This window comes from Acinonyx jubatus, chromosome E4 (genome assembly GCF_027475565.1).
Source record: "Acinonyx jubatus isolate Ajub_Pintada_27869175 chromosome E4, VMU_Ajub_asm_v1.0, whole genome shotgun sequence".
Classification (NCBI taxonomy): domain Eukaryota; kingdom Metazoa; phylum Chordata; class Mammalia; order Carnivora; family Felidae; genus Acinonyx; species Acinonyx jubatus.
In genome coordinates, this window is record NC_069395.1 from 25,625,908 (window position 1) to 25,842,500 (window position 216,593).

Below are 216,593 nucleotides of genomic sequence, written 5' to 3' on the forward strand. Positions count from 1 at the left end.
CCGGGAATCAGGAGTTGCAAGGGCCCATTGTGAGCATTACTTCAGTGATTACGAATTATCCAGAAGAAGGGGCATGTGGAAGGTCGGGAGGAGGATGTATCAAACAGACTCACCTTTGGGCCATCATTCATTTGTTGAACCCACATTTATTGAGCCCTTTGTCCTGGATGCTATGACATTGAATTTTTTTTAAAGTAAACTCTAGTCCCAATGTTGGGCTCGAACTCACGACTCTGAGGTCAAGAGACTCATGCTCTACCAACTGAGCCAGCCAGATGCCTCTATAACATTGCTTTGCTTACTTGACTGTCTCTTACGATAGTCTGAGCTTCTCGAGGACCCGAACTCTATCCTACTTACCTTACAGCATTAATTGGCACAGAGTTATTAATAGTTGCTTTTGAGTGCACTCGAATTACCAAAGCAGGGAAGTGTGAGAAACCATCGTATGTTGGGGGAGCAGGAAACATTGAAATGGCCAGAAATTGGGGCATACATGGAAGAGTGGTGAAAAATGAGGCTGCAGAAGGAAGGGTCAGATCACAAAAGGTCTAACATGCCAAGCCAAGGCGTTAATATTCTATCCCCTTATAGGGGCACCTGGGTGGCTCAGTCTGTTAAACATCTGACTTTGGCTCAGGTCATGATCTCACAGTTTGTGGGTTTGAGCCCCTTGTCAGGCTTTGTGCTGACTGCTCAGAGCTGGAGCCTGCTTTGGATTCTGTATCTCCCTTTCTGTGCCCCTCCCCCGCTCATGCTGTCACTCTCTGTCTCTTAAAAAAATGAACAAACATTCAAAAAATTTTTAAAAGATGGGAATGCAAGCTGGTGCAGCCACTCTGGAAAACAGTATAGAGGTTCCTCAAAAAACTAAAAATAGAACGGCCCTACGACCCAGCAATTGCACTACAAGGCATTTATCCATGGGATACAGGTGTGCTGTTTCGAAGGGACACATGCACCCCAATGTTTATAGCAGCACTATTGACAACAGCCAAAGTATGGAAAGAGCCCAAATGTCCATCGATGGATGAATAGATAAAGAAGATGTGGTATATATATATATATATATATATATATACACACACACACATATATATATATATATATATAATGGAGTATTACTCGGCAATCAGAAAGAATGAAATCTTGCCATTTGCAACCATGTGGATGGAACTGGAGGGTATTATGCTAAGTGAAATTAGTCAGAGAAAGACAAATATCATATGACTTCACTCATATGAGGACTTTAAGAGATAAAACAGATGAACATAAGGGAAGGGAAACAAAAATCATATAAAAACAGGGAGAGGGACAAAACACAAGAGACTCTTAAATATGGAGAACAGAGGGTTACTGGAGGGGTTTTGGGAGGGGGGATGGGCTAAATGGGGAAGGGGCATTATGGAATCTACTCCTGAAATCATTGTTGCACTATATGCTAACTAATTTGGATGTAAGATTTAAAAAACAAAAGAATAAAATTTAAAAAAAGAAATAAAGACCTGAAGAAGTTTAAAAAAATAAAATTCATTAAGTGTTTAAAAAAAATTTTTTTAAAGATTCTATCCCATTGTAACAGACTGAAGGTATTGTAGCCGACTTGAAGATTTTAAGAAAGAAGTGACGTGATCAGATTTGTATTTTAGAAGATCCCTTGGGCTGTAGTTTCGAGTGGGGAGGAGGTAACAGGAGTGTCAAGGACACTGTCGATTCAAGATGAGGCTTGGACTACTGGTGGGACGGTACACATGGACATGAGGGGCACATTTCAGAGACGGCTTGTGAAATTGAGAGCAATGACGAAGGTTCTTTCTCGTATTCCAAGGAGTGAACAGAGAGGTTCAGGAGGAGCAAGACCCGGAATCCGCCCTTATTTTATTCATTCCCCTGCGAGTGTTTTCACTCTTCCTTCCTCCCTCCCTTCCTTCCTTCCTCCTTCCCTCCCTTCTTTCCTTCCTCCCTCCCTCCCTCCCTCCCTCCTTTCCTTCCTTCCTCCCTTCCTTCCTTCCTTTCTCTCCAGCTACTTTCCGGGAAGTGCTTTTTTTGCATGATCCTGATTCACTGCACTCTCCCCCTTTCGCTGTCCTCTCTCCACAAAAACAGCTCCCCACCCTCCTTGGCTCTTCTCTCCCAGAGTTCTGTGGCTCAAGTTATGCAAATTGTTGTGTTGATCCTCAGATCAATTTCCTAGGTGTTCAAAAACGTTTTGGTGCTGATGTAGCTGGATCTCAGGGACGAGACAAGCTCAGGGTCTCCATGCTGCTCCGCCATCTTTGCAAATAATCAGCCCTCATTTTAATCTAATGAGACAATAGCCCCTCAAGTCACCGTCTGTTCTGAGGACTGGTGAAAGGAGAGTAAACACAGGTGGGATGGAGAGTTACTTGGTTGTTCTTTATCCAGGGGAGCTGGACTTGTAAACCATCAGTTATCTTTCTACACGACCAGAACCACCTCCCAGCCCTGCCCACTCTCTAGCCGCCACACCACCCCAAGGAGAGGGAGTTCCAATGTCTGGGGGTCCCTTGCCATTCCAATGTCTGGGGGGGTCCCATGCCTGGGTGATGGGCAGAGGGCCACTCCTCACTGAGAATTAGCACAACTCCCGGCCGGAGAATCAAGAAAGGGGGCGTAGCTGTTGAGTAGTGCCCCTTGACCAACACAGCCCTCTCTGCTTCTTTCCCTCCCCATTTGCTTGTTGATTGAGGTTCCTCTGAGTCTACTGAGGTTTTTGGTTTGTTGTAGGCAGTATTATTCATTATTTCAACAATATTAAATATGCTGGTATTCTCCCATCTAAGGGCAGAGGTACAGATAGCTTCACTGCTCCCCTTCTGCCAGCATCCCCAACATGGCACTTCTTTTTTTATTTAAAATTTTTAAGTCTATTTTTTATTTTGAGAGAGAAAGAGAGAGGGAGTGAGAGAATGAACAGGGGAGGGGCAGAGAGAGAGAGAGAGAGAGAGAGAACCCCAAGCAGGCTCTGTGCTGTCAGCACAGAGCCCCATGTGTGGCTTGATCTCATGAACCGTGAGATCATGACCTGAGCCGAAATCAGGAGTCTGGAGCTTAAATGACTCAGCCGCTCAGGCACCCCCACAACGTGGCACTTCTTTCTTTTTTTAATTTTTATTTATTTTTGAGAGAGAGAGACAGAGTGTGAATGGGGGAGGGGCAGAGAGAGAGAGGGAGACGCAGAATCCGGAGCAGGTTCCAGGCTCTGAGCTGTCACCATAGAGCCCGACGCCGGGCTTGAACCCACAAACTGTGAGATCGTGACCTCAGCCGAAGTCGGACGCTCAACCGACTGAACCACCCAGGTGCCCCCTTTATTCCAACATGGCTCTTCTTAAATGGTGCGTAAGCACACTACACTCGTATTGAACCAGGGTATCTCCACGGCTGTACGCATCGCCACATGAGTCACTGTATATTTAAAGCTCAAATTGTGCCAACAAGTCTTCCAGGGTAAGACCAACTTCAAGATGGGGGCTGGTGTAGCAGATTCCCTAAGTGCGTGCTGTCTGGTGTCCGTGGAAAACCCTTTTGATTCACTCTGTTGTTAATGCCGACACCCCTCTCCCTCTTTCCATTAAGTGTAGAAAATGAACAAATCGTCTGGCCAGAGTCCATTTTGAACAACTTTTATTATACGTTTAGTGTTCTCTATACAAAAGAAATCAGTTTTTTTTTTTTACAGTGATTCAAAAAAAAATTCTGAATAATTTGGCCTTTTCATTGCTCATGCAGTCAGTTTATAAGTCCACGTATTAGATGGTCCTCCACGGCCCGGAAGTCTTCCCTGCTGAAGGTCACGCGTGACACCCTCAGATTCGCATCTGTCGCTGACAATGTTGGTTAATGCAAAAGAACTCGCAAAAAGGAAAGAACATGATGTGAGAGGGGTTAAAACAAGGTCTGCCATGGAGAGTTAAATATTTAACCAATGGAAAAAAGATCAATTTGCAGGTGTGCGGGTACGCGGGAAGGCATGGAATCGTTGGGAAAATATATGCCCACCGAAAGGAACAACTTGGAATGGTTGTGGGAGGGGGCGTGTGCTGGGAGAGGCGGGGCAAAAGGTCCTCTGGGGCCAGCGTGGGTTGGGGGGGAGGGCAGGACCAGGACAGAAGGCGGCCACGTCACAGGCGACTGATGCTCAGCTCAGGAGGAGTGTGAGTTGGCAAAGAGCTGGGAGCTGGGCAGAGGGACAACACTGACTGAGGACGTCGAATTTGGAGATCAGAACAAAAGAACAGGGGCAGGGCCATCCAATCGGCATCATTTTTGAAAAAGAAACAGAGTAGGGCACAAAAGTCTGGATTTCTTCTCCCAGATTTTTGTGTTTATTGCTTCACTGAAGTCTTTACATGTGCTGAACTCCGGCCCAGCGGATCCCTCAGCACCCCATGGCCGAGAGCCGGGCGGAGAGAGTGCCCGAGGGACACAGGATGCTGCGGGCCCCAAGTGTCCTGAAACAAGAGATAACCACTCTAGAGTACAGTCTAGACTTCACAGTGACAAACGCCAGTCAGCTCGTCACTCTCTCCTGGCCTGGGTCGGGCCTTAACGGCGCAGCTGGCTTCACCACAGGCTGCCACAGACTGACTGATCTTGGCCTCAGAAAAATCCTTTGTGTCTTTCATTTTGGGAGGCGTACGGGCAATGCAGAAGTGATAAGAGGTATGGAGAGCGAACCAGCGGGACGGATGTTAAGTTACACCTCTATTTCCAAGGAGGCAGCTGCGGTGAGATGAAGGAACCCTGGACAAGGAGTCAGAAGGCCGGAGTTCAAGCCCTACCCTCACCCTGATTTACCAGCCATGTGACCTTGGGCCAGCGCCTTCCCGTCCCTGGATTTTAGTGTCCTTGTCTGTACAATGAGTCATTCCCATTAGATCAGCTCTGTGATTCCTTTGCATGCTGAAATCTGAAGCTACCAAAACTACTCACCTTGGGACCTACTTCGTTGCCACCCTCATCATTCCAGAACTTCTATTTAATGCTAACATGTTGATAGAGGTGCGCTGATTTGGGGTGTGGCTTGAGACACTGTCTGGTGGGGTCTTGTGGCTTCCCTGCATGGTTGTCCTTTCCTGCTGATCCTTCTCTGAACCTGTCTCAGGAAGGCTGTTCTCAACAAGGGGGAGAAGGAAGTGTGCTGGCCTGGCTTGGGCTGAACGGGCCAGCGACAGCTGGAAGGTTGGTCTAAACTCCCATGGGATGGACCCTGCCTGGTGTAAGGGATAGGGCTGCCCAGGAGGTCGGCTCTGCCTAGGGCACGCACGGTCTACTCCTGACATTTCAAGGTTTTTCATTCATTCGACTCCTCTGATTTTTTTTTTTTGAAATCAGGGACCTCCCTGCATGCTTCTCCTAAGCCACCATGCAAAGCTCCACCAGGATCCTCCAGGTGATTTCTTCCTAGCAGAGCTGTGTGTGTTCGGCAGGGGCTGCAGGAGTGGTGAGCACAAGGTGTCACCAAGGGGGAGCAGGCCCTGTGCCAGCCTCCAGTGCCCTCCCACTGAGAAGTGACTCTCTGGCACCGGCCCTGCTGACCGAGAGCCTGGGGAGCCCCACCTCTTCTGTGTTAGTCAAGCAGCCTTGCAAAGACTGAGGCAAAGTGTTCCACTGCTTCCGTCCTGTGGGCTGTTTGTGACTCTCTGTGGCTTGGATCTGGTCCTGCAAGGGGCTCCAGGAGCCTTAAAGAGCCGCTGCCCGTACTGCTTCTGGGGAAGGTGCCCTCTCCTTTGGGTCAGACCCCTTCTCAATTCTGCCTGCAGGAGTCACCCAAACGGGGTCCAACCTGGGCGGCCCCCCTCCCCCTGCCCTGAGCGTCGATCGTACCCACACTTCACATCTCATCTCAAGCGGGCCAGGGTGTGAACTCACGCTAAGGCAATGTCATAATCCATAGCGTTCCCTCTGAAAGTGCCACCTTGCTCTGTGCGCGCGCGCCAGGCGTGGGCATGCCCGGGCGTGGCTGCTGGGTGTGCGCAGGGCAGGCGGTCCCTCAGCTGGACCGTCCACAAAAAGACTCAGATCTGTTTCCGGCCCTTTTCTCAGGCTGTGTTCAGGGCGACTACGAAAGCCGTATCCGGCCCAGGTTGCAGATACCCCTTGCAGGGTGAACGGTGTTGGCACTGGCTGCTTCTTGGACAGGTGGACACTTCTCCAGACGTTGGGACTTGCCAGGAGGGGGGTGGACCAGATGCCTCCAACCTCCCAGGGCAAAGACAAATGGAACGGGAAAGAGCTAGTCTGGTTTTCCCTTAACCTAACCTTAACCATCTCCTCAAAGCAAGGTAAGGAAAGGTGGGTCCCCTTCACCCGAACCCAGGCGAAGTGGGAGGCAGCTGTCCCCCGCCCTGCAACGTGCCTCCTCCAGCACTGGCCGCCCTGCCCCTTCAGGTGGGCCCTTGCCCCTTGGTGGGGACAGGTATTTAAAGGCGGGACTAAATATGGGAGACGGCGGCACCAAAATCACAGACAAGTCAAGCAACTTGCCCCCAAGGGCAGCTCAAAGAGGCTCGGAAAGCGGTACTGGTCCTGAACCCCACCCTGTGGTCTCTGACCATCCTGGTCCTGAGGTCTACGTGGTCCCCAGGGCCATGCGCTCTCTCTGAAGCTTCTCCCTTTGAGCCTGGAGCCGCTAGTGGCTTAAGCATTTGTCATGCTCCAGATCAGTGCCCACTGTGGACTGTCAGCCCTGTGAGGCGGGCGCTGCCCCCGACTATTCACCATGGTACCCTCTCCAGGTCTCGGAGCCCAGCTCAGACTGGATGTTCGAGACTACCTGGAGCCCACGAACGGACACACGAGGAAGGCCACAGCTCCTGCGGCTGAGTACTGCAGGTGGGACGGCAGCTCAGGCGGTGGGACTTCTAGGGTCGCTGCAAGATGACCCACACTTCCCCCGCCCCCCACCCCCAACAGCCAGGCAGGCGGAAGCACCGTGGAAGCACTGCCTCGTGGTTGGTACGTTTGCAGGTGGTCGCTCGAGAGCCCCGGCTGGCAGGGAGCGCTGGGCCACACTGCCTTCCTGCTGAGCTGGGTGGGCTCCACTCTGGGCTCCCTCTTCCCGCGAGGGCTGCTCCCTAACCCTGCAATCCACATGCCTCAGTATCTCTGCCTGGGGAGAATGGGTTCCCCGGGCTCAGGCTGGCTCTTGCCTGCCGGGAGGGCTGTGACGGGCGGCAGTGCGGGCAGCGTTCAGTATTCCCAGCACGACAGCCTCTCAAAGCGGCTGCTGGCCCTGCCTTCCTACGCGGAGGGGGATGGCTCAGAGCTGGCGGGACACAAACGAGGAGCGGACAGCTAAGGGAATCCTCTCTCCCCAAGATCCCGTGGCAGCACAAGCCCTTCTGCGGTCACCGGCTGTGCGGCAGTCACGGGACATCGCACGGTCCTCCCGCCCTACAGGCCTGCTTTCGGTGCAACATGGAATGAGGGCCTGAGAAACGGGCTAGTCTGCTCAGATCCAGAGTGTTTTCTGGAAAGGCTTGTCTTTGAATTCAGTTCGCAGGCACTCTTCCCTGACGTTCCCTTGAGGGACTCTGGGCAGACCCTGCAGGCATGCCCCGCTGTATCCAGGCAGGTGACAGAGGAAAGCCAGGGGAGGGGGCCCCTGAGCTCACTCCTAGCCCCCCGTTATTCACCCTGTCCCCTTTCACCACGAGAGGGCTGCCCCCCGGGCTCCTAGGCTGCAAGCCTGGCCACGGCCTGGGCCAAAGGACAGTTACTCGCCCTCGGGTTCAAATAGCGTAATTGGCTCAGCTCTAGGCTATGATTTCTCACCCGCGGACAGAGTGTGTATGTCTCTGGGCTTGACCCTCACTGACTGCTTATTAAGTGATGCAAGCAGTGCTAATACCTTTGTGGCTTGAACGTGTGGCAGACAATGGTTTAATAAGTTCTCTGAAGGACACAGCCCTGTTCCTGCCCAGGCTGCCCCCCCGGCAAGCAGCTGGAGGCTCTAATCGGACGCTGTGCGTGTGGCCATTCCTAGGGGTCAGCCTCACCCTCCCGAAACCGACTCTAGCTGCAGCCACAGCTACTGGGCTGCTCTTAGGCTCAAGATCTCTCTCTGAGGCTAGGTACCTTTGGTTTCAAAAACGGATTAGGTGGGGAGGACGAAGGCAGAGCCTTCGGTCTCTGAGAACTGCGGTCCGCGAGGGTCTCCATCTGGGGCCACGGGTGGCAGGGCACGTGTCGAGCGGCTGCTTCTGGTTCTGCTGTGACGCTCGCATAGGCCGCCCCGGTCTCCTTGAGACAGACGTTGCTGGAGGCTTCAAGGCTTGCAGGGAGGGGCTGGGAACCTGGGAACTGCAGGGCCGGAATCAGAGCTGCATAAGGCATACGAAGGGCGCGGAGTCCCCAGGCCAGGCTCTACAGCACTGTCAGCGCGGTGTTCCCGCGGGCTCTCCTGATATGTAAATACCCCAAGGAAAGGACACACTGGTTCAGTCTCAGGGGCGGCCAGGCCCCATCCACGCACCGTGTAAAACACCGGTTTCAGCATCGTACAGAATTGAGCGAGATGCTATCTGCTAGAGGCGAAAGGGGGAGCACCACCTGTCACCCCCAAACACACCAGCAAAGCTTTTGCGTCACGTGGTCCCATCTCTGTGAGGACAGCGGTGGAGATCCCCGACCAGGTGGCAGGGGGCGCCCTCTGCCCTCCACGCAGTGGGCCAGGTCCCCTCTCCCACATCCTGGGTTTCACTGATGGGGAGGAAGGATGTCGAAACCCAGTCCTTTTCTTCTCTCTGGAGGTGAGCCCAGCTCCCCAGGGACCGGACGCCCGATTTTCTTCTGCTTGAGGTACACGGTCACTGGAGTTGAAGTCTTTCCCATCAGTGCCCACTGCTGTTCCTCAAACTCCTTCTTCAGAGTCAGTGCGGTTCTTATCTTGGACGCTCTGGAGGAAGGGGCAGGGTGAGAGCAAGGAGCAAGAGGTAAGCCCACCTCCCAAGTGACCCAGAGCGAGGCGAGGCGGCCTGCCCACTCTCTCCCTGCCAAAAATACTGTCATTTTCCAGAAAGGAGCCAAGCCCAGCTCAGCAACTGACAAGGCCAAGGCGAATGGGTTGGGGGCAAGGGGAGGCATACGGCGAGAAAGGCATCCTTCGGAAATACGTTGGCCCAGTGGTGGTTTGAATACTACAGCTTTTCTGTCTGTTCTTTTACAGATCGATCCTTCTGCCTCTCTGGGGGAGAATCCACTCATTCTTTCCTCATCCAGGGACATTTGTTCACCAGGAAAAGAAAATGGAGACCCTGGGTCTGGGGCGGGGGAGGCGGGGAAGATGCACAAAGCAAAAACAAAGACAACGCAAAGGGCCGTAACCAACAGAAACTGGTGAGTGTGTATGCCAAGGTCAAGGGCGGGCAGTGGGGGTGGAAGGCTCAAGGTGGCTGTGAAGCTGAGCAAAGGACTGGGGTCCCTCCAGCTGAGCTTAGCCAGGACTCTAGCTCTCCCACATGGTGGCACCTCGGGGGTGCAGGGGGGGTCAGCGGGAGGGGGCTTGTGGTTGGCTGGGTGGTCACTGGTCCTCACAGCTTGGCAGACCCCCACGTGGTACCCTTGTCCCTGAAGGTGGTGGTGGCTGTGTGGTAGGTCTGTAGTGGCTTCATCTCCCCCTCTCCCCTCCTCCCACTTGCAAAGTAGTGGCTGTGCCCTGGGCGGAGGGGCTCCATCAGGCCAGAGAATAGATGGCGTTGACAGGTGACGTGGCCTCCGAACTTTCATTGCCCTCTGTCTCCTCCTTGTCTTTTTTGACCGTGTACTGGCCGATGAAGGAGCCGTCCTCATTGAACTGCCCCTCGCCACCCTCGCCATAGTCCACCAGGCTGTCGTCACTCTCCTGTTGCTTGATGGTGCCGTCCAGGGACGTCTGGCTGCCCTGCAGGGGCTTGTTGTCCTCGTCACTGGCCAGAGAGACACAGAGAATCAGGGCCTGGCCCAGCCCAGTGCAGCTTAAACCCACGCGGGGCGGAACAGGGCCGCTGGCCTCTTGCCAAGCCTATGTACTACACAGCTCAGGGAGGGTAGGACCTCAGAGGTCATCAGTCAACTCCCCCCCGGCCCTCCCCTGCCTGGCTGGTTGACAGAAGGGAGCCCGAGGCCTGGAGACGACAGGCGTCTTCCCCAAGCTGAGGCGACAAGTTGGTGCAGAGCTGGGCCTGGAGCCCACATTTCTTTTCTCTCTTTCTCTCTTTCTTTTTCTTTCTTTCTTTCTTTCTTTCTTTCTTTCTTTCTTTTGCCGGGGATTATGATTTTAATTTTTTTTTTAATTTTTTTTTCAACGTTTATTTATTTTTGGGACAGAGAGAGACAGAGCATGAACGGGGGAGGGGCAGAGAGAGAGGGAGACACAGAATCCCTCTGAGCCATCAGCCCAGAGCCTGACGTGGGGCTCGAACTCACGGACCGCGAGATCGTGACCTGGCTGAAGTCGGACGCTTAACCGACTGCGCCACCCAGGCACCCCATGATTTTAATTTTTTATGGAGCCCACACTTCTGGACACACTTCAGGAGGCTGTGCTACTCTCTGGGGTAGGAGTGGGCAGAGGACAGCCACCCCAGAGCGAGGAGAGTCGTGTGCTTGTCAGACCAGGCAGGGCCAGAAGGGTCAAGGAGCTGGGGCCCCAGTCGCATGTGCGTCACTGCGTGGCTCTGTGGTCTTGGGAAAGCCTTTCCTCTCACTGGGCCTTAGTCTCTCCATCAAGAGGGGCTGAACTAGCTTTGAATCTCTGTGATCTGTGTGGCTCTGTCTACAAAGGCTCTATCCTTGACAAGAAACCAATGGGCCGGGGCCACTGAGAAACAAACCTCTCCCTGCCTCTGCCCTTCTCGTCTTGGTGTGGTCTCTGTCGGCTCTCTGGTTTACCAGCGAGCAGGTGCTCTTGCCTGGGGGCAAGCGAAAGAGGTTGCAACGCGGGGAGGGGCACGCACACGAGCGTGTGTCGCCAGCAACTTGAGACAAAGCCCGGTGAGTCTCAGGGGGTCCTGTCCAGCCTCCTTGGAGGCCCCCGGGTCCTGCCCCTCAGCCCCTCCTGGGCAAGGGGAGCTGGCAGGCTGGGGGCTAAAGTGGCATCTCTACCTGCTGGGATGCCTGCTGTGCCTCGCCCCCCGGAAGTGAGACACCCCCAGCAGCCAGTGTCTGCTCAAGCGCCACATCCCCTCCCTTGGCTGCAAAACTCTCTGCCCTTTTGGCTCGGAGGGGGTCCAGGTGCTGCTGGCTGCACTTCAGAGGGGAGACGGCCCCCCCGCAGGAGGCAGCCGGGCCACCAGCGGGAATCTGGGTCCCGGCAGGCGGGACCACAGCGGTGCCAGGCGGTATGGGCAGACACACAACGTCCCCCCCCTGGCCCCCGGGCCACGCTTAGCCCTTTCTGGACGTGTGTGGAAACAACCGGCTGAGTTGCCATTATAGTCGGCACTGCGTGTTGGCTTCTAACAGCAGTGCTGGGCAGGGACAGCTGTCAGGGGAGGGTCTGGAGCCAGAGCCTGAACTGGGTGTTAGTAGATGGAAAGCTATTAGCCCGCTCCCTCTTGTGCCCCATTAACTCAGCCTGCCTTCTCCGATGGCAGCGCTACGGGAGAGGCAGGCCTAGTGAGGCAGGCAGGTCTCTAGGGCTAACCTGAGTCTCGATGGGGAGTGGGGCTCACGTTTTGAAATGAGCAGCTTCTAATTACTGGGTTCTTGCCCCATTCACTGACCTTTTTCACATGTACTCCTTCCCAGGAGCGTGGGGATTGTGTCTATGTGCTTCTAGGGGATTCCAGGGACCTAAGCCAAATGCGGCCAATGGCCCAGCTCGGGTGGGAGGCGGAGGGAGGGGTCCTCGGTGTGTCAGATTCTTGTGGAGAATGAGGATCTCAATCTGGGAAGAAAGACCTCTTCTACGGGAAGCTCAAGAGGAACCAGAATGATGGGGGGGCCCTAGACACCTGTCCGCCCATCTTCCCCGAGACCCTGGAGAAATAGGTGGGCACACAAGGCAGAGAGAAGCAGACCCACCAGAGAGGTGCTTCACTGCTGAGCCCAAACCGAGGCGCGTGTGTGCGTGGTGTGTGGGCCCGTGGATGCATCTGTGTGTGTATATACAGCCTCAATGTGGGTGGGCCAGGGGAGCGGGTGGGGAGAAGGCAGGTGTTCTTGCCCAACAGCTTTGGTGTCTGGGGGAGGAGAGGCGCCTGAGGAAGCAGCTTCTCATAGCACAGGTTGCCTGGCCCTGAATACGAGGAGGGCCTCACCCCTCTTCTATGGCTGCGCTGAGGGTCTGGGGGAGGGAAGTTCCATGTCCTTCAGAACTGATGGCCAGGGAATAGCTCTCAGCCCCTGAGGAAGATGGGCCCCAGGAGGGGTGCTGAGGACAGTCAGGGGAGGGGCCTCTCGTGTTTGCCCTCTTAAGAGGCTCTTGGAGATGTCGGGACTGGATGGATGGACGTTCGTAAGCATCCAGATGGACTCCTGGGTGGGCAGTGTCTTTGCCGCCCGTTGAGCTGACTCTGCCTGTCCGGCTGCTGCTGAGCACAGTGGCGGAGGCCGAGGATAGGATAAGGAGAGGTCAGGGGAAGGCGGGGTGATGTCACCCCAGGGAGTAACAGGGTGGGGGTGGGCAAGCAGGGCTCCAATCAGAGCATTTCCTTCCGCCCACCTTGGTCTGGGAATGAGACTCCAGGACCCGCCCAGCATCTTTCCTTAACTCAACATACATTTGCCATCAAAAGGGAGATTACAACTTTGTTACGCCCGATATGAAGGCCCATCCAGGTCTGATGGGGGTTGTGATGTTGCCCACTAGCAGTAACTTGGAAGTCGGGCCCCTGGCTTCTCCAGCTGTGCCACCAGCTCACTGGGTGGCAGATGTGGGTGGGCGTCCTGGGCAGGTCACTTCCCTGCCTGGGCCTCAGTCCTCTGATTTGAGACGGGCACTGGCCAGAGGCCTCTCCAAGGCCTGTTCGGGGCTAGAGCCCAGAGATATCATTCAAGTTCATGAGGAAAAGGTCTAGAACCTCCCCACCCACCACATCTAACACTACCCCTCATTTCTCACGGAGTTGAGCTCTCAAGACAACGTCCATTCCCCGGGCGGTTGTCTACAGGGTCAGGGTGGGGATGTGGGCAGAGAGAAAGCCAACAGCTCGTTTCGTAGCAAGGGGGTTCCCAGCATGTGCTCTCGCAGTAAAAAGGTGAAAACATACAAATAAGGAGCTCGAAAAAATCTGAGTTGTGCAGCTGAATGAATGAAATGCTGTTCCTCAAATCAGCGTCGGTCTTGCCTTCAAGGAGGCAGCCGTGTCCGGCGCGATCAGGACGAGCAGAGGCCGTCCGAGAGGCAGAAGTGACAGACCAATGGATGACAAGGGGGCAGTGAGGACAGCCGCCTACCCGACGCGGGGGTGAGCAGGAGTCAAACAGATCACACACCTGTAGTCAAAGGAGCCATCCTCTTCCTTGGGGTCTTCAGGGCCAAGGGGAACATCCTTCTTTTCTCGCACTTGGTCGGTAAGAGAAGCAAAGACACAGACACGATGATTATGCCTCTGCTCCTTGGGACCCTGACTGCACGGTCAAGGCACCACCTCTGGGCTCAGCAACACTCTCCCTCTCAACGAGGCGCCATCAATGCCTCCCTCGTCCTTCCCTGGTTTCACCGGGTGTCAAGTTCATGGTGCCACTGCTTCCTCATGGCTGCGGTTTCTGCACATCTCCACTGGCAGCTGAAATGTCCTCCCACCTGGCTCCCCACCACCTCTCTGTGAGGTTGGCCACAAACACCCAATGGATGTGACCCTCCCTTGGTCTGCCCTCTCTTATCATAATTTGCGTCTGTCTCTTAAAAGCCCCTAGCAGAGTGCCCTGGGCAGAGGGCAGAGGGCCCTACGCTCCGTACGCACCTTCAGAATGGAAAATGCTTTCACATCTGTGACCTCACTTGTTTGTGCGACTCCCTGTCCCTATACCTCCCTCCAAGGCCCTGTTTCATGCTGTGACGTTCCCTCTGTGCCCAATGCAGTGTGTTGAGGGACCGATCATCTTTCTTCTGGTGTCCTGAGCACTCAGCACAGAGCCTGGCACACAATGGACACTTACGCGGATGGCTCTTTATGTATCCTTCCTGAGGTACAGGGCAGAGAATCGCCCCATTTAAGGAGAGGGAAACTGAGCCCTTGGAAAATGAAGAACATGTCATATAACTAATTAGTAACTGAATAAAGTCTAGAGTGAAAGCTAGAGCCCAGGCCTCATGGTTCACTCATCTTTCTACTGGACCAGGGCCCTACCCTGTATCTGGAGGGAAGGCAGTAAGCCTTGAGAGCTTTCTGGAATGGAACACTTTCTACACGGGCAAAGGACGGCTCAGAGTTTATCTGATGCGTGGGGGGTTGGGGGTGAGCTCAGTAAGGCCGTTCTACTCCCTGGCTGTAGAGCTTTCTCTCTTATAGAAGAAAAACAATCCCCACGCAGCACAACCAAGTGAAAGAAAACGTCATTTGCCAATGAAGAATTAGAATTTCCTGCCCTTCCTCACAAACAGACATGTGCCTCACTTCAAGGAGATTCTTTAGAATCCTGGGGTCTGAGGGAATGTGGGCAGGGGAAGGAAATAAAAGCATCTTCTCTCTGAGTTGAGTTTTAGGGGGCCCCCGGAGGAGGACTTGTTTAGAGGCCGGGAGAGGCAGGCATTTGGGGAGCACGGGCTGTGCTTTAGGGGGCAGGGAGTAATTTCATTTTGCAGACCAGCAGGATTTTCATTCTCTGGGTCATCCATTATCCTGTCTCTGTCATCCTACCCACTCCCTCACAGACAGATGGCTTTCTTGCCCCTGTTTGAAAAACAATCAATATTTCCAGAAGCACGAATGCCAGAGGTCCTTGTCCTTGACCTTGGTTTGTCTGGGCTGGTGGTTCTTGAGGCCCCCAGAAGAGAAATGGCGCTTTGGGACTCTCTGGGAAGCCCCAAGCTCCTTCAGGACCGAGGGAGTCTGTATCACGCAAGCCACCCCTCAGCCTCTGCCTGCCCTTCACGCAGGAGCTCCTGAGCCTCTGTTGGGGTATCTGTCATTACAGCCCAGTGACCGAGAGCCTCACGGGTGTGCTTCTTCCCTCCAGACCCTCCCCTCTCCATTCTCTCTCTCGCAGAGAAAATACCTTTCTTCCTTCCTCCTTCCTTGGGACACAGGATCCTAATGGGATTCAGGTTGAAACAAGTCAATTTGCTAAGCAGATGGATGGTGTGCCAAGGGGAGGGAAGGTCATTCTTAACAGGAGCCAGCGTTCCTTCTAGCCCCTCTTTGGAGCTGCCTGGACCACGCCGTCCGCCCACCTTGGGCGAGCTTAATTAACTCAAGTGCTCTCCGGCACCTCTCAGATGCACAGACCAGGCAGGAGGACTGTACGTCCGAGCTCGGCAGGGGTTGGGCTCACGGGGAGAACAGAACCCCCCCCCCGCCCCCGGACCTGGCGGCTCCCAGGAAAGCCTGCCGGCCCCACCCCCCCAAGCCCACTCGCCTGTTACATCTTACCTGGATACTTGCCACCTCGACTTCTCTTGATGAAACAGACAATGAGCAGGATCAGTACCAGGAGGGCGATGGCGCACATGAGCCCGATGAACCAGCCCTGGGTGGCGATGTCCGCCTGGTTGTTGGTATAAGCTGGTGGGGGAGGGAGGGCCGGAAGCAAACACGTGAATGACTTCCCACGGGAGAAGGTGAGGAGGGGAAGGTGAGGGAAGACCGGCTATTTCACGTCGATGTTCCTCCTGGAGCCTTATGCTACCACCTAGCAGCCCTCTGGCCCAAACTACCCCACAACAGGGACAAAGAGAAAATAATTAAAGAGCCAAGGTCAGAAGGTCAGAAAAGAGGCACAGGAAAGGGGTAGAGGGAGCAGAATAAGCAGCAGGAGGCTGAACAGGTCCTTCAGGAAGGGAAAGTGTCCTAAGGACGGGGCATGGGGTTCTTGCAACCCAGACGGCTGGTCACAGCCCGGTGGGGACTGAGGGAAGGCTGGGATCGGCCCCGGAGGTACGATTCCCCGCGGACGAGCTTGGGGTGAGGAAACAGGACTCTGCTACCCACCAGGGAACGGGGGCCATGGTTAACATGGCAAAAACCTGTCAGAAGAACACCTTCGCAGGCCTGCACAGGCACAGAATGGCAACCTTTCCCACCAACCTGGCCCCAAAGCCAACCAGGCTTCTGGGCAGTGGGTCTGGGCAGGGTGTGGCTCCAGGATGCCCTGTGCCTTCTCACGCTCCCCCAACTGGATCGGGCGCTCCCTGACAGCAGAGACAGTCCCTGTGCGGGTACCCGGATGGGCTGGCGGCACGGCGGGGGCCGGGGCCGTGCCTTCAGCGTCCAGCCACTTGCAAGCCATTTCCAACACGTGGAGGTCCCCCCCGCCCCCGCCCCCAATCCCCATGACAATGAGTCCCTCTCTGTCCCTTCCCAGTGCTCGTGAAGACATGTCCCCGTGTGGGCTGAGCCCTTCACAATCCAAGGGGCACTTGGGTGGGCCAAGAGGACAGCAGCTCAGGTGTCCTCTGCAGGTATTCTGGATGACCCAACGGTTGGCATGAGGGTTTGGGAAGGGGTGTGGCGTGGGCAAAACCCACTCACCCTACTCCTTTCTGTGGATTAGAGAACAGCAGCGGCTCCCAGCCTGCCACGGAAACCGAGACTTGGGAGCAGCAGCAGGATCCAAGCAACTGAGCCAACTCAAAGTAGCCCCGGGACCAGCCTGGTGAGCCGAGGGGCGTCTCACAGAGCCAGGTGACGGCAGGGTCCCAGAGAGCCCATGGAGCCCCGGGCCAAGGCACGGGACCTCCTCCTGGGGACAAGCACGAGGAACAGAGGGGTGACCAGGAACCCTCATGCTCCAGGGTCTCCATCACATGCTTTTTTGTGGGGGAGGGGTCTGGGTGCGATCCTACCCTTTGCTCTTCCTGGGCACAGAAACTGTCTTTAGAGCCTTCTCTGTGCCTGGGCAAGGGAATGCACCAAGAAGAGGGTGGACAAATGAGGGAGACTGACAAATGAGTGCTTTCGTGCTCTCTGTGCTCTGGCTGCCCTGGCGTGACTACCCGATCTGTGTATGTTGTGCGGGGATGGCCCATCCCTCCCACCCCTACCCCTGCAGGCTGTTCCATGAAAGGTGCTAGAGAGATCCTCCCCAAACCCCTCGGAGGAGCAAACCACTTCCTTGCTTCAACCCTCCAATGCTTCCCATTGTTACTGGGTGAAAAGCTAGATTTCTGTCCTGTCCTCGCAGGCCCCACCCGAGCTGGCCCCGGACATTTCTCCAGTCTGGTCTTCTACCCTCACTCCTCTAGCCACACTGGCCACTCATGTCCCTACCTCAGGGCCTTAGCATCTGCCGCTCTTTCTTCAGATGGCCGCCTCGGCAAATGTCACCTCCTCTTAGAAAGGCCTTCCCAGACCTTCACAGCTAAAGCCAAAGCCCCCTCCCCCAACCAGCCACTCGGGTTTCTCTCTCTCACAGCACCTGTTCCCACCGGATACGGTCCCACTATCACAGTGCACACTCGGAAGCACCTCCTGTGGGCTAGTCACGGCTCTGAGTACGTCTCCACCCAGCATCTAATTCGATCCTCACAATCCCATCAGGTAGGCTTTATTAGCTCTATTTTACCGATGAGAAAACTAAGGCACAGAGATCTTACGTGATTTGCTCAAGGCAAAGAGCTCGTAAGCTACGTGTTCCTCGAATGAGCCTTTGCTGCTGCCCGCCCATCTCTCCATCCCCCTCTCACCATCCTCCCACACTGCTCCTCCCTCTCCGTGCTGCCCCACGCTACCTTCTCCCTGGGTGGGCGGCTTCCCCCCTTCCACTCGGGTGACCACCGAAACTTCAGAGTCTCCACAGCTGTCCCTTCCTCCATGGCACTGGTGGCAGCTCTCCCTTCCTGGGTGGCTCAGTCCTAGAAGGACATCAAGCCCTCCAGCATCTTCCTCTTTGCTGCCTCCTCCCTTCTGCTCTTAAATACAGCGAAGCTTCCAGCATCTTAAAAGAAAAACCCTAGAGGCAGCCGCCAGTCTTTTCAGCTCTAGCTGAAAAAGCAGGCACTGTCCTTTTACAGGTGAACTCCTTCACCTTGCACGGTCTCCAGTTCCTGTCACCATCTTTCTCTGATCCTGATGGGAAAACCTCAAGCCCCTCTCTACTCAGTGCTTCAACTGCTATCATGGAGTGGGTCTTTCCCCAAACGACCTCTACAGCCTTGGCTCCTCCCCTCACCTGTCCTCCGGTCCTCACTTTCCAACGGGCGATCCCTTTGTTCACCTCGCATTGTCCCTCCAGCCAGTTCTGCAGCTGTAAGCCCAGTGCTCCCAGCTAACATCCTCCCAACATCTCCTCCGGCGCTGTCTGCTTGACACATCATGTATTATGCTCCCGGAACACCTTTGTCATGCCTGGCCTTCCGGGCACTTGGTTCTTCCCCTCCCTGCATCTCCACCCCCCCGACCCATGCCCTTCTTGATCTCTACCTTTCCACATTCCACCCCACCTTCCCGAATCTTCCACTCCTCCGGCTTACAGCAATCTCAGAATTCACCCCTGTCTACTTCACGAAATGTAATACTCAGTTGCTCTGCTTCCTGGGTCCTGATTTCCAACTATACTATTAAAGGCTTGAGAACAGGGGAGTCTTTGAGCCCCCCTAGGGCTTAGCACGATGCTGGTCACATAACAAGTAGGCGGTGAACACTTATGAATGATCAGTTTAATCCTAACTTAATATGGTTAGCTTGGGATACCGACCGGGGTCACTGGGAAATTGGCTTGGCCATGCGCCACACCCCGAGTCTGGATGGTGGTTCCTGTCCTTTGCAGAGCATTTGGTTCGTAGGTGTGCAGTGACCTGTTTGCTCCCCAACAAGCCACCTCCACGAGCCTCTTGGGAGAGAAGGTCACAATTCCAGGGAGAGTGGCCACACGGGCAAAGAATTTTCTGTGAGGTTTGGACACAAAAGCCTGTTCAAATCCAAGTGGGTGTTGTAACTATGAGTAGTGCTGGATGTTAATTAAATTTTTTGTGGAGGTCATTTTGCAATATATACATATATCCTATCATTATATTGTACGCCTGAAACGAATACGATGTTATATGCCAACGATATCTCAGAAAGAACCCAAACCCAAACCCAAACCCGAACCAAATGGGATCTGGGGTAAGGTGGGTTCAACTGGACCCCATCAAAATGATTTAGTTTCTCAAGTACCGAGAGCAATTTAGGACCAGATGATCTCACGGAGGACGTGACCCGACAGAGTGGACTCTGAGAGACGGAAGGCACTGTAGGGAGGTTTCAGGGTATTACATTTGGCCGCCGACACCATTCTTAATCGATCTGTTCAACGTGTTTCAAGATTCCTAATGGACACAGTAATGACAACGTTCAAAGACCAGGGTGTGCTTACACTCACCACCTTCCGCTGGAACAGGGAGCCAGAACAGCACCTGCTCATCCGGCCCACAACGTCTGGCCAACTCAGGTCCAAGTGCCTCTGACTCTAGACCAGAGGCCGTATTTTGTGTGCCTTCCACACCACCCCCTACAAGACTGCTCAGCAATGGGCCATTCGTCTGCAAGACGGGCAGTTCTCACGACTCAAAGGCCAGTCACTCAACGTCCGCAGAAGAATTACATTTCACAAACAGGGGGAGGTGAGCAAATAGAACAGGGGCAGACTTCCTTCAAATGCACTTAGGCTTAGCTGTTCTTACTTAAGGACCATCCGATGCCTCTGTATCACCACCGTGCCCCATCCTGGGTTTCTTCCAAACACAGCAGGAAACTGACCACAGTGAGGTCCCCTAATGTCCCTCCTCCCACTTTCCTGAAGTCTGAGGCAGTCTGCTGTCTGTCCCACTGGCCCACTGTCAGCACCTGCGTGCTGCCACCTCGCCCCACCCTGCTGACCCCAGCCGACCCCAGGACAGAAGAGCTCATGAGCCCCTTAGAGTCCAGGGCTATGTGTGTGTGGCCCCTTGGGTCTCTTTGGCTTTAAAAGCTTCAAGGAGGTGATTAACTTTCCATGTGGGATCTTTCCGGTGAGGGTCAGGGAACCAGTTAGCATTCCTCGTGGTTTCCTTCTATTTCCCCCCTGAACCACTGCTGCGTGTCTGGGTCTGTGGACTAAAGTGATGGCCTGTGGTCACCTAAATGACCAGTGGTCGGACCCAGAGATGCTCATAAACTCTTGCTTTGATGAGACCCTGGGACCTAGGGAATCGTGTGAAGTTGGCTTTGGACTCCACCCGCAGGATACACAGCGTGCGTTTTCGAAGAATCCGGACCCACACGGGCACACACAAACTTGAGAAAAGGAACATATTTCCTTTCCCTGTGTGGTTTGCACATAGTAATTTCTAGCCAGCCAGTGAGGTAAGCGAACAATATGTACTCAGAGATCGGGTCACCAACCCGCCCACCCCGGCGTGCACCCGGAGGAGTCTGGGAAAACTCACTCTGAAAGCAATCTATCAGGATCAGTCTCTCCAGACCAACCACAGGAAAAGAGAGAAGAACACTGAGTCAATGTTCAGAAGTGTATTATCCATCATCTTTTTTTTTTTCCTCCCTGTACCGCATGTTTGATACCTAGAGGCAGACTGGGACATCCCTGAGGGCGGGGACTGGCCCTTTTCTCCCTGGTTCTTTCTCTTCAGCCCTCACTCTCAGCCCCAGGACTTAGCCCCGGGAGAAGTCTAGAAGCAGACTGCACTGGCTTTCGTAACCTTCCCTAGGAGGCGGTTCCAGGCTCGAACCTTATCTGTGCCTCCTGCCTCTGTGCTGGACTCAAGTTGATAATGAAGCAAAATTAAACGCACGCGCCGATGAGCAAGAGCTTGAGACCCCGACTGGGTCGGGCAGAGCCCAGCCACCTGCTCTACTTGGTCAACTGTCCAGTTCCCTTGCCTGGCTCCCAAGCTGGCCTGGCCCCTCGCTCAGACATCCTGCCTGAGTTGGCTGGGCTAGCCTCAAGCAGGCAGCCGGACTCAGACTCCCTGAGCCTTGACAGCATGAACGTGGGCAGGATAGGCCGGAGGCATGGGGAGGAGGTTGGAACGTCCAGACCAGGAGGGACCAGGCTAGAAGGGGTGGAGTGAGACATTTATACAATTGGGTGGTGAATCTCAAGATGCAGGCTACCAGGATCAGCCTGGCCACAGGAAGAGTAATGAATAACGGAGCCAACATTCATAAGGTCATATGAATCATTGTGTGTTTCTCCCCACCCCCGCCATGCTCATATCTCCTAACCTGCACCTGATTAGGACATCCTGGGGGCAGGACCTGGTCCCTTTCTCTCTTTGGCTCTTTCCCCCCACCCTCACCCTTTGCCTCAGGTCTTAGCACGGCCACCTGCCCGGCTGACCGTGAAGATACACACAAACAGATGAGCAGGTGGCCTCAAGTCTCCAGACTGCCTGCCCGCCCAGACCTTATACCATTTACTGAGCCCCTAGTGACCTGTTCATCTGGCACACTGAGGTTGCTTCTCTAGCTACAGCCGAAGTCCCTTTTGAGCCAGGACTATCCTCCTCCTGGAGAGCTCCTTCCTCTTCCCCAGCATGACAGAAAGCCAACTACTTTTAAGCCATGGCAAACTGGGGACAAAAAAACTAAACCAGGATAAAGCCCCGAACAATTCGTGTCACATACTTTGGGACTTTTTTTTTTTTTTTTTTTTTTAAACAGATGACAGTGGCAGGGCAGTGACACACATGCCAATCCTGGGAAGATTTCTGGGTCAAGACCCTTGGGTGGCCCTATCCCTTAATTCCACGTCCTGTGCGCACAGGGCAGGCTGTTCTGCACTCCGGCAGCCCCCAGACCGACTCGCAGCGCCCACGATCGCACACACACCAAGCCCTCGTGTTGCCGGCACAGCCAGGGGGCCAGGCGGCCTCCTCTGTCCTCGTTTCCTTCGGACTCCCCACGCGTCGCCACAGGGTCAGAAGGGCACTCTCCACTTCCGCTGTGCATGCACTCACTCTGGCTCCTCCTGGCTTTCTGGGAGCTGCGGACTGACTAAGAGCTGAGACACGCCATGCAAGGTGGGGAATGGGTGGGATGAGTCTTCTTTCCAAGGAGAAGAGACAAGCAGGAAGCTGAGGATGGAATGAAATGCCCCATGCTTGCAGGGGACGGCCAGGCCAGATCCCCTCTCACCTGTACTGGTCATAAAGGTGATGACGGTACTGCTGATGCCCTCGTTGTCCCGGGAATAAACGCGCAACGTGTATGTCATCCCGGGATAGAGGTCTGTCAGCTGTATAGGCTGGGCCTGGGCCTTAACAGGGACAGTTTTTTTCGTATGGTTGCCTGGGGAACAGAAACCTCAGTCAGCCTAGGGCCACGCAGGAGGAGCTGGGGAGGCAGTGCTTAGGGTCCTGGTCACCTGTCAAAGGCAGAAGCGTGGGGGATGGGGCCGGGCCATCGCGCAGACTAGGAGGTCACCAGGCAGCGCCACCAGCCCTTCCACGCGACGCTGACTCTCCTACGTGACGACCCTTCAGCCAACGGCACTATTCTTTCTCAAGCCTTCTTCCCCCACTACAGCCTTGGCACTAAACGTGATGACCTACTTCCTGCTCCTACAGAGCATGTCAGTCAATGCTCTGTTGTCCTGGGGGTGACAAACTTCCCGCGTGGGAGCTTTCTGGTGAGGCTCGGAGAGCCAGTTAGCATCCCTCATGGTAACTGGAGGGGAGGCAGGACTCCAGTCCTTGGCTCTCACTCCTGGTTTCACCTCTCACTTCTTGCTGTGTGGAGAATCCCCACCTCAGGAGAAGGGAGCGCCCTTGTTATCGAGGTGTAGGGCGAACGGTGGTTATAGGAAGCTGAAATAGTAAGGGCCAAACTAGGGATGAGAGTCGGTGGATGTGAACCCTTCCGACCACGGAGAACTAAGACTTGGCTTTGCTCGTTCCTTAGAGATCTTCTGGCTGAGTTAGCTGGTTTAGTTGCTAGACGACAAAGTGGTGGGGCTGAGTCCTCAGGAACAGGGGCCTTCTCTCAAAGAAGGAGATACGTTGACCACCCCCTACAGCGTAATGAATATCACCCTTGATCCCAAGATCCAATAAAGAGTGAACAGCTCAGCTCAAGCCACCGGCTCTCTGCGACAAGCGACCCTGGTCTGTGCCTTGGACCGTAGGGCACTGGCATCCCTCTGTGAGCAAAACACAGCGGTACCCAAAGTCTGAACTGAACTAGTGAAGAAACCAGAAACCAGACACTAGTGGATTCTGAGCTAAGGAAAGCCACACAGAGTGAGCTTTGGCTCTTATGGGGGCTGTTCGGAACCCTCATCCTGGGCAGGAAACGGACGAAGGGCCCCACTACCCGGGTCCTCCCCAGCGCATGCAACCCTAGACCTCCACTAATGGCTTCGGAAGCCCTCTTCCTTCTCCTTCGACTGCTGTTCCCACCCCACTGCCGCCTGAGTGCGTATCGATTTCATTAAGTCATAATTAAGCCGGGCTAACAGGCCCCTCTGAGCCTGGGGGAGTTCACAGGATCTCTTTAATGGCATCTACGCTACCCACCGCAGCTGCCGCCGTGCCCCGCTCAGCAATGCTTACTGTCGATGTACTCAACCACAAAGTCAGTTCCGGGCCCGAAATTGTGCTTCCAGGTGATGTTGGCCCATTTACTGTTGGGGAGGACCGTGACGTTCCATATGGACTGCCTGTCGGGGGCTGGTGGGCAGGTTAGAAGAGGGGTTAGTGATGAGGAGACAGGCAGCTCCGGAGACACACGCGTGCACACACACATGCACACACACACATACACACGCGTGCGCGGCTCGGAAGGGGGGGACTCAGAAGTGGCTGTGCAGGGGGCCCGACAGCGCTCCAAGCTGCAGCCTTGGTGGCCAGGCCAGAGGTCGCCATCCAGGTACGAGCGGGCGCAGACAGGAGGACCTGTATGTGAGGGAGAGCTGGAAACTGTGTGTCCACACAGGTGGGGGTAGGAATGAAAGAGGGGGTCTTGATCCATGCCATGGGAGGCTCGGACCTGGGCTCTTTCCCTTTTTTGATCCTTTGTCATGGGTTGGAACGGTGCAGTAAAACCCGGACGCTGGGCAACGCTCCCCTGGCCATCCTACAGACAGAGGGGCAAAGAGGTGCCAGCCTCTCTCCCTTCAGCTACAGACACTCTACAGGAAGGAGAGCAGGATCTTTAGAAACCCCTCAAGAGTCGTGATGTGTAGAAAGTTCAGGACCAAACGTGGGAAAGCCTTACAGGGCTCCTGAACCGGGAGAACGTAACGCAGACAGGTGATTCGGGAGTCCCTGGGTCAGCACGATCCTGGATTGTGTGGAACATGGCCTCAGATTGTTTAAGGGGACTTGGGGTCAACAACCCCAGGGTCCCAAGTAGAGACAGTATGAGCCCCTCCTCTCCCTGAGCCCCTCCTCTCCTTCTCATGGGCTAGGTGGGAACCAAAGAAGAGAACTCCTTCTTGACCCCCAACCCCCAGCGTTTGAGACACCAGAAATATCCAATTTTTTTTGGCTCCTCAGCACTAAATTGTCTTTCAGGCTTGATCTCCATGCAGTACGGAAGACATTAATTATCTAGTTCCTATGAGCTGGGAGCCACTTTATCAAAGCCACCGCACTGTCTGAAACCATAGCCTGTGGACAGGAGAGTGGCACTAATCTTCAAACGTAATCATTTTTCAAGAGTCCCAGCAGTCTGATTACCCCATTTCCCGGCAAAGATTTAATAGTGGAGTACTAGCATGAAGCCTTGTATTTCAAAGACTTTACAAGTGTGGCTCCTGTATATTTTATTAGCATGCAAGGGGGCACTGTCACTAACTCACTTGTCAAATATAAATGAATAGAGTACATTGGTGATGCATTTATTCATTATCCATTTGACATGTGACTGAGTCTGCAGGGCTGGGGAAGCGATAAAAGATCTCCTGGTCTTTACTTCAAAGGGGGTGGCTTCTCTACTACAACCTTGTCAGTTGCGGGTTGCCCCAGGTGAATGACTCATGTCAGGTGAGGGGCCAAGAAAGAGATTCCACTGATGGCACCACAGGGCATTCTCCATGGGAAGGGCAGAAGATAGGCTTCTTTACTTATCTGCCAGGTGTTTCCATTGTACTGGTGGCTTTAAGCCACCCCAAATCCCAGCTCCTTGGAATCTCACGACTCTTGCTAGTGGGAATGAATTATGAGAACTCATGATTTGGGAACTTGAGCTTCTTCTTCCTCAGCTCTGGGGCCTGGAAATAGCCAGAGAATTTGGGTTTACACAGTTTGGCCACCAATACAATAACTGACCCAAATCTGACTCTCGTAAAGGGCATGGAGACTGGGGCATGACTGGAGCAGAATGACACAGAGGTGGGAGCTGGGGGAAGGCAGTGCCACTGCTAAAGAACTGAAAAGCTCAGAGAGGAAGACCAAGAAGGAGAGCTATCAATTACTATAAAACACAAAAAGCGTGAGAGGAAGCATGGATTGTTCTGCGGGCTCCCAGAAAGGGAGAATTAGGGGGTACCCCCTGAAATCTGAAAGAGACAAGTTAAGGCCAAGTAAAAAGCCCCGTTTCACCCTAAAGGAAAGGAAATTCAGGAAACATTTGGTCCTAAGATATAAGACATGAAAAAGCTGAAAGATGGTTAAAAAAATCGTGGCTGGCAGAACCACTCTCCTGTACTGAGGGAAGTGAGGATGTTTGCGGGGTGTCCCCAGGCTCTAAAGATAAATTCAGGGGCACAGGCAGGTCCTCTGCAGCGTCTTGGACAGTTAGAAGTCGCGTGTGAGCGTCAATGGGGCTAGTCCTATGTGGCAGCAAGGCCGATCTTTCCAGAGGGCAGTAACTCTGCTGGGAGGCAAGGTCCAGTCCCCTACTTCCTTCTCTGTGCATCTGTTCTGTGACCTCCAAGCATTCACGGGGACACAGGGCCCTGCTATCATGCAAAGATGCCTCATCGTGGCCCCAAAGAACACCCAACACCAAACTACCGGTGGGAGCTTCTCCTCAGCCAACGTCTTCCTAAAGTCTGTATTGTTTCAATTCTGGATATTGTATCTTTAAAGCAAATCCGTGCCTTCAAGGCCTGAGGAACACCGTGTCCCCGATGTATCACTCGCCTCCCCTTTGGGCTCACGTAATTGAATTAAAGACAATACTCACAGGGTGCATTAAGCCTCCACCCTCATTCAGGTGCTGAGCCGTGAGGCCTCGGAAGGTAAAGGGACTTGCCCAGGACGCAGAGGGGTCTACAGTCCTACAGCTGCTGGCAGAGGGCTCTGGATGCCTCCTGCGTCCCCTGCCAGCTGCATCACACTGTTTTTATAGCTGGCCCGTGGGCTCTGTGAACTAGAGGCCCTCCCCTGGATGGTAATGAAAGAGTGTTTGATGCTTGGTTCTTAGAGGGACGGCTACATTGCCCAGGGGTTCTCCTCAGGCTGGAAGGACAGAGCTTTCTGGCCTGGGGCGGGGGGGGGGGGGGGGGGGCGGCCGGAAGCGTGCTTTGTGGGGAGACGATATGAGGGAAGAGCAGGGTTCTGGGAACAGAGCTGCCCGGCAGGGCTGGCCACTCCCCACGCCTCAGCCTTCTATGTTGCAGGGCTGAATGCGACACGGCCGGGGCAGGAAGCCCTCTCAGGCCAACTATCCGGGGTCAGGCCCGCGTCCTCTCTCCCTTCCAGGGTGCTCAGCCCTAAGCTGCTGCTTAGCACGGAGGTGGAGGCGGCCCTCCCATCCGGGACCGGGGACCCTGCCTGAGGAGCGTGGCCCGCTCTGAACACGGATCTGAGGCTAGAATGGGGGCGTGGAGAGCCGCCCACGGATGGGCCGAGGTGCCCCGTGCCCCCGGGCTACCAGACTGAGAATCCTCGCCACGTGTGCCTTCAAAGTGGAAACAAAGGGCGGTGGTGGCCAACGGCATCCCAGACCCGCCTCCCCCACGCGGGGAGCCTCCCGCGGAGGGATCGGGGCGCAGGGACAGTGGGCAGTACCGGATTCGGGCATCTTAGTCCCGGAGGTGGTGGCGGGAGGCCTCTCCGTGGTGGCGGCGGCGGCGGCAGTGGTTGTAGTTGTGGCGGCGGTGGTGGTGGTGGTGGCGGTGGCGATGGTGGTAGGTGCGACACCTGGGATGGTGGGGACTGTGGTGGCTTCGGTGGTGGCAGCGGTGGCAGTAGCGTCAGTACTGCTCACAGCGCCCGTCGCACCCACCGGAGTCGGGGGCAACGTGGGAGGAGCTGGGAGGGAAATGTAAAACAGCCGAGTCCGGTTGGTTCGGGCGTCCCCGGCCTGGCCTCGCGGCCCCCGCGTGCAAGGCAGGCAGCCCGGTGGGGAGACGGGGCTCGGTACCCGAGAGCCCCCGCAAGCGTGACGGACCGGGTCAGAGGATCACGGGGAGAGAACACAGCCATGGGCGAGGAAGAGAATGAAGCCCCGTGCGTGTTTCATTTTCTTCGCATGGTCTGTGTGGCTCAAAGCGCCCAGCATGCACCCGGCCGAGGGTGAGGGTGAGGATGGCGATGGGAAAGGACCCGCACCAAGTCACTCCGGCCCCAGGCACGGCTTGGGGTCCCAGGCCAGCGCCACCCAGACACAGGCCAGGCAGCAGCCCTGAAGCTCCAGGCTTGGAGGGGGGCAGGTGGCCGGCTGTGTCCCGCAGGAGCACCGGGACGACTCCCATTCCCAACCATCCGCTCCCAAATTCCCCTTTCTCATGGCTGCTCGAGTTCTGACACCCCCAAACCCAACCAGAGAGAGAACAATCCCCACTCTGTAGGTCGGCCTCCCGGCGTGGCCCACGTCTCCTGTCTCCCTGTCCACCCCTCCCCAGGCACTCAGCTCTAGTCCATGGCCCTGCCTCTCCTCCCTTCTTCTCTGCCCAGTGATAGTCCTCCCGAACGTGTAGTAACTCCTCTCTTCCCAGCACATTTGGGTTTCCCCTTCACATCAGGACGTGGGAGGGACACTAATGCTGCCACAGCATAGTCTGTGCTTGGTAGATGGAGAAATCCCAGGACGCAAGCGAGATACATTTGTGGGTTTCTTTTTTGCATAAATCTGCAGGGGATTGGTTCAGATCTCTGCTCGCTCTCACACCTTTGTCTCCCATCCGAAGCTACCCTCGATGCTGGTCAGCCCCAGGGGACTAGGTCTGTCTATGTGACATCGCTTCCATAGGCTTGCTTTCCTTCTACAGGAGGATCATGGCAGCTACCAAAGGGCTGTCCTGTGACCCTCTCGTTCCAATATTGCCAAAGCCGAGGTGTGAGAATGATGGGGGCAAATCAGAGACAGAGCCCCGTCTCCTCTTGCCATCTCTTGTAATCTGATTAGGGTCGACTTTATGGGGCAGAACGCAGGGATGTTAAGATATAAGGCACTTGTAACTCCAGAGGAATAGCGACATCCCAGCCCTATCTCTAAATCTCTAGAAGTTTAGGAAGAAAATAAGCTCACTGCCCGGGGTGGGGCCAGGGCAGGGAGGGAGCCAGAGAGACAAGTGACAGGGAGCTTTTCTCAGGGGAGAATGAAGACACCCTAGGCCTTTCCAACAAGAGTCTGACCAACAAAAGCCCTTTCATTCCCCTGGGTGTCCAATATTACAAGTCCCCATAGAGAAGGAGGGGCTGTTCTGGGATCCCAACTGCTTCCCTATTTGCAAGATCAGAGGCAGTGCCGGACCCTGAGGCTGCTGACAGCAGAAGTCACATTGGGTGGCCAAGTATGTCCCATGCATTCCAAAGATTCCTGGGCAGGGTCAAAGCAGGCAGTGCTATATTCCCTATACCTCCCAACTCAGACATCAGGAAGGTGTGGGGTGGGGACCATTCCCCCTCCCCACTGTTGAAGCAGGCCCAAGGTGGCCCCAGGCCTAGAAAGCTCAGTGCTATAAAAACTCAGCATGAGGGAATTCACCTATCACACTCACCAAGACCTACAGACAGACACATGGAAAAGCCTGAGAGATCCACAAGGCCAAGGTCAGCTCTCTCCCAGAGCTGGCCCCTTGTAGGTCCTGTGCCGTGGACACACATGGACTTTTCCTGCTGCTCTGTGCTGCAGGAAGGAAACCTGAGAGGCTATCTTGCCCATCGGGGCAGGTCTTTCTCTGATCTGCTTCCTCCTCAACAGGGTATTTTCTAATAATTTCTGGCAAATACAGTGTTCACAGGGCCCCCCTTTTCTATGACCACTTAAAAGGCATCATCAAAAAACTTTGGGAAGATGCTCCTTTTGAGTTAAACTTATCCCACTCTGTGTAGCGCAGACCTGGGCAGTGGTGTTGCATTTCCGGGGCCCCCTGAATCAATGTCATTTCCCCCCAAAGCTGTACACACTCATGTGCCCCTTAGTTCTTGTGAAGTGGAGACACACACACTACATCCCACAGGCCCACAGCTAGGCTCGCACGCACCTCCCCGGGCTGTCCTCTGAGAGCTTTAGAGACAGAGACGCTAAGAGAGGCTAGGTGAGGGCCCTGCTGGTCAGAGACAAGAACAGGAAAGGACTTTGAGGATGCTGCACTGTCTTGTCCCTGTCCTTCAATGGCTCCTTCCACCAAGCGTGACCAGAAGGAAGCGTTACTGACGAAGCATTACTGACCTAAATGCTTTTCCTTCAGCTCAGCGGCAGCAGCCCTGGGGTATTAGGGAGAGGGGGACAAGAGGCAAGGAGTGGTCTCCCAGGCGCCCTCCCAGAGGGTGCCTGTCATTGGAGTCACCATGGAGGAGGCAGCCCCAGCTGGCTGAGGTCACAGCTGGCAAATCAGTGTTCTCTCTGGCCCACTCATTAGCTACATCTATTGTCCCATGGCCGGACAGGGCCAGACAGACAGGGAGGACAGAGGCGAAAAGGAAAGGCTCTGGGTCAGGTGAGTGAGTTGTTGGAGGCTCCTACAGGCACGAGGGGAAGGCAGGTTTTCACGGGGAAACCGTCCAGCGCTCAGGTCAAAGGGGATCTAGAGGATTTCGTCCCCTGGGGTGGGGTTCGGGTAGAGGACAGAAGGGGATCAGGGGCTTAGAGACAGAGTGGCCCACAGGCTGGACAGGCATGCTGCTGGGCTAAGAGGGCATCTCTAGTTACAGCAGGAATTATGGGATGTGAGAACCATAATTCTGTGCACTATGTCCGTCAGTGATCGGTGGAGAGCACCAGCCTTGACCCCAGAACCTGCCACGGGGCTGCCCACCAAACATTTGCAACTCTGAGTCACAGACGAGGACAGCAGTTTCCAGACATTCCAAGGTGGAGGGTTCAGTCCAAACATGTCCACATGGCGCGTGGACTACACTGGCCAAATCACAGATGGCCAGGGCAGATGGGCAGCAATCCTTAGAGACCACAGGCACAGGTGCACGAGAGGGGTTATTTTCACGGGGTAAGGTATGAACAGATCAGTCTGGGGTAAAAAACAAAACAAAACAAACAAACAAAAAAACAACCACCCAGGTTTGGGGAAGATGAGAGGGAAGGGAGCAGTGGGCTGGATAACAGGCCCGTGTCAAAAATGTGGAACCTGGGCTCCATCGCTTGGCACCTGCAGATTGTGCAGAAGGTTCTTATGAATTTAAAGCTGAGAACAGCTGGTGCCATCAGCACATCTCATTTACAGAGAAGCACAATGTGCCTCTACCAGCATGTCATGTGGAAGCCGGCGTCCAGGAAACACATTTGACAGAGGGACAGAGCCCCTGAGCTCATTGTGCATGCCACGGTGGGCCTGGATCTTTTCTAAACGGGAAGCGGAAAGTAGGGGGTTTGGAACGATCGCTGTCCCTTGCAGGGGCCACTCGTGAGAGGGGCAGTCCAGACTGGCACGGTGCTCACTGAGCAAGGCAGACCCCACGCTACCAGACCCGTCTGCCTTGGGTCCCAGGGTGCCAGATGGTGGTGGTGCAGGGTGGGGGGGGGGGGCGGCTGGGAGCTCTGACCAACGAGCTTCAAGCTAATTCTCTTGGTGCCCCGAGTCTCCCCTTCTATGTTTGCTAAGCCTGCTAGGCCACCCTGAGCACCTGCTAGAATAGTTCCAGAAGAGACCCGTGTGCAAACTTGAGTCAGAAAGTCAGGACAATGCCCAGAGTCCAAGGATGGCCTTCTCCACGGTCCCCGGGCCCAGGACCTCTCTCGACTTCCTATTCCAGAGGAGGAGTTCTGACCCTGTGCGGAGGCCCTGGGACCCACCAGCTTGGCTGACGATGGGGAGGGGGGAGGAGGGGCCTGGGGGAGGGAGGGATGATGGCGGCACACCACCCACGGGTCTGGCAAAACAAACAAACGGAAGGAAGCGGGTGTGCAACAGAAATAGAATCAACCTAAAACGGGGGTGGGGGATAAATGAGTCAAGGCGGGGAGGCAAGCAAACTAGGTAACCCTCCATAAGCCAACCCCCAGATTCCTCACCTGCTTCTCCATCCTCCCCTTAAGAGCTTAAGAAGGCTCTACTGACCCCCTGCCCCACAGCCTTTGCTCTGCCAGGGTGAGCCTTGTCCTCAGCTTCTGAGGAGGGCGGGGGGAAGGAACCCTGGGGTCCCCTGCCTAGCTTCTCCAGCTTGAGGACAGGCCTTCTGTGGTGGTGACGCGCCCTCTGGTGTCCTCAAACCCACAACATGAGGGCTTGAGAGGAGCCATGTGGTTAGCAGGTCTTTCCTAAGCCGGGACCTGCGTGCCCACTCCTCCCTTCTGCTGTGCCTTTACCTCCCGGACCCTGAGAGTGGAGGCTGTTCTTAATGCTGAAGAATCTGAGAAGCTGGGTTTCTAAGGGGCGAGGAAACAACCAGCCCGTGGTGCCCGCTAAGACGCCAGGTCCTGGAGCACCTGGCCCTATCCAAGGACAAGCTCACTCGTCGTCGCTGACCAGAACCCATGGTAGATGGCAGGGCTGGTGCCGGGCCCCCATGCAGCATGCGTGGTCGGCATGCACAGCGTGCTCACCCGTAGGTCACCCTTTCAGGGGATGGCAGCCTGACCAGCAGACTGGGGCCAGCTGCTCTCATTCATGGTGCAGCATTCCTTCGAGGGGCACAGCTGGCCACCCAAGGGCTGTGGACCCTCTCTGCGTTCTGAGATGTCAAGCCTAGGCGAGGGCCCAGGTGGGTCAGGGGAAGTAATCACTCAGCTTCTAAGAGACCTGCAGGTGCAGAGACTGGGTCTGGAGCCTGTGTGTGCGTGGGGGGCCCTTCCTGAGCCATCCCAGGAGGCCAAGAGTAAGTGAAGGGAAGAGGGGGTGTTTGACCTCCGACCCCTCCCCCACACACATCCTCCTTGCCGGTCTGGCTTCCCAACCACTGAAAGGGTGAGCGTGGAGCATGCCTTCATCCCGAGCCTCTCCCTCCTTCTCCACCCTGGCTGGGCTGGGCTCCGCCTGCACCGTCCCATGCCATGCCCATTACCTCTGCTGCTGGTACGGTACCTGCGGTTGGAGTAGCTTCAGAACACAGCGCCCAAGATGGCCAGAGAGAGGGAGAAAGGATGAGAGAGGGAAGACAAAACAGAGCACAGGTGAAACCACGGGACAAGCAAGCAGAGGAGCGTCTGGCTCAAACCTGACCCAGACAGTGTGGCCAGGTGCTGGCTACTGCCCCGAGGATGCCAACTGGTGTCCAGGGCTCATGTTCAACTTCCCTGGGGCCTGGTATGTTCCTACAGAAAATTTCCACCGGGATCTGGGAGACCTTTCTAATACACTCTGATTCCACCTCCACTCCAAGACTATCATCTAGGAGGTGGCCGCAGGGACAGTCTAGAGTGGTTTGTTCCCAGCTCTTTCCTCCAGGGTGCATCTTCCCTGGCTCGGCTGATCTTTATGAGGCAGGCTGGGTGGCCCTTCCACGATGCCAAGAATTGAGGGCATAAGGTGTAGGTGGCATAGCAGGCCACCAACCCCCGTAGAAAGGATGGTTCCTGTAGATCTTTGGGGGAAGATGGTGTATAGGGTTGGGGTGGATGGAGGAGGGGCGAGCCTATTTCGCGAACCCTCCCCCACACCGTCTCAGCCTTGGAAGGCCGGGAACCGTCACAGATTGTGGCCCTCAGGCTCGGCTCCTGTCCTGAGGGTGTGCTATCCTAGTTTTTTCCCAACAGCTGTATTTTATGAAATAAGAAACCCGACTGTGGATTGAGAGCCCTAAAAGGGATTCCTGAATTTACTGCAAATCCCTAAATTGAGAAGAAAGTCTCTCTTTGTCCTCTTGTCCCCTGGGGCTGCAGAACTTATCCTGTGGTGGTCGCTAGGGCTGGACAATGGGGCTTTGTTTATCTGATGCTCTGCATTGGGCTGGAAACAGGGAGGTTACAAGAGGCTCTCTTTATGTCTCTCGTTATAGAATTAAGCAATCAGAAAAGTGCACTCTCCCGTCTGGCCAGGCCTTTGCGAAGAAGACTACATCAGCCACTTGCCCAAAGTCCCCCAGCCCGAATAAACTGCCTGAGTGCCCAGAAGGTTTGACGAGCACATGAGGAGGGGGACTTATAGGGTGGCTCACTCCTGGTTTACAAGACCACAGAAGGACACAGGAAGGATTGTCAGCCTTTCTCCAGCTTGTCTGTCCCCTCTCTCGCCTGCCTCAGCACTGGCCTGCTGGCCCTGGGGGCGGGGCTGGGGAGGAATGCAGGGCTGCTGGGAAGCTAAAGTGAGGTCCCAGGGCAAGGCAGCAGGCCTGGGCCAGCGACGGAAGCAGAGGCTCTGCTGGGGTGGGAGAGGGTACTCAGGAGGTCCCATCCGGGCCAGGGGCAGGCCGTCGGACCTCAGCCTGCTGGGGTAAGCACTAGACAGGGTAACCTGTTGTCTGCTTCACTGCCTCTCCTGTGAAGTGTTGCCTTGCAGGACTCACCCCTCCTCTGCACAGCCACCGACTTTCCTCATCTGAACGTAACATTTCTCATGTGGAACAGCAATCAGATATCCTTGTGGCTGTCTCCCCTCCTAGGCGGTAGTTTTTGGCACAGTGTCTCACACCTCGTGTGCTCAGGAAATGGCTGTTGAATACCCCACTGTGCCTCTGGAGAGGCAGGGGGTCCCCTCCTTCTGGAGAGGGTCTGCCACATCAAGGTTTCTGCAGCCTGGCATCCCTGAGGTTCCGGGAGCCGGCACAGGCACAGGTGGGCCTGGAGCCCCCTCTAGTGGACGTCTTAGGCAGGCGCACTCTGCCGCTGGAAGACGCCAGGAGCCAGGAGCTGAGAGCGTTTGCGCCTCAAGAAGCTGGCTTGGCCAGTGGCTGTTTCCCAACGCCCCCCACCCCCTCCCCACGACCTGACAACTCACTCGGCTCAGGCTGCAAGCAGGCCCTCTTCCTTATTCCCCCAGAGAAGGCAAGGTGATAGATGTTAAGTAGCTGAGAAAATCAAGACAGAGTTGGGATCAGGTCTGACTGCAACCATCTAAGAAGACGTGAGTTTTCCAGATACCTCACCAGCACCTACCTCTCAGTATATGAGACAGGCTCTCTTGTATCCTACTGGGGGCTGGAGGACCCGCTGCCCTGTTTTCTTTCCATCCCAGGAGGCCGTCAGGTCAGGGTGTTTCTCTAGGCATCTGAATTAGCTGGGACCTTTCATCCCCAAGGCCGCCGTAATGCACCTACCTTCGTTCGGGGGTGCTGGTGACTCCTCTGTGGCTGCTTCCCCAGAGCCCACCTGCGTCCTGGCACTGAGGGTAAAGCGGTAGCGCGACACGGGGTCTGCTCTTTGCATCGTGAACTTGGTCTGATTGGGAGAGAAGTTTTCCACTATCTGCTTTCCTAATTTGGTTCCGTTAACTGGGGAGAGATAGGTAAGTGGAATTGAACTTCAGCAACATTGACCGTGGTGGGTTGTACAATCTGCAGCTGGGAGGAGAAAGCCTTCCCGACTCTGCTGGAGAGGGCACATGTGGGACCTGCCCCGAAACCTTAATGACCTGGGGGGTAGGGGATTTGGGTTTAAGGGCAGAGTGCTGGGCGAGACCCCTCCGTCTCTCCCTCCGATGACACACCAGGGTTAATGCTTTTTCACTGATCTCATTATCTCCAGCTCACTGCAAAGTTATGTGGCTGATGCTGAAAGATTTAGTTTATAATCCCCAGGCCTTTTCAACAAGGATAAAACTTGAGTTCCTTTCTTCCTTTCAAACAGAACTAGGGCACAACCACTAGAGCTTTTGATCATTAATGCCTCCTCTGTAAAAGGCCTATTCACTATACCTCAAAGGGGGACGGTCAGGTCCAGAGATCGATTCAGAACCGCACAGAAGCACAGAGTTGGCTATTAAAATCGTCAGCCGCACCACACCTGGCCCTCTGAGCTTCCCGATGCGGTACAACATCACCTACTTTAGAAGGCTTACAGCTTTTCAAATGTAATGACACCCCTGTCCTTGCATGGTGACACTGAGCTCTTAAGGTCAGGTCTTCCCTACTCGGGCTCTTGACGGAGTCGCTCTATATACAGCTGCCTTAACATAAATGACACCTTGTTTGGTGTCCCCAAGGGTTGTGTGGATTCCCTTGCATGTAGTCTGCCCCATCGGAGGAGGTCAAAACTGTCTCTCCTAGACTTACTGCTGGGTGTCGGAGACCCTAAGATCCCTGAGGGGCCGACTTGCACCCCTCATTAGACCAGGAGCTCCCTCGGTCTCGCCTGCCTCTCCTAATCGCATGGGGAACTTCTCCCAGGTGCCTCTATCCCTCTGCAGTGCCCTTTGCACCCATAGGCTTCCTGCCTCGATTCCTTCGAGAGTTGGTGAGAATGGGGTTTCCGATTCCCAGATTAAGAGAAAAAAAGGGCGGAACGTACAGGCCACGTATTTGAGAGTATATCCGATCAGGATCCCATTGGGGTGTTCTGGATGATCCCATTCCAGGTTGATTGTCTCCAGGTTGGGCTGCCGGACTCGGAAACGCCTGGGGGCACTGGGTACTTGGGGAAGGAGGAGAGGGCAGGGGAGATGAGGGGGAGGGGGGAGGCAGGATGAGGAAGCACACAAAAACAAAGCACAAGCATGAAGGTGTTGACCTCTGGGCAACCCCCAGGCAGGATAACTGTCACCCGGAACCCATCGGAACCACAAGGGGGCCAAAGCCCACCGCCCCATCCAGGATGCTGCTTCCCCCAGTTTAGGACAAGCATGGCTCAGACTCAGTTTAAATGGGGAAGAGGTCAGTCGAGTTTTCCTTTAACAACTACTGTGGATACGGCACACGTTAGGCTCTGCTCCTGCAAAGATACCTTCCAGCTGTCAGGGGACCAACCACAGCTGTTTGGCACAGAGGCTGTGGTTCCTAGGCTTCAGACAAGGATGCTCACCGCTGGGTGCCAGCAGCAGCCAGGCTCCAAGCCGGGAATGCGGGGTGCAGGGGTGAGGAGAAAGAAACCCAAGATGGGATCCACGGACAGGGCACCAGGAGCGGGAGGGACGGGGAGAGGCCGAAGATGAAGAGAAAATGAGGGGCTGGGACAGATAGGAATAAAGAAAACAAGAGAGAAGAATGAAGAAGGAGGAAGAGAAGAAAAATGGGGGGAAAGCAGTTAAAAGGGAGGGGGAGAAATGGAAGAGGGCAAAGCAAATGCCCAGCCGATAAGCTTCGCAGGCATCTGCCTCCCAGGAGCAGGCGGATCGTGAACCAGCATCAGGGCGCCCCCTGCGGGGCCACTGTGCACACAGACCAGCTATCCCCATGGAAGCTTCTGGATTTACAGTGCTGAGAGAGCTCTGAAGGTCCTGGGTGCTTCCGGCGGTCAGGGTGACTGTGCTTCGGCCTCTGGAGGTGGGGGTAGCCCAGGCTCCCCCAGCACCTTTGCGGGGGTCAGTCTACCAGCCTGTCTGGAATGCGGTCAGCAGCAGACGGCACAGGTCTTCTCTTGAGACACGATGTCCTGTCAGGGCAGGCCACCCTGGAGGTGCTGGCGTGCTGTGGGAATGGCAGGAGCCGCTCGGCTCGCGGGACATCAGCTTCTCGGGGTCGTGCAGAGTTCGCCTTGTAATGTCCGGCCAAGTCACTTGGGGGCTGCTCCAGGCCCGCCTGGACGTGCTACCCTGGTCCTGCCCCACCCCGAAGAGCTGTGGGTCACACCTACCTCCTTCCGGGGTGGTGAACTCCTTGGTTTCACTGCGAGGCCCATCGCCTCTCCCATTGACCACAACCATCTCCAGCTTGTAGTTACTGTAGGGGAAGAGGCGGGACACCACGCCACGGGGGCGGTCACCGGGGAAGCTGGCTTGCTGCCTCTTCTGAGACACCCACAGGTTCTTCAACAAGCTGCTCTCCCTCCAGTAGTAGGCCTTCGGGACAGAGGCAGGCCGGTGAGGGGACGGTCAGGTGGAGCGGGTTAGTTGTTAGTGCCGATGGTAGTGACCGGTCTTCCCTTTGCTTGCCACGGGCTCCGAATCCCGAATGCCCTCATCAGTCCCCCTAGGGCTGGGGGAGCGGCCTTAGAAGCCCTGTTCATCAGCCACTAGCGAGTAAGAGTTGATGCGAAACAAGAAATGGGTGTTTCGGGTTCAATCGTTTTCTGAGCCACATCGCCTCTCTGGGTTAGGCAGGTTGGCCAAAGTTACTGATGGCGATGGTCCATCATGAGACTTATTTCCAAGCTGGGAACAAGTTGCTCAGGGAATCCATGCCAGAACCACAAATATGAGCCCAGGGTCCCGGCATGGAAAGCTCTCTTCTGTGCTCAAAGACCACATCACCTTGAGTTGGATTAGTATGGTTTAGATCGGCAGGAAGCGGAAGTTGACAAGTAACAGGTTACCCCCAGAAGTCTGAATACGAGAGCTGATTTAATCCTTTGAAGTCAAACGTTTTCTTTTAATATTGTTTGAAGACCTTTAGAATGGGATAGACACATGTCCAAGTCAGGGGACGCCAGGCTGTTAAGAGCTTGGACGGGATGGCCTTCAGAAGGTGGTAAGTGTTATAAGTAGAGTCGAGAGAGTTTGGGACACAAGGAACAGTTAGCAGTAGGTAAGAAGGCCCAGGTCAGGCTGCCACACCAGCGTCACCTGGGCCTCCAATGGCAAAGGAAGGAGGAAATCCACACTTAAGAAGGGGGCCCAATGGGAGCTTAGCCAAGAAAGCCTCCAGGCAAGTAGGTAAAGAGTGCAAGTCAAATGCTGGGGAAGAGCTCATTCAAGTGTATATATCCTCTTGCCTCTTTCCCCTACCTACCAAATTCATATCCGCAAAAGAGACTGGTTCCCTCCATTCTGCCCCCAGCTGTCCATCAGCCAACTCTCAATGACCTCTAAGTCACAGAACGTGAACTGTCCCATGCCTACAGCCTCCTTCACTTCCCGGGCAACTTTTAAATAAAGTAAGGGAGAGCCTGGCAGAGCCTGGGTCTTCTCTCCCGTTTCCGCACCTCGGCCTACCCTTTCTAAGAGGAGAGACCAGTGAGCAGAAATTGCTCACAGGCAGGGAGACCAGGAGAAGCCGAGGGCCTTCATAATCCATACGCTGGATAATCCCGAGTTGGCTGAGACAACAGGGAAGGTCTTTGGTGGCTCTCCCTGTTAGCTGGGGTTTCATGAAAGCAGACTGGGTGAGGCAAGCAGCCCAGCGGGGGCCATTCGGAGAGGGGAGGAGTGTAGCTCAGGGGTGCCTCAACACTGCTCCTAAGATACATGTGTGCCTGCTCACACATGTACGAGAAGCGTAACGTGCTACGCAGGGCCAACCCCGACCCACCACCCTTCCCGTGATTTTCTGCCGAGCAGAACCGTCAGCACATTTCTTGCAGGGCACACCTGGTAATTTTTTCCTGGGTGTATTTTTGAACCGCTAACACTAGACATCGTCTTCGTGAATCAACTCTGGATCTAAAAACTATCCCTAGGACCCCTTCCAAGGATCTCATGGCCCGCGTCTGCTACCCCCTTGCCCTGGTTAGCAAGCTGGGTGGTTAGGCGGGGCTGAGAGCGGGTTTCCTCACTCGGTACTCTCTGAGTTGGCCCTGCACCGTGTCGGGATAGACGCGGTTCCACTGAAGGCTGATGGCTGTGCTGTTCAGGACTCGGATTTTAACGTCAGTGGGCGCAGCCCTGGGATCTGCAATGTGTTGGGACAGAGAACTGGTTATACAAGCGGGGCTGGCCCCTGGACTCTAGGGTCTAGGGACTTGTTCTCTGCCGGCCTGTGCCTCCACCCCACTCTAGACACTGGGTACTCCATGAGGGCAGGGGCTATGACTGCTCCATGAGGCTGCACTTGCGGGAGTGGGGGAAAGGCCAGGGCAAAAGGGTGGCCATCTTGGTGGGAGGGGTCTGCTTACATGTTTCGAAGGCAATTATTTGCTACTCTCAGATGCTGGGAGCCCCCATTTGCCCCTTCATCCCATGTGCTACCCTTCCCCACCCTGCTCTGTGTCCCAGCAGGCTGCCCTCTCCGGACTGTGTCAGCTGGTCCCCTTGTTCCCAGGCTTCTGGAAGGGTTTGTTTAATAGGAGAGCTCAATAGGAGACCCCAGGGCAGGAGGAGAGGGAGGGTGGGTACCTAGTCCCCTGCCTACCTCTCTGTAGGGCTCAGGTTGACGGTGGTGTACTTTTCTATCCAAGGGCAGTCCTGGTTGTGGGGACTCACCTGTCCCCTGACCCTTCAAGGCTCAGAGTGTTATACTGGGATTCCGCTGTTGCTAGCCCAGCGGGCAGCATGGTTCCTGAACCCTGTCCTCACATTAGAGACAGTCCCCTTTGAGTGACATTTGTTTCCTACCAGCACCCTGCAGGAGACATCACCCATAGATGAAGATGCCCTAACCTAGTTCAGGACAGGATTCTGACCCTTGACTACCTGAAGAAGAAGACCCACCCCTCCCTCATGACTCATTCTTGCCTCCATTTTCTGCACTTTGCTGCCAAAGCTGTTCTGCACCCCCCCCCCCCCGCACCTCCTCCAGCCCTCGGGGGTGGGCAGGTGCAATGGAAACTGTGGGCAGGTCCATGAAGTTCACGACTAGACCCTGCTTAGTCCATACTCACCAGCCAGTAGTTCCTGCCAGTGTCCTGTCTGGAAGTGTCTGCCACCACAAAGACGAGGAGCAGGATGGACAGAGAACCTGCTGATACCCTCCACTCATTCCCAAGTGGGCCCAGGAAAGTGGGGCCCGGGGCCCAACCCTCCCTCCTTTCCATCTGACTGTGACACACAACACTGGCTCGACTCTTGACCCCAGTATTGGCCCTTGCAACTCCCCAAGACTCTCCTCTTCCCTTCCTTCTGGTCACCCCGTCCACCTACGTGATCTTTTCTGGGATCAGACGCAGACCCACGAGGGCATGGATCGCCCTGACTGGGAGGGGCGCCACCAACCCCCCTGCTTTGCTCAGCAGCCTACTGAATTGACGTGCTGTGGACAAGGAGGCCACTGCTGTCTTAAAAGCCAGGCATATACTTCCACGTACATGCCCAGAAACTTGTTGGTTCACTGAGGCTAGCCTCCAAAGAACTTCTCTTTGTAAGCCAATTCCGAAGGTTAAGAGCAACACTGGGGATGCCAGCAGGTGGCTGGTGTGGATCATTCCAGACTAAGCCTCTGGAGACCGTCTACATTTCTTGAGGTCTCCCCTGGGGAGCCAAGAAGGAGTCTGGCCTGGGGCCCTGCTTCCTGCTGAGGAGTCTAATTATGGCTCTTTGGGAGGGAGAGTCCCGAAGTCTTGGCACTAGCAAGGCTTGGCAGTAAGGTAGATTCGAAGGCCCGGCTTCTATTTTCCAGCTTGACATCTGCTATTGTGTAATAATGGCAAGGTTGTTGCCTCGCAAGGCCTCAGGGTTCACATCCATAAAATGGGAGCATTGGACCACGTGATGATGTTCAAGAATTCTAACTAGCATTTGTGTGATGACATTTCTGCTCCTGACATTTACAAGGGGCCTGTTGCCCGACTTCACCATAGGGGATTTCTCTTTCCGGGGAACCGACTGTCCTCCCAGGAAGGCCCTTCCTCCTTGGAAGGCCCTATGACCCACCCTGAGGTTCCTGGTCTGTGAGGCTGGCCTTGCGCAGCCAGGCTGGGAGGGTCCTTGCTAGCGCATGAGGGAGGGTACTCACAATCTTCCCCGGAGTAGCCGATGACAGTGTCTGGCTCAGGGCCCTTCCCAAAGTCATTTTCAGCCTGGACCCGGATCTCATAGGGTACGTAGACAGGCGTCTGCCCCACCACGTAGCGGGAGCCCCACACTGTGACGTTGTTCCACGTCTCTCGGGTTTCTCTCCGCCGCCACTTGACGATGTAGCGCAGATTGGGGCCAAAGGCAGAGGTGGCATTCATGGGCTGAGCGGGGAGAAATTGAAGGCGAGGGTGGAGCCCAGACCCGCCCACAGCCTGCGCTCTCCTTCTGTGCCAGGCACGCTGCCCCCATCTGCACAGCACTGGCTCCCTCGCAGCCCTGGGAGGGTGTGCCACCCCCACACTGAGTCCCCGAAAGCCAGAGTCCTATGAATTCAGCTGCATGTAGATTTTCTGTGACAGGCTTCGCCCAAGACCTAGTCACTCTGACTCCCAGAGCCACCCGCATCTGCATGTGCACAGGGAGCCAACGTTGTAGTTTCAACAGGACTCTCCTGTGACGGATCGGTAAGAACAAAACAAGGAAACAACAGGATACTCTCTAAAGTCAGAGAGGGATGAGTTGTGGTTTAGCCACAGCATGCCTGCTGCCACTGAACTCAAAATTCCAGAACTGACTTGGGTTCTACCAAATCCATGTGTGACTATCCTGTCGTTCCCAGCAGCTAACGGTGGGTGCAACACTCTTCTCTGTTCCCTGAGGGCATGGTCTAGGAATCGGTCCCCTGGGAGCCCACACTACAGAGCTGTAGACCAAGAGCCAGTCCTTGCAAGGTCCTGAAGATGAGCCCAGTGTCTTGAATCTGGGCTCAGCCCAGCTGCCAGGGCTGCTGTGAGGCCGAGCCCTCAGAACGATGGGGATGGCCATCATCCCCAACACTATATCTCCCTGCTTCTGTTACTCATGGTGGCAGCACAGAGATGTTAATATTTCAATGGCTGAACGTGCACCTCGCAGACTTGGAAGTGGTTTGCAGCAAAAGTCATTTGGAGACCACGTATCCCAATTTTGGTTTGGAAAATATAGTCGGTGAGCCAAAATGAAGATGGGATTTTTTTCAACCCTGGCCTGGAGGGAAGCTTTTATTTCATCTAGTTCATTCCTGGACCAAAAGGAAGCCTGCACTGAAAGAACCTCGGATACTGGTCTTCCTTCTACCTCCAACCAGCTCCAGTGGGAGGGCCCCAGAACACGCCAAAGCTAGGTATACACGTTTAGGCTAAATCTTTTCTAGAATCCAACCTAAACCCCTCCTTCTTCTAAAGAGTAGTCCATTTTATGTCTGCTGGTACTCTCTCTGATTTTGCCAGACGAGCTGTCTATGTTCCTTGGTCACCCTTGCTCCTTCCTCCTGTCTTAAATCTTGCTTTTAGACGTGCTCCTGTTTGCTTTCTGGATGTCCGGTGCAGAGAGTGGCCTTGGGTTCTCAGGGGTGTCGAGAGCAAGGGCTTCCAGGTGCTCAAGGCCAAGAGAGCAGGCCCATCAAGACGGGGGGCTGGGAGGGACCCTTACCGTCCACGTGATCTCCATGTTGTTCTTTCTGGTCCCTTCTCCCTTCACGTCGGCGGGATTGGACTCAGGGGCTGGAACCCAAATGGATGCAAAGTTCAAGTCCAATTCGCTTCACCAGAGCACAGTGAGCCACCAAACTCTCTCCCTCCCACCCGACCCGTCCCTTCTGTGTTCTGTCTTTTCTCAGCATCTCTCCACACTCTATCCCACAGGCAACTGAACTCGCTCTGCTGTTTTCTCATGTGTATGACGTGCCTTCCTAGCTAAGACTTAACCCCCTGCCCCTACAAGCAGCGCTAATTTCTTTTGAATTTTAATCCCTTGCCAGATGGCATTTATCGTAAGGCTTTCCATACTTTGGATGGTCCAGACAGCTAACTCAATGTGGATTATCCCCTTCGTGGATTATCTACTAAATTTAATACCAGACTGGTTCATCCCTGGCATTTAACATTTTGGGGGAGCAGCCCCATGCTCAATGAGCTGGTGTGTTTTCAGAAATCTAAACACGACCCCAAGTGGGATAGGAAAAGAAATCTGACATAACACCGGATTACGTATTTCTACTGCAAATCTCTGCCCTTGCACTTCCCTTTAAGGCAGATCACCAAGAATTATTAAGGATGTTAGTAATAATAAGACATCACAGCCAACATTTGCTGTGTGTTCACTAGATGCCAGGCATCACGGGAAGTACCCAAACCGCATTTTCAAACGAAAGCCCCGTGAGGGAGGAGGTGCCGCTATTCCCCCAATGAAGAGGTCGAACCTCAGAGACGTCAAATAACCCGCGCATGTTCGTTCCTGCGGCCAGAAACTGGAGGAACTCCGTTTGACCTCAGGGCACCTGGTTTCAGCGCCTGGTCTGTCCGCCCTCGGGTACTCACGCGCCCCGCTGGTTCGGTAGCGCTCGGAGGGGAGGCTGGGGTGGCTGCTGCCCACCTCGTTGATGGCAATGACCCGGAACTGGTAGTTGACGTATGGGGACAGCTGGAGGACGGCGGAGTTGACGCTGCCCGGGAACTTGGAATGGTCATGCCAGACCCCCGGCTGGAACTGGTCCTCTTCGAACTGGACGACGTAGTCTGAGGGGGCAAGGAAGACGGCGCAGTTTGGGAGCTGAGCTAGCAGAGTTCTTCTGCCAAGTACTCCCTCGTGGTTTCCGCTAGTCTTTATCATCTCCCTTGGGTGGGCAAAGGCACGCGCAGATTCCTCCCAAGACAGCGAAAGGGGAACCGAGGCCTCCGTGTGCTCTGGGAACAGCCCAGGGCACGTGTCAAGTGGGACAGAAGCAGGACCAGAGACCCAGTCAAAGCCTCCGGCTGCTACCAGAGACCAGGCTGCCATCCCTCCCTCGCTTCTGGATCGGAGCGCGGGGCCCCTGGCTGACCTGTGATGGGGCTGTTGTTATCGTCCCCTGGGATCCACGTCAGCCTCACGCTCCTCTCGGCCAGGTCGGTGAGCTCCAGGTCCCGGGGTCGGTCCGGCCGTCCTGGCAGTAGAGGAAGAACACAGCACGCAGGACTCCCCAGTTAGAGGCATCCCGTCCTTGGGCCGGCCCCAGCCCTGGACACTGTCCTATGACGGGTCCCTGATGGGCTGTGGTCACCGCCGGCAGGAATCAACCCGGGCCTGCCCCATTCCCTCAGGGGGCCGAGGTAGAACAAAGAGGAGACTCCAAATTCCACCCCCACCCCAAAAGCATCAAAGGATGTAGGGCACAGAGAGAACTGGGACCGACCTATCCCATTTCTGCGGATATTCTTGGGTGCAAGTGTTTGGAAAATGCTGCCCTTTTCACGAGACCCATGCTTGTGACCCTTAGGAAAGCTGGCGAGGAAGTGTGGGGTTTTGTCTCCTTTTCTCTGGATAATTACCTTCTACTCTGCCAAGGCTTTGAGGGGGCAGGGGTCTGGGAGGGTGTCTGGAGTGCTGAGTGAGGCAGACCGGTTAGGCGCAGGGGAGGGACAAAGGCAGAGGACCGGGAGGAGACAGGGACTTAGTCTAGAAGTTTCAGTGGTGGACAGCAGGACAGAAGCGCCCCACAAACATCCAAACAGGGGTGGGGGAGGCACCCTTGGGGGCTCCAGTCTCACCGGATTTCGTCAGTGGGTGTGAGGGCCATCCTGGCCCGGGGGTAAAGCTACCTCACCCCTGACCGGTGTGGTACGCATGCCGTTTCCCCACCCTGGCTCCTCGACCCAGTTATTTCTAGATTTTGGCTGGTTGCTGGGAGGATCCGGAAGGTGAGTCACCCGAGCCCACGTTCGTGTTTGCGTGCACACGTGTAAATGCAGAGTGTGAATAGGTACATAGCAGCCGATGTGGAGAGGCCGCGAACGAGATGGGCCTATGGAGAACTTGAAGTGGGTGGGCCTTCCCGACAGCAGCCTACACGCTTCTACGGCCAAAGCTGTGGGGACAGAACGGGCCACCACCAGGAAGCGGTGAGCGTGGCCACAAGTAGGGGATGGGGTGGAACAGCAGCCTCACCTGCGAAAAGTGTGGGAAGCCCGGAGTAGGGCTGCGGCGGGGCTGGGAGGTGCGGGCGGGACCCTGGGGAGTGGGGAGCGTTACCCACTTGCCTACGCACCGCACAGCCTGTCCTGTAGCACCTTCCTCCTCGGGTTCCACCCTCCCCGCTACCTAGAGAAGGTTCTGGCGAGGGTCCCGTGATTAGTACGAATTACCTTTGGGCAGGGCAGCCAAACGGTTAGTTGGAGTGGCCTGATCAGCTGCAAAGGTAAGATGGGTTATCCAGGTTAGCAGGTTATCCAGGGTTACAGGTGTTCCAGAAGGATGGGAAAAGGCGGCCGAGGCTTGAACAGCTGCCCCGGGCTGAGGTGTTCAAGGCACAGCTTCACCTGCCCTTCCACAGAGAACCCCCCCCCCATGTCTTATAGAGGTCGTCTTGTTTCCTCCACGGCTGGCGTGGGGGCAGGGGGACTCGTCTCCTTCCCATCCCAGTGCCACCGTGTGCCTAGAACCACCGTCCCCGGCAGCTGTGTACCACCACCACAGAAGAGACAGGGTGGACCAACAGCAGGGGCAAAGCGACGCCCAGAAAGAGGACAGAGGTGATGAGGCAACACCAGGGGATGTGCCTCCCTGGATGGGAAAGGCTACCTTCCTCTGGGGTTAGGATGGCTTAGTATTTACAGTCTGGCCCGGACACAGGGCAGGACGTGATGGAATCATTTTGCTAAGTGCACCGCGTCCTGTGAAATCCCCTCAAGAAACCGGAGGTGGGAGGGGGAGGGAGGCTGGCAGAGGGTGTTCCCAGAATAAAGTCAAAATTCAGTCTCGCTTCGACGGTGGACTGTTTTCACTGGCGTAGCGGTAGAGAGGCAGCTGTGAAGTTGGTAAAAATGATCACGAGAAGAACCCCCTGTCCACCTTCCCTCTCTCGCTCAGGAACCCTTCAGCTGAGGATTTGGGCGGGTTAATGGCTCCACTCGGGAGGTACGGTGTCCAGCCCAGCACATTCTGAAAGGAGCAGCTTCCTAACCCTCAGATCAAATGGCAGGAGACCACCGTGCCTGACCAGCCCGCTGACCACAGGCAGGGCCCTGGGAGCCGTCCAAGGCCCACGGCTTCTCTGGCCTCGGGAAGGGGTGGCGGGGGGAGGTCAGAGCGCGTGTGAGCGGTGGCAGTTACCTAGCACAGTAAGGTAGGCCTTGGCCAAGTCTTGGTCCAGCTCAGTGCTGGCAACGCACGTGTAACTCCCCTGGTCTCGCTCAGCCACACCAAAGATGGTCAGGGAGTCGTCCTCCTTCTTCATCCTGCAAGGGCACCAGGGAGGGGTCGGGAGGAGGGCGAGCGGGCAGACAGTGGGGGGCTGGGGGGGAGCCCCGGGCACTGTCTGCTTTCTCCCTGGAGCGGGGGGTGGCAAGTCAGAGAGGGGAGCGTCACAGGCCGGCCTGGGCAGCCACAGCCCCTCCCAGGCGACAGGAGGCCCCCCTCTCAATGCTGCGAGAGAGGCACGGTCCTCACTGTCACCTGGCGCCCTTAGGTGCCTGACGGAGGGGGACGGGGAAGTGGGTGAAGCGGAAGCCCTGACCCACGTTCCTTGCGCTCGAATGCCCCAGTGGCCATAACGTCTGTGTCTTTCCTGTGCTGCGCTCCCCTCCCAAATTAGGACACAGTTAGGTCCACGCCTCAACAGGCGGGCTGGTATCCCTCCTCTTCCCCTACTTCTGGCTCTCACTTCAGCCCAGGCCAGTCTCGCACCCAGGCTCAGGCCAGGCGCCCTGGGCTCCTCTGAGCTCTCTCCTGCTGAGGGAGGTGGACACCACGGAGCAGGGTGGGCTGGTGGAGCTCTGAGTATCCACTGAGTGCACGGATGCCTGCGCCTGTCTGCAGGGTACACCCCTGGAGAAGCGAGATGATCGTGGAAACCGCTGTTCCCCATGCGCGACCTCAGGGCTCTGCACAAACACCCCTGGGGATGTTAGAGGGTACAACAAAGAGCCCCGTGGAGGAAGGCTTGGACCAGCCATTCCCAACATGGACTGCACCTTAGAGACCCCCGTGGGGACTTTTAGACACTTTCAATGCTTCCCCTCCCCCTACATCACTTAAATCTGGACGCGAGAGGCTGGGGTGGTCTGGTAAGAGTCCAAGTTGCCTACGGGCTCGGACGCCCCACGGGCACTCTGGTGGCCTGCGACTCGGGCTTGCCCTGCCCTCTGCTGGAGAACAGGGGCACTACAAGCAGGTCTGAGGACATTGCTGCCAGCCTTGCTGAGGAGGAGAGCATAGGGAGGAGGAAAAGGGGGGAGGAGAGAGTGGAAGAGAGGAGGAAAGAGAGAAAGGAGTGGGAAAAGGAGGAGAGGGAGAAGGAAGAGGAGGGGACAGGCAGAGAGCTGGGGGGAGAGGGAGAGAGGGACCCGGGGTTGGGGAGTCACTAATGCTGCCATGCCCCTCTGCACGCACGACACAGGTTCCCTGTCCCTGGGTTCCTCAGTGCGTCGCCAAGAGCAAGGGGGAAGGAAACGGTCCCAGACTCGTGGCAGGGAGAGAGAGGGAAGGAGTGGAAACCTGTTTCCGATGTAAAGGGGCTCGTCATCCTTCAGCCAGGAGACCGTGAGCTTCAGGGAGGGGTCGTGCTTCACCCGACACTCCAGCTGCACCGTGGTGCCCCTTTTGGCGACCTGGTCCTCGGGCATCCGGTAGATCCTGGTGGGGTCTGTGGAGAAGCCGAGGGAGGTCGTCACTGGCGTGGCCTCTGCCCACCACCCCACGTGGCCTCACCATGTGACGCACGTGACCTCAAGGTTAGACCGACCACGGAAGGTGGAAGAAGGTCACATTCAGTTATGTGAATGAGTGATTCCAAGTAGTAAACAATCCCCAAGTCCTTTCTATCTGGCTTGGGAATAGATGATGCACTTTCTGGGGTGTAGTGGGGTGTTGGTGGGGTCTCGGGCTTCCCTCTTTAATTCCACATGGACCAGGCTGAGAATGGCTCGCTGTTCCCAGCACCCAGGCCAGCTGGAAACCCTCGAGGACACACAGACGCACAGGGAGGGTCCCATCAGGGATGGGTGCATTTTCAAAGGGAACAGCGCACGGGAATTGCTTTGTGACGATGGCTTCCTCGCCTGCCCCCACGCCGCCCTCTGCCTACCAACCCTCTCCTTTACCTTTGACCTCCAGGCGGACCTGGTTTTCAGCTTTGCCCAGGATGTTGGTGGCGACGCAGGTGTAGATGCCTTGGTCCTCTTTGCGGATCATCTTGATTTCCAGGCTGCCGTTCTCATAGACATGGTAGTTGCCACCATCCAGGTTGCTGCCTTGCCCGTTCTTAAACCTCACAACAGAGCAGCACAACACAAAGCATACTGAGAGGACTGGCCCAAGGGAGTGGGGTGGCAACCTCTCGAGAGGCTGTGCAGGCAGCCTGGAGCCTGAGCCCCGCAGGGTCCACCTCCAACCACTGGGCGACCCTGGCAAGTCTCTAGCCCTCGGTTTTCTTCTCTGCACAATAAAGGAGGGCACCTGGGTGGCTCAGTCGGTTAAGTGTCCAACTTTTATTTTTTTTAACGTTTACTTATTTTTGAGAGACAGAGACAGAGCATGAGTGGGAGAGGGGCAGAGAGAGAGGGAGACACAGAATCGGAAGCAGGCTCCAGGCTCTGAGCTGTCAGCACAGAGCCCGATGCGGGGCTTGAACTCACGGATCATAAAAATCATGATCTGAGCCGAAGTCGGACGCCTAACCAACTGAGCCACCCAGGCGCCCCAAGTGTCCGACTCTTGATTTCGGCTCAGGTCATGATCTCATGGGTTTGAGCCTTGCATCGGGCTCTGTGCTATCAGCAGAGCCTGCTTGGGATTTTCTTTCTCTCTCCCTTTGCTCCTCCCCCACTCTCACTCTCTCTCTCTCTCTGTCTCTAAAACTAACTAAATAAAAAATAAACGAGGGGGCTGACCTCAGTGATCTGCCAACTTCCTCCTGGCTTCCACCCTTTAAGGTTCCCAGGTCTTACTGAATACCTAATGTGGACCTGATGGGAACGGGCGCCATAAGACAGGACCCCAGGGGGGACGCCTGGTCTCCTAGAACTTACCATCGGAGTGTGGGGATGGGAGACCCAAAGAACGGGCAGTCCAGCCGCGTCCGGTTGTACAGGATCACCCTAATGAGCTGGTTCCGGGGTGACAGCATCCGAGGGGGCACGTCTGCAAGTCCCGGAGAACGGGTCTTGGCTGGGGGCGTCAGCTTTTCCAGCTACCAGCCCCCCAGTTCTTCTAGGTGCCTCGGTGGCATAACAGCTCTCCAATCCCCAACATCCCTTCCCCTGTCAAACCTCCTCCTTTAAGAAGCCTCTCAGGGTTGGGTGAGGAAGGAGGAGGGTCACCCACCTACCCTCAGCCTACGCTACATCTAGTCCGGCTTTTGCAAAGGGCCTCCCCAAATTATCCAGCAGGTTCTATAACTCCCTCTCCACAACCCCAAGGCATCTCCCGGTCGCCTCTGCCCTCTCCCTGCTCTGGGAGGGACACCAACGGATTCAGAACCATTTCCTACCCCCAGGACACTGAGAACGCAGGCAGAACTGGCCTGGATAGTGGAAGGGGTGAGACAGGCCCCTCCCCGTCATCTGGAGGGGGAAAGGGCCCCAAATCGACTTCTAACAGGGAACTAATTGTCCACACATCCAGATCCCTGGGTCCGAAGTCCCTCATCCTCCCCAGAAAATTCATCTTCAGTGTCCATGCTTCCCCCATCCCGCCACTCTCTTGCCCCACCCAGCCTGGCTGACCTCTGGAGAAGAACACCCAGGGAGGCTGCACTGAGGGCGAGCGGAGGGGTGCACTCACCCAGCACACTGACGAAGGCGTTGGCCAGCAGGTAGCCGTGCTCGTTGGACGTGTTGCACTGGTACACAGCCCTGCTGCTGATCTGGGTGTCCCGGAAGATGATGGTGTCCCCGGCCACCTCGCGGTTTGGGTTGGGTGGTGCCGCTTCAGATAGGAAAGACGGTCCACATGAGCAACAGGAGGGGCAGGGTGGAGGGCACTTGGGGCTCTGGCCAGGGCCCCCTAGGACGACCGGGGTGCTGTGGAAGAAGCACCAGAAGTCCCGGCTTCCGGCTCGGCTGCTGCCTAGCTGTGTGACTTTGGGCCCATCATCAAACCTACTGGGGTTTGTCCCTCAGTCTGTCCCATGGGACTGTGAATCCCTGCTCCTCCTATTCAGCAGCTGGGCAGACGTGGTTGACAGCATAAGCCGCGGCAACAGAAAGGGGTTTGAATTCTAACCGCATCACCTGCCCGCTTCATTCAGTTGCTGTAAGCTCCAGCATCCTTGTGTGCGGGATGGGGATGATATGTCACCCTGCGGGGCTCTCAGGGGGGTGACCTGAGATGTTATGCATGCATAAACTCATCAGCAGAGGCCTGGCACACACAGATTATGATGGTCGTTATTATTTTAATCCAATGTGTGCACACCCAAGTGTTTTGAAAAGGACAAAGGAAAGGACAACCAGATGGGACCTACCACCTTCCCATCCTCTGAGCAGAGCATTCCTCAAACATTCAGAGTTAAACCCATAAGCCAATGCCTGTTGAAACGGAATGAGTCCCTAGGTTTGCCAAAGCTTCCTGATCTTCGCAAGAAACGTATCCTAAACCGAGAGAGAACATTTGCTCCCACGGTTCTTCTAGTATGGCTGGCTTGTGATGCAGACGGCAGGGGCTGAGGAGTGGCTGTGGGGTCTCAGTCCTGCTCACATGTCAGTCTGGGACTGGGACAAACCAATAAATCTTTCTGGGCTTCATTTCCCTTCTCTGTCAAACGGGGGAGAATTACTCCCATCCCACTCTGAGGAGCTTATTAAGAGAATGATAATAAACATTTAAAAAAAGGGGGGGGCGCCTAGGTGGCTCAGTCGGTTAAGCATCCGACTTCAGCTCAGGTCATGATCTCGCGGTCTGTGAGTTCAAGCCCACATCAGGCTCTGTGCTGACAGCTCAGAGACTGGAGCCTGCTTCAGATTCTGTGTCTCACTCTCTCTCTGTCCCTCCCCTGTTCATGCTCTGTCTCTCTGTCTCAAAAATAAATTAAAAAACATTAAAAACATTAAAAAAATTTAAAAAAAGAGAACGATAATGAGCTGTATGAATAGTTTTCTAGAAGTGTAAAGAATTTCCACTTCCCATCTTTCGCTAGAAGGTGACTTTCTGCTCTAAGATTCCTGGGCTGGACCGGGTGCCTTGGCTTGGATGGTCTGTGAACCCATCCAGCATCGCTCAGACCCACAGCCGCAGCGGGCCGAGGGCCACCCCAGGTCTGGCCCCTCAGGCGCCACTCTACAGATAGCAAGTGTCAGCCCGGAACTGGGGAATCAGCAGGAGGTAAATGAAGACACGGTCAGCATCCTTATCACCCGTCCCCAAGTCCCCACTCAGCAAAAAGGCACAAAGAAGTCAACGCCAGCAACTTCAATGCCTCCTTCCCTGGCAATTCTCATGGAGCCCACTTTCCTCTCAGTCACTCCCCTTAAGTGACCGGTGACCTTTCCAGGGCCAAGGCTCAGTTGCAAGTCCTGGGCTCTGCATTTATTTAATGGTGCTGTGAAGTCTGGTGCCTTTGTCTGCCCCGTTCCCAAAGTGCTGTCAGGACACAACAGCAGAGGGCAGGCGGCGTCCGTGTCTCTGCTTGTGCCCAGTGGAAGGACACTGACGGGTGGGGGAGGGGGAAGGTGTGTGCTCAGCACCGGACGGTGCGGGCATGCTGCACTCTCACGGAGATCCGCAAGGACATTTTCTAACCTGAACGCAACTGGCGAGAATATGACGGAAAAACTCGACCAACAGCCCCAGCTGGAAGGGGCCCTGGAATCACCTACTCCAGCCATCGGGCAGGATGCAATTTCCCCAAATCTGGGCATACTCCTTAACTGTGCTGGCGCGTCTCTGCTGTCATGGGGAGGTTCTTCCTCACATCCAACCTGCTTCTCATTTCGCCCTCAGCAGAGAGCGGGGTCTGGGGAACTACCGACAGGTTTCCTGTCCTCTCGCACAAAGGTGAGGCAGATTTCCTGTCTCTTGAGATGTCCACAGGGATGGGACGCTCCAGAAGCAGCAGCCAAGGGGCTGCTCTTTGACTTCACTTCTGGGACCACTGGGGCTGGCCCAGAGGGATGGGGATCTGGAGCCTCAGCAGAGACAGGAGAGACAGCGGAGTCGGGTGAGACCACGGCTCGTTACTTACATTGCAAAGGTTCCCCGTTTACCATCCACTGGACGGTAGGCTTGGGGTTCCCATTGGCTCGACACACCAGTCTCCCGTCCTCACCAGGAGCCAGGATAAGGTTCTTGGGTTCGTCCAGCCAGTAGGGAGCAGCTGGAAGACAAACACAGTGCAGGCAGGGGGGTTAGACGGCATGGGGCAGGCCAAAGACACCAGACCGGCTCCCTCTTGGAAGGCAGGAGCCCCTGGGTGCCAGCTCCAGGCCCTCACCACCTGCCCAGGGCTCATCCTCATGGGATGAGTCAGTCCAGCCTGCCTTTGGCTGGCTTGGAGCCACAGATGCCACCCGGTCTATTTTGAGTTCGCAGAACAATAGTTCTAAACTGGGGCCGCTCGTTAGAATCCTCTGAAGAGCTTTTAACAAACACGGACACTGGGGCCTGTCGGAGACCTATTAAGTCAGAATCCTCAGGGGAGGAGGCTGGGACAGCAAATGCTTTTAGAGCCCCACAGGTGTTCATGATGTGCACCCAAGGGCTCGAGCCAGGGAAGGTGGTCAAGTGCGCACGGGGCTGGCCCCTCTGGGTTTCTATGACTATCGCTGCAATATCTGACCATTTAGAAAAGACCTCGTATTTATTCTTTTAGACACTGGGCTCTCGTAGGGCAGAGCTGGCTAGCCCTTCTAATTGTGGACATGTGGACTTTTTTCTGAGAAGTTCCTTTGCATTGGATTGTCAAAGATCTTGATGCCCCCAACAAGGTCAAGAACCCTCAGTCCGAGTGTCCTGCTGAGACCAAAGTCACAGGATCAGCTGACCACATGCTACGGAAGTTCTTGTACTATTGGCATCAGACCTCACCGTCCCCACTGTCCTTTCGGCCCCGGGCTGAGAGGTGACTGGTGCACCCTACCCACCTGTGGCGGGGACCCAGAAAGGCATGTGCTTCACTGCCCGCAATAGCTCATGGGGGCCATCCGCACTCGGGGGAGAGGGAAGTGATTTTTTTAAAAAAACAATTTGGGTCATGATAATTTCCCATTTGTAAAAAGAACCACACACAAGTACACAGACAGCACAGGGCCAAAACGACACGCCGTGAATTAAAATGCAAAAGTAAAGAAAGACAAGGCTCTGGGTGAAATCCAAATGGACCATGGAGGTACATTCTTGTGGAGGGAGCCCTGGGCACAACAGAGAGGTGGGTGATGGTCAGGGTGGGTCTCTTTCCCTTAGTACCCACCGTGCGCGCACACACACACACACACACACACACACACACACACACTCTCTCTCTCTCTCTCTCTCTCTCTCTCTCTCACATCCACGGGGTGACACCGTCCCTGGCAGGTCACTTACCACGAACCAGAGTGTTGCCGGGTCTCCCCTGCTCACCCAGCCCGCCCCCCAGAGGGAAGGGTGGTCGTGGCATGTAGGGCTGGCAAAATCAGCATAATGAGAAATACACACAACGTACCCTTTACTCTCACCGAGATCGTGTGCCGGATGCTGCCCATCTTGTTGGAGGCCAGGCAGAAATACTCTCCAGAGTCCTCCTCGGAGACGTTGGTGATGCGCAGAGCCTTGTTAAAGTTCTCAAACTTGGCCTTGTCTGATGGGAGGTCCCCACCTTTCTTGTACCACGCGATATCTGGTGTTGGGCTGGGAGAGGGACCAAGCAGGAAACACGGACTCATCACCAGCTGCGGCCCTGCTGTTCTTCTACAGAGTCTGGGACACCCAGGTGACCTTAAAGTGGACTTGGGCCCAGAAGGACGCGTGTCCTATGAGAGCGGACCTCTCCCATACAGAGGGGACGCTCAGCCTCAGAGCACTGAGGGACTTACGTAAAGTCACGTGAGGTTCTAACACACGTCCAGGATGCCTACCCATCTCCCTTCCCCATTACCCATGAAGGAAACAGCCAGAACGGGATGGAGAGGACGATGTTTTGCCCCCCAAACTGTGGCAAGAACAGAGCGTGCACAAACCCCCACCCGCGTCCTCCCGGAGGGTGGCCAGAGGTGGGGGTGCGAGCTGTACGTACACCCCGGAGGCGATGCACTCCAGCACGAGGTCCATGCCACGCAGTACCATCTGACTGCTCGCCGTGCCCTGGGGGTACATGAAGCTGGGGGTCCTTTCTGCAACTCCTCGGGCTGAAACAGGATAGAAGGAGCTCTCATGAGCCTCCTGCCCAGAGGGTGGACCCAGCTAGGCCAAAACGGTCAGGCTAGAAAGAAGTGTCATCATGCCCCCTGCTTACTCCCTTACCCTCAGAGGCACCAAGCCCCGGACCCTCCCAGCTGAACCCCCCCCCCCCCCAGGGGCCGGGGCATCATTAAGAGAGGTGTGTTAGGAAGCGCGGGGCTCCTCGGCCCCACTGGCACATGTGTGTGAGCACATCTAAGTTCTGAAAGGCTCTGGCAAGAGGAGCCCGGCTTCCTCCCTTGTTAGGAAAACCCCTCCTTCCCGGGAAAGGAGGAGGGGGCTGCCCGGGCAGTGAGCAGTTTATTCCTGGAGCATCTTGTGTTGGGACCCCAGAGGCCAATGCGGTGGCCACCACCGGGAGGCCATCTCAGCAGCAGCAGCGGATGAACGAGAAGACCTGTATTGGGCCACAGGACAGACAACCTGCTCTTTGCGACCCTGGAGACAAGGAGCTGGGATGAAGCCACAGAGACCCAGATGAACAGTCAGAGATGCAGGAAGCATTATTAATGGCTTAGCAAAGACATGGAGAGAATGAATGAGCAGAGATGACAGGAAATCACTCTGGGGCCAAGACCATTCTGCTTCTTCGCTAATGACTCTGGAAGGGGGCTGGGAGGAGGGTGTTAATTGGATGTGAGAGACTGGGGGAGGGGGAGTGCGGAGTGGCAGCCAAGACGGAGGAGGTGATCTACAATTCAACTAGGCGGGAGCAGCCATCAGTGACGTGCACGTGGGTTTGGAAGGCCCGGTGGCTCGCGGAGATCAACACGGCCAGGATGGCCGTTTGGCTGTGGACGGGGTCATGCAAGTCTGGGCACACCCCCAGCACAGTGGACCCCACCTTACCTGCGCCTCACCTCTCCCCGGGAGCTCTGTGCCCAGTAAGACGGAAGGGAGAAGAGCAAGGGTTTTCCCACCAGGAGCCCCAAAGCAAAGGGAAGCTGGAGGAGGCACCCCTGCCCAGAGGTGTAGGGGTCTTAGACTCAGCTGGAGAGGTGAGAGGAAGAAGGCAGGCAGAGCTGCCAGGGGCCGGGCGCCCTCAGAGATGCCTGGAAGGGGAACAAGGGCATCTTCCTGGCGGGGGGCTGTGAACGGGTGCTGGCAGCGAGGATAGAGTGGTGGGGGAACCCTGTCTCCGTGACACCGGTGTCTCCTAAAGGAGCTTGTTGGACAGGCTGGTGCCCGGCTGGGTCAGCAGGGCTCCCGTCTTAGAGGCACTCAGCTTCTCTCCATTAGCCATCGGGGAGTGCATTTCCTAGAGCTGGTGTCTATTTCATGCTTTTGTCAGGGGAAGAAATGATGAGAGTTAGTTAGGCGGCTGGCACAACATGTAGCACACAGCGAGCGTTCAGTCGGTGTTTGTGGGATGGATGGATTCAAGGGGAGAAGGGAACAGACAAGAAGGCAACAGTTTACCCCGCGCGTTATCTCTCTTTCTGCAGAGGTCCTCATTTGTCCCACCGGCACACACATACACAACAGTGGCTACTGAACGGGTTAATCCATTATGGGGTTAATTGGTTACCGTCTGTAACTCTTGTGACAGCCAGCTCTCAGTCCCAAGGAAGCCTGATACAAAGCAGCAGCTTCCTCCCACCCATTATCGTGGAATCACCCAAACAGTCAAGACAACACAAGGTCAAGGGAACTATGAGGAGAAGGAGCTTTCAGGGCAGGTGGCTCTGGTGTGAGGTTGGTGAGTCTGTTGAGTGCGGGGAACCCCCGGACTATGTGGGAGAGCCAGCTCAGTTGGCATACTCCTTCCACGCAGGGACAAAATCTGCAGAAACCAGCCCGAGACCCTGTGGACATTTAATTCACACCATAGCACGCAGCACCACAAGCACACTTGGCCAGCAAAGCAGTAAGTATGGGACGGAGGAGAGATGAACAGTCTCGCTGTGGGGACCTTGACAATGCTGGGAGCTGTGACTATAAAAAGGTTATAGCAATACTCCCGTTCGTAGGATGTGGGCTAGCAACCACAGAATTATCCCAAAGGAGGAGAAGCTACTGGGAAACAAGCCAAGGTTCAAAAAATATAGGGAAGCACATTCTAAAAGTCAGAAGTAATAATCAGGGCCACCATTTGGTGAGCATTCATGACGGGCCAAGCCCGGGCTAACAGCTCTCTCTAGACGTCATAGTCATAGTCATGTTCATCCTCACAACAAACCTGGGGGGGGACCACCTCCATTTGCACCAGAGGGAACTGAGGCTCAATGGAGTCCACAGACTTGGCAAGGTCACAAGTCAGTTGTGTTTTGGATTCTGGACCATTTGGCACCAAAGTGTGTGCTCTGACACTATACTGTATCACCTCTTTAAAGATGGATATCCCATCTGTCCCTGCTTCTGACAGCCAGCTTTGGGAGTATCTTTCTTACTCAAACCAAAGAAAACTGAAATCCAAGGGCAAAAGAGGTGAGGGAGAAAGACATTTTTGTCTTAGCGAGCTGCCCTGATGAACCTCTTCCACTATGTTTTCCTTAAACATTGTTCCCATTGTCTTAGCCAAGAGGCCATCCCTCCTCAGTGGCCATTAAATAAACTCAAGCCCAACGTGGAAGAGAAGCTGAGCTGGGAATGAAGAGGCTCCAAAGGCATCTCAACTGGATTCTTAAGGCCACGGAAGGCTTGAAGAGGAGTCAGGGTGACACATGGTATCATGAAGGGTTCGAAGGCTGGACCCAAGGAAGAGGTTATGAAAAACTGGTCAGCTGCAGCAGGTGCCAATTTATGATAGGATAAATGATAATTTATGAAGGATAAGCCAGCTGGGGGCTTTGGGGCCACTGCTCCCAAGGGAAGATGCTAATTTCTTTCCCTGGAGAAGCAGACTCAGGAAGAGTCTCCAAGACAAAGGTGATTACTCTATAGGACCCTAAATGGTAGAGGATGACTGTCTCCTAGGGTGTCATAGGATCTCACCCACCCTCATTGAGGTGGGGATTCAGACGATGCTTCTCTTATTCTCCCTGTTCTTCAGGGCTGGGGTCAGATCGAATACCTGATCAAACTCAGAACCCAGATGTCAAAGCTCATGTCGGTGGATTCAGGAAGAGTTTCCCACATGGGCCCCTCTGACCTCTAGCCCAAGGACAGTCCATCCTTTCCTGCTCTCCCAGGCTGTGGTTCAAGAACAGGCTCGTGGGTTTCTAGGGGAATCTGGCCAGGGGGGACACCTCAAGAGATGATACTGCCTCGGCCACCTTGGCTTTAAAGGGCCAATGAAAAAATGTTTTGGTCAACTCCTGTGAGAGGAAAGGTCAAGACTGCTGACAACCTGAGTTGCCCCCCTCCGTCAAGTACTGTGGGTTAGCAGAAGAGAGTTCAATGCATCGGATGTATCTAAGAACCTCTGCCAGAAACAGCTTTTAGGGGCAGCTGGATCTCACATTTGCTGCTTTCAATTCTCGGAATTAAGGACTCATGAGGTTGGATCCATGGTATCTCATCCACCTCTCTGGCCCCAGGAACAGCTGACCAAACAATCCCAGAAGACAAAAAAAATCTCTTTATCTAGTAACATTTGATACCTTCCACTGCCAGGAAATCTCTTCCATAAGTATAACCCAAATCCCTTATGCAATAGTTGGAGGTTTTTTGTTTTTTTTTTTTTTTTTTTTTTTTTTTTAAAAGCAGGCTTCGTGCTCAGCACAGAGCCCAGTGCTGAGCCCAAAGCTAGGGCTTGAACTCACAATTGTGAGATCAAGACCTGAGCTGAGATCAAGATTCGGATGCTTAACGGACTGAGCCACCCAGGCACCCCAGTTGAAGCTTTTTTTATTCGGTTCTCAGCACAGCTGAAGATCTGAATAGCTTTTGTTCTTCTAGTCTGCCTTCAAGTTCCTCCCTCCATAGTACTTTCTTCCCACACTTGGGCTAGCCTTTCTTCCTTTGGCTTCTCTTCAGGTTCTCTGTGTCCATCTTAACTTGAGTCAACACTAAACCATTCTCTTCAGTACCAGTAATGTGCTAACGCGTACTAATCATTGATGTGTCTGACACCATGCTGGGAACCATACGCACGTTACCCTGTTTAACATTCATGACAATTCTCTGGGGCCTGTAACATACCCATTTTACAGATGAGGAGATTAAATGACTTGCCTGAGGTCACTCAGTGGTACCTCCCGGAGCCTGTGTTTAATTCAAGGAAGGCTGTCTACCTTCGAGTGCCTACTCTTCTCTTGCCTGGGTGAATTCCAAGTGGCAAGCTACAATCTCAGACCAGCTTCCCCCTGCCACCGAGCAGGTCATTGGACATTTGGCGTATGTTCAGAGGATACCAAACCATTGTAGAAATCACTAGAACAAAATGCCGTTATGGGGGGCCAAGCAGACATGCACTGGGCATTTTTCATTGCATTGTCTCTTTGTCCAACTCTGCACTCAGGAAGGACTTCATCTTCCTTTCTTTTCACTTTCTATTTCTTTTTAGAAGCATTCAACCTAGCTGTCCTTTGTTCACCATGCGCCTCACTTTGACTTTATACCTCTTCCAGCTGGCTTCATCCTTGGGTCAACCCCATTCATTCTACCTTGGATTGAGGATAAGGCGGTCCATCTCCATTGTGAGTTCTTGCGAGCTTTGTTTCGTTTCATAGCCCTGGATGGTTCTTACAACTCCCGCTCATTCACCTGTAATCACATCTACCACTAGTCACAAAATTTAAGTGGCTGGAATCAGTCAAACTTATCCCATTGATAAAACAATGCCTCCCTGAATAGTTTATCTTACACAAAGCAAGCAGTTTGGACCAGATGGTCTCTAAGGGACCTTCTGGCTCTGATACACTCTAGCTTCGAGAATCCTTCCATAATAGATTATCTGAAATCCAATTTAGAGAAAGGCACATTCCACACCAGTGCTCCGGGGCTCTTGACACCACGGTAGTTGGCCCCATTATTTTGAAAACAAACAATGCCCAGAATCCAACAAAGGTCCCCCGCTTCCTTGGGCAGTAAATCTCTTTGGCAGAATCTCAGTGTGGTTCTACCTGTTTGATGCCAAGTTAGAGCCTTTGCCTCTCTCCCCGGCTCACACTCCCCCTTCCCACCCCCCACTCCAGACCCCAATCATTGTTTATATTAGCACATCACAATGCAGACACTTCCTATCTATTTGAGCCCACAATGACCCCCCTGGGGACCTACAGCCTCAGCTTCCAAGGCATAACGGATGATGGGGGCCAGCTGCCTCGCCAAAGCCAGTAAATGATGTTTCCTCTGGCTGCTCAAGGGAAACAAGACATTCTTGAGCCATGGTGGAGGGTGGGGGCTCAGGTGTGGAAATAGCCAATGACGCTACTAATCAGCTTGAGCAACCAGTTGTGGGTCAGAAATATGCCTCATGGAAAGTGTCCCATGACTTGCAAGCGTGTGGGTGGGTGGGCACCCACCCATTTGTGCACACTGCTGGAGGAGAGAAGAGACCCAGACAAGAGAGCCACGGATGGTCCGTCTTCCTTTATACTTACCTTAAAAGAGAACTCAGCAGTGAACTCTCACTCATATTTGCCAGATGGATTTTAAAGACACACGGAACCTGTGACACGGCACCCCCAGTAACTAAGGCTAGATTGCAGAGCAGGCAATTCACATCCAGACGCGTAGGAGTTAACTAAATGTACCACAAAGCTTTCTGTGTACTGTAAACCACTAGGAGGAACCAGACTTCCATCTCCTCCTCAACGTGTGTGCGGACGCATCTGTCCTCAGATGCTCTCCATCCATCCGCCACTGATTCCTAAGATTCTACTGAGTCCTCCCAAAAGGTCTTCTGAAGTCCTACCCTGGTCTGACCAACTGTCAGCTCTACCACCCGGCGTGAGTTAATGACACGGTATCAGTCGAGTTAGGCAAACTGGGGTTAGGACAGGCAAGGTTACTCCCAAGGTTACCGCGGCGACTCACCACTGTATATGTCAGGGTGGTTTCTTAAGGACGAGTCATTATAGGGGTTGTCTGCAATAAACAAAAGAAGGTGAGCAAACAGGAGGCCACGGAGAGCTCATGGAGGCATAAACGGGGAGAGAACAACAGAAACGCAAAGCCATGAAAACAACCGGTGTTTTTTTTTTTTTTGCAAAGGAAAGACACGGCAAATTTGAAAAGGAAACGTGCCTGGTGAAGAACAAGCAACATAAAACAGCCCAAAAAAGGGAAGAAAAGGTTAAATCCTGCAAAAGAAGGCAATAATAAGTTTCTTTTTAATGAAAGAAATTAGGCTTGACCTTTAATGGCTTGATCCTACTATGTTTCCAATCAAATGAGATAAGGATTAGTGGAATCCCGCAGTGGTCTTTTGAACAACTTCCCATCAAAATCCTCAGTGCCCAGGACTCTGGATCAGGCCAGCTCTTGGGGGGAGGGGGGTAGCGCAGAGCCCTCCTTGAGAAGGTAAGGTGCAGTGGTGGGAGCTCAGGGAGAGAAGACAGTCCAAGAGATACAGTTCATCAACAGAGAGAGAGAGAGTGAGACAGAGAGACAGAGAGAGAGGGACGCAGGGGCCCTTGGCAGCTCCCGGTGATCACCGGCTGCCAGCGAAAAGCACCCGGCCTCCCCAGCCCACCTGACCAGCGGGCACCACCCTGGTCTCTGAGATGTCACTGCTGGCAGAAGGCCTCCTTCTACTCCAGGGAGGCAGAGAGAGCCAGGCTGCGGTTCAGATTTTCGGAAGAGAAAGGGAGCCTGGGACAGGAGAGAGAGGGTATGGGCTAGGAGTTTTACACTTGGATGGGAGAAACCCGCTGACCAAGCTAGAGATTCAGAGCTCCTAGACTGGCTGGGGCTGAAGTCATCCCTTCAGCAGGAGGTCGGCGGCTTTGGTTCCGACGTTAGGTAATTAAGACCCTTGGGCATTTAATCCTCCGTGAAAGACATTTTGGAACAGGGCACTGAAGCATGCCAAGGCTATGCTTTTCATTCTGCCGCCATCCCCGTCCAGCTACTGGGTTCAAGTTTTGATGGTACCAACAGGAGGTGGGGTGGGGGGTACAGCCGACTGGAAGCCAAGCAGACAGCCCTGAGAAGCCAGGGACAGAGTCCAACCGCCCGAGGGAGGCAAGGCGCTGTGCCAGAATATTTGCATATTTGAAGACAGATCAAATCGTGTTACAACCGACTGTAGAGGCTGTGAACAGTCTTCGCTGGGACCGTATTGCATCGCTTCCCAAATCTGCTTAACATCCACTAGGGGAGATGTGCATTATTCAGAACTATCCGTTAAGATGGGGCATGTTGAAAAGTCCGAGCCAGTCCGGAGAGTCGGCGTGGGGTCACCTGGAGCTAAGGGTGGGATCCAGCCTGCCGCGGAATGAAGAGGCAGGGTGGCAGAGGGGAGGAGGGGCTGAGGCTGCCTTGGGAGGGGACGGTCCTCCTCTGGCTTGGGAGGACAGGGGCACACAGCTAAAAGGGCCCTGGCTTCATGCTCCTAGGCTCCCGTGCGACCAAGGTGAAACAGAACCCACCTCTTTGCAGAGACGTGCTCCGAGCTTGGAACTAACCTCACAGTTTGTGGATTCTGCAGCACAGCTGAGAAATTCAGGGAGGCTTTCTGACTCCTAAGAGTGTCACTTAGATTAGAAGTGACATTAGAAGGAAGCAGGCTTAGTGCTTCACTGTCTGCCTCAGCAGAGAAGCCTCCTCCTTCACCACGGTCCCCTCTTATTGTGGCAGAAGGCACCCAAAGGGACCTGTTCCGGTGTGGGCAAAGTAGGACATGCACATCTTTGTGAGCCCGACTCTGCTGTTTGTCTTTGACCGCAACCCAAAACAAATTTGAAAAATGATTTCAGATCACCCAGTGTTTTGTATCAGATACCTTTTCCCCCTTCCTTTTACGTAGGTAGTGCAAAATCAGGCATGGTGAGATTGGTTTCTTCCCCCACGGGGCAAGCGGTGGTGGAGGGGCATGGTGAGAAGAGACTTTGAAGCTGTCCTAGCATGGCTATTTTGCCTCCCACCCCCAGACCTGGTTCTGGAGGTACAAGAAAGAGCCTATGTCCTTTCCAGGCAGGAAAGCAGAGGGAGCACAACTGTGCTATTTTAAGCAACTGTGCCCAATTCTGGGCTGGCTCAGATGCCCAGAACTTGCTCCCAGCCAAAGCTGCCCCTGGGAGAACTCCAGGAAGCAGACGGGGTTCTGTTCTCATCACCTGGGGGGGGGGTTCTCGGCGTTCGGAGGAAAGAGTTTTCAGTGGCGAAGGGGACCCCAAAATGAAGCAGAAATAAATATCCTTTCCTTCCTCTGGTAGAGAAAAGGATGTTTCTGGAAAGTCGAACTTCTAAATGTTGAGAATCTCTAGCTGCCTCATTCCACAGAGGAAGACGCTTTACCATTTCCATCGCCCTGCGTGTACCCCACATGACACTGAGGACCACAGAAGGTCACCTGACTCACTCCCCCAACAGGAGGCTGACTTTCAGCATCGCACCGGGCAAGCAGAAAGGAATCCAGGTGACGGCACCGAAGGCCGTCCGGGGACTGGCTCAGTGAGCATCTTGCCCTCACTGCCCAGCACTGCCAGCCGCATCCTGGCTCCAGAGGCCACTCCGAGGTCCTGGGCAGACCACACTGTCCTCCTCAGCTCAGCCAGCTGGCAGCTGATTGCTCCTGACGTGCACTGAGACACTTCAGGCAGCCCAACTTTCTTCTCTAAGGGTCCCCTCTGGGCCTGGGTCCGGAATAAGAAAGCCAGCGAGGGGCAGCAAGCAGAATGAAGCTGGGTCATCCTGCCAGGAGCACGTGGGGCTTTTCCTGGGGTTTCTGGCCATCCTATTGGTTAGCAAATTATGGGCAGCCTGACACCAACTTTAGAACAGTGCGTCAGGGGCTGCAGAAGCGGGGGAGATGGGCTGGAGGAGGGTTAAATGGGGTCCAGAGAGAAAGAAGATGAGGGAGGAGAAAAGAAGAAAGGAAGAAGGACGGAGGAAGAGAGTGAGAAAGCAAAGAGAAGAAAATGAAGAGAAAAAAAAAAAAAAAGAAGGGAAAAAACTTCCCTACAGGAGAAGGGGAGCAGGAAGAAAGCTGTTCCTTGGGGGTCCACCCCGATGCCCGGTGGACACGGAGTGTGGGGCTCGGGGCTCTCAGTACCCCCTGCTTCCATCACTGGCAGGGACCGCTGAGGAAAGACGACAGTACGAGGGGGCCAGGCCCCCAGCTGTCGTGAGTGAGGAGGGAGCTCCCCCGGCCTCTCCCCGCGCCCTTCTGGCAGGTGTGTGGGCTCTGGGGTTCAGGCTATTTTCACCCACCTGCGGCAGCTGCCGGTGCCTATGTGATGCCATTTGCCTGGCCTCCCCCCAAACCACCACCGTCCACGGTGTGGAAAGCGGCATTCACAGCTGAGTCAGACAGACTGAGGTCTCCTCTCGAGAAGGCCTGTTACAAACCCACGCTGCAAACTACCACGGCCACTTTGAACCCAATGCCCTAAAGCAGGCTGAGGACTTGAAGCCAGAGCTCCAGGCCGGCGGGTCCCCGGCAAGAAGTATCTCTGTGAACTGACTAGGTTTCCTCCTCCGTGGCGGATCGGGAAATGCCGACTCCCCTTGGCACCAGCCAAACGGCATCAGGAAATAAAAACAGCAACAAACAAAACCAGAACGTAAGTCTGCAACTTGCAAACGCAGTCATTCCATGCGGTCCAGCGTACACGTGTTACAGAATCACGCACAATTCATGGCGGTGTCCCTACTAATTTGGCTATTGTGTACTATGGCTTTATTCTAGAAGTACAGACAACCATACAACGGCTAGACATAAAAGAAATACTCAAGCTGAGTGCACGAGAGAGATACCAGATGGCCACTCGAAGCAGTGCTTCTCTGATGCCGCTGTGTGTCCAGGGCACCTAGAGAGCTAATGGGGAACACGGAGGCCGGGACCGTGGAGGCAGGTTAGGGCTGAGCCTGGGATGGTTGCCCAGTTGGCCAGATGACTTGGGCTGACACTGAAGCTTGAGAGGCACTGACTTAGAGCGGGACCAAGTTTAACCCAAGGCTTCAGAATGAAGAGATGTCGTTTCAAGTGGCTCAAGTGGCTGAGGCACAATGAGCCGGGAGGATTCCCTGGTCAGTCTCGGGGACAAGGCTTCCCCCAGACCCAGGTGCCTGGGGCTCCATGAGCTCAGTGGGCTTGTGCCCCTGGCTCCTGGCCCCTGGCAGGGACCTGCACTTACTGGTGAGGACCTTGAGGGTGAACGCGTTCTTCTGCTGGATGGTGTGGGTAAAGTGGAAGCGGGCGTTGCAGCTGTAGTCTGTCTGCATATCCTGCAACATCACGTTAGAGAAATACAGGTCTCCGTTGTGGCCCTGGGAGACGCGCTTGTCTTGGGTGATGGGCTCCATGGCTATTAGGAAGCAGAGGTACAGAGGGAGGTTAGCAGCAATGGTAACAGTAATACAATCATGATAGTTCTGGCAATCGAGGACCAACAGGGCGCCCGGTGGGTCAGGAATTCAACGTTATTTGGTCTAATCCTCTCAACTCTGAGGCAAGGCTTATTCGCATTTTACAGATAAGAGAGCGGTGGATTTAATGTGTCCTGGTGGATTTAATGTGTCCTGCGTTGCAAAAGCAGTGACGGAAGGGCAGGATTCAGATTCACACCGGTCTGCCCACCACACCCATGCTCTATGGCCATACGTTTCCACCTCCTGTTCATGCCAGAGAAACTCTGGCCCCGAGCCAGAGGGAGGGATTTGTTTCCCAAATCAAGAGTCAAATTCACTTGTTTTCTATTTGAAGCTCTTACTCCCACCAGCACTACCAATGATAATCGCAAGATACATACTAATCAATGATATGCACCATCAATTTTAGGGTGCTTCCTAATTTCAGCGATGGTTAAGATATGAAAATGGTGCTTTTTAGAATTAGTGACATCCTGGGAGTGGCTGAGGAGGCTGACTACATTATCTATGATTTTTGAAGCATTAGACGTAAATTCAAACGACCAAATTTCCAGGTGATTCGGTTTGTAAAAGTACACTCATAAGGCCGACTATTCATAGCTAACTCCTTCCTACCCCCCCCACAATTGTTTATTAAGTCACTATTTCTTTTTTTTTTTTTTGAAGTTTATTTATTTTGAGAGAGAGAGCACACGCGAGCAGGAGGGGGACAGAGAGAGAGGGAGAGAGAATCCCTGTCGGTGCAGAGCCTGACTAGGGGCTCAATCTCATGAACCGTGAGACCAGGACCCAAGCCAAAAATCAAGAGCGGGAAACTCAACTAACTGAGCTGCCCAGGAGCCCCTTAAGATGCTACTTCATAAGGCTCAAAGTTAATGATGCCAACCCTTCAACGATGGGCTGGTCGGTTCTGCAAATCATTTACCCAAGATTTACTGTAGGCCTACTGTGTGCCAGGCACTGTGCCAGGTATTGGTGAAAGAGAGCCGAATCTAGCAGAAGGTGCAGCAGATAAACAAATCATCACAGTGCAGGGTGGTGAGTGGGAAGCCCCTGGTAAGAAGGGGATGAGCTGAGAAGAGTAGCACCCAGTTCCTTCCAGGGTGCCCTCATCTGGGGTTTGGAGGCCGCATGACACTTACCACACAGAAGAGACAGGGTCCTAAGAGGTTTCTAAGCAGCAGAAACAGTGTGTGCTAAAGGTGAGCGCACACAGCTGGGGCAAGGGGTAGGAGAAAGGCTGGGGAGGCAGAGGGAGCCAGATCAGGAAGGGAAAGAAGTCTGGACTTTGTCCGAGGTGATGGAGGAGGCAGTGAAGGGCTCGGAGCATACAAATGAAACTATCAGATTCATTTTTGGGAAGACCAAGGAGGCCAGTTATGGCTGATTATGGCAACCCAGGGAAATGCGGATGGTGGCCTGTGTTGGAGAGATGCCAGCAAGGGTCACGAGATCTGCTCGGGAGGCAGCATGGACATAAGCTGGTGACGGGAGTGATGCAGGGGATGAGAGGGTCTGAGCTGTTAGCTAACTAACCAACCCTCCAGCCCGTGGCCGGGCAGCCTTCCCCAGGCGTATGCACCATGGTGACGTAGCGAGAGAATGAATGAGGGCAAAGCCCTCTGTCTGCAAAACAACGCGCAACTCTGCCTCCTCGACAGGCAGCCTCTTTCAGAAGCAGGCCGCTAAAAACTCGGGGATGGACGGATGATGCACGATAAGCAGGCAGGCAGGCAGATCTATACATTGAGCGATGGATGGATAAGACAGGGGAGCAGGTATGGAAGGAGGCGGAGGGGAAGCCGGGAAGACACAGACAGTGGAACTCCAGTCACCTTTATAACTCACGCCCCCACTTATTTTGGTTGAAAATGTGGGAAGAAACAGGTCCAGAGTGGTGAAGAGTCTCAGTCCAAAACAGAACCGAACAAGCTCTCGACGATACTCTGTCCCTCTGCAAACACCGTCTCCCTATCACTCCTTTATCAAAGGTTACATCCCTGTGCCTGGCTGTGTCCCAGTAAATCCAGAACGACCAGAGATTGAACCACGAGGCTTTCCGTCAACTCGCCATCATCACAAATATTACTGAGCACTTTACCGTGCATCTGGCTCTGTTATAAGCATTTTGGCTGTATGACCTCATTTATCCTAACAATGGTCCTATTAAAGAGGGACAGCGGTTAGCCCTATTTCTTCCAGAAGAGGAAACTGAGGCCCAGAGATGTTAAGCAACTTGCTCAAGATCACACGGCTATCAGCAGTCAGGCTAGGAAATTAGCCTGAGCGGCCTCTCACCGTGTTCTCGGCCACGTGGCCCCTTTGCACCGGCTTCTCACAAGTGAAGGCCTTCCAGCCTTGGGCAAGCCCTTCCCATTTCACACACCCACTCCCCTCCTTAAGATTAAAGTAGAAATCAAACGCCCCCCAAGACTTACAGCTGCTCATCCAGAAGATGACTGGGGACGGAAGTCCGGGTGGGGGGTTGCACTGGAGGGTCAAGGGAGCACCTTCTTGAACCACGACAGGGTCTAGGTTTTCCTTGGGCCACAGGGGAGATTCTGGGGAGAGTCAGACAGAGGCGGGTGAAATGAGGGGGATGGCTGGGGCCGAGGCAAGGAGCAGGTTAGAGGCAGAAATGCAAGGGGGAGAAGGACAAAGGGAGATGGGAGAACAAGGGAGTGGGGAGAGAGCCCCCGTGGGTCTAGGCGAGGTACAGCGAGAGAATAGAGGCCATTTGTCTAAATAAATGCACAGCTTCAAAGGCTCCTCTCCTTCCTCTCCTCCCTTGCCCAGAGGGCAGGTGAAGTTGCTCAAGACTGGTTTGGTAGCCTCTTCTCCCAGGAATCTTTCTGAGTAGGGGGAAGTGCGCTCCTCCTCAGAGGCAAACAGCAAGCAGGACTTGCAGGGCACCAAGGCAGCCAAGGGCAGGGCGGCCTTTCTGGAATGACCCTCCATGCTCCCCCCCCATTACCCCAGAAGCAGGGCATGCCGGTCCCCCCTCTGCCCATGCTACTCACTGGACACCTGCAGGCGGATCCTATTGGACAGGGCCGTGCCAAATTTGTTCCGGGCAAAGCACTGGTATTCCCCTTCATATTCCTCGGGCCGCCCCCCACTGCGGAAGTCGATCACCAGGGTCCCGGATCTCCTCCTCATTGACACCCGGGGGTCCTTGGCGATGTTGAAGAACCTGCTGTTGCGAGTCCAGTGGAAGCTGTGTATGATGGGGGCGGGGGAGGGGGCGCAGAGGGGAGAGGCAGGACCACAAAGAGAAACAGGGTGGGCTCCGGGCTCCAGGTGAGAGCCTCGGGGCTCTGGTCCCTGACCCTGTCCCATAACCGCACCTCCATACCAGTGGGTCCCACCCTGGTTGAGCGGCAGAACTGACCGGGAAGCCTGATAAAATGCAGAGTCCTAGGTGGCAGTCAGATGACCGTGTGGGGGGCATGTCCCTGACATTAGCGCTCTTACCCAGCCAAGGCTGGGAGTCATGGCTGGAAGTGGTAGATACCCACATAGCCACCAGGGGACAATGTTCTTTGCGGGAACAGGCAGGGACTTTTAGTTTTTATTTATTTTATTATTATTATTAAAAAATATTTATTTCTTTTTGAGACAGAAAGAGAGAGGGCGTGTGTGAAAGTGGCGGGGGGGGGGGGGCGGAGAGGCAGAGAGAGAGGGAGAAGGAGGCAATCTCAAGCAGGCTCCACACCGTCCACTCAGGGCCTGACTCGGAGCTTGATCCCATGAACCATGAGATCGTGACCTGAGCCAAAAGCAAGAGTCAGACGCTTAACCGACTGAGCCACCCAGGTGTCCCTAGGCAGGGAGTTTGATTTTTTGTAATATTTCACCCAGGCCAAGCACATCGGGGAGCTGGCTCTGCCTCTCCTGTTTCATTCGATAACCAACTCTAAAGCCAAAGCCAAAGAGCAATGGCCCGGGTTATCCATGCTCCTGCTCATGGGTGCAGAAGACAGCAGTGGCCGCACCTTCTAGCCCAGGAGGGCCAGCTTTGAAAGAACAAGCAGCCCTCACAAAACTGAGCCCAGAGGGGAAGACGCTAGAATCTCCCTCTCCTTCTGGGGGGTGGGGGTGTGTGCACAGCTGTCCAGAACATAACCTTAAAAGAAGCAGGAGTGGCTGCTCAGTGTCTCAGAATCACTGTTACTGCAAAGGAACCGTGGGGGGCAAAGACCAAACTTCAGAAGTAAGGCCATCTATGCCCTGCCTGACCCTGCAGGGTGACCCTGTTCCTTCCACCCTGGGTGAGAGAGGCCTTGCTCGTTCTCAGGCTCACACAGACCAGGTGGGGGGTGGGCAGAAGAAGGCTGCCATATACCCAAGGCTCTGTCCTGCCTCATTTCCCCTGACAGACACCTGCACGGGGTCCTGTCATGTTTGGTCCGAATCAGGCACGAGGCTCTGGAACAGTCCAGCCTGTGGAGGCTGCTTTGAAGACGGGGGACCAATAGCAGAACATCTCTGAATCTCCAGGGTTTTCTGTCGGCTGGAGACAAACCTGGCCTGGGGGAGGGGGTGGGGAGTGGGGGCAGTGCAGTCAGAGGCCTGGGTTTAAATCCAAGCTCTGCCCTTTTCAATCTGGGAGACCTTGGCAAAGGGGCATAATATTTCCGTGCTTCTGTTTCATGTCCTCTTCAGGAGGACGGGGGTTCTTCTCTGAAGGGCAGGGGTGTGGTCTCAATGCCCTCTTTGCGGGGCCCCTTGGATTTACCTGCCAGCGCACTCACCTGGGGGCCGGGTTCCCCTTTGCTTCACACTCAATCAAGATGTTATCACGGGGATCCACGATGTGGTCCTTCACTGACTGCTTGGTGATGGTCGGGGGCTGGGACACTGCAACAGCACAAACAGGGAGTGGTCAGGGTTGCGGGGACCTGCCGGGGGCCCCGGGTTCGGGGAATGGCTGAAATTAACATCTTCAGGAGCCACAGGACAAGCAGGCAAACGGGGGGTGGGCAGTGCCTCCTTTTGGGGACCCAGCTCCTTAAATGGGGCCGCAGGAAAGGGGGTTATGCCAAAGACTGAGCCTAAGAAGAAACCCTCGAAGATCTCATGGGATCCCTACAAGAAACTTTTGTTTTACCCATTCTTCTATCCCAACACTCAGTCTGATGCCCTGTGCACAAGAGTTCTTGATATATGCTTGTCGAATGAATAAAGGAACCCAGCGCAGGTCACATTCCAGAGCCTAGTAGCCGTGATGGTTCTGAGCCCTGGAGGGTCAACAGACGGCCGAACTGTGGTGAGGCTGGAGCTCACAGGTTCAAGTTCCCAGGGCCTGGGCCCAAAGAACCAGCTCCTCTCACGCTTGGTCCCCACCTCCAGTGTTCTCCGAGGTGCTCCTTGCCAGCTACCCGAGGGTGGGGAGCGGAGGCCCTTCTTAACCCACCTGCTCCTCTGCCCTTCCCAGCAACAGGAATCTCCGGGTGGATGGCTGCCGTCCCCATGTGATAAGGGACCGCACTACAGGGCCCTGGTGTCAAGAAACCCCCAGCAGGCAGGGTGGAGAGGCGGCTGATCCCCCCCCCCCCATCTCCTCACTTGGCCTTCTCCCACCCTCCCTGCTGCCCTCCTACCTCCCAGAGGCACAGGTGCACAGAGGCGCCCGGGGGACTTACGCTCATTCTGAATGCTTGCTGTTAGTTCCGATGGGTTAGCATTGTGAGGGGGAGAAAAGAAGACAGCGGTTATAGGTTATCGTACACGACTACTCGCCCAGGGATCCTCACGCCCCAGCCTGCCGGGAGAGTAGGGCTGCAGCGCTCGGTGGAAGAGCCACCCAGAGGTGGGGACGGACTCGGTGAGCGCTTCACGGAGGCGACATTTCCCCGGGGAGCTCAAACCACGCAGTTGAGCAGGAAGACCGGCTTCTGATCAAGTGGTGTTGCCGGGAAAGCCCAGCTATCGAACGGGACGATGCTGCTGGAAAGAGGCTGGGCTCTAAAGGTGCCGTCCACCCTCTCTGGACGCCATTGAGGAAAGCGGGCCCCCTGGCCAATGGTGCCCGGGAGAGGCTGAGGCTGAGAAGCCTGGCAGCAGCAGATCTGAACCAGGGCTATGAGGCAAAGCCCACACGGTCCGCAGGCCTCGCTCCTTCCGCTGCACCTTCTTCTCTGTCCCACATGCAAGCACCTTCTTGTCTATCCTTTGGAAAACTCTAGGGACCGATGAATCACCGCGGCTCTGCTCATGGCAGAAATACGCTGCCCTACGGAAATCCCTCTTCCAAACAAGTGCAGGGATGAAACAGAGCCCACCACTCTTTTCTGTGCTTTTTACGAAAAGGATGAAGAGGCAGGTAGCAAAGGTCTGCCCCAACGCCCACCTGAGATGTGCGGGTGCTCGTGTACAGGTGTGTGCATGTTTGAGGTCGGGCTTCTCAAACCCTGACAAGTGTATGAATCACCCAGGCTGGCGCCGGGGGGGAGGGGGGGAGGGGGGGTCTGGTTAAAATGCAGATTCTGATTTAGCAGACCCCGCGTTTCTGACAAGCTGGTGGTCTGTGTACCACGCTTCGAATGGCAGGATCTTCAATGGTCATGCGCTTCCTGGGGAGGAGGTCTTGGTTAAAATTCGCAGAAAGGAGAACATGTGTTTCCGTAACTTCGTAAGATGTCCCTTCTTTATGGTTCTATCGTGAAGTAACAGGCCGTGCGTATCTCACGCTGGTGCGGATATCAGATATGTGTTGATGCTGTGGGCTGACTTCTTCAGAGTGGGTGCTTCCCCGGGAAGCAAAGGCTGCGGGGGAGCCAAGGTGACCTTGAAGCTTTCTGACTCAGCCACAGTGAGTTGTGGAAGAGGAGTCCAGGGGCCCAGAGAAGGGCGGTGTGGAGCAGGCAGGGCTAAGGCAGGACCAAGAGGTGCCAGAAGAGTCACGAGAGAGAAGACAAACATGGGAGAAGAAAGGTGGAGTGTGGCAGGAACGAGTCCCCTGCCATCCACACTGTTGGTACATGAAAGTCTCGAGTAAGACCCACAAAAAGGTTCAAAACAATTCTTTCAAGTGGGCCAGGGTTGTGTGTCTGGTGGGGCACTGAAATATTTTATCTGCTTTGCCATTTGCCTGGGTGCAGCCTCGGCGGGAAACAAAAAGGAATGAAAAGTCCGGGGAAAAGCAGAAATCTGTCGTTTCTGAACACGTGCTCCCGGGAACTCCCCATGATGGCATCTTCACCCATATAAGATCTTCCTGCCAGGGGCCCAAGAAAGATAGTTCTGGAAAGCCAGTGTGGTTGGGCATGGAGGAGGAGGAGGAGGGGAGAACGGGCCATTTTCAGGAGAAGTAGGCCCTTTGACCACTAGCCCAGGCCTGCGGTTTCTTCATCTCAAGACACAGTTGATGTCTCTTGGGTCCTCACACACAGTGGAGGGCTCTGTCTTTGCCCTGGCAGGGGTTTTGCTTTGCCCACATGGCCTTCAAGCCTCTCTTTTATAAAATCAAAGGCTGGCTCAATGGAAAGAGCCCTAGACATTATCCAGGGAATCTCAGATTCTTAGAAGGGAAGTCATTCAGTTAAGGGCACGTAGCAAATTTGCTGCAGAACTGAAATAAGGACCAGTTCTCCTGTAGTCTGGTCCAAAGCTCCTTTCCCAGATCCGTCCTTGGCCAGAGAGGCGGGTGGGCCAAGTGGGGCCCCAACACTCTCTCCTCCTTGACATTCTGGACAAAGGAGAGTAAGGAGGGAGGTCTTAGGGGGAGTGGAGACCCTCAGAGCTGGCTGGATGCTGTCCCCAGCCCCACACTGAAATCAGGCCAGGGGCCTCTTGAGAGTCTAATTCCCTAAGGAGGTAATGACATCTGCAACCGCCATTGTGCCACCAAGGAATTTATTACAGAGACAGAACCAAACCAGAGGACAAGCCACCATAGGGAGACGACCGTGAGGACCGCGTGCCCGGGGACAAGGGCAGCCTACTTAGTCCTGTGACACTCCCCCCCCCCCTCAAACCCTCTGTTACACCACCTGCCCTTCTCTCCATCTATAGAACTTGCTGGTGATGTCAAGTGGAAAATGAGTTTGCTCTTCTGCCTTCCAAGGGGGAGGAGAAGTCTTCCAGTGAGCTCTGCAGGGGGTAAGGCAGGTGCCTGCCCCGTCTGCAAGGTTCCTTTATCCGTGCACTTCTTCTCTTTCCCTGGCTGGTATCTACAGTCCCTGGCACCCAACCCATCCCTGGAGGATGGAGTGTGTGTGTGTGTGTGTGTGTGTGTGTGTGTGTGTGTGTATTGAGGTCGTCCTGCAGCACTATTTGGGATGACAGTGAGGAAGAAACGTTCCTCCCACCCCGCCGTCTCCTCTGTGGGCTCCTAGGAGAAAAATGCCCAGTCCCTTGACGTGGGGAGGGGGACAGAGGGGCGAGCTGCCAGCAGCCTCACTTTTTGGCAAACCCACTCTTGTTGATGAGGCGACCCTTTGCTTTCTTCAAAGGTCACGCTGTTCTCCTTGGGGCTGGTGAGGGGGGTGAGGCGGGTGCGTGTGACTCTGCTGGCACAGCGGCGGGAGCTGGAGGCCGGGGCTTCAATGAGGGATTGTGTAGCCGCCGGGGGCTATTCCAGGAAGCCTGCTGGGCCCGAACTCCCCAGAGCAGAAGCAGTGCCCCGGTCCTCAAGGCACAGATAATGCCCCCTGAAGGGGCAAGCGAGCGGAAGGGCACCCCTGACGGGGCAGCCTCTAGCCAGAGCCCCCGCAGCCTCTCCCAGAAGAGTGCCTGGCCTTCACTTCTCCCACATCTGGGCTCTTATGAATAACGCTGCAGTGAACGTGGGGTGTCGGCATCTCTCTCTTACCTTTTGTGACAACACGGATAGGCCCTGAGGACCTTACGCTGAGTGAAATTAAGTCAGAGAAAGACAGATCCGGTATGTTCTCACTCTATGCAGAATCTAAAAACTTCACACTCAAAGAAACAAAGTAGAATGGTGGTTGCCAAGGGCTGGGAGGGGGGCGGGAAAGTGGGGAGATGCTGGTCAAGGCATACAAAGTTCCAGCTCTAAGATGGGTATGTTCTGGGGACCTAACGTACGGCCTGCAACTGTAGTTTAACAGAACTATATCATACACCTGAGAGTTGTTGAGAGAGCAGATCTTCAAAGTTGCCACCCCATGCACACGAAAGGTAATTATGGACGTGTAAACTAACCCATGGGGTCATCATTGCGTAATGTATACGTGTAGCAAACCATCAAGTTGTACACCTTAAACTTACATATGTTGTATGTCAATACCTCAATGACTCTGGGGGGAGAGGAGTAAGAACGTATGGTCTTTCCCCAGCCCCTCCCACCGGGCCACGGCCTAGGGTTAAGAAGGAAGGGTGGGCTCAGGTAACTTGGGGGGCACCTGTTATGCTGGGCTCAGCAAGAGGGGAAAACCTGGCTGAAGAGGACCTCTTCCCTGGGCAACTGGGTCCCCTCTGAAGGGCTGGCCTTCTCTTGTCTTGCATTCATCTTCTGTAGGCTGATTCTGGACATGTCACCAGGGCCACTGAGCCTGCAGCCGGCAGGGAGGTATAGTGCATAGGAGGCATGCGTCGGGCAGGCATCATGAGTTTCCTGTTGTGCGGCGGCCCGGGGCACGAGGCCTGGTGTCACAAAAGACCTCACCTCCTCATTCAGAGAGGTGCTGTAGTCATGTGCTGGCCCTGCCACTTATGAGCTGGAGAGAACGGCTTTATTTCTCTGCACCTCGGTTTTCTAACCTGTCAGCGAAAGATGAGACTCAGAGGAGATGCTTCTAAAGCACTTAGCTTTCAGCCAGACATGTGGCAGCTGCTACTCTGGTGAGTTCCAAGAACTAAAAGAAGGTGGGATTAGCAGAGGGAGGGGTGGGGCATATCGAGTGCCAACCTGGTCATCAAGTTGTACATCTTAAAGAGACCTGGGATCTATTCATGAATCCATCACCCATTTGCTGTGTGACCCAGAGCAAGGAAAGGTCTATGTTTCCTTCAATGCATTTCCAGAAGTAGGGGACACTCTAGGCCCTCCTCACGGACACTGAGGTGGGGAGATGGTGGTGGGGGAGGTCAGGGCACTTGTGGCTCTTTGCCCCACACGCGGTACTCTGGAGAGACTGACTGCTAGCTCACCTGCCCATGGCTCCAGTAGAGCTTTAGAAATCAGATTCCTAACAAAGATGTCAAAGCCATCTATTTATAAGTTCTTCTTGAAGGAACCCCTCACCCACTAGCCCCAGGGATCAAAGTGGCAAGTGAATGAGTGAGGAGAAGCAGCAGAAGAGAAATGAGCCTTCACCACTTCTTTGATAACCCAATTTCCTCTGTATCCCTCTGCTCTCCAGGGACTTAGCCTTATCGTGCTCCTTATTAGACTGTCTGCCTGGGATTGTTAATGAGAGACTCTTCCTTGAGCTATCAGTGGAGATGGTCTCCACGGGAACAGTTCATTTTATGACCCCCCCCCCCTTCAGTGAGCACACACACACGCACACACACACGTGCATGCACACACACATACACGCGCTTGGGGCTATTGGGAAGGCAACAGGGCCTTGCCTGTCTTGTTTCTTATAGTTTCTGCTGGCCTTCTCTTACCCAGAAGTGGCCACTCCTCTGGGCAGTTATTATTTGTAGGGTTGAGTGGGGCGGGGGGCGCTGAAGTATGTGTAATTCTTCTCCAAGCTATGCTGACTCCGGGCCCCAGGGTCTGGCTTTGGAGAGCTCAGTGGGCACTTCTTGGAGGCTGTATCCCTCTCCCAGCCCTCCCCGGACATCTGTCACCTGGACAGAGCCCAAGTCAGCATCGGCATCATGTGGATCCCATCTATTTCTGGAAGCAGGGCACAGGGGACAGAGGTGGTATGCCCACATCAGGGCACTGGAATGCCAAGACATTCTGGTGGAGGTGTCAGAATTGCGGCAAAGGGGGTACGCAGCTAAATGCAGGGCCATGGAGCATGGCTGCCAGTCAATGAGCCACTTACGAACGTAGCAACAGATATGGCTGCAAGAGACATGGCTGTCAGCATCCCAAACCCCTTCTTTTATGATTCTGATGGCCAAATAATGCCCCCACCATGGGAAACAGAATGATATAGATTTTACTTTCCAACTTCGCCACGGGAGAGGCAAAAACAAACAGAAGGAATCAGCACCTGGGTTTTGGACCCTGGCATTAAAATGGAGCTCTATTTTAATGTTTCATTTAGCCCCAGCCTTCTGCGAAATAATTCCCTTCCCAACCCTCCCCAGGCCGTCCCTCCTGATTAGTCCAGCCACGAGGGCCTAGGATCCAGCTCAGATATTAGGAAGGCAGATGAGAACTATCCATTGCACTTGGTCCTTGGAAACTCCACTTTGACGGGCAAGTCAAGACTGCAGAGATCGGAGGGAGGAGAGTGGAGGGAAGAACTCCTGAGTGACACACTGACTTTCAAATCTGCCACCTCCAGTCCTGCTCGGCAGGCTCCAGGCAGCCCCAACATCAGCTCAGCCACAGTCCTCAGAGATCGTGCCGCGCAATTTGTCTCACATTCCCAAACACAGATCTGCTTCCGTCAATTCTTTGCAGGGAAACCCAGCTCTGCATCCAGAATCACTTCCCCTCTCCCCAACCTCTTCCAAAGTTGGTCTTCACTCCCCGCCAACCTCCCATCCCCTCCCAACTCCTCTGCCCAAAATCAGGAGAATCAAAGAGGATGGGGCAGGACTCACGATCCATAGGAATCTCGATGGCCCCGCTGAGGCTGAGGAGGCAGAGCAGGAAGGCTGCGTGGACCCAGGGCGGCGGCTGCTGCTGCCTGGCCATCCTCAGTACTGGGCCCCGCTCCCTGCTCCCCGGCCCGCGGGGTCTTGCTGCCTCCAGCAGCTCTAACTGGGCCTCTCGGACAGAGTTCAGCTGTGGAAAGAAATACAATGCCAAGTGAGTTTTTCTTGAACTTGTGGTCTGTTCTAGCAATCCTCCGGGGCCTGAAGGACTCCAGGGTCCTGTTGGTCACAGACCAGTGTTCTAGAATAGGATTTCTTAACCTTGATGGACATGTGGGACCCACAATTCTCTGTGTGGGGAACTGCCTTGGGTATTATTGCAGGATGTTTCGCAGCATCCCTGGCCTCTATCCACTAGATGCCAGTAGAACCCACTCCTGCCTCCAATCGAAAATGTCTCTAGACATTGCCAACTGTCCCCTGGAGGACAAAACCACTCCCGGTTGAGAACCACTGTTCTAGAAGGAAGGGCAACTCCGCTTGGAATAATCCTGGAAACAAACACTGTCCCACTGGCCCAGCACCTAGAAGATGCCATGCACTAGGCCAGTGAGAAACACACGAATCTCAGAGCTTCTAGGAACCCTATGTGTTGTATGGGCCTGGGTTTGAGTGGGTCTGGGGTAGGGCACAGAGAAAAGATCACACTGATGTCCTCTGATCCAGGGGCAGAGTGAAGGCAGCTGCACTGAGGGTTAGGAGTTAGACAGGTGGAAGCTGGTTGCTCACTGGGACTTTTTTTTTTAAATGAATTTCTGCAGATATTTTGTGCACAAAGGTGTGGTGGCCCTGATGTTGTCCCTTTAGAGATAATGGCAGTGCTGAGACTATGACCCAGAAGAAGGGGCTTCCAGGGGGTTGGTAGAATGAGCGACATTATGACCGCCCAATGTTCACATCCTCAAGCACAAGAAATCATTCTAAGGCCTTCAAGGGGAAGGATTAAAAATGGCTGCCCAAGGGGCCTGGGAGGAGTCCTTAAGAGATAAACCCTTTTCCCCTCCTCCTGAGAGAGAAAAGCAAGGATGGCTATGGAAGGTGGGTGGGGGGGGTGAATGAAATAGATAAATGGGATAAGAGTACACTTATCGTGATGAGCACCGAGTCATGTGTAGAACTGTTGTCATTATGTTGTGCATCTGAAACTAATATAACACTGTATGTTAACTATACTTGGAAAAAAAAAAAAAAAAAAGAATGAGATACAGTGCTTTAAGACTGCCACTGTTTCCAGAACATGGGATCTTAAAACTTGGTCCAGTTTGCTGTTCTGCCATGGGGGCCAAGTCAAAGAGGATGGCTGGAGGCAGGTCCCCCAGGATTCTTCTCTCACCTGTACACTGTCGCCAGCTCCCGTCTGCCCTGACTGAGGCTGTTGGGCACAGGAGCAGGGCTCCAAGGCTTGCTCCTGGGAGACAAGGTTATGCTTCTGAAGACCCGGGGGATGAGGACCCTCCCCTGTGCCAGGATGTGGGGCGGGCTAAAGGATTCTGATTCAGATTTCAGCAGTTTCTGTCCTGGACGCTGGGCCCAGCAGCAGCCCCCAACCTCACGTGTTTCTGGACCCCATTTACTTCCTTCCCGCTGCTTCCGCCTTGGTTTCGGTCACCATCATTTCATGGCAGCGACCACAGCAGCTTCCTGAGTGGTCTCCCCACCTCTACTCTTTTTTTTTCTTTGTTTTTAAGATTTTGTTTTTGAGTAATCTCTACACCCAACGTGGGGCTCGAACTTATAACCCCGAGGTCAAGAGTCGCATGCTCTACCAAATGAGGCAGCCGGGTGTCCCTCCCCACTTCTACTCTTACCCCTCTGACTCATTCTTCACCCATCACCAGAGGTGTCATTTTCTAAAGTGTGGATACAAATATGCCAGGCCCCAGTCAACTCACTAGCTCACAGATGCCCGACAGTGAAATCCTCCCTAATGGAGTCCCCTCTCCAACCTCCCCTCTCGTCACCCTCCCTCTGTGTTCCAGCAAGTACTGGTCATCTCCTAGGTCCCATCATGTGTCGTGCTCTGTGACTTCTACACAGATTAGCTTCTGTCTAGAACATGCTTTGAATCTGCCCTCTCACGATTTTTGCCAAGTGTGACTTCCCTCGTCTGTACTCCTGAACACCATTTGTGGCCCCCTATTATATAGCACTTGTCACTTCGTATTCATTGTGTTCTTTCCAAAAGCCACTCATCTGTACCCTCTATTAAAAAAGGAAGGCTCCATAGGGAAGGTGCCTCATTTTGTTTATTCCTAGAATCTAATATGGCAGGCACTCAAAAATATGTGATGGATGGATGAAAAATGAGCAAATAAATGGCTGACTGAATGAAATAAACCACTTGGATCACATGTTTTTGTTGTTTAAACTCGGGTCTCCCCAGAAAACCAGCAGGAGGCTCAGGGGAACACATGCTTTGGACCTGGATGGTATACTGTGGAGGATCCCCTCCAGTGGAGGAAAAAACTCCCTCCCTCCCTAGGCACTGCACTTGGGCCAGAGATCAATCAGCTAGAAGAGGGTCAGGGGAGTAGAAATCTCCCAAGGAGGAAAATCTCCTGGCTGGACGGCGTCACAGGACGTCTTTGGTTCTTCCTCCAAAGACGGTCTTTATACAGACACAGGAAGGGTCTGCTAACTCCCCTCCTTGGGTCGTACATCTCCAAAGACCAGACTCAGGCTATCCAGCTGACACCTTGTACTGAGAGAACCAGCATGGGGTGAGGCTCAGCATTCCTTCACGTAGGACAGTGGGGATGGGTTGGCTCCCGTCTTGGCTTCATGACTGCCATGTTTTGTTCAGGAGCTGCCCAGCAACAGGAAGTGATGGGCAGGAGAAGGGTATCTTGTTCTGGGAATCTTGATGGGCATAAGAAGCCAGAGCTATTCACTAACTAGAAACACACTGGCAGGAAAAAAAAAAAGCCCAATTATTTGGGGTGCTTTTAACTCACAATTTTAAAACACGGTAGACAAAGTTCTTGGAGATAATCTGGTAGCTGTTTGATAATTCTCTCTCCCTCTTCTCTCTGGAACCCATTTTTTCCCAGTAAAATCTTAAAAGAGTAAGAGACTTTTAAGATCATTTTGCTTTATGAAATCCCCTTACTTTTCAAATGAGAAAACAAGAGCCCAGCGAGGGGAAGTGATTTGCTCAAGGTCACACAGCTGGTTAGGGGCAAAGCCAGGAAAAGAACCCAGATCTCCCGACTCCTCACCCAATTTCCCATCTCTCCATATGCAGGAAAGTTCCAGAGTAAAGTTGCTATTTAAAAAAGAAATGCTCTGGATCCTCTGTCCCTCCTGCCCTTGCCCCTCCCCTGCTCATGTGTTCATGCATGCTCGCTCTCTCTCAAAACAAAAACAAAAACATTTTAATATAAAGTCAATGCATCTTTCTTTTTAATGTTTATTTATTTTTGAGAGAGAGAGAGACAGAGGGTGAGCAGGGGAGAGGCAGAGAGAGAGGGAGACACAGAATCCAAAGCAGGCTCCAAGCTCTGAGCTGTGAGCACAGAGACCGATGTGGGGCTTGAACCCACGAACCGTGAGATCATGACCTGAGCCGAAGTCGGATGCCCAACCAACTAAGCCACCCAGGCGCCCCCAAAACAAAAACATTTTAAATAAAAAAATAAACAAATGTGGGTGTCTGGGTGGCTCAGTTGGTTGAGCGTCTGACTTCAGCTCAGATCATGATCTCATGATCTCGAGCCCTGCATCAGGCTCACTGCTCTCAGTGTGGAACCTGCTTCGGATCCTCTGTCCCCCTCTTTCTCTGCCCCTCCCTTGCTTGTGTGCCCTCTCTCTCTCTCTCTCTCAAAAATAAAGAAAACATTTAAAAATTAATTAATTAATTTAAAAAATGTAGTTTCTTTAAAAAAGTAAACACAGATTTATCACCTGACCCCATATTTCTATTTCTAGGTATATGCCCCAAAGAGTTAAAGACCAGTATTCAAACAAGTCCCTGTGTGCACATGTTCATAGTAGCATCATTCATAACAGCCAGAAGGTAGAAACAGCCCAAATGTCCATCAACAGATGAATACATAAGCAAAATTGCAGTACGTACATTCCACGAACTATCACTTGGCCACAGAAGGCAGGTACTGACACCTGCTACAACGTGGACGAAACCTGAGATGGTTATGCTCGCTGAGAGGAGCAAGACACAAAAGGTCACATACAGAATCATCTCATTTATATTGAAGATCCAAAATAGGTAAGTCCATACAGACGGAACACAGGTTGGTGCTTACCAGAGGCAGAGGGGAAGGGGGAATGGGAAGTAACGGGTATGGGGTTTCCTTTCGGGGTGATGATAATGTCGGGATGAGGAAGGGATTCCACGGGAGTATAATAAGAACGACTCGATTGAGGTGATGGCTGTACATACTGTGAGTTATTCCACATGGGCATATAGGCACCTTCACCTCCCTGAGCCTGGTCCGCTCAGCCTGGAGGAGAGGCACACGGCTTGTAATCCTTCCCGTACATTCTGAAGGACTCTCCACCCATGTCTAAGGAACAGGAGTGTTAACTGGTGTCCGGGCATGTGGATTCTAGTGTTGCACTCAAAGAAGTCAATGCAGAGTGAGGAGGGAGATGTCCTGCCTGCAGGTACCCCCACATCACCAAGGGTTACAGTTTTCCTATCCCGATAACCAGGTAGGAAAGGCCAAGGGCAGGGATGTCTAACTGAAGGCAGGTAAGTGCCTGCTTCTAATCAAATCTTTTTTCTTACGCTATCTTGCTGGGTGGCCCAGTCACAAAGTATCTCAGGTTCCTCTCCCATTAGGGGTAGAGAATGACATCACCCAGGGGCGGGTGTGGGGGTGCGTGGAGAATGCCATCTAACTACAGAGCATCCTGGGGAGAAATAGGGAAAATCCCATATCTGGTGAGAGGGCAGATGGGGGCTGCAGAAGAGGGGCCGTGATGACTGTCTTGGAATGCTGGGAGAAGGTGTGGAATTTTTCCGTTTAGCTCCACGAGGGAAAAAACTAGAATGGAATGGGAGAAGGTTCCAGAGAGGCAGCTGCTGCTCTGAGATGTAAGGAAGAATAATCTGATAAATGTAGCCATCCTACAGTACCATCCGCGAAAGTAAACACTCTACCCACACACACCATCGATACAATGTGTCCGAAAGATCCTTTTACATCACATCAAACAGGTTAGAGGTGGATCCTAAGGATGTAAAATACATAAAAGGGAGGGCTATTGCAGGGGGAGAGAGTGAGGAAAAGAACAAAAAGAAAACCACAAGAGAAATCTTGTGTGGGCTGATGGTGTACTATACGCTGCGGAAGACGATTAATTCGATGCTTGCACTTCTGAAATCCTCCCCCTGCCCTGCAACCCCTGTGTGAAAAGAGAAGAAAAGAGAGAGGGAACAGAGTTACCCAAACATGCAATGTTCTGCCTGGTGCAGTACTGAGCTCACTGTTTCATAAAGAATCCAAGCCCAGGTGCTGTGCTGACAATGTACCCACACGGGAAGGAACTGGATGCTTCTCAGAAACTCCTCGGCACTATTTAAATACACAGATCCCTGGACCCTCAAACTTCTAGGCAGGGGGCCAAATCGGGCTTGCAGATTTAAAAAACTGGTTGTTGTTGTTTGTTTTTTTTTTTGAATTTGAATGCCCTTAGAAATTCTGTTATCTTATGTGGGATGCTTCCTTCACTTAGGTAAGCTCCCTGAACTGAAGCTTTAAAGTTTCCGGAACTTTAAATTTGCAAGCCTTGTGGGAGATTCAGATTCACAATGTCTGAGACGGGGCCCAGGAAGGGTGTGGGAGTCGGGTGATGGTCAGCCATTGGTGCGGACTGCTGGACACGACAGCCTCTCTTGGTCAAGTTCGAGAGCATGGGCTGTGCAGCATGACTGTCTTGAGTTTGAGGGGGTGGGGGTCAGGGGCAAGTACTGAACCTTCAGACCTCTGTATTTCTCATCTGAAAAGCTCACACAGGACTATTCCAGAGGGCTTCTGGGATGACTTAATACACAATTCCTATTTAAAGCCCTTGGCAAAGCACAGGGCCCAGAGTGACGCTCAGTACATGTTAGCTGCTGCCCCGGGGCGGGCTTTGAGTTCGCAGGATGAAGGAAGCGTCCTGGTTACCTACGTGACGTTACTGGTAACAGCGGCTACTAGTAATAATTATCCACCCGCAATCAGTGTGCTTTCCAATTTTTCCTTCTTTCTGGATCCTGGTTTGCTTTCTTTCCCCAGACTGGGGAGCCCCTGGGGTTGGCACCACAAGCTGTCCCCGGCAGACGGTTGAGAGGCCCATGGCTCCCACAAGCTGTCATCACCGGGAGCCCCCCACATTCCCGCAGCCCCGTTCTGGGCAGGGCTGTGCCAGTGGTCACAACACATCTGTGATGATGGGAGGAAAGACTGGCGGGGCTGAAACGTGGCTCAGCTGCCAGTTCCACATCTCCGAGAGCAGAACCCCCCCCCCCCCCGGGACTGTTGGGTGGCAGTCGGCAGGCCATTCATTCATTTACCAGATCTGGCAGCAGGTGCTGCTTTAGAGAATATAACACAAGGACAAGAGATAAGGTTTCTCTGCTCTGGTGGAGCCTTCTTTCCAGTGAGGGAGACAGGAAATCGGCAGTGAACACAAACAAATCAGGTCGCAGTAGGTCCAGTGAAGAACACACAATCCGACCTGCACAGATGGAGGCGACCTACATGCCCTTCATCCTTCAGTAGGTGAACGGATACCTAAACTGTGGTGCATCCACACGACGGAGTACTATTCAGCGCTAAAAAGAAATGAGCTATCAAACCACGAGAAGACACGGAGGAAGCTTAAATGCGTATCGCTAAGTGAAAGAAGCCATGGAAAGGCTGCGTACAGTATGATTCTATGTCCCTAAGTGACATTCTGGAAAAGGCAAAGCTATGGAGGTGGTAAAAAGATCAGTGGTCGCCAGAGGTGGGTGGTGGGGGGGAGAAGGAATGAATAGATGGAGCACGGAGGATTTTCAGGGCATCAAACTCCTCTGTATGAGACTATGATGCTGGGCCCATGTCATTACACATTCGTCTAAACCCACAGAAGGACAGCACTGGGAGTGAACCCTCATGTCAACTACAGACTGTGGGTGATTAGGATGTGTCAGGGTGAGTTCATCAGTTGTTACAACTGCACCTCTCCGGTGGGGGGTGGTGCTAATGAGGGAGGCTGTACGCGTGTGGGGGTAGGGGGTTTACGGGAAATCTCGATACCTCCCAGCTTGATTTTGCTGTAAATCTAAAAGGTCTCTAAAAAAAAAATCAAGTCAATAAATAAAGAAAAAGAAGAAGAAAAGAAATCCCAATAGGCTGATGGGGTAAAGGGCAGTGAATGGTCAAAGAAGGCCTCTTGTGAGAAGGTGACATTTGACGGAGATCTAAATGGCAAGGAGGAGCCAACTTTATAAAGGTGGGTCAGGAAAACATCCGGGGCCAGGGGAACCGCTTGTGCAAAGACCCTATGGCAGGAAGTAGATGGGTAGGTGAAATAAACCAGTGTGGCCAGCTCTGAAGATGAAAGTAAGGAATTTAAATTCCATTCTAAACACGCCAGGAGGCTACTGCAGGGTTCTAAGTGGTGGGTGACCTGATGAGAGCTGTTCTCAAAGGCCACGCTGGCTGCTCTCTGGAGGGCGGCATGTAGACAGGTGGCAGTGGAGGCAGGGAGACCCTCCGGGGTGAGGCCAGCCTCTTCACTTTCCAACCCAGAAACTTCACCACTGTTTCAATGAAACCACCCAATGCAGCCAGCCTCACGGCCACCCCGGGGTTTCACACCAAGTATTCAGGGTAAGGAGGGTAGAGCTGAAAGATTTCTCAAGAACCTTTTAGTGCCAGGTTTTTGCATTGGGTCAGAGGAGCCTGGTGGTTTCTTTGGAAGTGCCGGGACCTTCTCCAAGGGAGGAGAGCATTTGGAGAGGGAGGAACAAGTGGGACTTCGGCCCCCACCCCCACTCCACTCTCACCGGGGCTGCTTCAAAGCCCCTGTTTGTTGATATTGGGTTTTGCATGAGGTTTTATTTGAAGAAAGGACTCTGTCAGTAAAACAAAGAACTGGAAATCCTTGTGCAGCAGTCTGACTCTCCAAATGCAGAAAACCCCGAACCCATCGGCGACAATGCGTGGGCGCAACAGCCAGGCGCGGCTGGGAGGAAGGACGTGGCAAGCCGTCAGGTGTCCCAAGGCTCGCATCTTTTGCATTGAGGTCTGCGGTGCTCTCCGGGCTCAGGGGGCTTCCTGGGACTGCTTCACAATCCCCAGTCCCCCAGGTGGGAGCGGGGGGTGTCTCCGTGTGTAACACGGGGATAGTCTAACACCGCAGAAGGCAGAGGGGAAAGACCTGATTCTTCATGCCACCGTTGGTGTCGCTGACGGAGCATTCCCTGAAGCAAGTCCTAACTGTGGATCTTCCAACTGCATATATATTTATATTACAAATTCCCTTTAATTTTGAAGCCGGCTGGAGTCGAGTGTTCTACCACGTGCAGCTGACAGCGCGCTGTCACGGTCGGAAATGCCCGTGGGACGTTAGCTGGGTGCCTACGCTTCCCATGGCCTCCACTTTCTGCGTAAAAAGTGTCCCTCCCTCCTCCTGCCGGCGTCTGCTGGACCCAGGCCCACCCCTCCGCAGAGACCCGCCCTTGACCATCCGCTGTCCGCTCCACATGCTCCTGAATCTCCCAACTCTTCTCCGGGCCTCAGCAGAGAAACACCTTCAAGTTTCTCTCCTAACAAAAACAAAAGATTATTCTCTGGATCCCACAGCCTCCCTACATACACCTGATTTGTTTTTTTTCCTTCTCTCTCTTCTCATGAAAGTTTGTTTAGAGAGTGGACTGTGGCTTCTGCTTTTATTTCCTGAGTTCTCTTTCCCTCCTCCAACCAGACTCTGGAACGCTCCCTCCAGACCTCCCGTTGGCCTCCAGACGGCCGACTCCAGCGTCCTTAGTCTTTATCTCGCCAGACCTCTTGGAGGCGGCATCGGCTTCCGTCAACCACTCCATCCATCCCTCCTCACATTCTTTTCTCCTTGGCCTCTGAACCACCACTTCTGGCCTCCTCTTCTCTCTGGCCCTTCAAACCTCCGCAGCGGCAGTGATCACCTTGCCAGAGCCTCTCCTTCTGCCACGGGTTCGTCGTGTTTCCACTGGGGTCCTGCTCCTCTGTCTCTCTTCCCTGTCTCTGTTGATGGCGCCAACCCAACTTGCCCAAGCCAGACACCTGGGAATCACCCTGAAATCCCACCGCTGCTTACACCTCACACGAGGCACCGAGGCCCTCTCGGTGTCTCTCACCCCCTTTCCCTTTCCCGTGCTCCCACCCTCTTACCTTTGATCTATGTCATGTCTCGTGGACTACTGCAGTAACCCCCCCAGCTGGTATCTTTCCGGGTCATTCTCCATGTTGCTATTACAGTCATTTTTCTAAACCCCTGTCTGAGGCTGTCAGTGCTCGGCTGAAAACCCTTCCATATCGCCCCATCCATCTATAGGGTCAGACCCAAACTCCTGCGTGCAGCAAGGCTCCAGGAGATCAGACTCCTGCAGGACTCTCAGACCCCATCCAAATGCTAAATGCCCCGTAACTGACACACCATTTACAATCTCCACATTTACATGTGCCATCCTCGGTGGCTGGAAAGGCCTTCCCTCCTTGTCACGTGATTAATTTTCTATTCAGTCTGCCACATCGCACCACTCAGGCGTCTTCTGCTTCGTGAATAATTCCTTGTGCTCCCCCACCCCCACCCCCGCCCCACTGCTTGCCTCCATTTCTACTCCCCCTTGCACCTGTCTCTCTGGGGCACTTAGCACACCGGTAAAACTTTAAATTAAGGGTCGGAGACTTTCTCTGTAAAGGTCCAGATCGTAGGTATTTTCAGCTTTATGAGACATACAGCCTCTGTCACAACTGCTGAACTTTTCTATTGTAGTGAGAGAGCCACCATGGCCAATAAGGGAGCGAATGGGCATAGCTATGTTCCAATAAAACTTTATTTACAAAAACAGGCAGCGGGCTGGAATTGGCCGGGGGGGGGGGGGTGGGGGTGGGGGTCGCAGTTTGCTCACCACTAGCTTAACTCGTCTCTCCTCTTTGTGGCATTTTTGAGGCTTAGCCCATGCCCTGATCATTCTTGCGTCCGGTGTATGCCTGGAAGGGAATATTTACGGAGTAGAAGACCCAAGTAAAGTCCTCCGTCCTGCCACTTACTTTTTTTTTTTTAATAAATTACTTGTTTTCCGAGCTTTTAAAAAAAATTTCAACAATGGAAATAGATATTCCTGCTTTGGCTGCTTCCAGTGGTTGTGGTTGGAAAAGCAGACGGATAAAGCATAGGAACGTGAGACACCACGCCAATTAAGCTGCTCTCACTATGCTTATCGTGTTCCTTCCTGGTGACCTCAAGCTGACTCCGACCCACGCAAGACTTTTCTTTGAATATTGGGTAAAGTCAGGTCCGAGAGAGGGCCTGTGACCTGCCCATCAGGGGGCTGGTCTGGGCTCAGTCCCAGGCCACTCTCTGCCCTATAGCATCCGTCGCCTCTGGGACCCAAGGTTCCTCCCCAGGGTGAGGTTCCTCAGACCACACCTCCTTTGCCTGCCACTCCACTCATCTTCTCCCAGATTCCAGACGCCTCTGCACCCAGTGTGAGAGAGTGTGCGTGCAACAGGCGGATGGCTTCATAGTGGCCAAGGACCACTGAGATTTGAGGATATTTTCTGAGTTAGGGTCACCAGGAGCTGATGACTGACCGGTAGTGGGTGGTGAGAAGAAGGACGGCACGAAGGTTTCTAGGTCGGGAAACTGGATTAGGATAATGCTAAGGATTGGTATCAGAAATACAGAACAGGGAATGAATCTGTTTGTGGTCGGGCACAAGGAGAACATGAGCTTGGAACCGAATATGTTCAGTTGGATGCCTCCGAGCCATGAACAGAGCAGTCCTGCAGGTACTTGGAGGCTGGGCTCCTGATTAATGCCTTGGGACGTACCGACAGATGAGTGCTATGAGGCCACATGCTAGCAATTAGTGCCTGGAATAAATAATAAAATGACGAGAACAATACTACCCACACCAGCTAAGGAACACATTCAAACATCACTGCCACAGGATGTTGTGAGGGAGCAGAGATAATAAAAGCCCAACAGAGCCTACGTAAAACTCCACCATTGTGCATCAGATTAAAAAAAAAAAAAAAAAAAAAAAGGCAGCAGGCTTATTAACTATAGCTGTCCGGAAGCAACCTCTTCAGCAGTCAGAGAGAGGAGCTGAAACACAAGAGGAAATAAAGGCACATCGAAGTAAGGAGTGGGGCAGGGCCAGGCGTGTGGGGCCCGAAAGAGCTCAGAGGTGTCCCACACTGGGCCGGAGGGCTCACGCAGACAGGTAGGCAGCCCTTCTTAGCTGGGACTCCAGACTCAGAGCTAAGGTATTTCTCAGCTCATTTGCTCCCCATACAAACGCGTAACAGTCACAGCTGACTTGTACATAAATATAAACCAGTGTCTCGGGTTATCACTATGATAATAACCACATTCCTGCTCACCTACCGCCTTCTTACTTGAAGAACAAAGAGCCAGCATCCTGCCCATGCTCACCCTCTATCCTGTCTGTTCTCGGCAGGAAAACTGGTCGAGGAGCCGGCCTAAGAGACACAATCTGCGCTCCTTGGGCAGCTCTCACGCTAATCGCAGCCTCTGCTCCAGCCAAACAGGCACCTTCGGCGACCTTGACCTTTGCTCCCACTTCACCCAGGCCAGAAGGCTACTCCCTCACTTCTCTCCAGTGCAGATCCCCTTCTTTACCAAGGCCCCGAGCGGCAACCCCTCCCTGACACCAGCCCTGCTTTCGCCCTGAAAATAGGCTGCATTTCCCTTGTGTTTCCCAATGCGCCACCAAACTCTGTTCCAGCAGTCATTTCTTCCTGCCCATGGGATTCCCATGTCTGTCTCCTGCATCGAACCCTCAGCTTCTTTTTTTTGTTTTTAAATGTTTTTATTTATTTTTGAGACAGAGACAGAGCACGAGCGGGGGAGGGGCAGAGAGAGAGAGGGAGACACAGAATCGGAAACAGGCTCCAGGCTCCGAGCCGTCAGCACGGATCCCGACGCGGGGCTCGAACTCACAGACCGCGAGATCCATGACCTGAGCCGAAGTCCGACGCTTAACTGACTGAGCCACCCAGGTGCCCCCGAACTCTCAGCTTCTTGAGCTCAGAGCCCATGTCTTACCTCCCTCCATAGTAAGACGGTACAAAAAATATGTGTGGGATGAGTCGCTGACCAGATACTTCTTATTACTGGGAGATAGTTATCCCATCGGCAAATCCACATATGACAAATCCTTGGCGAATATCACACAGGATGAAACCATTATCAAGATATAAGTCTGATAATGAAAATAACCACAGTAACCCAAGAAGAGCATCTCACCAGCATCCTCTCAGCCCACACTCTCATCTCCTTTTTTCTGAAATCTTCCCCCTCCCCGTTCTCAGAGCTTCCTGTCCGATCTGTCAGGGCTACGCTGTTTTCTCTACCCCACAGACAGGCCCTCAGAATCTAGGGGCTCAGCTGTGCCAGGCACTAGTCGCAAAACTGCCGTCCCTTTCACTCCCAGCCTAGCTGCCCCCTCAGCCCTGAGGGCGTCAGCACAGTTGCCAGGGTTCTGAGGTCCACCTGCAGTGGAGGGACCGCTGTGGGTGTTATAGGGGACCCTCCTCGCTGTCCCCCCCTCCTGCCCTCTGATCCCCACCGCCACCTCCCTTCCATCTCTCTCCTGCCAAGGAATAAACGATTCAACAGATGGTGACCCGAGCCTGCTCCGCTCCCTCCGCTCACAGGCATCTAAAGGCCAGGGGGTGGGTTTCCTAGGAAACTGGAAATGCCCCCTGCTGACGATCGTCAGCCTGTCCCAAAGAGCCAGAGCGCCAAGCAAGTAGGAGAGAGACAGAGGGATCTCTGGAGGAAGACAAGAGTTGAAGGGGAAGCAGCGGGGAGGAGCTCCCTGGCTGCCGCTTCTGGGAGCACCTGCCAAACGACTGCATCTCCCCACGTCCCCCTCCTCACCCCCACGGAATGACCGCATGTCTCAGCATCTAGAAGAAAGCATCTGCCCACACAATCCTCCCACCTCCCGCTCTGAAAGGCTGTCTGTAACTACACCAAACCCTCTGGGGCACCGGGGCTTGACAGCCTAAGAAAGCACTCACCAGCCTGCTTCTAGATGCTGGCCTCTCCCCACGCCCAGGGGGAGAGAGACCCAGTTTCCTCGCAGCCGCAGCCGTGTGGGGTTGAACCAGTTGTCTTGTGGGATTTTCCAATAACCAAGAAAGCCTAGTATATGGGATTCGACTCCCCCCTTCTCCCACCTCCCTTCCCAGGGTTGGAGGGGGGTGGTCTCCATCTGCTCAGTGGCTGTCTCAGCCTTGGCTCCCTTTCATTGTCAGGGGGAGAGATCTGGGAGGAGTGAGGGGCTGTGTGTTTAACCGTTGATAGTGATCCACTTGGTGACAGTGACGGGGCACCCAGCAGACCCGGCCCCTCCTCTCCCTGCCTCAGCTAAGTTCACAGAGGCCACAGGGCTCAGGGGGAATGGGGGGTGGGGGGAACAACAGTATCAGGTGGCCCTTGATTCCTGCCTGAGGAGGGGGCCGAGGGCGACACCTGGGTTTAAGGTTAGGGATTTGGATGAAAACAGCTGTTTCCTGCTCAACACCCAGAACTGATCTGTAGATTGAAACCTGAACCACTTGACTATTTATTAAATCGGGAGCGAGGGAGGGAGGGAGGGAATGGGAGAGAAGAAAGGGGGAAGAGGCCTTTCCCTCAAGGTGACCACCGTGAATGTCTGCTGAATACCCAGTCTTCGCACCAGGCTCCGTAGGGGCACACAGCACTAACAGGGCACACTGGTACTCATACGCCTCCGGGCAGGCCGGGGCCCCCAAAGAAGCTGCACCCACCAAGACAGTGTAGCTCCTTCCAGGGTGGGGAGGCACTGACATCTGCCTGTCATGGCATAAGTGGCTGGGTCACTAACACCATGGGGCTTGGACACGGAGACCTGCGGTGTTCTCTTTCATAACTGCACCGTGAGCGTCCACCCCATAGCCTTTGACCATCTACTCGTAAAAGACTTTTCTAGGTTGCTCTTCCTTATTTTTGTTTTCCCATCACAACAATGCCACAGTGAACATCCGTACATAGAGCCTGACACTTGGAGGAAGAGGGGTTGCTGTATCGTCTCAGCTCTTTGACTCCAGGCCAACTGGAGCCTGGCACATCTCAGCCTGGCCTGGCAAGGGAGCCCAAAGTATACAGGTGGCCTGGTCCAGAGCCCAGCCCTGCTGACAGCTCCCATATGGGCCAGCGGTTGCTGGTCACACCGGGAAGAACCTGCCAGTACTATAATCCAGCCAGCTGTCTGAAGTTCTCGGGGGCTGTGCGTTTTCTCCCCCTTATTGTTATCGCTTCTTGGTTCGTCCTCTGAGAGGCAGGACTAGGAAACACGCCTGGAATGGAACAGTCCCTCCAGTGTCGCCAGCGTAGCTGAGGGCTGGCGGACCTAACATGCTGGCTTGAATAAGGTTTGTGGCTATTTGTGACTTCCTATGATTCAGGCTCCACTCACTGGCCCTGCGTGTGGTTAACTGAGCTCTGACCAGTCTCCTTCTGCATAAAGACTACCTATAAAGGAAACAGAAGTTAACACGTAGGGTGTGCGGATTGCCTCCACCTCAGAGCCGTCAGCATAAACCAAACTGACACCAGGAAAGATGGCCTTGGAGGACCCCCTTGGAGAGGAATCCTGGCACCTCCAGGAAGGAGGAAGGAGCCCCCACCTCCCTACCACTCAGCATCCTAGCTTCTCACTGTCTGGCTCCCTGTCTTTTTACCCTCAGGGAGAAAGTTTCACAGCAATTAGACGCACATCTTTCTTCACAGCTGGAGAGAGAGGATGGGGAGGCTCCCACCCCCTCTCCGAGGGGGTAGGGAAGACATCCAGGATGGCAGCAGCTGCCTCCCTGGGGCCTGCCATTAAAGGAAAGTGGCTCAGTGCAAGGCTGGAGGGGAAGTGATCATAATCCTCTGTGACAGGTCTCCAAGGGTGGGGCCCAAGATTTGGGTAAGGTAAGAAGGAGGGACCCAGGAGGGAGAAAAGATGAACACTGAAGGTAAAAGGTCAGAGAAGGAGGCTTGCATTTAGTATGACAAGACCCAGGGTCACAGAGGTGAGTCACAGAGTTGTCATGTGACCCAGTAACGCCACTCCTGGGTATGGACCAGAGAGTACTGAAGACACACATCCACATGAAATCTGTACAGGAACGTTCACAGTAGCATAATTGATAATGGCCAGAAAGTGGAATGATTCAAATGTCCCTCACCCAATGGGTGGCTACATAAAATGTGGCACATCCATACAACGCGGTATTGTTCAGCCATAAAAAGGAACGAGGCACCGAGGCATGTTGCAATATGGATGCACCTCGAGGACATCATAATGAGTGAAAGATGCCAGTCGCAGAAGACTACACATTGTATAATCCCATGAATATAAAAAGTCCAGAGTCGGTATATCCATAGAGGTAGAAAGTAGATTAGTATTGTCTAGGGCTAGAGAAGGACCAGAGTGGAGGGAGGGGGAGGGATCCCTAATGGGTAGGGGTTTTGTGGGGGTTGGAGGGCAAAGGCAATGAAAATGTTCTAAAGCTAATTTTGGTGATGAGTGCTCAACTCTGTGAATATATTACAAATCATTGAGCTGTATACTTTAAATAGGCAAATTGTATGGTATAGGAAATATATCTCAATAGAGCTGTTATTTAAACTATCAGTGAGAGAAAAGAATTACAGGGGTACCTGGGTGGCTCAGTCGGTTGAGCACCCGACTTTGACTCAGGCCGTGATCTCACGGTTGTCGAGTTCAAGCCCTGCATCAGACTCTCTGCTGTCAGCATAGAGCCTGCTTTGGATCCTGTGGATCTAACACGGATCCCCTCCTCCACTCTCTCTCTCTCTCTCTCTCTCTCTCTCTCTCAAAAATAAATAAACATTAAAAGAAGAAAATAAAATACTTTAAAAAATAAAGAAAAAAGAATCACCTAAGGACTGGGAAGGCTCTTGTTACAAAACTGTGATATTTCAAAAAGGAAAGTTAATGATAAAATTGACAAACACAGTTTCAAATGTTCAAAGGGATTTAAGGAACTAAGTTTCTTAATGGGATCAAACACGTTTGTCAAAATTTACGAGGTTTATGAAGAAAACCGTAACATTTGTCAGTTGAAAAGTTTAAGGAAGAATTCAGCTTGGGGATTGAGAATTTTAACATCATGGATATTGATTTCAAACAAAAGACGGAGGGCTAAGTTTTTGTATGCCACCTTCGGAATCACAGTTTTGTTCCTAACTCCATAGAGAATTGCAAAATGCTGTACAGAGGGAATGTCGTGGAGAGAACAGGTAGGAAACCCCATCCCTTTCAGAAGCTTTCCTAAGGGAAGACAGCTGTGCAAAACCTCAGCCATCTTCCTTTCAAATGTAGCTTCCTACCCCAGGCTCTGAGCAATGGGCTCCCAGGCTCCTTGAGTGGGGTGTCCCGTTTGAAGCCCAGGCCACTGTCCACACGAGGACCTACCATCTGGACCCATCTGCTCCCAACGTCAGTCATGTTAAGCTGCTTACCCCGCCCTCTATTTGTGGGACTCTAAGCCTGGTTTCAACAGACCAAGGTTCTGAAGCCATTTGAAAACCACAGACTGAACTCACGCAGGAAGAAAAGAGGGACAAGATTATAGGAGAAGCTTGTTTGGGGTGCAGGAAAGAGGGAGGACCTTCAGTCCCTTAATCAGACTGTGAGCTTTCTGAGGGCGAGGGCGGTGGCTTCTAGGTCTTTCTTGCATCCTTCACAGGAATAAGCTCCAGCTCAAAACAGAAGAGGGCTGGGCTTAATCAATAGAGGTGAACAGTGAACTAGCTCGGAAACCATGCAGACCAGGGAAAACTCACTAGACATGAATTCAGAGATGGGGCTTCAAGAGAATTCCTCTGGCACATGGAAAGGGCATGAACTTGGAGCCACACACCTGGGCTTCAGTGCCACCTCGGCTGTCCACAGGCTGCGTGATCTTTTTTAAGTTTATTTATTTATTTTGAGAGAGGCGGAGAGACAGAGAGAGCGCGCACAAGCAGGGGAGGGGCAGAGAGAGAGGGAGAGAGAGAATCCCAAGCAGGCTCCTTGCTGTAAGCACAGAAGCCTAACGTGGGGCTTGATCCCGCGATCCGTGAGATCATGACCTGAGCCAAAATCCAGAGGCGGACTCTTCACTTTAGACTTAGCCACCCAGGTGCCCTCTGCTGCATGGTCTTCAGCAATGTGTTTACTCTCTCTTAGAGCCTAAGTTTTCTTGTCTTTAAGAGTGGGATGAATACACTTCATAAAAGGTTGTTTCCATGATTATTTTTTTTAATTTTTTTAATGTTTGGTTATTGTTGAGAGAGAGAGAGAGACAGAGTGAGAGCAGGGGAGGGACAGAGAGAGGGAGACAGAGAATCTGCAGCAGGCTCAGTGCTGATAGCTCAGAGCCTGACGCAGGGCTCAAACCCACGAACCACGAGATCAGGAAGTGAGCCAAGGTCAGACGCTCAACCGACTGAGCCACCCAGGCTCCCCTCAGTGATTATTAATTCAATGAACTGTTGTGAGTTAATTCATTTTAAATCAGTTAACGGGCTAAGTTATATGTATAGCATCTAAACCAAGGCCTGGCACAAACCCAGCATTCAAAAGTCACTGGTCCTTTCTCCCTTTTTCCCAAGTTATGGCCGGTGTATTGCATCGCTACATAGCTTTGGGCAGGCTGGGCTTTGGAATACAGAAGTCTACTTTGTAGATGTATGAAAGGCACAACAATGCCTGTGCAACTAGCCTTGGCTCTGTGGCCAAGGAGTTAATATCAGTCTTAAAGCTAACACATGGTGATGTGCCCAGTAGTTGTCTGCTTCAGACCAGAGGGCAAAGGAGGCTCCTGCAAGATCCCAGACTAGCCAAAGCAGCAGTGGGCCCCTTTCTTTCCTGCCTCTGCTGGGGTCTCCTGATCCCAAGCCCTTCCTACCCCTTATTCATACCAGCTTCATCCACCAATGCCCCATGGCCAATGGTGGCAATTGCACCCGGCTAGAGTCAGCCCCAGAGAGGGAGCCACGTCAGTTCTGCGGAGGTAACTTCCAACCCGCTATCCATATGGGTGTAGCAGCTGAGATTCCAAGGACAGCGCACACCCAGCTGCATTTTAAAAATTCCTGTTGGGCTGCTAAAGGGGCACAGGGAGGAAAGGGCTAAGACAGCAGGAGGGAGTGGCATCTGTCCCCCCTGTCTCCCTCCAGCCCCCTCCATTTACATCCCAGACAGACATCAGTCCGGATCCAACTGCCACCCCGGCAGGCTCCTGCAGGCCGGGGGTGTGAAAATGCAGGAGCCTGGAGGAGGGAGGTGGCACAGACAAGGGAAGGTTGTTGCCTGCGTTGGAAGATGCACCACGTGTCTGCGAGTCTGGTGCAAAGTGCTGGCAGCTATAATGCTTACACCAAAGATCGGCTCCAGCGGTGCAGGGGAAAGCTTTGTGTCTTGCGCCCTGAGAAGCGCGTGCATCAGCACGTAGAAGGGGCTCCCTTTGCTACAGATGTGGTCCTCTTATTAGAAATAGAAACTCAGAAGCGACTTGGTGTCTCCAACTCCACAGCCCAGCTTCTGCTGAAAAGGTGGGTTTAGCGGGGCAGCAGAAAAGGCTGAGGAATGGAGAAGAGAACGCATCGTTTCGGCAGAAATGGTGTAGACAGCTATTAGGGGAATAGCTTTGACCTACCTCACTGCTGCTACCACGTCTCCACACCTAGCCTGTAGATCTCAGCACCCCCAGGAGAAGGGGGCTAAGCATGGGCACTCCCTCAGGGGCCTGGGATTGGTCTTGGGGCAAAACAGTTCCTAACGAAGACCCATGGCCCCTCTCGATCACCCCACATGGTGTCCTGAGCCCATGCTGTCCGAGGTGGCCTGTTACCGTGTGTCTGGAGAGAGGAGGCTCGGGCAGAAGGGCTTAGGAGTGTGAGTGCAATTAACTGAATGGATCCATCTGGGAAACTGAAGGCCTGGAGAACCGAGGGGTTTCTCTGTCTTGCGTCAGAGGGCAGGTATCCGTTCTGAGCGCCTGGTGGGGACCCGGAGGTGGAGCGCGGGGTGGGGGAGAGGAGGGAGGGGAGCGAAGAGTCTGAGTGGGGAAGGTGCCTCACGTGGGGAGGGAGGAGTGTGCTGACAGCAGATGCCTGGGGCAGCTCCAGATGGCAGTGGCCTCAGAACAAAAGGGGAAGAGCCAGAGGGAAGGAAGACCCAGAAACAGAGGACTTGCCCCATGAGGCTTCCGCAAACAGATTCCCACCTGGAACCTGGCTGGAGGCGGACTGAGAAGAGGCTACCCAGAGTTTCCGGGAACACTTGGAACAGGCCACCCCAAACCCAGCTGTGTGGGTCCCACGGCTGGACTGCCCAGATTCAAATTCAAAGTGCTGGCACTTTCTTAGACATTTAGCTTTGGGTACAGGCCTTAACCTTCCTGTATTTCTGTCACTGATAAAATGTGAATAATAGGCCCTATTTCGTAGGTTTGTTTTGAGGATAAAATGGAAAATGCACGTCAAGTACACAGCACAGTGCCCGGTGCATATGGGGAGTACTCAGAGCGCTGATTATAATGACGATTATCGTCACCCTCTAAAAAAGCTGGACCAGCTCTCCTGTTCTCAGAACTTATTGTTCCCTCAACAGCCATATGTGCCTGCTCGCATGTATTCTCTGCACTCTTTTCTTTTCTTTTTTTTTAAGGTTTCTCTATGCGGCTGAAAGTCCTTTGACCCTTTGACCCCTCGTGCTGTGCAGGTGCCTCTGCCTGGAGGCCGCAGTGCGGCGTCACGGCGAGAAACAGCCCGTAATTCTGGGCAACTAAATTCTAGAATGGGCTCGGCTGCTAATAAATTTTGTGGATCCTGGAGAAATAACTTCTTGAGCCTCAGTTTACTCATCAACCAAATGGCATGAGGACACCAGCCTTGCTCACACCGCTGACTTGTCATGAAAGTTGAATGGCATAATGAAACGGACACACTATAAAAAGAAAGCTTGGAACCAGTGTTAGGGATTGCTGATCAGATTGGAAGTGTTCCGACGTGCGAGCTAGCACAGGTTTGCTTGGCATCAGGCAGCACGCCTCAGGGCGAGACTGGGGCTGCTAGCCAGATGTGCTGTCGTGCTGTGAAGTTGCTATCACCTGACAAGGGAGGGGCTCCTCAGGCGGGGGTCTGGGGGGCCACCTACGGTGCCCAGGGAGGGTGGTGACGGGCTTTGGAGGGCACAGGGGGGAGAGTGCATGCAGAGAGGGGGCACGGTAACACAACAGACGACCTCCGGGTTCTGTCGCAAACCTGGGGGTCTGTTCCCATGCTGTGTTACCTATCTTTACATGCTCATGAAAATAGCTTGGTATATACCACTTTTGCAATCAGGGTCCTCCAAATACAGTAAAACAAAAGAATGGCACCTCCCCCACCCCCAGTGTCAAGCAGTACATTCAAGTTCGATACTTAGTAACAATGATCCATTGAAAAGCCCCGCGGTCATTTGGAATTCCCAAGCGGTCCCTGAAACCTGACAGTGTCGGGAGCCAGTTGTGGCCCCCGAAAGGCCCACACAGAAACTACTTTGATAAGACAAGCATATCTGAGCTCTGTTGATAGGATAAAAATAGTAACTTTCATTTACTGAACACCTGTTACATGCCAGGCATTGCGCAGGGCTCTTTATACACTTAATCTTTACAAGACGTTCATTACCGTCCCCATTGTATAAACTCAGGCCTAGAGCAGTTAGAAACGTTCCTAAGGTCACCGAGCAAGTGGAGCTGGATTGTGTCCAGATCTGGAATCCATGTCAGCAATGCTCTGCTCCCACCTTTTGACCCCCTCCCTGCATTCCCCTCCCCGCTCTGCTCTAGCCCCATCTCCAAATCCTGGGAGAACAGAAGACGTCTGGAAAGAGGGCTGGAGAAAGACAAAATGCCATGAGGCAGAGGTGCCCAAAGCCAAGAATGAGGAAACCTTTCCCTGTTCAGACCTCTGGGTTGCTAGCTTGTGATCTGTCACCAATAACTCCTGGGTTAAAACTGTAGCCCTCTCTTCCCACATTTCTTCCCCTGACACCCCAGCCTGAGACTAAAACAGGAGCCGTGGGGCAGCAGGAAATTCTAGCCGAGAATGGAACAATGCAGGCCATGCATACAGGGTCTGTGTCAGTGATGTCGGCCTCGGGTTGGCTTACTGCGCCGTGGACAGCTGTCCATCTGCCAGGGCCCAATTCCCCGCCCAGAGGAGGGGTTCCCAGACTGCCCCCCATATGCTGAAGCTGTCATTCAGGAGGCTCCCAGGTTGTAGAGGCCAGGCTAAGGGGGAGGGTTGGGGGTCACAAAGCTGTTTCCCAATCTTTCAATTCAGGTGGACAGTTGGGACAATGACAAGACTAATGTCGCTGACTGCATCTGCTGGACAAACGGAGTAACTGCTTCCCCAGTGCCAGCCTCCTTGCAAAGGAGAGCCAGGAGGTCTGGCTCTGTGGCCGACTCTAGGGAGAAGGAAGGGTATGTCCTTTCACAAGACTCTGGGGGCCAAAGAACCTTGGCTCATCACAGAGAAGGGGCAGGAAGCAAGGATCTCCCCCCACCCCCACCTCTCAGTCTTGTGCACCAGCCCGAGGGCTCACACACTCACCGTCTCTGCCTCATTCAGCCTCCTTCTTGCAAAACCAGAGGCTCTCTTCCAGCCCACAGCAGGAAGGAAAACTCCAGGGTCCCAAATTGCACATAAGTCAATCAACCTGTCACAAAGCAAGCACAAAGAAGAGCCCCAGGGTCACTCTAGGAAAGAAAGAGAAAAGGCTTTGTGGTTTGCAGCTTGTTCACTCACTGGGAAATTACATCTTTGTCCACAACCATTTGGAAAGTTTTGCATAGCACAATGACATCTTTGTTTAAAGAGATTCAAGGTGCTGTGCAAGAAATGACAGCGATTCTGCAAGGTGCCTAAACGTGTCAGACTTTGGTGGTCTCTCTCATTCCTAAGATCGTTATTAGTGAGTGCCCTGACATCGAGATCTAATTGCGGATTCCCCATCACCTAAAGGAGTTAAGCTGTATCTTGGAGAATTTCTCTTGTACCTATGGGGGAATTTACCCATAATTATCTCATTAATTGTCTTAACTTAGGAGAACTATTATGTTTTTCTTCCCCACCTACAGGTAACCAAACTGAGCTCACCATAAATAAATCTATAGCATATAGAAGTGAGAGCTAATTTTAGGGTCAGGGGACATGAATTTGAAGTTCTAGTTTGTTATGACATTTAGGGTAGATCATTTCCCTGCATGTGTCTCATTTTCTTCATCTGTAAAGTGGGGAGAAGGTACTGTAGAGTGAGTCAGACCACTAGGCCATTAGTTAGAATTTGCAAGTTCAAGCCCAGTGCCAGTCCCTCTGGGCAACCATTTAACCTTTCTCGGTGCAGATGACACATCTCACTTAATCACTTCCTTTAACATTAAAATGTGTCTGCAGGAAATGATAAAATCCACCTTTGTAGAAGAGAATGTGGCAACATCTATCAGACTACACATGCACTTAGTCAATCTTTGACCTGCAATCCCAGTTCTAGAAATCCATTTGAAATATATTCTGTATACCTATGTTGTGATCTCTACTAGTAAGTGAAGAAAAACATGATAGGAAAAAGTGTGCTTAATATGGTATAATTTATTCAAGAAAGGGGCAGGAATGCACAGGTAAATATGTATTCACTTATTTTTTTAAAAAGATAATAAAAGGATAAAGCAGAAAATAAAAATTAAAAGACCTACCGGGTAGGGGTGGGGGATTGGACAGGACAGGGACAGAAACTGGGCTTTGAATAGACCTTATTTTGTGGATTTACTTTGGAACACGTAAATACCTGACACACTTACAAAAGCACAATTACTGTTTCTAAAAGAAATGCCTAAAATTAAAATAAAATCCACAAATGAGTTTATGTGTCCAGTTGGTTGGCCCTACACACACAGAAACTAAAACACAGTAATTTGACTCTATATCCTGGGAAAGACACGGCTAAGAATAAAAAGAACTGCTTCTTTCCTGTGCCATCCCAACCCTAAACTGTTTTCAATAATCATATTACTGATGTTACTGTTACTCTGAGACTTTTGTAATATATCGTGGGATAGGTCAAATGAATACTGATTTCTCAGCAATATACTGATATATTGATATTGCAATATACTGATACCGATATTGCTGAGAAAAAAGGTTTTCTTCTTGAAAGGTGATACAGATGTAAGATTGAGAGATCAAGTAAAAAGTCTGCAGCCCTGACTGTGAACTGGAGTATCAATATGAACTTCATATGTTTTGTCTGTACATATGTGTATACACACACACACACACACACACACACACACACCCCACATACTCCCTAGCCTTGTTCACTGTAATACCTAGAAACAAGGATCATCCCAGTAAGATTGAGCACCCCTGGTGATCTGTTTAGGAACTCTAAATACTATCCCCCCACAAAGAAATCAGGCTTCTTTGAAGAAACATCTGAGGCAGTAAACGTACAAGATGAGTCTAGAACATCTCGTCAAACCAAAAAAAGCAAATGCAGTGTCACAGACTACAAGAATCATGCCAAAAGGACTCAAAAGTCAACTAGAATAAGGTTTCCTTGGTCAAGCTGAATAGCAGTAAGGATCATATCTGCAATAGATTGAAACATAACAAATATGTTATGAATCCCTAAGAATAACTTTTAAAACTCCACACAACCCATCTTGAGGATGTTAGGGAAATACTTCATTATTTTGAAAACAGGTCAATAAAGCAAAAGAAGAAAGGGTGGATAGAGGTATAGCTGAGACAAGACTGGCCTTGTACTGGTGACTGTTGCAGATAATGGTGAGTACATCAGGTTCGTTATATTAATCTCTCTCCTCCTTTGCAAAACATTTTCAAAAAAAACACAATTTTTGTTAATTTTTTAAAAAATGTTTTTATTTGTTTTTGAGATATAGAGAGAGAAACAGAGTGCAAGTTGGGGGGGGGAGGGGCAGAGAGAGAGGGAGACACAGAATCTGAAACAGGCTCCAGGCTTTGAGCTGTCAGCACAGAGCCCCACGTGGGGCTAGATCCCATGAACTGTGAGGTCATGACCTGAGCTGAAGTCAGAAGCTTAACTGACTAAGCCACCCAGGCACCCCAAAATAAAAATAAATTTTAAATGTTAGATTGAGAAACAAGAAATCATTCGAATGCTAATTCTTGAAATCCTTTGGAACTATAGTCCTTTAATCCTAACAACAATCCAGTCTGATGACAAAGGATGCAAATATTATTATCCCCATTTTACACTGGAGGAAATAGGTGTAATAAGCCCATTGAGTCAGTATTCAAACCCACATGTTCGTATCCCAAAGGCCCACTATCCCACACCTGCCTCTTTAATATCCCCATTTGTATATCTGGGTTAATAAAACTTCCCTTGCCTGCATGAGGGCACTGGGAGGGCTGCTATGAGATAATGTATAGGAAAGCACTTGAGAACCAAATCCTTGTACAAATATTTTACTGTGATTTGAAAATTAGGGATCACGTCGGCCTTATGAGTATCACATTGCTGTGAGTATCAAATTAGAGCTGTGATTTAAAGAGAGACAGACAGATACAAAGACAGACAGACAGATAACCTTAACGATGAGGAGGTTATAATCACCACCAATGTTTTTATTTATCATCATTGCTCACAGGACTTCAGGGTTAAGTGAGAAGGGAGCCTTGGAATCCATGATGAAGACCCTCCACCTGACCCAGGGGTAGGAAGTTTCCAGGACGGACACCTGATGCTCTGGGGAGGAACCATGATCAACAAAGACACTTGATGTCCAACAGGCTGCAAGAGTGGCTCTCAGTCACAGATGGGTGGGGACCCCTCCCAGGTTGCTGGGCACTGCCTCCAGATTCCAGAAGGCCAGACACCTTCTGGGTTCATCTGAATGAGGCCTGCATTACAGGGGGGCCACAGTGGGCAGTGGAATGTGTTCCCCAGCGACAAGGAGAAGGCAGAGTATGTCCGACTGATGACCAGAAGGAATGTCTGCCAGCTCCCAAACGGTCATCTCCCGGCATTCCTACCTTAATGTCTGCCTGGGGAGTGTTTACAGCTTTCTTCTTAACAAATGTTTATTCTCAGATTGTCCTGCCCTCAGTCACAAAATAAAAGTGGGTCTGGGGAATCTCCAACACTTTCTTGCCCTAGAATCCTATAATTGTGTACGTGTGTATTTCTGAAGACATATAAAATCGAAATTTTCCCGAGTCTTGGTTCCTGCCCCTTCTCCCCCTGGATATTTAGTCTGTGCACAGGGAATAAAGACTTATTCTGTCTCTGTCACTATTTCTGATCATGACCTGAGCCGAAACCGAGAGTAGGATGCTTAACCAAATGAGCCACCCAGACGTCCCTAAGCTAAGCATTTAAAAAATTATTTTACTTTTTTTTTGAATATGTAATCCCTTCACATGAAATGAAACTCATAAGATACAAAAGAGTATATAATAAAATATATATAAGTATGTGAGTATATATAAGTAAATTCCCCTCCGAACCCCAATCCCCAGCCTCCCAGTTCTACTCAGCCCCTCCCCCTGGCCATCCACTGTTACCAGTTTCTTGTGTATCCTTCCAGAGGCTCGTGGTATATGCATAGCTATACCTTTTTTTAAAAAATTACAACACATGATACATATTTTTCATCTACCTTGTTTTTCTCAGAAAACATCTTATATATCTTTTTGTATTAGCGCATGTAAAACTGCTTTTAGCAGTGGCATAGTATCCTATTGTATGACCATATCCCAATTATTTGCTCCATCCTTTACTCTCAGACAGTTAGGATATTTGTGATCATTGGATGCAAAAAATTGCTGCAATACAGATCCTTGGATATATGTGATTTCTCACACTTGCAAGAATATTTTTGGGATAAGTTCTTGGATGCAGAATTTCTGGGTCAAAGAAAATGTGGCCAAACTGCTCTCCATGAAGGCTGAGACAAACACTCCCACCAGCAATATTTGAGTTTCTGTTTCCCACTTCTCCAATGTGGCGTATTACTAGGTTGTTTTTTGGTCTTTGACAATCTAATGCACTGAGATTGGTGTCTCTTTTGTGGTTCTCTTATTATGAGTGAGGTTGAGTATTTTCCTTTTCTTTATTTTTACTTTTTTAATATTTATTTATTTTGGGGGTGAGGAGGGGCAGGAAGAGAGAGAGGGAGAGGGAATCCCAAGCAAGCTCCATGCCATCAGCATAGAGCCCAACACAGAGCTCAAACCCATGAACTGTGAGATCATGACCCAAGCCAAAGCCAAGAGTTGGATGCTTAACCGACTGAGCCACCCAGGTGCCCCTCCTTTTCTTTAATTGTTCCTATTCTTTGCCCATTTCTCTGCCAGGCAGTTGGTTTATTCTTAGCAATTTGAGGGAAATTTTTACTTACTAGGAAAATTACCTCTTTATCTGTAAGAGGAGCTTGAAATTGTCCACATCATTATTTTTATCCTGACTTTATTTGTGCACTAAATACAGACATTAGAGAAGAAAAAAAGTTCCAAGTCAATAATGGAAGGTCCGACATCAAGAAAGTAGAGAGGACCAAATAAACCCAAAGTAAGCGGAAGGAAGGAAGGAAGAAAAAACAGAAATCAATGAACTAGAAAGCAAAACCAATATAGAAAATCAATGACGTGAGCTGGTTCTTTTTTTTTTTTTTTAACATGAGTTAGTTCTTTGAAAAGATCAATACAATTGACAAACCTCTAACAAAACTGAAGAAGAGAAAAAAAAGATGACACAATTGCCAATATCAGAAATGAAAAAGGAGAGGTCATTAAAGACCTACCAAACATCAAAAGGAAAATAAACAAACACTATCAACAACTCTACACAAATGAATTTAAAAACAGTAGAAATGGACCAATTCCTTGAAAATGCAAACAACCACAACTCCCAATATGTAACAGATAATTAAATAGCTTTATAATAATTAAAGAAGTTGAATTCACAATTTAAAAACTCCCAAAAAAGAAATTTTCAGGCTTAGACTGCTTCACTGAAATATTCTAACAAACTTTTTTTTTTAAATGCCACCTCAGTCATTTTATTTATTTTTTTTTAATTTTTTTTAACATTTATTTATTTTTGAGACAGAGAAAGACAGAGCATGAACGGGGGAGGGGCAGAGAGAGAGGGAGACACAGAATCAGAAGCAGGCTCCAGGCTCTGAGCCATCAGCCCAGAGCCCGACGCGGGGCTCGAACTCACGGACCGCGAGATCGTGACCTGAGCCGAAGTCGGACGCTCAACCGACTGAGCCACCCAGGCGCCCCTCGAACAAACTTTTAAAAAAGAATCAACACCAATGTTAGAAAATCTCTTCCATACTATAGGAGACAACACGTCCCAATTCATTTTATGAAGCTATATTACTCTGATACCAAAATCAGACAAAGACAGGAAAAAAGAAAAGAAAGTTAAAGATCAATAATACCTCTCATGAATATAGATACAAAAATCCTTTAAAAATGTTAGCAGATAGGGGCACCTGGGTGGCTCAGTCGGTTGAGTATCTGACTTTGGTTCAGGTCATGATCTCACAGCTCATGAGTTCAAGCCTCACATCGGGCTCTATGCTGACAGCTTGGAGCTGACAGCAGCCTGGAGCCTGCTTCAGATTTTGTGTCTCCCTCTCTCTCTCTGCTCCTCCCCCACTATCTCTCTCTCTCTCTGTCTCAAAATAAAAAAAATTAAAAAAAATTAAAAAAAATATATTAGCAAATAGAATTCAGAATTGTAAAAAAAGAATTGTAACTATGACCAGGTAGTTCATTCCAGGGATGCAAGGCTGGTTTAATATTCTAAAATCAGTCAAAGTAATGCACCATATTAACAAGTTAAGGAAGAAAAATCACATGATCCTATCAATCAATGCAGGAAAAGCATTTGACAAAATTCACCACCCATCATGATTTAAAAAAAAAACTCTCGAAAAAAAATTGAGAGAAAATTCCTCAACTTGATTTTTAAAAATCTACAAAACATCCACAGCTAACACTATACTTAATGGTGAAAGATGGAATGCTTTGCCCCTAATACTGGAGACAAAGCAAAGATGTCCACTTTCACCACTCTTATTCAACATAGCACCTGAAGGTCTAGCAAGTGGAATAAAGCAAGAAAAGACAGTCAAGGGAATACAGGGCAGAAAGGACGAAATAAAACTATTTCTATGTGCAGACAACACAATGGTCTATGTAGAAAACCCCAAGGAATCTACAAAAAACAAAGCAAACAACAACAACAACAACAACAACAACAACAACAAAACCATTTGGAACTAACAAATGGAATCATCAGCATTTTGGGATACAAACCAAGCATTTAAAAACCAACTGTAGGGGCGCCTGGGTGGCTCAGTCGGTTAAGTGTCCGACTTCAGCTCAGGTCATGATCTCACGGTCCGTGAGTTCGAGCCCCGCGTCGCGCTCTGTGCTGACCACTCAGAGTCTGGAGCCTGTTTCGGATTCTGTGTCTCCCTCTCTCTCTGACCCTCCCCTGTTCAGGCTCTGTCTCTCTCTGTCTCAAAAATAAATAAACGTTAAAAAAAATTTTTTTTTTAAAAACCAATTGTATTCTACATACAAGCAATGAACATATAGGAAAATTAAAAATACAATACCATTTACAGTCCCTCAAAGAATGAAATACTTAGGTATAAAATGAACAAAACATGTACAATATTTATATGCAGAAAACTATGCTACACTTACCAAAAAAATCAAAATCTAAACAGAGAGACAGGACAGGATGCTCATGGATTAGAAGACTCAACACGATAAATATGTGAATTCTCCCCAAATTGATATACTGGCTCAATGCGATCTCTATCAAAATCCCAGCAAGATTTTTAGTAGATACAGACAGATTGTTATAAAATGTATATGGAAATACAAAGGGACTAGAATAGCTAACACAATCCTGAAAAAGAAGAAACACATGGGAGGGACCCATCCACCCAACTGAAAGACTCATTATATAAATCCAGCACTACTGCTAAAGGAACAGCCACATGGATCAATGGAACAAAATAGAGAACCCAGAAGTAGACCCACACAAATGTGCTCAACTGCTTTTTGTCAAAGATGCAAAAGCAATAGGGGAATGGAGGGAAAGACAGCCTTTTCAACAAATGGTGCTGGAGTAACTGGACATCCATAGGACAAAAAAAGAAAGAAAAAAAAAGAATCTCATCCCAAGTCCTTATACAAAATGGACTCAAAATGGATGGTGGACTTAAATGTAAAATGCAAACCTGTAAAACTTGTAGAATTAAAGTAGGAGAAAATCTTTGAGATCTAGGGATACACAAACAGTTCTTAGGTTTGATGCCAAAAGCATGATCCATAAAATAAAAAAGACGATAATCAGGACTTCACCAAAATTAAAAACTCTGCTCTGCAAAAGAGGATTAAGAGTGGGAGAAATCACACATATGACAAAAAACTAGTTCTAGAATCTATAAAGAACTTCCAAAACTCAGCAGCAAAGATGCAAACAATCCAATTGGAACATGGCCAAGAGACATTTCACTGAAGTAGATACTCAGATGGCAAATAAGCACTTGCGAAGGAGTTCAACATCACTAGCCACTAGTGGAATGCAAATGAAGCACACAATGAAAAAGGGGGGAAATGAGCCATCACTACAGACCTATCAGAATGGCTAAAATAAAAAAATGATGGCAACGCCAAACACTGGTAAAATGTGGAAAAACTAGATTACTCATATATTGCTGCTGGAAATGTAAAATGGTACATCTGAGTTACAATATAGTTTGGCAGTTTCTTAAGAAATTAGACGTAACTATAAGATGACGCAGCAAGTTCACTTCCGGGCATTTATCCCCAGGAAGTAAAGAATTTATGCTCACACAAAAACCTGTACAGCAATGCATATAGCAGTTTTATTCATAATACCCCATATGGAAACAACACAGGTATCCTTCAATGGGTGAATGGTTAAACTGTGGTATAGTACAGTGGAATACTACAAAGCAACAAAAAGGGAAGAATTATTGATACATGTGGTAACTTAGATAAATCTCCAGATAATTATGCTGGATGAAAGAAGCCGATCACAATATTGTGATTCCATTTATAGAACATTCTGGAAATGACAAAAATTATAGAAATGGAGAATAGATTAGTGGTTGCCACAGGTTAAGGAAGGTAGGTTGTGTTGGGAGGAGATGGGTGTGGCTTTAAAATGTCAACAAGAGGGATCCTTGCTGTGATGGAAATAGTTTTGATCTTGACCATATATTATCAGTAACCTGGCTGTTAGGTTGTGCTACAGTTTTGTAAACTACTGGGGGGAGCTGAGCAAAGTATATGAGGGATCTATTTGTACGATTTGCTACAACTGCCAATGAATCTATAATTGTTTCAAAATAAAAAGTTTAATTAAAAGTAGCTTTCAGTTGAGGGCGCCTTGGTAGCTCAATCAGTTAAGCGTCTGACTCTTGGTTTTGGCTCAGGTCATGATCTCACAGTTTGTGGGTTCAAGCTCCACATCAAGCTCTGCCCTGGCAGCTCGGAGCCTGTTTGGGATCTCTCTCTCTCTCTCTCTCTCTCTCTGCCCCTCCCCTGCTCATGCTCTCTCTCTCTCTCTCTCTCTCTCTCTCTCACACACACACACACACTAAATAAATAAACTTAAAAAAATAGTTTTTGATTCTCTTTGTATTCTGTATAAATAATTGTATCATCTATAAGCAATCATAACATCTCTTTCTTTCCAATTTTAATACTTCGTTTCTTTCTCTTGGCAGATTAAATTTGATGTTAGTCAATGCAAAAACAAATTAGGAAGAAAAACCTACTACCACATAAATTAATACAAACTGGACAGAAATAATTTTTTTAACATATTCTCTTATGGGCTTGCATGGATTACAGAATTTTGACAGTATTTCTAAAAACTCAAAACACTTTCCCAGATGTATTTAAAAGTTATTTCTCCTCAAAATAAATTGCCCAGGGCTGAGCATCATGAGTGTTCAACAATGACATTTCCAAGAAAAGAGATTCGCTAACTTTCCTTGATAACTTGCTTCAGTGAGTGGATCTCACATTCCAAAGGTGCAAAAAATTCCAGCTAAAATCGGACACTGTTATTTCAGTACAGCTGGACCTGTGTTCTGAAGCCAAAAGAGGTTCTCTAACTAAGGAAGATGGGCATTTGCTCTGGAAAGTTCAAGATAGATGTGAGCGCTCGCACCCACAGATCCAGCAAAATTAGACCAGTCCAAACACAACAGCAAACAATGTGGAAAATCAGTCTCTTCAGAAGGTTCCCCAGGTGATTGCTGGTGGTGGTGGAGAATTCAGCCTCAAGTGCATCTCCACAGCTATGCCTGCCCCCGAGTCAGCAGGAAAAATGACCAGGAAGGCTAGGTGGCCCTGCACGGCCATTGGAAAGACACTGGTAGGAGAATAAAGGACAAACCACAAGTTGGAAAAAAAATGTTTAAAAAACACAAATCTGATAAAGGGCTGGTCACACAATATGCAAAGAATTCTCAACTGAATAATTAGAAAACAAATAAGCCAATAAAAACAGGCAAAGGGTCTAAACAGACACTTCCGCCAACGAAGATGTATTTTTGGCAAATCCACACACAGAGAGATACTCATCACCTTTAGTCAACAGGGAAATGCAAACTAAAACCACAATGAGATACCATTTTATACCTGTCAGAAGAGCTCAGTAAACAAAAAAGTTCATAACACCAAGTCCTGGTGAGGATGCAAAGCAAATGGAACTTGCATATTGCTGATGGGAATAAAAAATGGTACATCACTTTAGAAAACAGTTTGGTGGTTGTTTAGAAAGTTAAACACACAGCTGATATATGAACAAGTAATCCCACTCTTAGGTATTTATCCAAGAGAAATAAAAATATATGTCTACATAAAAACATACATGTGGATATTTATAGTAAATTTATTCAGAATTGCCAAAAACTAGACACAAGCCAAATATCTGTCAACGGGTGAGGGGATAAATAAACTGTGGTATATAATGCAACAGAGTAGTACTTATCAATAAACAGACATGATCTACTGATACATGTAGCGAATTAGAGCCATCTCAAATGCAATGTGTTAAGTGAAAGAAGTCAGTCTCAAAAGGCTACATACTGTATGTTTCATTTGTGTGATATTCTAGAAAATGCAAACCGGGGGCGCCTGGGTGGCTTGGTCAGTTAAGTGTCCGACTTCAGCTCAGGTCATGATCTCACGGTCCGTGAGTTCGTTGGGCTCTGTGCTGACAGCTCGGAGCCTGGAGCCTGTTTCACATTCTGTGTCTCCCTCTCTCTCTGCCCCTCCCCCACTTACACTCTGTCTCTGTCTCAAAAATAAATAAACGTTGGGGCGCCTGGGTGGCTCAGTCGGTTAAGCGTCCGACTTCAGCTCAGGTCACGATCTCGCGGTCTGTGAGTTCGAGCCCCGCATCGGGCTCTGGGCTGACAGCTCAGAGCCTGGAGCCTGCTTCCGATTCTGTGTCTCCCTCTCTCTCTGACCCTCCCCCATTCATGCTCTGTCTCTCTCTGTTTCAAAAATAAATAAACTTAAAAAAAAAGTAAATAAATAAATAAACATTAAAAAAAATTAAAAAAAAAAAAAAAGAAAAGAAAATGCAAACTGGAGGGACATAATAAGGACCGGGATCAGTGGGGAGAGGATTAACCAAAAAGGGGTACATGAGAACTTCTTGGAATGATGGAGAGGCTCTATATCTGGATGAGGATGGTTATTACACAACTATACGTGTTTGCAAAATTCATAAGGCTCTACACCTAACACGGGTGAATTTTATTCTACGTAAGTTATACCTTAATAAACTTCACTTGGAAAAAATTTTAAGGTACATGAAAAGACAAGACCCAGGCGAAGATACTGGGCATGCACACACCTGACAAAAGATTACCATCAAGAATATATATAAAGAGCTTCTGTAAGCAAATAAGAGAATAGCAAACCAACAGAATTAAGGCAGGAGACAAACTGGAATATACGTGGCTAATAAACATATTGGTGATCTGGGAAATGCAAATCAAGACCATAATGAGATACCAATTTATACTCAGTCAATTAGCAAAAATTACTAAGTCTAACCATATCAAGTGTTGAAAGACGTTGAAGATTTCTTATACATTGCTAAGGATACAACCGCTTTGGGAAACGTTTTACATTACCTCCTAAAATTGAACATTTACCAACTATGATTTAGCAAATCTACTCCTAGCTGTGTACCCACAAGACACTCTTGTACATGCACAGAAATGTTCCTCGCAGCCCTATTCATCATAGCAGAAACCTAGCAAGAGCCCAAAAGCTCATCAATGGAGAAATGGACAATTAAACTGCAGTAGAATCAAACAATGAAATATTATGCAGCAGGCGAAATAAGAGTGCTATGCAGTAAAACTATATAATAAGCAAAGAGGAAAAGAAAAAAAACGGGATTCAAGATAGCAATTACTATCATTCAACAACAAAACAAACAACCTGACTCAACAATGGGCAAAGGGGGGCGCCTGGGTGGGTCAGTTGGTTGAGCATCCAACTTCGGCTCAGGTCATGATCTCACGGTTTGTGGATTCAAGCCCCGCATCTGGCTCTGTGCTGACAGCTCAGAGCCTGGAGCCTGCTTCGGATTCTGCATCTCCCTCTTCTCTCTGCCCCTCCGCAGTTCATACTCTGTCTCTCTCTTTCTCAAAAATAAATAAACATTAATTTTCTTTTAAATGGGAAGAAGACTTGAGTAGACATTTCTCCAAAGATATACAAGCGGCCAACAAGCATATGAAAAGAGGCTCAACCTCACGAATCATTAGGGAAATAGAAATCAAAACTACAATGAGATACCACCTCACACCCATTAGGATGGCTACTATTAAAAAACAAAAAACAAAACAGAAAATAGAAAGTGTTGGTGAGGATGTGGAAAACTGGAACCCTTCCACATTGCTGGTGGGAATGTAAAATGGGGCAGCCGCTATAGAAAACAGCACGGCAGTTCTTAAAAAAACTAAAAATAGAGTTACCATATGATTCAGCAATCCCATTTCTGGGTGTATATCCAAAAAAACTGGAAGCAGTGTCTCAAAGAGGTATTTGTACGTCTATATTCGTCCCAGCATTATTCACAACAGCCAAAACGTGGAAGTAATCCACGTGTCCAGGGATGGATGAGTGGATACACAAAATGTGGCATACCAACACAACGGAATATTACTCAGCCACAAAAAGGAGGAAATTCTAACATGGGCTACAACATGGATAACCTTTGAGGACATTATGCTAAGTGAAATAAGCCAGTCACAAAAGGACAACTACTGAATGATCCCACTTCGACGAGGTACCTCGTGTGGTCAGATTCATGGAGACGGAAGTAGGAACGGTGGTTGTTCAGGGCTGGACGAGGGGGGAATAGGGTGTAGTTGTTTAATGGGTATGAAGTTTCAGCTTTGCAAGATGAACAGAGTTCTGGAGATCAGTTTCACAACAAAGGGAATGTACTTAACACTACTGAGCGGTACACTTAAAAATGGTTAAGATGGCAAGTGTTCTGTCATGAATATTTTATCACAATTAAAAATGTAAAAAATTTGTTAAGTCATGATTACTTCTGGTAGTAGGGAGGTAGAGAAGATGGGTTGGTGGTGGTAGTGGAATCTGAAGCTTAGATATTTGCTAATCATGAAAGTTCTATCTTTTGTTGTGGGTATGGGTTTACGGTACTTACTATATAGATAAATAAACGGATGGATGGACAGGGAGAAAGTTGGGAAGGAGAGAAGAAAAGGTGATGGAGGGGAGGGGAGGGGAGGGAAAGAACAGGAATAAAAGAGAAAAAAACCCAGCAGGACATGCAGGACTGATGATAAGAGTGAGTCCTGAACCAAAGATTACGGCTAACCCAAGGCTGTGCACCTGAGGTCCAAGATAAAAGAAAGTTTGTTCTGATGGGTCAAAGGAATCTTAGAATGTCTACAATGTAAGGGATCTCAGAAATCTCTCACTGAAGTCCATCATCCAATGTGATGAGAGAAGTAATACAGAGATACGTGAGAAATGTGAATGAAGCTCAGAGATGTGTCAGTGCTCTCTCTAAGGTCACACGGCCATCTATATTCTAACCCTTTTGCAGTTATGTTTGGCAACAAAAGGCAGCAGAGACAAGGGAAAGTTAAGAACATTCACTCCTAGAGCAACCATCCCTCTTAGTCCTTAAAACATTCCTCTAAGAAAGGCATTATTAGTATTCTACACATTAGAAACCTGAAGCCTGGTGATGTTAAATGCCTCATCTAGGGGTTCTCGATTGGTGAGTGGCACAGCCGAAACTCTAAACCATGTCAGTGTCCCCAAGGCCCACGCTCTTTGATGCCATGCTGAAATCTACTTCACAGCAATACAACAAAATTTCAACCACCGCTTTGTGAATGGCCATGTGGAAGACGCAAGGGTGAACAAACCACACACCTCTTTGTGATTATCTCAGAATCCTTGTTGTTATTCCCAAGGGGAAAAAAAGGAGAGTGGTCATAATTGGTTTACATATGCAATATGTCTTGGCTTTAAAATATACAATTAATCAGAGACAAATTTGTACTGATAACATGACCTGCCCAGAGTAATATTTTGCTTTATGACACATCTCTTCCTAAGAAAGATAAGGCAGGTAAGCCATAGCAGCTGGACCCCCAGTCCCATGACTAGGACCTACAAAGAAATGATCCAGTGAAAGAGAACTTCTGCTTCAGATGGAATGAACAGTCTTGGGAAACAGACAGGAGGAGCCAAGGGGAGCACCTACAAAGGATGAATCACGGATGTGGGAAATACCTGTGATTTTAGACGATGCTTTCATTCCCAACCAGCCCTCAATTACATCCTCCACAGAACAAGCTAACAAATGGATAGGGGGCTATGACGCAGAAGTCATTGTCAATAGAGGCATTAATGTCATACCTGCCCAGCCACAAGCACACGGGGAGAGAAAGAACGCTCAAACCAAGATCGTTCTGTACTTAGGGCCAAGGGGGAGGAGCGTGGGACACAAGGCAATTGGACACAAGGCAAATTTCTATTGCCACCTTATTTCTCATAGATGCAACCTGGTAAAATCTCTTTTAAAAAGATTGTGGTAAAATATACAATACAAAAAATTTACCATTCTAACCATTTTAAGTGTATGTTTGTAGAATTAAGTACATTCACACCGTTAAGCAACCGTCACCACCAGCCAACCAAAGAATTTTTTATCTTCCCAAACTGGAACTCCATATCCACTTGGCAATAAATCTACCCCCCTCTCCTTAGCACTTACAAATAAATAACTCTTAAGTACTTGCGATGAAGTATTAAATTTTGTCAAAACCTGTGGGTGGACTGCAGAATCAGCTAGTCAAATTAGCTGTAAGTTCACAAAAGCAAAGACACCACCCCGATCCTCCAAGACTTTATCAACATGATGGGCCAGTGATATTCTCGATTCCTTGTATTTAGTTGGCTAAACCCACAACACTGGTTAAATCCAGCTCTCCACCTATTCTGTGCCTACACCCACGCGATGGACGTGGCCGAGGAAATACACACCTCCACGCTGTCTGGCCTCACTTTGGATTCACGTTCTCTAATCTCCAGTGGGCATCTGATAATCAAATGGATCGCCCCCTCATCTGCCCTCCAAATGGCAATTCGTACCTTCCCCTTTCTTCTTGAACCCCCACTTCTCCCTCCCCGTTTTTTTTCTTTTGTCTTAATTTTCATTATGAAGTACAACGAAGCTCCATGTACACACAGCCAACCTCAACAATTACTGACCCCAGGCCAACCACACATCATCTGCATACCCTGCCCCATGTCTCCACTGGATTATTTTGAGGCAAAACCCTGTCATTGCATAATTTCATCTATAACACTTCAGCATCTATCTCTAAGAGGTGACGCTTTTATGAAACAGAACCTCACTAACATCACAACTCCAAAATTAGCGATAATTTTTTATCATCAAATATCCATTCAGTGCCCAGATTTCCAATGGCCTCACAAGGATCTTGGTTTTTTGTTTTTGTTTTTTGCTGTTTGTTTGAATCCAAATTCAAATAAGGTCCTAAGGTCCTAACTGATAACATTAGTTCATATGTGTTTTATGTCTCTTTTAAATCTGTCAGTTTCGTATTTTTTTCCCCCTTACACTTTAATTTTTGGGTTTTTTTTTCTTTTTTTGAGAGAGAGAAAGCACACGTGCAAGGGAGGAGCAGAGAGAGAGAGAGAGAGAGAGAGAGAGAGAGAGAATCTTAAGCGGGCTGCACGCACAGCACGGAGCTGACTCGGGGCCTGATCTCACAACCTTGGGATCACGACCAGAGCCGAAATCAAGAGTTGGACACTCAACCGACTGAGCCACCCAGGCACCCTCCCCCCACTGTATTTTTTAAATAAAAAAATGCTTTCCCATCCTTTTGTCCTTGGCTGATGGCCATGTTTATTCTTTGATAGAAAACAGAAGCAACAAAGGGAACTTTCACCGGTGCCAGCCCCCCACTGATGGCTTCCCTGCTTCTGTGCTCCTATGTTCCAGCCTCTCTCCTGCTCCTGGGGGTGAACTATCTGGGCTTGGGACCCCATACTCTCTCACCTACTTGGCGACAAAGCTGCAGCAATTCTTCTCTTCCTCCTGCCTCATCGAATTTTCCTTGCGCACTGGATCTTTCCCACCAGCTTACAAACTTTGCTGTGATTTCTCCCACTCCCAAGAGCCTTCCCTTGTCCCCACTCTCCTCTCTGGCAACTGCCCTGTTTCTCTTCCCTTTACAGGATAACTCCTTACGAGACCTGCCCACTTTTAGGCCCTCCAATTCCTCTTCTCCAAATTTCTCTGAAACCCAGTCCAATCAAGATTCCAACCCCCATCCCCACCCCACTCACTCAAGGTCTTCTCAAGGTCACCTCAACAGTTTAAGTCCAATGGCAACTAAGTCCCTAGTTCTCATCTTTCTTGACCTAACACAAGTGGTCACTCTGTCTTTCTGGAAACGCTTCTTCCCCTTGGCATTGAGAACAACACAATCTGGAACAGTACAATCTCCACAATCTCCTCCTTACTGCTTCCTTATTATCAATGTCCTTATCAGTGTATTCCTATAATCAGTCTCTGGTGCTGGTTCCTCCTCTTCTTCCCAACTTCTGTTAGAGGGCTATGTCCTAGGATCTCTTCCCTTCTTTACTTAAGCTCTCTGCCTTGGTGGCCTCATGGAGTCTCATAGCATTAAATACTGTCTATATGCTGGAAACTCCCAATTTCAAGCCTCTAGCCTGGAATCCTTCCACTGAACTTTGGACCCACATATCTAACTGCCTACCTGGCATCTCTCTTTCCCCGACAACATGTCATTCGAGTTAATGATTACCCTTCTTCCAGGTATTCATGATAAACCTTTAGCATCATCTGTGACTCCTCTCCCTCCCTCTCACCTCACACCTGAGCTGCCAGCAAATCCTATTGCCTATTCCTCTCCTTCTTTTCCCCTGGCCCATACCACCATTCTTGCCTGCCATCTTCTTGTTCTACCTCACTTCTCTGTTCCATTGCCTTTTTCTCAGTAAGTGACTGCCTAGTCACACTATCTAAAATTGAAGACCATTTTGCCCCAACACTCCCTATCCCCCTTATACCTGCTTTATTTTATAACTCATTCATACTTGCTACCTCCTAATACACCACATATTTCTTTCCCTTGTTTATCGCCTGTCTTTCCTCATTAAAATGTAAGCTCCTTGACATGCAGGGATTGTATCTACTTCCTGCTTTATCTCTGACTTCCAGAACTGTGCCCAGCCCATAGGAGGGGTCCAAGAATATTTGTTCAACAAATTAATGTATTTATACATGGAGCTAAAGTAAAAAGTGTTTCTTCTATGCAGACTTCCCAGATTCCTTTGAACCTCCCCAGCACTTAGAATATGAAACACAGCAGTTAATATTATGTATTACTGCCACATTCTTACTCTTCTCTCGCCTACTAAACTCTGAGTTTCTCTGAGTCTGAGACCTGGCTCCCTATCTATCCTTCCTCCCCCTCAGCCCTGGCACAGAATTGATTGTCAATTAGCTGTTCCTACTGCTCAGGCTCTTGGGTCCGAGTAAACTCAATATTTATTTTGGATACCTCTATCTTTTATACTTTAATGAACTTTTTTGTTTTCAGATATATATACATATTTTTTTAATATTATCAACACCACAACAATGTGAGGAGAAAAGGGAAGGGTATCCATTTTCCCTTCACTGGTGATTAAATACTTTAAAAATTTCGGGACACCCGGGTGGCTCAGTCGATTAAGGGTCCGGCCTCAGCTCAGGTCATGATCTCACAGTTCTCGAGTTTAAGCCCTGCGTTGGGCTCTGTGCTGACAGCCCAGAGCCTGGAGCCTGCTTCCGATTCTGGGTCTCCCTCTCTCTCTCAAAAATAAATAAACATTAAAAAATTACAATGCTTTAAACGTTTCAAAGCACTTCAACATATTCACTTCAACGGGTCTTCATAACTACCCAGCATGGAAAGTATCGTCATCATCATTTCCACCTTACAGGTAAGAAACCTGAAGCTCACATGATTATTAAAAATCCTTTATCTGAGGGCAAATAGAATGACCTCGTCCAAGGTCATCCTTGGAGTAGGAGAGCTAGTAATTGAACCTGGGTCTCATGATTTCAGTTCATGTGGTCTTGTCTGTCCACCATGCTTCCCTAGTTTCATACCAATGGGAACATAGTGGTCCTGGTAGCAGAGAACAGGAATGGAGGAGAACTTGATGCTCTAGGAGATATGGAAGTCATTTGTGGGACAAAAGCAAGAACCTCCTGTTTAACCCAACATCTTGTTCAGTAAACCTCAAGCTCTTCTTCTTTCTTGCCTGCTGTCAGCAGTCATGGTCTCCAGGGGAGGTGTTGGGGAGGAAGGGCAAGGAGACAGAAGGATCCCCTTTTTGCCAAGACCAGGAAAATATGCCACACGCTAGACAGTGTTCTAGAGCATAAGCTGGAAGGCACAGCTGTTCTCTAGAGGTGGGAACTGGCAAATGTGTCACCCACTACTGGTGCCATGGGCTGTGGCAATGCAGGGGAGTGTGAACTGTGAGCAAAGTTGGCGTTCGGGTGAGGCGAGGGGGGAGCAATGGCCTGAGTGTGGCCCAGCTACCTGTCTCAGCTTCAGGAGTTACCTCCTTCTCTCCTGCCAGGATTGTAAGTAACAGCCTAAAATAAACCCTGGGCAGAGAGAACCCATTTAATTAAGAGGAGCATGATCTGGGACATTACTGTCTTCATTGACTTCTACTTTTGCAGATGTGATGAGCACGTGTTGCTTTTGTAGCTGGCCAGGAAAAAGCAAGAAGCAAACTGTGTCATCTTCCAAAGTCCTGATGGCAGCGTGGAACCAGGAGTGCTGTGGTGTTTTTGGTTTTTTGGTTTTTTTTTTTACAGCTTTGGAAACTTTGATGATTGTGCTGCCTTCTGTGTCTCCCATCAGTCTGGAGGCTCCCTGGGGCAGGTGTGTTTCTCCCCTTCAGTCTGGACTTCATGAAGACAGGAGCTGTGCCTCCCCCAGCACACTTGCAGCTCTCTGAAGTCAGGGACTGTGCCTTTCCCATTAGACTGGAAGTTCCCCAAAGTTAAAGGTCATACCTCCCAATAGCTTTGGAAGCCCCTGAGCCCCAGGGCTCCTACCTCCTCTTTTAACCTCCCCTACACCAAGGACAGGGGTCTGCTTTCATTCTTCACCGGCAGTGGCTGGATTGGTCAATGTGACCTCTTAGAAATAAGCGAGCCACTTGAGACCTAGTGGGTCTCCTGGGAAGAGATCCTCTGAGCTGGTGCCAATGCCAAACCTCACATATCTGGATTGTGGAGCACACAGACTGTGCCTGGTCTCTCTTTCCCCTCCTGCCTTCTGGCCACATGGGCCCTGATGCCCCCACCACGAGCAGACAGAAAGGAGGGATGCTAGGGCTTGCTCAGCCTAGCAGCACAAGGGGAGGAAATAACCCTAGTTTAGTCATATTGCACTTCACTCTCACAATTCACCAATTCAAGCTTCCTCTCACAGTCTAATGACAGGAAAAATAAAAAGGTTCTTTTTGAAAGAACCATCTATTTGTTCAGATAACAAGAGTTATCTGTATGATGCATGGCGTCTCCGTTTGTACTGTATCTCCTAAGAAACTTACACCGTGTCTCCCTCTGTCCTAAAGGAGGGAAACAAATCTGTGCTCAAATGGCATTTATATCTTTTCTGACTTCATGAGTTTTCTTATTTTATTCCAAATGTAATCATCTTGTTTTATGGGAGCCATTTTATTATAAGATCATTCAATCTTAAATACTACAGAGATGCTTTAAAATTATATTACATTTCATCTTCTTGATGACCTGAGAAGACAAAATCATGGAGGGGATCAGAAAACGGGCTTTGTAATTAGAGACCCAGATATAAATTCCAGCTCTTATTAGTTTACCAATGAGCTACCAGCTGTGTGGTCTTGGGCCAATTACTGAACCTGTCTGAGCTCTGGTTTATTTCCTCATCTATAAACTGGGGACAGTATTTCTCTTCAATCCACTCACTCTGGATTTAAATTCTTTATACTGGTTTACAAGGCTTTCCCCCAGCTGGCCCGTGTCTACCCCTCAGCTCTGATATACTGTGCTTCACACCCCAGCACGCACAGGCTGCTCCCTCTGCCTGAGATGTGCTCCACCTCACCTTCCACCTGTTATCTTCTTTTCTGCTGGGTCCTCATCATTTCTTAGCTTAAAAGTCACCTCCTAGGGCGCGTGGTTGGCTCAGTCGGTTAAGCATCCGGCTTCGGCTCAGGTCCTGATCTCGAGGTCTGTGAGTTCGAGCCCCGCATCGGGCTCTGAGCTGTCGGCACAGCTTCGGATTCGTGTCTCCCTGCTTCAGATTCATGTCTCGCTCTCTCTCTGCCCTTCCCATGAGCTTACTCTGTCTCTCTTTCTCTCTTTCAAAAATAAACATCAAAAATTGTTTTAAAAAGTCACTTCCTCAGAGAGCCTTCTTTGATTTGCTCTCCCAGAGCAAGCTAAATCCCAGACTGCTGGCAGTGCCTCTCAAACATCTTTGCACACACAAATGTATCACCCACTGATCTTGTTAAAATGCAGCATATCTTGGTGGGCAGGCGGGGGGGCTACATTCTCCCAACAAGCTCCAGGTGATCTGATGCAGCTGGGAGGAGCACCCTTGAGAGTGTGGCAAAGCACCCCCACACACTTGTTTAATGCAATCGGTCTTTCCTGCTAGACTAAGTCCCCTCCCCAGGCCTTGGCATAGTGCCTGGATAAGAAGCACTCAAGAAATGCTGGATGATTGCACTCAGCAACACCTATAATGTTTCTAGCCCAGTTTCTGGTCAGAGTAAAAGAAATTCAATAAATAATATCAGCCATTTATAATAATATTGCGTACTGACTATAGTATGTCCTTTACTTCTTTTTCCACCCCCACATGCAAGGATTCCTACAAGGGTCCTGGACACAAAACCAAGGCCTGCAAAGTGTTGAATGGATGCCTAAAGGAGCAAAGGAAAGAGAGACCCTGGTCCATGGCCCTTTATGAGCGAGCATCCAACATACGTAGAATGGCACAATGAATGCATCGTCAGCCTTTCATATAAACCCAAACCCTCCCTTCTACCAATTCCTACTTGTGGTTAGGAGCACAGAGTTTAAACACAAACAACAGATACCAAAGAGTTACTGAGAAATCCCCAGAGCAAGCAAGCAAGTGACAGCCCAGGAAGGAGGGTATTGTTTTAAAAATTATTTCCTTAGTCCTCAAAGAACTGGAACAAAGCAGGATTGTGCTGGCTGCCTCCCCTGCAAGAATTCACATTCTAGGCCTGACTAAATGCCAGTCTAAATGCTTCTCAGAATACAATTACTAAACCCACAGAGCAGCAGTCCCAGCGGGGGGTGCGATGTTCCCCTACCACCAACTCTGCTGCAACTTCAGGCAATAAGCCTCAGTTCTCTGCATTCAGCTTTTCCAATGACCCCACCCCGGCTCCCCCGCCTCCATTTTGTTCCTTTTGGCCCACTCCTTGCTGCCTCCTTCAGGCCAGGGAGTGGGCAGAGCTGTGTGCAGTTCAGAAGCTTCTACACAACACAAAAATCTCAAGGAAACCAGTGCATCAGGCCATTTCCCGGCAACTTATCTCGTTTGCAGAACCAATTCCCTTCATTCTCAACCTCCTACGGATTAGGGAGGAAAGTGGAAACCCAGAGAAGGCTCTCCAAGGCTCTGAACCTACAAGTAGGTAATTATGGGGCTCGAGGGGTCAGCTACGTAAAGGGGGTTGGAAACATCAACCCTCAGATTAAAATGTGGCATCTTAAATATTTAAAAAATGAGTAGGTCTGTGAATGCTAGTTTGAAAATACAGCTGTGAAGAAAATGTTGTAAGGAAATTGAATTAAAACCAAAACAACTAGTATTTACTGAGAAAAAGACTTGGAGGGGGGCAGTAAATAGAAACAAATAAGATATGACATTGCCCTTTATGCTTTACAATCCTGTTAGGAGGTGGATAAAATATATAAGAAGTAGTGAGTAACAATGTAGCATTTAAGCAATGCCTCGAGGCTACAATATCAGAGGTATAACCTGGAAGTAAACATCTAAAAGCCAAATGAACAATGCAAGTGTTTCTGTTCATTGTCAGTCCATTTAGGAAGACATCTTAAAGCCCACTACCGTCAGCTGACATTCTGTCTCAGCCACTCCAGCCACATTCAGTGTCACCAGCAAAACTCAGGATGAATGAATAAAGGCAGTGAGAGTGGATGTGCCATCAGGCAGCACCCAAAGAGCAAAGATACAGGGGCAGCAGTGTTCGGAGTCCCGATGTACAACAGCAAAAGCACACCGAGAGTGCAGACAAAGAAGAAACTGCAGGAGGTTTATGGGCAGGGGTGGGGGCTGACAGGAGATGGGATGAGGCTGTTGGGCAAGGTGTTAGTCAGTCTAAGTCTTGGACGCTGGAGAAAGGGGCAGAGATGGATTAAGTCAAGAGGAAAAGGCACAGGTCATTTGGTAATGGGTTGTGTCTTGAGCAACAGTTCAAGGCTGGTCTCCAGGGCTTGAAGGATGCCAATCTGAATGGAGAGGAAAGTTCATGTAGAAGAGTAGTGGGAGAGGAGCTGGAAAGAATGTGGAAAGCTCAAAATGCTGGGCTAGAGGTTTTTTGTTTTGTTTTTTAATTATGCAAGTCACACGGAATACATTCTTGCAGTAAAAGTCTCAAACAATGCACATGACATTAAGGAACGCCTCACCCAAGTACCCTGTACAGAGGCAACAACACTGCTGTTGCTGGCTGGGTATCTATCCTTTTATCAGATTCAGACTTCATGTCACAGGCAATGGGGACTCTCTGGAACTTTCCGAGTCAGAGATTGCATCCAAATTGCACACAGTCAGCAGAGGTAAGCAGGTACTTCTGGAGTGGTGTAAGGTACAAGGTGGAAGACAGTGAATGGGGGTAGGAAAAAGGAGAGTGAGCACGTCAGCATCGAGGTTGACAGATGGAAACTAGACCAAGGGAGACCGATCAGAGACAAGAGGACAGGCGGTAGGAGATTTTAAAAAGGAGGGGCTGAATGGGAGACCAGGAGTACAGAAGACAAGGTCCATCACAAACACAACAAAGATGATAGGAATACAGGATTTTCTAAGTCGGGGGTAGCTGCACCAACCAAGATGGTGAGGGAACTGGTTCCACCATCAGTTGAGAACTCAGAGCAGAACCCAGAGGGCTGGTTCAGTATCCCAAGCAGAAAAGTCCTCCAAGGAGTAACAGAGTCCAACAACAGGTGGTAGGCAGGAGGATTGGCTCAGATTTTAAAATCTGACCTGTTATCTGCCTCAGTGGTGAGATAACTGTTCTTGGTACATAAGTACTCAATAAATGTTGAACTGAATGTTTCTTTTTTTTTATTTTTTTTTAACATTTATTTATTTTTGAGACAGAGAGAGACAGAGCATGAACGGGGGAGGGTCAAAGAGAGGGAGACACAGAATCTGAAACAGGCTCCAGGCTCTGAGCTGTCAGCACAGAGCCTGATGCGGGGCTCAAACTCACGGACCGCGAGATCAAGACCTGAGCCGAAGTCGTTCGCTCAACCGACTGAGCCACCCAGGCGCCCCTGAACTGAATGTTTCTAAACCTAAGTCACAAGGACCAAAATATGAGTAAGGAAGACACCACTGATTTCCTTCCAACAGCCATTCCCTCCTTCTTCTCTAGTTTATGGGGCACCATTTTTTTTTTCTGGTGGTACCATGCCCAGGGAAGGTGGATCTTCCTCCAGCTCCAAGGGATGAGCCATGATTTGGTTAAGCCACACATGGTAATACCGTTCCCCTTTGCTAGTAGTTGGGTTTAGGGATGGACATATGGCCAAGTTGGCTGATGAGGCATAAGAGGAAGTCAGCTGGGGAAACTTCTGATGAAGATTTTTATCTCTGTCAAAGATACAGCAGAGGCCTGACATTTTATTCCTACCAAGAACTTGACTATTTTAGGACATGATGCTTGGAATTATGGCAGCCATCTCAAAACCATGAGGTGATAAATGTAGGAACTGAGAGTTGACAAAGTAAAGATACTAAAGTGGAAAAAAAAAAAAAAAAGCACAGGTCATTGACAACCAAAGTCCTGCTCCAAATTGCGAAACCACCTACCTCCAGACTATTTATTAGGGGAGGTCATCCCGTGTCCTTTTACCTAAGCCTCTGCTATCTGGGCATTCTGATCACAACCACCTGAAGGCAGGCAAATGGTAATTGGTGAGATAATCTTTAGCTTTCCCTAAGACCTTGAAATGTTTAATTGGGCAACAAAGTTCTTGCTGTCTCCTGGACTTAGTGAACAAGAGAAAGGAAAGGGGGAGAAGCTGGACAGAGCAGGGGAAAAGCCTAAAACTGCTGGAGCAGCCTAGGAAGTAGTAAAGTCAATTCAGCTCAAATCAGTGCATGCAACTCAATTTGATTTCACAAATATTAATTGTGTGTCTTCTAAAAGCCCTTTGGGGAATTAAAAAAATGAACAACACATAGCTCACTACATTCCAGGAATCTCTCTTTCTCCCTTTCGTTAGCAATTGTAGGTTAAGTCCCAGGCCCTACTGCTAGATCACTTCTTGGTCCTCTTCAAAGGTTCTGTTTCCTTTCCCTGCACTTGAAACACGCCCATTTCCCAGGGTCTGACTCTTGGTGATATTGTCTTCTGAGTCTCCACAGCCCCCCTCAAGAATCTTATCTCCACCAATGGTTTCAACCTCCTGCTGCTACTCAGTAATGATTCCTTTACTGATTTCTCATGTTCTTCCTTCTCCCCCAAGATTAATTTCTAGTTATGTACTGATCTTCTCATGTCCTTCCTTCTCTCCCACAATTAAATCCATATTTCTAGTTATTTACTGATCTTCTCCACTTGGATCTCCCATAGGTACCTTAAAAACAACATAAGGGGACCTGAGTGGCTCAGCTGGTTAAGCATCCAACTCTTGATATTGGCTCAGGTCATGATCTCACAGTAGTGAGATTGAACCCTACGTCAGGCTCCGTGCTGAGTACGGATCCTGCTTGGGGTTCTCTCTCTCCCTGCCCCTACCCCGCTTGCAAGCCTGCGCTCTCTCTCTCTCGCTCTCTCTCTCTCTCTGAAGATAAATAAAGGCTAGAAAAAAACCCAACATAATTAAACCAGACCTATGATCTTCTCTACTAACCTCCTCCTCTTCCTTATAGTCACATTACCAGTAAACAACACCTCATCCAACAGGTTCTCCTGGCTAGACTTGAGAATCAGACTTCTCTCTCTCCAAGCCTCCCACACCCAATTTCTATCAATTTTAACTCCTAAGTATCTAATTACTCTGTCCCTTCCTATTCATGTTTCCTGCTGTGTTTTAATTCAAGTCTCAACCAGATCACTACAAAACGTGGTAATTGTTTTCCTGCTGCCTAACAACGTTTGTTTGTCTTTGAGCTTCTGGCAAGGTGTAGGCCACGGTTTTGCTTTGCTGTAGCCATGGAAGCTGCAGGCTCCCTTAGAACCTCAGAGCATTTGGGTCAAAAGGCTAGGCGGATGCGCTGTAGCCCAGCCATCTCACTGATGGTCAGTAATCACATGGTCTCTACTTTTCATTCTTGGTTCCAGGTTGCTTTGGGGGCCCTGCTCCCAGCCTTGTCCCATCTGGGCAGGTCAGGTGAGTGAACATCAGCTGATTACGGCAGGACATCACACTGCAGGACTCTGAGCTACTGCATCTGCTTCCAGTGCTTGGGACTGAGTATAAAATGTTGGGCTGCCTGTGGCATGAAGGCATGACATGTGATTGGGTTAGGGAAGAGCTCTGGGGTGTCTAGAAAGAGGAAAGCACCTAAGCTGGAGAAGCAGATGGTCCATGGAGAAGGCTGGGACTCAACCAAGTGTCACTGAAGGGCATGAGCAACTTAGACAGGGCTGGATGGCAGGAATCCTGGGTTCCGGTGCTTACAAAGTCATTTACCTCTCTGGGCTTTTGTTTCCCTTCTTCCCAAAAGAGAGGTTTTGCAAAACAAGACTCTGCCTCACAGCCCAGGCTCCCCAAGCTTAAGTGATTCTGGATCCTTCTTCCACCAGAAGTTCAAGGAAGGAAGAGGTTAACTATTCCAGAGGGTAAAGAAGGCTGACTGTAGCTGAGCAAGAGGGGAAAGGCAGGAACATATATCTACTTCATTAGTTATATGTGGAAACTGAAATGTGTGTCATGAATCCATGTGTAATGCAACTACATATTTCTTTCATATGGTGCAATGCTAAGAGAAATATAATAACACAAGCCAGATACGTAATTTTTAATTTTCTAATAGTTGTATTAAAAAACTAAAAAACAGTTGAATAGAAACAGGTAAAATTAATTTTAATGTACTTTAACCCAATATTCAAAATATTATTTCAACATGTAGTCAATATATAAGTATTATTAAATGAGATGGTTTATGTTAGACATAGTTACGAAGTCTTCAAAATCCACTGTGTGCGTAGTTTACATTTATAGCACATCTCAGAAGAGGCCAGCCACATTCAAGTGTTCAATGAGCCTCTTGTAGCTAGTTGCTACCGTCTCGAACAGCACAGCCCTGGACCAATCAGCTGACAGCAGCACATGCCAGACGAGTGAGGCTATATTAGAGCATCCAACTCCATATGGGCCACCAAGTGACTGTAGCCACATGAGTGACTCCAGGCATGACCATCAGAAGAATGTCCCAATTGAGCCTGGCTGAAATTGCTGACCCACAGAACTGAGAACAAATGCTATGGTTGTTGTTTTAAATTTGGGGATGGCTTGTTACACAGCAGTAGCTAACTGACACCGTAGCAAGCGATGCTGCTACTTTTACTGAAGAACCCAGTCATAAGAGTTCAAGGAAGCAAGGAGTTAACTATTCAAGAGGGTGGAGAAGGCCACTGTAGCTGAGCAAAAGCAACTTTCCCAGGTAGTAGGTGTCAGAGAATTCACTTTATTCAAAATCTTTCCATTTTTACCAACCTCGAGCTACCTTCTTGTGCTTATATACTGCTTACTATGGGGTTCAATTATTTACTCAAATAAAAAAAAGTATGACAAGCCTATACCAATACAAGGCACATGCTGGGGCTCAGTAGTAACAGAGGACCGCACAGAATCTCTTTCCCTTGGCTAGGTCAGGTGCAGGGCTCCATGGAGGCCAGGACTGCAGAAGAAAATGGTTTCCCCATGGACTGGGTGAGTCCGAACAGAGGTTTGGCCAAGGCAGAGTAAGTGGCAGCTGTAGCTGTTTACCTGGGTGTCTCTAGTCTTCATATCCATCTCCCATAGGGAAACTAATAATGCTTCTGGGCTACCCCTGCCCCAACCTCCCACCCCATTCTACACCCCACACTTTTGCCACTATCAAAAGAAAATCTTTCTTGCCTCCTGTCCACAATGGTGTGCAGGTATGTGGTCAAGTGGCTCTCAGGCACATCTATTTCCAGGGCTGTTGGCCTTTTCTTCCAGTCCCAGACACTACTGTAGTGACCGGCTCTGTGAGAGCTACCCACTTCACATGGGTACCACCAACAGTGCCTAGACTAATTCCCATTTCCTATGACTCTTGCTTCCATCCCTAGGGCTTCTTACTGGCACTGGGGAGTGAGACAATGCAAGGCCACTCAGGGAGCCCACCCATGTGCCACCCAGAAAGGCAGAGGCAGAGACAAGCCTTCCACCATTGGCAGAGGGTAGCCCTTCCTCTCCCGATAGACTGTCTTGAGGAGCAGTCAGTTTTTACAGACCTGAAAGACTGAGCCACTGGTTGGGCTTGATCCAGAGAGGTGATCAGATCAATAACGTATCCTCACGTCCTCACCCTCTTTCCCTGCATCTCTCACTTTTTCCTTTACTTCTGCTCTCTGAGATTATGCTCCCTAACGAGGTTGTAGCACATATGCCCTTGCCTTAGGCTCTAGGTTCTAGGGATTCCCGGCTAAAATGCCAAGTTATCGAGAATCTTGTCTGGGAGGAGATCTTTATGTTCTACCCTGAGGTATGACTCAAGGCACCTTATGTCTAGCTGCTTCAGTGGGGACCCAAAATTCTTTGGCTCTCAGCTGAGGTAATACCTTCTCTGCCCACCCCACTAGGCTCGCCCAAGATGGCCTGGCCCACTACCATGGCACCAGGGGATGCAGATGCACTGTCATTCTCCCTATATTCACGTCTTGGAAAAGGCCCCCCCCCCCCCACTTTCCAAAGATACAGACACCATCTTGTAAGTACTTTTACTTAAGATATTTAAAACACTTCACTTCTCCCCCACTCCTGGTATTACATCATGTCTAGTCAGGAGCAAGAGTTTGAGATTCACATGCTCCCTTTATTCACCTAGAACATGATGGGGTTGTCTGCCCAAGGCCTGCCCTGTATTGCTGCCTATATTTTCATGCAGAGCAGTCTGGTCTCCTCAAGCACTCTGGAGGCTCTGAGATGTCACACGCCAGGTGTCACACAGCTATGACTGCCGGGCTGCTCCAGCACAAGTACCTGAATGCTCAACAAACAGCACCTGAATTAATGGATGGGGGAAGGGAGGGATGTTACCAGGCAGGTATCTCACGGCCTCTGTCTGAGGGGATTTAAAGCACTGAACAACTCTTCTCGGAGGTCTACTGCCCGGGGAATCAGCCACATTTGCCTGTGTGCTCTGCCTCTCCCTAAGCAGATGTATACAGACAGCTCTCAGAGATGGGGGAGGCCCACAGAGACTCTGCTGGTCTCATCTGAAGATTCTGCAACAGCCTACAGGAAATAAACATTCTCTCATTTTTACACACAGAGCAGCAGGAAAGAGTACTCAGCTCCCGGAGGGGAACTGCCTTTTTAAAGCAGCAGCAAGATGCTGAGATATGGTGGGGTCTGGTTACAATTAGCACCAAGCATTGACGTAAACAGACCAATTTGTCCTCTGAAGACCCGATGATGGCTCCCAGCAGCCAGACAGATATCACCAATAACCACCCAGTATATTTACCTTCCCTGGTTGATTGTTCCTGGGACCTGGGCACTCTTACAAGCCCCCATTCCCACCCGAGGGAAGGAAACAAGGGTACTACACACTTGGGGGTGGATGTCTGGATTACCTCCTTCCAAGAAAATGGCCTGGAGGAAGAGAAACACGAAGTCCCCGGATCTGACAAGCCGGTTGCCAATGTGTAGAGACAGGTCAGTAAAAGTGAACTGTTGACCATCAAATTCCATACAAAATCAATAAAAAGGATGCTATTCTTGGCCAATAAGGATCCCATGGGTTAACTACCAGATCTGCTTCATTTTCTCTCTGTTAATTTGGATAATGGGGCACGAGAACTAGACCAAAAGAGTAATTTCTGATGACATCAATAATGGGTGTCTTGTTGCTTTAAAAAACATGTTTAAGTGACCTAGTCACTCCGTAAGTGAACTGGGCACAGTGGAAGTGAGAAATTGACCCACTTTTAGGAATCCACTTTGCTTGTTTGCTATTGCTTCATTGATAGAAGGATTCTGCCAATCAACCAGGAAGAGAATGCTGTGTAGTCTTGATTTTCCCTAAACTTAAAAATACAGTGATTTTGGTTTTGAAGTTTCACAACATCCTCTCGAGTCAGCTGAAGAGACATTTGGATTTTTGCAGACTTGGGCTAGAACCAAGTTGACAAGTCTGGAGCCTGTTCCTTCTTCTTCAGCCCCCAGTGCCCTGCTGATTCCAGGAGTCTCTGCTCTAGATCCCCCAGATGAGGGGGGATCCCGAGGAAGACGCGTTCTCCAACCCTCAAGCTGGCACCTGTTCAGAAGCAGAAGGCACTAGACTTCCCAACTGCCCTCTCTATTTCCAGGGCAGCATGAGGCTCCCCGGAGGTGGTGTAACCCCAGACACAGTTGAGTGGTGGCAAAAACCAAGCCAAGTAGTTGCTATTTTGTGCAAAACGCCCAGCCTGAGAACCCTGCCTGACGGCATTCCAGCCCGTCTGTCACACTCATCCATTAATTCTGTAAGTATTTCTTCATCTCTACTGTGTGTGAGGTCTTTCCCCCCTATCCCCTGGCATGCTGCCTTCCAGAGAGGACAGTCCTATTCCAGCCAGAGAATGGACGGGGCAGTGTGATAGGGTTGGACCCATTCGTTCCCGACTTCGTTCTGCAATGCAGTGGGAATGGTCTGAGGCCGGTGAGCTTTGGTGAACTGGAATACAAACAGATAGATGCCCAAAGACAAACACGAATGGACATTGGTGACAGTGACATCAGAGCAGAGTCCAGGAGTAGAAGAGAGAGAACTGAAAGGCTACCTGCAGCCTCTGGCAGTAAATTGTGAATAACAGGGTTGCTCTGTCCCCAGGCCTCAGGGCAGCCGATCACCTCCCAATGCCAACAACACAGGGGTGAGAGCCGAGGACTATTCAGACTCTGTGAGCCACAAATTTGTCCATAGCAGATCCTTAAGCTCCCAGAAGCATAAGCAAAGCAGGTTCCTCAGAAAATTAAACACAGAATTGCTGTTTGATCCAGCAACTCCACTCCTGGGTATATACCCAAAAGAACTGAAGGCAGGGACTCAAACAGATATTTGCACGCCCAAGTTCACGGCAGTATTATTCACAATAATCAAAAAGTGGAGGCAGCCCAAGTGTCCGTCAACAGACGAATGGATAGACAAAATGAGGTACGTACATATGACAGAATATTGTTCAGTACTCTTTTAAGTTTGTTTGTTTGTTTGTTTGTTTGTTTGTTTGTTTGTTTTGAGAGAGAGAGACAGGGAGAGGGAATCCCAAGCAGGCTCCGCACTGTAGCACTGAGCCCGGGATTCAACCCCATGACCATGAGATCATTACCTGAGCTAAAATCAAGAGCTGAACGCTTACCCAACAGAGCCACCCAGGAACCCTGAATGTTACTCAGTTTTAAAAAGGGCGAAGGGATGCCTGGGTGGCTCCATCGGTTAAGCATCTGACTTCAGCTCAGGTCATGATCTCGCGGTTTGTGAGTTCGAGCCCCGCGTTGGGCTCTGTGCTGACAGCTCGGAGCCTGGAGCCTGCTTTGGATTCTGTGTCTCCCTCTTTCTCTGCCCCTCACCTGCTTGTGCTCTGTCTCTATCAAAAATAAATAAATGTAAAAAATTTTTTAAAAATAAATAAATAAATAAATAAAAAGGACAGAGGGGCACCTGGGTGGCTCTGTCGGTTAAGCATCCAACTTCAGCTCAGATGATGATCTCGTGGCTCATGAGTTTGAGCCCCGCACTGGGTGAGCCCTGCTTCCTCTCTCTCCCTTTCTCTCCCTCTCTGCCCCTTTTGGGATTCTCTCTCTCTCTCTCTGCCCTTCACTCACTTGAGCCCTGTCTCTCAAATAAATAAATACACACATACATACATAAATACTAAAGAATAAATAAATAATAAAATCTAAAAGCTAAGGAATTCGGATATGTGGTACAACATGGAGGAACCTTGAAGACGTTACACTAAATGAAACGAGCCAGTCACAAGAGGATAAATACTGTATGATTCCACTTCTCTGAGGCGCCTGGAGTAGTTAAATTCAGAGATAGGAAGTAGAACCGTGGTTACTGGGGGGCGGTAGGTGGATCTGGGGAGTTACTCTTTAATGGGGACAGAGTTTCGGGTTGGGAAGGCGAAAAAGTTCTGGAGATGGATGGTGTTGATGGCCGCACGATGTGTATGTACTTCACATTAAAGAACTGCACGATTACAGGCTGTGTAGGTTTTATCACAATAAAGAAGGCAAACTAGACACAAGCTATTTCTGGGGTGAGATGAAAACTCATGACTTGGTGGTACTAAAGGGGATGACGGGCCAGATCATTTGAAATTAAGAAGGTTCTGCAAAGTCCTCAAAGCCGATGGTCATGTTAACCAGTCTCCAACCAGGAAAGTCTAGTTTGAGAAGCACCAGACAGCATATAGGATGCCTGGATTCCACTGTCAGCTGTGTAACTAGACTCGTTACAGAGCCCCTGGCAAGGGAGGCATTTCTCCCTATACCTCAGTTTTTCATCAATCTGTACAACAAGGGTGTTGGATTCGATCACCAAAACCCCTTCAGTTAGGCCAGGGGAGTATATTAAAAATGGAGTATATTGGGGCACCTGGGTGGCTCAGTTGGTTGAGCGTCCGACTTCAGCTCAGGTCATGATCTCGCGGTCCGGGAGTTCGAGCCCCGCGTCGGGCTCTGTGTTGACAGCTCAGAGCCTGGAGCCTGCTTCGGATTCTGTGTCTCCTTTCTCTGCCCCTCACCTGCTTGTGCTCTGTCTCTCTCTCCCTCAAAAATAAACAAACACTAAAAATTAAAAAAAAAACACAAAAACCACTTTACTTGGAACTGACTTCCAAGTCCACTTAAAGCACAACAAAATCAGCCGCCTTTGTTTGGAACTAAAAGTATCTGCATTCGGTTCGATCATGTCCTTATTGGCATGACATATGTACACTACATGACTTACTGTCCCGATGAGGAAATCAGCTTCCTCTAGAAGGAAGAAGACTGGCCCTACATTGAGGATATTGAAAGTATGTGCTCCAGCTCCAAGGCAAATTCCAAAGCAGAGCTCAAACGTGTTTCGGATAATGGCAGAATTGTACATTTGGCATCCCGGAGTGCCCATCTGGGAAGGGGCAACGCTCACGTTCTCCAAGCTCAGAGCTGAGAGCTGGAGCTAGGGACCCCCCGGTCAGAACTCACCCATCAGAGAGCGGGGCCAGCGGGGGCCATTTCACAGGTGAAGCCGCTAAGGCCAGAGGGGCCCAAGGATTTGCCTACAGCTGTCACACAAACAGGTGGAATCAGATGTGAGCTTTCCTAGAGAATCCTGAACAGGCTAACTGCCTTTGAACCCGCCAGTAAAATCGGGGCTGGACAAGAATGGTAGGCCCCGCCCACCAGGCTGTGATGTCAAATCAGAAGAGGAGGCTCCGGGCCAGCCGCTTTCTTCATGGAACAAAAGACTCTTTTGAATTTACTGAATATTTTGGCACCAGCCCTGGTCAGTTCTTTCTCCTTCGGTGGGTTGAAAAATATTCCTAGCATCCCACAGTGTCCAGTGAGAGTGGAGCGGGTGGAAGATTCTTCCTCTGTCGGGCCACGCAGACGCTCTCGTCTTTGAGAAGGAGGCTCCAGTGGTCTCTGCCCCCAGGAGGGCAAGGTGACTGTGAACATTCCCCGGGCTACTGGCCGCCCGGCCGTGGACTTCCTCCTTGAAGCCCACTGTGTGATTCTCAAGTGTTCACTTAGGGAAAAAAAGGGTGGGGAGACATACTAAAAGTGGAATATTACTTTGCATACATATATCAAGCTTTCTCCTAATCCCGCCCTCAGTGCCTCAAAAGACCTTAAAGTCACCTTCTTCCCTGACAGGTTTCTCCCCAACACCCCTACTTAGTCGAAATCTCCCCATTTTAGATTTATGTCTATGTTTTGCACGGTCCTCTCTTTTACGTATCCTTCTCTTTCTAGTGAGACCAATGCCCAATGGCTGGTGTGGGTGATTCCGTTTATTGTCTTTTTTTAAATATTTACTCATTTTTGAGAGAGAGAGAGAGCACAAGTGGGGGAAGGACAGAGAGAGGGGGACAGAGGATCCTAAGCCGGCTCTGTGCTGACAACAGTGGGCCCAATGCGGGACTTGAACTCCTGAACGGTCAGATCATGACCTGAGCTGAAGTTGGACACTCAACTGACTGAGCCACCCAGGCGCCCCAATTCCCTCTATTTTCTATAACATCCAGCACTGTGTTGGGCACAGTGCAGGCACTCAGCCATCATGTGGTGAGGACCATGATGCTGAGTTACGTTATCACGAATACCTACTAGGGACTGGGCACATGGATAACTACTCTACTGATATCTCAGTATCTCAGTGAGTCGTCATCACAGCGTGGTGTGCGAGGTGCTTTTAACTCTACTTTTTAGATAAGGAAACTGAGGCTCAGAAGGGTTAAGTAGCCTGTCCGAGGTTAGGGGGAGGGGCTTGGGTGCCAGTCTGTCTCCTGGGCTCCCAAACCAGAGCTCTTCACACTCAGACATCACTCACTCCCTCCTCAAGGTCCCAAATTAAGGAGGTAGAACAGGCCTTCAGCATCTTCTACGTCAGGCATCCTCCCTGCCCAGCCCCCTGCTGCTTGCCTCCACACAATCCCATCCTCCAGGCTGGGGACGGGGCAGGAGGAAGGGACTGAAAACCCAGAGGGTGATTTCGGGAACGAGCACCACAGTGAGTGACCCTGGAAGCACTTAGGGCAGATGGAAGGGAAGCTGGCGGACAGAGAAGGGTAGAGCCCTTCCGGGCACGGACCCCTCCCCTCCATTTCAGGGCCACACTCTACACACACTTCACCTCCACGGCTGGGCGTCCTGTGCCCATGCCTTCCACCGCTCCCAATGGGGTGAGGAAGTCACATCACAGCCACGTGTCCAAGGAGAACAAGTGTCACTCCAGCAGACAGCGGGATATGTTTAACTTCCCAAGGCAGACCTTGATACTTCTGCGCGCAGTGTAGAAACCAAGGTGCTGAGACCCCGTGGCACGTATCTCATGGCCACCTGGGCCCCCGACACAAACAGGAGGCGGCAGAAACAGCACTGAGCGAGTCCGGGTCCCAGCTCTCCGGTAACTCTGGGCCTCAGGCACCTCATCCCTACAGCAAGGAGGTCACTACGTGGTCTGTAAAGGGCGTCCCAAAGGCTCAGGTCTACAGTTCAGTGACCAGGCTGCAGACAGTGGAGAGCTGATTCCGGAGATAGGGCCTCATCCTGGCACACTCCCTGGGAACTTGACCCTGCTCCCCCTCAACCACAGGCAGGCTCTGACAGTCTTCCAAGGAAAATGCTGACCTCTGGCCTGGTTGATTCCCAGTTAAACAAAGGACCGCAAGCTGGTGAGCCCGGGACTGTCGTCCGAGGGCTGGGTCATCTTCCACCTGCCAGCTGACTCTTGCACAGACTCCACACCCCAGCTGCACAGGCCACGGCGGGAGGTGGGGCGGTGCTCTCTGGGGGGCCGTCATGCCAACGACTTCAGTGAGATGTAAGTGATGGGGAGGGGGCCAGAGAGCAGGGTTTACGGGTCATCGCTCCAGTGCAGTCCCAGCCCTGCACGGCTGTCACTCAAATCCAGGCTTTCGGGGCACGAAAGCTGGTTCACCTGGCTCTGTCCAAGCTGAGACTCCACGTCAGATAAGTAGATATGCTGGGATCCAATGGCCCGTGGTGGCTGGCCCCATATGGCCTCCTACCATGATAAACCAGACCCTGAAAGCAAGTCAATGCCTTTCTGTCTTGTACAAGGACCTGCCCCTGTCGGGGCACCTGGCGGCTCAGCCAGCTAAATGTCCGACTCTTGATTTCAGTTCAGGTCATGATCTCACAGTTTGTGAGATCAAGGCCTGCATCGGGCTCTACCCTGTCAGCACAGAGCCTGCTTGGGATTCTCTCTCTCCTCTCTCTCTGACCCTTCCCCCACTCACATGATCTCTCTCTCTCTCTCAAAATAAATAAACTTAAAAAAAAAAAAAAAAGACCTGCCCCTTTCTTTCAACTTGCTGCTCAAGGTCTACTTTCCAGAAAGTTCTCCCGAGGGCACCTCCAATGCTCCCTACCCCACAAACTGTACGTATGTGATTTCCAGGAACTACACACGGGTCCTCCAAAGGTAACAAAAATCCCCCAACTCCCATGATTATATCTAAGTAATTCCTGGGGTGTCTATACCCCATGTGAGAGATACTGTCTTAGGAAACCAAAATCTAATTTTAAGAAGATGTCTTTCAATCACAAATTAGAATCGCAAGTGAGAAGTTTTATCTTTACAAGTGGTAGAATAATATAAAAGCGGTTGTCAACATTCTCAGAAAATTCAGTGCGAACCCTGAGCTACCCAGTTTGTCACTCATTCATCCAATATTTATTGAGTACCTCCCAGGTGCCAGGTGATACTCTTAGCCATGGGACCCAGTGCTAAACAAGGCATTGTCCCTGCACTGGAGGAGTTGACTGTCCAGCGGGGGAGGCAGGCAATGAAACAGTAGACTAGTAGACAGCACAAGTGCGGTGAAGAAAAGTAAAGCAGGCAGAGAGGCTAAGTGAGGGATGTGGGAAGCCCGGAGGGGCTGCTTGCCACAGGGTGGTCGGGAAATGACACCACAGCAGAGGTCTGAGTAAATAAGGTGGCACAGGGAGGGAGCTGGGAGGTGATGGAGAAGACAGGCCCCAAACAAGGCAATAGCAAGGAAGGGCTCCGCTGCACGAGCCAGCCAGGGTCTCAGGAAGACCCCAGGGCCCAGCGTGGCAGAAGTGGGGGGAGCCTCGGGGAGGGGCGGCCGTAGGGAGTCCCGAGGGGCAGGAAGGGCCCCCGTACGCACCCAGGACACCTGCGAGGTGTCTGACTTCATGGCAAGTGTGAAGTGACAGGTTTCTTCACCCCTGTCTCTGTCCACTCCCCTGAGTCCTTCGTGTACCTCTGGTTGTCCCCACCAAACGGGAAGCTCACGGAGGGCAGGGGCAGTGTCTCTCCCTTCATACCAGGAGTGCCCAGATGGCACAAACTACGCTCCTCCTACCTGTTAATACCTTCCCTGCAGCCTCCAGCATAGAGCCCCACTCGCAGTGACGCTCCACTGGGTAGCGCCTCCAATCCAGAAATGTGCTCCCGGGTCTGGGGGGCTATGAGCGTTAGCTCTGCCAGGCCTCCAAAATCAGGAGGAAAAGGAGAGGACTGAGCATCCAGCACCAATGGACAGGTCTCCCATGTGTCACCTAAAGCCCAATGACTCTGCACAGGTGTGGCCTACCTCAGGTACACCCGCCCCTCCCAGGGCGGGCCACCTGGGGTCCTCGAGGCCCAGGCACCACTCAGGCGAGGCTGGTCCCCCCGTCCCTCACACCGTGGCTCCACAGTGGGGACAGAGCAGACACCAGGCCTCACAGCACTGCAACAAACAGCTCCATGCCTCCAACTCTGCACTGCCCCAGGGGAGCCCCAGTGGCCCGTATCCATAGCAACCATCAGCTATGAGTTGCAGTCCCCCGAGGACGGGCAGGCGGCCGCCCTCTGTGCTGGCCTGTTCTGAAAGGACAGACACATTTGTCTTGCCAGTTTGGGACGCCCTCCATTCCTGAAAGAGGTGTCTTCATCCATTTTCATGTCCCCTCTCTCTGTCACCAAGGTCCAAATGGACACGATGCATTGATCTGAAGACAGGAGTTTCTCTGGGGTTCTATATGAGGCTGATCCTGCCTCAGTCTTGCTTTTCAATGACCTGGGAACCCAGGGTGGGGACCACGAGGGAACAAGACGAAAATGACACAACCAGAAGGAACTTGAAATGTTCCTTCCTCCTGCTTCTGGTCCAGATGGTGCCTCACACCTGATCTCACCGTAGAAAAATCTGTCTTTAGTTTTGAAAATAAATTAAAAAATTAAAATAAAACAATCAGACTGCTAATAATAAACACTTCTCTTTTCTCTCAGTTTCTTTAAGGAGAGCCCAGCCCTCACATCTCTTTTCGGGCAGGCAGACAGAGCCTTCTAAGTTTACCTTAACCCTGCACGTTATGGCTTACACGTGGGCAGGGCTGAGGAGTTGCCTGGGGTGAGTGGAAAGAGGTTCATAGGTTGTCTTTTAAAATAAAACAGTAACTAGGGTGCCTGGGTAGCTCAGTCAGTTAAGCGTCTGACTCTGGATTTCGGTTAAGGTCATGATCTCAAGGTTTGTAGGTTCGAGCCCCACGTCCGGGTTCTGTGCTGACAGTGTGGAGCCTGCTTGGGATTCTCTCTCCCCCCGCCGCCCCCCCTCTGCCTCTCCCCTGCTCGCGCTCTCTCTCTCTAAATAAAAAAATAAACTTAAAAAATTGTTAAATAAATCATTTACTGCCCCCTGCTAGAGACACTAGCCAAGCTAATCATAGAAAATACGTTCAAACTCACAAAGCAGGCTTCCATGCAGAAACTGGGCACACGGAGCCGGCCTCACCCCAGAAGGACAGGGATGGCGCCACCAGCTGCTCCTGTGACCGGGGGCCCCACTCGCCCCGAGAACCCCAAATCACCTGGTCGCTGGACAGGGTCAGCCCAGATCGGAAACTGCTCCTCTCCTCTCCTCTCCTCAAAACTACCTCTTTTAGTCCCACCAGCTTGAAAGACACCAAACCTTTTAAAATAAAACTCAAACTCTTTATCCCTTGCCACAGCCTCAGGAAAGAACTCTTTCTCACGTTCCAGTCCTCACTCCTCCCTTCCTCCCAAAGAACTGCCCTGTCTTTGAAATAAAAATCAATCCCACGGTCCTCTATAAAGTCCAGCGGGAAAACGTGCCATTTGGCTGCCCTCAATCCTATGAGGAAGCACATCTGGTGGGGTTTTACAGAAGCACATTCCTGCAGCCTAAGAGACGGTCCCGGCCCCCTCGGCCCTCTCCTGACCTTGGGTCTTCCCCTGCCTATACTCATGGTGCACAGACAGGGCAGCATGAAGCCCCGCTTTCCTCATCCGTAAAACGGACGTGATTGTACCCATCTTACAGATTGCTTGGGGTCGGGTGGGGGGGTCTAAGTGAGACAATGTACATAAAGTACTTTGGCAGCATCTGGCACATACAAGTGTTGGTTGTTACCAGTCCTTATTTTTGTGGACCACAAACTTTTTGAGAGCAGATACCAAGGTTTCATGGTTGGGTCTGCTGCATCTAGCATGGCGCCTGGCGCACTGTGGATATTCATTAAATAAAAAGGGAAAATGTTTGCTGAATAAATCTAGTTGAAGAGGCTCTAGGCTTATTTCCCACCAGTCCCTGTTCCACCGCAAGACAGCTTTGGCTTAGCATTGTTCTCCTAAAGGGACAGTTATCCTCACATAACCTTCTCTCTTGCCGCTCAGGAGAATTCCAATAAAATCAAACAGTAGGAGAAAAATGCTCTAAGAAAGGGAAGCCTCTCTGCATACCACCCTGCCAGGTCCCGCCAGGCCTCTCAAAAGATGTGCCCTCCTCCCCCTGCCTCCTGGACGGTGTTCAGTAGCCAGCTGAATAATCCGAGGGGATTCCAACCGGTGGCAATTAACACTCTTCCAGCTGGGAAGAGATTTAGCTCTGCGATTCCCAGACCTGCCGAGTCCCCTCCTCTCTTCCAGAAAACACCAACTGCTGCCATACCACTTGGGAGGACCCCACGGATCAAAAAGAAGAACCTGATTGATGAAACAAGACAGGCCAAGTGTCCATAATTATTGAAGCTGGGAGATGGGTATATGGGGATTCATGATAGTGTTCTCTACTTTTGTATATTCTGAAAAACAACCCAAAACCTTAATTAATAATTCCATATTTTACCAAAACTAGGGCAAGGAAGCCTAAAGGACTGCTCTTTTCAAATCATAGGGGAAACTCCAGGCCTCCAGGCTTGGATTTCCATTGTAGAGAAAACCTCCAGGAAATTTCTGTGGCTCATTTTCATCTGAAAGACCAGGGAGGTATTTAGGTGGTGTATAGAAAGAGTGTTGGCCTCAGTGAGCCTGGGCGAGTGACTTAACTTCTCGGAGCCTCTCCTCAGCTTCCTTACCCTTAAAACTCCGGTTGTGACCTATCTCATAGGACAGCCCTATAAAAGGATATAAAGCAAGCAGTACTTTGGTAGCACCTTGAACAGTGCCTAATAGCACAGGTATCTGATAGCACATAATAGATACTTGACAAAGTTTAGTTTCTTTTCTCTCCTTGAAGAAACAAAGATGTTCTACTGTATTCTTATATTAAGAAGCTTAACGGACTCAAACTCCCAAAGTCTGGCAGGGGCCAAGAGTAAGTAAAACACACTGAAAAAGAAAGCTTCTAGAAAAAAGAACTCAACATTCCATTGCCTGGCAAACCTAAGTGCCCACTACCCATCAAACACTGAAGTATTTGAAGGGTACCATTTGCCACAGGCACCAACTTAGAGGAGACAGGGTGCCAGGCTAGGGGAGCATGAATGCACACCACTCTGGGCCTTGGGCAGCAGTGAATTTAAGCAGGAGGAGCAGCTAGGAGGGGCTGCTGAGCATTTAAATACCATAATGGCTCAAACCGATAGTTGTATACAAACGTTCCTAACAGCAGCATTATTCACAACAGCCAACAGGCAGAAACAACTCAGATGTCCATTGACAGATGAATGGATAAACAAAATGTGGTCTACCTATACAATGAAATGTTATTCTGCTTTCAAAAGGAATGGAATTCTGACACTTGCTACAACACGGATGAATCTGGAAGACATCATGCGGAGCGATCCAAGGCAGGCACGCAAACACTACATGATCCTACTTCTGTGACATACCTAGAGCAGTGGGATTCCTAGACACAGAAAGTAGAATGATGGCTGCCAGGTGCCAGGAGGAGTGGGGCATGGGGAGTTAATGGGTATGGAATTTCAGTTTGGGAAGATGATAAGTTCTGGAGATGGATGGCGGTGATGGTTGCGCAACGATGAAAATGTATCTAATGCCACTGAACTGTACAACCAAAAATGTTGACAACGGTAAACTCTGGCATGCAGATTCTAGAAAGGTTCTTAAGCTGAAAACAATCAAGACCCAGAAGACTCTGGAAGAAACATTGATCTCTGCCTCCTACATATACACAACTGCCGAAAAGAATTTAGTTTCTTTTCTCTCCTTGAAGAAACAAAGATGTTCCAGGAGAAGCTCTATCACCACAGATAACTACGTTATGATATAAACTAGATAGGGGAGACAGGGAGGAACTTAGTAAGGCCTGATTGATCAAAGTCTTCCATGTCCCATTGTTTCTGAGCGGCACAGCAAACATTAGTTTACCAAACTCTTTTTTCATCTTCCTGTGAATTGCATTCCTTCCCTTTGAAGTCCCAGACCCCTACCCCTTCTCCTTATATATTTGCCTGACTGTCTTTGGATTTTCACGTCTGTGTGGATTCCCTATATGTATGAAATTAAATTTGATGTTCTCCTGTTACTCTCTTTCATCTCAATTTAATTCTCATTTCAGCTAGAAGAATCTTGACGGACATGGAAAAATTTCTTCCTCCCCAACAGTGTATTTTACCACAGAGAAATAATGATGATGATGATGATGATAAGAATAAGAAGAAAAGAAAAAATACCATAACGACAGCATCTTGGCTTTAGTTTTTATCCCTGTCTCCCAAGAGATAAAAGCACCCTTAAAATATCCTTAAAATATGCTCACTTGCAGAGATGATGGGATCCCAGAAGGGTTATGCAAATTGCAGCAAATCCTTAGCGCTGTGTCCTTCTCTACCAGGTTGGCACTGGGTCTTGCCACTATGTAAGAATCAGTGTCATGTGCTACCCTTCCCTCCTGCCCCAGGAGAGGAGAAGCTGCAGACCTGAGCACAAGGAGAAGGGTGTGGTGTGGTCAGCCCCCGTCCCCAAGACAGCCAACAAGCCAGGCTCCTTATTTGTCCTCCAACACATCCTTGCCAGGCAGGACACACACAGGCTGGACCTGAAGTCTGCTTCCTCTCCTTTCTTGACTCTCAATTCATTTAAAAGAACCCCTGAGTTTCAGGGGAGCAGCTTTCATACCCACCTAGATGCAAAGAATGGCAGCGACAGTGGTAACAAAGCCTGTGGCAGGAGAGAGGCCAGCTCAGTTGCCTGTCTACCGCCACATTACCCAGGCTTTCCCTCTCAGAACCCCACATCCATTTCTCATGGTTGAAAGTCATCCCCCACATCTTGAGTTCTGCATCCACAGCCCAGAATTCCCCCAAACCTCCTCTCCCTACCATTTCCCTGGAGTCAGTGCCAAAGCAGAGGGAAGAGAGTGATCTTTCTCCTGCCACAGACCCAAGGCAGCAGTGGGCTAAAGAGCTCAAGAGGGACAGAGAGGGGGCAGAGATGGGAGATCCCCTGGCAGGGGCCACGCCTGTGCAGGAGTCTCAAATAACTTATTCTCCCCTGAGGCTTATCTATCCCTAGCAGCAACAAAGACCATATTGCACACACATGGATATCCAGAACAGGCAAATCAATCTATAGTGACAGAAAGCTGCTCGGTGGTTGCCTGGGGCCAGCAGCTGGGGGGGGGGGGGGGGGGAGACTGCCTGCAGATGGGATGAGGGCATTTTCAGGGGTGATGAAATATTCTATAACTTGATTGGAATGGTGGTTACATGGGTATATGCATATGTCAATCTCATCTGACTATACCCTTACAATGAGTACATTTTATTGAATGCAAATTATACCCCAATACAGTTGAATTTAAGAGTGAAAAAATTAAAAACCCTAAGAGCTCGGGTACAAGAGTCACATGCTTTAGTAGTAATTTAGAAGGCAGATCTTAAAGGCTTACGCAGGAAGACAATGCATCCCAAATGACCGTGCATTTACCAGGCGATTCTATGATTCTACGCTGAGTCTAAAGGGCCTGAAGACCCCTCCTCCCTCCACCTCTCCCCACCAACCCCAGAATTTCACATTCAGGCAAACAAAGACCCCATCAGACCTCTCCTCAGGCTGCTGAAAGTTGAGTTCCAAACGCTCCTCGGAACTGGTTAATCACATCCTGTATTGGGTAGAGATTTGTTGGGGGCGGGGGGGGGGGGGGGGGGGGGGACAGGGCAGCTGGCACCTACCATTGGCTCTTGGGGTATGTTTAGGCCCATTACCATGTCACTTACAATGTCTTCCTCTACAAAGAGCCCCCAGCAGGGGAGCTGAGGGGCATGGGGAGGGAGAGAGCCCTGAGAACAGCCCAGAGCCTGGAGATTGGAGGCAGTTACTGCTATGGCTTATGCAGGTTTCTGGCCCTCAGGCCTCTGGCGCATCTGCAAACAGTTTGCAGAATGTTCCCTCACAGACTGTTTTTAGGGAGGAAAAGCACTTTAACTTTCTAATACTGTATTATTCAGGCACTTCCAGATTCCTTATTCTGTTTTTTATTCCTCTTCTCCCAGCAAAACACAGTGTTTTCCAGCATGTGTGGTTTGTGGGAAGCTGATGGCTTCAGCAGTGTGGCCGCATTGCTGGCCCACCCTGGAGGCTGATAGACAGTGGTTCAAGGTGGGGGGGGGGGGTCTCCCCTTTTCCCTTCAGAGGTCCACAACCAGGGAATGGGAGTTAGGAGGAAGGGACATGAGGAGGACACTTGGATTTGTTCAGAGTCAGAAATCCAGCTCCAGGGTAGTCAAAATTCAGATGTGTCTTCATACATTAACATGTCCTGTCCAACCCACCTTCCTCTTGAGGATACGTGGTTCTAGGAAAAACAGAACCACACTCAAATCCCGGCTCTCCCACTTAATCACTGTGTGACCTAAGGCAAGTCACTTAACCTCTCTGTTTTCCCTTCTACAGGTAGAATGGGGATTGTGGTATCTGACTCATCAGGTTGTCCATGAGACTGCATGAGGAGATACATCAAAAGCACAGGGCAGTGACTGGGGCAGCCAGAAAGCATTGTATCACCCTCCTCACTTAACTCCCTCATTCTGACCCTGCTCAGTCTGGAGCCAAGTGGAAAGTTACCTCTCCTTTTCAAAAATGATCATCAATGTGGGGCTGACTCTATCACAGGGCCCTGCTTTAAGCTTCCTATGCCAGAGGAGCAGTATGCAGCATTCGCCCGGAGATGAGAATGTGGGTCCTTAAGAACTTTTAAATATCAACAGATGTTTGCTTTAGACGTGCAAAGTATCCCTGAATCCCTGAGAAGTAGAAACTGGGCGATGTTCAGCCCAGGGACAGGGGAGAGGTGGCAAAAGGAGAAGGATGCTGGCAGAGAAAGGAAAGGGTCTGGGGCAGATGCAATCAGGACAAGGGGCCGAAGAGGCGGAGAGAAGAAGGTGGATGTGGGACGGTGGGCTGGATGTGCAGTGCTTGGAGGCAGGGCCCTGGAGAGCCCATCACGAGGCAGAAGGCAGGGCAGAATAAAACCATGATTCAACCCCAGGCCCCCGAAACCGCTGGTAACGGCCGAGCTGTGGGGAAGACATGGCAAGTCAGAAACAGGGAATAAACCAGAAGTGGACTCTTATCTCTGTAGACCCAAAATAAATGGCGATGAAGGCAGACCAGGGAGCAGGGGTCCTGGACCCTGAGCACGGGCCTAGCACTGGCTCCTCCAGCTAAAGGGAACGGCAGCGGGACACAGCCAGAGGACCGGTGGGTTATTTAACCCAAGTCAAGGTGAGGAGCAGAACTCCTAGTGCTTGGTGAGGCCACCTCCCCCATGCAGGCCCGGGACCCGGTGTAAGACAGTGGGGGGCTGGGTGGGAGAGAGACCGAAATGGCTGTATGGTCCTGGATAGAGGGGTCTTCCTCCCTCCTCCTGTGCTAAATGACTTCACGGATTAGTTCATTTACCTTCACAGAGTCCAAGAAACAGGTGCTATTAATGTCACACTTGACAGATGAGGAAACTGGGAGGTCAACCCGCCAGGGGTAGAACTTGGACAGGAGCCCAGGAAGCCCGACACTGGAACCCATGTGTCTGACCACTCCCACACACCACCTCCAGGTGCTGGTGCACTCGCTCCTCACTGCACAAATCAAGGGAGAAGAGACAGAACTCCCACCCCCGCACGTCCTTCTCTGAGGCTGCCCCCATGGTACAGATCAGGGTGACAGAGGGCAAGAAATGGAGTGAGTGGCCCTGCAGGTGCCTGGCTGAAGGAGCCCCCATCCCACCCAGATGGCTCGTCAATTCCACCTCAGCTCGGAGAGCCCCCAGCAGCGGTCCCTAAGCACACGTGAACTATAGATGCTTACATCCTGTGGAAGGGGTGTGGTTCTAGGAACGGAGCCCTAGCAAAGCCATGGATTTCTTTCTGGGTGAACGAGGCACGTCTGACCTAAAGACTAAAATGAAAAGCCTATTAACCAACAGGCTGCTCCAGAGACGCCTCTCTTGGCATCTCTTGGCTTCCTCTCCCTACCTGGTGAATGCTCAGCAACCTCCCCCCTGCCAGCCCTTTCTCCAGGTGCCAAATCCCAGCGGGGTGCTTGGCGTGCCCGGAGGCTGCTGATTGGTCACACCCTATGCTACTGATGCGTGGTCCAGCATCTCTCATGGACAGGCCCCTGACAGAAAATCCCTGGCGTGGTCATCAATTCAGAGTCCAGGCTGCAGGATGGCCCCCTCCTGAAGTGCTAGATGCTCCTCAAAGATCTCCAAGGAAGATTCCACACGACCCCTCTGCTATTGGGAAGTCCTTTTTTTTTTTGCATTTGATCTCAGTCCGTCTTGTGTTTTCCAAAACAAAGCATGGGGCTGCCTTCTACTGGGAGGCAGCCCAGCCCAAGGGCTCAAGAGAGCAGGGGCTTGAGCCGGGATGGACCACTGGCTTGGTCATGGACAATGGGACACTGGGCAACATGCTTAACTTCTCTGGGTCTCGGTTTCCTCAATTCTAAAAGGACAGCAGCACAGATTGTTTGTTGGGAGGTTGCAGGAGACAACAGATGTCAAGTACTCGGAGAAGTGCCTGTCCCAGGATAAGTTCTCAGGGAGTAGTCGCCTGTTACAGTTACAGTTGCCAATGGCTTTCCCATCCCTGGGAAAGGCCACCTTGCCTACCCCTCCTGGTACACACCGGGTATGTCTTCTCGAGACGGGAGTCGCCATGGCATGACTCAGCCTGCCTGCCTCTCTGAGGAAGGTCCTTGTCCCTGTTCCTGGATCGTCCAGGAACCTCCTGCAGCAACTGACAACCATAAAGCAGTCAGTAGGAACCCCCCAAAATCTTGGTGGAAGACGCCAGGTCATTCCTCCAGGCCAGGTGCCCAGCCGGGCGGACTGTAGTTGGGTTGACCGTGCACACTCCCACTCCTGACCTCCAGAGGTGTCTCCAGCTCTGGTGCCCTCTCTTAGTACAACAGCATCCAGGCTGGCACATAAATCACAGAACAGTGCTCCTAGGAGCACGCAGATGCTTCTAAAAATAGTCACCGCCTCTTCAGACTGTGGGAGGGGAAGGGAAGTGACTGTCCACAGTGTCTGCAGGCGTGGAGAGCCCAAGTTGGAGCTACAATTCCCTGCAGGGCCACCTCCTCACCCCACAGCCCTGCGACCAGGATCAGGGCAGGCCATCCAGGGATGCAGTGTGCTCAAGGAAGCCTGCATTGTTTGCTTTGTGCACTCGGGTAAGGGAGGGGCCTGCACAGCTCCGAGACCCTGACACTGCCCTAGGGAAAGGTCTGGCCTGCCTTTGGGGAGATTTTCCCTTTCTGGTTTGAGCCTCCAACAGCCTAGAATCAGCCCATTCTGGCTCTAATGCAGCCTCAAACCTTCCTGGGTTAAGTAAGGTCACAGAATCCTCGATTCAAACAAAAAGTTCAAGTCACTGAGTCCGAGCCCTGCCCCAAGGAGCCATGTATCCATGAGGAGGGCAAGAGAGACAGTCCCTGCCACCGGCCTCCTTCTCCCTCCCAACTCCCAACCAAACTAGCACGCAGCCCTTCGAGTTGGTTTGAGAAGGAAAAGTTTCCTAAATCAGGGGAGCTCTGGGCCAGAGACAGTTACAAAAGCCAAAGGGAGCACCATTAGCTCCTGACAGAGTCGGGTGACCCACGTCTGCCCGGGCCCTGCTTCCCTCTTGTTTTGGCTCAACTCTAAGTGAAGGGGGACCAGGATTCCCTGAATCAGAACCTGCTCGGCATCCCTAGAAGCTGGCGGAAAGCAAAACCGCTTGCTCTCCCTCCTTCCCAACCAGCAGCTTCTGTGTTCCTGGGCTGAGATCCAGAGACGCCAAGACTGAGACGGACAGGCTCGGCCGGAGGGAGAGGGCTGTTTGGGGATGGTGGGGCCCAGAGCCAAGGGCTGGGGGAGAGAAAGGGAGGGGCTCAGGAAGGCTAACCCAGAGGGACAGGTCACAGAGGTAATACGGGCTTTGCAGTCAGAGGCACAGCCCGAGTCCCCCCTCCGCCAAATGCTCTTCAGCACCTCACCTTCCCAGACACCCGTCACTCCTCAGGCCGAAGCTCCCCTGCGCAGCCTTGTCCCTTGCCGCTCTGCCCTGAAACTGCAGCTAATCCCTCATTATCGCTTCTCCCCCTTCTGGCCTGCTCGCTTCATGTTCCACACGCTAACACCAGGCCAGTCTGCTTCTTGCACGAAGACCTTGCACACAAACACAACTCCAGCATCGTCAGGAAATGAGGAACCGTCCTAGCACAGGCCACTCTGGAGTCTTTGAAGGGCACAGCAGAAGGACTCACCCGGAAGGAGGGACGAGTGGGGCAGGAGGCCAGGAGCAGGGTGGAACGGACTACCCCACCTGTCTCCTGAACGAGTCGAGCTCCGGTTCATCCAGTGTCGTCTCAGTCTCCCTCCATGGGGACAGGTGGGGATGGAAAGCTAGGCGTTTCTTAGACCCCAGGCCATTCCAGTGGGCAGACGGAGGCCTGAGCAAAATCCCAGCTGGACCGTCCCCCTGGGTGCTGGTCTCAGAGCAAACGCAGCAGCCCTGCCCTGGGTGGAATCAAAATAATTCCTGGTTTCCCTGCTCCTTGCCACCTCCCACTTGCCACCTCCCCAGCCCTCCGTGGCAGAAACAGGGCTTTATTATCTCAAGCCCACCGCGTCCTCTGAAAGTGCTGTGAATGGAATCCCACACAATACACTCGTTTATTAATAACCACTCAGCCCCCCGCCCCCACCACGGCTTGCTCATTCGCTCCCCGCCGGGTCCCCCTCATGCATAATGGAGGAGTTATGTGGCCCATGGCACAAGCCAGGCTGTGCTGCTCAGGCTCTGAAGGGATAGACCGAGAGAAGTACCAGGCTGGGCCAGGCTCCCCGAGGCAGGGGTGGGAGGAGGAGCAGACCCCCCAGTTAAGACGAGGAGATGTAATGTTTTGTGGGTGGTATCGCCCCCCCCCCCATATGCATGCCCTACCCCAACCCAAGCCGGGATGACAGCAGGTCATGTAACATTTATTCAACACCCACCCCGCCCATCCAAGGCCCCACAGAGGACCAGGGCTCTCTCAAGGTCAACATCAGCCCACTAGTCCACTTCTGCTCTAGGGCCTCAGGACAAACTTCTCTCTCTTCTGCTCAACAGCCCATCACTACATTTGACTGCAGCCATGTACCTTCCATCCAACACTCCAAGTCTTGTCCAGACCGCACATCTCCAGTCCTGCCGGCTGCCCCCCATGCAGCTGCTTCCATCCCTGCACTGTCCTGTTCCTCTTGTGATGCCACACTTCTGACGGTCAGCCTTTCTCTCTTTTTTAAAAAAAATTTTTTTACGTTTATTTATTTTTGAGAGACAGAAACAGACAGAGTACGAGTGGGGGAGGAGCAGAGAGAGAGGGAGACACAGAATCCGAAGGAGGCTCCAGGCTCTGAGCTGTCAGCACAGAGCCTGACGCGGGGCTCGAACTCACAGACCATGAGATCATGACCTGAGCCAAAGTCATAAGCTTAATTGACTGAGCCACCCAGGCATCTCTCAGGCTTTCTCTTAAAGTGTAAAGGCCAGCCCCCCCATCCTGATGGTAAGAGTGTACCTTGCTAACATTCTTCTGGAGGGAAATCTGGAAATGGATCTAAAAGTCTAAAAATGTTTATGCCTTGTTTCATAAATTCTACTTCTGAGAGTGGATCTTCGGTAAATAATCATGGATAACTAGAATATAAAAGTGAGTCACACAAATGTTGATCAGAATATTGTTTATAATGGTAAAAAGTCAGAAACCGTGTCAACAGCCATCACCAGGGGAAATGATAAACTATGGCATGTCCATGGTTTGGCAGGAAGTAGCATGTGACAATAAGGGTTCTAGAGCCAGAGGCCTGGGTTCAAAATCTGGCTTTGCCATTTACTGGCTGTGTTACCTTGGACAAGTTAGTTAGCCTCTCTGTGCCTCACTCTTTTTATTTATATAATTGGGGTAATGATGGTATCAATCTCAAGTAACAAAATTCGATGAATGATAGTTCAGGACACATATGACAAATACCAAAAAAAAAAAAAAAAAGAAAGAAAGTTGGATTCTTAGTACTATCATAAGCCATGAAATATTACAGTTATTAAAATGATGAGATAATGTAGAATACTATTTTATTTTATTTTTTCATATAATTTACTGTCAAGCTGGCTAACATGCAGTGGTTTTGGGGGTAGATTCCCATGATTCATCGCTTACATACGACACCCAGTGCTCCTCCCAACAAGTGCCCTCCTCAATGCAGAATACTGTTTTAATGATATGAAAGACTATTAAGTGAAAAGAGCAGTTTGCAAAAACACAGTAAGAACGGCTCTTTGGGTGGCGAAATTATGGATAATTTGCGTTTCTTCCTTTGCACTTGTTTATATTTTCTAAATTTTCTGCAAAGAACACAAGCTACTTTCATTAATAGGCAAAGGTATCTTAACAGTATGGTGCAATCGCCCACACACAAGACAGCCCTGGTTCCGGATGCTGCCGCTCCTCTGGGGAAGCTCACCTTGCAGTGAGTGCCTCTCTGACCATCGAGTCCCATTACTGCCTCATACTGAGCTTTAAGTCAACAGTGTAGCCCCCTGGCCCCAGCTCCCTCCTGCCCCACAGCCTGGCCCCAGACTGGCCTTTTCCCGGGGGGGGGGGGGCTACTGTTGAGCCATTTCTCATCCTTATAATGAACTCGGGCTAGTGGAGTTTGTAAGAATGTGGGAAGGGGAGCTGAGAAAGGCACAACCAGAGTGGAAGGTGTTGGCCCTTAGGTTCAGAGCCAGAAGAGAGGGGAGCACCCCAGGCTGGGGGGGGGGGGGGCAGAGGGAGCCCATTTTCCATATCAGCAGGGTAGACGGGGTTAAGGGAGAGACCAGATTTGTCCCACATTGAAGAGGAACAAAAGGAGGTTAGATTCTGAGCATCAGGCAAGCATCCAAATGGGGGGTGCCCAGCGGGTAGGGCTGTCCCATTGCTTTGGCGTTCTCCTGGTTTCTGGAGGATTCTTTGGAGGCAGCCATACTGGCCAATCGCTCAGAGCCAGCCGTGTCACAGCCCCCTTCTCAACCGAAGGCGCCCCCCCCGCCCCCCCCCCCCACCGCCTAGTGCAGAATGCGGAGCGGGAAGGGGGTGGCAGCCAGAAGGAAGGAAGGCAGTAGGGAGCCAGGGAGCTGCTCGGGCTGGCCGGCCTGAATGTGGGTCACATTCGCAAAGGACAGCCCACACCAGGACAGTACGGCTGGGGCCGTGGAAACAGCTGGTGTGCCTGCAGGAGAGCTCCATCCCATCCCAGGTCCCAGGCGGGGCTCCCCACCCCCACGCCCCGCAGGCTCACCCCCCTGCCACCCGCTGCCCTCTCCTGAGAGGACACGTGTGCCAAGCCCAGTCCGCCCGCTCTTCCACACCAGAAGAGATCAGCAATAAAATGATCTGGGGGACGGCTGACCTTGCCAGAGTGTGGCCAAGGGACTGCCTACAGGGACAGGCTGGGTGAGCCTAGGGCCCTCAAACTGCAGTCGTTAGCTGACTGCTGACTGTCTGTGCCGGCTAAGGGTCTAAATTCCTCTCTGGGTGCCTCATGGTCACTTCCTGGGATGGAAAGTGAATTCCATCACAACAGGAAATTTGCAGTCGTGAAGTATTTCGTCTGAAGGATCTGAGCAGCACTGCGGGTGGCCCCTGTCAGAGGAGCTGTGGAAATCCCAGCGGGAGAGCCCCTCTGTGGGCCCGCCCGGCGCTGAGACCCCAGGATCACACGGGGCTGGCAGTGGCCGTGCAGAAGGAAGCCATTCAGCAGTGAGCTGGGAGGACACAGTGAGGAACCCTCACAGCAGCACGGCCCGAGCCCGCACCCACTTGAGTCTGTGTCTGCCTCTGCTGTGGTGTGACTGCTTCGTGGGTGTGTCTGTGCTTGTGACTTTGAGCATGCGTTTGGGAGTCCGCGGGGAAGCACATAACCTCTGCGCCCCTGGGAACCTCTCCAGTTCCCTGAGCCTGAACACTTCAGTTCCCAAGTGTGTGGCCCAGTGAGTGTGAGCAGTCTGCTTGGCTGTGTATGTGTAACTAAAAGTACAGTACGGATAAGTCTACCTGCTTGGCTTCGTGGGTATATGTGTATGTCTGTCCCATAGTGTGTGTCTTGTATGTGTGACTTATATTATTAGTGTGGTTTGATATGTGTGGGTACCTGTGTTAGTGTATCTACAGGTGTTCCAGGACATGTACGTGGTGTTGAATGCAGGTGTCCTTCAGTTTTCAGGATAGTATCTTCTGTCTATGTGAATGTGAGTGTGTGTGTGTGTGTGTGTGTGTGTGTGTTCAGTAAGTCTCATATATGGACATGTGTTTTGATGTGTGGGTCTCTTGCATGTGTTTGTCCTGGTTCCTATATGTATGTTTGTAAGTGTGTATGTCTCCTTTGATGTGTGAACTGTATCTATGTTTGTAAGTGTGTATGTCTCCTTTGATGTGTGAACTGTATCTGTGTTCCTGCCCATGTGTGTGCATGTGTGTGCAGAAGCAGAAGAGGATAGGGCAATCCCGTGGTCTCCCTGCATTACCAGAATGTTCTCTGGTCAGGAACGACACTGAATGACTCATTCCCAGGCAAACCCTGCAGGGGCTCCCTGTTTCTGCAGAATAAAATTCACCTCCCCCAGGCTGATATCTAGGAAACTCCTTGTCAGCATCCAGTAATCCGACTACACTTGCTTTTCTCCAAATGCCTGGAAGAGCCCACCTCTACCTCTGCTTTTTATGTTTCTTTTCCTGGAGTTCCCTCTTTTCATTTCTGCTCAACAAAATCCTACTCATCCTCTAAGGTCCACTGTCAATGCCACCTCCTCCAGGAAGCCAGTTCAGCCCTTTGGCTGGACAAGAACATTTCGGCCTCTGGTTTCCAAAGCACATTATGTATACACCTCACTAGGCACAGATCTTGCCCTCCTTTATTACAATGATACGTGCAAGTATTTCCTCCCCTGTTGGACGATGAACAACACATAGGGGCTTCATCCTGACCTTTGCAGTTCCCCAGGTGCCCGGTTCCACGTCTGGTACACAGAGGCCTGCAGTAAATGTTTACTGAAATATATGACTTGAGTTTGGCTACCCGGCAAGCTGAAAAAGGAGAGAGCAATCACTGCCCTGGGTAAACTGGGTAAACACAAGCCCCGGTCTGAGAGCCTGCAGGGCTGGGAACAGCCATTTACCCTCCTTGGACTCAGGCTGCATCTGAAGGAGCTTCTTCTAGGAGCCAATGCCGAAGGTCAGATGGAACAGCTCTGCTAGCTTCTTCATTCTTGGGAGGCAGTTACCTAAGAACTGATCTCTCTCAGGAACTAGGCACAGCTCCAGAAGCTTCATCCACACTGGCATTCATACGGCTGACTGCTGCAGCCAGGACAGGGTCCAGTTACCAATTTTCCTTTGGCAATTCTACACGCACATTCCAAATTCCGATGTTCTCTCATGTAGGCTGAGCTTTGGTGCTGGAAAGATGCAGCCCACCAGCCAGATCTCCGGGCTCTGGAGCTGAGGCGGCTGGCTGCTGCTGCTGGGGCAGGAAGCAAGCAGCACTTTCCAACACTTGGTGCCAGCAGAAGGAGCACCTGAACAAAGATGGGTATGCCTATACGGCCCTTGAAAAATGCAGCAATGTGCGACTCATAATCTGGGGGCAACCCACCAGAAAGGCTGAAATCTTACAGAAGAACTGACATTGCCAAATGTTGATAAAAGATGTACAGCTGGAATTCCCAGGGATTGCTGGTACAAGAATATATTGTCATGATCACTCTGTAAAATAGACACTGGGCATTAAAGCTGAACATACTTACATCCTGTGGCACAGCAGCATCTCTGGGTATTCACCCAACAGAAATCAGTACTTATAGCCATGAAAACATATATTCAAAAGTGATTATACTGAAATATATACAGAATTGCAAGAGTCCCTGAATAGCCAGAACTACCCTGAAAAAGAACAACAAATCAGAGACTCATATTTCCTGATTGCAAAACTTACTATAAAACGATAGCCGTCACATCAGTGTGGTCCTGGCATAAGGACAGACACACAGACCAATGGAATGGAATTGAGAGTCCCATACATCTATGACCAACTGGTTTTTGACAAGAGTGCCTGGTCCGCTCAATGGGGAAAGGACAGTTTCTTTAACAAATGGTGCTGGGGGAGCTGGATGTCTACATGTGGAAGAATGAAGTTGGACCCCTAAATATAAGCGCTAAAACCATGAAACTCTTAGAAGAAAAAAAGAGATAAATCTACATGACCTTGGGTTTGACAACAGATTCTTACATGTGACACCAAAAGGTCAAGCAACAAGAGAAAAAATAGATAAATTGGACTTCATCAAAATTTAAACCTGTGCATCAATGGACATTATCAAGACAATGGAAAGACAACGTGCAGAATGGAAGAAAATATTCGCAAATCATACATCTGGTCAAGACTTCCTAAAACTCAACAACGAAAAGACTAACAACCCAACTTAAAAACGGGCAAAAGAGTAAACATTGCTCCAAAGAAGATATACAAATAGCCAGGAGGCAAGTCTGGCAGTTACTTAAAAAGCTAAACATAAAATTACCGTATGAGCCAGTAATTCTACTCCTAGATATGCACCCCAAAGAATGGAAAACAGGGACTCAAACACATGCTTACAGACCAGTGTTCATCACCGCATTATTCACAATAGGCAAAGGGTGAAAACAACCCAAGTGTCCACGGATGGATGAGTGGGTAAACAAAATATGGTACATCCATACAGTAGAATAGTACTCGGCCATAAAAGGAATGGCGTGGTACACGCTCCACAATATTGATGAATCCTGAAAACATCATGCTGAGTGAAATAATCCAGACACAAAGGGACAAAGCTCATATGATTCCATTTATGGGAGGTATCCAGCATCATCAAATTCATACAGACAGAAAGCAAATTAGAGGTTACCTGGGGCTGGGGAACGGGTAATGAAGGGTTGTGCTTAATGGCGACAGAGTTTCTACTTGGGGTGATGGAAAAGCATGGAAATCGAGAGTGGTGATGTTTGGAAAACATGGTGAAAACACTAAATACCACTGAATTGTACACTTAAAATTGTTCAAATGGCAGGTTGTGTGTGTGTGTGTGTGTGTGTATACATATTCAGTTCAATTTATTTATATATTTATTTATTTATTTATTTACTGCAATGAAATATTTTTTGAAAATCACTGCAGCATCTTGCTCTGCTTTGCTGTCAAATTCATCAATATCTCACCCCAAATAAGTGACTGTGGAGATAAATGAGACAAAGACGTGAAATAGGTTTCAGAAGTGCTATTTTCCCAGAGGGGATATTCTTCAAACCTTGGAGTGAGAGGGGATCTACTCCTGGCTCTGAAATTCCACTGATCTTATCCACTTCTGGGGCCCAGTTGTAAAGTGGGGACAGTGACACTAACCTCCAACCTGTCTCTGAAATCTAAGAGCCAGACTAGGCTGCCCTGACCGCCCACCTTCCCTCCAGGCCTCTCTCAGATGTCTTCAGTTCCACTCCTTTCACTGCTGACTCCACCTTTTTGAATGAGGAGGAAAAAACACCACAACCCAGTAGGTCACAGAGTCCCAGGACATTGGCCTAGGGGCTTCGCCCAAAGCTTCTTTGCCAGAGTTCCAAAGCTGGCTACAATATTTAACCTTCAAAGGGAAGCCCTAGGTTGTGCAGGTCACAGCAAGAGACATGGCTATTTAAAAATTTTAAAACTCAATTCACCAAAGACACTAGTTCACCTATACTTCTCACCAGCCTCCCTTCTCCTCACTGTCCCCAGAGATGGAGAATGGCCCCCTCCTAGCCACACTGATGGCGGTAAAAACCTGTCTTCTAACCCTTAGGAAGATGGGGACGCTATTCTAAGCCTTTGGGTTCCCCCACTGACCTTTCTCTTCCCCAGCAGCTTGGCAATACCATTTTATGTTAACCATCCCACCACACTCCCAGGCTATAATTTGAACTTCATCTTCTTAAAACTCCTAAAATGCGTATCTTTCTTTGATTTCCTGGAGGTGTACATAAGTCAATAACCATTCACGTCATCTTTTTATTGTATGCCCATAAAGCCTTCTGACTGATCATTTAAATGAACACACCAGAATTCATACATTTAAATGAGCACCGCCTCTTTCAAAGACATCCCCTCGGGCGGCTACATCCATATTCCAATAATGCTCCCGCCCATGCTTAGAACATTTCTGAAGCTTCTCTTTTGGAAGCGCTTTCAAAGCCTATAGCATATTCTTTTGATGGGCCCCCATGGTGGCAAATTTCTATCCTATGAGGATAGATTTGATTTTATTTTTCTTAAGTTGAAAGATCAGGCCATGAATGAAAAGGATGGTGCATGATGCAGATGGGAATACTGTTTCATGTCAAAAGCAAAGAATGATTATCGAGGAAAGATCTCTGAAGACTATGCCCGGGGAGGATGAAACAAGGTTTTCTGAGCACTGGCTCCATGACAGGAGCAAATGTACAGCCCCCAAATGGTGTGGCTTTGGAGGGCAGCACATGCATGGGTCACAAGATCTGGGAACATCATTAAAGACAGTTGCCACCACTAGATTCCTTTGTTGTGTCCACTCATGTCACTGTGTCTTGACCAGGGGTTAGGAACTAGAAAGTTTCCGAAAGTAGCTGCTAAAGGCCATAGCCTAGAGTGGGCATAGGGAGGACGGCCCCCTCTCTCAAAGGATGATCAAGTCTGGCATGTGCCAAGAAGGGGGCGAAGTCTGGCAGTTCCTCCGTAAGTTAGACATTGAATTATCACGAGACCCAGAAATCCCAATCCTAGGTCTACACTTAAAAGAAATGAAAACAGGGGCACCTGGGTGGCTCAGTCGGTTGGGCGTCCGACTTCGGCTCAGGTCATGATCTCACGGTCTGTGAGTTCGAGCCCCGCGCCAGGCTCTGGGCTGACAGCTCAGAGCCTGGAGCCTGTTTCGGATTCTGTGTCTCCCTCCCTCTCTGACCCTCCCCTGCTCATGCTCTGTCTCCCTCTGTCTCAAAAATAAACAAATGTTAAAAAAAAAATTTAAAAGAAATGAAAACACGTGTTCGACCAACAACTTGTCCGCAAATGTTCGTAACAGCACTCTTCACAAGAAACAACCCAAACGTCCATCAGCAGATGATGGACACACGGAAAGACCACCCATTATATGACTCCATTTATACGAAATGTCCAGAAAAGGCACGTTGGTAGAGTTAGAACAGAATAGGTTAGTGGTTGCTCGGGGCTGGGGGGGGGGGGGGGGGAGGGAGAATGGGGAGTGACTGCTTAATTGGTGGGGGGTTTCCTTTGGGGGTGATAAAAGTGCTCTGGAACCAGACAGTGATGATGATGCATGGCATGGTGAATGTATTAAACGCCACTGAATTGTACACTTTAAAATGATTAAAACGGCAAATGTTTATGCTATGCGTATTTTATGACAAAAAAAAAAAAAAAGAAAAAGAAAAAGAAAAAAGCTGCAGGCAGTTTCCATGCTAATCCCTGGCAGGAAAGTGGGGTGGTAAGAGGAGGGCAGGGGTGCCGGCCCTGGTTGGGAGTGCGCTCAGGCAACAGTGTTGAGACCTTTCCAGGTAGAAGAACAGAAAGAGAGGTGCAGGGACACTGGCCCACAAACCGGGGACAATCAGCCATGTGCCCTGGCCCTTCACCACAGCAGTACTATCCACCCCGTGACAACCCCTTCCCAATGAGGACTCGAGAGAGCCATGTGTGGAAAAAGATGCCCCGTGCGAAGAGGCAGGGACAGTTCCCGACATAGAGCCGGCGAAGGACATTTCTAATACAGCCGGTTTTCCTGTCGACTCTAATCTCTGCCTACAGCATCATGACCATCTGATTAGGACACCACTGCCATCTCGTCCGGGCCATCAGGGCTGTGAGCCTCTGGGCTGGGGAGGGGGCAGGGAAGGAGTGTCCTTTCCCTGGAGATAAGGCTCTTCTCTCCACCAGCAGCTGCTTGTCATGCGGGCAAACCCGGGCCACACTCCTCCGCAGGGCACCACCCCGCCTTCCCCAACTCCCCAAGAAGGCTCACAGATGCTCCCCAGGCACGTCTGTAGCTCTGGCTTGAGGCTTTATCAGGAAACTCACACCCCAGCCGGGCAGCTGAGGCTGGTCTCCAACCACCCAGCCCCCTTGGCAGCCTCCAGCTTAGGGGTATGTTTTCCTAATCTCTGTGCATGAGGATTTACAAATTCGGAGAACAGAGAAGACTCTTGGCAGCAATTACAAGACTAATAACATTAAGTCTTAAATGGTTATTACAGACCCAGATCCCTTATTAGTCATGACAGCCAGTGAATCAGGGGAACGGTGAATTGTAATGCGTATGAAAAATAACTTTAAAAATTCAATGGTCTCAATCACTGAGGCTCCGTGCAGCTGGTGGACGTAAGACTCAGTCCCTGGGAAAGACGGGGACAGCCCCCAGAGGGAGCCTGCATGGTGTGAGGGTCTGCTCCTGACTCCCCGGGGCCTCCTTCAGACCTCTCTTTCATTCATTACACAACAAAGCACGCGTATGCACAGTGCACCTACTATGTGGCGCCTTGGGGCTTATGGTGGGGAGGGCAGACTTTCTGGCCAGCTGCGTGCTCCTGGCGTCTTCCTGCCCACCGAGGCCAGAAGGAAGGAAGGAAGGAAGGAAGGATCAACCGCTGTAGCCAAAGACGGCAGAGCCAAGAATGACTCACCCGGGGACCGGGGCGGGGGGGGGGGGGCAGTGGGGGTGATAAGGCTGGGGAAGGCCCTGTCCGGCTGCCCTGCTTGGGCGCATCTCTCTGGGGAAGCAGGCACCTAGCGCGGCGAGGGTGGTGAGAAGGCAATGCATTCAACCTGTTAGCAGAGGTCGAGAGGCAGCATAAAACAGGCTCGAGCAGTAGCACTCAGAGCGCTTGCACTGAGGCAAGAGGCCTGGTGGCTGGGAAGCGAGGGAGATGATCCTTCAAGGGAGTCAGGCTACGGCCCTCGTCATCTGTCCAGGGCCACACAGGGCTGGGGAAGGACCGCTGTCAAGAGCCCAGAGTCCCGACGTCGAGAGCGGGCACAATGGTGTCATCCCAGGCGCGGGCAGCCTCCAGTCCACAAAAAAGCTCCCGAGATACACAAGAAAAGCGAGGGGGAGGGAGAGACGAGCCGAGGGAGGGGAGGCAGCTCTGAGAGGCAACTGTCAGGCCGACCAGCCCGCCCGTTGCCATGACAACGCCCTCCTGCGTGGCATCCAGGAATAAATTATTGATTGTGGACACTGCTTTCCCGCCTCCCCGAAGCCCCCAGTGCCCTCTTCGCTGCCACCATTTCTCTCCCCTCCTCCACCTGTTCTGCATGTGCCTGAAAGCTGGTCTCTCTGAAACCAAACAGGAGCCCAGAAGAACCACAAGTGCCCCCGCAGCCCCCCATCTCCTCCCAGCCTCTCTGCCTCCCTCGCCATCATGCACCCTTGCTGCCCTACCCCCGCTACGGGCAGAACCGTGCCCACCCCCCAACTCATACATGAAAGCCCTAACTCCCAGTGCCTCAGAATGTGGCTGAGTTTGGAGACAGGGTATATTAAGGAGGTAATTAAGGTAAGTGAGGTCACTAGGGTTGGCCCGAATTCAACACGACTGGTGTCCTTATAAGCAGAGAAGATTTGGACACAGATGCGTAGAGGGAGGACCGTGGGAGGACACAGGGAGAGGACGGCCATCTACAAGCCGAGGAGAGGAGCTTCAGAAGAAACCAATCCTGTTGATACTTTGACCTCTGACTTCCAGCCTCCAGAACTGTGAGGAAATAGATCTCTGTTGTTTCAGGCCCCAGTGTGTGGCACTTTGTTATGGCAGCCCTAGCCAACTAATTAATCGCCACCCCCAAGAAGGACCCGCTTAAAGCCAGCTGTCGGTTTGGGGGTGCCCAAAGGGGCCGGAGAACTCTGAGATCACCTGTGTTCACACAATGGGCTTCAGGGGTCTGGAGCTGGTGGACAGGGCATGTGAGAGGGAGGACAGCCCAGCCACAAACCAGCCAGCAGACCTGAAGCTGGGAAGCCAGGGCAGGTGGGGCAGGACACTGCAGCTGTCCCAGCTTCCTCCACTCAGGATGACCAGAGCAGACTCATCCAACCTCTCAGGGTCCAACCCCTACCCTAAGGGAACCTGCGACTGAACGAAGGTAGAACCAGTGTGAGCCATGGAATGGGAAGGGCTCGAAGCAGCTAAGGCTGCTGGCCCAAGGTGGGTGGACTTCAGGGCCTGTTTTGAGTAACAGAAAGCACCTGCTGTAGTCAGTTCGGTATGTAAAGCTGTGAGGGGGGGATCCTTCAGTCACAAGATAAGCACTGGGGGAGGAGGCGGAGAAACGGGAACCCTAGTGCCTCGCTGGTGGGAATGTAAGGGGTGCAGCTACAGGGGGTGTTCCTACAGTCTTCCTCCACAATTGAAACAGAGATACCATATGACCCTGCAATTCCACTCCTAGGGATATACCCAGAAAGACGGAAAACAGGTAACTCAAATTAAGTACACGCACACATGTTCGCAGTAGCACTATTCACAAGAGCCAAAAGGTGGAAACAACCCCGAAGTCCATCAGTGGATGAACGGATGAAACAAACTGTGGTACCTCCATACAACAGAATATTATTCAGCCGCAAAAAGGAACGAGGTCCTGACACCTGCTACAACATGGATTAGTGAAAACCAAGTGAAAGAAGCCAGACACAAAAGGCTCCACAGTGTATGAGTTCTTTAACACGAAATGCCCAGAACAGGCAAATGCATACACACAGCAGATCAGTGGTTGCCAGGGGGTCGGGGAAGGGGAAAGGGGGAGCGAGGGTTTGATGGGTATGGGGTCTGGGGTGATGAAAAAGTATTGAAACTAGAGAGAGGTGGTGGCGGCACAACACTGTGTATCTACCAAACGTCACTGAATTGTTCACTTTAAAATGGTTACTCTTAGGGGCGCCTGGGTGGCTCAGTCAGTTAAGCGGCCGACTTCGGCTCGGGTCATGATCTCGCGGTTTGTGAGTTCGAGCCCTGCGTCGGGCTCTGTGCTGACAGCTCGGAACCTGGAGCCTGCTTCGGACGCTGTGTCTCCCTCTCTCTCTGCCCCTCCCCTGCCGGCACTCTGTCTCTCTCTGTCTCAAAAATAAATAAATATTAACACATTTTTCAACGGTTAATCTTATGCCATGCAAATTGCACCTGAATCATTTTTTTAAGTTAAGCATTAGGCGCATGGGAGATCATTCCAGGCTCTCTACCTTTGTGTATGTTTGACAGACATTTACACACACACATACACACACACTCTTCTCATCTCTCCTTGGCACTTTTGTGACCATCCCTGCCAGGACTGGTCTCCTCCTTGTCTAGCAGCCCGCACTGATGTCCTTGAAGCCCAGCTTTGTCTGTGGAGCTCTGTCTGCACCAGCTCAAGGTAGCTCTCCCACCCTGACTCCCCGCTGCTAACATTTTCTGTCTCTGTGTTCACTTTTTTTCCCCTCTGTTGTCCAACACTCTGGCTTTTAACTGATCCTTCCAAATGGACTAGAAGTCCTTGAGGAGAAAGGCCACCACTTTTCATTTTTGTTACAAGCAGGGAGCCAGAGTGTCAGCCTATTGTCGCCAAACAGACCAGAGCCATTTATTGGCGGTGTAGAGAAGGGCAAGATACTTTCATCCCTCTGAGCTTCTGTTTCCCCCATGCAAACAGAAAATAATAATTACAGTGTCCTCGTCGTGTCCTTGTGAAGGTGAACAAGACAAACATACATGAAAGGCCCAACAGAAATGGTCTTTAGCAAATACTCTCCTTCTACTCCTCCCTCCTGAAGATTCGTTCACGGCCAGTCCCAGATACGCACGGTTTCCATTCCGGCTGCCTCACTGGCCGGTCCCATAGTAGCTGCCGCGTGGCCAGTCATATCAGCAAGTGGAGGCTCCGGGGCTCACGGCAGCCGGGCTGGGGCCCCGGGCAGCGAAGGCTGGAGGGCCAGGGAGATAGCATGCTCCCAAGCAAGGCCGGGTTAGAACTGTGTCTCTCTGCTAAGCACTCTCCTGAGCAGCTCTGGCCTCTTTCCTTCCAGTTTTGAGTGTAACTAGGTTTGATTCAGAGCCTGGAATTCAACCCTCCACAGTCAGGTATCACTCCGGCTCCCCTGACTCCACAGAGACACCTCACCCTGCAGTTCGAAGCCTCCTCCCCAAGCCTCCTTATTCCTAAAAATCTCTCTCCTTCTTCTCCATATGTCAAAATATTGATCTTTTAAGGTCCCCCTCAAAGCCTGCCTCTTCCACAAAGCCTTCCCCAAGGACTCCAGTCAATAATGGCCTTTCTCCCTCCTAATCCCATTACTGCCCAGCGATTCCCAGTTATACTCAGTTATGTCCGAGCACAGAATAGCGTTCCTGAGTCTTTTTCTGCAGGTGTAGATCTTACTCCTACAATGAAATTATAAACTTGAGGAAGGGACTCAGTCTCCTACACATGCTTTACCTGTCCGCTGCTAATGCGGACCTAGGACAGCCCACTGGTGGAGTCAGGAGGACATCCAACAGGTCGCTCCTAAACCAAATGTAGGTTGTAGATTATCTGGGGTTTGGGCTTTCTGTAGCATTGCTCCCATCTGTTAAGGTGGTCATAAGCAGCGAGCCAGGCTGCAAGGAAGAGGCACGGAGGAGGTGTCCACTGACAGTGCAGAGGAGGCTTTGGCCCGGGTGAGGTCTCAGGTGTGTCCCGAGCCCAAGTCCAAGGGCCCTTCTTCCAGACCAGGCCATCCATGACTCCTTCAAAGGTTGCTGCCTCCTCTCCCCCAAACATGTAACTAAAATTCTGATGCCATTTAAGACACGCCAGGCTCTATTCCTCACTCACTCACTGAGCCTGAGTCCCAGAGGCCTTCATCCAGGCTCCCGGAGTCCTCACAGGGCTGTAAGGAAGCACATAGGAGGCCCTGCAGATACAAGAACGCTGCACACTGTAAAGCATGGGATAACGTAACACACTATCGGTAATGCACGTGCTCGACAGCTGTTGGATGAGCTGGGTGAACGTGCCTTGCACGCCAACCCTCTAGAACGCATTCTCAGAAGGCGGTGGGTCTGGAAGAGCAGCTCTCAGCCCCAGAGAGGCGGTGGTGGAAAAGAGCTTCTCACCAAGGACTTCATCAGGGGACTCAACGGCTCCTGCTCAGACAGGGTTGGGAGGGGACCCTGGCGGAGAAAAGACCAGGGCTTCTGGCTAAACACACCATCACCCGATGATCCCCTGCCAAGACAGAGGTGCAGAAATGCCCCTGGGCCGGGCCGGTCTGTGCTAAACTGGGACTGTGGCTCCTTGTGTGGCTGAGATGAAGGAGCGTCGAGGGGAGGGCTGCCTGGCCTGGAACCACTCCTAAGGATGGCAGAGTGAAAGGAGACACTTGTCCTAAAGAGCAGCAACCGGAAGGTTAATCCCAGAGTGGCATACACCCACCCGTCCGAGGACGCCCTCCCTCCTCGAACTGCAAGCCTGCTGGGAATCAGTATGCTGTCCCTCACTGCAGGTAATTAGGTCAGCTTAGAGGATTTCCCAGGTCAGGAGGAGGGTGGGAGGCGGCAGCCCAACCAGGCTCCAGTGTCTCGGTCAAGCTCCCACATGTGGAGCTGGCCCCCTCCCCCAAGACAGGCACTCAACTGCTGTGTGAAATGTCGGCCACAAAATGAAGGGACCTGGCGTGGGGAAAATGGAGGAAAGTGGGCTGCCCACACACAAGCCCCAACTCACAGGTCCCCTGGATGAGCCCACCGCCCAAGGAAGGGAATGAACGAGAGGACTCTAAGGATTTTGGCTCTTGCTGAGTCTATGAAGAGGTCAGACAGAAAGGCTAGAGGGTGGGAGCAGGGAATGGTCAGCCTAATGGCAGTCAGTGAACAATCTAGCTGCAAGATTATGCTCATGGTCTAGTCTAGGTTTGAGAGACAGTCAGGAAGCCTGCCCAGAGCCCCTAGACAGGAAGAGCAGAGAAGCCAATCAGCTCTCCTGCAGCCCACCTCTCTCCAGCCCTTCCCCCGTCCCTCAGGGAGCTCCCCACTGCCAGCAGGTATCAGTATGCCTAGCAGACTCCCCTCACCCCACAGTGGGAGCAGCAAGCAGAGAGGGTGTGTCCCGAGAAGCCCAGCTGAGAAACTCATTCACACCCTCGCCATGGGGATTCCCTTCCCTCTTCGCACTCTCCAAGTGGGCAAGCCAAGAGCATCAGAGACTTCTCTCAACTTGCCAGTGAGATATGGAGGGGCTGGCACGGGTTTGACACAATACCAGGAGGTATGGGCTGTATGGACAGTTGTATTCAGGATACATACATACACAGCAAATGTCTCCCCTAGACAGGAACAGAATACGAAGAAGTGGCTCAGGGTTACACACCCTATGCTTCCGTTGGCTTCATCTTAACTGCACCCCCAAAATAGTAAGGGAGCCAGTTCCTGAGCCCTGCTATAGACAGGTGCAGAAGGAAGGTCTTGGCAAGGGCTCCAGGAGGCGAGTCAAGCCTAAATGGAGTAGGGACAATGGGACGTGCACACACACGTGCACACACGCACACACGCACACATAGGAAATGACCAAAGTTGAAAAGGATTAACATAAAAATATAAGCTAATGTGATTATGGGGAACTAAAAGCAATCAATTATCTGCAGCAAATGTTTGGACCAAGGCCAGCTTATTTTCTGAGCCTGAGTGCCTTCTAGGCTACCTACCTCTGCTGTGAACTCCGAGTATATAAAAGCATTTGTTTTCAGCCTCAACAAAAGACAAACCAGGAAGGTTAATCTGTGTAAAAATAAATATTGCTCCTAAACCAAATGTAGGTTGTAGATTATCTGGGGTTTGGGCTTTCTGTAGCATTGCTCCCATCTGTTAAGGTGGTCATAAGCAGCGAGCCAGGCTGCAAGGAAGAGGCACGGAGGAGGAGTCCACTGACAGTGCAGAGGAGGCTTTGGCCCGGGTGAGGCCTCAGGTGTGTCCCGAGCCCAAGTCCAAGGGCCCCTCCTCCAGACCAGGCCATCCGTGACTCTTCCAAAGGCTGCTGCCTCCTCTCCCCCAAACATGTAACCAAAATCTGATGCCATTTAAGACACACCAGCTAGCTCACCAGACAAGGCCAGTGAGCGTCCCCACAGTGCCACAGCAGGGTTCCTGGGAGTCCTAGGACCAGGCCCCAAGCTCATCTGTCCACGGACTGACCTTTAGCAAAGACAACCTGCAGCTGGCGAGAGAGAAAAAAGGGTGTAAGGTCCACCTGGCTGACCTGGTTTCTGAGCCTCCCTGGCAGGCCCCAGCCATGGAGGCCAACAGAGCAGGCCATCACCCCAGCTATGAAGTCAACCGGCCTCAGCTTAAACACACCCGAAAACCCAGAACTCAATCCTCAAGGGGCTTCTCACTCCCCTTTCTGTTCGGGGGCAGCGCTAAGAGACCAGGTGATGTCTAACGTCCCTTCCCACTCTACGATCTGGTGATTCTTATGGTTAGACAGTTTTTGGGTAAACTGGACAGAAGGCTGCTCTCTGATTACAGTTCTGACATCTGGACTTTCAAAGAACGTGTCTAATCCCATTTCCAACAACAGCGGGCAGGGAAGGGGGCACACTGTGTCCCCCACCCTCAGCCAAATTATTACACTCTCCTGTTCTTCATCATGGTTTTCAGAGCCTGCGCTATTCTAGAACCCTAGTGTGTCAGAGCCAGAAGGAATCTCAGAGATTGTTCTTGCTAATGCTTTCCATCCTTTAGCTTGTAATCACCCTAAGGAAATGTTAACATTATTTGGTTATTTTTGCATGTTCTGAAGTTTAAAATATGCCATTTTAGGTCAGCTTGTTATTATAATGTGTTCCTTTCTTTCTTTTTTAATTTTAGAGAGAGAGGGAGAGAGAAAGCAAGTGAGCGTGAGCAGGGGAGGAGCAGAGGGAGAGAGAGAATCCTAAGCAGGCTCCTGATGCAGGGCTCGATCCCACGACCTCAATCCCATGACCCTGGGATCACGACCTGAGCTGAAATCAAGAGTTGGACGCTCAAATGACTGAGCCACCCAAGTTTCCATTACTATAAATTTTATAACATGTAGTTTTAATACAATCTTTAATAATGGCTATCACATGCACAAATTCGACTTTCCCCCTCATTTCGCAGGTGGCACAGATTGTCCAATTTAGTTCGGATTAACTAGAGAAGAAGCAGCATGATTTGTTAACACATTTGTAGATGTCGCATTATATTATGTCAGCCCTGGGGGATCAAATTCCATTAAAATAATTTAATCAAATGTTGAGGTATAAAAATAGACAAGCACTGGCACGCCTGGGTGGCTCAGTCGGTAAAGCATCCGACTTCCGCTCGGGTCAGGATCTCGCGGTCTGTGAGTTCGAGCCCCGCGTCGGGCTCTGTGCTGACAACTCAGAGCCTGGAGCCTGCTTCGGATTCTGTGTCTCCCCTTCTCTCTGTCCCTCCCATACTCATTCTCTGTCTCTCTGTCTCTCAATAATAAATGTTAAAAAAAAATTTTTTTTTTGAAAGTCAAACGCTGCTCTCCCATCCTGAAGTTGGAAATTCTTACCCTTGGTCCTCTGTAAGTTTTAAAATTTTCTTTCTCAAAGAGAGAAGCCTTCAGACTGATTTACATGCACTTCTCTGTTACCGGTGTAGACAGTGTTTATTCTCAGTGAATGAAAATCTACTTCCAGTATAATTATCACTTTTTTGAATACTGGAAACATCTTGATGTGCTATATAAAAACTCTGGTCCGGTGAATACAATCTGGTAACCATAATGATCAGACAAATTTGCAGGATTATTATTATCATCATCATCGTGCTCCTCATTAACTCTGTAAGGTTCCATATGTCTCCCATCTCCATTCATGGCTCATCACGGATAAACTAAACAATAGATGGCTAAGACGAAAAGCAAATTAAAACCCAGAGGCCAAACCCACCCCTGCAGTCAGTCGGCGGCTCTGTTTGGCACATAGCATACCACCCGATCTCCTGGAACGCGTCACACTTCGCACGCTAGGACAGCCCCAATCTGTTTCACAGTAAGGAGGGGAAAATGGAATAAAGGTTTTAATCAGTTGAGCTGGAGTCAGGTGCCATTTTAGCCCCTGGAGAACCCCCAGAGCTTTAGAATCACAGGCTGGGAGAGGAGTTTTGTTTAACCATCACCTCACTCGGGGCCACACTGGATTTTCTAATGAAGAAACTGAGGCCTGGAGAGAAAGGCTGGGTGGAGGTCACCTGGCAAGTGCGAACAGAGCAAGGGTTGGCATCGGGGGGCCTGAGCGCCCTCCTCTCAGTGTGCACCGGAGCCCATTCAAGGGTAAGGCAAGGTCAAGGGACCAGACAGGACGAGACGGGAAAAGGGCCCTAGAACTCAGACTGTGTCCTGTTTGCCTGGTTACCCCACCCAGTGCCAGGCCCAGCTCTTTCCCACGGGAGATACACAGTAAATGTTTATCGGATGAATATATGGATGCAGTTGTAGCAGGGTCAGGGTTTGTGTTCTCGGTGCCCCCCGTCCCAAGTCGTACACTGCCTGCTCTTGTCCCCCACTTTCCATAAAGTCGGGACAGTTTCAGTCTTGTCAGGAAAACTGTCCCTTACCATGCAGTTGCTGGAAATCCCCAGAGAACAGGTGACCAGGATATGGACAATATGTCTGGAGCACTGGGCTGGGCATCCAGAGACCTGGGTATGATCCCAGCTCTGAAACCAAACAGTATTAAGACCATTATTATTTTCCCTCAGGCCCTGTCCCAGTCCGTTTGGGCTGCTATAACTCAACGCCAGACTAGGTGGCTTGGAAACAAGAGAAATTTATTTCTCACGGTTCTGGAGGCTGAGAGTCCAAGATCAGGTGCCAGCGTGATCAGCTTCCACGAGGGCCTTCTTCTGGGCTGCAGACTGCTGACTTCTCACTGTGCCCTCACTTGCTGGAAGGGGTGACCTGGCCCTCTGGGGTCTCCTTTGTAATTGCAATTACCCCATGAACGAGGGCTCTGCCCACATGACCTGCTCACCTCCCAGAGGCCTCGCCTTCTAACGCCTCACCTCAGGCATTAGATTTTCAACATACAAATTTTGCAGGGATGTACACATTCAGACCGTAGCAGGCCCCTGCTTACAAAAGTGACTGGATTCAGTGGTTCTCCGGGTGTGGGCCCTGAACCGGCAAGAGCGGCATCACCTGGGAATTGTCAGAAATGCGTATTCTTGGGCCCACCCCACACCTCCCGACTCAGAAACCATGAAGGTGGGGCCCAGCCACCTGTGTTCTAGCAAGCCCTCCAGGGGACTCTGATGCAGGGTGAAGTCTGAGCATCACAGACTAGCCCGTCTTTAAGGTCCGTTGCAGCTCTGAGGGTTTCTGGCCCAGCCAGCACAAGGAGGTGAGCACGACAACAGCAAACACCTGCTGAGCTTTTGCAGCACCAAACGCTCCTCTGAGCGCTTCACATCAAAGAATTCCATGCCCAGCAGATCTCAGTAGGGAGGCTCAGACACACATGTGGCCAGCAATAAGGCCGTATCTTCCCAGCCCTGGCTGCCACCCTCCGAGCCTCGCTTATAGGCCCAGAATAGAAGCCTAAGAAGCAGGCTGGAGGCAGACACCAGTTCAGATGTGTGCAAACACACAGCATTTCCCCCCGGCCAACTGGTCTCCCTGGGGACATGCCTGCCCCCAGGCACTCCAGGACTCTCATCCCAATGTGTCAGACCGGACTTTTGTGTTTTAAACAATGCAGGCTGTTCAATAAATAATGGCCTGCATGGTGTTATCACTGATTATCTGGCTTATTAGCAGTCAGGGCAAGAGTGATAGTGTTTCTCAGTTGTAGGTGAAGGATCAGAAGGGGGTCTGTAGCCTGGCAGCAGTGAAACGTCCTAGGAGGGCAACAGACCCAGACCCTCCGTGAGCCCCTGTCTGTATCCTCCCCGACCCCTACAGCCAACGTTAGCAACACCTTCAAGTCAGAACAAGATTAACTGAAAACGCACCCATAAAATCTTAATGGTTGCCATTTCCAAATGATCAGGCTTTCTTGTTTGTGGAGTTTTTGTTTGTTTTCAATTTTACAACTTTTACCTTTATAACCAGAAAACTAATGTTTAAGAAATAAAAAGTCCATCAACTGACGAATGGATAAAGAAATTGTGGTTTATACACACAAGGGAATTGTACGTGGCAATGAGAAAGAATGAAATATGGCCTTTTGTAGCAATGTGGATGGAACTGGAGAGTGTTACACTAAGTGAACTAAGTCATACAGAGAAAGACAGATACCATATGGTTTCACTCTTATGTGGATGTTATGAGAAACTTAAGAGAAGACCATGGGGGAGGGGAAGGAAAAAAAAAGTTAGAGAGGGAGAGAGCCAAACCATAAGAGACTCCTAAAAACTGAGAACAAACTGAGGGTTGACGGGGGGTGGGAGGGAGGGGAAAGTGGGTGATGGGCATTGAGGAGGGCACCTGCTGGGATGAGCACTGGGTGTTGTATGGAAACCAATTTGACAATAAATTTCATATAAAAAAAAAGAAATAAAAAGTATAGTAAAGTGTACTTTACTACATGCTTTACTTTAATAAAAATTACCAAAAAAGTAATGGCAAAGGGGATTGCCTTCAACTCACTGAGTCCCTGGCGACCTTCTAAGGGGTAGTGTTAGGCGTTAGTTCCTGGCCAAAAGCGGGTGGCAAGGAGAGGATGAATTCTCCAGGATAAATTCTTCCCTCCGAGTCTCAGTGTGTCCCTCTAGGAAATGGGGAAATTATCACTGTGTCCAGTGCATTCTTGGGAAGACAAAGGCGGAGCCAGAGGTGGGTCCCCAAGACCCCAAACTGCCCTCCACCCCATCTTTGAATTTATGTTATCAGCATCCTAACTGTGACTAACAGCTGAATTCCTCTGCCTCTAGAGATCCTGTGAGGTTTCACCTCAAAACAGGACAAACAGACGATCCTGAAAACTGCCCCCGCTCCTTGCTCCCCATGGCTACTGTCTATAGGGAAAGAAGCAAAATATAAAGTGGCTTGTCTTCAAGTGGAAATGGAGGTACATCGAACATGGGGCTAGAAGGAGTCACTCGTGACCTACAGGGTTTGCAGGATTTTCTAGAAAGGATGGGTAGAAGGGAGTGGGAAGTGGCAGGAGGGAGACAAGTCCTCTACAAACCCTGGAATTCCCAAGAGCACCAGTGGGTGAGGAGACATAAAGGAAAGGAGGCTGGTGGATTCTCAGGGAAAGGGCCAGCTGGGACGCCCCCCTGCCTCTGCAGCTCAGAGCAAGTCAGCAGCCCCGTGGTAAAAAGAGAATTCGGTCTGGCCCTCCTTCCTCCATACTGTCTTACACTGTCATCTCGGGTAAACGACTGGTGGGGCGTGGGGCAGCAAAGTTATTCTACAAGAAGACAGGTGGTGAGAAATTCCTGGGTAACAGCTGGGAGGCTGGGTTCTGCCCCTGGCTTGCCATTGGGCTGTTGCACAGCTTTGAGTGAGGCCCTTCCTTGGGTTTCATTTCCTCCTATGAAAAATGAGGGACCTGACATAACGAGGTCCCAAAGTCTCCCCAAGCCCAGACTTCTAAGAATCTCATGAGATACTAAAGGGCTTCCTCATAACCCAGGAATCTATCAGCTTCTCATACCTGTGCATTTCTTACTCCAGCAGGAGGGAATAGGGTCTCTACTCAGAGTTATAGTGGAGTTTGTGGCTGGGAAGGATCCTCTCAGTGTTCACGACAGCATGGACGTTAAGAGCTCTATCAGATGAAATCTGATTGGAATCAGAAGGATCTGAGTTGAAGCCCTAACTGCACAGTATACTAGCTGAGAGACCTCAGGAAAAAGCCGCTCAAGTACATGGGCTTCACGTTCCTGTAAAACAAGGCTACTGAAAATACGTCATAAGTGAAGTGAAGTGTTAAAAGCCCACAGCACGTTGCCTAGTATATAGTCGGCTCTATCTGGTAGCTGCCATTATCCTAGCCTCACTCTTCTTTACTGTTCTGGCTATGACAATAACCAGGGATGGGAGAGGTCACGGGCCACTCATGCTTCGAACACAGCACACCTCCTGTCCTCCCGCTGCTGGTCAGGCTGCTAGCCATGGTCCACTTACACACGTCTGCAAGAAGAAAACCACGGGGGCTCCTAAGAGACAGCTACATATCTGTCCTGGTTCTTTCAACCCAGAACCAGGTGCCACTGGAGAAAGAGGTCTCTTACTATTTCAGGAAGCTTTACACCTTCCTTTCCCCATCTTCTCTTTCACACACACACACACACACGCACACACACACACAGCACAGAGTCAGGGGTCTTCCATCGGTACCATGGAGAATTCTATGATAGACTGGGGCAAAGGTTGAGCAGGTGCCAGCTACCCAGCTGTGCCTGACTATAGGGCTCAGAGCAGCCTGCACAAAACAAATAGAAAATGAACAAGCAAGCTAGCCAGCAGCCACACAACCAGTGATGATGCAAGAAGACAATGGGCTCTTCCCAGGCCTGGCCACCAAGTCCCGTGGCTGTTGAGACTAGGACTTGAAACCCAGCCAGAGCTGGCAGGGTATAGTGATGGTCACATGGTATTCTGGACCAACGCTGCTTGAACTGGAAGAGGTCTTGTGTTGGATGGATTGCTCTCCATCCCCCACCCAGGGATCCAGGGCTGCCTTATGCTAGACACCAGCTGAGACCTGAGTCACAGGAGAAGTCCAGGAGAAAGCTAGACTAGGAATCCATAGGCCAAGAGTCAGGAGGTGGATACATGGCCTTGACTCTGCCCTGATTCATGCTTCTTCCTCAACTGATCACCCAACTCTCTGCTTTGATTTCCTCACCTGGAAATGATATATTCCTGGTTGGTGTGGCCAGGGGTATGATAAGGATACAGTTAGATCAGAGGAAGACAAGGGGACCAAAATGGATTATGAGACATGAACTCACATTCCCAGGCCTCAGATATGCATCTCACATCTACTTCTGTTTTGCTGATTAACCTGGTGTTCGCTTCCTCACCATCTCTGAGCCTCAGAAAAGTCACCCTTCCTCCCTGCTACCCATTTGCCCTGTGGGTGTGGCCAGCATGAAAATGAGGAAATTTGGTCTTGAGGATAACAAGACAGTCCATTTCTTCCCAATTTCTGCTCCCCCCACTCCACTTTTGGAGGCACTCCCTAACAAGCTTGCTGGAGCAGAGAAAGAGTGAGAAATGCATCTTTCGAAGTTCTGCTCCAAATCTCCTCCTTGAAATTGTCCAGGTTGCCATAGAGTAAATGAACTCCCTCTGCTACACTGCAACTAGAATACCAAGGTACCAGCGAAGACTGCCGCTTCTTCTCCCTATAATTCTCACGGTACCTGGCACACAACTGAGCACCTTTCTGAGGTTCAAAAATATTTTCTATTGCTCACGCAAGGCATTAGGGCTACCAGAATAAGGCAGGGCGCGAAGCTACTATAAGGAAGGAGGGGGAGGTATCCAGAACTCACTTTCATGGGCCACTTCTTACTTGGCAGGTGCTGGGCAAAGGTGCATTATCTAATTTCATTCTAACAACTCCATGCAGGGAAAGCAGCACTTAACTCCCCAGTTTACAGATGAAAAGTTGGGAAGATTTAAGTCATTTGCCAAAGGTCATACAACTAGTGAACAAAGAACCTGATTTCTTGTGCTATTTTCCCCTTCCAAGAGCAAACGCATGCCCTTGGACATTCCACAATGGGATTTGGGAAAAACAAACCCGGGGAAGGAAGAAAGGGGAGGAAGCAGACAATTGATCAGGAGCAAACATACTCAAGCCAGCAGAGTATCTTTAGCCACCTCTGAGTGCTCCTTGGCCCGTTTTGGTCTATCTCTGACATGCCAGCATCTGGGCAGGCCCCGGATGATGTCACAAGCCCATTAAGAAACAAGGCATTCTTGCTCTCAGAAGCCCCAGCTGCAACTTCTTGGGGTGCCATCTACGAGCTCTCTCTTTATTTCTCAAGGTTTCAGAACACAAACAACCCAGAGGATATGTTCAGACAGGGTTTTCCCAATCTGACTCAGAATGGGGCCAGCACCTGATCTAGACCCTGAACTCGCTCTCACACCAGCTTTCTAGAACCTTCCTGTAAGGCCCAGGCACACAGCCTTCATAGTCTTTTGAGTGAAAAGACCCCAAATCCCTGCAGTTGGTTGGGGGCATTTCATGGTGTTACAACAAGGCGTCATTGGTAGCCAGCCTTCCAGGTGACAGGGGATTCATTTTTAGCCTAGGCCTAACTGAGAATCTTTATTCCTACCAAACAGGCAGCGTGCTGACCATGCAGAACCACAGACAGGAAGCACGGTTCTCAGACACAGAAAACCCTGGGGACACTCAAAGAGAAAAGAGAGAGAGAAAAAGCCCAAATGGCTTAAAAAATAAATGAGGATTAAGCAGAAAAAATATCGAAGCAACACAGTGGACATACACTCTGTACTTTAAACTCTGGACAATTCACAGAGCTTAAGAAAGTTTTGGGTGTTGTAATACTGGCCCTGATACAGGAAAGTAACAACCCAGCACAGAATTTCATGGAATACATAAGAGAGAAATCGGCCAAATTAGAGCACAGCAAGAGGATGAATGTGGACCAGACATGAACAGAAAGTTGCATCTCAGTGAGGAGCATGAGATATTTATACCCAAAGCCCACCACGGCATATTTGTAGTGCCTGTGAAGTCATGCTGGGTTTCCTATCTAGTTTTCCCAGTATGGAATCAGTCTCAGCCAATACCTGATAATGCCCCTGAGTTAAAGAACGCTTCCAGGAATACACAGACAAGCACTTGGAGGAGGTGGATCCCTCTGTAGCTGGTCAAACCATGCGAATCAGCCCCCCTCTCCCCTCTTTTTTGAACAACTTAGCCAGACTGACTTCTGCCAGGATGCATCCTTGTTATCATGGCAACTTCTAGCTGAAGCTAGAGAGGTGAGCAGGAAGACAGCAGGCACAGGACCTCCTCTCTGTGCTGATGCCATTGGAGGAGATGGGTTCCCCCGCCCCCCGCCCCAGGATGGGAGCACTAGCACCAGGTGATGAAAATATCCTGTTGACATTACACCTGTGGATAGGAGAAGCTCATGGCGTTGTCCCCCCTTTTGTGTTTCCATTTTCTTTTAGTACCAGAATGAAAGGTAAACTTAGGCAGGCAAAACAGAGGAGAGCTGGGTTTGGTGGCTCTATCAAGCAGGGCGGGGACCATGAGGGCAGATGGTGATTCTTCTACAAGAGAAGATGTCACACAGCCTCTGCCTCGGGCCCTGAGGCAGATTCCGAGCAGTGACTCTACAGTGCAGCGTTGGCCAAGACTCAGAAGGCTCCGGTGCCATCGACTAAAACATTCCCTCATAGAAGACTGGAGTTTCTGGGATACCCAGGCTCTTATCTCACCCTTCAAAACAAGTGACCCACAGACAAGGAAGCTCCTCAAACCAAGGCACCATCAGCCTGTGCTGGAACCCAGAGCTGCCTGTGGGGGTAATGAGCCAGGATTAGGAGCCTCTGGAATCAGATCCAATCCCAGCTCTGCAACACAGAGCTGTCCCGCTTGGGGCAAGCTGGTTCCCATTCGGAGCCCCCATTTTCTCAGTGTAATCAGGATCATAACACCTGGTCCAAGGGCTGTGATGAATCAATGAGATGACAAAAGCCAAACATCCAACACAGTCCCTGACTCAGAGTGGGTGACCAGCCAATGGCACTTCCCTGAGCTCCCTTGCTGTTCTGTAGACAGAGGCACACATGGTGGGACCTGAAAGGATCTGCCAGAGCAAGAGTTGGAACCAATACCTATAGCTTAGTTTCACCACTTTATTTTTTTTAAATTTTTTTTTCAACGTTTATTTATTTTGGGGACAGAGAGAGACAGAGCATGAACGGGGGAGGGGCAGAGACAGAGAGGGAGACACAGAATCGGAAACAGGCTCCAGGCTCTGAGCCATCAGCCCAGAGCCTGACGCGGGGCTCGAACTCACGGACCGCGAGATCGTGACCTGGCTGAAGTCGGACGCCCAACCGACTGCGCCACCCAGGCGCCCCAGTTTCACCACTTTAAAAAATGAATTCTTACACAATCACTTGTCTGCATAACATTAGTGTTTACACAGCCCTTTTTCCTACATTATTTTCTATTTAAATAGCCCTGTTAGCTAAGCATTATTATTCTCATTTTACAACTGAGAAAGTCAAAGCTAAGGAAGGTTAAATAACTTGTCCTAGTCCCTTTGGTCTTCAGATCCTTAATCTAGTGCCCTTTCTGCCATTCCACACTGGAATAATCATCCATTCAATATAGATTTCCTGAAAGTGTACTCGGTTCCAGGCATGGTTCCAGGACTGGGTGCCCACTTTGACTTGTCACTCCAAGAGTAGAAATGGCCTGCTCTAAGCCAGCCACATTCTTTGATCCCTCATGGCTGATGGTACATCCATGGGAACCGTGGCCAGAGTGATATATGGTGATACATCCTGCTGTAACCAACTGAGCTGACCACCCACATGCTGACTGGTAACATTCTCTGCCCTTGAGGCATTTACAGTCTCTTGGGCTAAGGAAAGCACAGCCAGGTGGAAAGCATATCAGAGGGAGGGAAAAAACCATCCAGAAAACCAATGGTTCTCAGCCTCGGCTGTATATCAGATCACTTAGGGGCCTTTTAAGACATTCTGGTGCCTTGATCCAACTCTCAGAGATTATGAATTATTTGGCTGTAGAGTGGGTCCCCACCACAGCATATCTGAAAATCTCCCCACGTGAGACTAACATGTTTCCAGGTTGAGAATCCACATATAGGGCCCTGCCAATCAGAGTGTGGTTTGCTGACGGGCAGTATTGGCATTACCTGAGGGCTGGAAAGGAATGCAGACACTCGGGCCCAATCCAGACCTAATCATTCTGCCTCTGCCCTTAAACAAGACCCCAGGTGACTTGTGTGCTCACAGAGGATGCAAAAGCACAGGCTCTTTCCAGTGAGTCAACCAGAGAAGTGCCTCCCGCCCCAGCCCCAGCCCCAGCCCCAGCCCCAGCCCCAGCCCCAGCTGGGAGATATAGCCCACCTGCTCCCCGCCAGGCAGTGCACACTCCTTGAGGGTAAAGCAGGGGGGCTCAAGTGACTGTAGGGAGCCATGCCACCAAGCTCTGCTTTTCTTGTTTCCCCCAGAGCCGCACCTGGGCCTGCATCATGGGGCTCCGTGTACAAGAGCTGCGGGAGTCCCAACAAACCCTTTTCTGTGGCTAGAAGGAAGTCTGAGAGCTAGACACTGTCACCATTTCAGTGACCAGAAGAAAAAGGAATTTCTTCCCCTTCCACACAGTCACTCTCCCCCTTCCTGAGGGCTCTTTAAGGAAGAGGCGAGTTCAGGACAGCACCGCCTCAGCCCAGCCCCAGTGAGACAGCGAGCTGCCCTGCCAACCATAAAGGCAGCACTGTCCCTGCAGGCATGGAGGTGGCTGGTACCAGCTACGCTTCATGAAGAAGGGAATCCTCGAGAGAAGGCCAGACAAAGACACACACAAAATCTGGGCCCTGCCAGCATCCTGCAACCCACTCCCAGCTTCGTATCCCTGCTACCACTTCTGTCTTTGTTTCTGTCTATTAGTTGTATGTCTGTGTGTTGTTTTCACACGTGCCTGCCTTTGCTTTCTCATTAGACTGAGGGCTACCATCCTGCTCCTCCTTTGTCGCTGCCCACAGTACCAAGTACAGAGACTTACGCCCAGCAGGGGCTCAATAAATATTATTTGTATTCATGTGCACACATTTTCTAGGAGTCAAACCCATAGCTCCGGGCTAAAACAAAGAACTCCTCACTAGCAGGCGTTTATTAAGGATTACTATCAGCACATTGACATTCTGTGGGAGAATACAAGAAAACTCTAAGGCACGTCTTCAAAAAGCATGCACTCTGGTTTAGGAAATCAGATTTATACGTGCTAAGCCTAAGACCAGAGACCCAAGGGAATGGAGCATGTTTATAAGGTTAGGCATGTCTATGGACACCAGCATGTGCCAAAACAATGGGTATTTTCTACTCCAGTCTTCTGACAGGTTATTCTTACTTACTTACTGATTGGCATTTTTAAGCATTTTTTCCCTCTGGTCCCTCTACCACTCATCCATACTCCCCATCCTGGGCCATGTTCACTAAAGTAGACAAACAGGATGTAAAGATGCCTAGAGTTAGAAGGGGAGATGGATTAAGACCAGAAACTTCTCTCTGCTAGATGCCCACAAACATCCAACACAATAGTATATCATCTGTTTGCCACCTCACCCCACAGCCATACACACTGCATTGCTTGTCCATTCGAGGCTCCAAAAAGTCTCGGACCAGGTCCCTGGGACCCCAGCCAGAATATAAGGAACATGCTCTCTGCTCTTAATAGGAAAACCACAGTACATCATGTATAGTTGTCCTCACTGTGATGATAAGAAAGCCAGGGAAAAACTCTAGCCAGAAACAGACTTCCAGTCAGATTTAGCATGGAGCTTTCCCAGCAATGTGTCAAACTCACCCACATTCAAAAGTCCACTTTGCTCCATGTCTAAAAGGTTAGGTATGACAGACCAGTAACAAGGGTTATTTTTTTAATGTTTATTTTCTTTGAGAGAGAGAGAGAAAGAGAGAGCACAGATGAGTGAGGGAGAGGCAGAGAAAGAGGGAGATGGGGGTTCCAAAGCAGGCTCCATGCTGTCAGTGCAGAGCCCGATGTGGGGCTTGAACCCACGAACCATGAGATCATGCCCTGAGCTGAAGACACCCAAGGGTTCTTTATTTTTTAATGTTTATTTATTTATTTTTGAGAGAAAGAGAGAGGCAGAGAGAGAGGGAGACAGAGGAAGCCCAAGCAGGCTCCACACTGTCAGTGCAGAGTCTCATATGGGGCTCAGTCTCACAAATGGTGAGATCATGACCCGAGCCGAAATCAAGAGCTGGATGTTCAACCAACTGAGTCACCCAGGCACCCCTCAAAGGTTCTGACTCTAGAACTGTGCAGCCCAATACAGTAGCCCACTAGTCACACATGGCCTTTAAAATTAAATTAAATTAAAAATTCAGTTCTCACATTAGCCACATTTCAAGTGCTCATGAGCCACATGTGTCTAGACTACCATGTTGGAGAGGGCAGATATAGAACATTTCTATCATTACAGAAAGCTCTACTGGACAGCACTAATATTAAGCATTTAAATGTTTCATTTGAACTAATGAGTAGGGTACTCTGGGAACTTCTGTTGCTCTCTCCATGTTTGCTGGAGAGGTTTTAGGTACTCTGAGATGTTGAGTAGAGGGAGTGCATTTTCACAATGAAAGAAGAAATGTCCTGAGATTCTCATGTAAATACAAAGACTCTAAAGCAAAATTTACAAGGCTACAAATTGGGTCATTTTAGCATGCATATGTGCATACACGTGGTCTTTCTTTAAGAAGGCTGTTACTAGCTCCCCCAATCCATACTTTTGCTTTCATTACAAGGACTGCGAAGTCACACTACCTAGTCCTAGCCAGAACTGTTTTCTAGATCCCTTTGGGTTACTCTAAACATTCTCTGTCTTTACCTTCTAACCTGGCATCACTGGGGAGAAAAATCTTTCAGAGGGCAGGTCAGCACCCTGGACAGCAGCAAGCTCCCTGCCAGCACCCAAGAAAAATTCCAGCATTCCCCTTTTCTCAAACATCCCTTCAGAAGAACAACCTCCCAGACACCACCCCAGACATTGAGCAAACTCAGTCAAGAAGCTTCAAATACTCCTCACTAATTCCCAGAAAAAGTCCAACTACTCAGTCAGAGTCAAGATTCTCTGCAGTCTGGCCCCAGCCCATCCCTGCAGCTATAATTTCCACTGCTCCAGCCTGGCCAGTTCAATGCCTGACCAAAGCTTTCCTCCTGTAAACCTCTGATTATGCCCCCTTCCCCCACCAGAAAGGCCCATTTCCTTACCTCTACCTATTCAAATCCTACTTATCTAGGTCCATCACTAGAGCCCCAAACCAGCCTCCACTTCTCTTCAAAACCTTACCAAAGGACTTAGTCTATATGAATTTTCTCTCTTCTCTGATATCCCAAAGCATTATTGGTTTAGACAATGCTTTAGGGAGCTTAATTACTTATTGTCTTGCAAAATTACTGGGTTTATATGTCGTTTTTAAAGTTCCTGGTTGTCCAGTATATGGAAGAACTACCTCTGCCAGCAACTAGCCATGTAGCCACAAGCAAAATATGTAACCCTTCTGAGTCTGTTTCTTGATCAGTAAAATAATGATCTTGGACTAAACCATCTCTAAAATTCTATGAGATTAAGGATTCTTTCAAAACAAGAAGCCATCTGGAAGTGTACTATGCAAACAGTAGAGCCTTTGAAGACTGACTGCAGGTGCCACAAATTATATATATATATATATATATAATATATATATTATATATATATAAACAATGCACAGCAGGGCTTGAGTCAGTCAGAGAACTCTGGTTCCACTCCCAGCATGTGTCCCAAAGCCTTCAATTCCACCCAGTGTGTGATGACGATCAGAAAGAGATCTAATTTCTGTCCTCACCTACATCAGCATAGGAAAATTGCCTGTGGCCTCAAAGGCATTTTCCTTCACAAAGAACATGTTGCCACCACCGTGTGGAAAAACACCACACAATGGGTAATATAACAATGTCTCTCATACAAACACACACGTATAGATCAACCAACACCTGACAGCAGTATTAGCTTCACCACTAATTATGCATAAGCCCAGACAGACTCTGGAAAAGAACAAAAGACATAATCTTTGGTGATGCCCCAAAATAAAATTCCAGCTAGTCTCACAGGTAGAAGTTCCAAGGGGGACAGAGAAGTGCTTAAAATTTCACCTCAATATTATACGTCCTGACAAAATGATATTATAATACCTCCTGGTGTTTAAAATCTGATTCTCAAAGCATTCAGCTTATGGATCTACACACAATAAGATATGAGGATGGTTCATCCTCTTTTGTACCTGGAGAAATTAAGGCCCAGAAATGTTTAACAACTTTTGTGTTGCAAAATAAAAATCAAACCACAATCTGAAGGTAGCTGGGAAAATTTCACTAACATAGGCAACATGCACACACAAGCACAGGCACACACGCACATACACACTCTCAGGGAACTCTTCGTGATATAAAGAGACAACTTCTGAAACTCACTGAGCCCGGAACTGGAAGATTCCACTGACTGCTTGCAAAAAAATGCTATTGCCAGAGCAAATTGGCCAGCATCAGTAAAGAAGGAGGGAACTCTCACCGGGAAAAGTCCTTGGAATTGTTCTGCCAGCCATTCACTCTCATCCCAGAAAATCACAAGATCAGAGAACAAAACTTAGCATCTGGTCAATCCACCCCCATTAGCCTAAACTCGATCCAGGACAGCGAGCTCAGCACAAAGACCATCCTGTTTCAGGCCCTTCCCCGAGCCGGCCATCCTAAGTTTTCAGGGAAGTAAAGCAGGGAGACTCCAATACAACCAGGTTAGAAGGGTAAAGATGCCAGCACACAGGGTCCTCTACAATTACATCTCAGTATACTGCTCCAGACATAGCCCTCACTAATGAATTCAATGCACCTACCGCCCAAGCCATGCCATTTATTCATCCTGACTCAAAGATCTGCTGCACATTCCTATTCTTACTCCAGGAGCTCCGATTATTAAGTCTTCAAGTCTTGGTATCTCAAGACCTCAAGTACTTCCTCTTGCAAGGGACTTTTCCAGATCACCCAAGCCCAATATCATCTCCTGCCAACTGTCTGGAATCAGCAGATGCTTCTTATATTTGAACATACATCTCGTTTCTACTTTAGGGTGGAGACAGGGTCTCCTGAACCTCCCCATTGCTCTAGAAGATGGCACAGTACTCTACACACACACAGCAGGTGCTCAACAAATATTGGGTGAGAATGATGACAATGACAGGACTTTCTCCAGAGGTTCATCTGCCACTGAAGGGCAGAGCTAGGTGTGAAGTTACATACATGGGACTGGGTGGGCCCAACAGAAACAGCCCAAAAGGAAGTCCACATGACAGACAATAGCTCACACAGCCTTCCTCCAACTTTGGGTGCCAGGGGACTTTCCTCGCTCTGGGACTGAGTGGGAAATCTTCCTTCCTACCCCTGAGCCGCTGATCCCAGGCTGTTTATCTCCCAGGCTGTTTATCTCGTTAACTCTGTTTATTGTGATCCTGGTAAGAGGTTCCGAAGCCCTCCAAGCCCCTCTCTAATTAAATTCATTAGAACAGATTGGGGCTTTCTTTCTGCATCTCAGAAAAATTAACAACACGATTAGCATCATAATGACGGGGAGAGGGGCTGCCAGGGAGGCCTTTCAGGAGGGGCTGGCCCAGCCTGGGAGTGTGGAGGAGCAGGTGAAGGAGGAGAAGACAGATGCTCAGGCACCTGCTTCCCAGAGAAGGGAGCTGCAGGAGCGAGAAGGGGCTGACAACAGCCTAAGGGGATGAGCCCACCACACCCCAGGCCCTCTAACTTTTTCAAGGCATGACAATTGGGAGAAGAAGGGCAGGGCAAGAAATTAATCACTGACATAAATTCCAGAGACATGAGCTTCCGGGACAAGAGACTTCGAGCAATCTTCTAGTTTTCCAGAGAGAGAGAAACACACGTAAGCTCTGCTAATGATGGGGCCGGAAGTAAAACATAAGCCCCTCACTCTTTTCGTGATGCTGTTCTTTTCCTATGAGATTTTACTGCAAGGACCTGGAGAGAAGAGGCCAGATGAGGCAGGTCACTTCTTTCCCAGAGAACCTGAACCCATCAAGTTTTCGTTTATACAGGCTGGTGGGTTCCCTCATCTAGAAAACTCTCCTCTTCTACCAATTCTTTAAGGTTCAAGCTAGTAGTTGATGAGTGTTTGTTACCAGCCAGGTACTCTGCTGGGGCCTTCACTGCCTTATCATATTTAATCCTCGTAACAGCTCTGCAAGGTTCATATTGATATCCCCAGGATCCAGATGGGGAAATGGCAGCTCCTCACCAGTAAATGGAAGAGACAAGGTTTGGACGTAAGTCTGTCTGACCTCAAAGGCTGATAGTTTCAACTATGCTGATCACCTCCCAGACTCCAACAGACAGACTGAGGGATCACTCCTTCCTCTGAAGTTTTACCATCCAGAGTCTGAAGACTTCAGTATATACTGTCTTGCCTTATTCCTAAGAGTTGTCATCTGTTTCCATTTATGGCATCTGCTTTCCCTATTTGAAAGCAGAAACCATGTTTCTGTATCCTTCAGAAGGACACAGTAGGTACCCAAATGTGCATGCTAACTGAGCCTTTCTAACAGATTTTCCTAGAGAGCCTTGGGCAAGTGGAATAAAACACCCCAGTTTTTTATTTTTCTGCAGGGGTAGGGGGAGCTTAGCATAATACATAGGAGAGGTGCATGGGCTTTGATGTCAAACAAATACAGGTTTAAATTCTAGCTCTGCAATTTCCCTGCTCTACAATCTTAAATAACAACGTTTCTGAGTCTGCTTTCTTATCTATAAAACCAGGATCCTAATGATACTTCTTTTAGTAGGTTAACCCTTATGAAGATTAAATAAAAATGATGCTATAATGCACATAATAGAGTGCCTAGCACATAGCAAGCAATCTCTAACGATGGCTATTATGACACTTGTATTTTTCTTGGCTTGCCTCAAGACCTAAGGAAAGGAGGGTGGCTCAAGAGTTCTTGAGTTGGCTGGCACAATCTGACTGGCGCCCCAGGTCAGCAAAGCTTTAGAAGTGCCTAGTCAAGTGCGCAGCATAGCCATTAACTCCCAAAGGCCACCCGACCCCACCCCCACCACTGCAGTCCCAAGGACCAGGCTATATGCATCCAACATCTGTCCTTGCAGCTAGGTGCAGGCTCTAGCTGAGTATTTTGAGTAAATGCTCAAAAGTTTGACATCAAGATGCTCTAGCCAAAGTAAAGGTACAATCACTCAGGTCTTACTGCCCACCATGACCCCTCAGCCATGCTCCTACAATCTAGGAACTCATCCAACCTCTGTTACAGCATTTCTTGTACTGAATTTTTATTTGTTTTCATTTCTGTCTCTCCAACTCAACCTATACACCCAACACCTAGCACAGTTCCTGGGATATATTCAAAGACTCAGGACACACTAATGAAATGAACTAAATTAGGTGTGTGGGGAAGAAGGATGCTCCTCAGACAGATAAGGCTGAGGGTCTCTATCCTTACATTCCTTCCCAGTTCAACTATGATGTTCATGGTGACCTGTGCTCAAGAGTATCACTTCAACCCCCCCCCCCCAACCCAGACTTCTCTGGTGACTCCTAACTGACTCTGACCTCCCCAGAACTCCAAAACCCTTCCCCACATATGAGAGCTTGCAGTATTTCTACTTCTCTTATTTCCGACCATGCACTTTTACACGTACTTGCTATGTCCCCATCAGATAGGAGCTCCCAGAGAGCAGACACTGGGCCTCTTTTCCTCTGACTCCCTCTAAACATTCTAAGCATACCCAGACCACCCTTTGCCCCTAAAACACAAGGGCTTAGGAGATGGACATGGGAGAGCTGAGTAGCCTTGATCTTGTCCCAGAGTGCCTTCTGGGTGCCCCTCATCAGGCTAAAGCAGAACCTAGTGAAGTTCGGCTGCACAAGGAACATCTCTCTTCCCCCTAAAGCCAGGGATCTGCTAACATCTTTCATCTCACCTCCTCCTCCACCCTTTTCTCCTCACAGTCGACTTCAGGGCCAGCCCTGACCTACCATTCTGGGTAATATCATCCAGCCCTCCTCATGGTTCTGGAGGAGAGGAAGCTGATGCCACTGGAGTGAAAGATCCGCTGTCCAACATCCTTGTCCAGATGTTCTCGTTCAAGCTTATCTATGGTATTTGTCTGCTTGCTTGCTTGTCTCTCTTTCCATGACACTGAGAGCTCTGGGAGATCAGACCCTGTCTCACTCTTCATCTCTACAATCCCGCACAGAGCACAGCAGCACACTGCAAGGGTTCATTAGTATTTGCTAAATAAATAAGTACATAGTCGACCTTACATTCCTCTCACTTCCCTCTCCTCACAGCCTCCAGGCCAAACCAACTGAGCACTGAACTTCTCTGCCTTCTCCCCTTCTGGTTTCCTAAGGATTTTTCCCCCTAAAGACTAAGTGATGATCCTCACATCCCAGTTCTTGGATGGTCTTGGAGCAAAGTGGTGCGAAGGGAAGGGAACAAGTCACAACAACAACAGCGTAATGGGGGCTTGGAATTCTGTCCCTCAGTCACTGCAGACACAGGACCCTCTTCTGCACCTCCCCCTCAGATATCCAAGCCAGAACTCCCCTACCCCAGATATCAGCCACTGGCTCAATGTGCCCCTGAAAGCAGCAGCCCCGGAAGCCAATCTGCTTCAGCCCACAGGGAGCTAGCTACGTCTTGCTCCAGCTCTCCGGGAGCCGGCTCCTCTTTCTACGTGCCTTAGTTTATCTCTGTGCAGCCTCTGCGATGCCAAACAAGGATGAGGGGTGAGATTCGTTGCACAAAACTAGAAAGTATGAACATTGTTATCAGAATCCCCATCCCCACCCCCCACACCCCCACTTAACCTGAGCCCCAATCAAGCATTTCAACGTCAGAACCTGAATCCAATCAGCTCTCCACAACAGCTCCAGGTGATGCCTCCTCCCCCGACCTGGAAATGCCTAGGGAAGCTTCCTGCCCCGCCCCCTATGATGGGAGGGGGCACAGAAAGGTGACGAAGTGGAGGACAGCCATCCCCTAGCTGTATGCACCCCCTCCCTTGCCAGGCAGTGCCTCAGTCCCACACAGAGTTGTTGCTCATGAGCTGAAGTCCAAGCACTTGGTTTTCTAAAGTGAGGGATCCTTATGGCGACGGGACAGAACCCAACAGCAATGCGCTCTCAACCTCCAGTTTAAGCCTTGGGGATTTAGCTGATGTCCCCAAGACAGGAATTGGGCTGTCATTCCCTGTTTCAGGGGGGCAACCACAATTTGTAGAGTTAAATGTGAACGAGTGTCTTTCCTTATTTGTGTTATTCTCATTCTTTCTCTGTATCTACACACACACACACACACACACACACACGCACGCACACACACACACACACGCACACACATATTTCCAGCTGAATCCAAAGAGGGAGATATTAATCCCTCAGGAGTGCCAACTCAAAAAAGAGAGAAAGAAAGAAAGAAAGCAAGCAAAGCAATCAGTTTCCCAACACACACACAAAGAAGTGTCAACTCAGTCAAAACAAAAGGTTTTGTTTTGGACTTCAATTGGAGCCCCCCCTCCAATTTCCTTCAATTCTTCCTGCAGTGCAATCCCACCAGATCGAATCATCCCCAAACCAGAGAGGAGGATAGGTCTCTGCCTTCCTTCTTCTCCCTGCCCCTGACTCCCACAGCTGGTATGGCCCCTATGCCCAGGGGCTTCCACTCTCCATACATTATCCCTGGGCTTCTCCTTATGTCTCAAGTTCAGTGGCTTCTGAACCTGCCCGTCTCTAGCCCCAAACAAACAATTCAACTCCTGCCCAACCTGTCTCAAAAGCCTGTCTGCCCTTGCTGGAGATTTGCTTGGGCCCCAGCAGGGCTCACCACAGTTCCAAGGGTAGATAAGACATTCCAGGGCCTCATCCCAGGGAGACAGACGGGCTGGAAAGGGGCACTTGTCATCCATTCCTCTAGACTGAGGGAGGAGGCATCTCTGTCCAACACACACACACACACACACACACACACACAGCACAGTGCCAAATGCCAAGGAAGGAATCAGGAGCAGAACCTGGCTCAGGGCAGGAGAGGGGCTGCCATGGGGACCAGAGTCTAGGTGATTCAGCACTCCGCCCTCTCTCAGCCCAGCCCATGGGCCACACTCATGACAGCTCCTGATGCCAAAGTGCTGACTTGGAGGCTGAGGAAGAATTCTTTCTAAAATCCAAAATTCTGCAATGCTCCAGTGAGGCTCCTCATCCAGGCCTTTCCATCCCAGGGCTCAGAACAAGACTTGGAAGAGGCCCTCAGCCATTCCCTTGGACCCTGCCTCTTGCCCAACCTAGATTCCCTATGCTTAGCACTCCCCCCCCCCCCAGTCCATCTAGGAAACAAACCTGAACAGCCAGGGGAAGAGGGTGGCTGAGGAGGAACACAAGAGGCCTACGAACCCTCAGCATCCTTCACCCCTAAGCCATGAATTGAGTCAAACATGCAGAAAGGGGTTATAAGAGGATTCCGCAACAGAGACTACATCGGGCCTTCAGAGCCCTAGGCCTCCCCAAGCAGGAGGGAGGGCCCCAAGGCAGGTGATGGGGGCTCAGTACAAGCTGTGGGGCTACATACAGCACCAGGAAAGGCAAGAAAGAAAGGTGATGGGTGGCAGGCCAGCTAACAGCCAAGGGGGGAAGCTGGGGTTCTTGAGAGGGACTATGTATGGTGCAGGAGGAAACCAAGAGGCAGCTGGGAAAGGGCTGGGACAGGGTGTGCAGGGGGACCTGGGGAAGATAGAAACTGAGGGAGCAGATGGAGAGACAGGAACCCGGATGCGGGTTCGAGGTGGGAACGAAGACAGGGGAGGCCAAGGAGAGGGGCTGATGCGAGGGGGAGGAAAGATGGACGGGATGGGGTCATACCAAGTGGGGTGTGGAGGTAAACAGGTATAAGGGCAGGGCTGTGGATGAGGCGGGGACGGAAGGGAAGGGGAAAGAGGTCGAGGATGCAGAAAGGAGGAGGGGAGGCGGCCAATGAGACAGAAAGGCTGTTGGGGTGGGCAGGGGGGTGGGAGCTGAACGGGGGTGGGTGCAGATATCCACAGAACAGGATGGATTCAGGACAGGTGACGGTGTGGGGACGAGAAAGGACGGGGATGTGAGCAGAGGGGGATGGGGACAGGTCGGGGGATGGAGACGGACAGAGGAGGGCGGGAACGAGGGGGTGTCGCTAGCTGGGTTTCCATGACCCCCGTTCTACCCCACCCCCATCTCTCCGGTATCCGCGCTCGCCTACCTCCGAGGGCTCGGGTGCCGGCCCCGGGCGCAGTCGGTGCTGTCCGCCGCCGGCGCCGCCACTTCCCCCGCGTCCCCTGCAGCGCCTCTCGCCGCCAGCCGCCGCATTAGGGCAGAGACCAGCCCGTGCGCGTCCCCGGACGGCCGGCGCGCCCCCGACACCCTGCGTGCGCGCCCTCGAGCCCCTCCCTTCGCGCGCCGAGCGGGGACCTGGACGGAGGAGGAGGCAAGATGCTCGGGGCCCCGCCTGGAGCGTCGCGGAGCGATTCGCAGGGCCTGTGCCGGTGAAAAAAAAAAAAAAAAAATGCCCACTGGCATTGAAAATGATCATAATTGAAGCCCCCACGGTATCACGTTTTGTCCTGTATATGCCCCCTCCACCATCGGGCTGTGACTTCGTGGAGGCGGAAATGGGCCTGAGAGCCTGTGTTCCCAGGGAGACTTGCTTGTGGTAGCCTCTCCAGGGACGTTAGTTGATAGAAGGATTGTTGAATCCCGAATTGAGGACGTGAGAAAGTTGTGACTCCTTCCGGGGGTTGCGTGGTCGTTTAAAAATAGGAGATTGTGTCCTGCCCTCTGGGGGCTCAGGCCCTGTCCCAGTCTTGAGATAGGGTGGAAGAAGTCCGATGACTGGAAGGCCCAAGATCTCAGTGTTCCTCCCGGTGCCGTGACTAATTCTCTCACAAGGGCAGGGCACTTCCTCACTGTCCTCCACCGAACAATGAAAAGTTGATTGGATGATCCCTTCGGGTCCCTTCTGGGGCCGACAGGGAGAATGTGTCGGACACAGGCGGAGACGTGAGCACAGCTATTACCTGAAACAGTGGACAGATCTGAACTGAGGAATCATAAAACCTTAGTTTTGGTAGCTTCCAGTCCCGTCCCCCAACCTGAACCACAGTTCCCTCCACAGACACCCTCTGAGGTCTCATTCGAGGCCACATGCAACTGCCTTTTCTGCTCCCACGGCTCCTGCCCTGTCACTACCTTCACTGCACTGTCCCCACCTACCTGCCTGTCTCCTCTCCAGCTTGTGGGAGGTGGGAGAGCAGGAATTCATCCTGTTCCCCATGCTTTCCCAGCCCTAGCACAGAGTAGGTGCTCCATAAATGCTTGCAGAAAGGATGAGTGACCACTAATGGTAGATGGAATCCTCCAGGTAACTGACAAAATGTTGAACTCTTCAGTTGGCTGCTTTGAGATCTGCAACCAGAGCTATTGGGTAAAGAAAATGGGAAACGGAGGAAGGTCCAAATGGCGGGGCCTCAAAGCGTAGCTGCCCATGGGCATCAGGGACCCTGGGCAAACGTTTCTGCAGGGCCCCTGTGTATACACACAATTTGATTTCACTCAAAATTGTTTCTCAGGACTCTCCTGGCAGACTGGCCTCATGTAATCCTGTGAATGAAGTAGTCTACCTCCTGGAGCTGGGCCTGACCACAAGGCCCTGGGATGACCTGGGGCAGCCAGAGCTTCTGGGGGGCTGGCCAACCTGGGGCTTCTGGTCAACCCCTGTGTGGAGAGGGAGAGAATGTACAGGGTTGGAAAACTCTCCGAAGGGGAGAATCTGGAAACTGAGGCGCCCCATCCAGATGACACTACCGACCCCAGTTGGTCCCAGGCACTGGAGGGACACTTAGGAAACTTGGAGAAAGGTGCTTCAAAGCACCAGGGCCCCTCAGGCCTGAACCTAGGACAAGATCCCCCCTTACCTTCCCTACCAGAAGTGTCCACATGGCTGGCTCAGTGGGAGAAAGAAGATAATTTTCCTTTTCTAAGCACTCAATTTCTTGTATATATCAGTCACTTGCTTTTTACAGTGCTAGCAGGTAGATATTTTATAGGCCGTATTGCATAGTGGCTGTGGGATCAGCTCTAGAGGTAGCTGGCTAGGGTTCAGACCCCACCTCCACCACATCAGATCTGGGTCAACTTGGGCAATTTGCTGATTTCCCTTTCATTTCTTTAAAAAATATAATTACAGTTGGGCACCTGGGTGGCTCAGTCGGTTGAGCGCCCGACTTCAGCTCAGGTCATGATCTCGCAGTCCGTGAGTTCGAGCCCCGTGTCGGGCTCTGTGCCGACAGCTCAGAGCCTGGAGCCTGTTTCGGCTTCTGTGTCTCCCCCTTTCTCTGCCCCTCCCCCGCGCATGCTCTGTCTCTCTCTCACTGTCTCACAAATAAATAAACGTAAAAAAAATTTTTTTATAAAAAAAATATATATATAATTAAAGCTATACAAGCATGTAGCTGAATCAGAGTCAAATTATTCTATGAGATTTCTTTCTTTCTTTCTTTCTTTTTTAACTAGGCAAAGAACTTTATTAATGTTGTTTCAAACTTTATTCCCGGGCTCCTTCAGCTTAATTAGCTGCGAAGAATGAATTGCATATAAGCAAAAACTGAAAAGAGCTGCAGTGTCCAAGGGTCTTGGGCTTAAAAAATATTAGAGATCCAGATTTTATCAGATCCATGAACAAAATTTTTAAAAAGCAGTCATCATATACAATAGCAGCTCCCAGTAACTTCTCCAACTTTTATCTTCTTCAGAAGTTGACTCCATTCAGTGTGGTTCATTCTTGGAAGCTTCATCCAAATTCTCCACGAGATCTGGACCTTCATCATCATTATCCTCTCCAGTAGCAAGTGGTGCCTTTCCATTCGCAGATTGTTTGGGCAGAGCTTCAGCCCAAAGATACTTAAAGCCTCATTTGAGATACTGGGGAGCATTTCTGTCAGCTGCTTTGTCTCAGCATGGCCTGTGATGGTGTAAGTATTTGCTGCCAGGGATGCCTGCACTTTAGGGTTGTTAAAGTGGATCACTATTCCTTGGTTTGAGAACCAACTCAAACCAAGAACTTGTGGCTCAGTCAGTTAAGCATCTGACTCTTGATTTTCAGCTCAAGTCATGATTCGGGGTTTGTGAGTTCGAGCCCCACGTCAGGCTCTGCAACAGTGCAGAGCCTGTTTGGGATTCTCTCTCTCCCTCTCTCTCTGCCCCTCCCCTGCTCACGCTTTCTCTTTCTCTCTCTCTCTCAAAATAAATAAACATTTTTAAAAAATCATTTAAAAAGGTGTTCATTATGACTACTCAAATCCTATTCACAACTGACCTTTTCATTTCCTGCAAACTTTTTATGTTTTCTGGACTTAAGAATTATCGTGTTTTGTTTTTACTTGTCTTACATACAGCAGTTACAATTCAACACTAAATTCTCCATCAATTGTCTATATCCATATGTTCAGAACTTTCAGAGAGTCTATAAATTTTATCTACTTGAAGATTCTCTCTAGGGCCTTCTGACAAGTTCCAGTCTCTCTTGGCTTCTCTATTCCCACTACACAGCTATTGATATCGTCAAGCCTCAGTTTCTTCATCTGTAAAACAGGGATAATTATATTACCTCATAGAGGTGTTGTGAGGATAAGCAAAATAGTTCATGTAGCACAGTGTTTGTCGTATAATAAACAGTTAATAAATATTGCCTTATTATGATTCGAGAGGAGAAAACCAAAGCTCCAAGTAACCTGCCCAAGTAACGGTTCAAAGCCCAGATGTGTCTGAAAACTCCTACTTCAAACTGTTTTGCTATTTTAGGGCAGGCCCTAAAAATCTTAGACTTACAAAGTTAGAATCTTCCAGTATGGTCAGTTGAAGAAACATAGGATTTTCCAAGAAGGTCCTGGCCGACCAGCAGGGTGAACATGGTCAGATCACCTAACCCCTCTAAGACATATTTCCTCCTATGGAAAGTGGGGATAAAGTGAGCGCCAAGGAGATAAGGCACTTTGTAAACTAAATGCTCTGCACAAATGTTAGTTACTGCCCAGCTTTCTCTTCCTTTGCTTCATTTTTTTAGCAGCTGAGAAAACCAAGTCCGTGCAAGAAGATCACGCAGATAGAAATCATGCAGTGATTCGGTGGTTGAGATGGAACTGGAGCTCATATCTCATGGCTTTAGTGTAAAGAAATTAAGTCCAGGCCTGATGGGCATCCAAGGCTGCCAGATGCCCAGACAGGATAGAAGCAGGTGTTTCCTTGGCCTCAGTGTCCCCAGCCACTGGCCTGTCCTGACCAGGGGAGGGACACCACCTGCTGGTGATGGACTCTGGGGACAGAGACAGGCCTGGATCTGGTGCAGGCTGTTCTACTAGTGTGTCAGGAACAAAGCTACTCAGTGCCAAGGGCAGACAGTGGTTGCTTTTTTCTTTCCAGACATTCATCTGGCCTTCCTGCTTCCTCTTCTTCCCTGGGTTTGTATTTTTGAGTTCTGGCTGAAACTCTAACGGGCATGGACTCTGTTGACCCTGGCCTTGAAACCCCACTCGCTGTGTCCTCTCTCATGGTGAATGGTAAGTCACCAATGACTTTCACATTCCCCAGCGTCTCACTGCTCCCAAGCAATGGCACAAGCCTTGCCTAACCCCGGACTCAGGCCAAGAGAAAGCCCCCACGCACTGAATCTCAGATGCAGTGGGACACTGGGCATGGGCAGGGATGATGAAAGACAAGGGACAGGACTGGGCCACAGCAGTGTCTGTTATGCCCTCCAAGCCACCCTCCTGCACATGCTGCTTCATGCATTTTGGGTAGAGGTGCAAGAATGCAGCCTGCAGAAACACTAACACAAGTCACAAAGATGCATGTGCATCGGGATGTTGTGCAGCCCACGCAGACGGCAATGATCCAGTATGCTGGTGCAATGGAGAAGTATGGAGCCATTTTTAAAAAGTAACACAACACACACACACACACACACACACTTTTAAAAGAACAGCTTAGTAACAACACGTAGGGTAGTACCCTTTTCTGGGGGTAAAAATAAAAGCAAATTGGTATAAGGGGTGGAAGAAGAGGAAAGAGGGAATGATGCCCTGGGCCGATTTAGGAGATGAGAACCTGGAGGAAACCAGGAGGGACCTAATTTTTGTTGAACCCTTTCATATACCAGCTCTCCTTTTACATCTGTCATATCACTTAGTCCTCACAAAAGCCCAATATGATTGGTGGTCACTGTCTCCAGTTTGCTGATAAAGAAATAGAGGCCCAGTGAGGTTAGTAAAATTTCAACATCACACAGATGAGATGTGGTAAAAGCTTAACCTTGCCCAAAGGGAAGTCTAGCCTAGCCATTTGGTTTCTGGGATGTCATCTCTGAACCCTTGGGATATGCTAATGAAAGTGTCTTTACCTGGGGGCCTGAGGCCACACTCAACAGTCTATGCTAACAATGTGATTTGTGGTGGGGGCTTTGGGCATGTATCAACTCAGCCTCCAGAGAGGCTAGAAACTAAGTGTAGCTACATGGGTGTAGCTTGGTTAGTCTTGGTAAAGACTCTGAACACTAAGGCTTGGGTGAGCTTCCTTGGTTGGCAACACTCTGTGCATATCGCCAGACATCTTTCCTGGAATGTACTGCTGTCTACACATCTCGGGGGGCAGACAACTGGAAACTCCGCAGTGGAACCCTCCTGAATGCTGTCCCATGCACCTCTCCTCTGGGCTGACTTTAATCTGTATCCTTTTGCTGCAATAAAGCATAACTGTGGGGACTCTAGCTTCTAGTGAGTTCTGTATGTCCCACTAGATAATTATTGAACCTGAGCATGGTCTTGAAGATGCCCAAGCCTGCGATCACTGTCAGAAATGAGGGTGGTCTTGAGGGTTTCTCCCTAACTTTGAAGACGGTAAGGGGTGTACTGGGATTTGCTCAAAGATCTCAGAGACTCCAGCATGTGGCCTCTTCCCAGTTCATTCTTCTCTTACACTGATCCACCGTGGACAAGTGCCGAAGGGAAGAAATTCTGGCACCATGAGGAAGAATGAGAACAGAGCGATGGCCACACTCAGCGATAGCAAGGTGGTTGAATGAGGACATAGAAAAGCAAGCTGAGTAGCATACTCAGAGGGAAAATAGAAGGAACACATTTTAGAAAGTCCCAGGAATCTCTGACCCTCACGACACAAGATGGTAAGAAAGCAGGTGCAGAGAAAGCTGAAGGGAGAAGCTACCAGAAGCCCCAGTTTCTTATAGGTCCTCCAAGAAGCTAGGATCCCTGATAGACAAGACTCTTCCCTTGTCCCCTACCCAGCACCTCCTCCCTGCTCACTGTAGGCCAGGAGGGAAGATCACATTTCAATTTATACACAGAATTAAGGGAAGGAGGGAAGGAACCAGGAGACTAGCTTTGATCCTTCTCCCTTTTGGCCACTCCACAGTGCTGGTGGTCCTCCACAGTGGCATGTACGGAGACCTCATGTTTCCACAATCCCTTTATTGCCCCCACATCCAGCACATTCTTAAGTACCTAGCCTTTTCTGCCCCCACCCAGTTCCAGGCTTGAGAGCATCTTTCCACCTGCTTTCCCACTTCCTACTTTGGAATTAAAAAATAAAAAATAGGGGCACCTGGGTGGCTCAGTGGGTTAAGCATCCGACTCTTGATTTGGGCTCACTGTCATGAGATCTGGCCCTCCGTTAGGCTCTGGGCTGAGCATAGAGCTTGCTTGGGATTCTCTCTCTCTCTTGCTCTCTCTCTCTCTCTCTCTCTCCCTCTCCCTCTCCCTCTCCCTCTCTCTGTCTCCCTCTGCCCTCTCCCCCACTCTTGTTTTCTCTCTCTTTAAAACAAAATTAAATTAAATAAATAAAAATAATATCTCCCTTGGATTAGCTTCCTGCCCAATAGTGCTGAGGGCAGAACTGAGCCTCTGAGATCACTTGAGAAGACATACACACATTCAAGCTGTGGGCTCCCAGATGCAGAGCCCTTCCCAAGTACATGGAATTAGTCTCCTACCCCAGGCAGGGGAAACTCCATTCCCAGTAGACTGGGCAGTGAATGAGGAGGCAGGTGGGGAGGAGGAGAGGCCCTGGAACAGCAGGTAACCAGCCTGCGTTTAGGCACATCTTAGCCCTGTCCCTGCTCTGAGGGCAAGGCCGAGTGGAACCACTCTGGTGCCTGCTTTTACACAGGGCATATTTCCCCCGTACAGACTATCTACAATGATCACTTGGGGCAAATTTCACCTGCATCAATGTATCAGAGAGGTAAGGATTTTTTGAAGCTATTCTCTCCTGCACCTGTCTACCAGTAATAGTAGGGAAAGCAGACAACATTTCTCTCTCCTACTTCCTGCCAGCCAACTGGCAAGAAGACAGCCTCAGGTTCAGACTCTTTCTCTCTCTAAATGTATGAAACCTCGGGTTGTTTTTTTAATGTTTATTTTTCTTTCAGAGGGGGGAAGGGCAGAGAGGGGGGCGGTGGAGGATCTCAAGCAGGCTCCGTGCTGACAGCAGAAAGCCCGATACAAGGCTCAGACTCACAAACCATGAGATCATGACATGAGCAGAAGTCGGGCGCTTAACCAACTGAGCCACACAGGTTTTCCAGAGGCCTTTAGGAACTAATCTTCGCGGCAGTTTGCTTCCTGATCTTGTCCCCAGACGGGAGAATGAACACAATCCCTCCCCAGCTGGGAATCTTGGCATTCAGAAAACCCCTGTCAAAAAAGCTTTTCCTTTTGCAGTTGTCTTGCAAACTTATTTGTGTGAGTGGTCTCCAGAGTGCCCAGGCACTGCTAACCCCAAAGGTATCTGTGTCATCATGATCAAACGGGTAAGATATTAAACTTCTCTTCCTGAACCCTCTCGCTCATTTTTGTGGTGTACTCCTATTTTAAGATCCAGCCTAAACGTCACTCCTGTGGGAAAAACCCCGTTCTTCCGCTGGACCCAGCCTCTCATCCGGGCAGCAGTGAGCGCACCCCCAAAAGTGCTCCTCCCCGGCACTTAACACGCAGTGTTTCCTTCTAAGCGTACCTCCCCTGCTAGACTGGAAGTTTCCTCGGAGCAGGGAATCCTGTGTCCACAGAGCCTAGCACAGCACACTGCTCAGGGCTGAAGCTCCGTAAATAGTTGTTTGAATGGGTGAATGAATGTACGAATCAAAGCAGAGCTGTTACGAACACAGATCGTACTGTGTAATGAGGGCAGCCACCAGCCACATGTGACCATTTAAATTTAAATGAACTAAAATAAAAAACTGTTCAGCGTGTGTCATTCAGAGGACCTCCCTCAATGCGGTGCTGTGCTACTTGCTGGCCAAAGAATCACACAGATATTTATAGTGTAAGGCAGACGTGCGACGATCTAGCAACTATAAAGAACGCCCCCTTGAATAAATAGGGTCTGAATGAAATAGATTATGATTAGGTATTGTCAAATATATAAAAATTAAACCGACCAAAGGAAAAAATAGAGAGGTTTGGTGGTCCTTACAGCCTGAAAACGAATGTGTTTCGTCACTTACATTTGAAATAGACATTACTTTGCCTAGGGGCTATGATTTTACTCTCCTGAGGGAACTACACCTCCAAGTGGTTAAGAGTGCCTCCTTCTGCACCGGACCAGACTCAGCAGGCTGGGGAACGGCAGAGGAGGCTTTGCTTGCTCTTTGTAGCAAGCCAGGGGCCCTGTGCCCCAGACACCAGGCTCCTCTGTTTCTGCCCCATCCCCCACCCCGCCCCTCCCCCCAGCACAATTCCCGCTGGCAGCCAGCGCCGGAGCCAGGAGGTAGCAGCTGAGAACCTGGCCTGTGAGCCAGGCCACCCCCAATTAGTTTATCTTATTAATGCCAATTTATTAGCACAGAACCCCTGGGAGGTGAGCAGGAGGATGTTTTAAATAAGCATCTGCATTTCCTGTCTGCAAGCTTTACACCTGAGCTCAGGGCTAGACGGGTGGCCTCCCGCCTCCCTACTTCCTCCGGGACGGGTGGACCCAGGAGAGTGGATCTGCCTGGACAGAGGGGATAGTGTGTGCTTCTAAACACAAAAAGATTTGTCACAGCTTCATAAGTGTTTGCGCAGGCGTCCTTTTAAGGGTTCTCTAAGAACTCATCTACAACAAAGAATTTGTCTGTTAAATAACAATGGCTTTATAAATACAATAGCCTTAATAATTAAATCTTACTCCTCAGGGCTCCAAAGGGACTAACTCCTTCGGTTCTTTAAGGGTTAGGAGCTGGGGAAAATGCTATCTTCCCGCTAGGGGTTTCCCGGCTTGGAAAGAGTCTCATCATTCTCCCCCTCTTTGAAGCCGGGGCCCATATAAGCAGTACCACACCCTATCAGACACACGAGCGCGTTTTCAGTGAATTGATAAATGGTCATAATTTAATATTGTTCCAAGCACCTGAGAAATTTTCCCGGGCCATGAGCTCTTTTGGCTTCAGAGGGACGAAGTGTCACGACCAGGTAGATCCTACCTGCAAAGGTGTGTGCTTGGTAGAGAAGAGCCACCCCCTACCCCAACCTCCCTCCATAGTGTTTCCTCCCTTACTAACACCCAGCTTTAAAATTCCCAGAAGAAACACCCACCCCTCTCCTGGCTGCAGAGAGAACCTTCTCTTAAACAGGCCATTGTGTGCATATTTTTGTGGGCTGGGGGAGAACGAGTTGCTCTGAAGCCACAATGCGCTCGCTGGTAAATGTTTAATAATTAGTTCGCTGAGAAAAAAGAGAAGCCCTGATTTGTGGCGTTTTCCAACTCGGTCGTTGAACACGGGGGTGAGAAACGATGTGCAGTAGCTCACTATTACATAATATTTCCACGGGACCAATAGAGTGGAGGCAAATGACCTCAAGATCACAGCACGAAAATGAGTTGTGAATTATTTTTTACCATTGCGTTTAATACCGTCATTTAATCGTAAGCTTACATAATTTAATTTTGTCCTAATGGCTGTGTTTTACCACCAGCTTGCCGAGATCCTTAAAGACTCGGCAGTCGGCTCTTCGTGAACTGTGAACCGACCCGGGCTGGCCCCCCGGCACACTACCGCCCCGCAGCCACTTAGCCACACTTCTGCGACCCCACTGTTGTCACTTCCCGGCTTAGAATTTCTATTTCCTGCTCCCACCGCAACCTCAGTGAGGTCAGCGTGTTATGCCTGTTTTATACGGTAGATACTGGAAATAACCGTGCGTACCCACCCCCGCCACCGTGATGATGGCAGCAATGACGAAGGCTCCTGCCTGTGTCCTCTGGAGGCCAGCTCTGGCTGACGGGAGCACCTCTCCCTGAGAGGCCTGCAGGTTATGGTGGCCAACAGCTCCTGCAGGCTCCAAAGCCCGGCCCCTTCCTCAAGGAGGGCTCTGTTGTGGGAGTTACACCCAGAGCATCTGTGGATGAGGCCAAGGTCGTCGCCTGAGACACAGCCTAGTCTGGCAACTTCCTCTTCAGCATGCTTCCCACATTACCTTCCTCCGAGAGCCCTCCCCCCACGCACGCACGTCATAGGCATCTGAATTCCTGTCTCAGGCTCTGCTTCTAGGCCACTTGGCCAAAGACATGAAGCCTCAGAGGGACTTCCCTGATGTCCCACAGTGACCAAGGCAAAACGAACCCAAGACTCCTGATTCCTAACCAAGTGTTCTTACAGTCATCCCACAGCTGCTGCTTCTACTTTAATTAAGACTCCTCAGCGACTATGGAAAGACTGACGCCCAAACACCCTAGTGTGGCATTCAGGGCCCTAGCACTTTGCCCCCTCCCCTTCTCTTCCAGCCTTGCATCCTAGGATTCTCTCTGCTTATACCTGTGACTTCAACCACAGCCAACTGCCTTCTGTCCCTCAAACCTGCCCTGGGTTTCTTGTGTCTGAACTTTTGATTCTGTTGTTTCTTCTTCAAGACAAATAAAGGTACATGTTGTAAATGCCTACTGCATTCAGGGCATTGTACTCGAGAGCAGGAGTCTTCAAAATGGAGTATATCTGGGGTGCCTGGGTGGCTCAGTCAGTTAAGTGTCCAACTTCAGCTCAGGTCATCTCATGGTTTGTAGTTCGAGCCCTGCATCAGGCTCTGTGCTGATGGCTCATGCTAAGAGCTCAGAGCCTGAAGCCTGCTTCAGATTCTGTGTCTCCCTCTCTCTCTGCCTCTCCCCTACTCTCACTCTGTCTGTCTGTCTGTCTCTCTCTCTCAAAAATAAATAAACATTAAAAAATTTTAAAAACAAAACAAAACAGAGTATATCTACCCTTGTAGGTAGCAGAAGACTTCAAGAAGTATGTGCACAAGCCTAGTTTTAGGGGAACTGGTATCTAGGTCCTCAAATTCCATATTTGCACTTTCTTAAAATTGTCTGAGAAGGGGCCTGCCTTCAAAATAGTCCTCCTCCCACCTTGCAAAAGAAAGGAAAGTCTCCCTTTTACTACGGTGCATTGAAAGGGAGGTTTCAAAATATCAGTTTTGGGGAAGGCTCCCTTAGTGATTAGTCAAGGCATGATTACCCTTAGGGTGTTCTGGAGCAGTGAGAAACCACGGTAAGAACCTGCGGTCAGGCAAGGTTGGCCTGGACTTTGGTGCCAGGCAAAAGGGTTGCAGCCTCAGTGGGTGCAGGAGGAAACAGGGCCGGTTGGCACTGAACACCCAGCTGCAGGGATTTGGGCTGGAGCTGCTCTGGGGTCAACTTTTCTCTACCTCCATGCTCTATAACATGGGGTCATCAGTACTGTATGAAGGGTTCTAGAACATGGTATATCTCTAGGGATCATCGTTCTTTTGCTCGGATCTGATCGGGATAGACAAGGGATGTGGGAAGTTTAGTAACCTAGCGAGAAAGTGATTTTATGCATTTTCATATTAAAGTAATAAGAGCTAACACAGTAGTGCTTACTGGGTGCCTGTCCCTGGTCTAAGAACTTGATTTCTATTAAATGCATGGAATCATTACATCAAGGCTGTGAGGAAACCAAGGCTGAGAACTGAGCGAAGTACCTTGTCCAGGGTCCCAGCTGGCAAACCGAAGAGCCAGATGCAAACCCCTGTGCTATGGCTCCAAAGCCTTAGCCTTTTTTATTTTTAAGGTTTTTTTTTAATATTTATTTATTTTTGAGAGAGACAGAGACAGAGGACGAGTGGGAGTGAGACAGAGAGAGAGGGAGACAGAGAATTCAAAGCAAGCTCCAGGCTCCAAGCTGTCAGCTCAGAGCCTGACGCAGGGCCTGAACCTAGAAACCACAAGATCATGACCTGAGCCAAAGTCAGACTGAGCCACCCAGGTACCCTCTTTTTTATAAACTTTATTTATTTATTTATTTATTTAGAACGTGCAAGTGGGGGAGGGGCAGAGAAAGAGGAAGAGAGAAAGAATCCCAAGCAGGCTCCTTGCTGTCAGCGCTGACCCCGACAAGGGGCTCAAACTGTGAGATCGAGACTTGAGCCAAAATCAAGAGTCAGACGCTAAACCGACTGACCCACCCAGGCGCCCCCAGAGCCTGTGCCTTTAACCCAAACTAGAAGTTTTCAAGCAAATGCAGACTTGTTTTAAAGCAGAAAGCAAAAGCTGATGCTTATTTCAGCTAAAACTTTAGGTTTTTAGCTTTTTGTGAGCTGCTTCTTTTCCTACAGGTGGGGTGGTGTGGGGACGTGGTCACTTTGCTATGACCTAAGGGTGGTAGGCACAAAGGTTTTTTCATCCTTCTGGTGTCCATTCTGCCGGGTGTGGAATAAGATGAGGGAACAAATGGAGGAGGGATTAAGGATGTCTTGAGAAAGAATAAGGACAGACCCCAATCGTGAGAATGCCATCTGCATTTTGTGAAGTTAATTTCCCTCTGTTTTCCGGCTCATTAGAGACATTGAGGGCGGGGGGATCAAGCTGGGGCACCTGCTGCAGTCACCACCTGGGCTATCTCACCACCTGGGCTGTGGTTGTTCTGGAAAAACCCTCCACCAATGAGAGTGCTGTATCTGTGCTATGCAGGGATCAGCTGGGGCGACTACAGAAAGGGACAAAGGGACAGGAAAGCCCCTAGAATGATGGGGGAAGGGGCAGGGATCACAGTGAAAGTGGAGCCGGTGGTCAAGCCTGACTTGCTTTGGTGAAAAGGAGAGAAGTGGGTTATGTTTAATGTGAAGGGAAAAGAGCATTTCTCTATGCTATGCCAATTAAAAACATGCTTATAAAGAAATAGAGGCAGGGAACTCAGAAAAGTATGAGTGAATGTGTTCCTCCATATTCTATGTTTTTACTGTTTGTTTATTTATTTTGAGAGCATGTGTTTGCATGTGGGGGACGGGCAGAGAGAGAGAGAGAGGGAGACAGAGAATCCCAAGCAGGCTCCATGCTGTCAGCACAAAGCCCAACATGGGGCTTGAACTCATGAACTGTGAGATCATGACCTGAGCCAAAATCAAGAGCCCAAGAGCTGGATGCTTAACTGACTGAGCCACCCAGGAACCCCTACATTCTATTTAAGGCTATGTTTTAGAGAAGTTTTAGGTTCAAAATCGAGAGGAAAGTACAGAGATTTCCCATAACCCCCCTGTTCCACCCATGCACAGCCTCGCCCGTTATCACCACCCCACCAGAAGGGTGCTTTTGTTATAAATGAGGAAACTACACTAAGTCCATAGACCCAGAGTCTACAGTTTACATTTCAGTTCCCTCATGGTGTTGTAGATTTGTATGGATTTGAACAAATGTATAATGATATGTGTCCATCACGACGGTATCTGACAGTGTTTTCACTGTCCCCCAAATCCTCTGTGCTCCACCAATTTATCCCACTCCTGCTGCACCCCTTGGCAACCACTGACCTTTTCACCATCTCCACAGTTTTGCCTTTTCCAGAATGTCATATAGTTGGAACCACACAGTACATAGCCTTCTTAGCTTGGCTATCTCCACTCAGCAATTCACGTTTGAGTTTCCTCCATGCCTTTTCATGGCTTCCCAGCTCATTTCTTTCTAGTGCTGAATAACATTCCGTCGGGTGGCTGGACCACAGTTTGTCCATTCGCCTACCGAAGGCCATCTCGGTTCCTTCCAAGTTTTGGCAATTATGACTAAGTCTGCTATACACGTCTGCGTGGAAGTTTTTGTACGGACGCATATTTCCGCTCCTTTGGGTAAATACCAAGAAGCACAGTTGCTGGATCATATGATAAGAGTAGGTTCAGTCTTCTAAGAAACCGCCACCGGTCTTCCAAAGTGGCTGCACCATTTTGCATTCCCACCAGCGGCGAGTGAGGTCCCTCTTGTTCCACATCGTCCCCCATGCCTGGCGTTCAGTGGTTTGGTGACAGTATTCTGGATTTGGGTTACTCTAGTAGGGAGGGAGTGATATCTCATGGTTGATTTAATTTGCATTTCCCCGATGACACATGATGTGGAGCATTCATTCTATGTTCCAAACTTTCTTCAAGTTGTTTCTTTGCTAACGACGAAATATTTCTTTTCTAAGGAAAGTGGAGACTCGGGAAACATACACAAAAATTGTTACTTCTGTCCAGCACTAGTGAGGACAGAACCCTCTGGAAATGTCCTTCCTGAAGCTTCTCAGACTGAGACTGTGCTTGCTCTTTGCTGTACCTTTCTCCGGGAGTGGGTCCCTCTCTGAACCCTCTGGCTAAAGTTTCGACCTTGTTGCCCACCTCTTGGCCTGGACTCTGCGTGTCCTCACCCTGGATTTCCCATTCCTGGGTTGCCCCCAGCTGCTGGGAGAATTGTTCCCTCCTGTCAGACCCTGACCTGACTTGGGCACTGACAGCTGGACAGAGGCTCAGGGTCACAGCCCAGCAGCTGCAACAAGGACTATCTTGCTTTGCAGGTCAATGCAGTCCAATTGTCCCCCTTGGCCGCCGTTGTCAAAGTTGGTCATACCATATCCCAGATTATATCATGATGCTCTGGAAGGTTCCCCCGCCAAGCTGGGTCCAGTGCTCTGCAACAGGAGAAGTTCAAAGACTGCCTCACATAAAAATGCTGGTGCTCTCACATTTGTGTCTCCGTGGTCATGCAGGGGCTCTTTATGGGGAGTTCTGGCTTCACCATGGCCATGAACTTCAAATCTCTGGAATTCCTGCTGGACAAAAAGGACTTGAAGAAATACAAGCGCACAATCTCTTATCAGAAGCCCTAGGGAGAGTAAAAACCCTTAGGCCAGATGTGTTTTAGAATTCAGAATTGTTGCAATTTTAGAAAGATAATTTGGTGCAGATACTGTATATAATAACCCCAGTGACGTCTGGGGCAGCATGCTGTAAGTCAAACCACGTCGATACTTCTGCAGTGAAGTGTATGAATAGTCACACTAAGCGAGATGAATTCATCGCCTTAGGACAGTTCAGGTCAGGTTTTGCTACCAAATGATTTCAGGTTAAATTAGGTGCTGCTACCATATAAATTATGGAAAAAAATCATTTCATAAAGCTTTTTGAGTAAGTTAAAGATTTCCCATATATACTTTATATATTTCATAAGCACCTTGAGAACAGGAATGGTGTCTTATCTTTTTATCCCTAATGCCTACCCCAGTTCCTGGCACACACTGGACACTTCATAAATGCTAAAGGAATAGGCAAAACGTCCTTTGGTTTACCAGATTACTTCCTCGTGGGTAACCCAAGGGCAAGGAAGCCCTTCCTGGAATGACTTGTGACCAATTCTTGGTTGGACATCCCGGACAAATCTGCAGGGCTCCCAACTGTCCCCTCAAATTCCCATGGGGTTGCAATGATTTACCAAACAGTTTTCCTCTTCTTTGTCTGAAAGCAAGCAAGAGCTAAGAGCCTCAAACCGAGAGAGAAACTTCTACAGAGGGCCATTTGAGGAAGCAGCAGAACATGTGAGAAAGAGCCCTGGGTGGAAGCTGTAAGATGTAGGCTCTGCACACAGGCCTATCAATCCCTGGGTGTGTGTTGCTATGTCTGGATCTGTTTGCCGCCTGCTAGAAAAGTAATCCCCAAACTTGCCAATCATCATAATCACCCAGGAAGCTTTTAAAAAATACAGGTTCTGATTCTGTAGGTCTGGGGTGGAGGGCAGAAATCTTACCTTTAAAAAAATTTTTTCAGGGGCACCTGGGTGGCTCAGTTAAGCGTCCGACTTCAGCTCAGGTCATGATCTCACGGTTTGTGAGTTTGAGCCCCCCCATCGGGTTCTGTGCTGAGAGTGCAGAGCCTGGAGTCTCTGTGTCTCCCTCTCTCTCTGCCCCTCCTCTGCTCACACTCTGTCTCTCTCTCTGTCTCTGTCTGTCTCTCAAAAATAAATAAACATTAAAAATTTTTTTTTAATTTAAAAAGTATTTTCAGAATTTTAGAGATAGTGATAGGTAATAGAGGAATATAGCTATGTTTGTGATAGAATAAATACTTAGAAATATAGGTATTATGCTTCATGCATTGTAATGTTAGATTTTACTTTATCGGCAACAAGGGAGAAGGTCAGAATGAACTGGATTTTAATACTAGTATTAATAATAATACAGTAAAACCTTGGATTGTGAGTAACTTCTGTGAGTGTTCCACAAGATGAGCAAACATTTCTAATAAATTTTAAATTTATTTTAAATTTAAATAAAATGAGCAATGTCTTGCAATACGAGTAGCAGATGATGCTGAATGTCACATGATCACAACTGAGCCAATGGTTCTTCTCTTGCGTGCACTGCTGGATTGTGGGTTATTCTCTCCCACGCTCAGACGCTCAGTCTCAGGCTGTGGTGTTCGGAAGAAATCAGTGATGTTTCACAATGTTGGAAGGTGCCCACAACTGGCACTTGTGTATTTTTCATCACTTCAAAGCACCTTGGACAGTCCTTTGCTTTTTCCTACAAGAGTGAGCCTAGGAATGTTTGGCTTCACTCTAGGTCAAGCTGCCTGCAGATACAGACCCTTTCCTCTGCTGTCTTATTGCCAGTTACATTAAATACAGTATATGACAAGAGTTTATTAATACTGTACTGTAGTCAACATCCGTGTGAGCGTATACAATGGCCCCCATGCAGAAAAAGATTCCATTGAGCCAATAAATATCAGTGATTCTGTTAGTGAAAGTCGTCCTACACAATAACCCCCTTCTCTCCTGTCTCTCTTACACCAGCCACGAAGGTTTACAAAGGTAAGTGCAGGTTAATTTGTTTATTTTTCTTTATATTTTGTTCTTTTGTATTTCTTTATTTTGTAGTATATTACAGTATTGTAATTATTTTTATATGAATATTTTTGGATTGTGGAATGAATCATCTGAGTTTCCATTATTTCTTATGGGGAAATTTGCTTTGATATACAAGTGCTTTGGATGACAAGCATGTTTCTGGAACGAATCATGCTTGCAAACCAAGGTTTTACTGTACTACCACTGACTTTTTAAAACAGTTAATAGGGCTGGTTTTTTTTTTTTTCATGTGTAACTACTCATTTATTTATTGTTTTTTAATTTTTTTTTTTTTTTTTTTAGGGAGAGAGAGTGAGTGGGGGCTGGGCAGTGGGGAAGGGGTAGAGGGAGAGGAAGAGAGAGAAGCTTAAGCAGGCTCCATGCCCGGTGTGGAGCTTGATGTTGGGCCTGATCTCACGACCCTGAGATCATGACCTGAGCCAAAATCAAGAGTCAGACTCCCAACCAACTGAGCCACCCAGGCATCCCATTTTTAAATTTTTTAAAGATTTTATTTTTAAGTGATCTCTATACCTAACTTGGGGCTCGAACCCACAGCCCTGAGACCAAGAGTCGCATATTCCATTGACAGAGCTAGGCAGAAGCCCTTATTGTTTTCTAATTTTTAGAATTGAAATATATTTTATATGTAACATTATATTAGTTTCAGGTGTGTAACATAATTATTATATATAATAACATATATATATAACGTAAATACATATAGATTGCAAAATGATCACTACAACAAGTCTAGCTAACGTTCATCACCATAGATAAATATTTTTCAAATATGTTACAAAATATTTTTCTTGGGATAAGAACTTTTATGATCTACCCACCTGCAAAGTTCAAATATATAAGAAAGTATTATTAACTTCAGTCACTATGTTGTACATTACATCACCAGGACTTATTTATTTTATAATTGGAAGCTTGTACATCTTTTTTTTTAATGTTTATTTATTTTTGAGAGAGAGAGCACAAGCAGGGGAGGGGCAGAGAGACACAGAATCTGAAGCAGGCTCCAGGCTCTGAACTGTCAGCACAGAGCCCAACACAGGATTCGAACTCATGAGCTGTAAGATCATGATCTGAGCTGAAGTTGGATGCTCAACCAACGGAGCCACCCAGGTGCCCTGGAAGCTTGTACCTCTTGACCACATTTACCCATTTCTCCCACCCTCCCATGTCCTGCATCTAGCAACCACCAATTTGTTTTCTCTATCTGTGGGTTCAGTGTTTTTGTTTCCTGTTTTTCGTGATTTGAGTTTCCACACGTAAGTGAGATCATATAGTATTTATCTTTCTGTCTGACTTAGTTCACTCAGCATAACACCCTCAAGGTCTATCCATGTTGTTGCAAATGGCAGGATTTCCTTTCTTTTTATGGTGAATATTCTATTAAATACAGACACCACATTTTCTTTATCCATTCATCCACTGATGGGCACTTAGTGTCCTTATCCTGGTGATTGTAGGTAAGGCTGCAGTGAACACGGGGCTGCAGACACCTTTTCAAGTTAGTTTTCCATTTCCTTCAGATAAATACCCAGAAGTGGGATTGCTGGATCACACAGTAGCTCTATTTTTAATTTTTTGAGGAACTGCCATACTGTTTTCCACAGCAGCTGCATCAGTTTACGTTTCCACCAACAGTGCACAAGGGTTCCTTTTTCTCCACATCCTCACCAACACTTGTTAATTTCTTGTCTTTTTGGTACGGCCATTCTAACCCGTATGAGGTGATATTTCATTGTGATTTGACTTGCATTTCCCTGGTGATTAGTGATGTTGAGCACCATTTCATGTACCTGTTGGCCATCTATATATCTTTTGGAAAGCTGTCTGGAAGATCCCCTGCCCATTAAAAACATTCTCTTTAATGTTTATTTATTTACTTTTGAGAGACAGAGAGAGAGCACAAGTGGGGGAGAGACAGAGAGAGGGAGACACAGAATCTGAAGCAGGCACCAGGCTCTGAGCTATCAGCACAGAGCCCAATGCGGGGCTTGAACCCACGAACCATGAGACCATGACCTGAGCTGAAGTCAGACGCTTAACCAACTGAGCCATCCAGGTGCCCCTCTTCTGCCCATTTTTAAATCAAATTGTTTGGGGTTTTTGTTATCGAGTTGTATGAGTTCTTTATATATTTTGGATATTAACCTCTTATCAGATATGTGATATCTGATGTAGAAATCTGTACCTTAAAAAAAGCTCCTGGGGTGCCTAGGAAACTGTCAGTTGAGCATATGACTTCAGCTCAGGTCATGATCTTGCCGTTCATGAGTTTGAGCCCGGCATTGGGCTTGCTGCTGTCAGTGTGGAGCTCGCTTTGGATCCTCTGTCCCCCTCTCTCTCCGCCCTTCCCCTGCTCACAAAAATAAAAATAAACATTAAAAAAATAAAAATTAAATTAAAGAAAAACCTCCTTATATGACAGTAATACCATAAAAAGAAGGGAGAAAGGATGAAATAGAGCTACGGGAGAGTAACATTTCTGTATATCACTGGGATTAAGCTAGTATAAGTCCGAAGCTGATTCTGATGAGTTCAGATGTATATGGTAAGGCCTAGGGAAACCATTAAAATAATAGCTAAAAAAATCAGTGAAAAATCATTAAAAAATTAAAATACTACATCACACAGATTCATGAAACATAGAGAAAATGAAATGTAAAATGACAGATGGAACTCCAACAATATTAATGAGCCATTAAACACGAGTAGATGGAACAATCTCAATAAAGATAGAGATTGTCGGAATGGATAAAGAAAAAACCCACACAATCCAGCTGTATTCTGGTTACAGGAGGCCCACTTCATATTGAAAGGTACAAACGGACGGAAGGTGGAAAAAAGGAAACAGACACATCATGCAAACAGCAATCACGTGAAAGCTAGAATGGGCAGAGTGATATGAAGCAAAATAGATCTTTTATTAATCTTAGTAATTTTTTTTATTTTGAAAAGATATTTATTTTGGGAAGAGAGAGTGCATGTGCGCACGTGCACGTGTGAAGGCAGGTAAAGGGCAGAGAGAGAGAGAGGGAGACAGAGGATCCAAAGTGGGCTCCAAGCTGATGGTGGAAAGCTGAACTCATGAACCGTGAGATCATGACTGGAGCTGAAGTTGGACGCTTAACTGACTGAGCCACCCAGGTGCCCCAGATATATATTTATATTTGTTAATGTTTACTTATTTATATTTGAGAGAGAGACAGAGAAAGAGAGAGAGAGAGAGAGAGAGAGAGACAATCTAAAGCAGGCTCCATGCTGTCCACAGAGTCCGATATGGGGCTCAAACTCATGAACTGTGACATCATGAGGGGAGCTGACGTCAGATGCTTAACTGACGGAGCCACCCAGATGCCTCTCAGACAAAATAGATCTTAAAATAAAAAATGTTAACAGACATCAAGTAGGATACTTCATAATGACAAAAGGGTCAATCCATCAGGAAGACATAACAATTATAAACATATATGCACCTGATGACAGAGCACCAAATACATGAAGCAAAATCCAACAAAAACGAAGAAACAGACAAGTCAACAATCTGGAGACTACTGAAGATCTCCATACCCTGCTTTCAAGAATAGCTAGAACAACTAGACAGAAGACCAACTAGGACATGAAAACTTCAACAGCACTATAAACCAACTAGACCTGACACGCATCTATGGAACTCTCTCGCCAACAACGGAATATACTTTCTTCTCCAGTGCACACAGAGCACTCTCCAGGATAGACCATATGCCAGACCATAAAACAAGCCTCAACTGCACTCTTGGGCATTTATGTCAGAGAAATGATAGCATGCTCACACAACAACCTGGATGTGAACACTCCGGCAACTTTGTTTGTGATAACAAAAAACCTGAAGCAGCCCAGAGGTCCCTCAACAGATGAATGATGAAACAAACTGTATTTTTACCATGATCATTCAAAGTATTGTTTTTGTTATTGAAAATCACTTGAAAATCTCACCACCCAGAAACAATTCCTGCTGCCACACTAGTGACCCCCCGCCACCAACATCCCACATGAACACACATCCTGCACACAAAGAGGGATGTGTACACCTATAGCATTTCCCCACCCCCCACCCCCCACCGAGCAATGATTCTCAAAGGGAAGCTGTCGCTTGCAGAGGGGCACATCACAGTCCACTGGGCGTGAGGGCTTGGGGAAGGCTGTGTGGTGTGACAAACTCCCCAGGTGATGCTGAATGTCCACGCTTCTTAGGGAGGCACCCCACCTTCACCCCACTACAAAGAGAATCTCTGAACACTGAACACAAATGGCTCATTGCACACATATTCTTTTGTACACTTCCTTTTCCACTCTGCACCACTATGCCTCAATGGTTGCACAGTACACATTTTTTGTTGCAGCAGAAGTTAAAAACGAATTCCACGTTGATGTTATTTAAAATTTTCCACTAAAGATATATCATTTTGTGGCAAGCATCTTTATATATATAATTGGCACCTTGCATTAAACTCCTACTGGTGGAATTTCTGGATCGGTGGGCTTGAATGTTAAAAATTTTTGAAAACATAATGACAAAATACTTTTCAGGAAGATTGCACAGATTGGTATTTCCATCAAGCGCTCATTCAACAAATATTGCATCGGGCATTATTCGGTCATAAGCATATCCCCTACACCCTTGAACCTTTGTAAGTAAGTAAATTCCATAGGTCTTTGGTATAATATTGCCCTCAAGCCTCTGACTTCAAGCGAACATGCAGATGGTATTCACTTACCTCCTAGGTTAAAGCACCTGTCCTGTCGGGAACCTACCACACCCTTTTTCAACCAGCCAGTCTGTTTGCTTCTCTTTGCTGCCGCCTTGCGCTGGGAAAGGGGAAGTTCATCTGGGAGGACCTGAGACATACCAGCTGACAACCCTTGACTTCAGGGGCAGGAAGGAGCCCATGGTCAGATCCTGGTAGTCTGTCCTAAATGGATCAGGGCCACAAAGAGTGAGGCCTCCGGGCTTCAGTGCAAAGAGAGCCCTGGGACAGGGCCCAGAGGAGGCCCTGGAGTGATGGCAGAAGAGCCCAGAGAATTCTAGAACTGGATCTAGAATAGGATCTACCCCTGATTTGCTATTAAGCTATTGTTCTTTCTCTGCCCTCCCTTTCTTCTCTGAAATGATGGGTTGCCTTAAGCCGGTGTTTTTGCAAACTGCAGGTGATAACCCATTAACGAGCTGTGAATTCTACTCATTGAGTGTGGCAAGCTTTTTTGTTATTTGTGGGGGGAGGAGCTGAGAGAGAGAGAGAGAGAGAGAGAGAGAGAGAGAGAATCCCAAGTAGGCTCTGCACTATCATCACAGACCCGGAGGCGGGGCCTGATCTCACGGCACACGTGAGATCGTGATCTGAGCAGAAATCAGGTGTCTGTGGCTCCACCCACTGAACCAACCAGGAGCCCCTGCTTTTGTTTTTAATGGAAAAGGCAGAATAGAAAATCATGGAAATGTCAGCAGTTAGTTGTAACACATTTCTTACTGGAGGGGCTCGGTCAATGAGCTTTGAGGACGACATCCTTAGGGGATCCCAGAGTTCTCCCAAGCTGGAGTTTTCCGTTCTACTTGGGACCAGGGGCAGGGACGCTGTTGGCGTGACTCCTGACCCCACTATTGGAGGAAGTGTTGGTGCTGTGCCGACACCTTCCCCTTCTCGGCTGCTCTGAGATGACCGGAAGCCCGGCTCTAAAGCAGATGACTGCTGAGAGTTTCCCATGCGGCCCCAAGGCAAAAACGACAGCAAACCACACTCTTGAGTCAGCATCCTCTTACAGCAGCTCTTCTCGGGCCGCCCAGTTTCGGGCTGACTGTGCAGATACAGACGCCACTGACCCGGCAGAAGCTTGCTCTATTTTTCAATACCTCGAGGAAACTGCAGAGGGCAGTGAGAACCTACGAATCCGGGATCGGGAGGGACCGGCAAGGCAGGAGGCCCTGGGTGCTCTGACTCGCCCCCCCCTTCTCTGACTCGGCCCCCCTCTGTGTTCCAGAAGACCGGTGTGGGAGGGGGAGATTGTTTAACTTGCCCGCGAGCTTCTGATCCTGCCAGGTTGCGGGTGGGTCCTGCGGTGAGATAAAGCTCTCGGGCGGCCGAAGAGGACAGGAGCTGCCACTAGGGGGCAGCAGAACACTGGTGTTGGAAACGTGGGGGGCTGGCTTCAAGGCTGGGGACGGGAGCAGTAGGAGAGGCTCCAAAGGGGCCAGAAGCAAAGAGCCTGCAGAGCAGAGTGACCTTGCTTGCGCGCGCTCTCTCATTCTCTCTCTCTCTCTCTCTCTCTCTCTCAGGCCTCAGGAACGGGGGAGACTCAGACCTGCAAGATAGACGCCCACCGGGGGTGTGCCGGATCTGGCTCAGCCAGGCTCACCAGAGCCCATGGTTAAATTTTCAAAACGTTCACAAGCCAGTTGTTAAACATAGCCGTCTTTAAAAACATCCAATGCAATAAGTTATATTCAAAAGAAAAGTAGTAAACACTCAAGACGCATCACTTTCTGTCATACTGCAATCTGTTACGTTCTTCAGGCGACTTGCATTTATTCTGCGCGGTAAAAACGCCTTACAGCATTGGGCTGCTGCACGCGGTGCCTTCGCGCTGCCAGCCTGAACTGTCTCCGTGGGAGATTTATATCATGGAAGTCAGCAAACACTACAAATCAGGGCGGCTTCTTCTCTGGGAGAGCCAGTTGTCAAGCATTTACCAGCACACCACTGGGGCCACTATCTCCATCCAGTTCCTGGGTCCCTTCCGGGCCCCCTCTCCTGCCACAGTCCACCCCTCCCGCCACCGGCTGCGTCTGAGCGACTCCTCTCAGGAGGTAGGGAGATGGCAGAGGAGGGAGGCTGTGACCTTTCCCGCCCGCCCGTGAGACGGTGAGACGACTTAATGACCTTACAGGGACAAGCAGACAACGGAGAACTTACAACCTTGACTGGAGTTTAGAAGGAGAAAGCTGGGGCAGAGCAACAAACCCACTTCTCCATCCTCCTCCCCACCCCTCCCCCCTGCCGTGGGGGGAGCAGGTGAGGAAGAGGAGACGTTCAGTCTGAAGAAAGGACACATGAAAGAAAGCCGTCTAGCGAAAATTTGAAGGGCTGGCATGTGAGTGACGGTTCTGACTTGATCCATCTAGATCCAGGATATAAAACTAGGGCCAAGAAATACAGATATGACTTACTATGAAGGAGAATGTCAGCCGGAGCCTTCAAAGATGTAATGAGATGGCTCAATCGTGCTTCTCCCTCCCTAGGGAATGGGCTGCGTAGGACAGAATTTAAGAATCATACAAGAGGTCAGCTATAACTTGCTACTCGTATGTGGTCCGCAGACGAGCATCATGGCATCTCTTAGGGCCGTGTTAGAAATGCAGGCTGTCAGGCCCCACTCAGACCTACTGAATCAGAACCCGCATCTTAACAAGATGACTTTTCCCCGTGCTGGGGAGGACCGGATATAAACCACCTTGTTACGTGAGAAAACCAAAGCCATTCCTAACATCAAAATTTGCTCTGGGCCATTAATCAGACATTTATATCTTTTTAAATGTTTATTTATTTATTTTGAGAGAGAAAGAGAGGAAGAGGAAAGGCAGAGAGAGAGGGAGAGAGAGTCCCAAGCAGGTTCCACACTATCAGTGTGGAGACCGACTCAGGGCTCAATCCCACAAACTGTGAGATCACGACCAGGGCCAAAGTCAAGAGTCGGAAGCTTAACCAATGGAGCCACCCAACAATCAAATATTTAAAAATAAAATGAGGGGCACCTGGCTGGCTCAGTTGGTGGAGTAAGGGACTCTTGATCTTGGGGTTGTGGGGTTGAGCCCCACACTGAGTGTAGAGATTACTTAAAAGTCAAATCTAGCAAGAAGAGAGAAGAAAAAGAAAGAAAGAGAAAGAGAGAGAAAGGAAACTCTTTGAGTAACAGAAGAATATATGGGAACATATTTTTCTAATCTTGAAGTGTGTAAGATCTAAGCATGTCCCAAACTTAGAAGTCATTAAGAAAAGTACTGATAGACTCAGACATATAAAAGCCACATATTTCTATGACCAAAAAAACCCCACAACACTATAAAAAGGTAAAAACACAAATGACAGATGGGGAAAGTATTTGCAACATCATAAACAAGAGGTTACTTTAAAGCTTATTTATTTTGAGAAAGAGAGATACAATGAGCAGGGGAGAGGCAGAGACAGGGAGAGAGAGAATCTCAAGCAGGTTCCGTACAGTGTGGAGCCAGATGTAGGACTTGAACCCATGGTCATGAACCGTGAGATCATGACCTGAGCTGAAATCAGGAGTAGGATGTTTAACCAATTGAGCCACCTAGGCGCCCCAAACAAGAGGTTGCTTTAATAAATAAAAAGTTCTTGGGATGCCTGGGTGGCTCAGTCAGTTAAGTGTCTGACTTTGGCTCAGCTCATGATCTCGAGGTTCTAAGTTCGAGCCCCACAGGGGACTTTCTGCTGTCAGCACAGAGCCCTCTTCAGATTCTCTGTCTCCCTCTTTCTCTGCCCCTCCCCCACTTGCCATGCTCTCTCTCTCTCTCTCTCTCTCCTAAAAATAAACGAACATTAAACATTTTTTAATAAAGAGTTCTTACAAATGAAAAAGGAAAGACCAAGAATTTCACAGGAAAAAAAAATGGAGAAAGGATGTAAACATTTCATAGGAAAAGAAATGCAAATACAATGCCTTTTTTAAACAGGTGAAAGTATGCTCAATGTAACTGATGCAGAATGTACATTAGCACTGTGATGAGATACCATTACTTGGGTTGACAAAGATCGAGGGAGTTTCGCATTGTGGTGAGAAGGAAACAGATACTCTCATACGATGGCACCTCTATGGTGGGCTATTAGTAATCTGTCAAATTTAAAATGTACATACGTCTTGACCCAGCTAGTCCTTTAGATACACATGCATCAAATGACATATATTCAAGACTATTATTTTTTTTTAATTTTTTTTTCAGACAGAGAGAGACAGAGCATGAATGGGGGAGGGGCAGAGAAAGAGAGGGAGACACAGAATCGGAAGCAGGCTCCAGGCTCTGAGCCATCAGCCCAGAGCCCGACGCGGGGCTCGAACTCACGGACCACGAGATCGTGACCTGAGCCGAAGTCGGACGCCCAACCAACTGAGCCACCCAGGCGCCCCTCAAGACTATTATTTAAATACAAGTTACCATAGCAAAAGATTGGAAATAACCTGAGCATTAATATAGATCTGGTTAAGTCAATTGGTCGCATGCATGCGAAAGAGTGCAATGAAGCCACCAAAAATAATAAGGCAACTCTGTAGGATCTGAAATAGACCTTCCACATAGGTAACACCTGTCTTTACTTCTCACTCAGCTTGACACTGGCACTTGGTCCTGGGTTGGCTAGAGGCCTTGGTCCCTTTCTTTAAAATTTTTTCTTTTTTACATTTATTTATTTTTGAGAGACAGAGAGAGACAGAGCACAAGTCAGGGAGGGCAGAGAGAGAAGGAGACAGAGAATCCCAAGCAGGATCCAGGCTCTGAGCTGTCAGCACAGAGCCCAACGCGGGGCTCAAACTCACAAATCGTGAGATCATGACCTGATCCAAAGTCAGACGCCTAACCGACTGAGCCACCCAGGCACCCCAGAGGCCTGGTCGCTTTCTATGCTGCAAGGACTGTGGTCCTTTCCTGCCGTCGAAATAGAAAACCAGCAGAGAGGGCAGCCTGCAGCTGGCCTCAGTCCTGGGAGTTCAGACCCTGCTCCTTCTCTCACTACTGCAGCCATGCTTCTCGGCTCCACCTCCCCTGCACCCTGGAAAACACGTGCAAATGCACCCGGGTTTCTCTGTGACTGCGTTTCAACTCCACCCCTGCCCTGACCATTGATATGTGTGTCCCGAAGCTTCTTGCATTTTCTCTGATGAATTTCACAAGCTCAGGGAAGCTTTCACCAAATCTTGATGAAGTGTCTATTATGTGTTGGACACTGCGGTGGGCACTCCGAATTCAAAGCTAGTTCAGCAGTACACAGCTCCTGCTCTCAAGGAGCATACAGCCTCTTGGGGAAAATAGTCACACGAGCAAAACAAACATCATGTTGTTAGCACAGTGATAGGGAGATGCCCGGGGTGTTATGAGGACGCAGAGGAAGGAAGTTGCCCTGGTCGTGGGGTGGGTGAAAAGAGGGACATTTTCCTGGTGGAGAAGGTTCTATGGCCCAGCCTTAATGATACATGAGAGTCTGGGGTGTCCCGCTCAGCTTTTACAGCTAGTTAGGGCTTTTGTCCTTCATAGTCCTCATCACCCTTTCTCCCTTTCCTCCTCCGCAGAGGAGCTGTCCGAAGTAGGGGAAAGGGTCAGATGGAGGGAAGTTTGATGCTGGTGGGACTGTGGTCCAGACTCTAAGACACTGCTGAGAGAGGTGGTGCCTGAGGGTGTAGGTTTGGAAGGGGACAAAATTAATCTGGGGTGATTAAACCTTGCCTTATCAAGGGTCCTACTGGGATTTATCCTACTCCCTTCCAGGGAACACTCCCCTCTTGAGTTTAGGCTCTGCCTCGGTGGATGCTCCCAAACAAGGGCCCAGGGGGCAGGTGCACTCCAGGCTGGGGGCGCAGGCCCGAGCTGACCATTCCCCTATCCCTCTCTCGTGCTCTGTTTCCCACCACACCTCACATCTTCTGCCTCTCAGAGTCCGAGAGGTGATACACCTTCTGTCCCAGGGTGCTTAGCAGCCCCGCCATGCTGAGGGCATTAGCTGGCCAGCCATGGGAAGGACTGATCCCACATGTGTATGAGCTCTTGGCAACCTCATTCGAAGTCCTTGAAGTATGTGCATTTCCTGACATGTGGGCTTTGTGCTGGGGATGTTGGGGGTGACGTTACTGGGGGTCTTTCGGAGGTTGGAGGCAGTCATCTAGGACTTCCTCCCTGGGGTCACCTCTGGAGAAAATCTGGAAGCCAGTGGGGGAGGGAGTGAGAACCCTCTATTCGGCCCTCTCAGAGCAGCAGGTGAAGAGTACTTCAGAGCCCTCTGATTAGGGACCCATCCATTTTGAAGCTGGGCCTTCCAGAGCCAGGGAGGGGCTTCCTGAGTAAATACCTTCAAAGGCTGATTGATTCTCAGTGCCCAGAGCCCAAGGTGGCAGCTTCCAGCTGACCTTCCCTTCAAATTTAGATCCTGGGGCTGCCGCAGTGAAGGGCAAGCTCCCGGAACACTCAGAGAGGCCAAGAGGCTCCTCTCTGCTGCCTGCATCCTCCACTCTCTGTCCGGGACCCCTCCCCAGATAAAAGTCTTCTTGTGCAAAAAGCTCCCTTCTGAAGCGTTGGAAATCCTATAAGCCGACTGCATTAGCTACATGTCATAAATATTTATGCTCCTGCTGACGTGTGTCAGACTGTATGCGTGTGTGCAGGGTAGGGCCTGCTGACAGTCACAGAGAAGGCGGGTTTCAGGTCAGGGACAGGAAGAATGCTCTACCCCAGAGCACGTTTGGGGCTCCAACATGTGCTGAACTTGGGCGTCTAGACTGGACCACGCAGAGATGGGGTGGCCACCATCAGGGATACTGTAAGAAGAATTCTTAATAGGGCAGGAAGGAGAAATCTACAACCCCCTCAGCCCCCTCCAGGCCCAGCTTCTGTGATTCTGTAGAACATAAATGGTCACTGTGACTTAGTGAGTTACACATGGAGGGAGGCCCGGGCTTCACGCTCCAGGTGCCTGGCTTTCACAGAGGCCATCTCGTTCCACCCTCCACAATGCCCAGAGGGTCATCCCCACCATTTCCCACCGCACAGCGGAGGAGAACGAGGCCCAGAAAGGTGATGTGGCTCATCTGTGAGCCACACAGCTGCTGCTCAAATTCAAGTTCTTGGCTCCAAGACCACAGCTCTTTTCTCTGCGATGCGACTACCTTGCCCAGTCGACCCCTCACAGCACAGACTTTGGCCACATCACCATCCTGTCTGCAGGGAGCTTGCCACTCATCCCGGCCACCTGCTATAGGGGGGGGCTTTGAAGATGGGCTGGGGGCACTGTGAGTTGTGTGCACCGCACAGGCACCTGGAAGGAGGCTCACCCGATCTGACGCCCCAACTGGGAACACGAGGGGTGGGAGGGTGGCACGGCCGGACCGGATGTTCACCTGTAGTGGTCAACTGGTGCCCCATATGGAGGGCCCAAATATGGTCCAGACGGGGCCAGGAGCAATCCTCTCTTGTCTCTCTGCAGTAGGATAGCTCAGGGCAACATGAAGAGGTCACTTGGGGGTACTTCAGAGCCCCAACAGGTCCTTCAAAGCCCAATCCCCCAATAAGCAGAATTCAGTGTTGGGCTGGGGCCACTGGCATGAGCTCACGAAACCCACTGTATGCACCTCTTCTTAGCTCTGCCTTCAAGGACTTCACACTGGTAGCACGAAACGGGCCGTGTTGGGAATGTTCACTCTGTGGACATCGCATCACAATGAACCAAGGCAGCCCATCCCCCAGCTGGTGGTTAGCCACTGACCAGCACATCACTGCATGTGAGAACAAAGTCCAGCAAAGCTTTAAGAGAAATTCCCGATGATCAACCTTAAGTACCTTCTTGGAAGAAATCTGGACCTACTGGTATAGTTACTTGTTTTCATAGCGCCCTGCGCTTTTTGTCCAAAATGCATCTACATATGTCTGTATTAAAATGAAGTTTATATTTAAAATAAATTACATATTTTACTTACATACATATAAATATTTATATGATTTTTTTAAAACTTGCAAATCCGTCCTCTCACTAGTCTGCGGGCTCCATGAAGGCAGACGCTGTGCTTACTTTGCTCACTGGCATAACCCCAGCATCCAGCTTTAGGTGTTTAAGAAATACCTGTTGAATGAATGAAGGAATGAATGAGCACCCAACTCCTGCCCTGCCCCTGCCACCATCCATTGAGCGCCCCCTACTTTAGAACCAGAAGGCCTTTGTGGAGACTGATTCCACCTCTTTGTCTCTTGACCTCGAACGGTTTGCTGAACCTCTGGGGGTTTCCATATGTCATGCTGTCGACCTGTGAAATGGAGCAAGAAGCTGTCCTGCCTCCCACATGGGCTGTTGTGAGGAGTAAGTAGAAGCATGTGTCTGAGCTGCCTCAGTGTGTGACACAGAGGAGGTGCTCAGCAAACAGCGACTGGACAGGCATTGGCCTTGTGTCCTCCCCCACCTCTCCCCAGGGCTGACCCTCAGATGTGGCCAGGGCTGTCTCCACCATGTACCCTGCCCACACTGTGCCCTTCCCTTCCCTCCCTGCCCTGGATAGCCTTCCTCCACATCTCCACCAACCCAGCTCTGCACATCCTTGAAGGTCCCACCTTTTCCTTGGTGGCTTCTCTGACAACTTCTGTCCTCCCTCATCTCCTCCTCTGAAAAGTCCTAATAATATTTTTGAAGTGACCGTCCAGTCCTTGCTTGATTACGCCCTGTCTTGATCTCGTTACATACAGTCCAGGAGTCCTGAAGACAGGGACGAGTCATCTAGTTCTGAACTTGTAGGCAGTGCATACACCTGAGAAGAAAGCCAATGGAGGTGCTGGGCTCTCCCCAGGGCCCTCTGGAGGGGACCCTTCCCCTACCAGGCGTTGGGCCAGGGCAGGATAGCAGCTCAAAGAGGCTGGGGGAGGCAAAAACAAGTATAAGGCCACATAATAAGGCTGTGCAATGAGAAAGAATGAAATCTGGCCTTTTGTAGCAACATGGATGGAACTGGAGAGTGTTATGCCAAGTGCAATAAGTCATACAGAGAAAGACAGACACCATATGTTTTCACTCTTCTGTGGATCCTGAGAAACTTAACAGAAGACCATGGGGGAGGGGAAGGGGAAAAAAAAGGTTAGAGAGGGAGAGAGCCAAACCATAAGAGGCTCTTAAAAACTGAGAATAAACTGAGGGTTGATGGGGGGTGGGAGGGAGGGGAGAGTGGGTGATGGGCATGGAGGAGGGCACTTGTTGGGATGAGCACTGGGTGTTGTATGGAAACCAATTTGACAATAAATTTCATATTAAAAAAAAAAAGGCTGTGCAAAGGTATGCACCGGGTTTTGGAAGCACAGATGAAGTTGATAATTAAGTCTGTATTGGGCGAAAGGGGTAGAAATTGGATGGGAGAGAAAGGGGAAGGAAGAAGGGAGGGAGAGAGGAAGGAAATCTTCATCCCAGGCAGAAAAAGGAAGTTTGATGGAGAGAAAAGGCCGTTTTCTCACCTTTGCCTCCTGCAGACTCAAAGGGGACAAAGATGCTTTGTCCCTGATTGATGGGTTAGCAAAATTCGCCTCCTATACAGCTGCAGCCCAGGCTGAGGCGAGGCTGGTGAGAGGTTCCTTCGACCCTGGCCCCTGCAAGCCTTTCCCTCTCCCTATTGGAAAACGTCATGGAAAGATGCCCCCCAGGACCTGATCTGCCCAGCATTGGATGGGGTACACCCTAGCCAGAAAGCTATGTGTCGAGGGGTGGCAGCTCAGGGGTCTTGCTCTCCTGGAGTTGCCTCTCTGCCCCCGGGGCACTCTCAGCCCTCTTGAAGGGACTGACTTGATGGCCCTTAAGAGTCTGGAGGGCCCCAACAGACTAGATGGGGGCAAGTGGCAGCTCCCACATAGCCCTGCCTTTTCCCTTGGAGCCAAGAAGCGACACTGGAGGCCGGATCCAGCAGGGGGGGTGTGGGGAGTGGGTAGGGGAGGGAGCAGGAAGCACGCAGTGTAATGGGAAGCTCTCAGGGTCTAGAGTTCATAGTCCTGGGTTCAAATCCTTGCTGATCTATTTGCCGGCTGTGTGACCCTGGGACAGTCACTTCCCCTCTCTAAACGTAGGGTCTTCAGGGCGCCTGGGTGGCTCCATCGGTTAAGCG

At 50.4% G+C, this 216,593-nt stretch overlaps 1 protein-coding gene across 18 annotated transcripts; it reads right to left on the reverse strand.

Annotated features, from left to right (window-relative positions):
- Positions 1-3,631: 3,631 nt before the first annotated feature.
- NFASC (neurofascin) lies at positions 3,632-185,009 on the reverse strand. Of its 18 annotated transcripts, XM_027074831.2 has the most exons (33): positions 184,750-185,004; positions 98,545-98,650; positions 76,639-76,822; positions 70,584-70,601; positions 69,693-69,798; positions 67,959-68,155; positions 67,377-67,499; positions 64,704-64,874; positions 60,439-60,489; positions 54,353-54,464; positions 53,783-53,967; positions 52,325-52,456; positions 49,927-50,070; positions 49,173-49,284; positions 48,246-48,412; positions 47,641-47,788; positions 46,258-46,382; positions 45,291-45,335; positions 43,991-44,092; positions 43,488-43,685; positions 42,601-42,671; positions 41,069-41,291; positions 38,955-39,070; positions 37,098-37,302; positions 35,817-35,939; positions 34,628-34,801; positions 32,458-32,472; positions 27,044-27,286; positions 23,639-23,755; positions 22,224-22,376; positions 15,543-15,674; positions 13,444-13,513; positions 3,632-9,932 (listed from the first exon to the last, which is right to left on the reverse strand). In XM_027074831.2, exons 1-33 carry the CDS (start codon positions 184,854-184,856, stop codon positions 9,701-9,703), a joined length of 4,407 nt encoding a protein of 1,468 aa, XP_026930632.1. In that variant the 5' UTR covers positions 184,857-185,004; the 3' UTR covers positions 3,632-9,700. The 18 variants fall into 18 exon arrangements, with proteins under 18 accessions (XP_026930632.1, XP_026930634.1, XP_026930640.1 ...); XM_027074833.2 differs by lacking the exon at positions 45,291-45,335 and having other exon boundaries at positions 184,750-185,006; XM_027074839.2 differs by lacking the exon at positions 98,545-98,650 and having other exon boundaries at positions 184,750-185,005.
- Positions 185,010-216,593: the final 31,584 nt, after the last annotated feature.

Excerpts from the sequence above, each read along its gene's own strand:
- NFASC (XM_027074831.2), bottom strand. The coding sequence starts at position 184,856 with ATGCGGCGGCTGGCGGCGAGAGGCGCTGCAGGGGACGCGGGGGAAGTG. Across the intron at positions 46,383-47,640 it reads CCCCTTTACATCGGAAACAG|GATGAAGAAGGAGGACGACT; the intron begins GTTTCCACTCCT and ends GTGCCCTTGCAG. Across the intron at positions 44,093-45,290 it reads TTTGGCTGCCCTGCCCAAAG|GACGGCCGGACCGACCCCGG; the intron begins GTAATTCGTACT and ends CTCTACTGCCAG.